At 38.0% G+C, this 288,358-nt stretch overlaps 3 protein-coding genes, 2 long non-coding RNA genes, 2 other non-coding genes and 2 pseudogenes across 12 annotated transcripts; 4 read left to right on the forward strand and 5 right to left on the reverse strand.

Annotated features, from left to right (window-relative positions):
* Positions 1–21,558: 21,558 nt before the first annotated feature.
* On the forward strand, positions 21,559–91,018 carry LOC126951318 (uncharacterized). The gene is made up of 6 exons (XM_050785369.1): positions 21,559–21,672; positions 74,275–74,730; positions 77,035–77,119; positions 78,329–78,471; positions 80,688–80,767; positions 90,635–91,018. Exons 1-6 carry the CDS (start codon positions 21,670–21,672, stop codon positions 90,636–90,638), a joined length of 771 nt encoding a protein of 256 aa, XP_050641326.1. The 5' UTR covers positions 21,559–21,669; the 3' UTR covers positions 90,639–91,018.
* On the reverse strand, positions 35,640–35,742 carry LOC126951780 (U6 spliceosomal RNA). The gene has a single exon (XR_007724643.1). It is a non-coding gene; the product is annotated as a U6 spliceosomal RNA (small nuclear RNA).
* LOC126951317 (cTAGE family member 8-like) lies at positions 35,954–38,746 on the reverse strand (annotated as a pseudogene). Its single transcript, XR_007724429.1, has one exon. The product of XR_007724429.1 is annotated as a cTAGE family member 8-like (transcript).
* Positions 91,019–117,752: 26,734 nt separating the features above from the next.
* Positions 117,753–204,353, forward strand: SCIN (scinderin). The gene is made up of 16 exons (XM_050785370.1): positions 117,753–119,373; positions 126,882–127,036; positions 129,887–130,048; positions 153,779–153,928; positions 172,868–172,960; positions 175,065–175,197; positions 175,914–176,002; positions 176,739–176,954; positions 179,229–179,350; positions 186,491–186,581; positions 190,745–190,915; positions 194,549–194,726; positions 194,995–195,116; positions 200,209–200,286; positions 202,570–202,630; positions 203,325–204,353. The coding sequence occupies exons 1-16, from the start codon at positions 119,175–119,177 to the stop codon at positions 203,450–203,452; spliced, it is 2,148 nt and encodes a 715-aa protein (XP_050641327.1). The 5' UTR covers positions 117,753–119,174; the 3' UTR covers positions 203,453–204,353.
* On the reverse strand, positions 137,263–143,800 carry LOC126951324 (uncharacterized). The gene is made up of 2 exons (XR_007724432.1): positions 143,667–143,800; positions 137,263–137,918 (listed from the first exon to the last, which is right to left on the reverse strand). It is a non-coding gene; the product is annotated as an uncharacterized LOC126951324 (long non-coding RNA).
* Positions 179,345–190,621, reverse strand: LOC126951323 (uncharacterized). 2 transcript variants are annotated; one of them, XR_007724431.1, is made up of 4 exons: positions 190,424–190,621; positions 189,267–189,381; positions 186,882–186,965; positions 179,345–179,749 (listed from the first exon to the last, which is right to left on the reverse strand). It is a non-coding gene; the product is annotated as an uncharacterized LOC126951323 (long non-coding RNA). The 2 variants fall into 2 exon arrangements; XR_007724430.1 differs by lacking the exon at positions 179,345–179,749 and having other exon boundaries at positions 186,575–186,965.
* A 47,858-nt stretch (positions 204,354–252,211) lies between the features above and the next one.
* Positions 252,212–252,618, forward strand: LOC126951322 (centromere protein S-like; annotated as a pseudogene).
* Positions 252,619–252,679: 61 nt separating this feature from the next.
* On the forward strand, positions 252,680–255,768 carry ARL4A (ADP ribosylation factor like GTPase 4A). Of its 4 annotated transcripts, none has more exons than XM_050785372.1 (2): positions 252,680–253,630; positions 254,758–255,768. In XM_050785372.1, exon 2 carries the CDS (start codon positions 254,847–254,849, stop codon positions 255,447–255,449), a length of 603 nt encoding a protein of 200 aa, XP_050641329.1. In that variant the 5' UTR covers positions 252,680–253,630; positions 254,758–254,846; the 3' UTR covers positions 255,450–255,768. The 4 variants fall into 4 exon arrangements, with proteins under 4 accessions (XP_050641329.1, XP_050641331.1, XP_050641328.1 ...); XM_050785374.1 differs by having other exon boundaries at positions 253,416–253,630; positions 254,761–255,768; XM_050785371.1 differs by lacking the exon at positions 252,680–253,630 and adding an exon at positions 253,979–254,323.
* Positions 255,769–268,146: 12,378 nt separating this feature from the next.
* Positions 268,147–268,277, reverse strand: LOC126951821 (small nucleolar RNA SNORA64/SNORA10 family). Its single transcript, XR_007724669.1, has one exon. It is a non-coding gene; the product is annotated as a small nucleolar RNA SNORA64/SNORA10 family (small nucleolar RNA).
* Positions 268,278–288,358: the final 20,081 nt, after the last annotated feature.

The following is a 288,358-nucleotide window of genomic DNA, read 5'->3' on the forward strand; positions in this document are numbered from 1 at the left end:
CCCTGCAGGCTGACCTTGGTGACCCTGTCAAGAATCAAGTTAGAAAGCCATAAGAAAGGCTGGGCGCAGTGGCTCAGGCCTGTAATCCCAGCACTTTGGGAGGCCGAGTCGGGCGGATCACGAGGTCAGGAGATCGAGACCATCCTGGCTAACAGGGTGAAACCCCGTCTCTACTAAAAAAAAATAGAAAAAACTAGCCGGGCGAGGTGGCGGGAGCCTGTAGTCCCAGCTACTCCGGAGGCTGAGCCAGGAGAATGGGGTGAACCCGGGAGGCGGAGCTTGCAGTGAGCTGAGATCACGCCACTGCACTCCAGCCTGGGCGATTGAGTGAGACTCCGTCTCAAAAAAAAAAAAAAAAAGAAAGAAAGCCATAAGAAAAAAGGTCATTGGACAGTTTCTTCTTCCTTCCTCTCTGAACTTTCACTGGCTGGCATTCTTCTTTGCAAAGTTCTCAAGTAAGGGGCAAAGCCGTGATTTATGAGGTCCGAAGCTTAGATTATCTGGACTCTCTTCATAAAAAAGAATGCAAAATTATTCATACAGAATCAGATACAATAGTGAATATTATTTAGAAAGAGAAAAATCCCAACCTATTGCATAATTTTAAAAGCTGACAAATATCTACGGTACAAAATACAAGCAAAATGTATATTTTTATTAATACACACTTCTATAATACTTTTTCCTGTTTTTTTGGCTGTATACTTTTTGAGTATCTCCTCACATGACAAAAGTGTTATAACATTTTCTATAAAGAGAATAAGAAGAGAAAATTCAGGCTTCTGGCATAGTTGATAGAAAATTTTTATTAACAATAATTTAGAAAAATTTATTTAAGTTTCATAGCTCATCACTAGTACTATTGTGTAAATTTTTAAGGTTACTGTTTTCGTCTTTTATAAGCTGTAGGATATGGACAAATTTCCAAAGACTAGCTTTTGAGTATGTGTATTTCAAGACCAAGTTTTTCATCATCACACATATGTTTCCACTGTCTGATACTGTTGGGCATGTTTATACAGTGACATGCCTCTGAGTCGGATGTTGACATCCTTGTGACCTGACAACACCTAAACTGGAAAGGAGGATAATAGAAAGTCATTCCTACACAGTGAAAGCTAGTAATGACATAGGAATATCCATGGAAGAGACTGTGAACCACATAAATATATCATAGTACACTCAATCTCAATGCATGCTCAGCTTCCTTTTAGCCAGATCTCAAAAATGACTGCAATCACTCCGATTACTATAGTGTACTTCCCATGAGAAAAGTATAAAGAAACTAAAGTGAGGAGAGAACTGTCTTAACTGATTTCATAGAAAACACTGTATTTTGGGGAATGTTACAAAAGCAAATACTCACAGACATTCCTAAGGCCCCTTGCAAGGACTTGGAAGTAAGGGGTCAGTAGGAGGTTGTAAGAGGCCTCAAAGCTTGTGCTTCATTGGTTTCCTGGTAAATCCATCTCTGCCTAGAGAGGTATGTTTTGTTTTACTAGACACTTACCCCTGAATTCCTCTCTCACCCACAATTGATAGCTCTTCGTGGAAATCAACAGAGCTGTGTGGCACAAAGCGTCCATGTAGTTTCATGATTAACCCAGCTGAGCAGGTCTTTTCATGCCAAAGACTATTTCAGTTATTTTAGTGAATTGCACTAATAAATTCAATCATGGTTTTAAATGTTGATCATTTGTTTACATCATAAAAGCAAACAATAATAATAGTTAACTCACATATGATGTTCCCTTATGTTTATATGATGTTTTTAGCTTTTCAATGTGCTTTTCTATAGAGCACTATGGCTATTAACTAGATTCACTGTCACCAGTAAAAATCCAGACAATACATGGAAATATGGATTAGTAAAAAGACCCATCGTCTCACTTATTTACATAGAACAAAACCTGCATTTACCTACAGTATGATGGTTTAATGTGTAAGCACACACAGCAGGAACTACAACGCCTCCCCATGTAAATACAGGCCATTCTGTATACACAAACTACTTCTATGACAACATGAAGATTCAATAAATAGAATTGAAAACCATAGTGCACTATTTTATCTTTATAAATATGTCATTTAAGCACTTTCAAGCATTCTAAAGAGCATTGTTGTTAGAAAGTTTTATTTCCAATAAAATGTATACAAAAAATGAAAATAAGAATATAAATAGAAACGCACAAAATAGGCATGGCATCCTGCTTTTTGTTTAAGTGATAATTCATCCCAATAGATCAATAGCCTGTTACTCTGTTACTCAAACCAGAAAAAAAAAAAAAGTCCGAATACCACCTTAACTAAGGGAACATTACATTATCTGTGACAAAGTGCTTCTTGAACCTGAATCCATGTTCTAAACCCGCATTATATGACACCAAAAAGCTGTTTTTTCTAAGCAAATGGTGGTGTGATTGACTCTGGGAAAAATTGACTTGAAAAGGTATTCCATAAAAACCAGTTTGATTCCTTTTTAAAGCAAAGACTTTCTTTGACTTCACCAAAGAAAATGTTATGATCATCTCTCATTCAATTAACACTAAATTAAAGTCTTACAAATTTATTTAAAATTAAAATTAACCTTGAAAATAAGTAAAAGTAGTTCTGACCAAAAGTTTTTATTTATCATTGATAATTTTTGAAAAGGTAAAACTCATAGATTAAAATAGAGTAAATAACCAAAGATCTTTTTATTACCGTGCCTCCAATATGTTAAAATTCCAGCTGTTTTAAAATTTAACTATTATGATCTCCTAATGTGTATATCATTTTTTTTCTTAGGACAAAGATATTAATCTTGGTTCTGTAATTTATGAATCAACCTCAGATTCTATGAAGTCTCTGAAATTATAGCCATTCTTTTCTTTGAAGAAAAATACTTTTAAAGGAAGGTAGTTCATAGTGTTCATCAGAATCTCAAATGGACTGTGACCCACAAGGCCTCAGTACCTAACTGGCATCATTGTCAGCTGGAGTGTAAGAAAGCAAAACACTAGAATCTAAGAAAGGCACCAGTGCCCCAGGAGACCATGTTTGAGTGTCTGTCTTCAAATGAATTTTTTATATTGATGAGTCAACTTTATATATAATTTTATTTGTTTCACCCAAGGTAGATTTCCCTCTTCCTTCACTGGGAACCAGTCATGTATCACAGAAAATACTTAAATGAAGACATAGAACTCTTTCATTTTAGTGTTTCTGAAAATTACTAAAATCTAAAGCTACATATTTTTCTCGTAGTTTCAAATAATTTGTAATAAGCATTGCAATATCTGTTCCAAGTAAATAAAAGGAAGTCTCAAAACGGTTGGCTCATTTTTTTAAACTTAACATAATAGACTACTCTAAAAAATGAGAAATAAGCACTGCTTTTTTGTTCTTGTGCTGTATGTGTCATTTGCTAAAGAGGAGCCTTAATATATATAGTCCATACTCATTTTTTCCACTTAACATTTCATCACTCTGTTGCTCACTTTCTAAAAAGTTCTTCTTATTTGCTTGCCATTCCTTTTAGGCATATTAATTGTTCGTATCCACTGATATTTACCTTGCTAAAAACTGACAGTTGAAAAACTATCAATATATGCAGTCAGGATTTCATATTTTAAGATATGACTTGTAGAAATTCATTTTAATGCAGTAAACCTTCTCTGTTGTGTTTTGATTTCCCTAAATTAGGAAGGTACTTCTCTTCACATTTTCATTGTTGTTTTTGTTTTGCTTTATTTGTTTTTGGGTTGTTTTTTTTTTCAGACAGAGTCTCGCTCTGTTGCCCAGGCTAGAGTGCAGTGGTGTCTCTGCTCACCACAACCTCCACCTTCCAGGTTCAAGCAGTTCTCCTGTCTCAGCCTCCCGAGTAGCTGGGACTATAGGTGCGTGCCACCACACCCAGCAAATTTTTTATATTTTTAGTAGAGACAGGGTTTCACCATGTTAGCTACAATGGTCTCAATCTCTGGACCTTCTGATCCACCTGTCTTAGCCTCCCAAAGTGCTGAGATTACAGGAGTCAACCATCGTGCCCAGCCCATTTGCTATTCTTAAATGTGTAGGACACTGTGTTCATTTTTTTCCCCATGGGATTGCATTTGGCTTCCAAGTAGTTTGATATTTGATCCAGAGTTGTAATATACTTAGTTTCTTAAGAAAACAAAAATGTATTTTATTGATATCACCATTATTATTAATTTTTGCAATTAAATTATAATATCCAGAGTTCAGAGTGCAAAGATAGAATAATCCTCTTGTTTATGAACAACATAATAGCCTATTGGGTCTTCCGGGCCCTTCTGTGCTAGTAACATCATTCTTACCAAGTGGTTTTGTTCATCAATTACTCACTTTCAGGGAAAGGCATAATTTATTTGAGATTAAAAAAAAAAAAAAGAGCTTTTTAAAAAAGTTATTGATGGCCGGGCGCGGTGGCTCAAGCCTGTAATCCCAGCACTTTGGGAGGCCGAGACGGGCGGATCACGAGGTCAGGAGATCAAGACCATCCTGGCTAACCTGGTGAAACCCCGTCTCTACTAAAAAATACAAAAAAAAAAACTAGCCCGGTGAGGTGGCGGGCGCCTGTAGTCCCAGCTACTCGGGAGGCTGAGGCAGGAGAATGGCGTAAACCCAGGAGGCAGACCTTGCAGTGAGCTGAGATCCGGCCACTGCACTCCAGCCTGGGCGACAGAGCGAGACTCCGTCTCAAAAAAAAAAAATTAATTAATTAATTAATTAATCTCATAAGATACTGAAACATCTACAGAAAAGTAATAGAAAGTCTTTGATATTTAATATTAATAGCAGTGGTTTTGAGATTGTTTTTAAGTTTGAATGATAAATTTGCTTGTCATAAAATATATATACACTTCAACCAAGAAGAAACGATTACAAAGCAAATTTATTGGGAAACAAAAAGCATTTTTTTAATCATGTTGAACAATATTGATTTTAATGTTGTAAAATCCTCTGAACTCTGCTATGTGAGAGGACTAATTAAAATCACTTGAAATAGCTAAAGCATCTTATAATTTCTCTATAAGTTATTCATAAATCCACTGCCTAGAGCAAGTGGAAGATACACAGATGGCTTAATTCAGCAAGTTCCTAATGTGAGATGTTTCAAAAGCTCAGACAGAGAAGAGTTTCTTATTAATGTACTTTCGTGTTAATGAAATCCACAGAAAAGCAGGAGTATATTTGGAAATTTTTGAAAAATAGATTTGTAACATGTTTTGCATATAAGATATTTTTCTCACTCCATTTCTATTCATATATATGTAGATGACTTAACTACTTCCTCCCAAGATTTTGATTTTATCATTGTGACTGATTCTAAGCCTGGTTTTCACCACTGGCACCAGAAGAGAGTCTTTTCTTGGAATCTAGAGTCTCAGCTTTGCAGTTCTACAGAATAAATCTTTCCTTCACCCTTCATAACACACACACTATAGACAGACAGGCACCCTATACAAGAGGGGTGTGCGTGTGTGTGTGTACATACATTTTTAATTCAAAATAAATTTTAAAAACTGTTCCATTATAAAAAGATTTGATTAAATGTACTCTTTTCACCTAGCTATTGTAAACTATCAATTTAATGTGAGAGAAATTTTATGAAATCTATACATAATTCATGAAGCCTTATTTTAGATACTAACTTTAATATATTTCCTTACCCAGGGGACCAATAATGCAGGGGGTAAAAACTAATTGATCGTAATTTCATCTTCTTTTTTATCCATATTCTTTATAGAGATACTAACAAACAGTGAAATAAACATGAGGTAACTGGATGAAGCACTGTTTATACCCTCAGTCGACGATGCTCTTTATCAATGTAGCCCAGATAAGCAACTAGGAGCTGAAACCCTTGGCAGAGTACTTTACCAATTGTACCTCTCATACTTACCAGGTGATTTCCAATGTATTCTGAGCTCCATCTGAAGATGGTGTTTTAAAAGGTATTGCAACATTAAAAAGCAAAGCATAATAGCTAAATTAAAGAATTCCTGTTAGAACTTCTTTTTACAAAATGTGTAACAAGTTTACCCTCCCCTAAATAAATATGCAGTGACATTTAGTTACATATAAAGAATTAAGTTTGCCTTTCTAATTTGGAAACTGTTAAAAGCATAAAGACCAAAAGAAGTAGTCAGGCACGGTGGCCATGCCTGTAATCCCAGTGCTTTGATAAACTGAAACAGAAGGATTGCTTGAGGCCAGGAGTTCAAGTTCAGCCTGGGCAACATAATGAAATCCACCCCATCTCTTAAAAAAACTGAAAATAAAAAACAGGTAGCAGATATAAGGATATGATTCACAAAAAAGAAAATTTCAGTGGATAATACATGTATCTAAAAAAATTCAACCACGTTTGCCATAAAAATGCAAATAAAATTAAATTGAGTGTCATTTTCTCTATCAAATTAGAAAATGTCTTTGAAAGATTACGCAAAATGCTGCTAGATGTAGAGTAAGACAGAAATGTTCATATTCTGCTAATGGGATATAAACTGTTACAATTTCTCTTGAAACAATGGAGCAGTATATATCCTGAACTTAAAACACAGTTATGTACTTTGATTTACTCCTCCAACCCAGTCTAGGAGATAATCAGAAATGCAATCAAACACTTGTATGCAAAGATATTCTACTTAATATTCAATAATCAAAAAGAAGCAACTTGAATGTCTAACAAATTTAAAATATTAAACTAATTATTGTATAACTATATTATGAAATCGTATTTACCCATTGGAGATAAGGTTTTGATAGAATATTTTACACCGGGAGAAAACGCTTACTCTATAATGGAAAGAAAAATAAGTTATATCAATGAGTCGGTTGTCTATTAATGTATGACATATATACATAGAACCCCTTTTATAGTAAATAGTAAATAAGTATAGAATGATTATGACAACTGTTTTTTTTAAATAAAAACAATGTAAAAGTATTGAAAGTCTATACAACTGTAATTCTAGACCTAGATTTATTATTAATCTATATTTAAGCCAAAAATATTTATCAATTATAAGGATTACATTCTTAGAACTATGATTAGCCTTGACTGAAATTTTTAGTTTTTATTTGGAATATTGACAGCTAGGAAAATAAAAAATGTGCTTTTAACCATGCCAAAATACTGAGAAGCCATATTCCTGTGTTATCTGTCAATTCTAGTGACTGGTAAGCAGACAGGAGGGAGATGGGGAATCTGGTTGCACTCTAGAAAGCAGTAAGAGATGCTGGCTCTGACAGTCACAAAGGAAGTCAGATACTATGGTAATAATTTTTTCATATAACAGATAATTGCAACTTTTTTCTAGAAGTTAAAAAAGAAGTAAAACATTTATTCAACTGATCACAGGTAACCAAACAATCATGAATATATTATTGTGCAAAGTTTAAGGTGAATGGATAGATACTCTTTTTAATTGTAAGAGAGCTGCTACAGCAGAAATACTTCAAGGAAATTCTCAAGATTTTTACGCATTTTCCTCTATCTATTACCAGCAACCATAAAATGTTAGAAAAATCAGAATATATGTGTTTAAAACAAGCAACCTGCATCTAATCCAAATGAAAAAAATATCAGTCCCAGAAAGCTAGTCTTCATGATTGAACGTCAATCAGAGTCTGCTTCCTAGAATCCGTATTGTATTACCAAGGGGCAGAATGGTACTAAGTACACATATTTTGATGCACACCACACTAAAATGTATTGTGCGTGTCATCTTGGAAGAAGAAACGTTTCTACTGTATTCACTAGTTTTTAGATGTCACAGTCATAAATATACTAGCTTGATATTTTCAATTCAGAAGAAATATGTCCCTTATAAATGCTGGCATTTGTATGTGGACACTTTCTGAGAAAAAGATCAATTTATGCACAGTGCTATGAATGTAACCTGATTAATTTCCCTCTGATGTAACACAGAAAGCCTGCTTGACCAAATCTGTATGCAAATCAAGGAAGGGTGGTACCACTTTTTCTCCACTTGTGGATGGACAGATTATCATATGAACTAAAAGTTTCATATACTGCAACTTCTACTCATCAGTTCTGAAATGTCACCAGAGTTGGGCATGGAGCTTTTCATTTTCTACAAAGGTTTTCTCGAGACAACATCAGTTAGATTTGAGATAAGGAAAAACACACTTTACTTAAGGCTTTGAAATTTCTCAAAGACAAAGAACAGAAGTCGATCTCATATTATGCATAGTCCAAATTATCATACTAAAGCTAAAGAAGAGAAATGGTGTTGGTGTTTTAACTCATTGCTGATTGGTTTCTAGCTGCTAAAATCTTTCATTTTAAGAATATCTCATGCCAGGTGCGGTGGCTTACGCCTGTAATCCCAGCATTTTGGGAGGTCGAGGCGGGTGGATCACGAGGTCAGCAGTTCGAGACCAGCCTGATCAACATGGTGAAACCCCGTCTCTACTAAAAATACAAAAACAAAAGAAAGCTGAGCGTGGTGGCGGGCACCTGTAACCCCAGTGACTTGGGAAGCTGAGGCAGGAGAATCACATGAAACCGGAAGGCAGAGGTTGCAGTGACCCCAGATTGTGCCACTGCACTCTAGCCTGGGCAATAAGAGCAAAACTTCATCTCAAAAAAAAAAAAAGAATATGTCCGTGAGAAAACCAGAAAAATGACAATGGACATATATTTCTCCAACAAATTGTTGTATGTTTCTCTTACTAGTTTGAATCTGGAGTGTCTCTGGAAGAAATACAAAGGTAAAGGTCGATCTTATGTTGGAATGTGGCCACCTTGTATATGGAATGGATATTGAAAAATAGATATTGAAAATAAGCTCTGAAAAAGGGATGGATAACTATAAAAATACTTAAATACTGTATGTTTATTCAAACTTATTGAAGCAATTTGGTTTTCAAATTGGGCTAAGTAACAGCAACCTTTCATGACTTTTAAAATGGATTGCCCTTAGTTGCGTTCTGAACCATGATTTGAAGTTGTATTCTTTTTATATTTCAAAATATGAGATGGCTCAATTATGGAGGAAATATGACTCAATACATCGAAAAAATATTCATTTGTGTATATGGAGATCAAAACATTTCTGCTTCTGTCATGTACTTTCTGATTAAATTTACATAAGTTACCTAACATCTCCACTAGTTTTCTATCTCTGCAACAGAGATAACACTTCTGTCTACAAATAACAGAAAATTCAAAGAATTTAAATAAACTCTCTGTCGTCATTATTTTAGTAGAAAATGTATTATTTAATTCTACCCTATTTGCTTGTTTTCTTATAATGTCTCAATCTGTATGTGTAATGTATAATGTATACATTTATATATTATGCTATTACCATATATTCTGCTGTCAGTCACTTTCTGTGATTACATGCATGCTGTCATGGAATGTCATACATCTGGAAGTGGGCTACAGTCTATTTCAGGTCAGAGGTATAATAGAATAGAATGCATGTTGTGCTTTTATTAGTACAGCATTCTAAATACTTTTTTCTGATTCTTTGGATTAAAGTTTTCTTCTTTTGTCTGCTTCTTTCGTGTGACTTAGCATTTACTCAGTTGCAATAAAATTTTTTTTTAATTTAAATGCTCCTCCCCTAAATTTGCCTCTATTCTATCATCTTAGGTAAATATCTGCCCTCTTCAATTAGTTCATAGCAACTAATTTATATTTTGAATCTTTTTGTGACTTTCAAAAGTATTGCATTCTTAATTTTTTCTTGGATTAAACTGTCCAAAGGAATAAAAAAGATGAATTTTTGAAACTAAGCTTTTCTCTATGCCATCATTCACTGATTGCCTAAGATCCAAATTATAATTTGCACATAATGAGGCCTCTAAAGTTGAATTTCAGTAGACATTATGCTATCAGCTGGGTTGGAAGGAGTTGAGAAAGGGGTTGACTCATAAAGAGATATATCCAATACAGTCATCACTAAATCATGAAATCCTATTTTTTACCTCTCCTAGATGAGATATAGCTCATGAAAAGGTATCTCCACTGATTCAAGGTCTTAGCAGATGAATCTGAAAATGCTGACAAAATCAAAACTAAATTTTCATGATTTTCTTCTACACATTTGTTTTGCCTAGAAGGAAATGTAACCCCAGAAAATTCAAGTTGCCTATACAAGTTCAGCCAGGATTGACTTAAATAATCTTGAATAAGTTACTTAACCTTTAAGATTCCAACATAGCTTTCTCTATTGAATAGGAATAGTTGTGGTGGACTATAACTCCATTCCTTCTAGCATTAAAATTTGTATGAGTCCTAGAAGCTCTATGGTTCATATAAAGTTCTATAATTCATATAAGTCCTGTAAGTTCATATGAATTTAGTCATATCTCATTTTCCACACACTATTCATTCAACAATATTTATTGAATATCTAATAGGTTTCATTTGCTGTTTGGTGCCTTAGTTCTGTAGCATCTATGTGCAGTCGGATATGCTAACAATACAAGGTCAATATTTTATAGTTTCATCATTCTGTGAATAATCTCCTAGACAATGTATTAAATTTATTTTTTCCTATTTCTGTGTACAGGGAAGGAAAAGATTATGGCCATTAAATTGTGATTTTTTTTTCCATTGATTTTACACTTTTAAAACTATTTTGATGGAGCAAAGTATTTCAATCCAATATACTATAGTATTTTAGTCAACATCGTGGGTTCTGGATAGAGTCAGACCACCTGTATTCAAATTTGTATTTGCACTCTCCTTCAGCTTCATTCTCTGTACTTCATTATCTTCTGCAAATCAGATAATACTGTAATTTTGCGATAAGAATTAAATGATAGTAGTGTGTAGAATAATTTCTTGAATATTTTAAGAATAAAACTACTCTTTTCTGATATTATGGCAAATAAACTGATAAATTATTGTCAAATCAAAGTATAATTATCAAGTATCCTTAAATTTTATAATTTAATTTATACGCCTACTTTTTTTCAGAGACTAACTTCATGAGTGCAATTTAACATATCTCTAAGAAGTATCCATTTGCGTATATGGAGATCAAAACATTTCTGCTTCTGTCATGTATTTTCTGATTAAATTTAGGTAAGTTACCTAACATCTCGAGACTAGTTTCCTATCTCTGCAACAGAGATAACTTTTTTCTATAAATAACAGAAAATTCAAAAAATTAAGTGAAATAATTTTGGGAATAATTTTGACAACTTGGAATATGAGCCTGATGATCACTCTATTTGGATTTTTCATCCACCTGATACTTAATGTTGTTATTCTAGAAACTTGGGAAGACAACTCAGGGACTAAATTTTACAAGTCTGTCTTTGAGATCAAATTCCATAAAGACAACCTATTAGAACACTGAAATAAACTCAAATAAAAGTAAGACTACATTGATCCTTTAGAAAAATGAAGACACGGTTCATGGCCTTCAAAATGCAGTTCCTCCAGTGCCTGGTGTCTGGCCTCAGCAATGAGACAGTAAACCAATATGTGACCAGGGTGTCTTTTAAAACCATATAGACTCCTCCTTTTATTTCCTGTGACCACATAATAACAACAAAACAGAATGTCAGTGAAATTTTTGGTCAGTTCTTTACGGAAAGCTGAAAAATATTTTGAGTGCTTTTCAAGGAATTAAACTGATCCAGCAGATTAATTTGGACCAATAGAGGCTTCACTCTTTAAAGCCAATTCTCTCTGCAAAACTTCAATAGCAAAGCCAGGGTAGTGGAAAAATTGCAAACAAAAATATTTTCAACTGAAAATATGAAAACAGATTCAGTCTCCTTTAAGTGATCTACAAAGTACTTAGCCTCATCACTGGCATGTAGAACAAGGCAATGTACTTGTTTAAAATTTTTAAATATTTGTACAGTTATAACCAATAAGAACCAAACAAGCAGCTCTCTAGCATGGGAAACACCAGGTCATAATATCAATATTTAAAGTATATCCTAATTTGCCAACTAATTTGTGGACATTATCCCATCACTTAGAATCAGAAAACTCTGTTACCACATTTTTCAAAGCAAACACAAAAAACTCTCTACTGGAAGTATGCCAATTCTCAAGTATCATGTGAGCATTTAGAAGAATACATATTGATTGGAAGGTGACTAAGCTGAAATTAGTTTAATGAATTATAAATATTCGGTGCCCGTGATAGATATTATTTTTCTTTGAAAAGAAATATGTTATTTTTGTAAAACTTTCAAACATTGCTTAATTTGAAAACCATCTATCTTCATTTGGCTGCTGCCTTTCCCAAATCTCTAACAAGACTATGAATTAGTAACTTCAAGACAGTGTAACTCACCATTAAATTTCCTATATCTGAGAAAGAGCTCTTCATTAAAACTCTGCTTCCAAAATGAGATTCAATCATGGCAAATGCAAAACAGTCCACATATGACAGGAAAATCACAAATGCAAATACAAACTAAATTGTAGCTTACTGTCAATTATACCTTTAGAATAGTTCTTGGAAAAGTCAAGCTTTTTCTTCAATTAAATGATGTATATAGGGAGGCAAATGAGAGCCAGAATCTAGGATTTCAGAATGAAACAAGTTCTAGATAAATTCAAATCTCATTGCAGAATCATTTAGCCAACAGCCCATATGGCCAGCTGCACCTTTATGAATGTGACAAAGGCAGAGTGATTTGAAACAGCTCAGCAAAAAAAAAAAATATATATATATATATATATATATAAAGCACTTGGACATTCAATGGGGATAAATTATAGCTTATAAATTATGTATTTATCTAAGAAGTGAAATTCAAAAAGAATTGCTTAAAAATTATGTTCATAGCATATATGCATTCTGAGGTAGCTGTTGTAAGAAAGGGCAGTTTTAACAATGAAATATTTCTCGTATTATTTTCAGAGAAATTAACCTTAATTAAATCAATATGTGTGGGGGGGATTTTGGTTGTTTTTTGTTTTTGTTTTTTTTTGTTTTTTGTTTTTTTGGCTATGTAGAATTTCCATATATTTGACTTCTACCTTTTATTGCACTAGTTTGCTCTGGAAATTTGAAAGAAAAGACCATAGAAAAGGAATACCCAAATACTGGTTATTTTGGTGAAGATATTTGCAGTATAAAAGGATTCTCATTGTTGTGCTAGAATAAGAAGTGTTGGGGCATATTAAAATATCATTTTCATAATGGCTTGTAAGAGTATAGACAAAAAGCAAGGGACATCTGTCATGAAAAATATTACCCCAATAGTCAGTATACATTTGAAGATTTTTAGTCACATTACATTATTACTAATAATCTGGCATGTATATATCATCTCAATGGTTATTTATATGCCATTGTTTTCCCTCATTTGCTCAAGTGTCTTTAATTCAGCAAGTTTATTTAATGAAACACATTCATAATAAAACATTAATGGAAACAGAATTTTTGAAAAATGTAAGACTGAGATTGATTGAACTTTTATTTTAACTAAGAAGCAGAATTCTGTATACGTCTACAGTATGTGAAAACTCAGCAGATCCTTTTAAATGTAAACAATATATATATAACCTAGTCTCAGAGAGGTAACTTAGGACATTAAGTTATAAACTATGCAGATCCCACTTATTTTTCATTCACCCCATGGTCATGACACTGATCTAGGGCTTGGATTGGAGCCGAAGTTTCTTCACCTGTATCTAAAAATGGGAATGCCTTCAGGAGGCTAGAGGGCAAGACAAATACCATTTGCTGGGCAAAGTCAGGGTTTATTGACAAGAAAAGCCAAGATCAAAAAACCACAGGCAAAATTGCTATGTAGGTCATAAAACCAGAATTTTAGAAGAGACATGGATAGGACCAATATTGCTGCATTTTGGACAGCAGTGATGTGTAGAAGATGGGTGGGGAAATAATGAAGCTGGCAGGAGAAAGTGACAGGTGCCATCAACATTTGCTTTCAATAGCTAGTGCATATACATTTCATGGAAGACCCTGTGGTCTCTAAAAGCCATGATTGGTGTAGCCAGTGGGAGGTAAGTCCAGTTCTTTCATTTTTGAAATTTTCCATACTATCACAGTCTTATATTTAGCCTTTTTCTTGAAAATATTTCTATATAGAATTGTTATTTTCTTGCTGTGGTAAGCACAATATGAGGACAGATATTTAATAATATTAACAGCTAACATTTGTTGAATGGTTAGTATCACCAACCAGGAACTTAGCACTTTGAACAACATACCTTATTTTACAAAGTAGTAGTCTATTTACATTTTAGTTCTGATGTAACTAAAGTCAGCAAGGTTGTATGATTACCTGTTTGTAATCATAATAGAGGGATGATGCTTACTTTAACATGGTAATTATGCCCTCTGCTGGTAGTTAATAGTTTCTATACCATCTACTTTTTGAAATGATGCTTGTAAACAAGAGCCCAGGACGATGTCATCATGTGAATTAATTATGCACTACTTTTATAACTCTGGTTTGCTATTCCTAAGGTCAACATTGTATGAAGAAGGCCATGAAAACAGGATATATTTCAGAGGAAGGAAGATTTTTATTAAAAAGTTATATTCCAGGAACTGATTTTCAAGTCTGGAAAGGAAATTGCCTTTAGTAGGGGTAGGACATGAAGAGGGGAAATTTTATTAAAGTGACTTGAAATTGTTATAAGTCAAAAAGTGTGCCAGGGAAAGAGCTATCTTTGAGACTGGATGTTTGTGGCAGTAATAGGAAATAAGTATCTGTCTTCAGGATGCAGCATTTAGCATTAGGAAAAAATAAAACACACAAACAAAATATCAATAAGCAAAACAAAACATATTTGTAATCAGATGTATTTTATTTATTTATTTATTTGTTTGTTTATTTATTTATTTATTTATTTAGCAAAATTGAGCAAGAATGAAAATGGAATGGTGCCAAGGGAGCAATTTTTCTCAGGATGTAATTGGAAGACCTAGCCGTCATTCAAATCTTCAGATTTGCATTGCTCCAGTTTCATCTGAAGAGCACCAGATTCAAAAAGCAGTCTCTGATTTTCTTCCTTGGAGGAAGAGCTAGTGTAAGGCTCTATCCATGATACAGAAGCTGGCAGAAGTTGAGATTTCTCAGTGCTGTATGTTCCCATTTGCAAGATCCTCTGGAGGAAGTATTTAGGACCATCTACAAGGAAAAGCTGAGACTTGTCCTAGAAAACATGGCCTTCTCTTTTTCAACTATTCTTCATATTATCGTCATGTCAGCAGAATTCTTCACAGGGATCACAGTAAATGGGTTTCTTATCATTGTTAACTGTAATGAATTGATCAGACATAGAAAGCTAATGCCAATTCAAATCCTCTTAATGTGCATAGGGATGTCTCGATTGGGTCTGCAGATGGTGTTAATGGTACAAAGTTTTTTCTCTGTGTTCTTTCCACTCTTTTATGTCAAAAAACTTCATGGTGCAGCAATGATGTTCCTTTGGATGTTTTTTAGCTCTATCAGCCTCTGGTTTGCCACCTGCCTTTCTGTATTTTACTGCCTCAAGATTTCAGGCTTCACTCAGTCCTGTTTTCTTTGGTTGAAATTCAGGATGCCAAAGTTAATATCTTGGCTGCTTCTGGGAAGTCTTCTGGCCTCTGTGAGCATTGCATCTCTGTGTATCGAGGTAGATTACCCTAAAACTGAGGAAGAGGACGCCCTCAGAAACACCACACTTTATTTTGCACACAAAACAAAGATAAAGAAAATTAGTGAAGTGCTTCTTGTCAACTTGGCATTATTATTTCCTCTAGCCATATTTGTGATGTGCACTTCTATGTTACTCATCTCTCTTTACAAGCACAATCATCGGATGCAACATGGATCTCATGGCTTTAGAAACGCCAGCACAGAAGCCCATATAAATGCATTAAAAACAGTGATAACATTCTTCTGCTTCTTTATTTCTTATTTTGCTGCCTTCATGACAAATATGACATTTAGTTCACCTTACAGAAGTCACCAGTTCTTTATGCTGAAGGACATAATGGCAGCATATCCCTCTGGCCACTCAGTGATAATAATCTTGAGTAATTCTAAGTTCCAACAATCATTCAGAAGAATTTTCTGCCTCAAAAAGAAACTATGAAGAGGAAGAACAGTGTGAACTATTTCTTTCCTTGATATAGATTCAATGGACTTACTTGGGTTTTGTGTGCTGACTCTCCCTCTCTCTGGTAATTTTCTGCCAGTGTCTGATCGCCAAGACAAGTGAGGCACTCATTTTGATGTTGGATGGGTGGGATATGTCTTTTTTTTCACGACTGACATACTTAAAACTATTGTGATGGCAATACATTTAAGTAACAATACTTGCACTGGAGTATAGTTACATTTTAGAAATTAAAAAAATACTAAGACTTCATTTGGCTGAGCAAGGTAATTCTTTTAATCTCTCTACCCAAGTCATCGGGAAGCACCTGGTTTAAACAAGAGAAAGTATCTTGATTTAGTTCAAGAATTGAAACAATAAAATAATTTGGCTTTAGGGACATTTAAGTATTTTTCAAAGAGATTCAAATTTTATGTTGAAACTGTCTGTCATAGCATGTCCTCAGCAATACTGGTTATGGTCTTATATTGCTTTTGATTTCAGATTGGAAGATGATAAGATGCAAATTGAGTTGGCATGCCTATGCATACGTAAACACAATCCAAAGTCTCAATTATTTTACAAAACGGAAATCTTTTCCAGCTCTCAGGAGTACTAAACCCACTCCCAGAGAGAATGTGGAGGAGGTTGCTGATAGCCGGATCCCAGGGAACAAATGTTCAACACCAGGTATCTTAACTTCTTTCCAACTGAGAATTTTGCCTGGAGTATGGCAGCATCAAATGCCTTGAAGGTCTAAAGTAAAACAGATCCCTGTTTACTCTTGAAATCTATTGCTAGATTTGAATTGATTCTGCTCTTTAAGGATCTCGAATAGTCATACTTTAGGAAAGAAAAATATGTTTTGCAATATCTGACATCACTTAGGATATCTGTTTAAATCTACAAAATCCACGCCGGATGCAGTGGCTCATGCCTGTAATCCCAGCACTTTGGGAGGCCAAGGTGGGTGGATAACTCGAACCCAGGAGTTTGAAACCAGCCTGGGCAACATGGCAAAAACCCATCTCTACAAAAAAAATACAAAAACTAGCCAGACATCGTGGTGCATGCCTGTAATCCCAGTTGCTTGGGGGCTGAGGTGACGGAATTGCTTGATCCCAGGAGGTGGAGGTTGGAGTGAGCTGAGATTGCGCTACTGAACTCTAGCCTGGGTGACAGAGCAAGACCCTGTCAAATAAGTAAGTAAATAAATCTATAAAATCCTTATTGGCTCTTGAAGATAAAAGATACATTTTAGTATTTTAATTGTAAATAAATTGCTATTAAAGTAAATTAAAAGTTGCTGGGATGAGGGAAAAAACTAAATATGTGTAGGAATATATGCAATGATTTGCTACCAGATAAAAAAAAATTAGAATCTTTATTAGTATTTCCCTGACTATACTCTGAGGGAGAGGTTCTCAAAGTTGACCAGACATCGGAATCCCCTGGAAGCCTTGTTAAAACACAGATTACTGGGCCCCACCTCCAAAATTTCTGACTCAGCAGGTTTGAGATAGGACCTAAGCATTAGCATTTCTTATAAGTTTCCAATGATTCTCATGCTCTTGGTCACACTTTGAGAACTGATTTAGAGTCGCTGTACTACAGAGATTAAGAACCTGGCCTCAGGCCAAACTGGATGGGTTTGCCTCTTGACCCAGCTGCTTATTAGATGTATAATCTTGGGCAAGATGTTAGACTATCTTTCTCCATTTTTTCATCTGTAAAATGAGATAATAAAAGTAACTACTCCCAAAGATTGCTGTGAGATTTTGCTGGCAAGCGTAAAATACCTAGAACAGTACCTGGTCCACAGCAAAGATCAGTTAAGACCAAATATTGCTTTAAGTCAATAAAAATGTTCAATTGCCACTATCAGGAAGGCATGAATATTATTTCTTAAACTTTTCTAGTGTTTGAAATTGGGCAAATAAAACTAAAATTCTACATCAGTACTTGAGAAAAAGAGGTGAAGTCTACTTCAGTTTAGAATGGTAAATAGGGTTAGTATTGGATGAGTCATAAAAGAGAATAAATGAGTATTTTGGAATGCTGTAAAAAGCAACAGGCTAAATAAGGTGGTGAAACAGGAATTATAAACTGCTGGAGGATGACAAATAGACAATAAGCATCTTAGGGTGGGAGTGGAGGAAGGGACCAAGAGGCTGAAAGGTGAGGTAAAAGAGAGGAGAGAAGGCAATATTGACCATTTTGCCTGGGTCCTTTGGAAAAGCTGCTGATGGTGGGATCCACACTGGTCTCAGCTGTGGTGCACTGTGGTGTACATGGTGCATGATGGATGCTTGACCTGGTAAGTAAATATGGAACAAGATAATTCCTTCTTTGAAGTGTCACTCCCCCTTAGTCAAGGGAGCATATTTTAATCCGTATGACTGGAACATAGATAACTGAGGAAGGAGGTGTCTAACCATAATAAATTTAAGAGGCTCCTTAGAAAAAAGGGGGGGAAAACATAAATTAACAAGCAAGCTTTGAACATCAGAAGCACTGACACAGACAACCTCAAACTTGAAAGGCGGCCAAATTTACTATAGGCACAATATGATAACATCATACATTATTAGGTGTATTTTACTCATGCATAGCCCTCCTTTGTAAACAAATCTACCATATATTGATCTCTATTTCTGAAAGTGATCAAAAGGCCCACTTCCCTACAGCAATCACTGATCTTCTGTTTAGAAATACATACTCTAAAATGTATTGAGCTTCTGTGGTGCAATAAGCATGACTGTCCTAAAATGACATTGAGAGCTCACCTTTGGTGGCCTGGACACTGAGAAAACCAGAACTTGGGGCTGTAAGGCTGATTTCAAACTCAACCTATCACTGAATTGTTAGCCATTTCCCTTGAAAAAGAGGAATGCAACTTCACACAGGTTCCCAAAGTCACCAGGTACCAATAGACAACTTTTCCAAACAACACCTCCACAAACAGCTGGTATCCAAACTCAGTAAAGATGGTGCCCAGATAACCTGTTAGTCAGTCTGTTCTGCCCATCTTCTCCCATTGATAAAATTGCTCTCAGGCTTGCTTTGTGATAAAGGAGAATGACAAGAGGAGGAATTCTTACCACCCAAAATATTCACTCACCATGTGTCCAACAGAGCGTCCTGGGCCTGGTCATTTACCCAGGGGATATTAAAAGGATTGAACCACACAAATGCATTTATTTTTTTCCTCATCTTTTGTTGTAAATTTGTTACCCATGAAAGTCTATTCCCTATCCCATACTGTGTGACATGTCAGATGGTGGCCACAAAGTGGCTGCTTTGCACAGCTGTTTCGAGGATAAACTCAGGCATGTCTAATCTCCAGTGTCCAGTCTTAAAGCACCTCACCTTCCCAAAGGGTGCCAGCTCATTTCCACTGCCAGTTCTCTTATTATGCTGATATGTGAATATGGCTTTATGAATCTGAATTTATGTAAATATGTTATTTTATTATCCTCTCACGTTTCTTTTGCTTCAGTTCTTACCTAGTTGTGTTGATTATTTCCAGTTTGGAAATCCTCTTTGGTAGAGAAAGCGACAAAATAGGAATTAGACTGTTTAGCTACATTATGGCATTAGTTGATATTATTTATTCTTCCCAAGTAAAGAAAGTCTCTTTTTTTTTTCTTTTTCTGAACATTATTTAAAGCCTATTTTACTTCTTTTTCAACTTATAGAAAAAAGTTGCAATTATCTGTTATATGAAAAAATCTAAGAAATATTTGGAGACATTCTCAAGCTTCAGAGACCTTCCTCTCACTAATTTCTCATGGGAGTAACTGTCAGGACAAATCACTTGGCATTTAGCACCTTATCTCATGATGTATTCTTATAGGTTTGTATCTTTTCTAGCCAATTACTTATAATTTACTTGAAATCTGGAGTCAAAATCTATTTTTGTACCCCAAACAACTAACAATAGTGAACTAAACGTAAGTAGTATTTGTATATATGCTTTTGATAAAGAAACATATGTATCTCTATGCAAAAAACAATGAGGCATAAATCAGATAGCATAAAGATAGGTTAATTCTATTTCCAAAACTATAAGAGATTTAGTCAATTCAAGTTTACTGATGTTTTCATTAGAAAAAAAAAAAACACACCTTAAAATTGAACGTCAGGGAAAATAATACAGAAAAAATGTATTTTGGCTTCTCAGTTTATAAAGTAGGACAAAATTATAAGTAATGCACTGCCACCTGGTGGCAAACATTCGCTTTAAATAACATGAACAGTTAAAGGAAAGACTCCAGCCATTATGGATCTTTGTCTAGGAAATTTTATATTCCGTTAGAAAAATATTAGAAGAAAAATTAATACCCATATCTTAGAAGATTTTGGACCAAAGAAGAGTAAATAACTAGCCCAAATCAAATAAACTGTAAAGAAAAAAAGTCAAAATTATTTATGGGATTTATGAGATAATTGGAAACTTGAATTGTGGATATTCAATAATACCAATGAATTGATGTTCATTTTTTTAGATGTCATAATGGTGCTTATGTTTTAAAAATAAAGGTGTTCTTATCTTTTGGGGATAACATGCTAATATAATTACTGATAAAATATTGTGATGCTTCAAAACAATATGGGAAGGGAGAAAAGTTGGAGATATATTTGAGGCAAGTGTGTGAAACAGGATTAGCCATAAAAGGTAATTTTTTAAACTGGATGATGGTTACATGGGGGATTCATTACCAATGTCTACTTTTGTATATATTTGAAGTTTTCTATTTTAAAAATTTTGTTTTAACTTACCAAGAGATATGTATCTATGGAGTGTAGGATTTGATTAACAAAAAGAAGGAGGAATTTTCCCCATAAATTATGTAGCAGAGGCTGAGCATGGCAGCTCACACCTGTAATCCCACCGATTTGGGAGGCCAAGGTGAGAGGATTTCTTGAAGCCAGGTGTTTGAGACCAGCCTGGGTGACAGAGCATGACTGTGTTTCTGAAAAAAAGAAAAAGGAAACAAAAAGAAAATTATGTTACAGAAATCTGTAGGTTGAGCCATAGATTGCAAAGAACTTGTAATCTTTGTTTGTTTTAAGAAATGTCCTTTGAAGAAATTAAGTCAACCTTCTTAAGCCCCAGGTGAAAACTGCCTCTCAGAATCACGTAATATATCAAATATCAAACTCATATAGCTTTATAAAGCCGATAACTAAACAGTTACGAAAGGTGAGTTGTCAAGACTTACTTAGTAAAACTGAATTGGAGTTCAGTTATTCATATGCTGTCTTTCTGCGTATTTATTGAGTATTGAGCTTGTTGTGCTGATTTTCAACCTTTGGAAATAAAAGCGTGAGATTTATTGCTTTGTTGCTAGGTTTTAGGCAACAACCAGAGGCCCTAGTTTTACTTTTCTTTTTCTACTCTGACTTGAGTCTGGTAGAAAATTAATTCGGTTTCTTAGCAACCCAGATGAGCAAAACTTACATGTACTTTGGCTTCTTTTGTAAAGCAAAGGATAATGTTTCCCTTAAAAACTGTTACTCTCTCTTGGCTTTACAGAAAAGATTTGCTGAGATATATTACTCTAAAACTTTTATGAAAAGCAATCTTTCAAATGGTAAGTGAAGTAACTGGTTTTCTAATGAATGCTCCTGCCTTTTGTTTTTAGTTTGAATTCTTCTTGTTTGTCAAACTGACTAGCTCTTTTGAGCCTATATGTTTTGTATGTTAAGGTATATAAGATGAATTCACTTATGAGAAAAGCAATTCATTTATCCATGATATAATAAATAAATAAGAAATTATGAAAAGTATATTAAGAAAGAGAAAGCCGGCCGGGCGCGGTGGCTCAAGCCTGTAATCCCAGCACTTTGGGAGGCCGAGACGGGCGGATCACGAGGTCAGGAGATCGAGACCATCCTGGCTAACCCGGTGAAACCCCGTCTCTAGTAAAAAATACAAAAAAATAGCCGGGCGAGGTGGCGGGTGCCTGTAGTCCCAGCTACTTGGGAAGCTGAGGCAGGAGAATGGCGTAAACCCGGGAGGCGGAGCTGCAGTGAGCCGAGATCCGGCCACTGCACTCCAGTCTCGGCGACAGAGCAAGACTCCGTCTCAAAAAAAAAAAATAAAAAAATAAAAAAAAAAAGAGAAAGCCCTGCTAAAAGACAGTGTTGAATTTCCCTTCATACAAGTTTACAAATGTGCATGAATTTGTGGTCTAAAAAGTTTACCGTGATCACGATAGCAGATTATATTACTTTTTTTATATTGACAATTTATTAAGTTATCAAGTGTACCTGTATCTATTTATTTACCTGTCTCTATCTACCTATCTACCTCCCAAATTTAATGTTATAAAATTAAACTCAAATATGTAAGCAAAGGAACTTTAAATTTGCATATATTTACTAACTAAAGAAATGTATTTATTTTTCTATTAGGAAATTTAAAAGCAGATAACAAAAATATTTAGTGACTTTCCTGGAGAAAATATTTGAGGAAGAAATTCAAATGAATGTGTTTTGTATTGTCACTATTATGGTGAGGTTTTTCATTATTTAGAAAAAAAATATTTTTAGATGTTTGGGTTTTACATCCAGTTTTCAAAAGGTGAATATAATTTTCACAATTTGGCAAACATAGTTGTTATGATTGAAATATATAAAATTTGCATTTTTGTAAGGTTGAAATGGTTGAATAGCAATTTCACACAACTCAATCTAAAATATGCAGAATTATGCATAGAGTTTGTAGAGACAGAAATCCTTCTTAATGATTTTATAATCTAATTAGGAGTTGACATAAATAAATTATCCAGGTACAAGTCAAAATGAAGATTTGAATTCATTGTTGTATTCAGAAAAAGAAAACATAAATACTGATACAGAGATTTGAAAATGCTTTGATTGGAGGCAGCGTTTAAACTTATCCTTGAGGTATAAATATACCATCTTAGGTGTAGAATAAATCTGCTTATTGAATGCAGATAAAGTCATTCTTTTATTTTCAATGAAACATCTTGGACAACATATAGCTTTTTAAAAGCAACATTTACTATTAAATCTTTAAATAAGAATATTACTAATTTATTTTTTCCTTAATTTTTCATATATTTCATAACTTTCTATTTCTCTAATCTTTAGTTTTTTCCATATAAAATGAAAACTATGGTGCACTATTCCATTACAGTCTTCAATTATTCAACTAGACCTCCAGTTGATTTATTTCCGCTTAGGAACTACAAAGACATATGTGATTTTGTGATTTATATATAATAGAAGCTTAATTTTACATACATATTATTCAAAAGGATAATATATGATAATAAATGTGTAATATAAGGACAAAATAAGGTATCATACAGAAGTGAAATAAATGTATTCTCTTTTAAAACGTGGCATAGTACATTGAGGCCTTGAATGTACTTGCTTCACTTCAGAACACAATGCAACAAGCTCAGAAACAGAGACGACTATCAAAACCACAATAAGATACCATCTCACACCAGTTAGAATGGCTATCATTAACAAGTCAGGAAACAACAGATGCTGGAGAGGTTGTGGAAAAATAGGAACACTTTTACACTGTTGGTGGGGGTGTAAATTAGTTCAACCATTGTGGAAGACCGTGTGGCGATTCCTCAAGGGTCTAGAACTAGAAATATCATTTGACCCAGTGATCCCATTTCTGGTTATATACCCGAAGGATTATAAATCGTGCTACTATAAAGACACATACACATATACGTTTATTATGGCACTATTCACGATAGCAAAGACTTGGAACTAACCCAAAAGTCCATCAATGATAGACTGGATTAAGAAAATGTGGCACATATACACCACGAAATACTATGCAGCCATAAAAAAAAGGATGAGTTCATATCCTTTGCAGGGACATGGATGAAGCTGGAAACCATCGTTCTCAGCAAATCATCACAAGGACAGAAAACCAAACACTACGTGTTCTCACTCATAGGTCGGAGTTTAACAATGAGAACACATGGACACAGGGCGGGGAACATCACACACTGGGGCCTGTCAGGGGGTGGGAGGCTGGGGGAGGGATAGCATTAGGAGAAATACCTAATGTAAATATCGAGTTGATGGGTGCAGCACACCAACATGGCACATGTATACCTATGTAACAAACTTGCACATTGTGAACATGTACCCCAGAACTTAAAGTAAAAATAAAAAGAAACAGAGATGACTACTGCACTGAAAAACTACAGCAATTCCAAATTTGTCAGGTTATCATGGGAAAGTCTACAATGTTGTATAACAAGTTTAAGAACATGTTTTTGGTGGTGAAGGAGATTCCATGATCACACAAAGTGCTGAATAAATCTCTTGCTGAACAAAGACAACATGAGGAAGCAAATAAAACCAAAGATTAAGGGAAGAAAGGGCCAAACAAAAGCTAGAAAAGGGCTGGGTGTGGTGTCTCACTCCTGTAATTCCAGCACTTTGGGAAGCCGAGACGGGCGGATCATGAGGTCAAGAGATCGAGACCATCCTGGCCAACATGGTGAAACCCCGTCTCTACTAAAAATACAAAAAATTAACTGGGCGTGGTGGCGGACACCTGTAGTCCCAGCTACTCGGGAGGCTGAGGCAGGAGAATCGCTTGAACCCAGGAGGCGGAGGTTGCAGTGAGCTGAGATCGTGCCACTGCACCACTCCAGCCTGGTGACAGAATGAGACTCCGCCTAAAAAAAAAGAAAAGGTCTAGAAAAGGAACAGATACAAGGACTCTAAGTGGAGGATCTGATGCTCGAGACAGTAATTAACCACAACATAATGGAGAGAGCAATGAAGAAAGCACACAACCATGAGGCCAGCACTAAGAAAAAGCCATCCAGTGATGAGAGAGAGACAGAAATATCTCTGATGGATTCTACAAGGTTGACATACCTGGAACATAGAGAGCACTTGAGAAGTTTGTAAAGTTTTCATTTAACATATTTAGACTGCTGAAAGTTTTACAATTTTTATAAGCATAGGTTTTGATGTTGAAAACTTGTTTTGAGGGAAAAATCCCTACATGTTTGTTTAAAGGTAATTAAATTGTATCGCTAACTGTTCCTGTGCAGTAGTAACAGCCACCTTATATAGTAAATGTGGGGCACAATCCATTTAGAAAGTGTTAAACTGCATTTCCAGACATGGTTGTAGTGTATTTTTAATTAGTGCATGTATGTTAATGTATAATTGCTAGTAGAACAAAGTTATATTTTTAAAACTGTTACTTGTAGAAACCCTTCCAGTTTTCCCAGATACCATGGGTTTTGTGCATAGTTTATACAAATCTTTAATTTTCCAGACTGTCTTTTCAGTTTATGGGTTTTGTGGAATTTAAGCATTTTTATGTTAGATAAAATGTTACAAAAAGTACTCACTCTCTTCTTCTATCAAAAGTTAATTTTAATCTCAGTCTACATCATGCTACATTCTCCGGCTTCTTTGAAATAATGTGTGGTCTGTATGCCTTTCTGTATGACAACTATTTAAAGATAACCAACTGGCATGAACTGACTGAGAATTCTAAGTATAAAACTCATGTTAATTTTTGAGGGTCATTTAGTTTTGTGACAGGGCATTCGGTGAAGCCTTGTGACTTCCCTGCAGATAACAGGTTGAGTATATATAGGAATGAATCTGGCTTTAGGGCTCAGTCATTTGAGATCTCTTATTGGCAGCCACAAGTAACTAAAACTGAAAACTAAGCTTATTTTTGAGAAATGGCTCAAGTTTCTGGTTTTTTCTTTTTTTAAGTTGTACTCATTAAGGAAGTCACTAGATAGCATTTCATTGGAAAAAAAAAATCAATCCATGATGCTTATGTGGTAAATACAAGAAAATGCTATGTAAGGAAACTAATCTATTTGAAAACATGGTTATATTAGAAGAAAAATTTTATTTTCATTTCTATATCATACACATGGAAGAATTGCAAAAATACAAGCATGGGTTGCTCCAATGTACTTTGAGAGTTTGTATATTGGCATGTATGGACTAAATCAGGGTGAAACCAATGTTAATACAAAATTTAAGGGTATGTTAACTAAAGCAGGGGCCCCCAACCCAAACCAGGCCACACAACAGGAGGTGAACGGTGGGCCAGAGAGCAAAGCTTCATCTGTATTTACAGTCACTCCCCATTGTTTACATTACCGTCTGAGCTCTGCCTCCTGTCAGATCAGTGGTGGTTTTAGAGTCTTACAGGAGCGTGAACCCTATTGTGAGCTGCACATGTGCTCCTTATGAGAATCAAATGCCTGATGATCTGTCACTGTCCCCCATCACCCCCAGAAGGGACAATCTGGTTGAAAGAAAACAAGCTCAAGGCTCCCACTAATTCTACATTATGGTGACTTGTATAATTATTTCATTACACATTGCAATGTAATAGCAATAGAAATAAAGTGCACAGTAAGTGTAATGCACTTGAATCAATCTGAAACCACCTCCCCATCCTTCCTCAGTCTGTGGAAAAGTTGTCTCCCATGAAATCACTCCCTGGTGCCAAAAAGATTGGGGACTGCTGAACTAAAGGATGGTATTTCTAAGATATTTTGACTATTAAGTTGTTTAATACTTTTCAATAAGTAGTATATTTACCATGTTTTGAAACTATATGAATGTGGGAAAATGACTTAAGACTAACGTTCAGGTGTGACATTGTATGGTTTGACCCTCTAGGATAATTGTTTTTCTCTACAGATTATAATTTTTGAATTATTTCCATAATTAGGTTTTTGCTTTGGAACGATCTTACGATGGAACTAGGAATTACTGCTTTGAGAGAACCTGCGCGTATACTGGTCATTATCTGTTTCATCCTTAGTACAATTTTAACTTGTACAGATTTATTCTAATTAACCCATAAGGGTCAATGTGTAAACTTGTTTTGATTAATTATACTAAATATTGTTGCTAAGTATAGTTAACCTAATCTGCTATGAAACATTAGAATTTATTTCTTCCATCCTACTGTATGTTTTTACCCATTAACCAACTTGTTCTCATAGCCCCCTCTTACCCACCCACTCTTCCCAGTCTGTGATATTCATCATTCTATTCTCTATGTCCATGTGATCAAGTTTTTTTAACTCCCACATATGAGTGAGAACATACAGTGTTTGTCTTTCTGTGCCTGACTTATTTCGTTTAACATAAGGACTTCTATCTCCATCCATGTTACTGCAAAAGACCAGGATTTTGTCCAGGCGCAGTGGCTCTGTAATCCCAGTACTTTGGGAGGCCAAGGCGGGTGGATCGCCTGAGGTCAGGACAAAAATAAGCCGGGCGTGGTGGGGGGCGCCTGTAATCCCAGCTACTTGGGAGGCTGAGGCATGAGAATCACGTGAACCCGGGAGGCAGCGGTTGCAGTGAGCTGAGACCATGCCATTGCACTCCAGCCTGGGCAACAAGGCCAAAACTCCATCTCAAAACAAAACAAAACAAAACAAAACGAAAAACAGGATTTCATTCTTTATTTTATGGTTGACTGGTATTCTACTGTGTGTGTATATACCACATTTTTTTAATCCTGTGTTCAATTGGTGGATACAGCTGGATTTTATATCTTTGCTAATTTGGGAGTTTTTGTTTTTGTTTTTTTTGTTTGTTTGTTTGTTTGTTTTTTGAGACAGGATCTTACTCTGTCACCCAGGCAGGATCATGATCCGGCAGTGGCATGATCATGGCTCACTGCAGCCCCAAACTCTCCAGACTCAGGAGATCTTCCTACCTCAGCCTCCCGAGTAGCTGGGATGACAGGCACATGCCACCAAGCCTGGCTAATGTAGAGACAGGGTCTCACCATGTTGCCCAGGATTGTCTCAAACTTCTTTTCTTTTGGAGTAGTATTCCACAGTGGGATTTCCGGATATTATGGTAGTTCTGTTTTTACTTTTTTGAGAAATCTCCATACTGTAGTGATTGTATTAATTTACATTCTCACCAACAGTGTATACATAGTTTCCTTTTTTCTACACCCTTGCTAGCATATGTTACTTTTTGTCTTGGATAATAGCCATTCTAACTGTGGTGGTTTTGATTTGCATTTCTATGTGATAAGTGATTTAGAGCAATTTTTCATATATCTGTTGGTCTTTTGTATGCCTTCTCTTGAGAACTGTTTATTCTTGTGCTTTGTCCGCTTTTTACTAGGATTGTTTGGGGTTTTTGCTGTTGAGCTGTTTAAGTTCCTTGTATATGTTGGATATTAGTTCTCTGTTGGGTGATTAGTTGGCACATATTCTCTTCTATTCCACAGATTGTCCCATCACTCTGTTGTTTATTTTGCTGTGCAGAGTCTTTTAGTTGAACATAGTCTTATTTGTCTATTTTTGTTTTTATTGGTTATGCTTTTGAGGTTTTAGCCATAAAATCTTTGCCTAAACCAATGTCCTGAGGAGCTTTCCCTATGTTTTTTTGGTAGTAGTTTTATAATTTCAGGTTTTATGTTAAAGTCTTTAATCCATCTTGAGTTGCTTTATGTATATGGTGAGAAATAGGGTTCCAATTTCATTCTCCTGCATGTGGTTATCCAGTTATATAGTTATATGGTTATTTATATATATATTATATATATTTGGGATCTTTTTGCCCATATATATAACCTTATATATTATTATATACATAACCATATATTATACATATTATATATAACCATATATATAATATATAACCATATATATAATATATAACCATATATATAAAATAACCATATATATTATATATATGTAAAAAACCGTAAAAGATCCCAAATTGCCAAAGTAATACTGAACAAAAAGGACAAAGTTGTAAACATCACACTACCTATCTTCAAAACATATTACAAATCTAGAGTAATCCAAACAGCATGGTATTGGTATAAAAATTGATGCATATACCACAGGTACAGAATAGAGAATCCAGAAATAAATCCACATATTTACATTTAACTTATCTTCCTCAAAGCCACCAAGAACCTACATTGGGGAAGAAAAACCCTCTTCAATACATAGTTGAAAAACTGGATAACCACATGCAGAGTTTTTCTCTGCTATGTTTTAGAAACAATGAACACTGACTGACACACATGTCAAAGTCTTCAAAGCGCATTAAGTTTAATCTTAAAGGGGAAGGTCTAATTAAGGGCAGGCTGTACTAAGGTTAGACATACCATCAACCGAATACACCAGTGGTCATTGACCTCTTAAACTTTCCAGTCTTGCACTGATCGTCACCTCCACAGCAAATATCTGACAAAATCTTTTCTTATCCAAGTGTAAAGACTCATTTTTTAGCCCAGCATCTTATTTTTTGTTATTTAGTTTTCCACAATATTTAGATGAGCATTTATGTGAATGACTGAATAGATTTGCACTGTGTCGTTATCTAAACATGAAAACGGGATCAGTAACTTTTGTTGGATTTGGGCTTACTATTGATAAACCCTCTAGAATATATAGTTTTAAGTATTGTCTATGCAGGTGATTGGCAATAGTTAGATGAATTTATGAGGAATGCTGCAGAAAGCGTCTCTGAATTCTCTGATTGTACTCAGGCCTCCTTGATCCCACAATTAAAATATTAGCATAAGCATGGTATTGTCATTTTTGCTTAAATTTTATTCTCATTTTTTTATGTAAAATTATATTGTCTTGGAGATAGCAAGGATGAGCAATAATCCTCCATTTAAGTCTCCATAAAATTATAAATCTAATACTGCAAAACCAACTAAAATGTATTTCATTTGCATTGGACTTTTCCTACCACCATTCCAAGGATTAGTGTCATGTTCATGCTGAAGAAAATAAAATAATTTGCAGTTACTTATTGATTTCTCATCATTTATGTCATGTTGTCCGGAGGCTGGATCTAAACTTTGAGTTCCTAATCATTGCTCAGATTGTGTGGCCTCATAAGATTGTGTATAATGAGTAAACAAGCATGTGTACACTTGTTAACTTGACGAGTTTCTGTATGTCACACTTTAAGCCTTTTTAAAAATAAAGTGCTGGGCTATGCTTGGTGGCTCATGCCTATAATCTAAGCACTTTGGGAGGCTGAGGCAGGAGGTTCGCTGGAACCCAGAAGTTCGAAATCAGCCTGGGAAACATAGAGACCTCATCTCTTTCAAAAAATTTAGGAAATAGTAATTATACAAAAAAAAAATTTTTTTAAGTGCTGGTGTTTTTTGTTAATGTTAAACATTTACCAGAGTCACTTGCACACAGATATTTCTTCAACTTAAAAAAAAGCTACCAGTCAAAATTCCATGAACATGTTGATTGCTTTAATATGTTAATATACTGATGGATAATATGCTGATATATATTAATATATTTTACTCATGTTATCCTATTAACTAAAACTATTGGTGAGCAAAATTTGAGCACTAAGAGAGTAGAAATGTACTTTTGGATGATATTAAAATATGACAGTAAAAGCAAACAAACAATGAAAATGACATTAAATTATATTTGACCAGAACTCACAAAGGCAGTTAGGAAATCCAAGTGTCTAGAGATGATGGCTGTGTAAGAACCTAGATAATCTTCATATAGAAAAGGCAAAGATTTCTACAATGTTGCTGAGTTTACTGATGGTGCTGGGAACTTTGCTGGCCATCTGAGAACTGCCAAGGAAGGCTCTTGCCTCTTCAAGTGTTTTTGAGAAGGGAAGGTTTTATTAAGTCGTCACCTCCACAGAGTACCTTCCAATTGTCATGAGAGCTTTGTGTAACACATGAGAAAATAGGCTTCACTTGCACCGGCATGATTTCCATAGAGTCATGAAGAACCCGACAACTGTTATTCTTCTAGGGGCAGAGAACTGAACCTCTGTCTCATTCTGTCTCTGAGGAAGCCACAGTGATAAAGAGATTGAGATTAAAGCAAGAACAGAAAATGTCTTTGTAACTGAAAGGATACATATGTTATCCTGGGACCACGTGGCTATCACAGCTACCACAATATGTGAATTTGTTAGAGTTTCATGAATATTTATGCTATTCCTTTCCCGGACATTCAGAAAATACTTGGGAGTTGCAAAGATCCATGCCTAGGTTTGTTTAGCAGTAAAATAAAACCTTGACGTGAATTCCTGCAGTCTTTTCTTTTAGCGTAGTCTGTTTTCTCAAATACCCAGAAGCTGGTGGGAGAAGAAACTTGAATTCCAAGGTTTTAATCATTAGATCATTTTAGATAGAAACTCAGAACCTCTATTTTTGAGCACCAATTTGTAGATGTTGGAGATTTGTTTTAAATAATCTCTGGAGCTCCTTGACCTGTCTAGAAGAAGAATGGATAAGGCATAAGGATTGAGAAAAATTTACTTTTGAAAATTTTACTTTTTTCTTTGACAATGTCTAATCCTGCCCTTTGGGAAGGATAAAGCTCTGTAAAAGCACAGGGCCACCTCCTGTTTTCTGAACCCTTTCTATGGATGGGGATGAATCTATGTATTCCACTTATCAGAGTAGGTTTCCCCTCATGGATTACATTTGAGGTCCCACATCTGAGTGGTTGACATACTGTGCCAATATAGCTAGCCTAAGTGTCACTGTATTAGCACTGGCTTGTTTAATAAGTTATCAGCTGGTGGAAGGACCTAGGAGACTGTATATATAAGCTGAGAGAGAGGCATCAGTGATATAGGGATCTATGCCAACTGTTCATTCAGCCTACTTTTGTCTTTCGCATTTTCTCTTGCCCTAAATCATATTGCATCCATTATGGGATAGATGATTGCTGTGACCTTTCGGTCTTATGACTTGGTAGGTCTAATAGCACTTCAGCTCAAGCTGGACAACTCTGGATTTATACTTACTTGACATGCCTTTCTCACTAAGCTTATTAATTTCTAGGTTTCATTTAATGACTTTCACTTTAACATTTAGATGACATTGTAGGGTGGTTAATTGGCTTAGTTTCAATATTGTTGTGTCTCAGGGACTAAGGAGGCCAGAAGAGGAAGAGAGAGAGGGAAATGACCTGTCGGTGGAGCAGTCAGAACACACACAACATTTATCAATTAAGTTTACTGTCTTATGTGGATGTGCTCATGCTGCCCTAAAACAATTACAATAGTAACATAAAAGATCACTGATCACAGACCATCATAACAGACGTAATAATAATAAACCAGTTTAAAATGCTGTACAGATCATTAAAATTTGACCTAGGACACAAAATGAGAGCATGCTGTTGGAAAAATGGTGCAGATAGACTTGCTTGAGGCAGGTTAGCCACAAAATTTTAACACAATGGAAATGCAATATCTATGAAGCACAATAAATTGCAGAACGATAACATGAGTTATGTCTGTATATAGAAAGAGAATTAATTTGATTGTGTTTATCTTAAATTCTGTGACCTTAATGGACTCACTTCTTAATTTTAGGAGGTTTCTAAAATAGATTTGTTTGGATTTCTATGTAGACAGTCATGTCTGTTGTAAGTAGGGACTGTTCTATTTTTTCCATCCTGATCTGTATGTCCTTTAATTATTTTCTTGTCTTATTGCACAGTGTACAACTTCCAGCACTGTTTTGCATAAGGGTGATAAAAGCAGATATAGTTCCCTTATTCTTGATTTAGAGAGAAACCATTCAGTTTTTCACCACTAAATATGATGTTATTATAGCTATGTCCTACATAACACTTTGGTCACTGATGGACTGCATATATGAGAGTGGTCCCACAAGACTATAATGGGGGTGAAAAAAATCATATTGCCAACTGATGTCTTGGCCATGATAATGTTGTAGCACAATGCATTACTTACATGTTTGTGGGATTGCTGCTGTAAACAATCCTACTGTACTCCCAGTGTGGTATAAAAGCAAACAACTATGCATTTTACATGCATTTACTACATTTTACTAAAATTTTTGTCATTATTTTATTTTATTTTATTTTGGAATGGAGTCTTGCTCTGTTGCCCAGGCTGGAGTGCAGTGGTGCAATCTCAGCTCACTGCAACCTCTGCCTCCTGGGTTCAAGTGATTCTTGTGTCTCAGCCTCACAAGTAGCTGAAATTACAGGTGTGCGGCACCATGCTTGGCCAATTTTTTATGTTTTTGGCAGAGATGGGGTTTCACCATTTTGGTCAGGCTTTTCTTGAACTCCTGACTGCAAATGATCTGCCTACCTCAGCCTTCCAAAGTACTGAGATTGAAGGTGTGAGCCACTGTGCCTGGCCTTTGTCATTATTTTAGAGTGTACTCCTTTTACTTATAAAAATGTTAACTCCTAAACAGTCTCAGGCAAGTCCATCAAGAGGTGTTCCAAAAGAAAGCATTGCTACCATAGGAGACGACATCTTCATGCATGCTCTTACCCGTGAAGACCTTTCAATGGGAAAAGACACGGAGGTAGAAGACTGATATCAATGATCTTGATACTAGGTAGACTTAGGCTGTTGTATTTGTGTCTTAGTTTTTAATAACAAATTTTAAAAGTAAATAATAAAAATAAAAAATTTCACAAGTAGAAAAGTGTTTGTAGAACAAAGATATACAAAAAGATAATCTTTTGTACAGCTTCATAATATTTGTGTTTTAAGTTGTGTTATTACAAAGTAGAATCAAATTATTATTAAAAATTAAAGTTTATAAAGTAAAAGTTATAGTAAGCTACAGTTAATTTATTGTTGAAGAAAGAAAAATGTTTTAATGAATTCAGTGTAGCCTAAGTGTACAGTGTTTATAAAGTCTACAGTATCATACAGTAATGTCCTAGGCCTTCATATTCACTCACCACTCACTCACTCACTCACTCACCCAGGCAACTTCCAGTCCTGTAAGCTCCATTTATGGTAAGTGCCCTATACAGGTGTACCATTTACAAAATCTTTTATGTTATTTTTTTTTACGTGCATTTTATGTATTTAGATATGCTTAGATACATAAATACCATAGTTGGTGAGTGTTACCAAACTGTTACCATAAATGTAACACTTACTGTGTTATAGTAGCCTACAGTATTCAGTACAGTAATATGCTGTACAGGTTTGTCACCTAAGAGGGATGAGCTATTCCATATAACCTAGGTGTATAGTGGCTGCTATATATACCATCCAGATCTGTGTAAGTACACTCTAGGACATTCGCACAATGGCAAATCACTTGACAGAACATTTCTCAGAATGTATCCACGTCATTAAACAACACATGACTGTCTAATGTTAGCTTTTTGTAGATGCTTTTTCTCAAGTCGATAAAGTTTCCTCTATTCCCGCTTTATAGAGAGCTTTTATCATGAATGGATATCTAAATGTGTTAAATGTTTATTATGCATCAACTGATATAATGTAACTTTCCTTCTTTTGTTTGTTAACGTGGTGGATTATTTTGATTAACTTTGTGAGATTTAATCAGGCTTGTTTTTCTAGAAACAATCCCCCGCTGGACATGGGTAAATTTTGAAAAATATACTGTAGAAGTCCATTTGTTAAGTAAGTTATACATATCTTTATATATATATGTATATATGTGTGTGTGTGTATATATATATGCACACTCTCCTGGTTTTAGTATCAGTGTAATAATAGCTTCAAAAAAAATAAATTGGGAAATGTTCTTTTTCTGTTTTCTGGAAAAGATAGTGTAGAATTGGTGTTAACTTTTTTTAAAACATGTTAGAATTCTCTAGTGAAACCATCTAAACCTAGATATTTCTTTTTTGGTAGTTTTAAAATTATGAATTCTATTTTCTTAATGGTTATAGAGTTATTCACATGATCTATTCCTGCGTGGTGAGTGGAGTTAGTTTGTGTTGCAGCAGGAACACTGCATTTTGTCCATTTTGTCTAAGTTGTCTAATTTATGTGTGTGGAGTGGTTTGAAATATTCCTTGATTGTCCTTTGTAATGTGTGATGTCTGTAGTGATATCGCCTGTTTCATTATGATATTTAAAATTTGTGTCTTTTCCTTTTAATTTCTGCTTGAGTCTGCTAAATTTTATTAATCTTTTAACAGAGCTATCTCTTTGTTTCATTGAGAAAAACTATTGTTTTTCTCTTTTAAATGTGTTTTCTGTTCTTATCTTCATTAATCCCCACCCTCTACTTGCTTTCAGTTTATTCTGCTCTTCTTTTTCTAGGTTCCCGAAGTGGAAATCTGTTGCTCACTCGAGACTTTTCCTCTTTACTAATGCATGCATTTATTGCTATAAGTTTCCTTCTCAGTACTTTGATATGTCACAGTTTCATGTTTATCCAGTTCAACATATTTTTTAAATTTTTCCTTGAGACCTCTTCTTTGACCAATAGATTATTTAGAAGTGTGTTTTTAAATTTCCAAGTGTTTGGGAATTTTCATATCTTTCTTATGCTGATTTCCAATTGGATTCCCTACAATGATTTCTGGTTTTCACCTGCTCTGGTTGATGACTGTCTCTTTTAAATTTGCTGTGGTGAGTTTTAGGGCCTAGGATAGCTCTATCTTGCCATGTGTTTTGTCAGCATTCGAAAAAATACGTGTGTATTCTGCCGTTGTGTGGAATATTCTGTAAATGCCAAATCGATTCTTTTGGTTAATGGCATTTTGAGTTGTTTTATATTCTTGCTGATTTTTTCCCTCTTTTTAAAAATATGAAATGCTTCACAAAATTTTGTGTAGTCTATATGCAGGAGCCATGTTAATCTTGTCTGCATCATTCTAATTTTAGAAAGTGCTGCCAAAGCCAACACTCCTTGCTGATTTTCTGTCTAGTTCTATCAATTATTGAAAAAGGCATGAGGAAATTTCTAACTATAATTGTGGATTCATCTATATCTCCTTTCAGTTCGGGCAGTTTTCTTTTTTAAAAAAAAATCAAAAAAAATTATTTAATTAAGCATAAAGTTACTTTCACATTTATCTACAACCACAGTGAATGCAGTTCTTGGCATGCAGACACGGCTTTTAGAATTTAAAGCCTCCCCACCTGCGAGATTACATATATAAAACTTCCACTATTGTTTCTATAGTAGTGGATTAGTTCCCGAGATTAAAAGTTATACGATCTAGAATATACTAAAATGGAAATGATTTACTCATAGACTTGTGTTTAAATCATCTTTATTTACAAAATGCTATCCTAAGAACTATAATTCCATTAAACTTCAATTTCAGAAAAGTGTAATCATGTAAGTAACAGCAGTTACTTAAACTGAAAATGAGATCAGTCTAAATTACTTTTGAAGAGAGCAAAAATATTGTCAGGTTTCTTGCTGTGGTTCTGGATGTTCAGTAGTAGCAGGCTTCTTTGAAGGCAGAATCAACCTGAAGGGAACTCGCTTCTACCTTCAGAATGTGGGGTTGGGGTAAAATCCAGGTCTTGGGTGAAGGTAAGGAGGAAAACCCCTCGGTGGATAGATGTTTCTCATTGCAAATGGAGCACGTGGTGGACCTGGGAAATCCCTTGGTGGATAGTAACCTCGAGAACCTCCAAACATGGTTCCTGGAGGAGGTGGGGGGAAAGGAGGTCCTCTTCTCATGAACGGGCCCCTTGTATTCACTGGAAACAATGGACCTCTGATTGGAGCTAGAGGTGGAGGAACAAAGCTGGTACCAGTTGCTTCATTTTCAGTAGCGAGAGATGAATCAGACACATTTAAATTACCAGGATCATCTTTGGCATCATTTCTACTGGATTCCATTTCTGAAGGCATTGACCCATCCATTTTATCCAAAGAAGGCATATTAACACTTCTGAGTTCTGCTGGCCCAGACAGTCTATCAGAATTACAATAAAATCTGCCTTTCCTTTGTGGAGGAGGAGCTGAATCAGGATATGATTGTCCTGGTGGAGGAAACATCATCCTACGGTCCTGTTCCCACGGAGATGACAGGGACCCAGTGTCAGAAGGAGCCCTGTGAGGATCGGTTAACGTATCACAGCTTGTTTCTCCTCTTTCATTGGTAATCTGATGGTCCAGAGGATTCCCTGGGCCTCTTGGGCCTCTTCCTCCTCCCCCGAGAGGCACAGGTGAGAGTCTGAGTGGACCTTCCAACAAAGTTTTAGGAGAGAGAAAAGCTCTCGTTTCAGATGAAGGCTGACCCAATGGTGAGGGACCATATGGGGAATGCTCTCTGCCAAATGCTGTTTTTGAAACATCAGGTGCACGAGGATCTTTTTCTAAAAGTTCAAATTTAAACTCTTTTTCAGTTAATTTTTGTCTGTTGTGAGCATTTTCTTTCCTTAAATCATTGAGGTTTCTTTCAGCAGTCTGGGCTGCCAACCAATTATGATGTCCTTTTTTCTCGTAGGAAGCAACCAGCCTTTGATAAAAATTAATAGTTCTCTCCAATTCTTCTTCAAGATCTTTGGCTAGCTTTCTATGGGTCTCCATTCCTTCAGTGGTATGGCTGATCTTTTTTTCCACTTTAGAAAGTTTCTCTTCTTCCTGTATCCGGTAATTTTCCTCTACTGTCAATTTCCTGTGGAGTTTCATTTCATTTTCTTGATATAATTCAGTCATTATTTTAAGTTTCTGTTGAAGTTTCTGATTCTCACTTTCAAAATACATGTTTTCTGACTGCAAAGATGCGTGCTGAGTTTGAAGATTTTTAATACACTCTGTAAGCTCTTCCTTTGTTTTGTCAACTTCAGATAACTGAATAATAATGTAGTTTCTTTCTCCTTCTGAGGTTTTTAAAGAAACATTTAACTTAGCAGCATGAATCAGTTTCTTCAAAGCTCCTTTTGGAGGATCATCTGAGTAAGCACCATTTTCCAATTCGCCGTTCACTTCTAATTCCAAGTTATCATCATCTGTTATGTCCTCTCCAAGCACAGCAGCCGGATCTTTCATCTTTAGCAAGCATCCAGTCAGAGTCTTGATGTGATTTTCTTTATCATTTAGAACTTGTTCTGCGTGTACTTTGGAGTCTTCAAATGTTATTTTCTGTTTATTAAGTTCACTCACTTGTTCTTTCCATACTTCAGCTTCTTGCAAAAGCTGCTTCTGGCTTTCCTGAAGTTGAGAATTTTCATTCAAAGCATCTTTTGTTGCTATCTCCTGTCGTTCTTCATTCATGTTAAATATCTTGCAGATGATTTTGGCTTCAGCTATTTGTGATTTGAGGGATTTTGACTCATCTTCTAGAGACTGTATCCTTTGTGAAATATCTGCCATCAATTCTTCTTGCTGAGAGTGTTTAGATTTCTCTTCTTTGAACTCTTTTTCCAGACAGAGGATTTCATCCTCAAGTTCAGAATTGGACCTGTTGAGCTTTTCACAGGCTGCCTCCAAACTTCGTGCTTCTGCTGCCTCCTTCTCAAAGCTGGCATCCTCTAAAGATGACTCTATTTCATAGCCTTCATACTCTTTTTGAATAAGGCTAAATTTTTCAAGTAGTTTACATTTTTCTTCAATTAGTCCAAAAAGCGTTGCAGCAAGTTTTTGTTCTCTTCCCACATAAAGCCGACTCCTAACTGACCTAAAACTTCTCCACAAAAAAAGGAGAACAGCAAAAAATCCAACAACAGCTGCACATACCACCAAGTCCCATGGAAAACCATAAGGATTCGAGTCTGGTCTCCTACTTTCAGGCAGTGCTGCCACAAGGCTGCGTAGCTCCTCCAGGACCAGCCCCAAATAGGGCTGAGGGGTAGCGCCTGGCTCCTTCATAGAGCCAAGGCTGCTCTGGGGTCACCGCAGTAACGCTGGCCACAAGAAGCGGTGGAGAACACGCAGCCTTGGTTCTGGAACCCGAATCCGCACGCGGCAACCAAGCGGAGCGGACCACTGCGGAGCCAGCTGCAGGGGGAATTGGGGGACGCGGGCACTCCACAGGCCTCACAGCCCCATGCTGCCCCTCCCACCCCGCCAGCCCCTTGTTACACTTTACATCCTGAGACAGCGCAGGTCAGAGCCCCACCCACCTTGGTTCTGGCAATTTTCACATCACATATTTTGAAGCTCTGCTGTTTGGTGAATACACTTTTAAAATTGCTGTCTTCTTCATGGATTAAACTTTTGATCATTATATAATCTCTCTGTTTCTGGTAATTTTCTTTGCTTTGGCTAATATACATACAGGCACTCTTGCTTTCCTTGCATTAATGTTTGTGTAATATATCTTTTTTCATCCTTTTAATTTGGCCTGCCCTATATGGGTAAATTTCAAGTGAGTTTCTTGCACACAGCATACAAGAAACATATAAGAAAGGGTCATACTTTTAAATACCCTCTTCTATTATCTGTCTCTTGGTAAACCATTCGTAATTCACCTAATTATGGATATTTTAGTCCTTAAGCCTGACATTTTTTGTTTTCTGTATCAATTCTTGTTTCTCTGCTTATTTTTCATGACTTCCTGTGGGTTGTTTGAATATTTGTTTTAGAATTCCATTTTGTTATTCATAGTATTTATAGTGTATCTTCTTTTTTATAGTTTTTTTGGTTGCATTTTATAGCTTAGTATATATTCCTTTATATATACACTATCACACTAAATTGGTGTCATCTGTATTCCAGTTTGAGTGAAGTATAACAACCCTCTGTCATATTATGTCTCTTTACCCTCTCAAATTTGTAGTATAATTGTCTTACATACATTTAGAATAACACTAGACAATGCTATGATTTTTGCTTGAAACATCAAACATAATTTAGGAAATTAGAATCTATGAAAATAAAGTGAGCATTTTAGAGCTGCCAGAAAGAAATCTAACACAACCTGTTTTGTCTTTCATTTTTTCTTTCTTTCCTTTATATTGATCATAGATATTATAATGCCCTATCTATTAACTCCAATATCTGGATTATCTATTAATTTGTTTTTAATAACTGATTTATTTCTCTTCAGTCTGTTTTTCTTGCTTTTTTGTATATTTGGTACTTTTTTAAAAGTATGCTGAATTTATGGATAATATGATATAGAAATACTCAAGAATTTTTAATTTTTTTTTCTGGACAGAAGTTGCAATTACTTGTAGATCATCTTGCTGCTCTCAAGACAGTTTTAAGTTGTGTTATGGTAATTATATTTTATTTTCCTCTTAGAACATATGCCTCACTCCTAGGATACTGCGCCTCTCCTAAGAGAATTTTTAGAGTCCAAATGAGTTTCTCAGTTGTTTACCAACATTTCCCCAACTGGCTAGATCTGAACTCCAGTAGCTTTCCAGGAAGTTTTCAGTCCCTGATGATCTCTTCTGCTTTCTGTATGCCAGCCATTGCTTTCTACTAGGTCTCCTCTCTTCTTAACCAACTGTCACATAGCTAAGCAGTCACAGAAGGACCAAAATGGCATTTACACACCCATTTCTAGGTTCTTTCTCTCTCCCATATGGTACATTGACCCCCAATTCTAAACCAGTTTAGCAACTTTGAACTCTATTCATTGCTTCTTTTGGTTCCCAAGACCACTAACCCTTGGTTGGGTCGTATTTTCCCGTACCAACGTCAGGAAGATGCCTTTCTGGAAAATCCTGGCAAATGTGGTACTAATCTCATGTTCCTCACCTTCCTTAAAGATCTCATACCTGACTTGCTACAACAATGTTCTTCAATGCCTGCTGATATGCTTTGGCTGTGACCCTACCTAGATCCCAACTTGAATTGTGGCCCCTATGATTCCCACATGTAGCCTTGCCCACCTGAACCATGCTTAGGACCTGGTGAAAGGTAATTGAATCATGGGGGCGGGTCTTTCCCGTGCTGTTCCTGTGATAGTGAATAAGTCTCACGAGATCTGATGGTTTTACAAAGGGGAGCTCCCCTGCATATGCCCTCTCTCTTGTCTGCCATGTAAGATGTGCCTTTGCTTTTCCTTTGCCTTCCATCATGATTGTGAGGTCTCCCCAGCCATGTGGAACTGTGAGTCCACTAAAGCTCTTTCTCTTATATATTACCCAGTCTTGGGTATGTCTTTATTAGCAGCATGAGAGCAGACTAATGCACCTGCCAAGAATTTTTTTCTCTATTTTGTCCAGATTGTATAGTTTTTATGGTGGGAGGGTGAATCTGATATAAGCCATTTGGTATCAAGCAGCCAAGTCACATAATAATTTATTTTTAATGTAAAGCTATACAACCTTCTTTCTATACCTAAATTTTTTATTAAAATATAATAATTAAAATATTACTAAAAATTTCTTAATGACTTTATTTCATGGGGAAAGAGACTCAGTCAGGAATGTGAAGTATGTCTTACAAGTATTTCTCATTTTGCAGGACATTGTCTGGTTGTCCCTCTCCCATGGATGATCATTAGTGTGATTTATCTTTATGCTTTGAGAAAGCAAGTCTGTAGTATGTTACTATATTCTACTATATAAAGATACTCTTCAGCTTATGATAGGATTATGTTCCAATAAACCCATCATAAGTTGATAATATTGTAAGTTGGTGCTTTAAAAATATATATATATAGACTCTTGTCATGTTGCCCAGGCTGGAGTGCAGTAGCTATTCTCAGGTGTGGTCATAGTACACTATATTCTCAAACTCTTTGAGCTCAAACAATCCTCCTGCCTCAGCTTCCTGAGGAGCTCGGACTATAGGCACACACCCCTATACCTGGCTTGAAGATATGTTTAATAAACCTAACCTACCAAACATCATAGCTTATCTTAGCCCATCTTAACCATGCTCAGAACACTAACATTAGCCTACAGTTGGGCAAAATAATCTTACACAAAGCCTATATTATAGAAAGCTGTTGAATATTTTATGTAATTTATTGAATACTGTACTGAAAATGAAAAAATAATGGTAGCATGAGTACTTGAAATATGGTTTCTACTGAATACATATTACTTTCCCACCATTGTACAGTTGAAAATCTTAAGTGAAACTATTGTAAGTTGGTGACTCTCTGCATTTGTTTATTTCACTACTTTCCCTTTTTCTTTTAATAATCGAAAGGCATAATAAGGTAAAATATTATTGCCTAAAAATACTCTTTTGCTCTGGAAAATAAAAAAGGCAGAAGTTTCAAAGAAATCTTTCAGGAGATATAAAAATCATATGAAAATGAGATAATTAAAGAATAAATCTGTAATTATGTGTGTTGTAAAATACAAATGGGAGGTTGGAAGAGAGACTGTAGATGCGCCATGAAAATGAAAGCAGAAATAAAGTAGGAATGGAAACATTTATATACGAGTTGTGAGATATAGTATCATATTTTCGTTCAACACTAAATAGTTTTCATGTCTAGCAGACGACTTGGAAATTATAAGCTACTCAACAGTGAATCTCAGAGTTTTCTCCATTCATCTCACAGTTAGTGTTATATAAATATACAGCTCCGTAATGATTATATGTATCAATTTTTTTCCAGTCAAGGAGTTTTCTTCCTCATGTTCATTTCTCTGAAAAAATACCACTTGGTACTACATGATGTGAATGGCTATGATTGAACTGGTTACTTAGGGTAATAGGCTGACATCTTGTTTCAGCAATTAAACAATAAAAAAGATGTTCTTTATTAAGATATGAATCCATTTCTTAAAGAAATGGGTTCCATAGATTTCCATAGCATTAAGCATGTCGGTAATTCCAATGACTCATCACTGAACAAAAATGCTCAACCTCAGAGACTATCCTTGCACATAAAAATGTTTCTTATTTTCAGTTGGGTATTGGCCAACTCATATCAAACATTGTTGATAGATTTTTTTTTTCAAGTTGGCTATTAGAGGCTTTTAGCGTGCCACAGCCACTTGGAAATAGCAAGGCTGTGCATAAAGATAAATACTGTGAGTTTTAATTCAAGAAGGAAAATGGGGATCCACTGTAATTGGGAAGGACACTCCAGATTCCGAGGAGGAGAATGCTGGCAAACAGCCACCATAATGCTGTCCAGCTGATAAAAGTGAATGAAGTCCCAGCACATGAGAGGTAGAAGTTTCCCTCTATGACTCACGTTTGCACTGAGGATCAGAGCAACCCAGGCTGAGAGAGAGCACTTTGTTTCTCTCAAATCCTGGAGCTAACTTGGCAGCAGACTTGGAGACACTGACAGAGACAGACACTGGAAAAAGCTACTGGCATTTTCCCAGCCCCAGGACAGAGAACAGGACACCATTTTTAATTTGGGTGCATCTAAAGTCAGCCATTCTTTGGCAACCCAGCAGAGTGTCCATGCAGGCATTTTAGTATTAGGGCAGAGATTGGAGCACCTGCTCTGGATCAGGGTAGGGTCCTCCACAGCCAGAACCATGGAAGACATCTCAACAGTAGGCACTGGAATTGTACTTTCCCCAGTCACAGGCCTTGGGTGAGAGGAGAGCTGCTACAGCTGTGGTTTCTCCTGGGCAATGAGACTTTCAGCCAGGGCCAGCTTGATGAACTAGAACTGGTCTGTGTGTGTTATTGCTGAGTGTCCCAGCCTACTTTCCTGAGACTGTGGTGTAACAGGGCCTTCTTCATTCTACACATAAGCAGATCTCCAAGCATTTAAAGCACTTGCTCGCATGGGCTAGCAGCCTGGGTTGCCCCATCCTTCCTGTGAAGAGATCCTTGTATAAGGGGACCATCTCCACTCCATGACCAGGCAGATATCCAGGGATTCAGAGTGCTATTAGCATGAATCAGCAGTTTGAGCTGCTCCATTCTTCCAATGCAGAGAAGAATTGCAGTGCAGTGGGACCCTCTTTGCTCCACAGATTTCCAGGTATTTGGAGCACCTCCTCACCTGGAGCAGTAGCCTGAGCCACCCCATCCTTCCTGTGCAGGGATACTGGTGCAAGGAGACCCTCTCCACTCCACAGTGAGGCAGATCTCCAGGCATTTGGAGCAGCCACTCTCCTGGATTAACAGATGAGGCTGCCTCTGGTACCCCTATGCAGAGAACTTGGGGCCAAGTTCCATGCCAAGGCACACCTCTGGACACTTGGTGGCTGCCCACTGGACTCTCCCTCAGAGCTGGTGCTAGTGCCTATTGTTGGGGGACCTGTAGATGGACTTGCCAGGTGTAGCCCCACCCAGTGTTTTCCTGGTAAACAAGAATCAAGTATATACCCAGCCCCATTGGCTGCAACCTGCTGTTACCCATAAGTGCTATCTACTGGCTTGTAGGTCAAAGTACCCAGCCCAATATAAAACCTGAAGACAGAAGTGCATATGGTTGTGGAAGCAAAGCCAAAAGACCCTACCCAGCATTGTCCTCAGTCACATCCTCTAGGGAGAGAAGGAAAAGGAAAGGGAAAGAAAAAGAAAATATATATAGGGAAAGGAAGAAAGATAAAAAAATCCTACTACACAAAAATAATTATAAAAATTAGAAGTGTTAGCATCTTCAGATAAGAATGAATCAGTGTAAGAATGCTAGCACCATGAAAGATCTGAATCCACATTCACATCACGCTAGCTCTCCATCAATGGTCCTTAACCAACATGGAAACTCATAATTGACAGATAAGGAATTCAAGGCATGGACTGCAAAGAAGTTCAATGAGATCAAAGAAAAGGTTAGAAATCGATGCAAAGAAACTTCTAAAGCAATCTAGAAAATGAAGAAGCAGATAATAATGTTAAAAAGAAATCAATCAGAGCTTCTGAAATTGAAAAACTCAAGGAATTTCAAAATACAATTGAAAGCATTTTCAATTAGCTTTCAATTGTATTTTGAAATTCCTTGAGTCAAGTATATACCCAGCCCCATAGCTGGGCCAAGCAGCAGAAAGAATTTCAGAGCTTGAAGATGAGTCTTTTGAACAAACCCAGTCAGAGAAAAACAAATCTAAAATAATTTTTAAAAATGAACAGTTTTTGAGAAATATGGCATTATGTAAAGTGACCAAAACTATGAATGATGGCATTCCTTAGAGAGAGGGAGAAAAGTAAACAAGCTGAAACACTTATTTGATAGAATAATTCAAGAAAATTTTTCTAATCTTGCCAGAAACTTAGACACCAAGCTACAAAAAATCCAGAAAACACCTGAGAGATACTATACAAAGTGAACATCACCAACACATATAGTCATCAGAGTGTCCAAGGTCAAAGCTAAAGAAAAAAATCTTAAAGGCAACTACAGAAAAAGGTCAGATTACATACAAAGGCAACTCCATCAGGCTGACAGTAAACTTCTCAGCAGAAATTCTACAAGCCAGGAAAGATTAGATAACCATTTTCAGCATTCTTAAAGAAAAGAAATTCCAACCAAGAATTTCATATCCTGTCAAACTAAGCTCCATAAATGAAGGGAAAATAAAATCTTTCCCAGACAAGCAAGTGCTAAGGGAATGTGTTACCACTAGACCAGGGTTACAAGAGACCCTTAAGGGAGCTCTAAATATGGAAACAAAAGAATGATGTAGTCTACCATGTAAACACACTTAAGTACATAGCCCACAGATTCTATAAAGCAACCACACAATAGAAACCACAAAGCAACCAGTTAACATCTTCATGATAGGATCAAATCCTCACATACCAATATTAACTGTGGATGTAAATAGTCTAAATGCCTGCATAAACGGCACAGAGTGGTAAGTTGGATTTAAAAAATAAGACCCGTCTGTCTACCATCTTCAGGAGACTCATCTCACACATAACACCACCCATAGGCTCAAAGTAAAGGGTTGGAGAAGGATCTAGCAGATTGCCACATGTCTATTACAGGACATCATTGCCTCAATTAGGCACTCTGTGTGAGCAAAAGTCAAATACAAAAATATCTGCTTTATCCATAGAACAAAGTTTTTTTTTTTGTTTTTGTTTTTTGTTTTTTGTTTTTGTTTTTTTTCTGGTTCATTTGATTCACCTGCCTCTTTGGAACATTGTTGGAAGCATAATACATGTCACTGATGGCCAGGTGTGAGAGGAAAATGTATATGGGGGTGTATAGTCTGTCATCTCTGTCACCCAGAAAGGTGAGCCTCATGTTCATGCCATTCCTCAGTAGACTGAAGGCATAAAATCGTGAGAAGATGCAAGAGAGAAACATCTCCATCTCTGCACAGAGTTGGAATTCCATCAGGATGAATTCTGTGACCCAGGGCTGGTTGCATCCCATTCCTTAATAACAGTTTGTGAAGGACTGAAGTATGAATGAAAAGGTCACAACTGGAGAATCAATAAAAATGGAAGTTATTTAATTCAAAATAATTTAGAGGAAACATATGGTAGTCTCTACTATGTTTAAGTTATTTTCAGTCCTAATCTAGCAATTATTTAAAAACCACATTTAGAAAGGACGGTCACCCTATTTAGCATAGAATTAAAATAGTATCATGGGATAATAGATTCCTAAACTCAATTTTATTCTGGAATACCTACATCGATTTCTGACTCTTCTAAAGACTCTAACAGATTTCACTAATTTAACAGTATTTACATTATCTGGTGGTTTATTTTTAGGGTAAACAACTTATAATTCCTAGACCTTCATGTTAGTTATTAATTTAATAACTTTATTTACGTTTCTTTCCATATGAGGAATTTTCTGACACCTGACAATTTTAGATCACAGGTCAAAGTTTCAAAAAGCTGATTCATAGTGGGGCTAAAAAGGTTTATGTCTTACTTGAGAATATGACATTCATTTTCCTACTTCTTTTTGAAAATTAATAAAGAAACATTGTGTAAATGACTAAGAAACTAAAAGCTAAAGGTAAGCATTTTAATTATGTTAATATGTGAATAACTAGCCATTTTCATGTTCATATGTTGACCCACAATATATTAGAAATAAAAAATGATAAGAAATAAACATTATACTTACCCATGGTTTTCATTTGGCAATAATAGTCATGAATATTTCCCGCGTCAAAAATATTCTAAGACATTTATTTGACCGTTGAGTGTTTTTATCATTGTACAGATGTATTTAAACTTAGTGAATCTCATTTTCTGACAATTAGATTATGAATCATATCCATTTTATTTACTATGGTGTATTGTGGGGCTGTATATCTACTTTCATGTGTGTAATATGTATGTAATTATATATCTACATAAGTACATATACATTATGTATATAAAATATACATAGACACATATAAAATCAGATTATTTTAAATTAAAAGCTTAGGATACATTCCTAGAAGTGGAATTTCTAAGTGAAAGAGCACTCTTCATTTGCTTGTTAACTAAGAAATAAAACCATGTAAAAACAGTTGATCTTTTTTCTGTTTTTTCCCCAGAGAGAGTCTTACTCTGTCACCCAGGCTGGAGTGCAATGGTGCGATCTCGGCCCACTGCAACCTCTGCCTCCCAGGTTCAAGTGATTCTCGTGCCTCAGCCTCCCGAGTAGCTTGGCTAACTTTTGTATTTTTAGCAGAGACGGGGTTTCACCATGTTGGCCAGGCTGGTCTCAAACTGCTGCCATTATGGGTGTGAGCCACTGTACCCGGCCCAGTTGATTTTTTTTTTTTTTTTTTTTTTTTGAGATGGAGTCCCATTTTTGTCCAGGCTGGAGTGCAGTGGCGCGATTTTGGCTCACTGAAACCTCTGCCTCTCAGGTTCAAGCAATTCTCATGCCTCAGCCTCCCAAGTAGCTGGGATTACAGGTGCCTGCCCCCATGCCTGGCTAATTTTTGTACTTTTAGTAGACACAGGGTTTCGCCATGTTGACCAAGCTGTTCTCGAACTCCTGACCTCAGGTGATCTGCCTGTCCCAGCCTCCCAAAGTGCTGAAATTACAGGTGGGAGCCACTGCGCTGGGCCCAGTTAATCTTTTAAACCTCACTTTGAGGAAGCAACCTTCAGTGGGAAAGGATGGCTGATTCAGCAGTTTCGCCCTTGTGTACCTAGATTCCTTTGTATTTGTCCTGCCTTGATGGGTACTTCTATTATTCTGTTCCTGAGAGGTTTCCTCTTTAAATCTCTGGCTCAAATTGGAAATAATCTGCTACCTTTTGCTTCCTCTTACCATTACTTGATAAGTGGTAAATGAGAAAACAACAACAAAAAAGAAAATCACAGGCTACTCAAACTTGAATTCAACCCGTGACTTCAGGCAGCTGTGATTTCAGGGAGCTGTGACTTCAGGGAGGTCTGCTTTGCCCCAGCTGCTAGCAGCCAGCCTCCAGCTATCAGCTCCCTCAAGGTTTGCCTCAGACACAGAGAAGCCTCATCCTAGTGCATGTGCTTCTGAGACTGATTGGGGTGGGGATATAAAGGCCCAGGCATTCTGGCTCAACATGGGAAAACTGATGGGCCATAGGGGCTTCAGAGCTGCCTATGGGGTCAAATGAGTCTTTGTTGCACTTACATTGTAGGTTTTCTGTCTCCTGCTCCCTTCCACAAGTGTTTATCCCTTATAAACATCCTGCTTGTCAGACTCCACCTTGGTGGACACTTCTGGAGGATTCAGCCTGGGACGGGCTGAGAGACCTTCATATTTCCCTAATTACCAGCCTGAAGAATTTGCCTCATTCTACCCTCTGGAGATCACGTACCACACTCTTTAGAATCTCCTCCCTGACACTCATCTGCCACAAGAGACTCACCCAGGGCCTTAATGCATTTATACTGCAATGATTTATTTAAATTCACACAAAGTCAGATGTGGGACAAGCACCCCTTTCTCATCTTGTAGCTATGTTTTATGAACACAAATTCTTAGTGGATCACAGTAGTGAGACTGACACTTATTTCTCACAGTGCTGGATACTGGAAGTCCAAGATCAAGGTGCTGGCAGATTCAGTGTGTGGTGAGGCCAACTTTCTGGTTCACAGATGGTACTTTCTAGTTGTGTCTTCACATGGTGTCTTAGTCCGTTTTTTCACTACTATAAAGAAATAACGAGACTGCATAATTTATAAAGGAAAGAGGTTTAATTGACTCGCAGTTCCGTATGGCTGGGAAGGCCTCAGGAAACACAATTATGGCAGAAGGGGAAGCAGGCACCTTCTTCATAAGGCAGCAGGAGCAAGAGAAGTAAGCAAAGGAGGAGCTTGTCAAACACTTATGAAGTAATCAGATCTCGTGAGAACTCACTCACTATCACGAGAACAGCATGGGGGAAACCGCCCCCGTGATTCAATCATCTCCTGCTAGGTTCCTCCCTCAACACCTGGGGATTACAATTTAAGATGAGATTATGGCTCCAGATTGCAAAGCCAAATTATATCACGTGGCACAGGAGTAAGGAACCTCTCTGGTATCTGTTTATAAGGGCGCTAATCCCATTCCTGAGGGCTCTACTTTTTGACCTAATCACATCCTAAAAGCCCCACTTCCTCCTACTATCACATTGGCGATTAGGTTTCAATGAATTTTTAGGGGGATGCAAACATTCACACCATAGTAATAATATTAAATTTAGCTCCAAAAAATTGACAAGAGTTCAGAACTGGGAAGAAACATCAATAATGCATACATCTTTTTAGACCTTGTTAGAAACAGTCAGCAATAATGAAAGCATATTTCATATCTAAACAGAACGGTTAACAATGTATGTGACGATAACCTATTTCCATAAAGTGGGAATATTTACATCTTAGACATCATCTTGCTTCCCAGATTATCTCATTTTTAATTGTGATTATTTCTGATTTTAAATTAAGAAGTACTTTGATTCTCATCTCAGTTGCCATTATATACATTTTGTGTCTAAAAACTGAGCAAATAGCCGGGCGTGGTGATGCACATCTGTTATCCAAGGTACTCAGGAGGCTGAGGCAGGCTAATCTCTCAAACCCAGGAGATGGAGGTTGCAGTGAGCCAAGATGGCACCATTGCACTCTAGCCTGGGCGACAGAGCGAGACTCTGTCTTTAAAAAAAAAAAAAAAAAAAGAGAGAGAGAGAGAGAAAGAAAGAAAAAGAAAACTGAGTAAAATCTAAAAGTAGAAGTTAAGATGTCACACAATAGTGATAAGCTATTACAGCACTGAAAGGGAGAAGAAAACATGAAGGTAATTGATGGTTGAATGACAACCTGAACTTGTCGAAAGAAATGATGAAAACAAGCATCAGTTAATTGAAATAAATGGTATAGCCAGTATGAACATTTCTTTGGGCAGTGGTTTCCATTGAACATACAATATAAAAATCTCTGAAAAGTATTTCTTGAGCTATTTTTATTTATTTATTTTTTGAGACAGGGTCTCACTCTGACACCCAGGCTGGAGTGCAGTGGCACAGTCATGGCTCACTGCAGCCCCAACTTCCTGGTCTCAAGGGATCCTTCCACCTCAGCTGCCTGAGTAGCTGGAACCATAGGCAGGCAACATCAAGCTCAGTGAATTTTTAATATTTTTGTGGAAATGGGATCTCACTATGTTGCCCAGGATGGTTTCAAATTCTTGGCCTCAGGTGATCCTCCTGCCTCGGCTTCCCAAAGTGCTGAGATTCCAGGCATGAGCCACTGCACCTGGCCTGTTTCTTTAGCTAAAGAAGATACTATATTTCTTCATCTCAATGGTATTTTCAGAAAACAACCAGCAGCATTGTCATTCATCCTACCCACTCTAGGACCAGATTTATTTTTCCTAAAAGACAGACCTAGCAAGTTATAGTATCTGTCAACACTGATAGACAAAATGGAAGACTATCAAACAGAAATAACTATAAGTCAACATCAACCTGACTGTTTCAGAAAAGTCAATACAAGATCACTGAGAGACACTGTCACTAGGACTTTTTGCTTGTTTTGAGGGCTATTGATGCTTGCTCAGTAATATCAAGATTGTTGTCAAGCAAATGTTACGGTAAAAATTTTATTGGAGAAGTTATCCAGAAACACATATTCCTATCCTTATCCTGCCATTACGTGATTTTCAATAAGTCAGCTAACATCTCAGACATCAGTACTTTCATCCAGCCATGTGAAGTCCTTTCATCTCTGTGAGAGCCACTTGCAGAGGCCATGAGGCACAAGGAGTATCTCATTTATTCCTCTCCTACTCATTTTTACATTCGTGCCATTTTTTTCTTTTTGCCTTTGTCTCTGATCCCTTTCACTGGGAGTGACATGGAGAATGATACCAAGGGGAGTCAGGAGACCTACGCTCGTGCTCCATCTAGGATAAGCTTCTTGTGGGAACACCTTTTTCTGCCAGCCCAGCTGCCTTGATCACAAACTGACTCAGTAAGACTATGTTATTTAATCCTGCAAATTGGTTAATACCATTAACCTATACTACATGCATGGATTATGAAGTTAGGGAAATGAAAAAAAATTTCAGCAGTCTAACGACCACCAGCACAATGAATGATTTATATCCACAGACACTACATTTTCTAACTACTGAACTCATTTTCAAATGATCTTAAAGTGCTCTCTCAGAAAGCCTTCCCATGCATTCCACAATGCTTACCAACTCGCACCAGTCCTCAGTAGCCCTCTAGAATTTCTGCTCATGTTCCCCTGGATACAAGTCATCACCTCAGGAGAAAAGAACTTCTCTTTCTGTCTCTTGCTCTAAGATTTTTTAGATTACATTATATGACTCTAATCTCAATAATTTCTTCAAAATGTCTTTACTGTCTAGTAGTTTTTAAATTGATGCTCATGTGCTGCCCCATTGGACAGATGACATAAGAAGGCATTGACATTATTTTTCATTTGTCCTAGCACATTTAAATCTGTATAAATCTTAAGCATTAATATTTAAGACATGCAAATTAGTTCTTTCAAGTATACTTTACCAGTGGAAAGCAGAAACAGTAAATTAAGTGACTTGATAGCTGATGTGAAATAGATGAAACAGATGTATAGAATTACTGTGAAACTCTAGCACATTACCTTCTGGAAATTATTTTGTAATGATAACCAAATGAGATAACATATTATATAATTTATCCTTTTCTTCATACATTCCCTAATTCAGTCTCTAGCAGTATTCAGTCCTTATTAGTTTCTTATTCAATTCAATATGCATATATTAGTTTTCTATTCTTAATATTCTCTGTTAGAATAATAAATATATTCATGTTTATGTTCTCCTTTAATGACCTTATGATCCCATTGGTCATATAAACTTTATATGCATTACCTAGTTGAGAAGAAATATAAAGCAATGATTAAATGCTAAAATAATGAGTAAAAATTAGAAATGGGATGTGATTTCGTGGAGAGGGAAATCAGTGTAAGCAGATTGGAAGAGCTTGCTAGAATTTCATAAGGAAAGATGAGTGAAATTTGCATGGAAAGTTTACATCCCTCTTTCCCCAACGTAGACCCAAGTGATAATGTCTTATGAATGTTTTTCCTCTTTTGACAGTCAGGAGGTATCTGTGTTCCTCTCATTTTTTGTCCTTATTTTCAATTACAGATTTTTATTTCTTCACATATGGATTGTCAAACCTGCTAAGTTCTCCTGAATCACGTATCTTACTTGCTGTAGCATCACCCTTGTGTACTGCCAATAGTATAATTTTCCTTACATGCCGTATTAGTTCACTTTCACACTGCTGATGAAGACATACCTGAGACTGGGCAATTTACAAAAGAAAGAGGTTTATTGGACTTACAGTTCCACATGGCTGGGGTGGCCTCACAATCATGGCAGAAGGTGAAAGGCACATCTCACATGGTGGCAGACAGGATAAGAGAAATCTTTTGCAGGGAAACTCCCCCTTGTAGAACCCTCAGATCTTGTGAGACTTATTCACTATCACAAGAACAGCACAGGAAAGACCTGCCCACATGATTCAATTACCTCCCACTGGATCCCTCCTACAACATATGGGAATTCAAATGAGATTTGGGTAGGGACACAGCCAAACCATATCATGTGCTGTTATTTATTTATATTTACTTATCTTTTTTCTTCCAACTTTTATTTTAGATTCAGGGAATACATGTACAGGTTTGCTACCTGGGTATATTACGTGATGCTGAGGTTTGATATATGAATGATCTGGTCACCCAGCTATGAGCATAGTATCCAATAGTTAAATTCTCCCCTCTTTAGTAGTCCCCAGCTTCTATTGTTGCCATCTTCATGTCCATGTATATCCATTGTTTAGCTCTCACTTATAAGTGAGAATATGTGGTATTTGGTTTCCTGTTCCTTCATTAATTTGCCTAGGATTGGGGCTCTGGCTACATCTGTATTGCTGCAAAGGACACAATTTCATTCTTTTTATGAAAACGTAATATTCCGTGGTGTATTTGTACCACATTTGCTTTATCCCATCCACTGTCAATGGGCACTTAGGTTGATTCTATGTGTTTGCTATCATGAATAGTGCTTTTGCTACCTTTTGTAATTTATCTTGTAAGAGACCTTTCAGCAGTACCTATTTTCTCAAAAATGTCCAGACCCTCTTAAATGAAGTTATGCAAGATAAAGCTCATGTAAACCTCAAACAACCTTCAACATATGTTTTACATTTGTGTTTCACAAATAAAGACAGTGAATAGATGATTAGTAGGGAGTTTAGTATGATGGAGGACACAAGATGAAGACAGCTGAAGCATTCTTTAGATCATATTACATCATATAAAGAGGTCATATCATTTCAAATAAAATATTCCAAAGAATGATGCAACTAATAAAAACTTAATATAAGGAATCAACAAAGCAGAATTACACACGGAAATTGGCTGTCAGTGCAAATGAGAAAAATAATATGTTCACAACTTTGGCTCTAAGGAAATGATTCTGATTATGGACTGAGAGAAAAGAATGACACAAAGCAAACTTGAACACTCAGGACACAATTATTAACCTAAGACTTTTTACCATGTTGTTATACTACCAAGGACTAATTTCCCCAGGATTAACACACAGTTATCATAAAGGGGGGGAAAAAAGCAGATTAAGGAAGAATGTCGAGAAACTTCTAGAAAGGGAAAAATGTTTTTATCAGGCATGTAAGATGAGTGGTACTCTTCCCTTGCATAATATCCAGGCTGGCAGAATGTGCATAGGCAAGATGAGAGAGTATCTTTGGGAGTTCTAAGCTTGCTTCTCCTGTGCTTTCAGGATCATCTAGATCTGCCTCTCAGAAAATGCAGAGAATCATGATACCACTTTAGTGTTCTTAAAAATAAAATCAAAGCATCTTAAAAACTCTTTAGGAATTATTATCTGAGGGAAACAGAAAACAACCAACAATGGCTTCTGCAAAATCCTAGGGCACATGTTATGGTCTAAGCAGATAGCTACATAACATTGCTTCAATAAAGTCTGTGAATCAAGAAATTTGTTGGCAGTATGAGAGTTGACAGATTACAGCTTTCAGTTCATGTGCTCTACACTGAGAGCTCATCTTCCTTTTCCTTTGTAAGCTCTTCAGGTGTGATGCAACACTAAAGTCTGGGCTTCAGCTCATCCCCTAATGTACTGCATAGTCAGGTAACCAGTAACCACAGTACATTATAAATTCATAGACCAAGATGACCAGAGATCTGTAAAAAAAAAAATTGAAAACAGTAATTGTTTTATAAAAGGTCTATCTAAACAAATATTTTAATAGACTATCATGAAATAAAAATACAATAAATATACTAAATATCTGTTTTATTACTTCCATTTGATAATGGAGTGCTTCTTTGCATGCCCCAATTTATGTTTTAATGTATCTGATAATTTTAGTTCCTTCTGGGAATCCCAGGCTGCATGGTCACTTAGAGCAGTGGTCCCCAATCTTTGTGGCACCAGGGTGTGGTTTTGTGAAACACAATTTTTCCATGAGTGGGGGTTAGGGGAAATGGTTTGGGGATGATTCAGGTGCATTACATTTATTGTGCATTTTATTTCTATTATTATTACATTGTGATATATAATGAAATAATTATACAACCCACCTTAATGGAGAATCAGTGGGAGCCCTGAGCTTGTTTTCCCACAACCAGATGGTCCCATCTCAGGGTGATGGGAGACAGTGACAGATTATCAGGCATTAGATTCTCATAAGGAGCATGCAGTGTAGCTCCCTTGCATGTGCAGTTCGGGAGGATTTGCATTTCTATGAGAATCTAATGCTGCCACTGATCTGACAGGAAGCAGAGCTCAGGAGGTAATGAGAGCAATGGAGAGTGACTGGAAATACAGATGAAGCTTCGCTCACTCACCTGCTGCTCACCTCTTGCTCTGCAGCCCAGTTCCTAACAGGTCATAGACCAGCACCAGTCAATGGCCCAGGAGTTGGGGAGTCCCGACTTACAGTACCATGTTGAGGCACAGGGTGTCTACCAGGGTTCAGTGTTGAGCCAGAAGAGCTGTGTCTCAAAAGAGGAGTTATGTTTGCTAGAGAAAATGATTTTACTCCAAGCAAGATGTTTGTTTTTTCTTTTTCATTTAGAAATTTTTAAACATAACCATACTGCATCTTTATTTTCCATACTCATACTGTATTTCATTTGACGCATTTTGACTAGGTGCAGAATCTTTTCTTGTTCGGGGCCCTATTCTAAATTGGAAGTCTATGGATTGTTCAGTAATTTTATTAGAAATGAACATTAAAATGTGGCATATATTACCTCAAGAGTGTTAAAGGGTCCCGCAAACATTGTGTCTCCCTCGTAGTGTTAATAGTGGCAGAAATGTTTCCTTTACGTTAAAGGTAACATTGCAACATGTCTCAAATATTGGACCTTAGAAATTTCACTAGGGTGGCAGACCTTTCAATTTTTGTGAGGGCTGTTTCTAACCGCCTTTTTAATTCCAATTTTACTGAAGTATAATTGACAAAAAGTATATATTTAAGATGTACAGCTTGATATTTTAATATCTATATATAGTGAAATAATCACCACAATTAAGCTAATTAAGACATTCATCATCTTACATAGTTACCTTTTGTGTGAGTATGGTGAGAACACCTAAGATCTTAACAAACTTCAAGTATACATTACAGTATTATTGACTATAGTCACATTGTTGTACATTAGAGCTCCAGCATTTATTCTTTTTTTTTTTTTTTTTTTTTTTTTTTGGAAACAGAGCCAGCTTTGTTGTCCAGGCTGGAATGTGGCTTGATCTCTGCTCAATGCAGATCTCTGCAACCTCTGCCTCTCAGGTTCAAGTGATTCTTGTGCCTCAGTCACCCAAGTGGCTGGGATTACAGGCGTGCACCACCATACCCAGCTAAATTTTGTATTTTTTAGTAGACACGGGTTTTCACTATGTTGGCCAGACTGATCTCGAACTCCTGGCCTCAAGTGTTCCACCCACCTCGGTCTCCCAAAGTGCTGGGATTGTAGGTGTGAGCCACTGCACCTGGCCTTATTCATCTTCTATAACAGAAATTTTTAACTCTTTGACCAATGTGCTCCTATTTCTCTCTCCCTCCAGCACCTCGCAGCAACCATTCTACTCCCAGTTTCTATGAGTTTGACTACTTTGCATTTTACATATAAGTGAGATCATGCATTATTTGTGTTTCTATATCTGGCATGTTTCACTTAACATAATGTCCTCTGGTTCATTCACGTTATCACAAATGGCAGGATTTCCCCTTTTTAAGATGGAATAATACTCTATTGTGTGTGTGTATACAAATGAATGAATAATATTTTATTGTGTGTGTATACAGATGAATAAATAAGGAAAATGGTATGTGTGTGTGTATGAATGGAACCACAAAAATTCCAAATAGCCAAAACAATCTTGAGTAATAACAAAGCTAGAGGCACCACAATTATTGATTTCAAAATATATTACAAAGCTTTAATAATCTAAACAGTGTGGAACTGGCATAAAAACAAGACATGTAGGTCAATGGAACAGAATAGAGAGCAAGAAATAAATCCACACATCTATGGTCAACTGATGTTTGACAATGGTGCCAAGAACACACAATGGAGAAAGGATAGTCTTCAATAAATGGTCTGGGAAAACTGCATATCTACATGCATAAATTGCACCCTTATCTTTTGCATATGAACCCACATCGCATACAAAAATAAATAAACTCAAAATGGATTAAAGGCTTAAATGTATTAATTTCAAACAGAGCAGACTTCAGTGCAAGGAAAATTATCAAGGATAAAGTTAATAAATAGTACTAAAATCATCAGTTCCCCAAGAAGATATAATACTTAATGTGTAAGGATTATAAATCATGCTGCTATAAAGACACATGCACACGTATGTTTATTGCGGCACTATTCACAATAGCAAAGACTTGGAATCAACCCAAATGTCCATCAGTGACAGACTGGATTAAGAAAATGTGGCACATATACACCATGGAATACTATGCAGCCATAAAAAAGGATGAGTTTGTGTCCTTTGTAGGGACATGGATGCAGCTGGAAACCATCATTCTTAGCAAACTATCACAAGAACAGAAAACCAAACGCCGCATGTTCTCACTCATAGGTGGGAACTGAACAATGAGATCACTTGGACTCGGGAAGGGGAACATCACACACCGGGGCCTATCATGGGGAGGGGGGAGGGGGGAGGGATTGCAATGGGAGTTATACCTTATGTAAATGACGAGTTGATGGGTGCTGACGAGTTGATGGGTGCAGCACAGCAACATGGCACAAGTATACATATGTAACAAACCTGCACGTTATGCACATGTACCCTAGAACTTAAAGTATAATAATAAAAAATAATTTAAAAAAAAATACTTAATGTGTATGAACCTAGTAAAGTGTCAAAATACATGAGACAGAAAGTGAAAGAACTGTGAGAGAGATATATAAATGCACCCCTCTGTTAGTAGTGGATGGGAGCAAATCACAATCCCCAAAGACACAATTTCAAAGTCCATAATCCTGGCTGTTGAAATCCCGGAAGATCAAAATTCTTAAATGAAGTCTAGAAAATTATAATCCTGAAAGATCAAAGTCCCAAAAATATAATTCTGGAAAAAATAAGTTAAAATTTTTTTAAAAAGATACTTATTTACATTTTTAAAGGGGATTTATTTAAGAATCATAAAAACATGAAAGAACATGTTATAGGCTAGTTTATGCAATAAAATAGGCAATAATATACATATTTTTGCAAGCATAAACACTCAAGTACACTAATGACAGTTGCATGGGTATAACAATTTTAAACTGACAAGTTGTGTTCCGAAAGAAATAGGTCAAAAAGCAAAATGCAAAAACGCATGTCACTATGGTTGATAATTGTGTGTACACCGAAATTTATAACTTCAGTCATATGAAATACTGTAATGGACAATCTAAGTCTTTTGGCAAGATCAAGCAAAAACCCTGGGGATGACACTCTGCATCATTATACCAGTCACCCAGGGAGCTATGACCTCAAGAAATATTATCTTTCACAAATGCAGATGTGCAAAAGGACCTCTTGTAATTTACTGAGGAAGTTTCAATGTTTCTATGCACACTCACAATGCTTAAACATAAAGTCAATGTTGTCATAATGCACGTTCACAAACTCAAATTTGCAAAAAATGCATGAAATAAATTAGAACTATTTAGAAGTCTTTACACAATTTATTCCTCCAGTACTGGGAATGAAGATTAAGTACACAGTATAGTGATTGTAAAAAATAATGCTGACAATATAAAATAGTGGAAAAAACTAAAACAAGAAAAACAAAGCAGAAAAAAATGCAAAAAACACTAAAAAGAATATTTGACATGTGAAAAAGTATATTACAGGACTAAGTTGTGGGCAGTTGCATAGAGGTAGTCCGTAACATCTGGCCAACTTTCATTATCGTTAACTATTTTTTGAAGTATTGCATCGTGATGAATAGCTGCTTTTGTTCTTTTAAAGCATGGTTCTCCTTGGAGACTATGTTCACATTCATCATCTACATGGCATTGGTCTTTTTGAAATTCTTCTGTGATTCTATATATTTTGACATGAGAACTCCCAATTAAATGTTTCTATTTTCTGTGGCATGCTTCTTTGTTGTTCCGGTTATGCTAAAATCCATTCTGTGTGCACTCATATGCTGACCATGAATTTCTCAGCAACAATACTGGTGGATGAACAGCAATTCCACTGCATAAGTGTCTTCTAATCTACTGTGCTTATAATTATTTTCAAACTAGTTGTTAACTTTGCTGGCTTCTTCAGACAAATGTGTCTTTAATTCATTAAAAGCTTCTGGGATTTCATCAGCTGGAAGAAACACCAATGCAGACAAATGACATATTTTTAAACAAAAGCTTTTGTTGGGTCTGTATCACATGGCCAGTCCACTCATCTGAGTTTTCCACCAAATGCAAATGAAGACAATACCAAGGTAATAATTTTGCCTAACATGATGCAACTATCAGGATGCAACTATCCTGCATACATCTGAACATGCACTGATCTCTTCCCCAGAATTCAGGTTTTCATCACTCAGAATTTTAAAATATTAAGATTGTGATTTTGGGGCTTTTAGACATTAGCTATTTTAGATGTTGGAGATTTTGATCTTTTGGCATTTCAACATTTGAAATTATGGTGTTTGGGATTTTTGTCTTTCGAGATTATAATCCAAATCTATAATGGACAGTTTCAGCAGGCAGAAAATTAGTAGGAATACAGTTGAACTGAATAACACCGTGAATCAACTGGACCTAACTGAAATGTGCAGATTACTTCATCTAGCAATAGGAGAACACACATTTTTAAGTTCACATAAAACATTCAACAAGGTAGACCATATTCAGAGCCACAAAACACACCTTACCAAATGTAAAAGAATAGAAATTATACAAAGTATGCTCTCATGCCACAGTGGAATTAAGCTAGTTATCAATAACAGAAAGACATCAGGAAAACCCCAATATTGGAAATTTTAACAAAACCGTTCATAACAAAAAAATGCCTGGGTCAAACAAATCTCAAGAGATATTTACAATATTGTTAAAATAAAAATACAATTTATATAAAAACTTGTATGATGAAATAAAGCAGTGCTTAAAGAGAAACTTACAGTGTTGAATGCATACATTAGAAAAGAAGAAAGAAAATCAAGAATCAAGGCTTCCACATAAGTTTCCACTTCGGGAAACTAAAAAGGAAAAGCAAATTAGTGCTAAGAACAAAAAAGGCAATAATAAACATCAGAGCAAAAATCAATGAAATTGAAAACAGAAAAATCAATAGAGAAGTTCAGTACAATTGATAGCCCTCTACCAGGTTAACTAAGAAACAAAGAAAGAAGACATAAATTACTAATACAGAGTTGAAGGAGTGACCACTATTATTGATCCCAAGGACGTTAACAGGATAATAAAGGAATATTTTGAACAACTCTATGCTTACAAATATGATGAACTAGATAATGTAGAACTATTCTTTGAAAGGCACAATCCATCAAAATTCACAAAAGGTAAAATAGATAATCTGAATAAGATGATATCTATTAAAGAAATTGAATCAAGAATTAATAACTTTCCCAGACAAAAAGTACAAGGCCCAGATGGGTTCACTGGTGAATTCTAAACATTCAGGGAAGAAATTATACCAATTCCATACAATCTGTTCCAGGAAACGAAAGCAGACTGAATATTCCCCAACTAATTCTAGGAGGCCAGTATTACCTTAATACCAAAACTAGACAAACACATTACAAGTAGGGAAAACTACAGAGCAATACCACTCAAGAACATATGTGCAAATGTCCTCAACAAAATATTACCAAATAGAGTTTTATAATGTATATTGATCATAATACTTATATTACAATGATCATAATACATTCTGATCAAGTGGGATTTATTCTGGTATGCAAGATTGAGTCAACATTCAAAAATCAATTAATGTAATCCATCAAATAAACATGCTAAAGAAGAAAAATCTATAATGATATCAATTGATGCAAAGAGAGGATTTGACAAATTTTAACACACATTCATTATAAAGAAAATCTCTAAGCAAAGTAAGGATAGGGTAGAACTTTCTCAACTTTATAAAAAAGATCTGCAAATAACCTACAGGTAACATACATCATACTAAGAAACTAAATGCTTTACACTAAAATCAGGAATATGGCAAGTGTGGCTCTTTGACCACTTCTGTTCAACATTATATGGTAAGTCCTTGCTAACACAGTAAGAAAAGAAAAGGAAATAAAAAGTATACAGATTGGGAAAGAAGAAATAAAATTGCTTTTCTTCACAGATGACATGATTATTCATGTAGAAAATCCCCCCAAATTAGCAAAAATACTCCTGAAATTAATAAATTATATAGCAAGGTTGTGTTGTAAGATATAAGGATAACATACCAATTGCTTTCTTACACTACAATTGAGCAATTTGAATTTAAAAATAAAAAATATTATTCCATTTACATTAGCACTAAAAAATAAGTACTTAGGCATACATCTAACAAAATATGTATGAGATTTATATAAGGGGAACTGAAAATATTTGATGAAAGAAATCAAAGATCTAAATAATGGAGAGATATTCTATGTACGTAGGAAGACTCAGTTATTGTTAAGATTTCAGGTATTTCCAAATTTACCGATAGGTTCAATACAACCTCAATCAAATTTTAGCAAGTTATTTGTGGATATGGCAAACTGATTTTACAGTTTATATGGAAAGACAAAAGATGCAGAGTAGCCACACAACGTTGAAAAAGAGGAATAAAGATGAATGACTGACACTATGTGATATGGTTCGGTTGTGCCCCCACCCAAAATCTCACCTTGAATTGTAATCCCCATAATCCCCACCTGTCAAAGGAGAGACCAGGTGGCAGTAATTGAATCATGGGGGCGGTTTCCTCCATGCTATTCTTGTGATAATGAGTGGATTCTCACCAGATCTGATGGTTTTATACGTTTTTTGTAGTTCTTCCTGCGTTCATTCTCCTTCCTGCTGCTTGTGAAGAAGGTGCCTTGCTTCCCTTTTGCCATCTGCCATGTTTGTGAGTTTTCTGAGGCCTCCTTAGCCATGCTGAGCTGCGAATCAATTAAACTTCTTTCTCTTATAGATTACCCAATCTTATAGCAGTGTGAAAACGGACTAATACACTATCCAACTTCAAGCCTTTTTATAAAGCTGCAGTAATTACAGCTGTGTCGTATTGGCCAAAGAATAGATAAATAGATCAAAAGAATAGAACAGAGAGCCCCTAAAAAATTCCAAACAATTATAGTCAACTGATCTTAGACAAAGGAGCAGTGGAAATTTAATGGAAAAAAGCTAGTATTTTCAGTAATTGATGCTGGGATAACTGAACATGCAAAAATACAAAACAAACAAACAAACAAACAAAAAATCCCAAACCTGAACAGAGATATTACATTTTATGCAGTTAACTCAGATGGATCATAGACTTACATGTTAAGTGCAAAATTATAAAAGCCCTAGTGGAAAATGGAAGACTTTATAGGTGACCTTGTGATTGGCAATGCCTTTTTGGATTAAAAGAATAATCCATCGAAAAACAAATTGATAAGTTGAACTTCATTAAAACTGAAGTTTAAAAAAATGAAAAGATAAGCCACAGACTAGAAGAAATATATTACAAAGCAAATATAAAAAATAACTTGTGGAAAATATACAAATAATACTCAACAATGAGCAAAAACAAAAGCATATAAAAAGTGGACAAAATATGTGAAGAGACACCTCACCAAAGAAGATATACATATGGCAAGAAAGCACATGGAAATATTCTCAATGTCGTCTGTCATCAGAAAATTTTGTATTCAAATAAGAATGAAATACTCTTGTAAACCTATTAAAATGGTGAAAATTTAAAACGCCAACAAAACTAAATACTGGTAAGGATGTGGAGCAACAGGAACTCCTTCATTGCAGGTGGGAATACAAATGGTACAGCCACTTTGGTAGACAGTTTGGAAATTTCCTATAAAACTAAGTGCATACTTCCCACATAATCCAGCATATTGCTTTCCTTGGCATTTACCCAAATGAGTTAAAAACTTACGCTAACCCAAAACCTATTTACAAATGTTTATAGCATCTGTATTCATAATCGTTAAACCTCAGAAGTATCTAAGATGTATTTCAATAGGTGAATGAAAAAACATAGTATGGTACTGATAGAGTTTGGAAATTGTTCCTTCTAATTCTCATTTTAAAATGGAATTCCCAGTGTTGGAGGTGGGGAGTGGTAGGAGGTAATTGAATAGTGAGGCAGATTTCTCATGAATGGCTTAGCGCCATCTCGTTGGTGCTGTCCTCATGATAATGAGAGAGTTCCCATAAGACCTGGTTTTTAAACTAGTTCAACCGTTGTGAAAGACAGTGTAGCGATTCCTCAAGGATCTAGAACTAGAAACACCATTTGATCCAGCCATCCCATTACTGGGTATATACCCAAAGGATTATGAATCATACTGCTATAAAGACACATGCACACGTATGTTTATTGCGGCACTATTCACAATAGCAAAGACTTGGAACCAACCCAAACGTCCATCAATGACAGACTAGATTAAGAAAATGTGGCACATATACACCATGGAATACTATACAGCCATTAAAAAGGATGAGTTCATGTCCTTTGTAGGGAAATGGATGAAGCTGGAAACCATCATTCTCAGTAAACTATCACAAGGACAGAAAACCAAACACTGCATGTTCTCACTCATAGGTGGGAATTGAAGGGGAACATCACACAGCGGGGCCTGTCGTGGGGTGTGGGGAGAGGGGAGGGATGGCATTTGGAGATATACCTAATGTAAATGACGAGTTAATGGGTGCAGCACACCAACATGGCACATGTATACATATGTAACAAACCTGCACGTTGTGCACATGTGCCCTAGAACTTAAAGCACAATAATAATAATAATAATAATAAAAGAAACACTACTAATTTTGTATGCTTATTTTGTATCTTGCAACTGAACTTGTTTATTAGTTCTAAGAGTTTTTTTGGTGGAGCCTTTTGATTTTTCTAAATGTAAATATAAAATAGAATTTGACTTTCACTTTTCCAACTTAGATGTGCTTTGTTTCTTTGTGATTTCTCTGCTAAGACTTCCAGTATTTTGTTGAATCACAGTGGTGAAAGTGGGTATTTTTGCTTTGTTCCACTTCTTAGAGAAAAGACTTTCAACTTTTCCCCATTTAGGATCATGTTAGCTGTGGGTTTGTCATATGTGGCTTTTATTATATTGAGGTATGTTCCTTCAATGCTTAGCTTATTGAGAGTTTTTATCATAAAGGGGTGTTGAATTTTATCAAATTCTTTTTCTGCATCTCTTGAGATGATTAAATCAATTTTGTCCTTCATTCTGTTGATGTGATGTATTATGTTTATTGACTTCCACATGTTGAACCATGTTTTCAGCCCTGGTATAAATGACACCTTATCATGGTGTATATCTTTTTGATGTGCTGTTGGGTTTGATTTGCTAGTATTTCATTGAAGATTTTTGCACCTCTGTTCATCAGGAATATTGGGCTACTGTAGTTTTCTTATTTTCTTGTATCCTTTCCTGGCTTTTGTGTCAGAGTAATGATGATCTTGTAGAATGAGTTAGTTTTCTTCAATTTTTTGGAATAGTTGGAGGATGATTAGTATTAGTTCTTTATATAGTTAGTAGAGTTTAGCTGTGAATCCATCAGTCTTTGTATTTTCTTTGCTGAGAGCCTTCTTATTACGGATTCCATAGTACTACTTATTAGTCTGTTCAGGTTTTCTGTTCTTCCTGGTTTAATTTTAGTAGGTTGTATATCTCCAGGAATTTTTCCATTTCCTTTTGGTTTTTCACTTTATATGCATATAGTTGTTGATAATAGTCTCTGATGATCACTTGCATTTCTCTAGCATCAGTTGTAAGTCTCCTTTTTAATTTCTGATTCTGTTTATTAGAGTCTTTTCTCTTTTTTTCTTGGTTATTCTATCTAGTGATTCATCAATTTTATTTATCTTTTTAAAAAATCAGGCTTGTATTTTACTGATTTTCTGTATTTATTTTAGTTTTTATTTCATTTAGTTCTGCTCTTATCTTTTTCTTTCTTCTTTTTCTCTTTCTTTCTTTCTTTCTTTCTCTCCTTTCTTTCCTTCTTTCTTTCTTTATTTGTTGCTATTTTTGAGTTTGGTTTGTTGTTGCTTTTCTAGTTCTTTTAGGTACAGCCTTAGGTTGTTTATTTAAAATCTTTCTGGTTTTTTTGGTTGTTGTTGTTACCATTGTTTTTATGCAGCTATTTTTTGCTACAAAGTTCTAGCCAAGTACTGCTTTTGCTGTATCCCACAGCTTTTGGTATGTTGTATTTTCATTTTCATTTGTCTCAAGAAATTTTTAAATTAAAAAAAATTTCTTCTTTGACTCATTTGTTGTTTGGTAGAATTTTGCTTAGTTTCCGTGTATTTGTATGGTTTTCAGAGTTCCCTTGGTATTTATTTCTAGTTTTATTCCATTGTGGTCGACAAAATACTTGATATAAGTTCAGTTTTAAAATTTGTTAAGAAATCTTTTGTGATTTAACATATGGCCCATTTTGAAGAATGTTCCGTGTACTCACAAGAAGAATGCCTATTCTGTAGTTGTTGGAGAAAATGTTCTGTAAATGCCTGTTAGGTTCATTTAAATTCTATGTTTCTTTACTGATTTTCTGTCCACATGATCTGTCTAATGCTCAGAGTGGAGTGTTCAAGTACCCCACTATTATTATATTGGAATCTATGTCTCTCTTTAGATCTAGTAATATTTGCTTTATGGATCTAGGTACTCCAGTGTTGGGTGCATGTATATCTAGAATTGTTATGTTCTCTTGCTGAACTGATTCCCCTTTACCATTGTATAACAATATTCTTTTTTTTTTTTTTTTTTACTGTTTTTAACTCAAAGTCTGTTTTATCTGATATAAGTATAGTTACTCTTCTGTGCTTTTCTTCCCCCCATGGAATGTCTTTTCCCATACGTGTGTTTTCCATGTATGTCTTTACAGATAAGTTGAGTTTCTTGTAGGCAGAATATAGTTGAATCATGTTTTTGTATCCATTCAGCCAGTGTAAATCTTTTAAGTGGAGATTTTAATTCATTTACTTTCAAGGTTATTACTGATTTTTGAAGTTTTCTTTCTGTCATATTGTTTATTGTTTTCTGGCTGTTTTATATATTCTTTACTTGTCCTTTTTTCTTTTATTATTTGTAGTTTTCTGTTGTGGTACCATTTGAGTCCTTTCTCTTCCTCGTTTGTGTGTTTGTTTTACCAGTGATTTTACACTTACCTATGTTTTCATGATGATGACTGATCCTTTCCCTTTCAAGTTTAGGACTCCTTTGAGCATTTTTTGTAGAACTGGTCTAGTGATGATTAATTCCCTCAGAATTTGCTTCTCTGGGAAAGATTTTATTTATCCTGTATGAAGGATAATTTTCTTAGCTATAGTATCCAAGTACTTTTTCTTTTAGCACTCTGAACATATCATCCCATTCTTTCCTTTTCTGTGAGGTTTCTGCTGAGAAATCTGCTCTTAGTCTGATGGAGGTAACTTTATAGGTAACTAGAAACTTTTCTCTTGTTTTTTTTATAATTCTTTGTCTTTAGACAGTTTAACTGCAATGTGCTGTCTCCATTTGGAGATCACCGTGCCTTCCCTAACACAATGTCTTGATGTCAATATGGTTTGGCTGTGTCCCCATCCAAATCTCACCTTGAATTGTACTCCCATAATTCCCATGTGTTGTGTGAGGGACCCAGTGGGAGATAATTTTAATCACAGAGGCAGTTTCCCCCATACTGTTCTCATGATAGTGAATAAGTCTCATGAGATCTGATGGTTTTATCAGGAGTTTCTGCTTTTGCATCTTGCTCATTTTCTCTTGCCACTGCTGTGTGAAAACTGCCTTTCACCTCCCACCATAATTCTGAGGCCTCCCCAGCCATGTGGAACTGTAAGTCCAATTAAACCTCGTTTTCTTCCCAGTCTCAGATATGTCTTTCTCAGCAGTGTGAAAATGGACTAATGCAGTAAATTGGTACCAGTAGAGTGGGTGTTGCTGAAAAGACACCTGAAAATGTAGACACAATTTTGGAATTGGGTCACAGGCAGAGGTTGGAACAGTTTGGAGACCTCAGAAGAAGGCAGGAAAATGTGTGAAAGTTTGGAAATTCCTAGAGACTTGTTGAATGGCTTTGACCAAAATGCTGATTGTGATATGGACAGTAAGGTCCAGACTGAGGTGGTTTCAGATGGAGATGAGGAACTTGTTGGGAACTGGAGCAAAGGTGACTCTTGTTTTGTTTTAACAAAGAGACTGGTGGCATTTTACCCCTGCACTAGAGATTTGTGGAATTCTGAACTTTAGAGAGCTGATTTAGGGTATCTGGCAGAAGAAATTTCTAAGCAGCCAAGCATTTAAGATGTGACTTGCATGCTGTTAAGGGCATTCAGTTTTATAAGGGAAGTAGAGCATAAAAGTTCAGAAAATTTGCAGCCCGACAATGTGATAGAAAAGAAAAACCCATTTTCTGAGGAGAAATTCAACCTGCCTGCAGAAATTTACATAAGTAACAAGGAGCTGAATGTTAATTCCCAAGACAATGGGGAAAATGTCTCTAGGGCATGTCAGATGTCTTCACAGCAGCCCCTTCCATCACAGGCCCAAAGGCCTAAGAGAATATGGTTCTGTGGGCCAGGCCTAGGGTCTCTGTGCTGTATGCAGCCTAGGGACTTGGTGTCCTATGTCCCAGCTGCTCCAGCCCTGGCTGAAAGGGGCCTATGTAGAGCTTGGGCAATGGCTTCAGAGGGTGCAATCCCCAAACCTAGGCAGCTTTCATATAGTGTTGAACCTGCGAGTGCACAGAAGTCAAGAACTAGGGTTTGGGAACCTCCACCTAGATTTCAGAAGATGTATGGAAATGCCTGGATGCCCAGGCAGAAGTTTGCTGCAGGAGTGGGGTACTCATGGAGAACCTCTGCTAGGGCAGTGAAGAAGGGTAATGTGCTGTGGGAGCCCCCACACAGAGTCCCCACTGGGGCATGGCCTACTGGAACTGTGAGAAGAGTGACACCATCTTCCAGACCCCAGAATGGTAGATCCACTGACAGCTTGAACCATGTGCCTGGGAAAGTCACAGACACTCAATGCCAGCCCGTGAAAGCAGCTGGGAGGAAGGCTGTATCCTGCAAAGCCACAGGGAAGGAGCTTCCCAAGACCATGGGAACCCACCTCTTGCATCAGAATGACCTGGATGTGAGATCAGGAGTCAAAGGAGATTATTCTAGAGCTTTAAAATTTGACTGCCCAGATGGATTTCAGACCTGCATGGGCCCTGTAACCCCTTTGTTTTGGCCAATTTCTCTCATTTGGAACTGCTGTATTTACCCAATACCTGTACCCTCATTGTATCTAGGAAGTAACTATCTTGCTTTTGATTTTACAGGCTCATAGGTGGAAGGGAGTTGCCTTGTCTCAGATGAGACTTCGGACTGTAGACTTTTGGATTCAATGCTGAAATGAGTTAAGATTTTGGGGGACTGTTGGGAAGGCATGATTGGTTTTGAAAAGTGAGGACATGAAATTTGGAGTGGGCAGGGGTGGAATGATATAGTTTGACTGTGTCCCCACCCAAATCTCATCTTGAATTGTACTCTCATAATTCCCATGTGTTGTGGGAGGGACACGGTGGAAGATAATTTGAAACACAGGGACGGTTTCCCCCATTTTGTTCTTGTGGTAGTGAATAAGTCTCACAAGAGCTGGTGGTTTTATCAGGGGTTTCCGCTTTTGCATCTTCCTCATTTTCTCTTGCCACCACCACATAAGAACTGCCTTTCACCTCCCACCATGATTCTGAGTCCTCCCCAGTCATGAGGAACTGTAAGTCCAATTAAACCTCTTTTTCTTCTCAGTCTCACATATGTCTTTATCAACAGCATGAAAACAGATTAATACAATGTCTAAATTTCTTGCTAGATTTTGGAACTTTTCAGCTATTATTTTGCTAAATAGGTTTTTGAACACTTTCGTCCTCTCTTCACCTTCTGAGATACCAAAAATTCATATAATGTTTGCTTTAGAGTGTCCCATATGTTATGAAGGCTTCATTCATTCTTTTTTATGCTTTGTTTTTTTCATTTCTGTCTGACTGGGTTATTTCAAAAGACCTGTCTTCAAGTTCTGAGATTCTTTCTTCTGCTTGATCTATTGTTGAAGCTTTAAAATATATTTTGTAGTTCATTAAATGAACTCTTCAGTTCTAGAGTTTCCATTTGGTCTTTTTTATAATATTTATCTCTTTGGTAAATTTCTTATTCATATCCTGACTTGTTTCTTCTGATTTCTTTGTATTGTTTTTCAGCATTGTCCTGTATCTTGCTGAGCTCCTTTAAAATCAGTATTTTGAATTCTTTTTCTGAGATTTTGTGAAATTTTTTTGATTGGGATCTGTTGCTGGAAAATTATTTTATTCCTTTGGAGGTGTCATATTTCTTGCTCTTTAAAGTTTTCTATGTCCCTATATATCTATGCATCTATGTCTTCTTTCAAGTTTTTGAATTTTCTTTTGAGTTTAGGACTTTTTCCTGAAAATTTATCTATGATGTTGGTTGGAGCCTTTTGGCTTTGATTCTGAATGTGTGCAGTAGTGTAGTCTCTATATGATTTATTTGCCTATAAACAACGTTAGTGGTATCTGTGATTTCCTCAGTGGCTTAGGGTCATTAGTGGAGGCTGTGGTGGAGATTTTCTGGGAAAAGGAATTGCAGGTAGGTCAGTCTTCAGGCCCAAGTGGTTGCAGCAGCAGGCTGAGTATACCTGTCCTTTAGCCCCCTGGGTGGTATATGCTGGCACTAGTGTTAGTTGTCCACTTGGGCCAATTATCAGGCCTCCACGTGTCTTGCCCAGATGCTGGTAATGGCCGTCATGAGCCAGGTGGGTAGACTGGTTTTCAGACCCCAGTGCAGAAAGCATGGTGTGGGCCATGGCAGTAGCAGTGGTAAGATGACCGTCTTATTCCTGAGCAGTGCACACTGGTGTTGGCAGTGGCTGTGATAGGCTGGGCAGACTCCTCACCAAGCTCCTAGATGGCACATGTGAGTGTGTGTTTGTGGTGTTGGCAGCAATGTGAGTGGACCCATCTTCAGGTTCCTAGAGAGAGTGAATAGATGGTATAGGTGGTGGAATGGATAGAATAATCACCAAGCCCTTGGGTGGTGTGCTCAGGCTTGGAGGTGTGGTGCCAATTTGGGAGTGTCTGTCCTCAGGCCCCTGATGGTGTGCAGGGGTATAGGCTGTAGTAGGCAGGTTGAGACAGTCCGTGATGGTAGGTGTGGATACCTGACCTTAGGGCTTGTGCTAGGAAGCATAGTGGCCCTGTTGTTTGTATGAGTAGGTTGCTATCAGCAGTCTCCTACAAGCAGCTCTCAGGCTCTGGGAAGTGAACATTTAATCTCTGGCAGCAGCAGTGACTGCAGTGGTGAGTGTGAGGAGCCTGATTTGAGGATGTGCACTAGAGTACAGAACCTATGCTGCTAGTATGGGCAGGACTGGCACAGGGAGTCTCCAGTTCTGGGTTGCACTTGTTTCAGCTCCCTGCTGTAGGAGTGACTTCAGCATTGTGCAGAAAGTGGAGATGAGGATCCCGCCCTCTATTGGTGACCAGAGCACTTGACCATACTGTCAGGGGGGCAGGGTCATCACCCACAGCCCAGACATGCAGCTGTCAGACTTATTTGCTCTTGGGGCAGCAGCCCCAACAGCACCAGCAGAAGTGAGAAAGAATCCCACCCTCTGTGAGCGAGCTTTAACACAGGCCACACTGCCAGTGGGGGCATGGTTACAACTCACAGCCCCAGACAAGCAGCCCTCTCTTGCCCATCCAGCCCCTGGTGGCAGCAAGAGCAACTGCAGCTGCAGTGAAATGCAGAGGAGGAAAGAGATCCCATTCTCTCTATATAAGTCCAAGCACAGAGGCCACTCTGCCAGCAGGGGCGTGGTCACTCCTTCCAGCTCCAGTCCGACAGCTCTCAGACCTGCTTGTCTTGTCTCCCAGTGGCAAAAACTGCTATGGCACTGTGCACGTGTAGAAGAAAGATCCCACTCTCACTGTGAACCCAAGTACAATATGTGACACAGTTAGAGGTGGAGTCACTTATCAAAGCCCCGGACAGAAAGCTCTCCAGCTCTGGAAAGCATGTAATTTGGCTTCCTTTGTGCCCAGTGGCCGCCTCCTTGGTACGCTGTATCATTTTTTTTTTTTCCAGGGAGTAGTACTCTGTTGGACTAAAGTACTGGGGACCCCAAGCGTCTTTGAGCTCAGCCAGTGCTGCGCCTCTGTAGCCCTCTGGGTGGACACCAGGGGATATAAACAGAGGTTCCCAGGATGTGGCAATATGAGAGCTGTGGTTCCCAGAGCAGGATGCAGAATGGTGTTGGTTAGGCTCTCACAATGGTACCATGCTGTAGTCACTTAGATCTCAGGAGTGTGTGTGACCCAGTGCATTTTCTGTCTGGTACAATGCCCTCATTGGGTCTCCAGATCAACACCCACACTAGTCTTCGGGTTAGTGTGGGTAGAGGGGCTCTCCAATGGTTAGGATTGCAGCAGTCCACAGTGAGGATGTAAGCCAATGAGGGTCTCCCACTTACCCTTTCTCTTCAATAAGGAGCCCCTATGGGCTCCTAGCCAATCTCGGCCAAGCTAGCCACTTGCTTTCTTCCCCTTCTGTGTCTCAGATATTTCTCTGTTGAACTCCAGTGTTCTCTACTAGATGTTTTACCTGAAATGTGATAATCTATTTGGTTAAGTTTTGTTTCTTCTGTCTGGAGAAGGCAAGTGCCTGATGCCTCTAGTCAGCATCTTGAACCTGTCTCTACATTCAAGATATTTCTAATTTTTTGATGCAGATATTTATTGCTGTAAACTTCCTTCTTAGAACTTCTTTTGCTGTATCCCATAGGTTTTGGTGTGTGGTATTTCCATTTTCATTTGTTTCAAGAAATTTTAAAATTTTTTCTTTGACTCATTTGTTGTTCAAGAGCATGTTGCTTAATTTCCATGTATTTGTACAGTTTTCAAAGTTCTTTCTGTTATTGATTTCTAGTTTTATTCCACTGTAGTCAGAAAAGATACTTTATATGTTTTTAATCCTTTTTAAATTTGTTTAGACTTGCTTTGTGGCCTAACTTATGAATGCTTTGTGGCCTAACTATCTCTCCAGGATAGATTATCCTGGGGAGAGTTACATTTGTGAATGAGAATAACATATATTCTGTTAGTTACTGGGTGGAATGTTCTGTAAATGTCTGTTAAGTTTATTTGCTCTAGAATGCAGTTTAACTTTGATCCTTCTTCATTGATTTTGTCTAGAAGTTCTGTTTATTTCTAAAAGTGGAATTTTGAGGTCCCTTACTATTATTGTGTTGCTGTCTATCTCTCCCTTTAGATCAAATAATATTTGTTTTATATATTTGGGTGCTCCAGTGCTAGATGCACATGTATTTGTTATTGTTATATCTTCTTCCTTAATATACTTCTTAATTATTATGTAATGGCCTTCTTTGTCTCTTTTATATTTTTTTATTTGAAGTCTATTTTATCTGAAATAAGTATAGTTACTTCTACTTACTTTTGGTTTCCATTTGTATGGAACATCATTTTCCATCCCTTCATTGTCAGTCTGTGTGTGTCTTCACATATGAAGTGAGGTTCTTGTAGGCAGCAAATAATTGAGTCCTTTTTTAATCCGTTCAGTCAGTCTATATTTTTTAATTGGGGAAATTAACTTGTTTACACTGAAGGTTATTATTGACACTTGAAGACATACTCTCTGACTTTGTTCATTGTTTTCTGGTTGTTTCGTGTATCTTTTTTTTTCTTTCTTCCCTTCTCATTGTTTGTTTTGGTTGTTTTCTGTAGTGATAAACTTTGATTCCTTTCTCTTTTTCATTTGTGTATCTACTGTCATTTTTTCCCTTCTGATTAGTGTGGGGCTTATATTTTATTGAAATCTACCCATTACATGACCTTCTTTCATAAACTGTTTCTTCTCCTTTATTCCTCATTTTGGTTAATCAATTGCAATATATTTGAAACAAAGTCCAAGATATTAGATTTGCTAAGTAGCTCATAAGAACAACCTCCCTTTCTCATCTTTATGCTACATCTTTGTTGAGGTTTTCTATTATCTCTCACCTAAATTGTTGCTATGTTGGGCTTGGGGTTTTTTTGTTTTGTTTTGTTTTTTTTGGCTTAGCTTTCATTTTTTATTGTGAGGCCACCCTCCATACGCTACCACACTGATCTTTCTGAAATACAAATAACATGCTAACCATTTTCCTGTTTAAAATATTTTATTTATTCCCTTTTGCCTCTTGGATGAATTTAAAACTTCTTAGTGTGGCATAAAAGACTTTTAATACTATAACTCCAATTTTTCTAGTTTTCCCTATCATATCATTTTTCACTGTCTCCTCACCGAGAAGCTATGCTCCTTTTACATGCTTCTTGCTTTTCTCTCAATATGGCATAGCCCATTATAAAACAAAAATATTTATATTAGTATCTGGAAAATAATCCATCATTGCAAAATACTACAAATTTTTGAAAATGGACATTTTCAACTTATCTGAAGAGTAGTTTCCTTTCATTCTTAGTAGTTTCCCTTCATTTACAACTTTAGTATATTGAAAATTAACATTTAGAATTTTGATGATCCTCTATTTTGATGTTATTGTGAAACAATACAAAGTTCTAGCAAAAGACAAGGAAATTCATCCTCATCTCAGGTCCTTATTTCCCAGGAACCAGCATTGTTGTACTATTTCTACTTCACCAAATATATTCTAATTGGTAATTAGCCTTTCCAAGGAGATTTTCAATTCATTGAATCATCCAGTAACATATTGATAATGTCATTAAATCTGAGAAGTGTAATGATGATTTCCATGTCGCTAGTTAGCTGGTCAGCAAAAAAACAAATCCATGATTCTCATCTATAAGTTTCAATAGCAGTAATTACAATGTACTCATGATGGTTTAGGCAGCCATAGATACCCTAGAAATAGGTAATGACAAATTTCACATACTTTCTATTTCTCAGTGAAATGTTATTGCCTTCCTTTACCACCTGGAATGTTTCTATTTATCTTTCAAGATCGGTCCAAATAAAGCTTTTGACATCAAGTCTATTTTCTTGATAAAGCTAGCTGATCAATCTCCTTGCTTCTCATAAAACTTGCAATATCTATCCTATTACACAGGTTCTATTTTTGGATTTTATGTTTGTCTTTTAAGTAGCATCTCAGTTACTTAAGGACATGGATTTTATGTCAACCATTTAAAAAATGACCAGCCCTTAGTACAGCGACTGCTGGGACAAAGGTGCTGAATAAATATTTGCAGCAATGATACTTTTTTCCTTCTCCTCCATACACATTCCCTGTCATTTCTGAGCTTTTTCCTGCTTCATAAATTTTTCAAAAATTAACTTGGCCTGGAGAGAAAATGTTGAGTACACCATTGCTATAGTGACAAGCTTCACCTATTTCCATGTGTGTTGCAGATTCCTCCATGTGAAAACACCCTCCACATAATGTACCATGAGTCTCAGAGAGGCACGAGAGATACGGATATTGCAAAGAGGCTGCAATATCCTTCACATCAGGATCTCAACTCCAAATGGAAAAAAAGTGTTCTGCAACCTCCACAATGTAAAATGAAAGTTAATGTATGGGAAATAAAGCCTCCTGATTTTAGCTACAAACTGTATACATCTTTGAGAATTCCAGAAAGACCATCAAAACCCATTAAGGAAGAAAAAAGGAGGAAAAAAATCAGTTTTCCAGAAACAATGCTTCACTTGCCCAGCATAAGGAATCATCCTAAGGAGGCCATAGCTCCTAAATTTATAACTACATTTCCACGTTTGGATTCACAAAAAGCAAAGTTAATGTTTGTGAAGAGTGGACAGTATCCGAGGGGTGTATATGTCAATCCCAAACCACATGACTTTCGACAGGTACAAAGGAGCATTTGAATAAAAACAATTTAAGATAGATAAGAGGAACTATGTATTATTTTTTATTCATTTCTTAATGAGAAAAACTATTACATATAGGAAAAAGGTATGTGTATATAATGTGTATAATGCTGCCTTTTTTCCCTCACAGAACAATACAATTCACATTTAGCAATAAATGATAGAAGACAGAGGTAAGAACCTGTTGATTCTGATGAGGTTTAATCTGCCAGGTCAAGTGGCCAACTCTGAGATGGGCTTTCTTAGGTTTCAGGAGAACACGTTGGGTTTAGATATGATTGGAGAACAGATGTCAGTTGCCAGAAGTTTATAACCTAGTAATAATAAAATAAATTTATGGAATAAATTGATGAATGAATGAAAATAGTTAAAAAGGGATATTCTATTATTTTGATGAATTCTTTGGATGATTAATAATTTAAATAATATATGGACAATAATTAGATTTATAATTTAAAAGGGTGATGAAGAATATGGAGATGCAAATAAGGTCAAATATTTATGCAAAACATAATTCCATTAAAATGTGAATATTCTATTCTTAGGTCTATAATTTAGCACATAAACATGATTTGCTAGGCAAAGAGATAAACAGTAATACAGGATTTAGAAATAGTGAGATAAAAGAATAAGTGTATTCCAGTGAGAAAATACAGAATAGTAGTTAAGAGCATGGCTTCTAAGATCAGAGTATCCCTGTTCTTTTACTTTCTAATAACTTTAGACAAGATACTAAGCCTTTTTCATTATTTATAATGGTGTGTTAATAATGCTACATATTTTTTATGGTTATTTTACTTAATGAACGAAACAATATATGCAAAGCACAATGGAATCTGAAATGCTGAGGCATTCGATGAATGTTAACTCTATGAGCTATTAGGATAAAATTTGGAAAATCCAGGGAGCCATAGTCAATAACTCCCTTTACTTATTCAGAGCATCTACATATTTCCATTCATAGTAAATAACATATGTTACCTTTTGGAGATGAGGGAGGTCATTTAAATATTAAATGTTACTGGTTTATATAAATATTTTACTAGGCCAGGAGCAGTGGCTCACACCTGTCATCCCAGCACTTTTGGCAGGCCACAGTGTGAGGATCATGAGGTCAGGAGTTCGAGACCAGCCTAACCAACATGGTGAAACCCCATCTCTACAAAAAATGCAAAAATTAGCCAGATGTGGTGGCATGTGCCTGTAATCCCAGTGACTCGGGAGGCTGAGGCAGGAGAATCGTTTGAACTCGGGAGGCAAAGGTTGCAGTGAGCCAAGATCTCACCTCTGCACTCCAGCTTGGGCGACAGAGTGAGACTCCATCTCAAAAAATAATAATAATAAAATAAATAAATAAATGTTTTACTAATAACAGACTTAAAAACTTGAGTAAATGAAATTCAAGGAATAAGGAACATTTTTATTTTAGCTGAATTAACTTGCTTCTATAAATGAGTGGATTGGAGGCAGAGTGTTACAAATTGTGTAACCACCAGATGTCAGTATTGTTACAAAGTAAACCTCAATGAAGACTTTTTGAAATGAACTTGTTCTCATGTTGTATTCAATTAAAGCGTGAAAAATCTTGTATTAGATAATCTCCCTCTTTGGAACTTTTAATATTGTTCTATATACTTGTGGCAGGTAACTCATTAAGAAGCTAACCTGTTTAACATCTGCTGCTTGGTACCCTCACTGTTTCGTGCCACGTTTACTTAGCTTTTGAGTAGAGACCTTTGTGATGTTTTATTTGATCAGTTCTTGGAGCAAACAAATTCTATTTCAGTTCAAATTGGTTCACTTAAACCACTAAAATATCTACTTTGTTTATAGCTTATAAAAAGACAATAGTAACTCTACTCCAGGCTTGACAAATTATTTAGCTTTGTTCAACGTTTTTGCTATGTTTCTGAAATAAGTTCAGCTCCAGAAAAATAATATGTAATTCTATGTGTCATAAATTATGATCAAGTTTAAGATTAGGTTGCCAAATTTTGAACAGACTCCCTTAATTCCACACTGCTTAAGATACTAATTCTGATCTCTTCACAAAAGGATAATTGAAGTACTCCTCTCCACCACAAAAATGAATTGTTTATACACTAAATCTTAGATTATTTTTTCAAATTTTCATAAACAAGTTTTAAATGCTACATTTGAATGCCACAACAAAATTGTCAAAATTACATTTTGCCAAGGAAATATTTAATATTCGGAAAAATCAAATTCCAACAAGAAACAATATGTATTAGTAATATTGCAATCTTTTCTTTACATATCTAGTACCAACCTGGTTTACCAAACTTTGAGACGACTTATGAAAAGGACCCCTTTGGATTAAAGTTTAAATCACAACCCTTAAGTACAGGTAAGCTGTTAAGATGTTATGTTTATTGGAAAAAAAAAAAAAAAAAAAAAAACAACCTCTCTGCATTATATATTAGTAGTAGTACATGCATAGGCTTAAAACTAAATAGGTGGATATTATTATCACCTTTAATAATGTGGTAAATTTTTTAAATGCCCTTTTAATTATTTGCAACAATACATTTACTTTTCTACCATGACTGTTAATATATTATTAAAGATTATATTTGTAAGTCAATGTGTCATGTATAGAGAACAAATAGAGTGTAATGCTTAAGAGAATAAACTCTGGAGCCCAGCTGTGCAACTTTGAATCTTGGCTTCACTGCCCCAAATAACCTAAACTGTCTGTCTATTGGTGTCCTCATCTGGAAATGCAGATGATAACAACGGAATCTACATCACAGAATTACTGTGAGCATTAAATCTGCTAAAAGCACTTAGTAATGTATTAAAAAGCACATGGAAATAACATATACACATGCATGCTATAATTACTGTTATGGTGCCATTTGTTAAGTGTTAATTCAGAGTTAATTTGTATTATTTTACATTTCTTATTTGGATTAGGATGGATCACATCTGAATGCTATATTTACATATTATAATTATATATAAATTAAAACAAACAATAAGATGTTAACAGTGATTGTCTCTGGATAGTGAGATCACGGTTACATTTTATTTCCTCTTTTTCAAAATAAGGAGCAAATAATTTTATACCTGTAAAACAAGATAATTTATTTACAAATATTGTCCACATTTTACCATGTGTTATACTTACAAAAGTGTCATCTAGCTGTGTAATTAAAACGGAACATGTCAACTTTCCTAGTATATGCTATGTGTAACTCACTTTGGTAGAAAAAACCAAAGATACTTTATAAGACCCAGCCCCTGACCTCAAAAATACTTTAAGTAAAACATAAGATAGAATGCAAAATATACCATCCAATAGGAGATACTTTAGAAAGACGGGTCCAGAGAAATAAAACTTGGGATTGGAATTGGAGTTTGAAGAAAGACAAATTTAACTCCAGCGGGACTGGCAGAAAGAACAAGAAAAGTTTTGTTTAGATTTTCCTCTATAATTATCCAGCGACTTACCACTCCTGGGTCCTGATCTCCAAAACTGATACGATATCTGAGAAACATCATGAACAAAGACACGTCTTGTTGCTAAGCCTCTCATTTGTCTTCGTATCTCTAGTATATGGGTACCAATTACCAAAAGATGATAAACAGAAGAATACTACAAAAAGATTTATCACCCACAAGCATCGTGAATGCACCTGGGATTCAAAACTAATTTTGACAAAAGCCCCATGGCCTGTTAGATCTGCTTCATATACAGTGAGTTTGACTTTCTCTATAGCTGTTGGAAAATGTCTCCAGCACTGTTGTCGACAATTGCTTTAGTGCAGGAGTTTTTTATTTGTTGTAGTATAAAATATATTTCTGTCTTTAAAAATAAAGCATATAGCCGATGCTTTTTTTTGAAATACAAATAGTGGATTATCTAGAATTTTGGATTTTCTTTTCTTTTCTTTCTAGATCCTGATAAAAGAATAAGTGTATTCTAGTGGGAAAATACAGAATATTAGTTAAGAGCATGGCTTCTGAGATCAGAGTATTCCTGTTCTTTTACTTTCTAATAACTTCAGACAAGATACTAAGTCTTTTTTCATTATTTATAATGTGGGTTATAATTTATAATTATAATAAATTATTATAAAAGCTAAAAGCACTTAGTAATGTATTAAAAAGCACATGGAAATAACATACACACATGCATGCTATAATTACTGTTATGGTACCATTTGTTAAGTGTTAATTCAGAGTTAATTTGTATTATTTTACATTTCTTATTTGGATTAGGATGGATCACATCTGAATGCTATATTATAAATTAGCATTTCTAATAATGCTACATACTTTTTATGGTTATTTTAAGTAATAGCTATAGTAGAATAAGGTGTTGATGAAAGAGGCCAAACTCTGTAAAATATGTGAAGAGGTTTAGTCTGAGCCAAATTGATGACCATGACCTGTAACAAAGTCTCAGGAGGTTCTGAGAACATGTGGCCCGAGGTGGTTAGTTTACAGCTTGACTTTGTACATTTTAGGGAGACAGAAGTTACAGGCAAAGACATAAATCAATACATGTAAGGTATACATTTGTTTGGCCTGGAAATGAAGGACATCTCAAAGCTTGGAGGCTTCCAGGTCATAAGTAGATTTGATGCAGGGCGGGTAAGCCCCAAAACTGGGGCATAGCCGGGAACATTCTTGGCTTCACCCAAGAAAGAATTCAAGGGTGGGCCTGTGGTGTTAGATGGCATCTTCTATTGAGTACAGCAGCAGCAGAGGTACTGCTCCTTGTGAAGCAGGACTCCCCACAGGCAGCGCGCTCCGCGCAGCAGCTCAGGGGCAGTTCTGCTGTCATATTTACACCCACTTTTAATTACACGCAAATTAAGGGGTGGGTTATCCAGAAATTCCTAGAAAAGAAGTGTTTCCTTCCAGATGTTGCCACAGCAATGGTATACTGTCATGACACTGGTGGGGCTGTCTCATGGAGAAATGCTTTCAATGCCTCTTCCCTATTTCAACCAGTCTTCCATCTGGTCTGGAGTTGAGTCCCGCCTCCTACCTCAGATTCAAAGATTCCCCAATTGGCAATTGGCTGAAAGAGTTAAGCTGTGTCTGTTAAGTCAGCTTGAGTTAAGGTAAAGAGTAGGGGTTGTGGAAGTCAAGGTTCTTGTCATGTAATCGAAGACTCCAGGTAGCGGGCTTCAGAGACAATAGATGTGAAGGTCTCTTCTCAGACCTTAAAAGATATGAGACTGTCTGCAAAAGAGAGACAGCTTTGCAGGGCCATTTTGAAAGATGCCAAAAAAGTGTATTTTGGGGGTAAAATACTTTTATTTCCTCCAGGGCCTGCTATCTGTCATGTGATGCTACACTAGAGTCAGGTTGAAATTGGTATCTTATTGCTGCAAAGAGCTGTTTGTTTTGTTAGTTAGTCTTGAGATCTGTTTTAATGTTAATGCTGGTGAGTCGTGCCTGAGTTCCAAAGGGAGGAGGGTATAATGAGCCATGTCCCACCTTCTCACCTTCTCTTCCCATCAGGGTCTGAACTTCTTTTTCAGGTTTCTTTGTGTCCCCTCATTCATGAAGGGGGTCCATTCATTTGATTAGGGGGCCTTAGAATTTTATTTTTGTTTTACAAAGGCTTAAATATTGTAAGAAATGTTTCCCAAATTTCCTCTTATCTCATTGGAAATCATGAGAAGTTTAGAGAATGACACTCACGTGAGAAGGCCTGAAAAGACAGCTCTGTGATACACTCATAGAAAAAAATGTTGAGAGCACATACTTTTATCCTGGCTGAAATTCTGCCCTAGTCACATAAGGATGCTTCCCTTTATGTCTAAGCAGAACGAGATGTGAATCTGGAATACAGATACACTTTTAAAGCAAAGATTATTAAATAGCAAATTTTAACAAGTAATTAAAGTTAATACATGTCTGCTTTTACTAACTTCCTTTGTACCACTTTCCTTCAGAGACATAGAAGGCAACGTGATGCGTACAGTGCATTTATGGATCGTGTGGAAGAAAAGCTTACAAAGATATGTAAGAGCAGGTGGGCAAAAAAATTAGGATTTGTTGTTAAATACTTACGTTAACTCTTTAACATTAGTATTCAATTTCTGTTTTAAATAAAACATATTTTATCATATAAGTGCTCAACTGTCATAGGAACTGTAGGTGAAATAGTTGCATGGTGCTTAACTGTTTTAAGTGGAGCCTGAAAAAATCCTGTCCCATTAACAATATATTTAAGAATTTCATTGCAACCTATTTCCTAGGTGCATAATCACCTCTCACAGCTCTCTTTATTCACATGTCAATGTCATCTCTGAGAAGTGGGGAGGAGGACAGATTAATGTAACAGAGTTTGGGCTTTGAGTTTGATGAAATAAGTTCAAATTAAGAGTAATCCACCTATAATTTGTGATCTTGGATGATTCGCTTAAATTTTCTGATCCTATTTTCTCAGGTTTTGGGAGAATTAAGATGACATATATAAACTGCTGGCACAGTTCCTCATATCTTCTTGATTCAATTATTACTATTATTAATGATAATATAGAGATATGGCCTTGCATGACCATGGAAAAGTAACATATTACCTGTGGCTTAGTTTTCTCCTCTGTAGAATGACAGTAATAATAGTACCAACTTTGCAGAGTTAGTATTGAAATGGCTGCATTGTCTGGGGAATTACCCATGGTTCATTGCCTGGCATTGAGAAAGAATTCAGGACACAGACACATGTGGGTGGGTTAAGGAGCAGAAAGATTAATAGAAGAAAGGAGAAAGGAGAGCAGCTCCTTTCCAGAGAGAGAGAAACGTTGGAAAAAGGGGAAGGCAGGCCTACTGCAGCAGATTTTATAGGCAGGTTGGAGGAGGCAGTGTCTGTTTTAAATAGAGCCCACAGATTGATTCGATCAGATATGACATTTACATAGCCTAAGGGAAGGCTGGCCACTCCACCTTAATCTTATTATGCAAATGGACTCTCCACTTGACCAGTGGCCATCTTGTCTGCTCCTTACTGTACAGGTGGCTGGCAAAGGAAGGGATGATGGAGCCACCATTTTGAACATGCCTGGTTCCAGGTAGTTATTTCCTATGGAATTCACCTGTGGAAGCTTCTAGCTTGCTTGTCTGTGTCTGCCGCTCAATTTTACAGGCTGCTTTTTGTTAGGAAATGATTTGGGGCTGCTTTTCATTAAAAAGAAAAACCTGGCCAGGCATGGTGGCTCATGCCTGTAATTCCAACACTTTGGGAGGCCAAGGTGGGTAAATCACGAGGTCAGGAGTTTGAGAACAGCCTGACCAACATGGTGAAACCCTGTCTCTACTAAAAATACAAAAAATTAGCTGGTTGTAGTGTTGGACGCCTGTAATGCCAGCTACTCAGGTGGCTGAGGCAGGAGAATCGCTTGAACCTGGGAGGCAGAGGTTGCAGTGAGCCGAGATTGCGCCACTACACTCCAACCCGGGTGACAGAGTGAGACTCTGTCTCAAAAAATAGAAGAACCTTACCAAAGCCTCCCATACCCTATCTGCCTTAGTAATTTTTTCTTAACTCCTGTATCACTATGAATAATCGAAGTTTGTATTTGTGAAGCAATTGGAACATAGCACATGACACTTAGTAATTGCTATCTAAGTATTTTATGAATAACAATTCAAAAGTATGTATTTTTGTGTACAAAATTACACATATATAATGCCTAGGGACTAATGAAGTCAAGAGCTTTCTGAAAGATGAGAGAGGCTACTCAGTAAGATTAATTTTCAGATTTTTATGAGGGAGTACACAGAGTGAACAGTCAGCAGACAGCTATCTTTAGGAGGACCACATGACAGATGAATATAAAAAGAGTAGATATGTGACCAGAAAGCTGTCACCAAATGGACAAGAATTTGTTTTAAGTGGTGGGTACAGAGTCATCCTACTAATGATTTAGGATGTAGATTTATCCTTTCAAAGTTTACAAAATGGTTACTTTAAATTGCAAACATCCTGCTGTACATATATAAAATTCTTGTTTCCTGTAGCATAGTGGGAGCTTCTCCTCTATAATTGATGTGCTGGAGCTTGGTAACTGGTGGCTCAACATAAAAGAAAATGACATGGTAGTCCATCACCAAAAGTTTCTTTTGTTGTTGCTTTATTGTTTGTTTGTTTGTTTTTGAGATGGAGTCTCACTCTGTCACTCAGGCTGGAGTGCCGTGGTGTGATCTCGGCTTACAGCAACCTCCACCTCCCAGGTTCAAATGAATCTCCTGCCTCAGCCTCCCAAGTAGTTGGGATTACAGGTTCCCATCACCACATCTGCCTAATTTTTTATTTTTAGTAGAGATGGGGTTTCGCCATGTTGGCCAGGCTGAACTCAGGTGATCAACCTGCCTCGGCCTCCAAAAGTGCTGGGATTACAGGCGTGAGCCACAGCACCCAGCCACCAAAAGTTTCTTTTCTTTTTTTTTTCTTTGAAATGGAGTCTCATTCTGTTGCCCAGGCTGGAGTGCAGTGGCTCGATCTCAGTTCACTGCAAGCTTCACCTCCCCGGTTCACGCCATTCTCCTGCCTCAGCCTCCCAAGTAGCTGGGATTACAGGTGCCTGCCACCACGCCTGGCTAAATTTTTGTGTTTTTAGTAGAGATGAGGTTTCACTGTGTTAGCCAGGGTGGTCTCGATATCCTGACCTCGTGATCCACCTGACTTGGCCCCCACAAAGTGCTGGGATTACAGGTGTGAGCCACCGCGCTGGGCCCACAGCCACCAAAAGTTTCTTAAAGTGGTTACAGAAAATCGTATATCATTACTGCTGCCTGTAACACTGTGAATTCATGGCCTCTAGCCTCAGTCAGAACTTCAACTTTCCTAGGTGTCACTGGGAAGCATACTTCAAAAGCAAATCTACCTCAGTATTTCACAGGCTTCTCAAAATAGAAATGTTTTCTTCTGAAGTTGTAGTTCCTCTTATTTTTTCATTTTTAAAAAATATTTGATATATTTAGCAAACAGATCCCTGTGAAGGTTCAAATAAAATGGCTTTATTTTTCTCAAATCATGAATTTTAAATATGCTGTGTTGGATCTCCCTCCCCTCAGCTTGAGAACAACTTTGGCAGAGTCTATAGATTTTCAATACTTCATTTGTACTAGCCCTGTCATTTCTGTAATTTAAACTCACATTCAGCCATGAAAAAGCTATGTAAGTCAATTTAAAATTTTTCTGTAATTTAAGATTATGTTCAGCCATGAAAAATTCAGGATAAGAAATATATATGACTTGTATTTCACATCGTGCATAAAGAAAAAAATTCATGTGGATTACAGACCTAAATGTGAAAGGAAAATAATAACATTTCTGCAATACATTTGGAGAATTAAATGATATATTTAAAAGAACCATAAAAGCACTTTTAAAGAAAAAAAGTATTGAATGTTCTACTTGAACATTAAAACTACAAACTTCCATCAAAATACAACATTAGGAGAGTAAATAGGCAGACAGAGAGCTTAGAGAAAATATGTGCTACTCATATAAGCAAGAAAATGGTTTATATTAATAATATATAAAGAACTCATGCAAATAAATAAGAAATAGGCATGTAATTCAATGGAAAATAACAGGAGGCTGGGCATGGTGGTTCATTCCTGTAATTCCAACACTGGTAGGCCAAAGTGGGAGAAACTCTTGAGCCCAGGAGTCTGAGACCAGCATGGACAACATTAGGAAATCCTGTCTCTACAAAACGTTTAAAAAATTAGCCAGATGTGATGGTACACACCTGTGGTCCCAGCTACATGAGAGGCTGAGGCAGGAGATTTACTTGAGCCCAGAAGGTTGAGGCTGCACTGTTCCCTCCACTGCGTTCAAGCCTGGGTGACAGAGCAAGACCCTGTCTCAAAGAAAAGGAGGGAGAGAGGAAGGAAGGAAGAAAGGAAGGAAGGAAGGAAGGAAGGAAGGAAGGAAGGAAGGAAGGAAGGAAGGAAGGAAGGAAGGAAAGAAGGAAAGAAGGAAAGAAGGAAGGAAGGAAGGAAACAGACTTCATACAAGATCTCTAAATGACAAAACATGAAAATGTGTTCATCTTCATGAGTAGTCAAGGAAACATGCAGTAAGATGCACAATGGACTACTATTGCACACCCACCGAAATAGCTAAAATAAAAAGATAAACAACAGGAAGCATAGGTGTATTCATCCATTTTCACGCTGCTGATTAAGACATAACCAAGACTGAGCAATTTACGAAAGAAAGAGGTTTATTGTACTTACAGTTCCACATGGCTAGGGAGACCTCACAATCATGGTGGAAGGCAAGGAGGAGCAAGCCACATCTTATGTGGATGGCAGGAGACAAAAAGAGGGCTTGTGCAGGGAAACTCTTGTGTTTAAAAACCATCAGATCTCATGAGACCCATTCACTATCACAAGAACAGCATGGGAAAGACCCATCCCCATGATTCAATTAGCTCCCACTGGGTCCTTCCCACAACATGTGGGAATTCAGGATAAGATTTGGGTGGAGACACAGCCAAACCATATCATTCCACCTCTGGCACCTCCCAAATCTCATGTCCTCACATTTCAAAACCAATCATGCCTTCCCAACAGTCCCCCAAAGTTGTAACTCATTTCAGCATTAACTCAAAAGTCTACAGTCCAACATCTCATCTGAAACAAAGCAAGTCCCTTCTGCTTATAAGGCTGTAAAATCAACAGCAAGTTAGTTACTTCCTAGATACAATGGGGGTACAGGCATTGGGTAAATACAGCAATTCCAAATGGGAGAAATTGGCCAAAACAAAAGGGATACATGCCCCATGCAAGTCTGAAATCCAGCACAGCAGTCAAACCTTGAAGCTCCAAATGATCTCCTTTGACTCCATGTTTCACATCCAGGTCACACTGACACAAGATGAGTTCCCATGGACTTGGGCAGTTCCACCCCTGTGGCTTTGCAGGATACAGCCTCCTTCCCAGCTGCCTTCATGGGCTGGTGTTAAGTGTCTGTGGCTTTTCCAGGCACACAGTGCAAGCTGTCAGTGGATCTACCATTCTGGGGTCTGTAGGACAGTGGCCCTCTTTTCAGAGCTCCAATAGTTGGTGCCCCAGTGGGGACTCTGTGTGGGGGCTCTGACAGCACATTACCCTTCTGCACTGCCTTAGCAGAGGTTCTCCATGAGGACCCCATCCCTACAGCAAACTTCTGCTTGGGCATCCAGATGTTTCCCTACATCTTCTGAAATCTAGTCGGAGGTTCCCAAACCTCAGTTCTTGACTTCTGTGCACTTACAGGCTTAACACCATGTGGAAGCTGCCAAGGCTTGAGGCTTGCACACTCTGAAGTCATGGCCCGGGCTCTATGTTGGCCCCTTCCAGCCATGGCTGGAGCAGCTGGGACATAAGGCACCAAGTCCCTAGGCTGCACACAGCATGGTGACCCTGGGCCTGGCCCACAAAACCAGTTCTTCCTCCTAGGCCTCTGGGCCTGTGATGGGAAGGGCTGCCACAAAGGTCTCAGAGACATTTCCCTCATTGTCTTGGGGCTTAACATTCAGTTCATCACTACTTATGCAGATTTCTGCAGCCAGGTTGAATTTCTCCTCAGAAAATGGGTTTTTCTTTTCTATCGCATTGTCAGGCTGCAAATTTTCTGAACTTTTATGCTTTGCTTCCCTTATAAAACTGAATGTCCTTAACAGCACCCAAGTCACGTCTTAAATGCTTAGCTGCTTAGAAATTTCTTCTGCCAGATGCCCTAAATTATCGCTGTCAAGTTCAAAGTTCCACAAATCTCTAGGCCAGGGGCAAAATGCTGCCAGTCTCTTGGCTAAAACATGACAAGAGTTACCTTTATTCCACTTTTCAACAAGTTCCTCATCTCCATCTGAGACCACCTCAGCCAGGACTTTATTGTTCATATCGCTATCAGCACTTTGGTCAAAGCCATTCAACAAGTCTCTAGGAATTTCCAAGCTTTTGCACATTTTACTGTCTTCTTCTGAGCCCTCCAAACTGTTCCAACCCCTGCCTGTTAGCCAGTTCCAAAGTCACTTCCACATTTTCAGGTATCTGTTCAGCAACACCCCAGTCTACTGGTACCAGTTTACTGTATTAGTTTGTTTTCACACTGCTGATAAAGACATACCCAAGACTGAGCTATTTACAAAAGAAACAGGTTTATTGGACTTACAGTTCCACATGACGGGAGAGGCTTCACAATCATGGCAGAAGGTGAAAGGCACATCTCACATGCCAGCAGACAAGAGAACAGAGCTTGTGCAGGCAAACTCCCATTTTTAAAGCCATCAGACCTCGTGAGACTCATTCACTATTACAAGAACAGCACAGGAAAAACCTGCCCCCATAATTCAATACCCCCCCCACACTGGGTTTCTCCAATGGCACATGGGAATTGTGGGAGTTACAATTCAAGATGAGATTTGGGTGGGGATACAGCCAAACCATATCAATAGGCAAGGGTGTAGAGCAATTAGAATTCCTATACACTGCTTGAGGGGGAAGAATTGGGACAAGTACTTTGGAAAAATATTTTGCAATATATTCTAAAGTTGAATGTATACATACATATAACCTATGACACAAAATTCTATTATAAATGCTGTATACTTAGCTGATATATACGATATATTTGTATGCACTAAAAGATATATATAGGAATGCTTATAGCAGAATTACTTGTGATAACCTTTACATTAGAGACAAGCCCAATGCCAATAAATAATAGAATGGATACATCAAGTGTGGTGTATTTATACAATAGATTATACAGCAAAGAAAATGAACAAAATGTTGCTATATACAAGTAATGGGGATGAGTTTCACAAACACACCTAGGAGTTTTTTAAAAGCCAGATGCTATATATATGTACAACATATATATATACACACATATCTGTGCATACTGTATTATTATTCCATTTGTATAAAGGAAAACTCTTGTCTATGTGTAAGAAATCAGGATGTTGACTTCCTTTGGTTTGAAGGGAAGGAGTACAATAACCTTCTGGGTCCTGGAAATGTAGTATTTTCTGACCTTGATGTTGGTTACATAGATGCATTCACTTTGTGATACTCCATAGAAATATTTATTTAATATCTATGCACTATTACATGTATATGTAAAACTTTAATAATTTTTTTAATTGGGAGATTCTTTGTAATTGTTTTAAATTTCAAAAAGAAGGAAAGAAAGCCTCATTCATTCTAAATTAACATTCTAATCTCACATCCAATTCAAAATTTCTTTGCTGTTTTCAACAAAAGCCTGCCCTGTAGCTCCGGGATCTGGGGAAGAGAATGTTGTCTCTTGTTTCTCTCTTTCTGCACCTGTCTCAATCACACTCCATTGCTTCTTGGTCTGCCTTTTATCTCCAAGGTGTTGGTGTCCACAGGAGAAATGGAAGAAACAGGGGCAAAAAGCCCAGGTAACAGAGACTACTGTAATCAGCCATGACATCCTCTGTGTGGCTGATGTCCAAATAGTGACTGGCTTGTGGAGGACATTTTTGCACATTATTCTCTGTGCTAGACAGAGGCCTCATTTGGCACAGTCTCTGAGAACAACATCCAGTAACTTGCCCTAAGTCCCTGCCTCAGCCCACTACCTCTTATAGGTCTGATAAGAGGCACCTTATCATCGGTGGGATTACTCACAAGATGGCTGGAGCTCATCAATTTCATTAAATCAGTGTGTTTACAGAACCCTCCAAAGAGCTCACCAAATGGCGTGAGTACAGAAGACCCCCGTTTTCCTTTCCCCTTTCCCTCACATTGTGAGCCACCTATTTTTGCATCTCTAGATAAGAAGTAGACAGGATGCTTTATAATCAAATGCACATCCTTAAAACCTCTTGGGGACATAATATGAAACCACTCCTCTACCAGGAGCTCCCAAAACATCTTGTACTAAAGGGCTCCACAGGTGGTCGTTGCAGTTCTGTAGCTCAGCAAGCGTTCATCCAGAACAAGCCTGCTGGTTTCCTTCACTCATATGCACCCTTAATCTTTATAAATGATAATTCTGAGCATTCACAAATTGGCTTTGCAGGGATTACCTTATTTTTTCCTTTCTCACAGAAATCAGAAATGGGTATTCCTCAGGGCTTTCCCCCAAGGGTAATGATGCCTCCTTTAAAAAGCAAAGCCTTCAGGGTTGGGCCCAGTGGCTCACACCTGTAATCCCATCAGTTTGGGAGGCCAAGGCAGGCAGATCACGAGATCAGTAGGTCAAGACCATCCTGGCTAACACAATGAAACCCCGTCTCTACTAAAAATACAAAAAAATTAGCCAGGCATGGTGATGGGTGCCTGTAGTCCCAGCCACTCAGGAGGCTGAGGCAGGAGAATGGCGTGAACCCTGGAGGCGGAGCTTGCAGTGAGCCGAGATTTCACCACTGCACTCCAGCCTGGGCAACAGAGTGAGACTCTGTCTTAAAAAAGATTAAAAAAAAAGCCTTCAGGTGTTTGATTGTTCAATTCCTTAATTTGTACTGAAGAGAGGGTGATAGTAGGTGGTCTGGCCTATTTACCTTTTAAAAAGCCCCATAGGGATAGAACTTCTAGCAGTTTCTTGATGGTGTTACCAAAACACCAGGGGTTTAGTCTAGGTCCTGCTGCTCACCACACAGAAAGGCAATCACTAAGACATGAGTATTGCCAAGGAAGAAGGCTTTAATCAGGTGCTGCAGTCAAGAAGATGGGAGCTCAGGCTCAAATCCATCTCTCTGACCAACTAAACCTATGGGTTTATATAACATTCTTCTATAGAAAGAAATGTAACAATATGTAAGAAAACAGAAACTAGGGAGGGGCAAGGATGCAATCATGATGAATGAGGGCTCCAGACTTCTCATTGTTAGGATGTCATGATCTGGTGAGTTTCAGTTCTTGGAAACCTTTTTAAGAGGCCTGAAGGTCCTTTCCTGAGGAAGGAACTCAGATAAAACAAATGTAAGCTTCAAGCTTTAAGACCAGAAAGGTCAATTTCTACATGCATCAGAAAGAACAGTCTATGGGATTATTGGGTTGGTTTCAATGGAACATAGGAGTTTATATAAAGGAAAACTCTTATCCATGTATAAGAAATCAGGAAATTGACTTCCTTTGGTTTGAAGGAACCAACCTGTCTCCTAGTGTTAGCTTTGAGGCTTTTCCCCCATTTCAAGACAACAGGAAACACATCCCATTTCCACATCCTTTAAAAACTTGTAGTACTTCTCTAAAGGCGCTCCTACCTCCCCTCACCTAAGTGAGAAGCCTCATTGTAATGCTTCCCTGCACTATTCTACCCTACTGGTGCTAATACAGAAGGAAAAGTTGAATTGTGTAAGACAGGATGTATTTAGAAGTCCTTAGTTTTTGCAGCATTTAATTGGCATTTATAAATCAAACTCAGTAATGTGCAATCACTTTCATAGGCATAACCTCACTCAATTGTCTTCAGACCATGCACTGTTTAGTCAGGTATTATTATTATTATTGGAGACAATTGTTATTGTTGTTATAATTTTATAAGCTTGGAAACTAAAGTCTTCACTGGGAACTTAATGTTAACATCACTTATTCAAGATGGCACTCCAAAACACCTTGTACTGTTGCCCTCAGTTGCATGTGGATGCTTTCTGATAAGTACGAAAAATACATTTGACTATTTGGCCAACAGAGTATAGTTCTACTTCCACATCATAGTTCTAGTCATGTTCCACCATTCTTTTTTGTTATCATGCCTTTATAAGCTTGGTTTTAGTTATTTCAATAGTGAATAAGAGGATTAAGCAAATTACATCTAGCATTTGCAGCCAAGTTTCTGATCTCAGGAGTGACCTATCAGGTAAGTCTCACCCTTTATAGAAGCTGATTCAGTGAATTCTGCTCACACATTTCTCTTTTGTTCATTTAGATAACTGATGGACCAAAACAGCATAGGGCTTCCTGAACTCTGGCCTGAATGTTCATCTCCCGTGCATTTCCCAGTGAGACCATGAATGAGTTCTGGCACCTTCCTGGATTCTGCGGAAATCTGCACTCTCTCAGAGGCTTGAGAAAGTGCTAAAACAACAAAGGAAAGTTGCATAATTTGAAATTCCCTTGTTACCACATGGATCAGAATCCAATCATCAGGCTTTTGATTTAGTCTGTGAAAGTTAGATCTTGCAACTATGAGTGGAAATGCTGATAATGTTGTGCTTTCTGTTAATGTCCAAAGTTAAAGAGATGCTGTAGTCTCAGGTAAAACTAATGTAAGACAAATAAACAACAATAATGCTTACTAATTTTGACTACCACGTTTCTCTAAGGGCAAAGATTGCAAATTTTATCTGTTTGTATCCTTCATAGAAATAAGAATTCTCTGGATATAGCATATATTCTACTAAAGGATGACTGTTACACTGTGTGGGAAAGTAATACTTAAAAATCAAATATTTTTACTTTAAAAAACACAGAACAAGGTAGCAACCACAGTTGAAGTCATTCAAATATAAATGGGGCACTTTCCCAGGAGATGTCATCCAAAGACAAAAAAAAAAAAGGCAAGTTTAATTCATGACACAGTGAAGTTCTTCTATGGTTTAAATTGTTCCTAGAAATAGATTTTATTTCAGGAATCATTGGATGTCAGATGGTTAGTGATAGAGTTTATTTCTGAAAAAAAAAGAGTATATGTATGAGCTTTGTGTTCACATATACAAGGTGGCATAGGCTGAAACAATCAACATTTACTTAGTATGTTTATGGTATATTGATATCAATATTTGAATCTTCATTTTTTCAGTTTTTTCTAATACACTTTAAGAAGCTTCTCTGAGACACTCCACTATATCAAAAGAGAGAAGATCTCCAAGTAACAGAAATACTAAATGTCCTTCTTAATGATCATCAGGCTTGGGGAACTTATAGTTCCAACTAGAAGGAAAGGTCTCTCTTTTAACATGTTAAAATACTTTTCTAAATTTTTGTTTAAACATTTTAAGGGAAAGAAAACAAATGACTTGAAACTTCTTTGTTTTTGATCAAGATTTGATGATTATAATTTAAAATTAATAAAAGGGGAGGGTAGGATTTAATACTATTGCCAGTTTTATCGAATGGATTATCCTATCACCTTTCCAATTTCAATATGAAAGCTACTGAAATAAAGGCAAGTGAGTATTTAATAGCTCTGTGTACATAAGCAACATTAAGTGGAAAGATGAGGCAATGAAATTAAATCATTTCCCAAAGGATATTTTGCATAATTTAAGTTCCCTGGAATTTTAATGTGTAATTCATGAAAAGAAATGTGCTCTTTAGAAAAATAAATGCAGCAAAACTGGATTAAATAAATCAGATACCTGAATTTACTCAGCTTATGTGACAAGAAAGGCTGAAATGCCCCAGGACTTAGTCCTAGGCCTGATCTCTTTCCTATCTATATACACTCTCTTGGTAATCGCATCTTTTTTTTTTTTTTTTTTTTTTTAGAGACAGGGTCTTTCTTGCCCAGGCTGGAGTACAGTGACACAGTGGCCCATTGTAAACTCCTGGCTTTGATTCTCCCATCTCAGCCTCCTAATGTCATTCATTCCTATTGGTTTAAATGTCACCAATCAGATGTTCACACCCAAGACTTCCTAATATATATATACCCAGTACTGAAATATCTTCCGAACTCCAGACTCTTAGTTACTTACCTGGGACAACTTACTTGACATCTCCCCATGATCTCTTATTAGACATTCTCTCAAACTCACCAGATCCAAAATTTAACACTGATATTATTTGCCAATCCCTGCACAGTCTTATCTCAGTTAATAGCAATTCCATTCTTACACTTGCTAGGGCAAAAAATAAAAATAAAATGGAGACATCCTTTTTTTCATTTTTTTATCTCACAGCCTATAAGCTGTTATATCATGAGCCCAACACGTTTCTGCTGCCTCTAGTAAATACATCGGTCCAAACCCTGTCAGCTTTTGCTTTAATTATTACAATAGCCTCCGATCTACAGGTCCCCTGGAGGTGACACCCACCTCAGTCTATCCTCATCACAACAGCAGAGTTGTCTGTCTGACTTTTTTAAAATGCAATTTTTATCATATTATTCTTCTGCTTAGAACCCTCCAGTGTCTTTACATCTTAAGCCAAAGTTATTCTAATGCCCTTCATTATGTAGTCCTGGTTATTTCTCTGTGCTCATCTCCAACTACCCTTCTCCAATCACTGGGCTTCTCCAACTAATAGAGAAACCTCATGAAAGAAAGGATTTTATCGTGTGTTCGCTGTTGTGTCCCAGTGCCAAGGAGAGTAGCTGATGTACAGTATATGCTCAGAAATAGTTTTCAACGAATGACTTCACTCAAATAGTCTGAGAGCTGTATAAAGTACAGATGACTTAGTTATTGATTCCCACTCCGGGGAGCCCACAAAAATCAAAGTCATCCACTAGCAGTTGAAGAGAACTAAGTTTGATTGCTAGGTAAGAACTAACTTTTATTTACAAATTACATACATCTGTGGAGTCATATGCACTTCCACTGTTTTGCATGTCAGGAATGTTAAAAGTTTAAGATTCTTGTTCATTGCACTTGAAGTGGAAATACCACCCCATGAGGTAAAAAATGAAACTTTTAAGGAAATACTTTCACTTAAATTATTGGTAAGTCTATGCCTTTTCATCAGAGCCAGACAAACATCAGCTTAACTTTAAGGCTTGCTGAGAACATTAATGATTAGCTGCTCAGAGCAGCATGAAATAAATAGCCTACATTAACATAAAACTGTAATATCTATGCTCACATCCTTGTAAACAATAGATAACAGGAATCTATAAACTTTTGGTTACGTTTATCTTTGTGTACTGTTCGTGAATTCTGGATTAAAAAGTGACTTTCAGAACAATATTAGACTATGTCATAGCTTGATTTAAGGAAAATATCATGCTGTTAGTTAACAGAAAACGACAGTAAAAGCCAAGCTAATTTAATGTTATTATATGTTTGTAATATAATAAGGACTTACCTGCATCAAAGTATAATTTTTGGAAAGTAAGACTATAACTTTCATGTATATTATTTTTTGAAAATGAAATCTTTTAAGCCTTCTAAAATATCTGTTAAGCCGGGTACGGTGGCTCACGCCTGTAATCCCAACATTTTGGGAGGCCAAGACAGGCAGATCACTTGAGGTCAGGAATTCAAGACCAGCCTGGCTAACATGATGAAACCCGATTCTACTTAAAAGTACAAAAATCAGCTGGGCGTGGTGGCCTGTGCCTCTAAACCCAGCTACTCAGGAGGCTGAGGAGGACAACTGCTTGAACCTGGGAGATGGAGGTTGCAGTGAGCCGAGATCATGCCACTGCATTCCAGCCTGCACAACAGAGTGAGACTCTGTCTCAAAACAAACAAACTAACTAACTAACTAACTAACATCTATTAAATCACTAACCTGAACACATAGAAAAGATTTATAATTCTTTAATGAGGGAATCAAGAAAATAAGAAAGGTGGATAAAGGGCCATTTTGAAGTTCTGGGTATTTGTACCCTTATTTAAAAAATGTTTTTATGGGCTTCCTAGGTTATTTACAAAGCTGCTTATCTTTCAAGACAATAAAATCATAACCGATGGAATTATCCTCTCTACCAGAGAGAAATCATTTGCATTCCTACCGGAATGAAATCTACCACATAACATATAATTTTACAGAGTCAGGAACTTAGTTAATGGCAAACAGTGAGTCATACAGGGCTGCATTCCTTTAAACCAGCACCATCAAATGGAAGTATAATTTAAGCCACTATGTGATTTGAAATTCTCTATAGGTACATTAAAAAGTGAAAATAATTTTAACAAAAAAATTATGTAACTCAATATATCAAGAATATTCTCAGCCAGGTGCAGTGGCGCACGCCTGTAATCCCAACCCTTTGGGAGGCTGAGGCGGGTGGATTACCTGAGGTCAGGGGTTCAAGACCAGCCTGGCCAACATGGTGAAACTCCAACTCTACTAAAAATACAAACATTAGCCAGTCATGGTGGCAGGTGCCTGTAGTCCCAGCTACCCTGGAGGCTGAGACAGGAGGATCACTTGAACTTGGGAGGCAGAGGTTCAGTGAGCCGAGATCTTGCCACTGCACTCCTGCCTGCGTGACAGAGCAAGACTCCGTCTCAAAGAGAAAAACAAACAAACAAACAAACAAAAAAAAAAAAAAACCCTCATTTTAACATGTAATATAACAAATTATGAGGTATTTTACATTCTTATTTTCTACTGAGATTCTTTGTTCATTGTATTAAAAATGGAAATTGTATTTGTACTCCAAAATTTTACCCTTGAACCACATCTACTTCTGACTAGCCACATTTCAAGTGCTCAATAACCACATATGGTCAATGGCTACCATATCGGACAGTGTAGCTCTAAATAATTTGATATTAATTGGATGGGCTTATTAACCAGTTCCCCAGGTCCATGTTGAAAGGTCATGCTGTACTTCATTGGCCTTATCTCCAAGCGTTTGGTGATTTTTAAAAATATTTTCAACAACAAATTTTAGTCTTTTTCATTGGATCCCAGGATATTAGATGATAGTAAATACCTGTAGAATCTTTCTACAGCTTTATTTCATTTAGCAAAATAAATGTGTCTTTCAAAAAGTTATTTTGAAGACATTTTTGTCAATCAGGTATATTATGTTGCTTAAACTTTTAGTTAATGATTCTTTACATTATAATTGAACTCTTCTAACAATAACCATCATAGCACAGATAATAACTAAGATGTATTGAAGATTATTGTGAGACAGCTATTCTTAACTTATATATATTCATCATCTAATTTAATTCTCACAAAAACTCTCTAAAATAATATTACCATTTTAGAGACGGGGAGGTTAAGAGAGTTTACATAACTTGCCAAAGGCTACACAGCTTGTAAAGAAGACCTAGATATAAAATCCAGGCTTATTAACTACAAAGCCTGAGCTAGTAAGCACTATGCTATGTGCAGAGATTACTTCACCGTCAACTCTTCCAACCCACATCTATCAGATTTAAACATTTGCTATACAAATTAATATTAAAGTTGGGGCACAGTGGCTCATGCCTGTAATCCCAGCACTTTGGGAAGCTGAGATGGGAGGATCACGAGGTCAGGAGTTCAAGACCAGCCTGGCCAGCATGGTGAAACCCTGTCTCTACTAAAAAATACCAAAACATTAGACGGGTATGGTGCCATGCCCCTGTAGTCCCAGTTACTCGGGAGGCTGAGGCAGGAGAACTGCTTGAACCTGGCAGGCAGAGGTTGCAGTGAGCCCAGATCGCACCACTGCAGTCCAACCTGGGCAACAGAGCAAGACTCCGTCTCAAAAAAACAAAAACAAAAACAAATTAATATTAAGGATTCAGGCCAGGTGCAGTGGCTCACACCTATAATCTCAGCACTTCTGGATGCCAAGGCAGGAGGATCACTTGAGCGCAGGAGTTCAAGACCACCCTGGGCAACATAGCAAGACTCCTTCTCTACAAAAAAACTTTAAAATTAGCCAGGTGTAGTGGTATACACCTGTAGTTCCAGCTACTGGGGAGGCTGAGGCTGGATAGCTTGAACCCAGGGGTTTCAAGGCTGCAGTGAGTCCTGATCGTACCATTGCACTCCATCTTGGGTGATAGAGGGAGATCCTGTCTCTAAAAAAAAAATTCATCATATGAGCAAAGGTTTTTCGACTGTTTCTTTACAATAGATACATGATTTTTCTGTTTTCCAGAATGAACAGCAAGAATTTATTTTAAAATGTTTTCTGACTAAAACTGTCATCAATAGTTAAAACATTACTAAGGGAGAGAAGTGCTAATATTAAAAATTTTGTAGTGGAATAAAATTCAGCACTTTTGTTCTCTCAGTACTATTTTGTAGGTTTGACTTGTAAATTGCTCTTATTTGACAGATGGAAAAGAGAGGGAACTAATTCTTATTCTCATTATAAAAAATACAATTCTGAAGGCTTTTTAAATTGAAAAGGAAATAGAAATTGAAATAGAATCGAAGTAGAAAAAGCTCCTTGCTTAATGGTTTTGAAAGGTAAAAGTCTTCTTGAGGAAATGTGGCCAAGGGCAATAAACGTGGCCTCATAACAATAGTTTGACCTTTTTTCTCTTTTCCTATTTTTGATTATAAAATAGGGATTAATATTTTTGGATGAACGTGTAGTAAGAATTGCCTGTAGACTTTTCTTTTTCTGGTACTTCCTAAGATAAAAACACTTTCAATTAGTAATTCAATATATTTAGTGGCTATTAGTCTATTCAAGTTTTTTTTATCTTTTACTAATTTTGTCACTTTACATTTTTAAATCATTTGTCCATTTAGTTTGGTTTTCTAATGTATTATCAAATTATTATACTACTAACAACTTGATATTTCATTATGTCTTTTATATCTTTCATTATTTCATTTACTAATACTTCATTCTGTGTTTTGTTTACATATACATTCTTACTAATCATCAATCTGTTCAAATGCAAGTCTAGCTCGCTAATCTTTTTGAAAAATAACTTTCAGTTGTGGAAATTACCTCTCTGTTTTCCATTTCCTTTCCGTGACATTATCTTTATTTTCCCTTATTTCATGTTTTGTTCTTTGTCTGTGTTGTGGTTCTTTTTCTACCTGCTTTATTTGAAGGTTTAGATAATTAATATTCTTTTTTTTCTATCTAAACATTGTTTTCAAACCATGTATTTACCTTTAGTTATTGCTATAGTAGCTTTGAATTATCTTCTCAAATGCACGGTAAACATTCTATAATGGTACATAATAGTTTCCTAGATCCACATGCTGCATTGATCTAGTATTCTTTATTTCTTTCAAATGCTTGTCCACTCAAAGGGAAAAATTGCTCAATAACTTGAACTTGCGTAATTTATTCATTTCACCGCAGATTCCTGTTGAAGGAAAATATTCTGTTTTCTTTCCAAAGTCGTGATATTTTTTCTAGCAATTTGACACTAGTTTTCTCAAGAAGTGAGGAAGAAAACATAAATATTAAGAATTGAGAAAAGTTTTAAAAAGTAAAATCATGTGAAAGAGATACATCCTCTTCAAAGGGCAAGAGCAAACTGTAAGTTGAACTGCCATCAGTCTTCTCAGGTTTTATTGCTAAATACATAATTTCCAATTGCTCTTTTAAGTCATAAAAGTAAATTTTTTAAAAAAAATTGTTCATTATGATACTAATTTTGTTCAAACAATGCATATGTATATACAAAACTAAAAAAGATATAGATGAAAATAAAGTGATTATGTCAGCAAATAATTTTTCTTTTCTTTTTCTTTCTTTCTTTCTTTTTTTTTTTTTTTTGAGACCAAGTCTCGCTCTATTGCCCAGGCTGGAGTGCAGTGGTCTCGGCTGCAGTGGTCTTGGTCTCGGCTCACTGCAATCTCCGCCTCCCAGGTTCACACCATTCTCCTGCCTCAGCCTCTCGAGTAGCTGGGACTACAGGCACCTGCCACCCGCCCTGCTAATTTTTTGTATTTTTAGCAGAGACGAGGTTTCACCGTGTTAGACAGGATGGTCTCGATCTCCCGACCTCGTGCTCCGCCTGCCTCGGCCTCCCAAAGTGCTGGGATTACAGGCATGAGCTACCGTGCCCAGCCCATAATTTTTCTTTACCCTTTTATTTTCTAAATTTTCTTCAATCAATATTGTTACTTCAGCAACTAAAACTGAAACAACAATAAATGCTAATAAATAATGCTAACAAAAATTAAAACAATTCTTCTTAAAAACAAACTTGTGGCCAGGTGCAGTGGCTCAACGTCTGTAATCCCAGCACTTTGGAAGGCTGAGGTGGGCAGATCACTTGAGCCCAGAAGTTTGAAACCAGCCTGGGAAACATGAGAAAACCCCGTCTCTACTAAAAATACAAAATTAGCCAGGTGTGGTGACACTTGCCTGTAGTCCCAGGTACTCACGAGGCAAGTTAAGAGGATCACCTGAGCCCCGGAAGTCAAGGCCACAGTGGGCTGTGATCACACCACTGCACTCCAGTCTGGGCAAGAGAGTGAGACCCTGCCTAAAAAAAAATAAAAAATAAAAGATAAAAACTTGTACCATGGCTTATCCCTTTAGAATTTTTGCCCAAATGTTCTGATATATATACATTTTAAAAATCAAATTGCATATATATTTCCTATGGAGCCTGGCCTACAAAAATGAGTATCTTCCTCTCTGGTAGCCATTTATTAATGGAATATTAACCTTTGTTATTTTCAGAAGAGAGCTGAACCAAACCAGAAGTTGCAGAAACTCTCAGAATTTTGAAAAAAAAATTATCTTACAGAAAAGATGCAACAATAATCATTACTATCCATTTGAAATAATGATGTAAAGGGATATAATTTTAGGGAAGGCCAAAGATATCTAGAAGGGGAAGCTAAATGTGAAAACAGTACAAGCCAAATTGATTAATGCAGACCCATGCAGCATGGCAAGTGATGAAATGTCATGGCAAGAGATGATCTGACCAAATGACACAATTTCAGACGAGCCACCAAACTTTAACATTTGAATCAAATTGCCTTAAACTCTGGCGTTTTCTTTTGGTGGGAATTAGTCATCTGAATAGTGAAATGGAACCGTGGACTAAGGAACTTGTAAGGTCCTATTCATTTCTCAATTTCTAGCTCGGATTTTGTACTTATTTAACTATGAAAAAATCAAGCACCCATGTGGATGAAAACAAAACTATATGTTTGCAACTATCATACACATAAGTATATGTAGATTGAACATCTAAAGGGAAAAAAATAAAGCTATGAAAGTATCAGAAGACACTATGGGAGAATATTTTAAGCTCAGTCTGGAAAGGCCAACTTAAAGAGGAAAAAAGTCCAGATACAACCAACAAATTAGGAGAAAATATTTGTAAAACATATATGAGACAAGGAGTTAATATTTCTAACATACACAATGATTAAAGAAATAAAAGACACAATAGACCAACATATAAATACTATGAACATAAAAGTCACAAAATACCTGTAAACAGCCAAAAATATAAATATGCTCAACTTCACTATCAACAAGAAAATGCAAATTAAAGCCAAATGCAATACGATTTGTACCCACTGGATTTTCAATAACTAAACTGATAGCATTATCTGGCTAAAGTCTGAAAAAATGAAATCTTATACACAGTTTTTAGGAGTATAAAGTAGTATGATATACTTGGGGAATACTTTGGGAGAATCTATTAAAATTTAAAATATAAATATAATTTGACCCATCACTTTCTTTATTTTTATTTTTATTTTTATTTATTTATTTTTTTTTTTTTGAGACGGAGTCTCGCTCTGTCGCCCAGGCTGGAGTGCAGTGGCCGGATCTCCGCTCACTGCAAGCTCCGCCTCCCGGGTTCATGACATTCTCCTGCCTCAGCCTCCCGAGTAGCTGGGACTACAGGCGCCCGCCACCTCGCCCGACTAGTTTTTTTTTGGATTTTTTAGTAGAGACGGGGTTTCACCGTGTTAGCCAGGATGGTCTCGATCTCCTGACCTCGTGATCCGCCCGTCTCGGCCTCCCAAAGTGCCGGGAATACAGGCGTGAGCCACCGCGCCGGGCCTGACCCATCACTTTCACTTCCAGGAATCTATTCTTCAGAAAGAATGATACTCACATGCAGGTAATATATAGAAACCTGTACCTTTAAGTATTATTTGTAAAGCAAAAATCCTGGAAAGAAAAACTAAAGGTACACTAGTGTGATAATGGTACATCTATACAATGTGATAGAAGACAGTAATTTTTTAAAATGAGATAATCTATGTATACTTAGCTGAAAATGTGGTCCATGAGAAGTAAAAAGTTTAAGAAAAAACCAAAAGGCACACTATTTTGGTGCATATGTATGTATGTATGCATACTTACACATATGTATATTCATACAGGCCTGTGAGTAAATATATATGTATACATACACATGCTTGCATACATGTGTGCACGTGTGCACACACACGTGCTTGCTTTAATCTGTATATGTGTTTATAAAATAATAGCTGGCCAGGCGCGGTGGCTCACGCCTGTAATTCCAGCACTTTGGGACGCCAACGTCAGGAGATTGAGACCATCCTGGCTAACACCGTGAAACCCCTTCTCTACTAAAAAATACAAAAAATTAGCTGGGCGTGGTGGCGAGTACCTGTAGTCCCAGCTACTCGGGAGGGTGTGGCAGGACAATGGCGTGAACCTGGGAGGCGGAGCTTGCAACCAGCTGAGATTGCGCCACTGCACTCCAGCCTGGGAGACAGAGTGAGACTCCGTCTCAAAATGTAGCTAGTATTTACTGTGTCTTTACCTTGTGATACTATCCTCCACACTTTATAACGAATTGATTAAATCCTCAGAATCATTCTTTGAGCTAGAGATCAGTATTCTCCCTTTGTAAAAGGAATTTGCTCAAGTCACAGAGTTGGCGATAGAGTTGGAATTTATTTATTACAGTTGGTCTCCAGAACCTGCACCTCTTAAACTCTCCACTGGGATCAGCTTGAAAGCAAAACCAGACCACAGAGCCTGGTTAGGGTTGTCAAACTCTTAACATCTCAAGGATCTTATTCTTTCCTCTGAGTCACGCATGAGCATTTTGAGGGTTCTTGTTGCCTTTTTCAAGGCTTGGGCTCCTTTTGCTCTCTAATTCAGGTCGCTGAATTCTAACTTTGATCTCTAAATTAATACTTCTATGGAGTAAAATGGAAGATCCATGAATTTAAAATACTAAGATTCTGTTAGACAAGAAATGCAGCTTTTGAGCCGGGCGCGGTGACTCACACCTAATCCCAGCACTTTGGGAGGCTGAGGCGGGCGGATCGTGACGTCAGGACTTCGAGACCAGCCTGGTGAAACCCGTCTCTACTAAAAATACAAAAATTAGCCGGGCGTGGTGGCAGGTGCCTGTAATCCCAGCTACTCAGGAGGCTGAGGCAGGATAATCAGTAGAACCCGGGAGTCGGAGGTTGCAGTGAGCCAAGATGGGGCCACTGCACTTCAGCCTGGGTGACAGAGCAAGACTCTGTCTCAAAAAAAAAAAAAAAAAAAAAAAAAAAAAAAAAGAAAGAAAAATAAAAAGAAATGCAGCTTTTGGAGAAAATACTGATATTTGATTGACAGAAAAAGCTTTCCATTGGAGGCACAATAAAATTGATTTAATTCTATGCTTGCTGAGAATATTAATAATTAAGAATTTAAAGCAATGAGGAAAAATGGCCTGCACTTGCATAAAGCTACACAAAAATGGTGAATGAAAGATGAACTTTTCCACTCTTTGGTCAAATAATTACATTAGCAATTGGTAAAGACCGAGGTATAAACTGCTGCTTGTATTTCCTTTTGTAAAAGTTTTGAGCAAGTGAAAATTTTGAGCAAGTTTTGAAAAAGTGACTATCTAAAAAATTAAACGATATTATTGTCAGTGTTATGTGGAGATTATCAAGCCCTTATTTAGGAAAAAAAAAATAGTGTTTTCCGAAGTCAATTCAAACCAGATGCATGTTAAAACTCAAAGGAAAGGTTTTAAAACAATAAGTATATTTTAATTGATTTCAGGATAATTTTCAGAATCCTTCTGCTGTGTAGTTAAATGCAGCACTTTTGCCTTTTTCTATAAAGCAAATAATTTTCTAAAACTTGTTTTCAAAACAATTACTGTATCAAACATATTCATTGCTATATATTTTAAATTAAATGTGAATGCTGTCCCAGAGCAAATAATAACTACTTCTTATTAAGCATATTTTATGTGTTACTAGTTATGTGCATTGTATGCACAGTCCAATTGAATCTTTATGACAAGGTACATATGTTTCCTATATATGTGTTTAATATGGATTCATCACCATTTCACAGATGGGGAGGTAGAGAAAGTTACTAATTTGCCTAACTGCACACAGTTTATAAATGGAGCATCTGGAAATCAAACCCAGGTAGTTTTTATTTTTTAAGTTGCAAAGTCCAGATTCCTAACCACTATATGCAGTGTCTCCAGAGTTTAAGCATGTTAATGGCAAGAAACAGGTTTTAAGTGTCTTTTCATCTCTGATTTTATCACTAGAAAACTACTATAGCTCCTAAACTACTAAGAATTTGACATATTCATTTTTCTACAAAATTTAATGCACAAAGTGAAAAGTGGTATTTTTTCTTGGAGTTAAAGAATCCTTTTTCTATGTTTTCTAAGATAGAAGAGAAAACTTAAAGCAAAGATAATCACCATATTTTTATTGACTGTAGAGAAACATTCCATTTTTTTCACTAGTTGAAATACAAGTTAAAATAATCAAATTTTCAACAGTTTTTCTTTCATTGAGATAGGACTTTAAATATTTAAAAATTTCAATTTCATTTATGAGACTTTTAAACTGCTCTTAACAGACGAGCAGAGAGCCTTCTGCAGAAAATACTCACTTTCAATCTCATAGTCCCAAAAGAGAAAGTTGAAGGCTAAGTAGAAAATCTGCTTGGGCCAGCCAAATGACACAAAGGAAAATTAACATCCTGAAGATGTTTTGAAGAAGTTCCCCTTCTCTAAAAAAAGACAGGACAAAGAAGCCAAAAAGTTACATCCTCAAGATATAAAGTCTGAATGACAGAGGCCTTCAGAGTTATTTATTCTCAGCCTATGGGACATTGTCTTTCAGATTTTAGTATTCACCATTCAAAATGTTGAAGTTATCATGAACTTTCATAATAAATGTGGCAATAAATGTTACCAATTTTCAACTAGTGTTTTAATACAGAAAACTCTCCCTAAAAGTATATAATCATGAGTTTTAACATTTCAATAAGATGGGCCAGTTTTGCTCATTAATCTCCTTTGGACAATTGTTCTCTGTGCTGTGTTTTATAAATTATTTTTCTCCTTCACAGTCATTTGACTATATTACATACTTAGTACTTGACAGTTTAATTGTGCAATTGCTTGATGAGAGAAAAAGCAACATCTGTAGAGAAGATCTGCCTTACACAAACTTGGAGAGGAAGAAAAGTTGCCAGTGATTACCTCACATAAGGAAAAGCAGCTCACATCTGCCGGTTGTTTTGGAAAAGGAATACAAATGTCAGCCCTGAATATGGTGGGCCCAGTTAGACTGGCACCTTAAATTCTGACAAATATATCCAACCATACAATGCTAAGAGCTTTATTCATTTCATAAATATTTCAGAAGGTGATTATAGCTAAATGATTTTTAAAACTACACAAAACCTAAGTTTAGTCTTTTATTAAGAGAAACTCTTTATAATGGAGTTTTAAACATAAGCAAAAATTGATCTAAGAGAATAGTGAACCTCTATATGCTCATCACTTAATATCAACAACTATCATCAATCACTTTGACAATAGAGTCTCATCTATCCCCCCTCAACTTTCTTCCTGGAATATTTCAAAGTAAATCCCAGACATTGTATCATTTTATTCACAAATATTTCACTATATCGTGAGATGAGAAGAAACACTTTTTTTTACCTTTTATTTTAAGGAATATATTAATACACCATAATTTTTCACTGCTATTGTTTGCAAAACTAAATATTGCAACCACTTAATAAAGGCCATAAATGTATCAGGATAGTAATTAAGACAACTGGAAAGAATATAGCTGAGAGGGAAACATTTTCCTTCCTTTCTCTGCCTTCTTTTACTTTAAGTACTTACCCAGTTGTTTCCTTCTTGCTGCTTCCTTGATTCAAAAGGTAAATATGCTTAGTGGGTCATTACAAGATTTGCAATTAGATAAAAAGAAAGGTCAAAATAATGCAATATAGAACATATTAGCCTTAAGAATCATTTGAACTTTTTTTGTGATGTTCAAATGATTTGTAAAGTTTGTAAGGCTGCAGAATTGCAGGTCTTAAGAACAAGCATTTTTCTATATGTTGTTAAACCAAATGGCAATAAAATAGTAAATTAATAACCGAGGCTTTACAGTTCATGTGAAACACTTCCTGAGCTGAAGATTTTTCTTTGTGTCATATGAGCTAAAAGTATGCACAGGAAAAGTGGACCTAGAACCACTACATTAATCTCTAATAATTCTTTGTAATATTCTTCAGGCTCCCAAGATTTCTTTAAATTCCTAAGTATTTTTATTATATCAGGTCTAAATTTTATATATTGATATACTAATATTTTTAAAAATCTGTCACTAAAATATAGATACAAAAATTGATGTTGAAATTGATGTTGCAAGTTTTATTTTGTTTTGCTTTGGGATCTTGGATTTCAATTCCACAGAATTGAATTGACATTACTCCTTAGTTCATGACTGGTTTTTATTCTAACAGTGCACCTCCCTTCTTTTATATTTCATTTCAAGATTGTTCCCATTCATTATTGCGCACTTCACCCGCTTCCCATCTCCACCAGGCATCCACTTACATGCAAACAATGAACACTCTTCCAAACCACATTCCATGTAGTTCATGGCCATTTGCAAATACATGCTTCCATAAGATTTGTTTTTATTAATATTGGTGTGCTCTAAATTGTATAAGTAGTATTGCATTCTGTTTCTTACTACTTTATTCAACTTTAGTTTTTTGAAATTTGTCCATGCTGCTATTCCTTCCATGCTGTTCATTGCCTCTTACACTGTATGCTATTTCTCTCATATACACTGTATGTTATTTCTCTCATACATATCCATATAGCACGTTACTCACACATTTACCTATATCTGATTTCCTAGGTTGCCTTCAACTTATTTGTACACACAATATGCTCTGGCAAGCATCACTGTACATGTCTTCTTGTGCATCTGTGAAGAGCATGTCTAGAGTACAAATATGAGAGTGGAATTTGGGAATACAAAGTATGTGCTTACAGTTGTCACTAAATACTGCCAGGTTGCTCTCCAAATGGCTATGTCATGTTAGAGCTGCCTCTCTCAATATTGTATGAGGTTTCTTATTTCCCCACATCCTCACCAGCCTTTGATGTTATATAACTTTTTAATCTTTCTAATTTTTTAACAAACTGATAGCTACAAAATAGTGTAACAGAAGTAGAATCATAGTGGTTGTAGTGGTGTTGGGAATCATGCTCAAAATCTTAAGGAAATTGAACACTCAAACGAAGGATTTTCAGCAAAGCAATTTTACTTCCGCGCAGAGGAGTGCTTCTCCTTGGCCCGTCACCATGAGAGCACGCCAGGACAAAGGGGCATGAGAGCCCTTATTCATGACGCAAACCCTGCCCCTGTACCCTTTCTCCATTGGCTGGAGTTGGGCTGCACAATGTAAACTAACCACGGTTGGCTAAACATTTGAACTTTCTTTAGATAATGTGGGCACATAAGAGAGAGAGGAAAGGGGGAAGGGGTGTCTGTAATGAGCTAGAGAACTAGTCCTCTCCCAGTAAGGAAAGGATTGTGAGCTGGTACTGATAATGCCCGTACCGTGGCGTGTCTGGGCATGTAACAATGGCAGAAAGGAAGGAAAGAGGAGAAAAAGAGAAATGTAGGGAGGGGTACTGTGTATTAAAGAATAAAGGGTTGATCAGGCTATTTGAAGAGAAACCTCATCATATCCTACAGTGGTTAGGTACACGGGCTCAAAGCAACCTTACCAAGATTCATATTCTAGGTATGTAGAATACTTATGTAGCTTTTCTGTTCCTGTTTTCTAATCTGTAAAATGAGATAATAATAATACATAGCTCATAAAGTTGCTATAAGTACCAGAACAGTTATATTTTAAAAGAATTTGGAATAATGCCTGGCCATTGTAAACACTCAAATATTGGCTCTGTGACTTCCTCCAATTAATAGTGAGGACCCAAGCACTGAGTACCCTTCATGCTTTACATTCACGTTACTTCATATTGAATCGGCATCATCTGGGATAAATACCTGAGGTTCGTTGTCTCACGCCAAGGGAATCGAGGACGCAGAAACAGACAAAAAAGTGCATTTAAGAGAGCAGGGTTTAATAGGCAAAAGAAAGAGAAGAGAATAGCTCTCCCGGGAGCGAGGGGCGCCCGAGTGGGTCTTCCAGTACAGAGGTGAAATGCACGGGGGTTTTATAGAAGAGTTTGAGGAAGTGATGTCTGATTTACATAGGGCCCGAGAGATTGGTTGGACCAGGTGTGCGGTTTGCATAGTACAGGAAGAAGCTGGTCAACTCACCCTAACCTTTTATTATGCAGGTAGGATCTCTACCTGGCTGGTGCCATGCTGCCTGCTTTTTTATTGCACACCTGGTGGCAAAGTAAAGGGAAGAGGGAACTTCCATGTTGAATATAGGTGGCTTCCAGGTATTCCTTTCCTATTGGCACAGCTGCTGGCATCTACCTATGCAAGTTTTAGCTTGTTTATCTATGCTTGCAGTGTGATTTTTCAGGTTGCTTTTTGTTAGAAAAGAAATGATTTGGGGGCTGTTTTTATGTTGTGGTTTGTTTGAGATGGAGTCTTGCTCGGTCGCCCAAGCTGGAGGGCAGAGGCACGATCTCAGCTCACTGCAACCTCTGACTCCCAAGCGATTCTCATGCCTCAGTCTCCCGAGTAGCTGGGATTACAGGCCTGCACACATGCCTGGCTAATTTTTGTATTTTCAATAGAGACGGGGTTCCCCCATGTTGGTCAGGTTGGTCTTGAACTCCTGTCCTCAGGTGATCCGCCTGCCTTGACCTCCCAAAGTGGTGGAATTACAAGCGTGAGCCATCACAGCCGGCCTGAAGCTGCTTTTTATTAAAAAGAAACCTTACCGAGGACTCTCTTACCCTCACTATGTGCCTAAATAATTTCTTTCTAGCTCCTGTATCAATATTCAAAATTACTGTTCTATAAGATTTATTGAATTTCTTCTTGCTGATTTCTTTTTCTTTATATGTATATTCTGATATAATTATATAATAGAAAATATTTTTATTTTTACACAGTCTATCAGCCAACATTTAACTTCATCTTTGTTGTCTTATTTTGAAGTTACATCTTTAGTTTGATGTAGTCAAAGTTATCCATTCTTCCCTTTGTACTTCATGCTGTTTTGGGATTTTGTTTAAGAAAGTCCTTTCTACTCTGAGCTCATAAAGATATTCAGTTTTACAGATTTTGATTCTTTTGAATTTCTATTGCATTTTTTACATTTTACATTATTACATTTCATTTTACATTATTCTAATCATTTGATAATCACTATAGTTTCTTGTGAGGTCTCTTCATTTGTCAGTACATTTTCTTAGACCTTTTATTTACATGATTATCATCTACAAATATTGGCTTTTTATTTTTCCTAGCAATTCTTAATATCTTGTATGTCTTTTTCTGGTCTTTGCATTGTCAAAGACTTCTGTACCCTCTTGAACAGTAGTGAGATAGTGAATTTCTTAATGTTTTTTCCTATCATTTTTGCCAACCATAGATGAAATCCTTCTAAAGTTTTTCTATTTAATGTTATTAATGCAATTTATTATTATACCATTGGATTCATAAAGTTCCCTTCTATGTAACCTTCTAAGAATATTGAAAAAGAGGAACTTTATTACTTTTTACTCCAGTAGGATAATCTTACTGTTTTTGCTTTAAACAAAACACATTTTTTACTTGGTTGGAGAGAACTTTATTTATGATATTGGCCTTGATATTCATAAATGAAATTGAACCATAATTATATTTTCTTGAATACCTATATTGGGTTGTGTCATTACAATAGTCTATCAAAACGATTTTAGCAGCTTTTCTTTAATTCTGTTTTCTACATCAACTAGTGTACAATAGTAAATAAAGGTGATTCACATGTAAAACTTTTTGGGCCTTGTATTTTATAGGAGGGAAGTTTTTGCTTTTAAAACAATGTTCTTAATTTAACATGTATTTAAGATTTTATATTTCTTACTGCATTGATTTTGGCATTTTACATTTTCTAGAACTATATTCATTTTACCTTGAATTTCAAATTTGCTGACATTTATTTGCTTAGAATATTATAACAAAAATGTCTTATATTTACTTATGGAAAGTCTAGAAATAAGAACTTTAAAAGATTCTGAAATATTATTGACCACTATAAGCCAAGATATGATCAAATGCTAAGATTATACAATGTTCCCAGAAGCGTAGATTAAATTAGTGCTAAAACACAATGTTCAATTGATTTTTAATTTTATGTGTAAAAATATGTAAGCATTGATAAGACAGTTTTGGAAAACAATAGTGAAGATCTGCCATAGTAGAGATTAAAGGGAAACAAATAATTAGTGTGATATAAAAATGCATTCTACAGACAAATGAATACATAAGTTAGATTAAGAAACAAAAATTTCACATTGATAAATATCTTTCAAATCAGTACATATACATGATTTAAGAGATCTTGTTAAGAAATGTGGTTATGAATTTAGATTAAAATTGTATCTTTAAATTATGTTATAACACAAATATGTATTTCAGATGAAGTAAAGATCTAAGGAAAAAATACAAAGTTTCGAAATTATTGCAACAGAGTATATGAGAATGTTATTTAACATCACCTTAAGAAAGCTTTCCTAAGGAGAAAATAAAGAATGAAAATAAATGGTATATTTGCAACCCATCTAAGAGGAAAAATTAGTATACTTAACACACAAACTAACACAAAATATGAATTCAGCAGATATATGTTCAAATAATATAATAAGAAATTTCCAGAATAAAAATAACAAATATATAGAAAAATGTTAAATTTCACTAATAATCACAGAAATACAACTTTAAGAAAATGAGATATAATTTTCATGCATTAGATTGGAAATGAATTTTTTAATGAAAAATTGTTAGAATTTAGTACTAAGAGAAGGGAAATGGTCATTTTTGTCCACTGACTTAGAAAATATAATTTGGTGATATCCTTAAACCTTTAAAAAAAAAGTGTAAAACTGGTGAAACCTCGTCTCTACTAAAAATACAAAAGATTAGCCAGGCAAGGCCAGGCGAGGCGGCTCACACCTGTAATCCCAATACATTGGGAGGCCAAGGCGGGCAGATCACGAGGTCAGGAGATCCAGACCATCCTGGCTAACACGGAGAAAACCCGTTTCTACTAAAAATACAAAAAATTAGCCAGGCATGGTGACAGGTGCCTGTAGTCCCAGCTACTCAGGAAACTGAGGCAGAAGAATGGCGTGAACCTGGGAGGCGGAGCTTGAAGTAAGCCGAGATCGTGCCACTGCACCCCTGTCTGGGTGACAGAGCAAGACTCCGTATCAAAAAACAAAACAAAAAAACACAAAAAAAATGTGTAAATCATTTGGCCTAGAAATTCCACTTTTAGAAACCTATCTTACAGAAATAGTAACATGTGTATACAAAGAAAGATATGTGTGGAAAGTTATTAATATATTATTTGAATTTATGCATGTAAAGCAACTAAAAGTACCAAAATAAGGAAATTGCATATTACTTAATACAATGGAATGCAAAGCCGTTATTTTTAATGAGGTAAATCCATACATACTTACCTGAAAGAATGTTCGTAATCTATTAATATGATTTTGTTTAAATGAAAGGAAGCTGGATGTTGACATGCATTCCATTTTGGCTGAAGTACCTGTGGGTAGATGTGTAAGGGTGTTTATGCGTGAATAACCGTAATGTACTGAGGATTTTACTAGCTGGCAAGAACTATTTCAAGAACTTTATTTGTATTAACTCATTTAACCTTCATAGCAATCCTATCACACAGTACTCCCATTTTAGAGATGATAAAATTGAGGTGCAAAGTAACTTGCCACAGCATTGCTAGAACTCGCAGAACAGGAAACTAAACTCAGGACAGCTAGTTCCAGAGCCTGTGCTCTTAACCACTAACACAGAGAGAAATGGATGAATAAAGGAACAGAGATAGGCAGGCAGACAGAAAGATAATGCATAAGTATGTCTATCAACTCAACAATTTGAAAGGGATATCAAATTGTTAAAATGCTGTAACCTCTAAAAGATGGCATTTTATGAGTCAATGATGGGAATGATGGGCACTGACTTTTTTTTTTTTTTTTTTTTTTTGAGACGGAGTCTTGCTCTGTCATCCAGGCTAGAGTGCAGTGGCGCAATCTCGGTTCACTGCAAGCTCCACCTCCCAGGTTAACACCATTCTCCTGCCTCAGCCTCCTGAGTAGCTGGGACTACAGGCACTGCTCACCACACCTGGCTAATTTTTCTTAGTAGAAAAGGGGTTTCACCTTGTTGGCTAGAATGGTCTGTATCTCCTGACCTTGTGATCTGCCCTCCTCGGCCTCCCAAAGTGCTGGGATTACAGACGTGAGCCACCACGCCCGGCCAAGGACACTGACTTCTTACATAACATAGTATTTGTTAAAATAGAGAGGGAGCAAGAAAGACATGATTATGGATGAGTGTAATTCCTCTATAATTTTCACATAAAAATAAATGTCAAAATTATACAATTGAGTGATGCTAAAATGACATGGAATATTTCTGTGCCTAACAAGTCAGGGTTTCTCAAATGGAAGGATTGAACTTTTGGGAATTCTACATTGCTTTCAACCCCAACCACTCAAAGAAAAGATCTGTGTAGTATGAGTCCTAAACAAATTATAAATGGAAATGTACAGTATTATATCATGATCTTAACTTTGTGTAAAATGTTATCAGAGCATATCCCTAGGTTGTATGATTAGGGATAATTTTAATCTCATTTGTAATTGGTATTTTCAAAATTGTCTTCAGTAAACATGTGTAACCATGACAATCAGAAAAAAATGCCATGTAGATACTGAAATAAAGAAATAGTGGGAAAACAAAAAGAATTCTCCCTCATCTTTACTGCCCCAAGTACCCAAGGCCCTAAGACTTCTTGGGTGAAGCAAATTGCTCTCCATCTTTCTTCAGTAGGCCTCAGCTAGAAGCATGAGTACCAGCTGTCCAGGGAATACTTGTTGCTTTTTAAAATTTCTGTCATTTCAGGAGAGGAACTGGGTAGATACGGAGTTGATGAGGCTCCCTTTGTCAGCTTCAAAAGACACTGTTCTCTGAAGTATGTAAAATAAAATATCTTCAGAAATCCTTTCAGTCAATTTGCTTACTCCATAGAGGCCTATGATTTCAAGGAAGCCTCAAAATACCAACAGTAAAAGGAGTTACAGTCAAATTGCACAATTTCAACTCATATAAAGGGAGGTTGCATCAAAAAGAGAATTGGCAAAAGGAAGTTATTTCTGGCTAGCAAAAAAAATCTTCAAGCTTTAACTTTTAAAAACAACCTTCTATTTGGTTTAAATGAATTAATTAACCTTATTTTTGTAAGTATCTTTACAACAAAATGATAATCTGATCATATCTGACTTCCATCATTTTCTATGGTTACACGGTTCTAACATTCAAGTATTGTTGACTTAGTCCTTGAAAATCTGAAGTTATTTCTCACAAAGTGGTAAAGCCAGGGCTACAAATAAGCAAGCAAAACAGAACACATTGTTAATTGTGATTGTTAGTAAAATAGAGACATTTAGAAAAATCAGGCAAAAAAGTTGACATAGGTCAAACACCATTAGCCTCAATATTATTATATTTTAGACTATATGATCTCCACTTACAAGAATATAATTTTAAAGAAAAAAATACCATATAAATTATAAATTTTCATGAGACTTTCATCCTCATCCTTATGACTTTCTTTTGGTCATAAGCATTCTTCAGTGCATAAACTTCTAAAGTAATGATAATGTCTTCTGTAAATAATCAAACATGGGTTAGAAATTGCTTACATAATAATAAAATACTGCATGATAGTATTAAGAAGAAATGTCAAATCAACCAACTGCTGTAGTTAGCAGGTTTACAAAAATGAACCATATATCACAGCAGACATTCAACAGCAATAAAACCTTCACCTTAGTACTGAACCTTGGACTATGACAGCTCATGACTCAGTATTACTTTATAGTTATAGTGTTATATGTGGTTTAAAAATAATTGACTTATGAAAGGGAAGGTCCAAAATCCTGATTGAAGCTTTTTCTAAAATGAGTACTTTTTTTTAAGCTCTAGTTTGTTCAGAATGAGCAGGAAGGATGGAAATACACTTCCCTGGAATGTATTTTCACTTCTAAGTGAGGCTTTGATAGGTGCTGGAAGAAAGGGTGCTTGCTGATTATCGACTGATTTTGTTGATTGTGTGCTCAGGGCTTTGACATACATAATCTCTCTTATTTTTATTTATTTATTTATTTATTTATTTTTATTTTTATTTTTTTTTTGAGACTGAGTCTGGCTCTGTCGCCCAGGCTGGAGTGCAGTGGCCGGATCTCAGCTCACTGCAAGCTCCACCTCCCGGGTTTACGCCATTCTCCTGCCTCAGCCTCCCGAGTAGCTGGGACCACAGGCGCCCGCCACCTCGCCCGGCTAGTTTTTTGTATTTTTTAGTAGAGACGGGGTTTCACCGTGTTAGCCAGGATGGTCTCGATCTCCTGACCTAGTGATCCGCCCGTCTCAGCCTCCCAAAGTGCTGGGATTACAGGCTTGAGCCGCATAATCTCTTTTAATCCTCATAATGCTCAGGTCCCCTGATTCCAGGTTCCATGCTTATACCCTCAAATCATTTGGTAAAACAAACGTTAAATTATTACAATTTAGCAGGACTACCAGTAAAAGAAATGTATTTTTAACTACATTATTTCATTACTTATTAAGAAAAAAAAAAAGAAAGCAAATAAATAGCACATTCAAAGCATTTACCTTTCCTGGGGGAAAAAAAATTGCAGTCCCAGTCTTTCATATGTTTAGTTTCAACAATTTTGGGATCACGATGCAATGATATAAATAAAATGTCTCTCAACTCAGAGATTCTACCCCTGAGGAATGAAGGTCGCTTGAAACTGATTCATTTTTCCCAACCCATTTTAGGGAAGTGCACAATAAATCAATTATATTATTTGACATTGTTTTTTATTCAGAGGAATAACATATGCAACATTCCCCTCGAGGTATTAATACTCTAGAGCACTTATCTCGAATCCAATCACATAGCCCCAAACCTCAAATCTCCTGACTCTTGGTAAAGACTTATTTGCATCGGGTGTTTCTTCTTGGACTGAGATTTGTAAATTGATGAAAATATAAATGTAATTTAATCTAAAACAAACAATTCAATCATACCTTGTCAGCATGTATTGCTATAAAGCCAGGGAATCAAATAATGAGACATGAATCTCTAAGTGAATCTTCAAACTTGAGAGAGAAAACACACTTCAGAGTGTGGGAGCTGCTATGATGAAAGCAGATCTGGAGTGCTGGGAGCACAGAGAATGCTGGAATTTAGTGGATCCGGGGGAATCATGACCCTAAGGAAGCGGACTTGAAAGAATTAGAAACTTTAACAGACAGATATGGAAGAAGGGCAATAACACAAATGGAAGGAAATTATTTACTTTTAGGAAACTAGGGTATGAGAGAGGAAGAGAAAATAAAGGCCTGGCAAGGAAATTGGCACTTGGTTTTGGAGACCATTTTTTGTGTAGAAAACGGGCAGTCCTTATCTGGGCTCTGGAAACATTATTCGTTGAAGACTGAATTTGGATAAATGAATAAATCACTTGTTAGTCTCAGTGGAGTTTACTGCCACTTACTATGTACCAGGTACTTTTCCAGGTTTATATCTATTTATCCATTTAATCCTCATGACAATTCTACAAGGAAATTTCTATCAGTATCCCCATTCCACAGATGAGAAAGCTGAGACACCTAATGTTTAGTAACTTGCCCCAGCTCAGTGAGCTGAAATGGGGGAGAACAAGGATTCAACCTCGGTCAAAGCCATATTGTAAGTTAGGCTGCTTAACTTTCACTGCGTGTCTCTACTGAAGATCAGAGGAGGAGCAAGAGAGTGGGCTACCAGGGATGGATTGGATTGATGATTGAATATGGAGATAAAGAGAGAATGTTAGGTCAAAATTAAATGATGCTGTTAGTAAAATTAGAGAAAAATAGAAGTATGTTTGGATAAAACGATAAGATTGTTGTGCATATGCTGAACTTGACCTCAGCAGGATCTATCAGGTATCTCTATCTATCAGGGAGTTGGAAGTTTAGATCTGGAGCTCACTTAGCCTTAAGAGGACTAGGGTCAGGGGAGTGAGGCACTTGCCTCATGCACAAAATTAATAGGACGAAAAAAAAGAAAAAAGAAATCAAGTATTTTAGTATATAAAATAGTATTTCAATGCAACACTTTTTAAAATACAAAAATTAATGTCCAAACTATTAACTAACTATCAAAGTGTTTTTTGGTTTTTGGAGTTTTTTTTTTTTTTTGAGACGGAGTCTCGCTCTGTCACCCAGGCTGGAGTGCAGTGACCGGATCTCAGCTCACTGCAAGCTCCACCTCCCGGGTTCACGCCATTCTCCTGCCTCAGCTTCCGGAGTAGCTGGTACTACAGACGCCCGCCACCATGCCTGACTAATTTTTTTTTATTTTTAGTAGAGATGGGGTTTCACCATGTTAGCCAGGATGATCTGGATCTCCTGACCTTGTGATCCACCTGCCTTGGCCTCCCAAAGTGCTGGGATTACAGGCGTGAGCCACTGTGCCCAGCCCAAAGTTTTAAGTTATGGAAGGATCAGTACTTTTCCTTTGTCTCAGCCTGTATAGCACTATATACAATCCTGTCTCTATTTGAAATGTTATATCATGATATTTTGCATTAATTTTGAGCTTTAAAATATCACCATAAAATAGTATTTATCTTGAATGCTACTTTGTTTTGTTGTTTTTTGTGCCTTTTTAACTTCTGCATCCTAGGCATGTGTCTTACTTGCCTCACACTGGCTCTGGCCTAACCTAGAGGGAATTTCACTTTCATCTATGCCAAAGCTTCTTTTTATTTCTCCAAGAAAGGAATGATCACTGAAATTGGAACTGAACATGAGATACTTCTGGTTTTTAAATTATCTTAAGTCTAGAGCACCAGTTCTTATATTTTTTTTTTCCTCAGGAGGAAGAGAATACATGATTTCAGTCTACAGATAAGGAAACCGAGATCTAACAGCTCAAAGTTAAAACTAAGTTTCTTAGTGCTGCATAGGACACACTAGATCAGAAGCTTCTCTAGGTACAACCTTGAGGAAAATAAAACCATAAAGTATGCTTCAGGGAAAAACACCTGGCCAAATAAGTCATATTGAAAGAATACGTTTTTGGAAAGAGCAAGTGCTTTTGAATGAGAGAGAGAGAGCTTGAATTCCCTTTGGCTACTCATCAGCTGGGTGACTGACTTACGGCAAACTCCAAAGTTTCAGTTTCCTCATCAGTAAAATGAGGCCTCATATCCACCTCTCACTGTTTTGGTCAGGAGAAAAAAAAAGAATATAGATAATAAAATTTATCCATTAGGATCTCAACTTACAACAGAGGATGCATGCAAAATAGGAAAATTCCAGGAGATTTTTAGTAAGCTATATACAAAAGTACAGAGGCAGAGAAAAACAAAAGGAATAAAACATGTGAAGGGAGAGTTGCTATAACCCAACCAGAGAGAAAAAGGCAGAGTTATTTGCCTTTAAAAGAACAGTGACTTTCTGCAGAAGAAGCCAAGCAAATGAATACTCCGACCTCACTCTCTTCTCCCTCTGATCTCCAACCAAGCCTCAGCTAGAGGACATCAGAGCCCACTTGATTTAGCTCTTGCAGATCAGCCTCAAGGGAAGATGGAAGGGTGCAGGACAGAGAATAGATCTAAAGGAGCAAAAGAAAACTTACCACCACATAATAATAGTTCCTAATTATTGAGCGTTTTCTGTGTAACAGACACAAATACCTTATTTGTGTCAACTCATTTAAACCAAATAATCTTATAAGGCAAGTATTACTTCCCCATTTTAGAGATGAGGAACGTGAGACTGGCTGTGTGTAGTTAAGTAACTTCCTGAAAGCCTCAGAACTAAGGATGGAAGCAGGAATTGAATCAAGATAATGTGTACTATAGCCAATTATTGTCAAACATCAGTTAGTGGTAGTAATTGGTTTCGTAATTATCATCACTATCATAAAAACTATTTAATCCCAACTAATTATATTTCCAGTATCAATTATAATACTGCAAATGTATAATAAAGTATGTTCAATATGCTATTTGTAACACTGTATTGGCAAAATATACACAAAATTTAAATGCCTAATGTTGGGGCTCAGAAACCAATACCACAAAATGTGACACTTTGACATGCTAAAATGAAGAAGCCTCAAATTTTCTTTGACCTTCCTTCACCAATCCTCTCTTTCCCAAAGCACAGGATGAAGGTGTTCTCTGAAGTTCCCTTATCTGCCTAAAGTCTCGACTTGCCAAAGAAGAAAACGGTTACCTCTGGTCGCTTCCCTGACTTTCCACAAACTGAACTCATATTGCAGAAAGAAAAACTGAAGTCTGTCAACACACATGGACAGACTTTTGTCACAAACCACTGTCTGCTCTGCAGGCTTAACAGACTTTGTCTCAGGCCATTGCATGTTCTTCAAACCCATTGAATTCCCCTAAAAATCATTTTCTAACTCCCAAATCACCCATACATCACCCATCTGCCTTTCCTCTAGTAAGGATGTACAACCATCTGTACCTCATTGGGATATTGGGCAATCACTCTGTGATTCTCCCCCATGTCCTTTGATAAATTTGTATGCCATTTGTCCTGTTAATCTGCCTTTTGTGACTTGGTTTTTCAGTGAAGCTTCAGAGGGCAGACAGGAAGTTTTCCCTTGGCCCCTACACTATGAACTAAGATAGACAAAATAAATTAGTATGTTTATAAGGTAGAATACCATGTGGTCAGTAAAAACTGGTAGCTCTATGAGTACTGTGTGTTGATACACAGACACAGACACACACACAAACACGCACACGGTGGGGGAATTCGGAAAGGTTATATGTTACATTTTCTGTTAAAAAATTAAAATAACTACATTATCTATATTTTTGTTGACAAAATTTGAGTGTCTGGAAAAATACATAAGAAACTGGTAACGTAATTGCCTTTGGGGAAAGCAACTGGGTGGCAGGGTGAAATGGAGATAATTTTTTATTGCACACATTTTGTACTTTTAATTTTTTACCATGGTCATGTAATAACCTATGAAAAACATAATTTAATTAAGGAAAAAACTAATTTTGCATTATTATTGACGTTTCAGGGATTCATGTAATTTTAGAAATTAAATGAAAACAATTTTACATGCATGAACTTCAGCTTTCTTACTTTATACATCCTGAGTGATTTGCCTTTTTCAGTAATAAAATCCTTTACCAGCTTGTTAAATGAATGCCAAATCAAGAGTAAATTTTCCATATGGAACACTAAAAATTCCATAGTGTTTTAGCCATCCTGCAAAAGCAAAACCTGTAGGTAAAACAATGAGAAAATTTTCACCTTGAAACTAGGTAACAGGTAACCCAGAAGGCTGGCCAAGCATAAAATTACAGCCACAAACAGCCCTGCAGAGAACATCTCAGGAGGGCAGCTGCTGGGTTTTTGTTGTTGTTGTTGTTGTTGTTTTCATCTTTCTTGGCCAAAGGAAGCAGGTGGTAAGAGAACTCAACCACAGCTCCTGAACTCCTTGAGATTTACAGAGCTCTGTCACCTGGGGTAAGACTGTCATTCTTCCAGGTTTTCTTCCTGTCCAAGAAAACGGACACGCTGTTTTTCATGGTATTTTCAAACTGGAAGATCAAGACAGAAACTTTGGTCATCAGGAATGGAGAGATTGCCCAATGAAATGACAGAATTGATCATTAGGATGTTTGTTACTCAAAAAGCCAATTTTTAAAGAAGGATGCATTAAAATTATTCCAACATGCTAATGTGGCACACTCCTCTGCTGCCTAATGGCAGGTGTTGCTATTAGCAGAGGAAGATTTGTTCTAGGAAAGAAGTATTCTAGAGGGCCAGAAAGAACAGGTATTGCTCCACCCGGGTAAACGCTGACTCAACTCTGTAGGGCTGGCACGCTCTTTCCTCACCTCACCCCTCCTGCCAAGAACAACTGAGGTCCAGAAATAACAGAATTAGCGAGAGAAGAGGAAATATGCAGGACGGTGATGATGAGTATGCACGAGGGAGTGCCAGGCAGTTTTAATCGTTAATGTTCTCCGTCTATTGCTAGAGAAAATGTCTTTCCTTGGAGGAGGCATTGGCACAAGTTACTATAAACTCCCTCTGAATCTCAACACTTCTGGGACGCCAATTCTGCTCCTGGCCTGGGGCAGGGCGTGGGAGCTTGGAAGCCAGCGCTGCGCTCCCGGTGGGAAGCGATCGCCTACTCCATCAACTCGCGTCCGGGCACTTAGCCCCTCCCGTTTCAGGGCGCCGCCTCCCCGGATGGCAAACCCTACAAAGTGGCGGCGAATAAGGTTCCTCCTGCTGCTCTGGGTTTAGTCCAGCTACAAGGTCAGCGAGATCCCGCGCCCCCCGGAGCATCGCGTGCAGGAGCCATGGCACAGGAGCTATACCACGAGGAGTTCGCCCGGGCGGGCAAGCAGGCGGGACTGCAGGTCTGGAGGATTGAGAAGCTGGAGCTGGTGCCCGTGCCCCAGAGCGCTCACGGAGACTTCTACGTCGGGGATGCCTACCTGGTGCTGCATACGGCCAAGACGAGCCGAGGCTTCACCTACCGCCTGCACTTCTGGCTCGGTAAGGGACGGCGGGCGGCGGGACCCCGACGCGCCAAGGCGGGCGAGGGGAGGACCTAGGGGTCCGAGATCTGCAGACGTGGGAGCAAAGGGGACTGCAAACTGAGCTAGACTGGAGACCTGTCGGGCGGCCCTTTGCGGCCGGCCACTTTCTCCCCGCCGAAGTCAACTTGCCTGCTGCAAACGCGAGGCTCTGGCGTTGTCCGCAATTGACTTACTCCACAGGCTTTGACCTTTGCCAGGTGTAGTTCCGGGACTTTGGAGCTGGTGACTCTGGCTTCTTCCCCTTTCACCTTTAAGTCTCCAAATGCCACTCTTGTCCAGGGGCTCTGCCTCCGCGCGCGCCGTCTCTGGCCAAGCCCTGCTCACCTTCCGACAAGCTCAGTCCTGCTTTCCCTGTCGGGATGGAGAGGAAGTCATAAAGTTTGGGTGCATCTGCCGCCGCTAGGGAGAAGTCTTTTTCTTTTCCTTCACACATTATTTTTGTTTGTTGCTTTCGGGCACTGGCTTATTTTCTCTATGATTGCGGGGATTATTGTTCTGGGCCTCTTTAAAATAGGATTCTACCCGCACCACGCTGCTTGCGGGTCTGGTAGACAAAAACTTCGCTTCATTAGGAAGCTGACGCCCTCAGAGGGAAGCAAGAAAAAGATACAGATATTTTATATATAAATAAATAGCTCTATATGGGTATTTCACATATTTATGTAGATAGACTGCTTTATTGTTATTATTTATTATTTATTTTAGCAAGGACACAAGATGGAATAGAAACTGTTCCTTCAGCAGTAGTAATTATTTTGAGCTGCATTCGTGCCAGGCTGTCAGGACACTGGGCCTTGTGTGTTCTTTTTCCACCTTCTACTTTTACTCATAAACATCCCGAATGTCCACCCTCTCCCCAGGAGGTCTTGTGCCAGTGGGCACACCCTGTCTAACAACATGCCTATTCTCTGAGCCTTTTTGCCTTCTTTTAAAACTAGCTAGCCTGCCCAGTACTCGTGTTTGTTTAGTTTTATCCCTGAGCTTAGGAGGAAAACACACAAAACCACACACACGCATACACATTTTTAAGTCCCTGAAAGCCAACATTGTAATTTCTAACACTTGAAGATTTTAAGAAATGAAATAGTAGAAAACATGGAATAGTGACTGTCTAAACACTGGCAAACACCTGGAACAGGCATTTGAGAAATGAGAAATGAAAAATATGTAGATGAAGACAAGACTTCTAATTATAACATTTGGAGTCAAAAATTTGTGTTAGTTTGAGGAGGCGGAGAAGGCTCAGCCTGAGTTCTAAACACATTTTGGTTTCTTGCTGCTTTGCTGTTATTCCTATTATAATGCTGTAATACACTGTCATCTATTTGTATTTTGTGCCAGAAAACACTGAAACTTTAATATATAACCCATGTTCAAGAATGAATGATGCCAGATAGAATAATGATGTCCTTACAGAGGACTTTCTATGTAGAACATAAATCTAATATGAATGAAAGTGTTTGAAATGCCACATTTGCCATTTGAATAAATTAAAATGTGAAATCATTCCATATCTTACTGAAGACAGCAGTTAAGTTTGATTTTGTCAGACGACCGCAAGGGACATTTGAACACAGTTCTTTAATTCTATACATTTTTATCCAAGTTGACTTAACTACTAAGTTTTGTAGGGTTTATAGATTCACCTTATTCAGTTAATTATCTGCTTAATTATCCACTTGGTGCTCATAAATTTCAAAAATATAATAAGAAATGCTTTGGGCAGAAACATTTATATTCTTAAAGACGTGCTAAAACTGAAGTCAATAACATGTTAATAACAAGCGAATTCATTCAGTAATTATTCAATATGGCCAGTACTGTACAAGGCACTTGTAGATATGAATAATTAATGAACCTTCTCTGAAAGTTCATCACCTCAAAGGTGCAAAAAGACAAAAAGTGATTTAACACAGGTAGAATGTGATAGTTACTGTGAAAGCACAAAGTGTCTGTGGTTATAGGGAAACAGAAGCCTTTACAGAAAAAAAAAAAAAAAAAAAAAGAGTGAGAGTACTTGGAAGGGTTTTTGTGTCAAGAGAGAATCATGGAGAGGAAAAAAGCTTCAAGTAAAATAGTCAACAGGACCTTCAGATGGGATTGCCCAACAGTTCTTCCTACTTCAGTTCCCTAAGAAAACAGAATTTCATCCAGAATAGTGTAGTCTAAGACCTAAATTAGGATGAATCCATGAGGATTCATCAGAGAGACAGATTGAGAGAAAGTCCCAGGAGAGAGAGCTGAACATCCAGAGGAAAAGAACATTTGGTTAAAGGGAATCAGCTGGAAAGAAGAGAAACTAAAGTTAAACTGAGATGAAAAAAGGTGCGTAGCATAGAAATGAAGAAACAGGCCAAATGGGAGGCAGAAAGGGGAAACAGAAAGAAGTTGGACCTAAAACGAGAGAGAAGAGAGGGAGAGTCGTCTTTCCTGGTCTCTCCTTCCATGTTTCCATAACACTCGGCATATCTCAGATTATTTTATTGTATTAATATTACGTGCTTAAATGTATTAACATCATATGCTTAAATGTAATGAAAGTAAAAATGTATTGCAAAGAACTTAAATGTTATTGCATTAGCCCTTCTTTAAAAACATTTCAGCTTTGCACCTAACAGTTTAAATGCATCCATCCACCTTCTGTTTCTAGTTCCTTATAGCACCAAATGAATGGGTAGGTCTAGATAGTAAAACTGCTCCCTGTCACATCCCTAACCTAAGCTACAAACACTTATCCTCATTCTTTCTGTTTGCCAGTTTTAAACTTTACCCAAATATATTTTAAAGCAGTATGCATTTATGTTATAAGTGGGCTGTATCAGGCCTTGTGCCCTGAGAATCCAAAGGATTGGATTACAATATACGATACAAAGAACTTATATGAAGGACTGGCTAGGATGCTGAGAAATTGGATCATTTACATTGCTGGAGCATGGGGGTGGGTACGTGCAATGGTACAGCACTCTGGAAAAGAGTTTAGTAGTTTCTTACAAAACCAAATATATTACTACCATATGACCCAGCAATTGCATTCATTGGTATTTATCCCAGAAAAATGAAGTTTTGTGTTCACATGAAAACCTGTACCTGAATTTCCACAGCAGTTTTATTTGAATAAACAAACACTAGAATCAGCCCAGATGCTTTTCAACAGGTGACTGGTTGAACAAGTTGTACATCTGTACCAACTAATACTACTCAGCAATAAAAAGGAACAAACTGTTGATACATACAACAACTTGGATGAAGTTCCAGGGAATCATGCTGAGCGAAAAATCTTAAGAGGCTTTATACTGTATGATCTCATTTATATAACATTTTTGAAATGACAAAATTTTAGATTTGGCATTGCCATTAGTTATGTATTGATAGGGTGAAGAGGGGATGATGTGGGCAGGAGAAGAGTGTATTATAAAAGGGCAACATGAAGGATGTTTTTGGTGGGACTATACAGCGTCTTGATTGCGATAGCAGATGTATGAATTTGTTCATGTGATAAAACTTTATAGAACTAAATGCACATATACACACATGAATACAAGTAAAACTGAAAAAATATGAAAAAAATAGGTGGATTATATCAATGCCAATATCCTGGTTGTGGTATTCAGTGCTGTACTGTACTATACATTAATATACTAAGCCATACTGTAATTTTACAAAGTGTCACTACTGGGGGATATTGGGTCTATTGATCTGTGTCTATCCTTCAACAGTACCAATCTGTTTTAATCACATTAGCTATATAGTAAACCTTAGTATCAAGTAGAGCGATTCCTCCCACTTTACGCTTGTTTGTCAAGATGATTTTAGCTATTCTAGGGCCTGTGCCACACTATATAAATTTTGGAATAAGCTTGTATATGTCTGTAATAAACCTTACTGTGATTTTGATAAGAATAACATTAGGCCTATAGATCAATTTGTGAAGGATTGACATCGTTATTATGTGGAGTCTTAAAATCCATGAACACTAAATGTTTACATTTACTTAAGTCTTCATTGATATTTTGCATGTCATTTTGTAATTTTCAGTGTACAGTTCCTATACATTTTTTTAAACTATATGCCTGAGTATTGCAGTTTCTTTGGAGTGATTGTAAATAGCATTGCGCCTTTAATTTCAGTTTCAGCATGTTCATTGTTTCTATATAGAAATGTGGGCGTGGACTGGGGAGGCGGAGCTTGCAGTGAGCTGAGATTCGGCCACTGCACTCCAGCCTGGGCGACAGAGCGAGACTCCATCTCAGAAAAAAAAAAAAAAGAAAAGAAAAAGTAAAAGAAATGTGACTGATTTTTTGTGTTACTGATGAATCTTGTATCCTGCTAATTTGCTCAATGTACTTTTTATTTCTAGGAGAGTTTTTATTTTTTATTTTTATTTTTTGGTAGCACTCTTAGAGTTCACTATGTAAACAATATTGTTGTCTCTATATAGAGACCTTTTTATTTCTTCATATTCAATTTGTATGCCTTTTTTTCTTTTTCTTATTTTATTGCAGTGGTTAGAACTTCCTGTACTATGTTGAATAAGAGTGGTGAGAGTCCACACCCATTTTCCAGATTTTATGGGAAAAACATTCAGTCTTTCACTGTTCAGCATTGTTAGCGCTACATTTTTTGTTGACTCTAATTATCATTTGAAGGTGTTCCTCTCTATTCCTAATTTGGCTTATTTTATTTTATCATGGATGGCTGTTGGATTAACCTAGTTTTAAACCCCTCTTTTTATCTATAAAATCGTTACAACCACAAAATACAGTAATTTGCAGGATGTACACAAGTCTAACATAATATAAAATAGCATGGCACAACATAGTATAACAGAACATAAAAGAGACTGGTAAAATCAGTGTAGGGAAACAACAAATGGAAATCATAAGCAGATTCATAGGGGAAAACTAAATTGATTCTTAACCAGACTTTATACACAAAGTTCATAAGTTTCTAAACACTTTCTGGAATTCCATCATGCTACAACTGAATTTGATTCTAATTTTTGCATCCCAAGGCTGACATTGGCTTCATCAAGACCATCAACCTCTTTCAGGCAGCCTGTTTTATTCATACAGATATCCCCTGGCCAACCACATTACATAAGCATCAGCAAATGATAGCGTAATTTAATTAACTTACTTTCAGTTCATTCATTAACTTCATGCCTGTCCATTTACATCTACCTAAAGAGATTCAGGTTTCAACTTGTAGTCAGGTAAGGATGTTTATGTCAAATACATCATCTTTAGCACCTTTGATGTTAATCTTGATTCCAAGTTATCTCTTAAAGCATCATAAAAATCTACATCTACGTCTTTACAGTATTCTCAGTTAGGGTTTGGATCCCAAATTGGCAGAAGAATGACACCAGAGTCCTTTCAGATCGCAAAATTGCTGGTGTGTTAAATAATTAACTTTGACCACAGCAAGTTCACAAAATTGTTGTCATGTCAAGTAGTCTTCTAGCTACTGAGTTGTTTTTTGTTGTTGTTGTTGTTTTCCCCCCTCAGAAGATACTTGGTATATGGGTCTCCTTTGAGAGTAAGAGGGGGAATTGTAAGAAATCTGATTCTTTCTTTAATACAGCTGACTGATTTCCCTTCTTCAACTTTGGTGAATACTCTCAATTAGGGTTGTTCATGTGAACTATTAAATTATTACAGCTTCTAAGCTCTTATGCATCAGTTATCCATGGAAGAAATTAACATACCTTGTCACTATAAAATTGTACCGTTAATGAGAGCCTGAGTACAAAAAATTACCCACAAGTGTACTGTAGCTTTTAAGAACCTGTGCTTCAGAGTCACAGAAACCTACATCTGGTCCTTTTCTCCCAAAAGTTGCTCTCTGACCTCAGAAAAGTTACCCAGCCTCTCTAAGCCTCCATTTTCTCTGTTCCAATCTAGTAGAAAATAGGTTCTGCTTTATTAGGTTGTTTGAAGATTAAATGAGATCATCCATGTAAAACACTGGCATAGTGTCTGGCCCATAGGGGTAGTATAAATGTATAATGTTGGCCATTATTATTTCTAGAGTCATTTAAGATTTTTTTACAGCTTGGATGTAGTAAAGAGTTTGAAGTGTTTTCCATAAAATGTGAGTACCCCTCCTGACTGTCCGTACTGTGACCTTTATGTACACTACAGACACTCATTCTTACTAATTGTTTTGACCTTAGTGAAGTTACCTGGATGTAATCTGTATTACAATTGTGAAAATTAAATGTATGTTGTATGTAAAATACCCGGAACAATACCAAGTACATTAACACTTAATAAATGTTAACATGCTGCTTCCTTTGCTCTTCCTTTCCTTCAGAGATCATTATTTCATTCAAACAAAACCAATCAGATAGTGAAGTAGGGAAAAAGACCAAAAAAAAGGAGTAAAATTAAATTATATTCATTTTCCCATTGTAAAAACCACTTATTTAATTATGGCTCATGATGTTCATATTTCTCACAAACATTAATTCACATATTGACATATCATAAAACCAAAGATTTATCCTAATAAAGGCTAAACCAGTTGTCAAATGTTTTCATAGCCTGATCTTATTGACCTTACCAAATTAATGTTTACTTAAATCTCATTGGAATAGGTTGTTTTATCTTCCCGAGCAACTTCACACAGCAGTGTTTCTTTTTAAAATTTTTGAAGGAATTGGAAAAAGCAGAAACAAAAACAGGCCGGGCACGGTGGCTCACATCTGTAATCCCCCAAAATTTAGGAGGCCAAAGCCAGAGGACTGCTTGAGGCCAGGAGTTTGAGACCAGCCTGGGCAACATACAGAGATCTTTTCCCTACAAAACACCATTTTTTTTTTTTTTTTTTTTTTTTTTTTTTTTGAGACGGAGTCTCGCTCTGTCACCCGGGCTGGAGTGCAGTGGCCGGATCTCGGCTCACTGCAAGCTCCACCTCCCGGATTCACGCCTTTCAGGCGCCGGCCACCTCGCCGGGTTAGTTTTTTGTATGTTTTAGTAGAGACGGGGTTTCACCGGGTTAGCCAGGATGGTCTCGATTTTCTGACCTCGTGATCCGCCCGTCTCAGCCTCCCAAAGTGCTGGGATTACAGGCTTGAGCCACCGCGCCCGGCTGCACAAAATACTTTTTTGAGAATTAGCAAAGCATGGTGGCATGCACCTGTAGTCCAAGCTGCCTGTGAGACTGAAGCAGAAGCATCGCTTAAGCCCCAGAGTTTGGGGTTACAGTGAGCTATGACTATGCCATTGCACTCCAGGCTTGGCAACAGAGCAACGCCCTCTCTCAAAAAAAAAAAAAAATAGACAAAAATATTGTTAATTATTAGCAAAATAATATGTTACACTATTTCAGCTAAAAGATCTTTCTGTAGAAGACTGTTGTATTGACACATAATTGAAATGAAAATTTCTGACTCATATCAGAAATTCTGCCTTAATCCTTCTTCTTGCTTGGTATTTGAGGTGCTGTTGTTCACTGTTTTAGGAAAGGAGTGTTCCCAGGATGAAAGCACAGCTGCTGCCATCTTCACTGTTCAGATGGATGACTATTTGGGTGGCAAGCCAGTGCAGAATAGAGAACTTCAAGGATATGAGTCTACTGACTTTGTTAGCTATTTCAAAGACGGTCTGAAATACAAGGTAAGCAGCTCCCTCACTTTCCATTATGAATCCCTTTCTCCTCTTGTCCATCCATACCTCCTGTCTTCATAGAATGACAGTTCATTGAGGACACAGTTTTTTGTTTTTTGTTGTTGTTTTAATCTGTTTTGTTCATGGATATATCCCCAGTACCTGATGAATACACAGTAGGTGCTCAATAAATGTTTGTGAAATGTGTGGTACAATATGTGAAATATTGTGACAATTTACTTTGATAGGTTCATTTTTTAAAAGAGCTTTCAGTTATGTCTTCACAAGACAACTTTTTAATATTTTGTAGCTATTTCAACATTTAAATTTTGGTAATTTGGGTCTTAAAAGTTTTTGTTTTTGCTATTCCAGAGAATCTCTGAAGTTTCTGTGAGTACCCGAAGCCTTCAAAATCTCAGTTGTTCTGGAATATATTAATACAGTATTTATAATAATTATAATTTTAGTTACTGTAAAGAACTATACATGTATTTCCAAAATAGTGTGGTTTGATCTTAGAAGGGATGCAGATGAAACTTTTGAGCTGAAAATTCTGCAGGTAAACTACACACATGCACATACACAATTTACCCACACTGGTCTGAAACACCGATCAATTGGCTTTACTTCTGAAAAACAAGAACAAATAGTTAAATGGTTCTATCCCTTTAAGGCAGCCTTCAGTATAGGACAGGGTTTTTTTCGTCTTTTGTTTGTTTGTTTGTTTTGTTCTTTTTTTGTCATTCTCCCAGTTATCTTTCCAGACTGGCCCTCCCTTCACCATTCCTGCCACCCACCCCTCCACGTGTGTTCAGTTCAAGTGTGAGGAATACCCTCCCCAGACAAACGTCACAGATTTCCGAAATCAAACACGCTCCAGCAAGTGTTCTGCACATCGCGCTGCCCCGCCTTGTCAGCATGTTACCCTAGTGAAGACCTGAAACCTTAGAGCTTCACTACAATTCTGACTGTAATAATAACTCCACTTACTAAGATGGCAAGGCTTATTTACACCTTTACCTGTTCAGAGTCTTGGTTGAATATTTTGTGATACTATTAAGATCAGAACAAAACACTTATACATTGTAGGTTCTCTTATGTCTCTTGAAATCATTTTTTTTTTCTAGGCTATGAACTACCCTATTTTATTTGATTCACATGAGCTCCTACAGTTTATGACAAATTATACTGAAACTTCCTTTATGTCAGTGAACTCAACATTTTAAATAAGTTGAGTCTTGTAGTTACTAAAAGCAGGTGCTGTGACACCATCCTAGTTATGGAGCCATTTCTGCCACATATGACGTTTTTCCTTTAGGGAAAATACAGAGCTTTCTGTGCTCAGTTTCCCCAAACAATAAATATTATAACAGCTTCCTCATACAGCTGTTGTATTAAGGAATAAATTAAATAATAAAGTAACTGTGGTTGGGCGTGGTGGTTCACACCTGTAATCCCGATACTTTGAGAGGCCAAAGCAGATGAATCACCTGAGGTCAAAAGTTTGAGACCAGCCTGACTAATATGGTGAAATCCCCTCTACTAAAAATACAATAATTAACTGGGCGTGATGACATGCGCCTGTAATCCTGACTACTAGGGAAGCTGAGGCAGGAGAATTGCTTGAACCCAGGAGGCAGAGGTTGCAGTGAGCCGACATCATGCCATTGCACTCCTGCCTGGGAGACACGAGTGAAACTCCGTCTCAAAGCAGTAGTACATAGATGAAAACTTGTATTTATTTAATTATATAATGCTTAGTTTATTCAACCAAGAAATGTGGCAGTCGTTGTAAAATTATGAACTGGGAAATCATTGTATATATATATTTTTTTAATTTGAGGTTTTAATTGTCCTGAAATTAACTTTTAATCGATACCAACTTTTCTTGGAGAATGGTGGAAATTTAAAGTCAGTGGAAAAGAATGTGCTAATGACAAATTAGCTCTAATTTTCCTTACCATTATTATAGAGGTCTTTAATCTATCAATGACAGTTTTGTTTATTCTGCAGCTCAGTTATGCACATATAATTAATAATTATAGAAATAAAGATATGGTTCATATCATTTAATTAGAAAAAATGAAAAGGTAAAAGATGATTGCAAATAATATAAGAAGATGTAGTTGATACAATTAATATTTTTTCTTAAGCATTTCTTTAATTCAGTGTGATTGTATTTCATTTTATTTTGTTTTGTTTTGGCTGGGGATGTACAGTCAATATATTGCATCTCTCCTAGCTTACAGTAAAAACACTCAGGCCTAGCATATTTATTAATAGTAAGACCTGTTTACCAGAAAATATAGAAGACATTTGATTACTTTAAATGTAAAAACAAGGACCATACATAAGATCAGCCCATTCCTGGCCATCACTCAATAACCATCTCTGTCCCAACCCTGTACCAGTGTGAACTTTTGGGTGCCTTCTTCTCTGGCTGCTGTCATCTGTACGTGTTATCTCTGACCCTCCTCTAGCCACCTGTCACCTTCTTCCCTGAAATATTTGTCTTCTTGCTTAGTAATGATTTGGGGATCATTAGTGTCCAAAGGGCAAGAGCTATGGCTTCTTCTTTTTGTTTTTGCAGCAGAGTTTTAAACACTGAAGGTTCTCAGTAAATACTTGCAGCTGTCAATTGAATGGTTGAAACAGAAAGAATAAAGAGACCAAACAAACACAATCTGTTGATTACCAAGGGGTTCTCTCTTGTCTTATGGAATAGGTGGCTATTTTAACTTGGCCTGACGGTACAGTTTTGACACAAACACCAGCGGTATTATTGTACTTTGCTTTGTCTAGGTAGACACCTCATCAGTTTTCTCTTTGTTTTTTGTGTGTCTTCCCTCCATTCATCAGGCTGGAGGTGTGGCATCTGGATTAAACCATGTTCTTACGAACGACCTGACAGCCAAGAGGCTCCTACATGTGAAGGGTCGTAGAGTGGTGAGAGCCACAGAAGTTCCCCTTAGCTGGGACAGTTTCAACAAGGGTGACTGCTTCATCATTGACCTTGGCACCGTAAGTTTCATATACACACATTGATGTCTAAAGAAAAGTGAATTGCTTTCAGATCAAATCATATATACATGTTATTGAAAAGAATCACTTTTTCTACACACTGGAAAGGGGCCATGTTTATGTGAGATGAGTAATTGCCAAGTATTTAAATGACGCATGAAGTGAGACTTCAAAGGTTTTTCTTTGATAGGTTTAGAATAGTGATTTAGTTCTTCCCACCATAGAACAGATATTGACTAATTTTTAATACATTTCCCCTTCTCTCTGAACAGAGCTTCCTCTAATTATTTTTGTCTCTAATTGTGCATGGGAAAACATAGCTTGAGGGGGAAACTGGTTCCCCCAGCAACAAAAGGTTCTAGAATATAATATAGACATAAGATGAATCTAAACAGCCACCTAAAGAATTGTAAAGATGTATTTTGACATACATATACACACACACCATACCGTTTCACACTTTTCAATTAGCAGAAGTACAAATATCAAGTATCATCTTAACAGCATGGGCAATGGTATATTATATCTGACTTATGTTTTCTTCCTGGAAGACGCTCCTCTAATATCAGATATATTTATTAATCATTATTGTCATGACAAAGAAGCATTATTGCAAGACCCTTTGCTAGACTCTAGAAGGTAGGATATAAGTTGTATCTTTAAAACTTTGTTAAGTTTTATAATAGAAATAAAGAGCATTTCCCTCCACTGAAAAACCATGTGCAAAAGCAATGAAAGCAAGAAAGCACAGAACTTACAAGGATCTCCTCTTCCTGCTTTTCATTATCATAATTTTCATCACACCATACATCTCAAAATTCTAATTATCATTCCTAACATTTCTGGGCCAAACGTTATAACAGAGTCATGAGCTGACCTGCATTGCTTCAGTTAGCATGAGGCTTGTATGTGGAATTTGCTCAAGGTTGCAAAGTCAGTAAATGATGAAGCCAGGATTAGACTCTCAGCATATCTGATGTCCCACTAAGCTTTTTGTTTTATTGCATCTACTTGGGCAGTATTTTGGGATAAAGCAGTAGACAGAAGCCAAAAGAGCTTATTCCATTGGCATAGAGGAGAGGCACAAAGGATTCTGAAAATAGAGTTACAAAGTTCTGTTTAAGCAGTATTAATTTAACAACAGTACAGAGATTAAATGTACTAAGGTTATACATTGTTTGGAAAATGACCCCAAGATACAAACTGCATCAGTTTCTTTAAGTGAGCGTGCATCTATAGTTTTATTACTACTTATACATAATCCAACTGTCTTGGATCATACCAGCTTGTGTGCAAAGTTGAGATCACAATAATATAAATGCCCAAAGTACAATTCTTAATATTACACGTAGACATCTACACCCTAAATGGCAGTACTTTTGCCCTGAATCTCACAATAAATTTCATGGGAAAGTCCTTCTCAACTTCAATAGCTAATTCATTCTCCTAACAGATTTAAGTCCTGACTCTCAGATCTAGGCAGAATACACATACTATTCCACCCTTTCATTCTCCCCTCCCGCTGCCACCCCCTACGCTATAAATAAAGAAATAAATAACTCGTGCAAATAAATGTCTACAGCCACACAGTTCCAAAGCAGTTGCACCATTCAGTCTCTCAAACCCTATGCACAATAATTTTCTATCTCAACTTTCATCTCCACCATTTACACTCTAAAGCCCCTTATAACATATAAGTGCTTTTGAAAATAAAATGGCATTTTTATTAGAAAAAGGAGACCTCAGTTCTCATTCCAGTTGCTGTACTCTGAGGTTCTCATCTGTAAAAGTAGATATTCGATTAGGTGATCATGAGGGTCCCTAAACAAGAAGGACGCTTCCCAATGATAATGTAATTAATTACTGCCATTACTTGTAAGTATTTCTTTTCTTTAAAAACAAAAAAATTGTTGTGTATAATGTAATTGTTATGTAAGTATAATCATCTATTCAATTATCATGGATAGCTTCCAGTTGAGCTTTCTAACTATCTGCTATGATCTTGGGCAACTCACTGTCTCTGAGCCTTAACTTCCTCATTTGTTTTTACATCTTGAGTCTGATTTCTGATGCCACTTTTATCCTTAGCTGACTATGATTCAGTCTCATCTGACACACAGTCACATCTGGGAAATGGCAGTTATCATCCCAGTTTCAAAAGGGGAAACAAAAGCTTTAGGCCTTAGAAGGTATGTGCAAGTCACTCCACATTCATGCCAGTTGCGTGGTGACCCAGGATGGGGCCTGGTTTTTCTATTCCTACTTTACATTCTTTTCATGGCACTAGGCTAACTTGGTAGTATATTAGATAGTATGGCCTGGTAATAGAATGTCTTGCGATAGTTTCAGAATCTGCTGAATTCAAACCTGATGATGCCTAATCTGCTGAGATTCCACTGAAAGCAGTAGCATTCACTAAATCATTTATTATTTTGCAGAACAAATACAGAGTTTCCACTATGGGCCAAGTAGTTGGGTGTGGTGGTAGACAGGTTGTAGTTCTTATGTCGTATACTCTCTTCTCATAGTCAACCTGTGGGAGTATGACCCACAAATCCAGGTTCATGTAAAAGGGACAGAGTCTCTATTATAAGGTTCCAGGGCATTCGTCTATTTAATAGTAAGTTATTTTATATAGTTAATTATCTTTAATAACTTTCAAGTTCTCTTCTCCCATGCCTTGTAAAAGAGATATATGCAATGAAAGATATTTGTTGCAGAGGTACTGGTGCTTGGTTATCTGTTATATTCTGGAATTTTCCTATACACAAAAGGGATACCCTGGTGAGAATCAAGCACCAGATTCCTACATAATCTACAATAAATACTTCCAAGATCTGTGTTTGTGTTATTAACCTTTAGCCAGTTGGTGTGTTGCCAAAAGTTTCTGAATGGTGATAAGATCTTGAACTACCTTGGCAGCTTTATTTTGGGGTGTGTCAGTAAACAAAGAAATACACGTAACTAAACTTTTCTGTACCATAATATTTTAACAGTAGTCATTACGCTAGTTATTTAAAGACAACCTTCTGTGTCAGAGAGCCTAAAAGGATGCCAGTGCAGTTTCTTCAAGTTTGTATTATGACCCAGGTATGAAAAATTTAATTTAAACATCCAGTTATCACCCAGCTAAGGCCACCTGGCCAAAACTAAGTTTATGGATATAACCTAAATCCCATACCTTGATCACATATCGGAGAAATCAGCTTTTTTGATCAACAGTCACTATTATTAATATGTTATTCCATATCTCTTAGAAACATTTGTCCTTTTATTGAATTCTAAATTATAGTAAATATTCCCAGACATTACAATATAACCTCCTCAGCCTGAGGCATAAGATAGTATAATTATCAGTTTAGCCAGTTTGAAAGGGAAGAAAATCATCAATATTTTGGAGAATGATTTAGATCCATTGTCTCATATTTAGCATATTTTTAGAAGATAATATGAAACGTGGCTAGATCTTACCAATTTACGGAGTCATTGGAAAAACACTTTTGAGCAATATATTTTAAGGGTGGTGAATTTATTAGTCATGATTTTCCCACTATTTTTAAAGATATGAAGTATTTTTAGAAATTAGTAAAATTACATCTGAAAATACTGTAAAATACTTTGGGTAACTGCAGAATGTGAATGATAGTGGGAAAAAAGCCCATATTCTTAAGATTTGGGGTCTGAGGTTAACTCTTGAAAAGGTATGTCACAGTTAGCCACTAGTGAAGAATTCGATTTCCCAGGAGTAGGAATTCCTGTGGTGAGTTACTGATCCTGATGTTCCCATGTTCTGTTTCCTTGTTGTTTGGTCAGTGATGCAGCTTTACCCTGTTCTCCTCACGATTTAGAATCGATCACGCCCTCTCCCATTGTTCAGTCATGCTGCTTTGAAAAAACGGTCTCCACTTCCTCATTTACCAGTCAGTCTTTAACCCACAGTCCGACTTTCACTCCCACAGTTCCTCGGAAACTGTTCTTGTTATAGGCATCGATGACCCCTGCTAAATCCAGTGGACACCATGACATTATGCACTTGATTCTTGTGTTACAAACCACACTGTTGACTTTTCCCAGCTTCTCCAGCCTCACTCCTCCCCTGGCTTCCTTGTTTTTCTCCCTTTCAGGCCAATCTTATTCTTCTTTGTATGGTCTGCCCATCCCTTCAAGTGCTTTTTTAAAGGATTTTAATTATTGTATCTTCTTTTATACATTTTTCCTAAGCAAACTCATCCCCACCCAGAGCTTCAGCTACTACCCATGAGTCAATCTAAACTTTCAATCTAACTCAGACCTCTTGTCTGAGCTCCAAGTCAATAAAATTTCAGATATTTCATGTCATGTGTGTCATAAGAATCTCAAACTCAACACATCTAGAAAATGGTTTCTTCTCTAATTGTCTTTATCTTATTAATGGAGCCATAACTCACTTAGGTTTTCAAAACCAAAATCCAGGAGTGATCCTGACAACTTCTCCTAAGGGCTCCACATTCATTTAATTGCTATCCTAGCCTATTCTACCTTCTAATTATCTCTTGAATCTTTCCTGTTCTCTTCATTGCTGTTGATACTGTCTTAGTACCCCGTGCCTGACACATTCCTTCAAGTCACGAGACTTTTGCTTTTGCAGATTGATTCCTTTGCCTAGAATACTAACCTCTTCTTTGGCACCTTTCTCCAGCAGGCATCCAATATTTTCTCATCCTTTGATATTCACTTCAGATATTGCCTTCTTCATAGTTCGTTTCCTGACCTTTTCTTCTGCTTCTCCTGTCCAGTGTCCCAGTCCTTTAGGGTCAGGTCTAGACTTAACTTTCCTGTCATTATGCAGAGACTTGCTTCTCAGCCTTTTCTATATTGCTTGTCTGTTTACGTATCAGTCTTCCTCACTCACTGTGTTTCTGAAATATAAAGCCTAGAACTTACAGCCACTCAACAAATGTTTCAACAAATGTATATCCATCCAGCATAAAGTATATGGCTCATGCAGTCACATGTCTAGAGTGTTTTTTATTCATTTATAGCTCAACTGTACCCTATTCTTAAGCTCCTATTTCCCCAGAAGGTTTAAAAATAATTTCAATTTATTGAAATGAATTTTGAATGGCCAATAAGTAAATGAAAAAATGCTCAACATCACTAATTATCAGGAAAATGGAAAGCAAAACCACTATGAGATACCATCTCATCCCAGTTAGAATGGCTGTCATCAAAAACACACACAGAAAAAACAAATGCTCATGAGGATGCAGAGAAAAGGGAAGTCTTATACACTGTTTGTGGTAATATAAATTCCTACAGCCATTATGAAAAATATTATGGAAGTTTCTCAAAAAAATAAAAATAGAGCTACCATATGATCCAGCAATCCCACTACTAGGTATTTATCTAAAGGAAGGGACATTAGTATATTAAAGAGATACGCATGCCCCTATGCTGATTGCATCACTATTCACAATAGCAAACATATGGAATCAACATAAATATCCATAAGTAGATGAAGAGATAAGGAAAATGTGGTATACACACAATGCAACAATAATCAGTCATAAAATAAAGAATGAAATCCTTCCATTTGCATCAACATGGATGAACCTGTAGGATATTACGTTAAGCAAAGTAAATCAGGCACAGAAAGATAAATATGTCATGTTCTCACTCAAATGCAGGGACTTAAAAATAAGTTCATAGGTCTAGAGAGTATAATTGTGGTTATGAGAGACTGGGAAGGGTAGGGGGACGGGAGGATAGGGAGAGGTTAACTAACAGATACAAAATTATAGCAAGATAGGAGGAATGAGTTCTGTTCTACTGTTCTATAGTGCTATGTGGTGAATACAGTTAACAATCATTTACTGTATATTTTTTCAAAGCTAGAAAAGGATTTTGAGTGTTCCCAATACAAATAAGTGATAAATGTTTGAGGTGATTGATATGCTAATTACTCTGATTTGATCATTACACACTTAATATTTGTATCAAAATATCACTCCATAACCAATAAATATGTACAATTTTTACATGTCAGCTAAAAATAAAAGGGAATAAAGGTGAATTTTGTTAGCCATTAAAGCAGTTTGAACTTATCCTACCCATCCTCTTTTCCATCCCTCAGGAGTAGGGGACATATATGTAATATTATGGCCTGGGAGTCAGGAGTGAGGATGAGGATGAAAGTGTGAGTCTGGTTTGTAGTCATCAGTCCGCGCTAATCTATAACCTTCATTGAGCTGTAGTCAATAACCTCCATTGAGCTGTAGTCATTCCATTAATTCCATTAATTCTTGAGCTTTGGGCTTTGGCCTCTGTTCCCAAGATTTGCTAGGGAATATCCATAGGCTCATTTTAGGCTTCTGATGTCATGGCCACATATTACTACAACACCCTTTCTGGTTCTGTCAGCCACCACTGCACTCTTCTCAGGAACTCTGCTTTGTTTTTCTCAGACTACCCTGTAGTTGTGGGACACTGTATCCTCATCGTACCAGTGCCCCTTGGCTCAATGGCTTGGATGCTACCCTCAGTCATTTCTGCTCTAATGCTTAGGCTCGTGGATGGGTGTAGGACAAATCAATTGGAAAGGAAGTGTGCTGGGCTCTTCTCAAAGATTCATTGCTTTGGATTAGATGTCCTACTTTTTTCAGTCTTTTTTACTTTTTGAACCAGACAAAGTAGTCTTACACCACCTCACATTCTTGCCTACTCTATGGTTCCTGCAAAATACACTCCAGCCCCTAAGACCAACACTGTGCTACTTAAGATGCAAGACCAGCTTTCGAAACAGCATCCTCACTTACTCCTGGCCAAAAAACTGTAGCAAAATCAAGTTTCTTTTAAATTAAAACTATGTTGGCTTTCGGACTTTTGTCTCTGCTATTACTTAGAAATGCTTATTTTAAAACTAAAGACTGAACCACATCTTCTCTGTTCTAGATAAATTTGTCCTTACCCCCAAAGTAATGCATACCACTAGATTTATAAGAGGAAAGCCTCGAGGCAACAAGAATGGATAATGGGAAAGATACACCAAATCTTAAATCTCTAAAATGTACCCTGAAGTAAAAGTAGGGATGAATGGCATTTATTCTGTGCCTAGTATGTGCTGAGTGAATAGAATTGTATGGGTAAACAGCAGATACACTTTGACCTTCAGGTACTGTCAAATGCTGAGAGGTATAGACACATACTACAAGTAAGAGGATGACAAGGTAAAATGTGAGACATGCTGGAGGAAAGGTGTAAACACATTATAATTGGAGAATGGATGAGGGCACTGTAAAGTTAGCCGAGAGAAAGGACAAGAGAGAGAGAGACCCGAGGTCAGGCAAGTAAATTTATTAACCTGCCAGACTGCTTCACCACAGTCAGAGGAGGTAGCCCTGAGCTTACAAAGTGAGGGATTTATATGGGGGAGAGAGACCCTGGGGTTGTTTGTCGGTTAACCTTACCACATATCATCTCATGACCAGCTTACAATATAGGAATTTACAAGAGGATATAACTTAGGTTTCTCCATGTTTCTCGTGACCTCCCGATGCCGCCTGTAGGGCTGTAAGCAAGTCTGGTGACCTTGCTGTAGCGCCTGGATAGGGGTCCAGGAATGCAGCTGCAGAGTATTCCCGGTAAGGGTCAACTGCATTGGGTTGGGGTGGGGGAGGTCTGGGGCAGCTTGTCCCTAACATTCCAGGCTTTTAATAGGTAATAGAAGAGGGGTGCCGTTGTCATCTGGCTGCTTCTTGCTGGATAGGGGCAATGGTTGTGGGGAGAGGCTGGGTAGTAGGGACTGCAGTTCCTGGAGCTGTTGGTATTTTTGGAGTAGCATCATATCTTGTACTGTTCCATTGGTGAAGGTTCTAACATGGTCCTGTAAAAACTGGATGAGGAGATGTAAGAGACATGGGCCAAGTGCTAAACGGAAGAAGAGGGTAATGGCAGGGCCTAGGAAGGGCAGTAGCCAGGGTGCTCAGGAGTTACGAAATCACTGGGGCTAGGAATTTGAAAGGCGCTGCCTGATTTCAGAAGATTTTTTTTTTTTTTTAGATGGAGTCTTGCTCTGTCGCCCAGGCTGGAGTGCAGTGCGCGATCTCTGCTCACTGCAAGCTCCACCTCCTGGGTTCATGCTACATGCCATTCTCGTGCCTCAGCTTCCTGAATAGCTGGGGCTACAGGCGGCCACCACCACGCCTGGCTAATTTTTTGTATTTTTAGTAGAGAGTTTCACCATGGGGTTTCACCGTGTTAGCCAAGATGGTCTCAATCTCCTGACCTCGTGATCCGCCCACCTCGGCCTCCCAAAGATCTGGGATTACAGGCGTGAGCCACTGTGCCTGGCCAGAAGCTTTCTCACTTATTCGTCAAGCAGCATCTTGTACTAGTCCTGACTGGTTAGTATAGAAACAGCACTCTTCTCCTAAAAAGATGCACAGTCTGCCTTTCTTGGCAGTGAGAAGATCTAAACCTCAATGGTTTTGAAGTGTCACTGCTGCTTAAAGAGTCTAATTGGAATTGGAGAGCAAGTCTATTTGGGATTGGAAACCCTTTCGTGGGGTTTTGCGAGGGCCTGGTTGGCTTGTTAGTGGAGGAGATGGCGGATGAGGGAGAGTGTTGGGAGGTATTCACCTAGCTGAGAGTTAGAAGGGGGCCTGTTTTGTAAGAGGAAAGGGAGTCCGTACATTAACTCAAATGGACTGGGGAAGCAGGGTGCTTTTTGACTGGCTCTAATGCTGGCCAGTGCTATGAGCAAAAGGGAGGTCCATGGTTTTTGGACTTCAAGAGTGAGTTTGAGTAACTGAGCTGTAAGGATCCCATTTGCCCTTTTGACTTTTCCGGATGACTGGGGCCAGTATGGGATATGGAGACACCACTGGACGCCAAGGGACTGAGAAAACTGTTGAGTGATGTGGGAGATTAAGCTAGGGGACACTGTGTGATTGTATGGAGCAAGGGAGACCAAATCTAGGGATGATTTCTATTACAAGAATTTGGGAGACTTCTGTGATCTTTTCTGAAGAGGTAGGAAATGCTTCTACCCACCAAGAGAAGGTGTCTATAAGAGTAAGACTAAATTTTGTCCTCTTGACGGGATGCATGTGGGTGAAGTCTATTTGCCAGTCCTCCCCTGGGAGTGTTCTTCTGAGCTGATGTGTAGGGATGGAGGGAGAGTGGAGGGCCTTGGGAGGAAGTAACAGAGCATATACAACAGCTTGAGGTTATGTTTCTTAGTGAGGTGAATCGATGGGGGAAGGAGAAATAGGGCAAAGGAGTAGGTATGGGGGTGCCCATTGATATGGAAGGATTGGTGAGGAGATGTCAGAATTTCTTTGGTTTGCTCTTGGGGGAGGACGAGCTTTTGATTTTTGACTATCCAGTCCCCTTGAAAGGAGGCTCCTTGCTGTAGCAGCGAAGCTTTCTTGGTGGGAGAGTTGTTGGGTTGGTTTGCTGGGGTAACGAGGAGGAGGGGGCAAAGGCAGAAGATATGGAGCCTCCTTTAGCTGCCTCATCAGCCTTTCTGGTCCCTCTTGAGATTTCATCCAATCCTGTTTGATGTCCTCAACAGTGTATAACTCCTGCTTTAGCTGGGAGGTGTGCGGCCTGAAGGAGTTGGTAAATAAGGGGGCCATTAGTGATAGGGGTTCCTTTGGCAGTAAGGAATCCTCTCTCTTGCCAGATAACAGCATGGGAACGAGGAATGTGATAGGTATATTTGGAGTCTGTATAAATGTTGACTCGTTTGCCTCTGGAAAGGGTTAGGACCCTGGTGAGAGCTATGAGTTCTGCTTTTTGCGAGGAGGATCCTGAGGGTAGGGGCTTGGCTTCAATTACTTGGTCAAGGGAAGCAACTGCATATCCAGCAATTTGCGGGGAGCCACTGGGCCCGGAAGAGGAGCCATCTATGAACAGTTAGTCATCGGGGTTAGTAAGAGACTCAGAGGAAATGCTTGGGAAATGTGGCTGCACATGGTCCAGGATATCGGTGCAAGAATGAGTAGGAGGGGAAGAGGATATGGGGACTAAGGATGCTGGGTTGAGGGGAGCACTTCTGGCAAGACTGAATTTGGGATATTTAATAAAGAGGGCCTGGAGTAATTTAATCTTGGAAGGAGGAAGGGAGCTTAATGCTCGGGAGGAGAGGAGATCTTGTAGATTATGAGAACTGTGGACGGTGGTATTCTGGCTGAAAGTTAGTTTCCTGCTTTCTAGAGCTAAGCTGGCCACCGCTTCTAGTGCTTTAAGGCAGGTTGGCCACCCTTTGACTGTGTTATCTAGTTGTTTAGAGAGGTAAGCTACAGGGGCAAAGGAAGGAGGATTTCCTTTCTGTTGTCCTAAGACACCGAGGGCTATTCCTCAGCTTTCAGCAGTTATGGAGAGTGAAAGGTTGGGAGATATCAAGTAAGGACGGAGCTGACACAGTGACAAGAGCAGTTTGGAGTTTGTGGAAGCTGGGGAGTATGTTATGTGAGGGGTTTAGGGGTTCATTGAGAGAGCCTTTGGCCGCTTCATAGAGGGGATGAGCTAGGAGGGCAAAGTTGGAAATCCATATTCTAGAGAAGCCTGCTAGCCCTAGGAAGGAAGGGATTTCCCTTTTGTAGGAGGGTGGGGGTCGATTTTCTTTTAATGCTGCCCCGGCTGGAGTCATAGCCTGGGCCCCAGGGGAAAGTTGAATTCCTAAGTAGGTCACCATAGAGGTGGAGACTTGGGCCTTGGAGGGGGAGACCCTATACCCTTTGAGAGGAAGAAAGTTTAAGAGAGTAGCGGCCATGTGAGTTTGAGAGTCTTTTAGAGAGGGGCTGCAAAGAAGAAGGTCATCCATGTATTGAAGAAGACGACTGGGAGACAGGTTTAAGGAAGTGAGGTCTCTGGCTAGAGCTTGTCTGAAGAAGTGAGGGCTATCCCTGAAGCCCTGAGGGAGGACAGTCCATGTGAGTTATAGTGACTGGAGGGTGACAGGGTCAGTCCAGGTGAAAGCAAATAGGTTTTGGGAATCAGGGTGTAGGGAAATGGTAAAGAAGGCATCCTTCAGGTCAGTTTTGGTGTAGTGGGTGGTGTTGGCGGGGACGAGAGAGAGAAGTGTATAGGGGTTAGGGACTATGGGATGAATAGGGAGGACAGCCTGAATGATGGCTCGGAGGTCGTGAACAAGTCGGTATGAGCCATCAGACTTTTTAACAGGGAGGAAGGCGTGTTATATGGAGAGTGTGTTGGTCTAAGAAGACTGCGTGAGCAGAGCTTGTTTATGATGGGCTGTAGGCCCTTTTGGTGGGTTAGAGAGATGGGATACTGAGGAACGTTGGGAAATTTGGAGGGGTCTTTTAACTGGATTTTGATAGGGTCATGGTGAGCCGCTATGGAAGGGTTAATGAGAGAGGCAGGAAGTGGGTACTGGGGAGAGGGGTCAGGAGCTGGACTAGCGGAGAGGAGCAGGAGGGGCCTCTGGTTGAGGGGGGCAAGAAAAGGTGATAGTAGCTTTGACTTTGGCTGAAAGGTCTCAGTCTAGAATGGGGGTGGGGCAACGAAGCATGACAAGGAAAGAGTGTGAGAAAACAGCATCAAACAGGAAACAAGTAAGAGGTGTGGTGGCAAGTGGACATGAGATGAGTCTGTCAACACCCACAACTGAGACCTGAGAGGGATGAGTGGGTCCTGAGAACTCAGGCAAAGCTGAGTAGGTGGTCCCACTATCAATGAAAAAAGAGATCGGCTTACCTGCTACTAGTAGAGTTACCCTGGGCTCTGATGCAGTGATGGCAGTGGGAGCTGGGCGCCAGGGGCCAGGGACCCTGGGCCTCATCAGTCTTCAGTGGCTAGGCCAAGGAGCTGTGGGAGTGCAAGCAATTCTTCACTTTTTGTCTTGTTGAAGGATTGGTGGCTCTGAGAAGCAGGCTTGTCTATCCATCTGTTGAGAGGACAGTCAGACTTCCAGTGGCCTGTCTACTGGCAGACTGGGCAAGGGCTCTTCAGCACTCATTGGTTGGGACATCCCTGCATCCAGTGGCCTTCTTTGCCGCACTTAAAACAAGGCCCAGGAGGGTTGCTGCTATCGGGTCTTTTGTGCCCTTGGGTACTATGGCTAGGCTGACGGATAGCCACTGCTAGAAGCTGGTATTTAGCACAATCTCTTTGGGCTTTATCTAATTTATTTTGCTCATCCTGTTATTAAAGACTTTGAAAGCCAGGTTAAGGAGGTCTTGTTGTGGGGTTTGAGGACCATCTTAAGCCTTTTTAAGTTTGTGGCAGATGTCGGAGGTAGACTGGAAAATAAAATGAGCTTTAAGAACAACAGTTCCTTCTCAGGAGGCGGGTTCGATGTGGGTATATTTTTGGAGAGCCTCTGTAAGGCGGGAAAGGGATTGGGCAGGATTTTCATCTGCCTTTTGGGAAATTACTTTAAGTTTTTCAAAATTTACAGCCCATGGGCAGCTTTGTTAAGGCCTGCAATGAGGCAAGTAATCATATGGCTACAGTATGCTCGGCCAGGGTCTGTGGGTTGGTATTCCCAGGAAGGCTCTTCCTGGGGAACAGCAGCAGCTCCTACGGGCTTAGTAGGATCCTGCCGATGAAGATCATCGGCATATGCCTGTGCTGCGAACCACACTCTTTCCTTCTCTTTTGGAAGGAGGGTAGAAGAAAGGATAAAGTAGAGAGCATGCCAAGTGAGTTCATAAGATTGAGTAAGATATTTAAACTCTTTGATATAAGTATCGGGATCGGAGAAGGACCCAAGACATTCTTCAATCTGTATGAGATCGTAGAAGGAGAAAGGGACGTGGACATGGACGATGCCCTCGGCTCCTGCTACTTCCCGGAGAGGAAGCAAGGGAGCTGGTTGCTGAGCACGTTGGGCCTGAGAGCGGGTGAGGGGCGGAGGCAGAGAGGACTCAGAGTCAGAAGCAGGCTGGTTGGAGAGAGCAGGGGAGAGGGGTAGAGCCGGAGAATGGACATGCAGTGGAGGATCATGATGCTGTCGGGGAGGGAGAAAATCCATGGGGTTAAAGGAAGAAGAGTCATTGGCTGGGGCTGTGGGTGGGGTGGCAGGAGATCAATCAGGATTTGAGCTGGCAAGTAGGATTTGGAAACTAGAGCAGGACTGGCAGAGAGAAGGGTGGTTACGGAGAATGAAGAAAGCCTGAACATAAGGAATCTCAGACCATTTATCATTGCGACGGCAAAAGTTGTCTAAGTCTTTAAGTATATTGAAATAGAAAGCGCCGTTTTTGGGCCATTGGGATCCATTGTCCAATTGGTATTGAGGCCATGCGGTAGTGCAGTAAAAGATAAGCCTGTTAGAACGGATCTCTGAATGGAGGCCGAGAGCCTTGCGATTGCAGAGGAGACACCCAAGGGGGGTGGTCTTGGGAGGGGTAGACAGAGAGACTCCCATAGTGAATGAAGGAGGTGGGGGTAGAGGAAGAAGAGACCACCAATGACAAGGACGAGAGAGGGCGGCCCCTGTCTCATGGGCCTTGTCCGGAATAGAGGAGGTAGCCACCGAGTCAGGCGTCCCTGAAATGGAGGAACCAGAGGCCTGGAGGCCAGAGGAAGCCCTTGGCCCAGCGCTGGGTCTTTTGGGAGTGAAGAGGCGGTCAAGGCTTCCGGGTAATAGGCAAAAGTCTCTCTTACTCACCCCAAGCAGAGGATCTGATGGTGGATGAGGTCACCAACAGTGGGGGAGTCTGAGAGATCCTTCAGGTCTTCAGCGGGTTCAGGAAGGGGAGATTGGCTGGGTAAGGGATGATAGGAGAGAGAGAGGTCGAGAAAGAGAGGGAGTCCTCTAAGGCCGCCCGGCCAGAGCCTATTCCCTCCCTGGGTTTTGGCACCAAAACGTAAGATTAGCCAAGAGAAAGGATGAGAGAGAGAGACCCAGGGTCAGGCAAGTAAGCTTATTATCCTGCCGAGCTGCTCCACCAGTCAGAGGAAGCAGCACTGAGCTTACAGAATGAGGGATTTATATGGGGGAGAGAGACCCTGGGGTTGTTTGTCAGTTAACATTACCACATATCTCGTGACCAGGTTACAATATAGGAATGTACAAGAGGATGTAACTTAGGTTTCTCCATGTTTCTCATGACCTCCCCCATGCCGCCTGGAGGGCTGTAAGCAAGTCTGGTGACCTTGCTATAGCGCCTAGATAAGGGTCCAGGAATGCAGCTGCAGAGTATTCCGGGTAAGGGTCAACTGCATTGGGGTGGAGGTGGGGGTCTGGGGCAGCTTGTCCCTAACATTCCAGGCTTTTAATAGGTAATAGAAGAGGGGCACCATTGTCATCTGGCTGCTTCTTGCTGGATAGGGATGATGGTTGAGGGAAGAGGAGCAGGCACTATGAAAGACAACTCTTAAGATATTACAATTTGTGCTTTAATACTCAGCCATGGTTTCACATTAGAATCATTTGGAAAAGTTTTTTTAAATGCTGGTAACTGACTTGACTCCTGAAGATTCTGAGTTTAAAGTTTTGGAATTTGGTGTTGGGACTTCTTAAGATTCCTTCCCTCCGGGATACCATAATATAATGTACATTGAATGTTGAAAATCACTTCAAGAAAATGTCTAAAGGTGCTGGACAATTCAGGGTCGTATTGTTACCAGTGGAAGGTATCCGAATTACCAGTGGCAAACCCATATGGGTCTGTAGCAACCTCAATTTTTACCTCCTCAGAAGAAAGAATTCGACTGAGGGACATAAGGCAGAGAAAGAGACCAAGACAAGTTTCAGAGCAGGAGTGGAAGTTTATTTTTAAAGGCCTTAGAACAGGAAGGAAAGGAAAGGAACATATGCTTGGAAGAGACCCAAGCAGGCACCAAGGTCAAGTGTGGTGTTTCCTTTGATCCTAGGACTTTATAGATTCCTTTCCCATGATTCTTCCCTTAGGGTGGGCTGCCCGCATGTACAGTGCCCTCCTTACCCTTGGGAGGTGGGCACATGCAGTGTGTCTAGGAAGTCATACACACGCCCACCTGAGGCTTTTTTCCTTTTTCCAGTGGTGTGTCCCCAGAAGGTCATACTCCACCATGTTGTCTCTTCATGCATATCCCCAAGAAGTTGCTTCTTCCTGACGTCTGTGTTCAATTAAGTGCAATAGGTGTGGACCATCAGGAAATGGCCTCCCTGACGTCTGTGTTCACTTCAGTGCAACAGGTGTGGACCATCAGGAAATGCCCTCTTTCTGGTGCCAGCTGCCAATTTATCACTTTTAGAGAGGCAATGTGATCATTGCTGAACCATCAACTGACATTCCTAGTGGTTCGGGGAGGGCCCTCTCCTGCTCCACTCATGCCTGCGTAACTACCTGTAACAATACGCATGAAGAAGTAGTAATTCTTGATGATTGAGCAGTTGAGTCACCGACTTAGGTGGCTGGCAGAAATGCTTTTTGTTAAAGTATGACTATAAGCTTTTTTTTTTTTTTTTTTTTTTCTGGTTTGGCAAACACTTTGACTAGTAAGAGAATATAATTTCACCTGTACTCACTGATGCTATGCAAAGATCCCTCCCAAAACTGTTCATCTGGTCCTGGTGAGTGGCATCACTACCAGCAATCAAGCTAGAATTGTCCAAGTCATTTTCCTTTTCCCTGTCCCTCCACTGCACAGCCAAATGGCATTATTGATCAATCCTATAGGCTTAGACGTTCTAAATATTTATTTCTCCTCCCTCTGTCACCACTGATGTGCCCTAATTCAAATGTAGTTGCTTCCTTTCTGGTCACCAAGCCTTCAGTGGCCCTGCACACCACTCCATTCATCTTGCGTCCTTCATTCAGAGGTAGTTTGAAAAACACACACAATATATTTCAATACATATGTCACTGAAGGATATTGAGTTGTGTGGGCTTTGAGGAAACAGCAAAATAGACATAAAGAAACATTTGTTTATTCAAACAAGTTAAGTCATATTTTAAACTTTTAAAATAAAAAAGGTTCCTGGAGTTATCTCACAAATCATCATTTTTAAACTATACTTAGAGAACCTCTGGGCTAAAGATACATCTTAATGAATTTCTATATTTGGGTAACTAGATCTAAGGGAAAGCTAAACACAGGAAAGACTAAGCCAATAGATGCCAGGAAGAGGAAGTCTGGCCTCATGTTCTCCTTTAATGAAATTTTAGATGTATTTAGAATAATAACTTAGAAAAGGACGAAAGAGTAGCAAGCTTATTATGCTGAATTCTTTGCTCATGTTGAGTCAACATCACATAGGCTGTTTGGGGTGCTCCTTTAAACACAGCCTCTGAAATCTTGCTTTTTCTCAAGGGCACCATTGAGCATTGTTTTATTTTTGCCCTTATTTTCTGTCCTCAAATGATGTCTGGCTGCACTTATTAACTCACCACATAGTTTAAAGAAATTTTAGAAACCTCTGGTTTTCGAGACCAATAATTGGACTCCCCTCCCCAAGTGTGGTTGTTTCTATAAATATCACTTACTTGCTCTTATTTCTTGTAACTAGTGGACCAGACTAACTGCCAGTAACAGATTGTACTTATAGTCTTATTTCTTCCTTTTCCAATTGTGCAGAATAATTTTATTTTTCTTTAATAGTTTGTATATTAAGAGTTAATTATAGTTTCACAAACTTCTGCTAGAGGATGTTCCTATACAACATGTCCATCAGCTTTCTGCCAGAATTTAAGTGGATTTCATTCCAAATTATTTACAAATGGATAATTTCATATTTACAGGGCTTTTTTTTTTAACATTACTTCCCTAAAGAAATATAATATTTAGTGTTGAGTTGTTAAATGCCTTGGGATCTTAAATGGTGAAATAGTTGCCCCTGAAACTGTTTGCTTTACAATTTTCAGTGTCTAGCACACTTAAATCAAGTCAATGAATGGTTTTTAAATTAAATTCTTTTAAAGCATTATACATAAAATAACTTAGATTATAGTGAAAACTTTTTGTTGTAGTAATAGGTATTTACCTATCACATTTATTCAGACTTTTTTTAAGTTTATGAAGGAATTTATTTTTTAAGCCTACTCCCTGGAGGAAACAAAGTAAGTTGAATTATAGAAGAGAGTTTTTTTCAAGCATGGTGCCAACTGAATACAAAGTTTCCTTGTGCCAGAGTGGTGAAGTAGTCATAACTAACTACCTCTGAATAGAGTAAGTGTTGGGCAGTACGATTTATTAATAAAACTACACACACTTCTTTCAGCACAGTAGAGCTCTGTTAAAATGAGATATCCTAAACACATTATCCACACATGGTAGAATATAAATTTTCATATTTGATGAAATACTAAAATTGTGTTTTTAAAGCAAGTTTTAATGTGCTGCTGCCACCACTGAATGAACATTTAATTAGATTAAATAAAAACGGTGTTATCAGGCTGGCACAGTGGCTCACGCCTGTAATCCCAGCACTTTGGGAGGCCAAGGCAGGTGGATCACTTGAGCCCAGGACATCGAGACCAGCCTGGGCAACATGGTAAAACCCCATCTCTACAAAAAAAAAAAAAAAAAAAAAAAAAAGAGTTCACAGCTGTAGTCCCAACTACTCAGAAGGCTGAGGCAGGAGGATTGCTTGAACCTGGAGGCAGAAACTACAGTGAGCTGAGACTGCACCACTGCACTCCAGCCTAGGTGACAGAGCCAGACTCTGTCTCAAATAAAAAGCAAGAGAGAGAGATAGAAAGAAAAAAAAACAGTGTTTTAATTAATAATGACTTGTTAGGCAATCTGACTTTTAGCCATTTACAATTAAAGTTATTATTTTATTAAATTTTTTACCTCAACCATTGAAAATAAGTCTACTAAGTAGGAAAATATGTTACTTGTATGTAAATGGTGGCATAAAATAAGGTGAAAATAAAAAAGAGAACTCAAGTCATTCATTTTCATGCTGAATAAGAAGTTTTCTGTAACCACTTTGCTTAGTAATTTAGTCACCTTTGAGGTAAAAAGAAAACTTCACTTTTAAAGTTTTACTATTTTTGTGAGTATTTCATAGATATGGTTTTACTATTTTAAAGTAAAGTAACTTAGAGAAACTGTGGTCTCTAAGCAATGGTAAGAAATATTTCTATAACTAAATTTACCTCTGAATTGATATGCACATAAAACTCCCAACTCACAGTAATATCATAGAAAATATTCTGGGATCCATAAAATATTGTAGAATCCTATGTTAAATGTTAAATAATAATTATGTTTGTAAAATTATTAAGTTTACATTCACTTTAAAACACATTTTACCAAGCTCCCATAATGTTTTACAGATGCTGATAAAATTTACTATGATTTTATATAATCTCATTGAAGTAGATGAGAGGTCACTTATACAACTAAGGTAATAAAAATATAAACATCTGTTAAATGATTATGCAACTACAAAGTAAGTTAGTTGTGAAACCTTGCTAATAAATCTGAAAAATTCTAGAGAGCTAAATTCTGATCTACTTCTTATCTTTCACTTTAATGTAAAATATAATTATTAGAAGTCTGTATTCTCAAACTTGCAGAGAAAATAATTGCTCGCAAAATATCATGGAATAAGACTGGAAGACGAATCTGAGCAAAACACTAGTTTGTATTTCATGGTGTGTGTGTGTATACGTGTGTGTGTGTGTGTGTGTGTGTGTGTGTATATATCACATTTTCTTTATCCACTCATTGATTGATGGGCATTTGAGCTGGTCCCATATTCTTGCAATTGTAAATTGTGCTGCCATAAACATGTGTGTGCAAGTATCTTTTTTATATAATGACTTCTTTTATTCTGGGTAGATACCTATTAGTGGAATTGCTGGGTCAAACAGTAGATCTACTTTTAGTTTGTTAAGGAATCTCCACGCTGTTTTCCATAGTGGTCGTTACTACTTTACATTCCCACCAACAGTATAAAAGCGTTCCCTTTTCACCACGCCCACACCAACATCTATTATTTTTTATTTTTTCATTATGACCATTCTTGCAGGAGTGAGGTGGTATTGTCTTGTGGTTTTGATTTGCATTTCTCTGATAATTAGTGAAGTTGAGCATTTTTTCATGTTTGTTGCCATTTGTGTATCTTCTTTTAAGAACTGTCTATTCATGTCCTTAGCCCACTTTTTGATGGGATTGTTTCTTGCTGATGTGTTTGAGTTCTTTGTAGTTCTTGATATTAGTCCTTTGTCAAATGCATAGTTTCCTAATATTTTCTCCCATTCTGTGGGTTGTATGTTGACTCTTGATTCTTTCTTTTGCTGTGAAGAAGCTTTTTAGTGTAATTAAGTACCATCTATTTACCTTTGTTTTTGTTGCATTTGCTTTGGGTTCATGAAGTCTTTGCCTAAGCCAATGTCTAGAAAGGTTTTTCCAATGTTATTTTCTAGAATCTTTATGGTTTCAGGTCTTAGATTTAGGTCTATTCATCCATAAAGAGGAATGAAATAATGGCATTCACAGCACCCTGGATAGAATTGGAGACTATTATTCTAAGTGAAGTAACTCAGGAATGGAAAACCAAACATATGTTCTCACTGATACGTGGGAGCTAAGATATAAGGATGCAAAGGCATAAGAATAATACATTGGACACTGGGGACTCAGGGGAAAGGATGAGGGATGGTAAGGGATAAAAGACTGCACATTGGGTACACTGTACACTGCTCGGGTGATGGGAGCACCAAAATCTCAGAAATCACCACTAAAGAACTTATTCATCTAAATAAATACCACCTGTTCCCAAAAAATCTATTGAAATTAAAAATTTAAAACAAAAACAAAGATACATGTAGGAAAAAATATTCTGATTTATAGGGTCAATGTTTCTCTGTCATGAGTCAAGTATAAGTAAAATGTTTTCAAAACAAAAACACTAGTTTGTGCTAAACAGAAAAGTCTGCTGAGTTGCATTGGATAATTAGATGTTACAGATTCCCTATCGTGCACAACAAGTGTGGTGTGCTCAGAGTACATCATACCTGGTGTGCACTGGTTGAATACTAGAATCACCTGGGGAGCTTTTAATAAACACAGCTGCCCAGAACACACCTGAGATTTCCTAAAGATAGAACTCACATCTTTGTATTTTTAAAAATTACCTTGCTACTCCATTATCTGATTTTAATGGTCAATGGCTAAGAGCTGACTGATCAGTGGGAGTCCTTTATTTTCACTCTTTCTAACTGCTAACTTTGTCATGGTATTCAAATGACCTCCACATGTGAGCCTCATATTCCAATGCCCAAATGTAGAAAAGAGGTTAAAAAGAAACAGTAGAAGTGCACTATTCTTTTAGAAATAATTTAAAGTTTTACTATTTTTGTGAGTATTTCCTAGATATGGTTTTACTATACTTTGACCTTTGACCATGCCCTTTGACCATACAAAATAACTGCATTCAATTCTTGAGAGAAAAAGATTGCTAGACATAGTCCTTTTGATTTTATTTCTTATAAAGTTTTGCATTCCTAAAATGCGTGTTTTATTCTTAAGGAAGACTGTGGACTAGGTAATCAGGAATGTTAAGCAGCAGTCATAGAGACTGTTGCAAGCCCACTTTGTTCAGAATGGTGCTTCCAGTATCTACAAGAGAGGCTGCCCCATTTTAGTCACTCAGTAAACCATTTTTTGAGTGAAGAAATGACTCTGGGCTGGAAATGTAATCAGAGAAAAGAGTCCATTTCTCTGAATGTTTTCTTGTGCTATTTCTAATTTATTTACTCTTTTGAAAAATTGCAAACACACTATCAAATACCCAGAGAGTGGCAGCCTAGCTCCATTTCCCTCACACTTAACCACAACTCTACATGGCTGACTAGATGAAATGTGTGTGGGAATGTTGTGAAAACTAAGCACAGTGCAAATGTATTAGCCAATTTTTCTACCTGTCCATCTCTCCTTGCTAGTTTTTTCTTATTTATCTGTGTGTCCCCAGCATAATAAGCACCTAGAAATGTATGTGACATGAAAACAAACAAAAAAATCACTGACTTAGATACAGTAAACATTGAAGGCTTTCTTTCTGCATATGCATGCCCTCTGAATCTCTTAAAACTGTTTATCTTTTTTTTTGTGCAAACACAGAGACAGAGCTTGTGTTTTTGTTTCTACTTTAACGTAATTATATTATTCTATGTCTTTATTGTATTCTTGATGATATACCTTCACTAATTTTCTACATCAGTATTTAAACATTTTCCTTAATTTTTAACTACTGAAGAGGAGTAGACAGCATTCATGCAATGACATTTATTTAGCCATCCTCTTATTGATGGCCATTTGTTTTGTTTCTTATCTGGGGAAGTCGGTAGAGCATGAGACTCTTAATCGCAGGGTGCTGGGTTTGAGCCCCACGTTGGGCACCAGATATCATGGGAACCCGCCACCAATATTTCAAAGTAGGTTATTTCTATTTTTCATAAGTGTCGGCCTGCTGAGAAATAAAGAGAAAGAGTACAAAGAGAGGAATTTTACAGCTGGGCCTCCGAGGGTGACATCACATATCAGTAGGACCATGATGCCCACCTGAGCCTTAAAGCCAGCAAGTTTTATTAAGGATTTCAAAAGGGGAGGGTGTGCAAGAACAGAGAGTAGGTCACAAAGCTCACATGCTTCAAAGGACAGAAAGGAAACAAAGATCACATGCTTCTGAGGAAACAAAACAAAAGGCAAAACAGAACTACTGATAAGGGTCTGTGTTCAGCTGTGCACGTTTTGTCTTGATAAACATCTTAAACAGCAGAAAACAGTGTTCGAGAGCAGAGAACCAGTCTGACCAAAAATTTGCCAGGCTGGAATTTCCCAATCCTAGTAAGCCTGAGGATAGTTCAGGAGACCAGGGCATACTTCAGTCCTTATCTCAACCACATAAGATAGACACTCCCAGAGTGGCCATTTATAGACCTCCCCCCAGGAGGAACCCTTTCCTAGGGTCTTAATATTTATATTCCTTGCTAGGAAAAGAATTTAACGATATCTCTCCTACTTGCAGGTCCGTTTATAGGCTCTCTGCAAGAAGGAAAATATTGCTCTTTTTGCCTGACCCTGCAGGCAGTCAGACCTTATGGTTGTCTTCCATTGTTCCCTAAAAATTGCTGTTATTCTGTTCTTTTTCAAGCTGCACTGATTTCATATTGTTCAAACACACATGTTTTACAATCAATTTGTACAGTTAACACAACTATAGTGGTCCAGAGGTGACGTACATCTTCAGCTTACGAAGATAACAGGATTAAGAGATTAAGACAGGCATAAGAAATTATAAGAGTATTATTTGGGAAGTGATAAATGTCCATGAAATCTTCACATTTATGTTTCTCTGCTGTGGCTCCAGTCGGTCCCTCCGTTCGGGGTCCCTGACTTCCTGCAACAGTTTCTTTTGTTTTTATATCTCATGTTTGAATATTTCTGTATTATAGATTCCTATAAATTGAATTTCTTGACATTAAAAGCACATTTATTTATTTACTTATTTATCTGAGACAGAGTCTCGCTCTGTCCCCCAGGTTAGAGTGCAGTGGCGTGATCTCATGAATGGTTCAAGCCATTCTTCTGCCTCAGCCTTCTGAGTACCTGGGACTACAGGAACCTGCCACCACACCTGGCTAATTTTTTGTATTTTTAGTAGAGACAGGGTTTCACCATGTTAGCCAGGATGGTCTCGATCTCCTGACCTTGTGATCTGCCCACCTTGGCCTCCCAAAGTGCTGGGATTACAGGCATGAACCACTGCACCCGGCCTTAAATTTTTTTATAATGATGCCAAACTACCCTTAAAAAACCTGTGTCAGTTTATACCACCCAAATAGTGGATGATAATGCCCATTCCCACAGCCCCTCCAGTTCTGGTTGTTATTCAACTTCTCTTTCTTTCTTTTGGTAAACAATGTTAATGGAGGATATAATTTTTTATTATTATTTTCCATTTGTATCTGTATACCTTCTGGACACTATACTAAAATCTACAATCTAAAATATATAGTAGTTTAATCTAAATGGTAGCTAATATAATTGCTACAATATATCACCTGGTTATTCTGTTTCTACTTTTTCATGTTTTGATGTTAAAGTTTAATTTTAACAGTTAAGTATCAAATTTTCCCTATGTATCACAATTTATATGACTATTATCCTATTCTTGAACAATTAATGCCTTTCCACGGCCTCACCAATATAGTCACATAGCAATGAGCACCCTTATATGTGTGTTTTTTTTCTCCTTTTATGAATTATTTATTAAAGTAAGTGCCAGATAGTGATATTACTGGGACAGTATCAATCTTTTTATTGCTCTTGATAAGAATTGTTAAATTGCTTTACATATATTAATTATCTTGATTTAGCCATTCCACAATGTATACATATATCAAAACATCATGTTATACACAATAAATATATACAATATGTATTTGTCAATTTAAAAACATGAATAGTTTTACAAAAGTGTTATATTAATTTTATGATCATCAAGAGTATCTTAACAGATTCTTGACTTCTTTTCTGAAGTGTGATATATTTATTATTTCAAATTTTATCCATATGTTTACTTTTATAAATTGTAATTTATAGATTATATACACAGAGAAAGGTGATATATATATTATATTTTCCATGCTTAAAAACTGCTTACTTTGTAATGCTAACTGAAAGCAGCAGAATGCAGAGTGAAGTATAACAATTATGTATACACCTTAACAACAGGTCATTTAATTTTCCTTTTTCTTTCCTAATTAATCAAAGTATTACACTGAGGCTAAATGTCTTCCTCATATTCTTAGGGTCAACAGATCTCTCTCTTTCTTTTAGAAAATTTATCAGTGGTGTGGTTCCTCATGCAACAAATATGAACGTCTGAAGGCAAACCAGGTAGCTACTGGCATTCGTTACAATGAAAGGAAAGGAAGGTCTGAACTAATTGTCGTGGAAGAAGGAAGTGAACCCTCAGAACTTATAAAGGTATTGTGATTCCTGTTGTTTGTTAAAGGGTTACCTCTCCAACTCTGTGTGTGTGTGTGTGTGTGTGTGTATAAGGCGGCAGGGTGGTGAAGAAGGGGAAAGAGATTCAACACAGTTTTCAATAGTGAGCCTAGCTACAATTAGCAAGAGGAAACAACAGGGTTATCTAAGTGATGGAGCTGGGAAAACAGAAAGTCATGACTTTCTCTCACTGTTGGTGTCACTATCAAAGGAAACTCTGGTCCTATCTTCTATAGTATATGAGGAGAAACAAATGAGTGGCACTTCTGAAATTGACTATAAGAATGTATTTTGGAAGGAAGACAATATTAATAGTTCTTAATTTTTTTTTTTTTTTTTTTGAGACGGAGTCTCGCTCTGTCGCCCAGGCTGGAGTGCAGTAGCCGGATCTCAGCTCACTGCAAGCTCTGCCTCCCGGGTTCACGCCATTCTCCTGCCTCAGCCTCCCGAGTAGCTGGGACTACAGGCGCCCACCACCTCGCCCGGCTAGTTTTTTGTATTTTTTTAGTAGAGACGGGGTTTCACCGTGTTAGCCAGGATGGTCTCGATCTCCCGACCTCGTGATCCGCCCGTCTCGGCCTCCCAAAGTGCTGGGATTACAGGCTTGAGCCACCGCGCCCGGCCAATAGTTCTTTCATCTATTCTTCTGGGCTTCTCAGGGTTTTACTGTTTGTTTGTTTGTTCGTTCGTTTGTTTGATTTTGAGACGGAGTCTCGCTCTGTTGCCCAGGCTGGAGTGCAGTGATGCAATCTCTTCTCACTGCAAGCTCCGCCTCCTGGGTTCACACCATTCTCCTGCCTCAGTTTCCCAAGTAGCTGGGACTACAGGTGCCCACCACCACACCCAGCTAATTATTTGTATTTTTGGCAGACAGGGCTTCACAGTGTTAGCCAGGATGGTCTCGAACTCCTGACCTCATGATCTGCTTACCTCAGCCTCCCAAAGTGCTGGGATTACAGGCATAAGCCACTGCGCCCAGCCTTCTCAGGGTTTTTTTCAAACACGGCGGTTTTCTTCAATTTTAAAATTAATAGTTGCAGGTTGAGTATCCCTTTTCCAAAGTGTATGGGACCAGAAGTGTTTCAGGGTTTGAATTTCCAGCAGTTTGGAAATATTTGTATATACAAAATGTTACATCTTGGGGAGGGGAGTCAAATCTACACATGAAATTCATTTATGTTTCATATACACCTTACATGCACAGCCTAAAGATAAATTTATACAATATTTTAAATAATTTTGCTCATGAAACAAAATGTGTGTTAAGTACTTGTGGGTGGAATTTCCACTCGTAGCATAACATCAGGACTCAAAAAGTTTCAGACTTTGGAATATTTCTAATTTCAGATGTTTAGATTAGGGATGCTAAACCTGTATTTCATTAAAAGAATTAAATAAAATATTACACCAAGAGATTAAACATGCTAGTATTTAAAATATTTCAATCATTTTAAGCTAAGAATTACAGGCAACACATGTTTGATTTTAGTGTAGTTCTTAAATTAATGTGAAAATTAAGGATTCTTGGCTCTATAGACCTACATCATTTACTTAACCATTATATGAATCTTAGGCATTTGGTTGTGACCAATCTTTGTCTTTTAAGAATATTGCAGTGACTACCTAAGTGTATATATTGTATATATTCCCTTGAATAATATTATCAGTTAAGGAGCATAACTATACTGAGATGTCTTGATACGTATTCACAAATTAATTTCCATTTGTTCACACAACAAATATATTTATTGTACTCCTGCGATATGCCAGGCGCTAAATGTTTGCACCAGTTGCTACTTCCTTGTATGAGCACTGTGTTCCATCGTGACTTTACAGAGCCCTGTCAAAATCTATTGATACAATACCTTTTAGAAACTTCTGCATTTAATAGCAGTAAGTGGTATCTCTGAGTTTTCATTTCTCTGATTTCCTGGAATATTATATACATTTTCCTCCAGTAATTTTAGATTTGCATTTAAATCTATCTAAAGGCTATCTCATAAACATATTTTTAATATTTTTGATTTACAGAAATTTACTGCAGTAGAGTTACATGGTCCAGTGATAACCTAAAAATCCAGTGATCAGAAATTATATGAAATAACTTTATATATTGTAATGTCTTTAAACGTTATTGCTTTAATAACATCCAGACACAGACTTTCATATTAACGATGTTTTGGAAATAATTTTAATTCAGTGGGGAAAATTCTCATGGTATAATGCTAGGAGAAAAGGCAGAATATAAAATTTTATATGCAATATTATACTAATGTATAATATGTGTATATAGCTCTGTATTCATACATACGCATATAACTAGAAAAATATTCTAAAATATTACCAGTATTACATCTTGGGATGTGGCTGCTTATTTTCTTCTTCATTTGTCTTTGTTATAATTAACATATATGATTCATTTTATAATCAGAAAGAAAAGCCATTTAAAAAATTAAGATAAAATTAGGGATGGTTTTACTGGATTTTCACTGGTTAGAATAACATAGCTAATAAATCAGACTTTGAAAAGTATTCAAAACAAATTCTTGATCTTTTAAGTCCTCTGTTCTAGAGATGGGATCAACCATGTAAGTCTTCTAACTTGGCATATTTGGAAGCAAAAATCTATAAATAAGATGTATTTCTAGTTGACTGTAACCCCTTATCTCGATAGCTATGCTTGGATAGAAGCAGACTCAGGAACAGGACTCGCCCTGAGAAGTGGTAAGAAGAGTGTTACTTTAACTATCAGACATCACTGATGCTTCTCCAGGGTCACCCTTGGCCCAAACCAAGTCTCCTAACTACTCATTGTCTCTGATTCCTCATTTGCAAAGTGAAGGGTTAGACAAAATGGCTTCTCCGGTCCCTTTAGGTTCTAATGATCAATGATTCTACCTTACCTCTTGGGCAGCAGCTGTGTTTAATTACCACTCATTTTTCACTTGTAGTCTGTTCCAGGAAGTGATGCTGCTGTGGCTGAGGGGCTTTGCTGTGCATGTACATATTTGGTGTCCTTGCTTATTGGATTTCATTCAACGTTTTGGAAAAGAAAGTGTAAACAGTCAATTAATACATTACACTGTAAAATTAAAATTGGAAATGCAAATGAAGAAAAACTGTGCAAAAATATAATTTAGCTTTTAAATATTAGTGATAGAATAAAGAGATATAATGCTTAAGATAAAATGTCGCGTCTGTGTTTCCAAGACTTTTCCGTTTGGTTTTTAGAAAAATCCTACAAAGCACCCACTTTGTTTTCTTTCAATACATTCAGTGTCTATACTACATTTTATCTGACTGCTTTCACCCACACAATGAACTGAGATGAATTTACAGTGAAAACCTTTATTAGATAGGGGAAAAAAAGCATTCATTGGGCTTTTTGTTTTTGGAAATGTAGTTTCGTAGTCTGATTACAAGAAAGAGTAATTATTTGATTTATTAAGTGAGCACCTATAACAAACTTGTTTGACTTCTAGGCTTTCTTAGTGTTGTAATGATAAGGATAGAATACAAAAAGCTCATGAACTTGGTTGGGAAGAATTACAACTTTATTTTCACTAACCTCTTAACTGAAATATGGCCTTTCCTCCAACTGTGAAAGTAATAAGCAAATGTGAGTAGCAGGAACAGTACTGTGACTTTTCAGATCACATTATAGCTATTGTACACAACCTGAAAATATCATTTTTGCTCATTGCTACTTGGTAATTATTATTGTTATTAGATCTTCTGCTCACTAGTATTTAATGAGTTACTGAAACGCTCATATATTACTTTACCAAACTTTAAAATATATATATTTTGATATTTTAAGAGTTGCATTTCAATGTAATTTATTTCCATTATAATACTTTGTATCTTGTTTTATGCATTTAGCAAATATTTTTCTTAGAAGGGAACTAATAGGTTTCAGAAGTGTTCCAAATCAGTCTATAGCATGCACGCACACATGCACACACACACACATACACATACACACACACACATAGAATATCCTCGTTTAAGATAAAAAATGTCATTCCTTTTTCTGAGACTCTAGTACAACTGTTGATTTTACTAGAGATGGAGTCTGAAAATCTAAAAAATTTTCAAATATCTTTTATATTTGACCTTTTATTTATTTATTTATTTATTTTTTGAGCCAGAGTCTTGCACTGCCACCGGGTCTAGAGTGCAGTGGTACGGTCTCAGCTCACTGCAGCCTCCACCTCCCGGCTTCAAGCGATTCTCCTGCCTCAGCCTCCCAAGGAGCTGGGATTACAGGTGACCACCACCACACCCAGCTAATTTTTTGCATTTTTAGTAGAGACAGGGTTTCACTATGTTGGCCAGGCTGGTCTCAAACTCCTGACCTCGTGATCTGCCAGCCTCGACCTCCCAAAGTGCTGAAATTACAGGCATGAGCCACTGCGCCCAGCCTAAATTTGACCTTTTAAATGATTCATTTCTAATGAGGTTCTTTTAAAATTATTAACTTTAAAAACTTTGAAAGCCTCTCTATGTGAAAGTAATGCCTTGAAAGCAAGCATATTTTAATCAATTAAATGAGCCTGTTTTCATTAGTCTGTATTCAGTGCTGAATTTTTTGAACTTGTCTAACACATTAAAGTGCTCAACACTGAAACTCAAACTTTTCTGAGAGTCTTTTGAAAAATTTGTCTTTAGTTTGAAGTATTTCAGCTATTGATCACACTATTTTCACACAGTTTTTATATGGCTTATCTCCAGGGTGACCACAAATTTATCCTCCAAAGCAAAGCACGTTGTAGAGTAAAAGGGGGCACTGAGGAGACAGAACACAACCATCATTAACAAGACTGTCTGGGGAAACAGAATGTGTGCTCACTCTCCTTTCTGCATCTTTAGTACTTTTAAAAGCCTATGTGCCTACATAGGAAGACAATCCTATATGTGGAAAAATCTAAACTCTAACTAAAGTCAGATTTTACTGTGAGCTTGTTTTTGCTGCAAATGTATTTACCATAAATGACTGCACATAAATTATGTAAAGTTTATTTCACCATCTTTCTTCTTTTCATATTTAAAATAATCAGTGAATGTGAAGAAAATTTAAATATTTCACTAGCCTTAAGGTCCCAAACTTTATTCCTTGATTAATCATTTTGTAAACATTAGGAGGAAAGCAAAAAAGAAAAAAGAAAATAAACGAAAAATAACCCAAGGAAAAAAAAATATATATGTTTTATAGACTTTCATTAAGAAAAAAAACCAGCATCCCGTAGATATAAAAAGAATGAAGATGAAGAAGGGGCAAGTTGTTTGAAACAACAACAATTTTTTTTTATTCTGGAAAGACTTTTTAAATATAGTTTAATGAATTCGTTAAGCCTATAATCATTGTAAATGCTGGTGGTGAAATACTGGCAGTAAAAATACTACAGGGAGATGGTGGGCAGATGCTGTGTTGCTGAACTGTTGTTGAACTCTTGCTTTTATAAAAGCAACTGTAAGGCTCTCTGGAAAGTCATACATGCAATGATTGTTTCAGATTTTTGACCTAAAAAAAAAAAAGAGAATCAGAATAACATATTATATCTTCATTAATAACTGTTTATCAAGTGCAGGGTTGGTTCCCAGTGAAATCTGAAGACTCTGCTTACTTTATTGTCTGCTTGAGGAGATAAGCATGCACTAGAAAAAAGTCAGAACGTGTGAGAATAAGTCGTGAGGGTCCTCAGAGGCCAGAGCGCATGGTCTGAATGACACCACAATTTGTTGGAAGACTTCTCATGATGAAAATCCTATTTTAGACTTTATGATATTAGCGTATAGTCTAGATTAACCTCCAAAGCTTCTCCCAAATTGGAAAATGTGTTGCTTTTGTTTTAATAAGTCATAATTCAAAGTATGAAAACAAAAGAATGTATTCAGCCATTCTCTTGGAAAGTTGATGGGATATTTACTCTATGCTGATCTGGCTGTCTTGTTAGTAAAAACTAGAGTTGAATAGTGAACATAGTTCTTAAGTTATCTTTTAGAGATGTACTCTACAAAGCCTACTGAGGCAAAGAGTAAATTTTTAGCCATATTTCTTCAAAGTACTTTGCAAAATAAAATGTATATGTTATGAATACTAAGTTCCTTGAGGGCAGGCACTGCCTTTGTATTTGTGTAGCCCTCACAGCTCTAACACATTGCTCACTCGTATTTGAATAATTAAGACAATTAACTGTGAAATATGTAGTTCCAGAAACTAAGTATGCTTGTTTTTCTGTTTTTTAGAGGATGGTATTACTTAAAAAATACCCTTGTTTTAGGTGATATTGTTGATGTAGACATGAACAAAGTCGTATGCTGATTAAAGTAAGTTTTAAGACCGACTAGATTTATATAGAAGGGCAGTTAGTATTTAGAAAAGATAATTCAAATATGCTGCTCCTCTTCTTTTTTCAGGTGATAGTTACAGCCTCTCGAAAACAACGAACAAGTCTCGAGCTTATTTATACTTAGTGCAATACTGTCCCACATATTAGGCAGATGGCATATACTCCAAGTGAAAGTGCTTCACACAGTAAGAAACATGTAGCTAGTATCTAAAACTCTTCATCTGTGAATTAAAATGCATGTTACCTTACGTCCCTCTCAGGTCAGGTCATCACCCCTTTTAGAATCCAGCAGCCACAAAACTCCAATTCTTTTCTTGCCAGGACAGCATGTAACACTGCTGCCCGCTGGCCTGGCGACCCTGATTGGCTGTTGCCTGCAATTTCAGTGCTGCCTCTTTTGGAACTGTTGGGGCCACCACTGCTCACCACTCTGGACTAAAGGTGAATTTGCTCCATGAACTCCAAGGAACTACACACATGTAGTGCTTTGTTATTGAGTCTTCTAGTACATTTGTCTTATTCTTCCCCCAAACTTAAGGTCAAAAGGCTGTGCACATGGCTAGTGCTTCCAAAGGTCTTACATAATTTAAATTTACAGAAATAGGAGTGATTTTTAAATTTTAATAATTTGATCATTGGAACATTCATACATTTCAGCATACAATGTAAAAGATTACCAAATCAAATCGGAACTTGGAAGCTTAGAATTTTGTCAGCATTCCTTAAAGTTTCTCTGTGGGAAATGTTTGTCCTAAGTTTACTGGACTTACATGGGTTTATATTTTAATATTTTAATGAAAATATAGTTGTACATTTGAATAAAGAATGATTGTTTTGAAAATGATACTACAGAGAAAGGAAAGAACTTTATTTCTGGGGCGTGATCTTTGATTAGATAAATCAATCATTCTCCATTTATCTTTGTAGGGTTGTATCAAATGAACCAAGAAGTACTAGTAATTGAAATGGGGAGCTTTGCGAAAATCCCCCTCACGACCACTTTGGAACAGTATATATAGCATTTTTGAAAGCGTCTAAAGCTTTATAGGAAAATGGTATAAATAAATATACAGCTAGGCTGATGGTGCACACCTATAGTCCCAGCTATTTGGGAAGCTCTGGTGGGAGGATTGCTTGAGTCCAGGAGTTCAAGTTGCTGTGAACTATGATCATGCCTGTGAATAGCCACTGCACTCCAGCCTGGGCAACAGAAAGTGACCCTGTCTCTTAAAACAACAACAAAAAAAGGTTAAGGTTGCTCTATGGGTTTGTAATACCCACACAAAAAAATAACTCATTAAACTATTTTTCTGTTGCCCTGCTATTTTTTTTCAGTTCTAGTCGAAACTCTGTACTTTGTAAGAATGGAAATTTGAGTTGTCTGAGATATCGGTTGGGTCTAAATACTTGCGTGTTTTCCAAGTAGTTTTAGCTTCCTTGTTTATACCACTTTTATTTTACTAGGAATTTTTGTAAGTCCTTGGGAAATTGAACAATGTCTTAAATATTTTGGAATCTCTCTTTCATGTAGCATGGTGCCTGACACATAGGCACTGCTCATCGAGTATTTGTCATTTGACTGAAATAACATTATTATGAGAGTCATTGGGAAAGAGGAGGTCCGTTTACCAACTTACCATTCAAAGATTCTTAAGTTAAAGGGAGCAAATATATTTGCAACCCTCTCTAAATTAGTCCTGAGGCTACACTGCATATAGAGAAGAGATGAACTATCAGAAATACAAGCAAGTAGGAATCTTTCCCTTTCTCCTCTTTGTTGCATTGTAATTAATGCATTTTCTCCATTTGCTTTACTGAAATAATACTTAGTACACTCCTGAAATCCAAAGTATTACAGTGATAAGGAGCACCTGCCCCAAGGTTGCGATGCTGTCTAGAACACTATAGTTGCTCTAGCTATTTAGATCTACCATGTATTGATGGCTTACTCTTTGCCAGGCACTGTTTAAGACCCTATTCATTTGTTGTTATTTAATTTAACTAATTTGTGCTTGGATTTCTAGTATTGAATATGGATACCCATTTTTTTCCTCACCAGTTCATCCAGTGGGGGAAGTTGAAATGTTCTGAACAAAGATAAGAAATTCATATAGTAACAGCTTATCATATGCTGCAATAAAGTGATAACATTTCATGTAATCTCCCTCTTTGTCACACCAAAGTTCATCATGAAGACTTGTAACCTTACAGATAAGGTACCACTGTTATGTAATCAGTCCAAATTAACACCATTTGGCAATCATCTCTGAATGAGGTAATTTTCCTTTTAGCTTGCAGCTGAAGTGAGGGAATATCAAATAGACTCTGTAAACAGGATAATGCAGTTCCAAGACAGATGGATTTAATGGGTAGGACAGGGGAGAGGGATGGATCTTTGCCCCAAAAGGTGTGTATCTCAATTGATAAGCTAATATAAATATTGAACTATAATGGCAGTTTCTATTCTATCCTTTTAGTGTTCCACTTGTCACAATAGTGATAATTAAAAAAAAAAAAAAAACTAACAGACTGTATTTTTTCAGTAATTTCAGGTCAAGTTCATCTTATCCTTAGTGTTAAGAATCAGCCAAACACAGATATAAAAGGGCCAGGTCTCTGATTCAGTGATTCATGATTTCTTGCATTCATTTAGTAAATTAGTCTTTAGGTATATAATAATAAACAATAATATTTACTTTATATCGGTTTCCTCTTACATATTGTGCTTAGAGTTAGCCAAGCCCGGATACGAAAATGTCAAATCTGCAAGATTCAGCAATTCACATCTCCTTAGTATGTATTTGATAATAAACATTTGTTTAATATTATGAGGAAATATGCTCACGTATTGGAAAGAGGTTCCTAAAATGGTGACCACTTGGATTGTGCTTCCTAGTACTGTTTTTCCAGAGCCTAGAATTGCAAAGTGTTGGAACTGGGTTATATTGACAGCACTTGTATAAACTAGTGTTATTGTATTAGAGTTGCTATTATGTTTGCAAGGGTATCTAGTGCATCACAATTTTTAGAATTACATTATTTTGAAAAAAGTATATGTAATAATATATTTATTTCAAAGACTTTAAAGTGACTTTGTAAGGAAAGGATGGTTTGTTCATGTAAATACAGTATTCTACTCAGTGGAAACCAATAGGAAATTCTCAGTGTCAGATATCCCATAATGTACTAATAATGAAAAAGGTACTAACTTGCTGCTAAAATATATTAGTATATGTATGTAAACAAAAAAACTTCATAGAAATATGTTGGTAAGTGAAGTCATATACCATGTATCACAGAGAAATTAAATATTAATGCTCTATTGCAATGAATAAACTAAAAAGCAATCCGCTATCGAAAATACATCTCAACAACGTCTGATAGAGTGCATGTAGAGAAGACAAATATGCTGATTAAAAACAGTTTTGAATCAAGGAGCAAATGCTCTACAATTGTGTTGTGATATTCACTGTTATGGAACACTATTATTACGGGAGGGCACGACTTCTCTCATCTTATGTTCTATAAGGGTAAATATAGATGGCTCACTGGTAGGCTGAACTTTCTGTTCCTTCCTTAATCTTTTTGTTACATTTTCTTGATAGCATACAAGTGTTTCTTATTATTAACACAGGAATTAAATAATCTAGGAAATGGATTTTAAGTGTGCAAAAGAGCTAAGAACTCCTACCCTGACAAACATTCAGTGCTAACCACAGAAGAGGCAGTCTTCTGTAGGCTTTACAGGATTTAATTCTTACAACACTTACTATGAAATAGAGACATTTTTTATTTCCTGTCTATGTTGTTGTTTTCCTCCAACAGATGACTCTGAGACAAGGACTTGGGGGCAGGTTGTTATTTCAAAGATGATCCTGAAAGCACCAAGTAGGAGTAAAGTGAGACAACATTTTGTTAACAGATGTCTTACTGCAGTGAGCAACTGGGACTGAGTCTCAAAGAGACCCTCAGGCATTAGCCCTCAGAAGGCTGAGTGGTTGCTGGGTCTAGCCAGTAATTCCCATCCCTCATTGCTTGAGCGTTGCTCCTTGGTTCTTAATGCCCCAAAACCTCCAGTCTGCCTTGTATTTGGACACAGTACAGCTCCATGGCTAGATAATGCCACCAGATAGAAAGCAAAAGACTTTGAGCTTTAAGACACTATCTATAGACAGCTCCATGGCCAGAAAATGCCACCATGTAAAGAACAGAAGACTTAGAGCTTTAAGACACTATCTACAAATGACCTTTAAGTTAGATCAAGGTGATATGGGCAGAGCACCAATAGCATCTACTACATCCTTATTTTACAGATGAGGAAACTGAGTCATAGATAGGCTATGTAACTTGCTCAAGTGGAAATAAGAATAAGAAATCTGTGGATCGGCTGGGCGCGGTGGTTCACGCCTGTAATCCCAGCACTTTGGGAGGCCGAGACAGGCAGATCACAGGGTCGGGAGATGGAGACCACCCTGGCTAACACGGTGAAACCCTGTCTCTGCTAAAAATACAAAAATTAGCCAGGCGCGGTGGCGGGCACCTGTAGTCTGGGCTATTTGGGAGGCCGAGGCAGGAGAATGGCGTGAACCCAGGAGGCAGAGCTTGCAGTGAGTGGAGATCGCACCACTGCACTCCAGCCTGGGTGACAGAGCAAGACTCTGTCTCAAAAAAAAAAAAAAAAAAAAGGAATCTGTGGATCACACCCAAGCAGTATTTCTTACAGACACCATGATCTTAAACATACAGAGCAAGGGAAATCCCAACTGCTGTGAAGTTATTTTACAACTTCAAAAACTTTGCCAGAAATGTTTGATAATTATGCCTCATTTTATATATTCCATATAATAATTACTAGTTTTAATAGCACAATGTTTGTACTCAGTGGACTGGTGATATGGTTTAGCGCTGTGTCCCCACCCAAATCTCCTCTGTAATTGTAATCCCCACACATCAAGGGAGGGACCTGGTGGGTGGTGATTAGATCATGGTGGCAGTTTCCCCCATGTTGTTCTCTTGATGGTGAGGGAGTTCTCATGAGATCTGATGGTTTTAAAGGTGGTAGTTTTTTCCTGTGTGCTCCCTCTCTCTCTCCTGCTGCCATGTAAGATGTGCCTTGCTTCCCCTTCACCTTCTACCATGATTGTAAGTTTCCTGAGGCATCCCCAGTCATGTGGAATGGTGAATCAATTAAACCTTTTTTCTTCATTAATTACCCAGTATCAGGTATTTCTTTATAGCAGTGCGAAAACTGACTAATTCAACTGGCTTACCCCTTTGTTTTATATCTCTTACCATTAGCATTCACCCCTTCATCCAAACTACAGAGGCATTAGGTTCAGGGTAATTGGGATACACATTTTTTTGGAAAGAATATATGTTTTCTTAATGTACAGCATAGAAGGAATGCAAATATTTTTAAGTGCCTCAGAGTACCTGAAAAGCCATTTTTGAGTTTGCTCAGTTAAAATTTCCTGCTTGGAAATTTTCTGGATTATGTAGATAAAAAAGTTTTCTCAACTCCCTTGCCATTGAAACAAAACTTAGCCAAACTGAATTAAAAGTCATATATAAATCAGGTTTATGTACCTTCTCCTCAAAGGATGAGATAAAATTAAACAAGTTCATATAAATGTGTGTATATGTATATGTATATGGTGATACAGGGCAGTGAAAAAATACTCCTGGAGGTTTAGCTCATGTTCTCACTATAGGGGTGCCCTATTTTCTTCTCCATTTCTCCTCTTATCCAACTTAGTTTTTTATCCAACTTAGATTACCAGAGCGTAATCTTTTCCAAAGTCAGTGAAAATAAGCAAGAAGTTACTGAGACTAATAATGTTACCAGAGACACTGTAGTGAAGCCCCAGCCATGAGACGGGGAGAATGGTCTTTGTGGATCCAGCAGTTTTGGGAAATGGGACCTGATAGGAGATGACTAGAGCCCTCGTGAATAGTTTGACATTATTATTGCAGAAGTGGGTTATTTCTCCAGAATGGGTTTATCATTATGTAAAAGCGAGCTTGGCCCCTTCTTGCTCTCTTGCTCCCCACGTTCTCTTGCCTTTCTTCCTTACACCATGAGATGGAGGTAGCAAGAAGGCCTCACCGGATTCTGGTACCTTGATATTGGACTTCATAATGTGAGAAATAAATTTATTTTCTTTATAGATTACCTAGTCTGTGGTATTCTGTTACAGCAACTCCAAACAGCTAAAACACTGCACTGAAAGTCAGTTCACCTGAAGCAGGGATCAAAGCTACCCTGTTAACCATTGTAGACTCAGCTGTTTCCCACAAAGCCAGAATATTATAGACACTCAAGAAATAAACCTTACATAACAGATATATCTTGCCTCACCAAAATAAGGTCATAGGTACAAGACTATATGGGAAAATACGATGGAAACACAGAGGAGGATCAGATAATTTGTTTTATAATCAAGGACTTATGATAGACACCACAATTATGGAGAAACTTCAATGAAAGGAAGAGATTACTATATCGTATTCCTTCTTCTCAGCATTGTCACCTACTCTTTTGCTGATTGCATAAAATACTTTTCTCTAGGTTTTGCCTGGAGAGGGACATACAGATCTATATTCAATGTGTAGTTTAATTCTAAGATATAAGATTTTAACAAAGGTACATTACCAAGACTTTAGATTGTTTTATAAAATCATCAGATCAGTACATGAACAAATAATAAAGTGTAAGTCCATGAGGAGGTGTGTAGAAAGAAGTCCAGTGGTAAAATCATTATGCAAAGGATTAGTCCAGTAATATGCAGGGTTGTATAATACAGAAAGAGTAATGCTTTGACCAGGGAAAGATTTGACTCTGCATATATAAAGGTGAGGAAAGGATCTACCATTTGTTGTACAGGATCTACCGTTTGTTGAATTTTCACCATATGCTAGTCATAGTAGTAATCACATAATAATTGAACCGTATTATTTATTATGCCACTTTAAATGTGGAAACAAGATTAAGAGACTCTTAGTAGCGGCTCCACCCAGCTCAGTCTGCCTGATCCTGCCAAATGAAGGAAGGTGTCAAAAAGACAGTGGTGGAATGCAGAGAAATTAGGAACCCCAAAGGCAAGTTTTGGAAGCGTTCATCCAAGCACTGATCAGACAGAAATGTCCAAAGTGGGTTTGAAGCCTTAGGGAAAAAGGGTTGGTGATGTCCAGAAAAGTCAAATGACTTAAAATCTTAATACCTGAGATTTGGCTCACAGCAGCTCCCAGACCACCAGGCCCTAATAATGTGTCCAAGGGAGATGTGTTCTAGCAAGCTTATGTGAACCTCAGAAATGCTTGGCAGACCTATCCCAATGGTTGAGGTGAATAAACCAGGCTAGCAAAGCTGATGCCACTGAGCACTTGAATCACATCACCAAACCAGGCCCAGAAGGCTTTTCAAATATACAATGCATGGGCTCCAATCAGAATAAATAAATCCGAATTTCTAGAGATTGGATTCAGATGTTGGCATTCTTTTTTATATCAGCCCAGATGGTTCTAATATGCAGACAGTGAAAACAACTGCTCTTGTTTAATAAGTTGGCATTCTGGCTTATGGCTTTTAATGACTTGTGATTTTGCTTTCTATGTTGTAGTAACTTGTAAGGTAACTTTCCATATTATAGTAAATTTTGGGGTAACTTTCATATGAGTTTCACCCTTCAACATCTATTCTCTAATACGCTGATATTACAGGAACGCTGAAGCTCAGTCCTGCCTCATGATAAGTTCCCCATTGCCACAGCGTTTCCCTGAGGCCTCTAGGGCTGCACTCTCCATCTGGCATCCTCTAGACATGAGTGACTATTTAAGTTTACATTTGAATTCCTTAAGATTAAATAAAATGTAAAATTCAGTTACTCGGTCACACTAGCCACATTTCAGGTACTCATTAGCTACAAAAGGCTAGTGATAACTGTGTTGGACAGCACAGATATGGAATATTTGGTATTGCAGAAATTTCTACAGGACAGCACTGCACTATAGCTAAACCTCTTGCAGATGCCCAATTCACTTTGTCTTTTTATCCAAATATGCTTTCCTACCTCTAAAATACCTCACATGCTTTCCCTCCTCTAAAATACCTTTATCTATTCTTTAATATATGAAATCACCCTCTATTTCATTTATGAATAAAGGGATAAAGGTATTTTTGAGGCCATCACTGAGAGACAGCAGCAGAGTAAATATTAGAATCTTATATCTAGAGTGGGTGGAGCTGGCTAAATAAGACTGCAGCTTTCCTCAGAATCACCAGTCATTTTATATCTCTGTGGATCTTCCCTGTTATCAAATATTTGTCTTATCTAAGGCATAAAATGCCTTGCAGCAAGTAAATACACCATAACAACAAGGGTTAGCTTCACTCTTACAATTTATTTCTGTGCTCCATATGTTGCACGCTACTGATTGTTTCTCAGTTAAGGAAAGGAAGTAAGATACAGAATTTACTGAGTAATTAAAATATCCATTCTTGGAACCTGTGAGCTGATTCTATTTTTAGTGAAAATAAAACCAGAGCCATCTACCCTAAAATGATTAAAGTAAGAAGAATGAAATGTCTCATTTTCTATATAAAGAACTTTGAAGTAGAGGTTAGAATGCCTGGGGTTTACATATTTGCTTTAATATTTATGAGACACGGATCTAAGGCAAAACTCCTAACTTCCTTCAGTCTCATTTTCTCAATCTATGAAGTTAAAGTAATCATGATACAGGTCCTGCCTGTCTCCCAGAGTTCTGCTGGGAGCACATAAGGCCCTCAATGTTAAATGCCTTTAGGACTTGGCACCAACTTGGCGCATTTTCATCCACAGTGATATGTAGCTTTGAGTTACATATTGTCCTTCTTCCAGGTTATACATCAGTATTGTTTTCTTATGATGCATTACAAATATTTATTCTAAAGTGGCCAAACATCTTGACTTTTTTGTATAAAGAAGGGAAACCACATCTTGAGAACGAGCCAGTGTAAATGTTGGAATTTTTTATCCAAAGTAGGTAGAGTTGACTAAAAGGTAAAAAATAAATGAATAAGTAAAAACAGATGTACATACTGTGAAAAAACTAAGGATTAAGAGAGTAAAGGAGTATAGCAATTGTTTCTTAGCTGCCTGATCCTTTTATCTAAAAATACAAATTTCCACATAGGCCTGCTTAAGTTTTAAAAAGAAAAGTTCACCTTGGATCATAGTAGGGAAAGAAAGAAAGAAAGAAACACCAAGGGTGGTCTTGAGACAGGTCGTGAGAACCTAGAAACTCTAAGGCTGGGTGATTATTAATTTCCTAGCTAGCAAGGGGGAAAGAATGGGCGTGGCTTCCAGGGAACGCCGAGTATGTCAGCCTAATTAGAGGTGGGTACAAGGTAGAGAGTGCTGAGAAATAATGCAGGACAGATGACATTCAGCATCTGAAGGGGACTTGGGATTCAGACAGAAGTTTTGGGTCAGTGGGAGCACCCAATTCAGAATAATCTAGATTACAGATTCCTGGGCCTCACCATAGACCTGTTTATTGACTCAATGGATGGCAGCTGAGAATCTGTAGTTACAAAGTCACACAGGTGTTGCTTCAGTACATTGAAGTTCAGGAACCACTGCAGCAGACGTAAAATATAAATATTTTTTAGTTTTTAAAAATTTAAAAAGAAATTTTAAATGTTTTCCAGCTTTATAAAGGGATAATTGACAAAGTTTGTACATATACATCTATCAAAATGTGATATTTTGATAGATGCCTATATATATATACGATGTGCATACATCTATCAAAATGGTATTTTGATATATGTATAAGTTGTGAAATGATTGCCACAATGAAGATAATTAACATCTGTCACCTCACATTGTGTGTGTGGTGAAAATATTTTAATATCTTCTCTTTTAGCAAATTTCAAATATAAACTACATTATTAATAAGTATAACCATCATACTATATTTTTTCTCCAGAACTTATTTATCTTATACCTGGAAGTTTGAATTCTTTCACTAACATTTCTCCATTTCTTCTATTTTTCAGCCCCTGGCAATCACCATTCTACCACTCTATTTCTATGAATTGGACTATTTTGGATTCCACTTATTAATGAGATCATGCATTGTTCATCTTTCTGTATCTGGCTTATTTCACTTAGCGTAATATACAATAAGTTCATCCATGTTGTTGCAAATGACAGGATTTCCTTGATCTAGAGTCATATTCCTACAACATAGGAGTAATGTGAAGTAAGGGGCCTTGCAGCCAGTGTCCAGGATAACTCTTAGGATGAAAAGATGAGGTGACACTGAAGGAAGTGGAACTGGCAGAGCTGTTACCCACAACAAGAGGGATGAGGGCCTTCACTAGGGTCTGAATCAAGGAATAGACGGGAATCGGTGACTAACCATTATTAAAAATAATAAGTGGGTAGGAGTGGGTAGGAGATCCAAAGTGCAGGAGAGGAAGTATTTAAAATTGATCACATAATTGTAAGTCCATATAAAGAGGAGAGAATAGAGATACATTACACAATGGAGAATTGAGAGTGGCTAATTTTGTAGAAAATAAGTTTAGCTTGGAGTATTTAGATGATGGCAATACTTTTAAACAGAAACTTACAGAAAATAATTGAAAGAAAGAGGAGCTCCAAACTTGCAAGATAAATCTTGGCTAGAACAATTGATGAAATTTTTATGTAACACCCTCAAATGAGGGTTCTCTGTGTTTGTACCCCATTAAATTGTCAAAATATATGTTATTTCACATGCAAAGGATTACATGAGCTAAATGCCAATCGCGTGGGCAACCCAAAATGAAAATGTTTTACATTCAGGCATGATACTCCAAGCTGTATTCACAGTTTATGTCAAAGATCAAAATGTATGGCCTAGTTGATAAAGTGAACATATTTAGTTATTTTGCTCTTTCTACACCAGATGTAAAGTCCTTAAGTGTTGGACAATGTGGTTAGAAACTCATCTATATACCTCAGTGACCTCAAATATTTGATAAATGCTTAGTTGAACTCAATTTTAAAGTGATCCTTAGAGATGATTCCTGACAAATATACGGCATCTTTCTACCCCGGAGTTAAGCCTGTTTTTGTTAAATCCCTTGGGTTCAATTCCCAACTATGCTGCAGTCCTTTGAGAAGCTAATTAAGATGCCTGGCTAATATGGGAATTGTGGTCTGAAAATTAAAAGTTAGAGTGTGCCTCAAATCCCAGACTGGGTCCTCCCACTGGGAGGTTTCCTAGTATTAGATATGCCCTTAACGCAAACTGTTTATTCCAAACTACGGTCTTAGTTGGAGTAGAATTAGAAAAGTATATGTGAGGAGATCTTTGATGGCTCTTACAACCTCCTATACATACTTATAGCAAAAGTGTTTTTTAAAAAAGGCTTTTGGTCACAAGTGGTTTTTTTTTTTTTTTTTTTGCTTGGTTCTATTTTTGGCAAAAAAAGAAAAACTATTACAATCATTTAGCATGTACAGTATCTAAAACATCTTATTGGTCATAGTACAAATAAAAAGATAGGTATGTTCTCAGAGAACGTAAGTTCTCTGATGCATCTCTAAATTTGAGAATGTACTTATACTCATGCAAGGATAAAAGTATATTTTTATTGTTTTCTGGTATTTTGCAGTACACATTTTTATACAATATATTGTAAGGAATAGTGAATATAAAACACATTATGTAAGGAACTCATTGTGTATTAAGTATTTGTTGTATCTAAATGAACACTTTTGCATTTTCTAAACTTGAATTTATATCTATATTATAAAAATTAAATTATTTAGAATAAGTTTATATTTGACTCCTGTCCTTGACATTCTATGCTGTTTGTGTTAATTAATTTAATAAATTAATTACTCATAGACATATTTTTTTATTTTAATATAAAGAAATTCAAAGCAGATTCAAATGTATTTTCTACCAAACACTTTTTTAGACTTTTGGATTGCATCACATATGCACAGAATAGATAAATACATTTATTCATTAATTTGACAAATACTTACTGAGCATATACTATGTCCCAAGAACTGTTCCAAGTGCCAACGATACAGCAGAAAACAAAGCGTGATTTGGGTGATCAAGAGCTTGCACTTCATCCTATATGTCAAAAATTATAATAGTATTTTACCTCCAGATAGTAATTTTGATTCAAATCTTTATTATAATAAACTCATAAACCTTAGAGATTATTTCTAGAAGCAGAGGTCATAGAATAAATTCTGCTGCAGAGCTGAACATAGAGCTCAAGTTTTAATTAATTCCTTCTAGCTTTCAGTAATATGGACACCTAGGCTTTCAAATTAGGAATTTTCCTTTCTTGGAAATTCATATCACAAGCAAACTCAGTTTACTTAATGTAATTGATTGATTTGACCCATGTGAAAAGGACTACTGTGTATAAATTGATGAGAAGTGTTTGAGCCTGGTCATTTTAATTGCAAATATTTTATAATCCATGTCTTTATAAATGTATGTTTCTAACTCTGCATCCTTTAATGAGAGGTCTTTATCTTTGCATCCACTGTTCACTTTTTTCCAGGTCTTAGGAGGAAAGCCGGAGCTTCCAGATGGAGGTGATGATGATGACATTATAGCAGACATAAGTAACAGGAAAATGGCTAAACTATACATGGTGAGTTCACTGTAACCAAATTTATTGTTTCTACAGGACTGGATGTAGCTAGAGAGGCCTGTATTGGGAGGGATTCCCTTTGTTGCAATTGAGAAATCTCCTCATCGCTCTCCAAGAGCAATGTGTAGATAGAATCAGTTCTTTGCTCTTGTATATTTTTTTAAATTAAGTTTTAATACTTTTTGTTATTTTTATGTAAAACAACAAATATGTGAACTTATTGCTGTGACTCACATAAAATTATATACTGTTGCTGTACTAGTTTGCAACAATCGTTTGATATGTAGTACTCAATACAATATTTCCTTTATGGAGTAAAAATATTTTATCAGTTTTTTCTTATAAATTCTTGATAAGAATGTAAAGCCTTCACCCTATTTAAAACATTGTCTTTAGCCATAATGAAGGAGTTCTTTGTTACAGGAGGGCTGAGCTACCAAATGAAACAACTGGAGGGAACCAGGGTAAAAACACTTCTGTTCTGGGCATTAACATACCTACTTCCACGTCAGCTGTATGGCACATGATTAGCAGCATGACTTCGCACAGGATATAACCACTCTGGGTCTTAGCATTCTTATCCACACACAGAAAAGAAAGTAGGTTCCTTCCAACTCTGTAGTTTTTTTATTTTTTTGTTTGTTTGTTTTTTCTGTTAAGGGTAACAAAAACTGCAAGGCACTCCAGTTAAGGGGATTGCTACAGTGGTATTCTTCAAGTGTTCCCTCCCCTTGCAACTTTCTTTGGAGAAAATCGTAAATCTCCAGCAGAATTTAGTAGTTTTCTCATCTGTATCAGAAAGAAACTATATTTGCTGCTCTTTAAGGGTTTTTTGGCTCCGAAACTCTGTGATTTTATGTGAAGACCAAATTAATAACTTGTTCAGCGTAACTTCCTTTTCATAATAAGTGGATTTTTTTCTTCCTAAATGCAAAAGGAAATATGGTTACCATTTCTGCTAAATATTGGTAATTTTAATATGAGCCATACAGAAAATGTTACCTAAATATTTTGTGACTGCTTTTAAAAATTACTATTTCTAAAACTCATTTTCAACAGCCTGACAGATATCTTTTATTTCACATCATCAACCAAAACGGTTCTCCCTCTTGGACAGCATTATGAACTAAAGAAGTGTTTTTAAAGGGGAAAATATTCATCCTGAGTCATAGCTTCCTCTAGTGGAGCTATGCTGTATTACATGGATATAAAGTATAAAGTTCCTTTGAAAATAATTCCGGTTTCTTAACAAGGCTGGCAAGCAAAATCACCTGGGGCATTTTCTAAAACTACGGAATTCAAACTCCACCCTGGTCCTGCAAAACTCCGCCACTGATCAAGGGAGGGCTCTGGAATCTGCATAATTGGTGACTAAACTGTAGCATACAAGCTGGCCATTGAAAACCAGTAAATCCTAACTTGCACATGAATATCACTTTCGATTTTATAAGACCACTTAAAAAATTGTTTTAATAGTCTGTAGTCATTTCCAAATGTCACAGAAGAAATTTACTTTGATAATTTATACAAAGTGTATTTACCTTGCAGGACCTATGTTGAAAAAAATCTTTATGCATAAACTGTATCAATAGCTTAATTAGCAAAGTGGCTGGTATATAGTAGATAGTAAATGTTGACTAAATTAATGTTTAAACTTCATCTTCTTGTGTGTATGTAATGATTTTAAGATTATTACCTATTTGAAAAGATTGCTCTAAAACGTACAAGAAATAATCATGTAAAGTTAATTACATGGTTCTTAGTACATAAGAGCATCTGTCTAGCCATTATTATTATCACTATTCTTTTCTGATGTTTTAGGCACAGTGTCAAAACTTAACTTTTTATTTGTTAAGTTTACCCCAAAGGACTTTTTAAAAAAAATTGGAGTGTAATGAAGTCTTGTGGATTCTTTTCATTTTCTTTGAAACAGTTTTATTGAGATATAATTTATGCACTATAAAATTCATGCATTTAAAGTGTACAGTTCAATGCTTTTTATTTTATTACATTTACCGAGTTGTACAACCGTTACCATAATCTAATTATAGAACATCCTCATCATCCCCAAATGAAAACATGGAGGTCGTGGTTTTTATATTAGGTTTCAGATGCAAGTGGCTCCATGAGGGTGACTGTGGTGGCAGAAGAAAACCCCTTCTCGATGGCAATGCTGCTTTCTGAAGAATGCTTTATTTTGGACCACGGGGCTGCAAAACAAATTTTCGTATGGAAAGGTGAAAAATTCCATTGGCGATGCTGTATTTCCGATGTATATATATTTCCTCTAAAAGGCTACATAAAATATATTTTTTTTTATTTTTTTTAAAAATCCCACCTTTTAATTAAGACTTGATCTATACATGTCTCACATAAAATACAGCCATTTTCCTCCTACCAACATCATGTACCAGGGATATGAAGTTTAAAAAAAAAAAGCATTTGGGCAATATAAAAAGAATTGTTTTACAAATAACGTTTTTCGCGTATTGTTAAATATACTTCATATACCAGGAAATTTTTGCTATTCTTTTTTTTTTTTTTCTTAAGACAGAGTCTTGCTCTGTCACCCAGGCTGGAGTGCAGTAGCGCAATATCGGCTCACTGCAAGCTCGGCTTCCCAGGCTCACGCCATTCTCCTGCCCCAGTCTCCCGAGTGGCTGGGACTACAGGCGCCCGCCACCATGCCTGGCTAATTTTTTTGTAGAGACGGGATTTCACCGTGTTAGCCAGGCTGGTCTCAAACTCCTGACCTCGTGATCCACCCGCCTCAGCCTCCCAAAGTGCCGGGATTACAGGCATGAACCACCACACCCGGCCAATTTTGTTATTCTTTCACTGTTGCATTTAACTTCAATTATAATTATGTTTATTATGGTACACAAGTATTTCTTAATCATAGAATGTCTTCCTTCTCTGAAGTTCTTTCTCTTTAATTTACCTTGTATTTTAGGTAAAGATGCTAATCCCCAGGAGAGGAAGGCTGCAATGAAGACAGCTGAAGAATTTCTACAGCAAATGAATTATTCCAAGAATACCCAAGTATGTGTGAAAATGAACTGGCTAGAAAAAAATAGAAAACATGGGAACTCATGACATCTCCATGAAACTCATGAAAAAGTTTGGGTCAAAGTAACGTCTGCATGTGAAGTGATTCTCCACCTGCCTGCCTGCTACAATCTGGTGTCACATGTCCCTCTTTATCTGTGTGGGGGTTAGAATTTTTTAGAAACTGCTCATCAGACTTTCTATAGAGCGCCCATTCACTTCCTCCACTGCCTTTAATTCAAGATAGTAAACCACAGTAGATTTAGCTAAGAGCACTTATGAGTTATTATTCCTTAGAGCAAGTTGTGCAGACTTGGCCTGAAACCCAGATGATACTTGTCTTAATCAAAATCAATTTAGACACTGTCTAATTACTCCTTTCCTTTCCAAATCTCTCAGCCTCATCTATTCTCCTCGTTTTTATGTCCTTACACAAGGAACACAATGAGATAATTTCTTCCAGCTCACAGATCTCTTGGGAACCTTATGGAGAAAGACAAACTTATTTTACTGCAGGGATAACATATTAAAGAACTTGATTCGTCTCTCAAATATTAAAATTCAGTGGCAATTACTTTAGTCATGAGAACAAGCAGTTTTGGATTATATGAGCTTGATAGCCAAACCAGGATAATTTTTCATTTCCTTAGTTCTGTCTCCACTGCCAGATTCATATTTTCCCTCAATTGCTTATTTTCCTGTTTATTATTATTATTATTTTAAATTTCAGATTCAAGTTCTTCCAGAAGGAGGTGAAACACCAATCTTCAAACAGTTTTTTAAGGACTGGAGAGACAAAGATCAGAGTGATGGCCTCGGGAAAGTGTATGTCACAGAGAAAGTGGCTCAAATAAAACAAATTCCCTTTGATGCCTCAAAATTACATAGTTCTCCACAGATGGCAGCCCAGCACAATATGGTGGATGATGGTTCTGGCAAAGTGGAGGTATTTACCTGTTTTTGTTTTCGTCAAGCCCATGAATGCTAGTGTATGTTGGGAGAGGGCAGGGGAGATCCCTTGAGGTCAAGAGTTCGAGATCAGCCTGGCCAACATGGTGAAACCCCACCTCTACTAAAAATACAAAAATTAGCCAGCTGTGGTGGAGCTCACCCGTAGTCCCAGCTACTTGGAAGACTGAGGCATGAGAATCGTTTGAGCCTGGGAGGTGGAGGCTGCAGTGAGCCAAGACCACACCATTGCACTCCAGCCTGGGTGACAGAGGGAGAAATGTGTATACACACACACACACACACATATATAAATGTGTATACATACAGATATCTGTGTTTATATATACATATATATTTGTAAATGTATATCTAAATGTATTTATACATATTTAATGGCTCTCCTCAGCCTTCCTGAGAACATCCATCTTCAGCTGGACCCTTGACCCTTTCCCTTCTCTTGGCTTCACCTATCCACTGCCTTGAGGACTGACTTCCCCTCTGCCATCTAGCTAACGTTCCTGCACCTCATTGGCAACTCAGTTAAATCACAAGCCATACCTTTTCTGAGAAGGCTTCCCTCAGTGCTGAAGTGGCCTTTCTCTGTATTCAACCTCTAGGGATATTTTTCACAGAATTTATCATATACCTACCACAGAATTGTTCATTTACTGCCAGATTTCTCCTAGACCTCTCATCAATTCCTTGAGGACAGGAATTAAATATTTCATCTCTATATTCCTAGGGCTTAGTACAATGCTTGGACCAAAGTATACGGTCAAGAAATTAGTGAAATAATTTTAACTCTTTTCAAAGACATGAAGCATGAATCTAAGTGGCATGGGTGTTGGGGAGTGGGGAGCGCCAAGGGAGAAGTTCACAAATGTCCCTCATGGCTGTTGTCAAAGGAGTATCGACTTCTGGGTCTGCATCTGTCTCCTACTTAGACATTCCTGATGGAGCTCAGTCCTCCTGGCAAACTTGGTCTCCAGCACCAGCTGTGTCCTGGCTGCAGCCTTCTCCTGTGCCATCCTAGGGCTGCTGAAATCTGGGGAGCTCTCTCTAGGATCTTGTGCTGTCTCTAGGATATAAGGCTTCTGCTCTCTAGGATAGGGTGGGGTGGCCTCTCTCTAGAAGCATTGCACTGCTCCTGTCCACTTGCTCATCTTCAGATTTCAAAGCAAAGAGTCTGCCCTTCCCACCGGAGAACTTAGGCAAGTGTGCATATGTGTGTATGTGTGTGTGTGTATGTGTGCTTACACGTACACACACAGTGCCTGGCAGCCTCTCCTTCATTTGTTACTCTCCTGTTTCATCTACAGTTCTCATCTCTCCAACTTGGAGGGTCTTTAATCTGTGCTGAAGAGGAGGAGGTAGAATGAAAGTGGTTCTGCCTGTTTTTATCCCATCATCACATTTCAGTCTTATACCTGGATGGCACCTTTTAAAAACAGAAGTCATGTTATCGTTTTGGTCTTAGTCTGTTCAGGCTACTATAACAAAAATACCGTAGATTGAGAGTTTAAGCAGAAACATTTATTTCTCACCATTCTGGAGGCTGGGGAGTCTACGTTGAAGGTTTTGATGGGCTCAGTGTTTGGTGGAGGATCCACTTCCCGGTAGACTTTTTGCTGCATCCTCACGTGGTGAAAAAGGAGCTAGAGAGCTTTCTGATTATAAAGGCACTAATTTCATTCATGAGGCTTCTGGCCTCATGACCTAAGTACCTCCCAAAGGTCCCACCTCCTAATACCGTCACACTGGAGGTTAGGATTTCAACATAAATCGTGGACGGACTCAAACATTCAGTGTGTTGTAGCATCTTCAGTATCTGGTCATAGTCTACCAAGTCTTGCCTGGGAAAATAATAGTCTCCTATCTTCAAGCACAGGGAAAAAAATACACATGTTATTTCATAATTGAAGAAAAAATTAAAATACATATTTCTGAGCTGAATCTTGCAGTTTTTTATTCCACTGGAGTGTCATGTTATTTCCACTAGTAGATGAAACAATAGGTATTTATTAATCACCAGGCTCGGAACTGAGCTTAATACTGTAGAGGAAGCAAAAGAAACATAAAAGTACTTAAAATGTCAATAAATTGGCAAATTGATAACAATTTCTTTCCTTTGCTTGATTTGTAAACTAGTTAAAAAATAATTTAAAAGTTGTTTAATAATAGATTTGAACCAAAAATTATTTAAAGCTTATGAGAAGTACTATTAGATCAAGAAAATTGTAATTTGGTGTATATATTCCATTCCTTCCAGATTTGGCGTGTAGAAAACAATGGTAGGATCCAAGTCGACCAAAACTCATATGGTGAATTCTATGGTGGTGACTGCTACATCATACTCTACACCTATCCCAGAGGACAAATTATCTACACGTGGTGAGTTTATATCGGGCAAAGATCTCGGGTTCCACAGGAGCCAGATTTTGCTCCAAAGTATTAAATTCCATGCATTATGGGGTAGAATAATCCTATAATCACCCCAGTGAGATTTGTGTAGCATGCATGTAGTAGTTTCTTTTTATATGATTTTGACTTTGTTTTGCAGCTGCCATCCACAGGCAGCAGGAGTTACATAAAAATCATGCTATCTAGTCTAGGGAAAAAGTTTTGATATCCCAAACCAGTGATGTTCTGCTAGTGGATATGTAGTTGAATATCTCATCTTGTACGCAGGTTAACACTGCAACAGCAAGTGTCAGGTACCATGGCTTCTTATTGTTAAAATTCAGAGAGGTCCATCCTAATTGGAACTGCAAAGTTGCAATATGGCAAAACCTGTAGGAGATACAATTTGTGATTCCATTGATACCTCAACTTGATGCAATTCTTATTCTTTGTTTCCATTAAATTTACAATAATGGAAAAAATATGCAATTGCGGTTTTTTTGTTTTTGTTTTTATTTTTATTTTGAGGCAAAATCTCACTCTGTCACCCAGGCTGGAGTGCAATGGCCCAATCTTGGCTCACTGCAAGCTCCACCTCCCGGGTTCACGCCAGTCTCTTGCCTCAGCCTCCCGAGTAGCTGGGACTACAGGGGCCCACCACCACGCCTGGATACACTTTTTGTATTTTTAGTGGAGACGGGGTTTCACCATGTTAGCCAGGATGGTCTCGATCTCCTGATCTTGTGATCCGCCCGCCTCAGCCTCCCAAAGTGCTGGGATTACAGGTGTGAGCCACTGCTCCCAGCCCCTGTGTTTTCATCTTACATGGTTTTGCATGATGATTTGGGTTAATTGAAGTCTAAATATACTTTCAGTAAATACCAATGCCCTGCTCAAGGAGAAAATGACCAAATGTCCAACCAAGTAATTTATGTGCATACACCATGCCAGGATACGTCAAGGGATGGGGATTCAGCAAGAAATTATATAATGTGAAATTCTCTAACTTTTTATTAAGTGAAATCAGGTAAAAATAGAATATTGCTAAGAAGGCTGGAAAAAAGAAAATAATTCTTAAAAAAGATCTTCAAGCAGAGAAATGTGGGTGTAAGGTGCAAAGGCAGGGCAGGATCCTACCTTTGCCTACATAGTTATAACAACCTGTAATAGGTGTATAGAATATACATGCATTCAGTACTCTGCTGATATGGTCACATTTCTTTTTGGTGAACCTCACACACAAAGACAGAGTCACACTCATCCCCATAGTCTGGTCATCTACACTGCCCAGTGCCTTGAGCCCATTCAAGTTCAAGAGATGGGATGACACCAAAAGAGTGGTCTGGGAACTCGGAGGCATCAATATCACCTGGGAACTTCTTAGATTTGTAGACTCTCAGGCCCCACCTTTGACCCACTAAGGCAGAACCTGCATTTTAGCAAGGACCTCAGGTAATTCATATGCACTTCAATGATTAACAGACATTGCCTCAGGCAGTGGTTTAGAACACTGACTGCATATTGGAATAACCTGAACAATTTCTCATAAATCCAAATGCTCTCACCCTCACCAAACAAATCAAAATCTCAGCTGAGGGGATTCCTGAGATTCTAATCTACACCACCACATCGGTGTGAACCACTGCACCCAGGACCATCTCTGATGCCACAGTCACTCCATATGCTGTCCTAGATGAATGTGTTTAGCTATTTAGCTCTGTGGTTAACATGTCGTCTTAATAGCAACCATTCTGTGAGCAGCATGTTTTCACTGGCAAAGTGCCAGATGTTTCCTTGGTTTTTTGTTTGTTTGTTTGTTTTACGTCTTTCCAAAAAGAATGGAGCAGGGGAGATTAGACAGACAAAGTAATTTAACTCAAAGTTACAACTGTTGTAAGGCAACATTTTAAATCTTAATCGATTGGTCTCTTTAAGGCTTGAGTATATCTATATCAGGTAGTTATGTCCTTATTTTGCAATTTCATTTTCTAAAAGTTTAATTCAGAAAAGTGTTTGTGCAACAAAATCATAGCATTTATTGGGATAAATTAATTATTCCTAGTTAACTTTTCTTTTGCATTTTATTTCATGGTCTTCCTGTTAATTCTCTTTTGAATATGAAAAACATAATTGATTGTGAATTTAGATTAAACGAAAAAAGACTAAGCAAGTAATGCGAAAGAGTGTTTTGAGGAATTAACAATTTGCAACCCATATAAATGTCTATATGGACATACTAAAATAGAACAAATCAGGTTACAAATTTTAAATGCTAAATTTAAGTTTTAAATTGTAGCTATTTCTTGTATCATTTGAAAGCACTTTATGTGCTAAGCATTGTACTAATTTCTGGAGGTACAGTGGTGGAAAGAAAAATACAACCTGTGTCTTCAGGAGCTTATATGTAATGAGAAACAGATGATTAACAGGTATTTTTAGTGCAATATAGACGATTTTATGTAAGATCAAGCTGAGTGATCTTTTGATAATTATATACAGACCCTCCACCATACTCCTAGGCTATTGGTTAAATATTTGTACCCTCTAGAACTCATGTTGAAACTTAATCTTCAGTGTGGAAATATTGGGAGATGGGGCCTTTAAGAGATGATAGCTCTCATGAAAGGATGAGTCCATTAGTGGATAAATGGGTTATCATGAGAATGGGACCAGTGGCTTTATAAGAAGGGAAAGAAGCCTGAGCTGGCATACTCAAACACTCACTGTGTGATGACCTGCACTGCCTCAGGAGTCTGCAGAGTCTTTGCCAGCAAGAAAACCCTCACCAGATGTGATCTCTTGACTTTGGACTTCTCACTCTCCATAATTGTAAAAATAAGTTCCTTTTCCTTATAAATTACCCTGTTTCAGGTATTCTGTTATAAGCAACAGAAAATGAACTAAGACAGCCTCCTAGAAAAAGTGGCATTGAAGTGGAAGCTAGATAGGCAGGCAAATAGAGAAGTTGTTCCAAGCAATGCAGGAAAATAGTGTGCTCTAATCTACTCGTCATAGAGTATGGCTGGAGAACATTTAGGCTGCAAAAGATAAAACGAAGGAAATTAGAAGGAGCCAAATTGTAAATGGCCTCATAAACCATGCTGAAGAGGACAAACTTTATTTTTAAGACATTGGGAGTCACTGAAAGAGTTTGTATGGGGTGTTACATGATTGATTTTCATTTTATTTCATTTTATTTTATTTTAGACAGTCTCACTCTGTTACCCAGGCTGGAGTGCAGTGGCTCCAGTCTTGGCTCACTGCAACCTCTGCCTCCCAGGTTCAAGCTATTCTCCTGCCTCGCCTCCTGAGTAACTGGGATTAGAGGTGCACACCACGACGCCCGGCTAATTTTTTGTATTTTTAGAAGAGATGGCATTTCACCATGTTGGCCAGGCTGGTCTTGAACTCCTGACCTCAAGTGGTCCACCTGCCTTGGCCTCCCAAAGTGCTGGGATTACAGGTGTGAGCCACCACGCCTGGCCTGGTTTTCATTTTAGATAAATTATTCTGATTGACATCTGCAGAATGGATTGGTAGAGGAAGGCTAGCAGCAGGAAGACAACTGGGAATGTGTTGCAATAATCCAGCTGAATGATGTGGCCTGAATTTAGTGTAGTGACAACAGGGAAGGAAAGAATGAGACAAATTTGCAATGTGTTAAGGTATTGGCACCAGAAAAACTGTTAATGGGGAATGGAGAAGACAAAGACAAGAATGACCCCTGGGTTTCTGGTCTGAGCATAAATGGGTAGCGTTTTATTTCCTGAGATTAAAAATCTTACGAGGAAGACAAGTTTGGCCCACACTGCACAAAAATGCAAAAGGAAAAAGAAGAGAACGAGAAGGCACCACATTGGTAATAGTTACTATCTTTGGAATGGGGCTGGAAGGATGGTCATTTAGTTTTCTTCTTTCCAATTTGAAATGTTCAACATTTCCATCATAAGAATGTATATATTTGGGGGATATCAAGAATGTAAATTAGATACTTCAGAGTCCTTTTGTGAGTCTTCACCATTTGAAATCATGGATGTGAAGTATGTAAGTCTGTTAGTGTTGTATGGTTTGTGGAACTTCAAAAGCTTCCATAAAGATAGTGAAGAGGATTTCAAAAAATAAGCAGTTCCATCGAAGACTGGCTTTCAAATTAAACAACTTTCCAGTTTATGTGATAATTTCAATGCAGGGATATAAATAGGTTTAAGTCCAAGAGGCAGAGTTAAAGGTGAGAAACTAGAATTAAATCAGTTATGAAACCACTTGTATTCTGAAATGACAGGACAGAAATAATTTCAGCAATGATCTTTTCTCTGAAATATCAGGTAATTAAAATTGAACAGACGACAATGATGAATCTCCTGAAGTAGTAAATCCCATTTTTACGCAGCACTCATCTTTAATGAGCAACAACCACCACAGGTTTATAAAGAAAAAATACGTCAAAGTAGATTGCTTTTTTTGTTCAGCATAAGATTTTAAAATTAGAAAAAGAGCGACTGTGTTATTTCTTGATTGTAGTGGAATACTTGAATCTGTGTGGATGGCAGTATGGTACTTGGGATCCAGAAGAGAGGTTTAAGATGAGTAGAAAGTATTTGTTCAGCGTGTCATGAGGCAGAAACTTAGTGATGTTTTTCAGGTTTGCTAGTTGAAATATTCCAAAAAAAAAAGGAGCAAAATGAAGACAAAAGTTGGGTAATATTGTCTGTTCAGTGGTTGGATTTCTTCCCTTCAGAATAAAAGCAAAATGGAAAGCAGCCATTTTTAACAACAGCTGGAAGCGAGAATTCAGGAAACCACAGATGTGACAAAGAAACAACGCATGATACAGACCCTGCGGTGGCCCGTCCTCATGCAGCTCTGTGTAACTCCTCACCTTGTGCTTCCAGTACACACACAGGTGTTGGCTAGCATTATAGGCTCTTGGGAAATGTAGGCTATTGACATTAAAACACTATGTTTTTAGTAGTTCCTTTATTAAGGAAAACATTTTTTATTTTCTTATCAACATGTGTGTGCATGGTTTTTTTTTTGCACCTCTCTGTAGAAAATTTTTACATCAACCATTTGCCTATGCTGGTCCAATGGAAAATTGTGTGATAAGATATGCACCCTCTTCCCAGTGTTTTGGGGGTGTGTGTGTGTGCGCGTGTGTGTTGCCCAACGTGGCAGGTTCTGTTAATCTGTTCCAAGTATGGAACAGTTTACTGTCAAAGTTTTAGAAGAAAAGATATATTAGTGTTGCTGCAAAAGTAACTGCGGGTAGGCCAGGCGCCATGGCTCACGCCTGTAATCCCAGAACCTTGGGAGGCCAAGGCAGGCGCATCACCTGAGGTCAGGAGTTTGAGACCAGCCTGACAAACATGGAGGAAACCCTGTCTCTACTAAAAATACAAAATTAGCCGGGCATAGTGGTATATGCCTGTAATCCCAGCTACTCGGGAGGGTGAGGCAGGAGAATCACTTGAACCCGGGAGGCGGAGGTTGTAGTGAGCCGAGATTGCACCATTGCACTCCAGCCTGGGCAACAAGAGCAAAACTCCGTCTCCAAAAAAAAAAAAAAGTAATTGTGGCTTTTGCCATTACTTTTAATAGCAAACACAGCAATCTAATAGATTGCACCAATCTAATAGTTAACTTTCAAAGTCTAAATCCAAGTTTAGCATTCCTACTGCTAAGCTAACCACTAGTCAGATAGAAATGGGAAAGTTGGCTAAAAATAAATAATGCTCAATGAGTGCTTTTACCATGTTTGGAGCTTTGTTTTGTTTTCTTTTATTGTCTTCTCTACAAGCTCATCAAACAGCAGATCTCCCACAAGTTGCTTTACAGGTTAAGGTGACACAGAGTTAACAGCCACAAGCTACCCTAGAAAGAGAGGCTACAAATGAACTGGCCATATTGATGGGCCATATTGATGGACTGACCCGTATCTGAGTGCTGGAAGCTTAGCATCTTGTACAGCCTTATTACTAATTCCTTATGGTGGGCAGGTCATGGTGCCTCACCCCTTTAATTCTAGCACTTTGGGAGGCGGAGGCAGGTGGATCACCTGAGGTCAGGAGTTTGAGACCAGCCTGACCATCCTCACCAACGTGGTGAAACCCTGTCTCTATTAAAAATACAAAAAAGCACCTGTAATCCCAGCTACTCAGGAGGCTGAGGCCAGAGAATCGCTTGAACCCGGGAGGCAGAGGTTGCAGTGAGTCAAGTTCATGCCATTATACTCCAGCCTGGGTGATGGAGTGAGACTCTTGTCTCAAAATAATAATAATAATAATAATAATAATAATAATAAATAATTCCTTATGGAATTGCTAAGATGACAAAATGGGGCCTCTCCATTGTCAACTTCTCATTATTATTTTCTTGATTTTTCTGGGTTACAGACATTTGGTTCATGCTCACCAAATATTCATAGAAAGACAAAATGCTGGCTGGGCATGGTGGCTCATGCCTGTAATTCCAGCACTTTGGGAGGCTGAGGCGGGCAGATCATGAGGTCAAGAGTTCAAGACCAGCCTGGCCAACACAGTGAAACCCCATCTGTACTAAAAATACAAAAAATTAGCTGGGTGTGGTGGCAGATGCCTGTAATCCCAGCTACTCCGGAGCCTGAGGCAGGAGAATCGCTTGAACCCGGGAGGCGGAGGTTGCAGTGGGCCAAGACTGCACCATTGTACTCCAGCCCAGGTGACAGTGTGAGGCTCCATCTCAAAAAAAAAAAAAAAGAAAGACAAAATGCCACTAACAGTCAACGCAATAAGTTTGGCTCGTATTTTCATTTCAGATGGATTATTTTTCACTGTAGTGGTGTTTTCTAAAAAATAGGCAGCTCCAACTTAAAATCAGGTGAACCTGATGACTTAGCTAAGTTATGTAAGGAACAAAAGCTCAATTTCTTTAAAATGGAGATTAAAATGCCTACCATATACAGTTCTAGACGACACATAGGACAATTCAATGTTAGATACCTTGACAAAAACAATAGCTTAACAGCTCATATCATGTTAAAACAGTTTGCTTCTTCTTGATCTTTCATAATAACTTGTCTCTGCTTGCAATGCCTACATGCGACGATCTTAAAACTTAAAGGCAAGCTAATTTATTTCACTTTCATTCCTCTAGGCAAGGAGCAAATGCCACGCGAGATGAGCTGACAACATCTGCGTTCCTGACTGTTCAGTTGGATCGGTCCCTCGGAGGACAGGCTGTGCAGGTTGGGATATTTTTACCCCCAAAACTCACACAAGTTAAAGTCTTGCTAGCTCAATAGATAGCTGTAGCTGCCTCCCAAGTTGGAATAGAAATTTGACATTTTCTTGATATGAACTCTGTTTTCATTTTGAAATTCAAATATTCCTACTCTCATTTCAAATTAGTTCTCTCAGATTCTGGAAAGGAGGTAACAAACACAAGCAACAAAAAACTATCGACAGATTTAAGATCCCAAAAGAATCTTCCCATTAGAATCACACCCTGCGTCAGTGATAGTCGCTTGACATTAAAACGGTTTTACCTGTATTATTGTTTCCAGCTGTTGTTCAACAGATACGGTAGGCAGAATAAGCCCCCAAGGTGTTCATGTCCTAATCCTCAGAATCTGCAAGTGTGATATGTTACAAAGCAAAGGAGAGTTAAGGTTGGAGATGGAGTACGGTTGCTCATCAGCAGATCTTAAGCTAGGGAGATTATCTGGGATTACTGGGTGGACCTAGTGTAATCACCAGGGTCCTTATAAGTAAAACAGAAAGCCAGACAGAGTCAGAGGGATGCAGCATGGGAAAGACCAACCAGCGATCGCTAGCTTTGAGGATGGAGGGAACAATTACATATTATATAGTTTGCAAATTGCTAGAAGGAGAATATTAAACATTCCCAGCACAAAGAAATGATAAATATTTGAGATGATGTTATGCTAGTTACCCTAATCTGATCACTATACATTGTATGTACCCCATGAATATCTACAATTATTAATCAATTAAAAAATAAAATTAAAAATAAGAAGATGGAAGAGAGTCCCTAGCAAAGAAATATGGGCAACCTCTAGAAACCAGAAAAAGCAAGGAATAGATTCATTCCTAGAGCCGCTAGAAAGGACTATAGCCCTGCAATAGCTTGATTTTAGCCCCATGACTAAATTGTTATTCCACATTTTAGCCCAGTGATCTATCTAAATTAACCCCATAACTCATTTCAGACTTCTGACCTCCAAAACTGTAAGATGATAAATTTTTGTTGTTTTAAGCCACTAAATCATAGTAATTTGTTACAGCAATTCTGTAACAAATTATAATTTGGGAAATAAATACAACAGTACAGAACAAGCACAGATTAGCAATTCTAATTAATAGGTAGAAAAAAGACTCTTACACTCTCAAATCATAAACATGCATAAGTTATGTTTTGCACAAGTAAACAGAAATAAATCTTGATAAAATAGCATGAGTCCTTATATTTCCCTTTTAGGTACCAAAATCTTTACTGAAACAAAGTCCATCACCCAAAAGTGAGGGAGGAAGTGGTGGAGAGGGAGAAAGCATGAACAGAAATGGGAGGGACAAAGAGAAAAGATAGGGAGAAAGGGGAAAGAAAAGGGGAAGGAGGGGAGGAGAGGGAAGAGAAGAAAGGGAAATCATGGAGGAAGAAATGAGACAAGTAGGAAGGAGGAGAGAAGAGGAAGGGCAAGGGAGAGGATAGTATGAGAGGGAGGAGAGATATATTTTTTTATTTGGGTATTTCTGAAAAAAAAATTACTTGTCGAGAATGACTAAATCCAAATTCAAAATGAAAATTTCATGTAATTAAAAATGAGTCAACTTTTTAGTATATCTATCTAACTTATCTATCTATCTTATCTATCTCTATCTGGAGACAGAGAGAGATTAAAATAGAGAAAAATGGGCAGGAAAAGATAATATACTGCTTTATTTATTATAAAACTTTAAATGTTATACAGTGTCAGACAGTATCAATGTCTAGTTCTAGATCTCACTGTGTCTAAGAGACTGCTGTTTCTAGCCTGGTTCAACCTTCTGTCCTCTCCTAAGTTCAACTGCTCCTCCTTTTATAGTTATGGTGGAGTATCTGCTACTTGTTTCAGGACCCTTATTAGTTACCATGAAAAAGTTTGGGTCTTTGTTTTTTAAATTCCCTTACTGTATAACTGACATACAGACTTCAAGGAGTCCCTGCTTTCCTCTAGTGTGCCCCAGTGTGTCTGTCTGCTTTCTTGTTCATTCTGGGAAAGGGCACTTGCTTGTTCCTTTTCCCTACAGCTGGCTGGAGCTTTCTCTCTCCCTCTCTCTCATTCCCTGCGTCTTCCTAGCTGGAGCTGCGCACACCGCTGCCTGTTTTCTGCCCGCCTGTTGTCTTTGGCCAGTTTTTGAGAAGCCATCTGCTCCTATCTGGTGGGAAAAGCATCTTACAGATTAGAGTTCAAACAGAAAGCAGGTGCTTACTTGGCCAGTGCAGTGATGTTTCTGATACAGCAGCATGGAACACTCCCTTTGCATGGTTGTGCCTGTTTAACTTCCTCATTCCTGGTGTCAAGAGAGCTAAGATTCTATATGGTACAAAAGGGTTTTTCTGTCTTGTTTTCAAATCTTTGTCAGTGTGTGATTGCTTATTTTAATATAATAATTAAATAAAGAGGCAAGTTAGACTCTTTAGAACATAAAGTGTAAGATGTGGAGGCTGAAGTTGGTCTTCCAGCTGGTTTCCTTCCTATCTTGATACAAGTTAGTAGATACATAAAACAAGTTACATCTAAATTTAAAGGTGCATATTAACTTTTTAAAAATAACTTGCTAATTTTTAATTAACAAATTAATGAGATGACTGCATTATTTAAATGCACTCAATTCTATGAAATTTAGTTGATCTTTAAGTTATTACTTACCAAACTATTACAAAAAACTTTGAAGATATGCATTGTCTTACATATTTCATATTTCATTGTACTATATTTGATACACTCGATTATGAATTTCCATGAATTGTTAGCCAGTTGAATCCTAAATTGACAACAAAATGGTAATTTTTAGTTTAATCACTAGATGGCAGTAGCTTACAATAATGCATGAAAAAACTAAAGTATTGCGGTTTTCAATGCTCCTTTGTAGAATATATTAACCATTAAAATTACTTTTAATCAACCTTTTTTCTTTCTTATTCTCCTTTGACAGTAAGAGATGGGCCTTAATCAGTGTTTCACTTTCTCTCATGTTGGCAATTAAAATTTTCTCCATGTTATATGAAATGCTAAGCCAACAGTTTTAGGTATTTGTGAGACCATAACTGACAAAACATTTCTATAATTTGCTGCTCACTTATTTGAATGCCTACTAATTGAAATATATTTATGAAGTCAGTTATTTTCAATGCCTTTAGGCCTCCCTCTAATGGTACATGCATCAGCATTCCCATTCACCTGGCTTCTAGAAAAAGACAAACCAGGGGAAGTGAGACGGTTCAATTTTCGCATAGGGCAGAATAAATGAAAACAACGGGAGACTCACATGAAATTTGAACTCTTTATGTAAATGCATCAATAGTTTGTGCGAGAAATAGGAAATTCTAATCCAATATTTGGGGCTAATAAATAAAATCAAGTAAATAATTTTCCTTTTTTTTCGATTTCCTCATCCTGAAGTCTTTTTTTTAAAAAAAAAGACTTATTTTTTAAAAAGTCTTATTTTTTTAAAGTTTCTTATATTGAGCATATCTACTATTACATTTCTATAGGTAAGTTAAAAAGTAGAAAACATATTCTGTTTATTTTTGCCCGTTTTTAATGCTTGTATGGAAATCTTTGTGTGTGTGTAATTTTTTTATTTTACAAATACAGAGGTATAGAAATAATGAGTATGATTTGGGGTCATCTTATGTTGTAAAGCATTTGAATGCACATCTCTTAACCTTCTGAACCAGATCCAAAAACATGAGATTCTAGTACCTCTGTAAGTATCTGTAAGTGTTACTGGCGCCCTTGAAAGAAGAGCGATTTTCACTTAAGATTTTCACATAAGGTCGCAGACTCCAGCACTTTGGTGTTACCTTGTCTCTTTCGGAGATGTAACAAACAAACTTAAATCTTCATACTTTTCAAAAACAGAAAGTATTGGAGCATGGTGATGTTTCCCCTGACAAGAAACTACTCAGGGACACCGTGCCTGCAAAAACAAAAGATTCTTAAGTCACCAAGGAAAACTGATTTTCATTAACCTATATTTTGTGTTAATCATCATTTCTCCTGCTCTTGACTTTTTATTTTTTGTTTTATTTTCAAAAAGAGAACATAAGAACACATTTGGAACTAAAACCTTCTTTCACGGTACTCTTAATTATATTTCTTTTATTCCCCTTCTCCCCCATCAGATCCGAGTCTCCCAAGGCAAAGAGCCTATTCACCTGCTGAGTTTGTTCAAAGACAAACCGCTCATTATTTACAAGAATGGAACATCAAAGAAAGGAGGTCAGGCACCTGCTCCCCCTACACGCCTCTTTCAAGTCCGGAGAAACCTGGCATCTATCACCAGAATTGTGGAGGTAATGTCATGCATTCCATAAAACATGTCCTAGTTGTGGACTTCCCAATGGACCTGAGCCATCAGCAAATATTAGACTTTAAAAACTTGGCAAATAAAACCCCTTCATTTCTATAATTAATCCACTGTTCAAAATTTTAAAAACACTAATAGCAGGAGAGTTGAGTAAAAAGTAAAACTCTAGATATCAGGCCTCTCACATTTTTCAATTGCATTGAACCCAAACAAATAAATTTTTAAGAATACTATCACAAATTAGCTGTCAAAAGCATGAGGCTGCTTAAGCTCCATCTTGAAAGGCCTGAGGTGGATGGATCACAGGTGATGGTCAGGTGATTGACCACAGTGGAGACATTTGAGAGGGAAGGCCCTCGTTTGCACAAGTGTAACAAATATGGGAGGCATGTCCCACCACACTGGACCAGAACCGTAACTGAACTGGCCCCATGAGCTGTTTCTGACAGCAGCTGGGAGAGAAATCAGACCCCATGCCATGGTGCCATAAGATAAGGAGACCTCCAGGTATAGACAAGGCCAGTCTGCCCAGGTTTTTAAATAGCTAAGTGCTTTGACCTTAGGACAATCCTGTCACCCCAGTCACCATTGAAATCCAAGTCTTCCACATCACCCTTACACTGCCCGGCATACTCTGCATATCAAGCCTGGAGCTGTCCCTCAAACTCCCCCTCCATACAAGTCCATCAGCAGACCCTTGAAACCCGGGTTGGTCATCTCATCCCTCCACCTGTGACCTCTTCTCTAAGCCTCCCTCTCCCTGCACCTGATTTCTCTACGACTGTCCTCTGAGGACAGATTCCCCTGCAGACCTTCTCAAGTGGAACTTGTGTTTTCCCAAGGCCCACTCACCACGGCCTCAGGGATGGGGCTGGACAAGTTCCCCACCCCGCTCACCCTTACCTCTTTGATTTTATCTTGCCTCTCTCCTTTGTATCAGACTTTCCCTCCTCCAGACCTCTTGTGCTTTCATAGACTGAACTGCCAGTCCTTCTCCTCTTCTTTGATGACTTCAGCCATTATCTCACTATTTCCATCTCTTTGGCTTCTCTCTTCCAGCAGTCTTTTGCTTGACCGCATTTCATCTCACACTCACATAGTCCTATACTAAATTTTGCCATTTGCAATAACTATAGCTCCTCAGAAATCTGTTCCAGTCATCTAATCTCTGACAACTCTCTCCTGTCCTTTGGCTCCTTTACTCTAGAATGCACATTCTGGCAATTCTCCAGGCCTATAGCTGAATCCATGAACCCGCTGCCTCCTTCACACCCCACCCTTCATGTCCTCCTTTCTCCCCACATCCCCAGCATCCCCTTCTCTCTACTGATAACTTTAATTTAGAGTTCACAGAGAAGATAAATCAGGCATAAATCATCTTATCTACTCCCCTGCAACTTTATCAATTTGTCTGCATCTATGTATATATTCTCTTTCCCTCCTGTTTTATGAAATAAATACCAAATTTGTATTTATATTTTTAAGTTAATAAATGTTTTATATTAGGAATTTCCATATATGAAGTGTCTTATAAGTGATTATATACTATACATATTACATATATACTATTATCCATAAATTAGCAATGAATAATGTATTTGTATACAGTTATACATCAATAAATAGTTTATTAAATGTTTATTACATAGACTATCCCTCCTATCTAAGGCCCAATTCCTCCTCCGCCCACCTGGCCACCAACTTCTGTCTGGATCCTTCCCTTTCTTGCTTTCCTAAGAAATCTCCTGGATTTCTGTCTTTCCCGTGCATTTATTCCACTTCTAGTTCATCATGATTGCAAGCAGTAATCTCCTTTCATTCTGTATCATCAATTTATTTTTCTATGTGGAATCATTCACTTTGAACTACAAAGATGACTGTAACAAAAACCTCCTGTCATTTCTTTAAAAACTGTGTCTTGACCTTGACCATTACCTTCTCTAGCTACTGCATCATTTCTCTGTCCTTCTTAAGAGCACATATCATTGAAAGGTTTGTCTTGAGTGTTTTCACTCACTCATCATCTCTACTTTTTAAAGCCAGTTCTCTCTAAAACCACCTCAATCAGGTGTCCATCCCACTAGTCCACTGAATTGGTTTTTATCTAGTTTGCCGGTGACCTGCCGCATGCCACAATCAAAGGTCACTCTTCTGATCTCGTTTTTCTCAACTTCCCACTAGCATTTGCCAGTCAGCCTTTCCAGTTTTATTGAGCACTTCTTTTTTTCACTAGGTGAATGTATCCCCACACTTACCATGGTTTCTTCCTAACCTATCGGCCACTCCTCTTGGGCCAGTTTGCTGTGTTTTCCTCTTCTGTTTGACCTCTAAGTTCTTCAGCGCTCCAAGCCTCGGCCTTGGCCCCTTCACCATGGTCTCATTTAGTCATATAGTATAAATGCCAGCGTATGTATTGATCTCATCCAGAACCTTCTGTGCACGGATTCTTCTATGTTTACTTATGACTATTATTTTTTGACATTTAAAAACTATCAAAATGACATTTAAGCATTCATTATCTATGGGCATTCTCAGTTGATTTCAGATGGGAAAGTCAACCAAAATGCCCCATTCCTACATTCTGATTTCTTCCCCAGTGGACATTCCTTTGTGAGACCTCATCAGCTGCTTGCAGTGCATCTCTTTATTTCCTTGCGGCCTCTCAAACCAGCTTTCACATTCCCAGCCTCTCTGAAATGCACCAGTCACGATCATTTCACAGGTCTTCCTGTCTTCATCTGCTGGCAGTCTAAGTCTTTATAAGGTTCTGTTTTAGATCTCATTTCCTGATCTCACACCAGTCTGGGCATAGATCTCTTGTCACCTTCTATCCTTCATCCTGGCTCTTTCCTCTGGACCCATAATGAGATGTATATATTAGAAATTGGAAGCCCTGGAAGCCAGACTTGGTTCCTGTAATTCTCCATCATTACATCTGATAGATTCCTTTGAGCTTGGTCTGTGAGGCCTCATTCCTGCTGGGAGAGAATTTTTATCATTTTCCTGAATGTTCCCAATTCCTGGACATGCCTTTAAAACTTTCAACAATCGTTCCTTCCTCCTCTAGTGTTCTCTCCTTGGACGGGCTCCTGAGAAACCTGGTGATATTCAACTCTCCACATCGTGGATGCCTTCATCCTGGCAGTTCAGTGTAGATGGCCAAGCAGCATCATCTGGCACAGCAAATCACCCCTGCCTTCTTGAAGCATTTTCCTCACTTGGCCTCAAGATCACTACACTTTTGTTTTCCTCCTCCGTCTCAGCTACTCCCCCTCAGTCTTGCTTATTGGTTCTTCTTCCTCTTTCTGGAATCACATATCACACTTGTTCGACAATTATGCAGAAAGTCATGCCAGTGACATAGTAGCACAGTCATATGGTCAGAAAGGTTCTCACAGAGAAGGACACAGAGTCACAAATTCACAAGTGACACAGACCAAAGTGCTCCTACTCTAGGGTTTAAAACACCATAGTGGTGTCCCAGAGCTGCCCTGAATTAATTTCCTGGGATAGGGCAGAAGGCTATGTATGGTTTGCCACAGTCACAGCTTCTAGGACGTGTTTATTGAGGGAGCAGCAATGAATTTGAATCACTGTTTTATTTTTCTTTATATTCCAGGTTGATGTTGATGCACATTCACTGAATTCTAACGATGTTTTTGTCCTGAAACTGCCACAAAATAGTGGCTACATCTGGATAGGAAAAGGTGCTAGCCAGGAGGAGGAGAAAGGAGCAGAGTATGTAGCAAGTGTCCTCAAGTGCAAAACTTTACGGATCCAAGAAGGCGAGGAGCCAGGTGTGTGCTGTGGGGCCAAGGGCACTAACTAGATTTTATATTGATATGATTGCCAATCATCTTTTTTTCACCAAAAAGCCACTTTCTAACGGCTTATAAGGGTTAACAATCTCTCCATTAGTTGCAAAGGTGGGTGGGTGATGGTACCTGATTTCTTTAAGTAACTTCTCAACATTGAAACCAAGGTGAGATGATATTTGTTCATATAAAGCAACAGCAAGCATGTGTTCCTGAAAATGCACTGGATAACTCAGTGTGTTTTCCACAGAGGAGTTTTGGAGTTCCCTTGGAGGGAAAGAAGACTACCAGACCTCCCCACTACTGGAGACCCAGGCTGAAGACCATCCACCTCGGCTTTATGGCTGCTCTAACAAAACTGGAAGATTCATTGTAAGTGTCTTTAAAAACAGTGGGATAGGGCCGGGTGCAGTGGTTTGTGCCTGTAATCCCAGCACTTTGGGAGGCCGAGGCAGGCGGATCCCCCGAGGTCAGGAGTTTGAGACCAGCCTGACCAACATGGAGAAACCCTGTTTCTACTAAAAATACAAAAATTGGCTGGGTGTGGTGGTGCATGCTTGTAATTCAAGCTACTTGGGAGGCTTGAGGCAGAAGAATCACTTGAACCCAGGAGGCGGAGGTTGCAGTGAGCCAAGATCGCGCCACTCCACTCCACTCCAGCCTGGGCAACAAGAGCGAAACTCCTTCTTAAAAAAAAAAAAAAAAAAAAAAAAAAGGCGGGGGTTGGGGGCGGGCGCAGTGGCTCACGCCTGTAATCCCAACACTTTGGGAAGCCGAGATGAGTGGATCATGAGGTCAAGGAGTTTGAGACCAACCTGGCAAATATAGTGAAATCCCATCTCTACTACAAATACAAAAATTAGCCAGGCATGGTGGTGCGTGCCTATAGTCCCAGCTACTTGGGAGGCTGAAACAGGAGAATCTCTTGAACCCGGGAGGCAGAGGTTGCAGTGAGCCAAGATCATGCCACTGGCGTCACTGTGCTGCAGCCTGGACAACAGAGTGAGACTCCATCTCAAAAAAAAAAAAAAAAAAAAAAAACCCCAAAAAAGAGTGGGATAGAACCTAACAACACCGGGAGGGGCAGTCCCATGTGGCTCTGACACTTTCAGACGTGCTACTGTTCTGAATCTCAGTTTCTGCCTGCCTGCAAACCATGGTAACAACCTTTGCTCTACACAGGGTTTTTTTTTTAACTTTTATTTTAAGTTCAGGGGTACATGTGCAGGTTCGTTACATAGGTAAACTTGTGTCGTGGGGATTTGTTGTACAGACTATTTCATCACCCAGTTATTAAGTCTAGTACCCATTAGTTATTTTTCCTGATTGTCTCACTCCTCCCATCCTCCACCCTTTGATAGACCCCAGTGTGTGTTGTTCCCCTCTATGTGCCCATGTGTTCTCATCATTTAGCTCCCACTTATAAGTGAGAACCTGCAGTATTTGGCTTTCTGTTCCTTACACAGGGTGTTTTTAAGGGTTAATGATATAATTAATGTGAAAGCATTAATGTTGTGATTTCCTATATAGATTAAGCTGCTCTTAAAAGTACCAGCTACTTTACACCTGTGTGAGCATGCAGTTGCTGTATGAATAGATACGTGGTTAGATTTGTTAATTTAATAATTTGGCATTTTCTATGGGCAGCAATCATTATTTCTGATCGAAATATGTAAATTTTACATGTCAATTTCCCAGCGGAGTAAAAATTTTCACCATTTTGACTGAATTAAAAATATTATGGAAATATTATGATCATTGAGCAAAAATCACAGAAAGCTATATATGCAGTTACAAATTAACTGACATCAACAGGAATGTTTTATTTCATAGTCAATTACAAGCTTTGACTTCCAGTCAGTCAGAAGTAAAATTAGAAGTATGTGTATGCATGTCTTAGTTCAAACTCCTATAACAAAAATACCATTGACTGTGTGGTTTAAACCACAAACATTTATTTTTCACAATTCTGAAGGCTGAGAAGTCCAAGATTAAGGCACCAGCAGATCTGATGTCTGGTGAGGGGACCACTTTCTAGCCTTCTTGTGTCCTCACATGGCCAAGAGAGCAAGCTCTAGCCTAGGTCTTTCCTTATAAGGACGCTAAGCAGGGGCACTGCACCCTAATGACCTCATCTGAACCTAATTACCTCCTAAGGACCCCACCTCCTACTACCATGCCATTGGGGGTTAGAGGTTTAACATAGGAATTCTGGGGGGAAACAAACATCCAATATAAAAGAATACAAGAGTGATTTTACACTGGGCTCTGAAATATCATCCTGAACCACAGCCTATCACCTAAATTTCTTTTTTTTTTTTTTTTTTTGAGACGGAGTCTCGCTCTGTCACCCAGGCTGGAGTGCAGTGGCCGGATCTCAGCTCACTGCAAGCTCCGCCTCCCGGGTTCACGCCATTCTCCTGCCTCAGCCTCCCGAGTAGCTGGGACTACAGGCGCCTGCCACCTCGCCCGGCTAAGTTTTTGTATTTTTAGTAGAGACGGGGTTTCACTGTGTTACCCAGGATGGTCTCGATCTCCTGACCTCGTGATCCGCCCGTCTCGGCCTCCCAAAGTGCTGGGATTACAGGCTTGAGCCACCGCGCCCGGCCTCACCTAAATTTCAAAAAAAAGTTATACTTTCTCTGTTTCACATGCTAAGTTTTTGCTAAATTTTTCATTTAAAGAATGAATTCCTCTTTTATATGAAATTTGATCTACAGATTTTGGTCAACATGTCCTAGTGAACAAATGCAAACTTTATTTTTCAACACAGGAAAGAAAATTTCCCATGTATTTTGCCAGATATTTTGATTACTAGAAATAAAATTACTTGAGATGAAGTGGTTCAAGTCCCCCTTGAAGCTTATAAATAATTTGACCTACAAGTTAAAGATTTAAACAGTGCATTGAGATAAATATTTGGTTGCTGTATACCACAATTTGCTCACCTACTTTACAGGAAATCCCTGAACTTGCTATATTTTATGGATTTGTCATCAGAAAAATCTGCTGTTTTATTGTTTTAACTGGTAACTTGATATTGCATCCAAGCAACTTATTTTTCAGCATATGCTTCTATAATTTCTTATTATAATTATTTGTTAACATCGCTATAAATTAGATATTTGTTTCCAAGAAAGATGTATTTTACAAAAATAAGTACCTAGGCTTTGTTCTCAGTGTGTTTAAAAAAAAGAATTGTTAGTCTTTGGCTTTTTGTTATGCACGTATATTAGCCTTTAAGAGAAATATAAATTTCCTCTGCACCAACTCATTTTCTTGTTTGATGTTTGGAACCCCTTCCACTCCCTTTACAGTTTAAGGCAACGGATTGTTGCTAACAAGTATTTGATCTTATAATTACTATCAGAAAGTAGGTTTTACACATGTAGATTCCTACAAGGCAGCTACAAGGCAGCAGAGCTTATTAGCTAAAAGTACAGCTTTTGGAACCAATCCGCCCATGTGCTGTCACTTACCTGGTGGTGGTACTTGCCGGCTCTGTGACTTTAGGCTGGTTACTGAGCCTATCTGGGCTGTAGTTGTCTCAACTCTAAAATGGTGGTAATCATAGTGCCTACTTCATAGGGTTGCTGTGAATATTAAATTAGCTGTTGCATATAAAAGATTAGAACAGTGCCTGACATCAAGTAAGTGCTATTTAAAGTTTTTCTTTTTAAAATCATTATGTGATTGGTATATGTCCTATAAAAATAATATAAATAAATCCTTTGCCCTCTAAATGGTCAAGGTTTTTTGTTTTATTTTGTATAACAATCTCAAAATCTCATCAGATTACAACAAACATGAATTGTCGTGCTCAGATGTCTGCAGGCTGCCTGGAACTAGGTTCATCTATGCTGGGCGCATGTTTTGGGTTTATACATATTTTTCCAGTGACAAAGCCAAAGACACAAAAAGGCCCTTGCTGAGTCACCTTTGCTAATATGACATGGCCAAGGCCCCAGTGAGCTCCACAGCACTGCAGAGTCACATGCCAGAGGGAGTGAATAAAGAACTGGGAACCATAATCCAAACTCCTGCCTTAAGGATCCAGGGGGGTTTTCACCCACAATTGTCTAAAAATACCAAACTTTAGATTAATACATGCCCATTGGTATTGGGTGGATGAAGCTAACCCTCCCATTACCCTTTAATGCTATAACTATAATTTAACACAATTAAAAATAAAAATAAAAAAATGTGTACATGCAATATTATGTTATAATGTCATCTTATTGAAAATTTTTGATTTATAAAAATGACCAGGCCTATTAACTTTCTCTTTTTTTTTTTTTTTTTTTTTTTTTTTTGAGACAGAGTCTCCCTCTGTTGCTCAGGCTGGAGTGCAATGGCACAGTCTTGACTCACTGCAACCTCCACCTCCCAGGTTCAAGCAAGTCTCCTACCTCAGCCTCCTGAGTGGCTGGAACTACAGGCGCCTGCCACCACACCCGGCTAATTTTTGTATTTTTAGTAGAGACAGGGTTTCCCCTGTTGGCTAGGCTGGTCTTGAACTCCTGACCTCATGATCCGCCTGCCTTGGCCTCCCAAAGTGCTGGGATTATAGGCATGAGCCATGATGCTCGGCCCTATTGATTTTTTAAAAGTAATCTTGACCTACAAAATGAAAGATAATTTAATACTCGGACCATAAACTCAATGTTTTTAGGAACTAGATAGGCAACATAAATCTGTGAAACAATTAGTCATAAGGGACTGGAAGTATAGAGGATTGTGAGCAAATTGACTATATATGTGGGCATTCAAATGTGCCAACCTTAGGGATGAGATTTAGAAAATATGATTCAATATATAGTTTATTGAAATGCCAGGCTTGAGGATAGCTACCCGGGAAACACTAACTCCAAATGAATGGGGCCAGTGTTTTAAAGTGGAGGACTTAAAGTTTCACTGACAATAGGCAGAAACAGAGAAATTATAGCAGGCTTATGTAATTTTTTATATAAGTCCAGTGCATACTGACAGTGATTTGATTGGTTACAGATTGCTATTAATACTTTCCAAGGAAGAATACGTTCTTACTTTGTGAGGAGTGGTGATCTGAGGGGGGTCTTAGCTCTGCACCCTTTGGTCTTCCGAATTATTTGCAGAAAAAAAGGCAAAAGCTTGAGTGCATGCCTCAAGACTCAGGCCACATAGCCACATTCCTCTCAAAGCTCAGAATAATTTAAGGTTCCACCAGCTTTATATTTGAATTATTTAATTTCACAAATGCAATGTTTATATTAAATACTGTGCTGGCCAAATAAAATACCACCAGTTTGTGATGCCAAATTAATGATCAATTATTTAAAATTTTATTACCCGAAAAAGAAGAAAAAAATTACTACCAAATTTTATTTTCATTATACTCAAAAAAAAAAAACAGGGCATTTGTATCCTATGTATTGGAAAAATCACTGCTTTACTGTTTGCTCATATAGCTTTTTATACCTTTCAGATTGAAGAGGTTCCAGGGGAGTTCACCCAGGATGATTTAGCAGAAGATGATGTCATGTTACTAGATGCTTGGGAACAGGTACAACTACATTTTGTTCATAACAAGAGAATGCATTCTTGGTTGAAAGATGACAGAACTTGCTTTGAGAAATGGTAAATCTAGATATAAATGAGCCTAGAGATTTAGGCTGTATTAAAAATACACACACATTTGGTAAAAAATGAAACTAATACATATGGCAAGTTGATTTCTTCCTATGAAAATAATTCCAGAGCTACGATCTTTGGCTTTACAGTTATAGGCAAAAAAACCTGTTATTTTTCATTTATTTGTAAAAATTACTCATTCCTAATTTGTTTATAATTCATTTAATAAGTGTATTCGTGTGTTCAGTGTCATGGGGGTACAATGCCATTGAGGAAACCAACATATTCAAAATTTCTCTTGAAATTTGACAAGAAGTCATGGGTGCCCCTCCCCTGGGGAAGAAACAGGCAGAATAGTTTTGAATCTACACAGTAAAATATGTTACTGTTTTATTTATCTTAATTTTCAAGGAAATTAACGGTGATTTGACATGCCACATCTGATAGGTTTTTAACCTCTATGTAAATTAACAGTGAAAGAGAAAAGTAAATATATTATGAACTAAATTATATAGAACAAGTGTGAAATGCTTATCTGAATTAGGCCTAGTCTTAGAGGCAAGCACAGAGATTGTTCCTTTTAAGTTTGTTCCCAACTGATAAACCACTCAGTTATATCACACCCTCGCTTCTGATCTACAATGACCATGTTTGACTTGAGGGCCCAGCCTCAGATTCTTGCCAAGTGAATGGAGTACTTATTTCTAGATGAGATTTAAATCTCCAAGTCAATAAAACACTCTTGTGTATTTAAGAATTAAAGAAGAATTACACTTCCTTGTTCAGATATATATTTAATTTTTCTCATTTGTAGTCAACTCTTGTTTCTGTAATCATGGATACTTTTTAGAATATTTACCAAGCCACATTTCATTTTTTAAAGTCATACTTTTTATTTACATTACCATGCTGTCATGGTTTGTTCTGTGCCCTGCACACGAATATTTCAGCACTTTCAGTATGAATTAGAATACAGTCTAAACATAACTGACCAAAATTGCTCTGCCACAAGTGATTTTAAAGTGGTTTCAATATAAGGTAATTCAGGAAATTTTTTCAGCATTAAAGTACCCCCACCCACACATTTGACAAGGAGAAGGATATATACAGATTGTATAATTATATAATTATATCAATTTTTTTTAAAAATTGCTATTTAAATACTAAACATTATAGCATTTTTACCAACATCTTATAGGGAGGGCACGCTACTAGAAGAGAAAAACACTAACCTTTAGTCAGAGGTTCCTGGAGAGAGTCTGGGATCACCCACAGACAAGCTCTGTGTCTACATGTAGTCCCTTCCAGCCAAGATCCACGTCTAGGAAATGGGGATAATGACTGTGTAAGGGCCCAGGGAAAATTTCCCCTTCACTCTCCAAAGGTTCATACAAAAATCAGTTGATAAAAGGCAGATTAATAGGAGAAAAGGCATACAAATATATTAATGTGCACAGGAGTCATACAGAATGCAAGAATTGAAGAAATGGCTGGATGGTTGATGTTTTTGTACCATTTGGAAGTTACAGAAAGAATGGGGGATTGGAGGATGGCAAAACTGGTTATGGGAGAAGAGGCCTGGCTAGGAAAGGTGGTCTTGTTATGAATAAAACCTCACATAAAGTATAGATGGTAAATGTTTCTTTCAGACCTTTAAGGGTATGAGACTCTCAGCTAATCTTCCCTAGATCCCGAAAAGGGAGGGCCTCAGAGAAAGCCCGGCTGCACCAATGCAGATTCTCTACAGATGCAGCTCTTCCCCCACAAAAGGCAGCTTTGCAGGACTATTTCTCTTTGCAAGCCCTCTGAACAGCCATCTCAAAATATGTCAAAGAAGTGTATTCGGAGGTGAAATATTTTGGTTTCCTTCTACTGACTGCTGTCACACCCTAGGGGGTGGATGAAAAAAAAAATCCACCCAATCTGTTGTTTTTGTGAAAGATCACTTTACAAACTAGAAAATACCATGTAAACATAAAATATCCAAGTGTGAAATCTGAAGTGAAACTGGCTAAATGTAAGTTTAGGTGTCTCCTGATGAGTGTGAACACTGGGAAAGTGATGGTACCTTTCTGGGCCACTGCCTCCACATCCCTAACTTCTGCGGATGTTGTGAAGATTCAATGAGCAGTGTGTGCGTGAAGCACTTTACACAGGGCCTAGCCTGAGTCAACATCCCAGAAACCATACGTATTGTTATTGTTTCATTTTTCAGATATTTATTTGGATTGGCAAAGATGCTAATGAAGTTGAGAAAAAAGAATCTCTGAAGTCTGGTAAGCTCAATTGATGGACAATTATAGCAGTAACTGGGCACCATTATGACCGAGTGTCTGACTGCTCTTTGCCACCATGTCTTACAAAACTACATTTCAAAATCAAGAAGTAGCTTAGCATTCCTCCTCAAAACTAAAGAGTAATGGGATTTTTTGAACTGGAGAATTTCCAGATGGGCACAAGAAAAAATATGTTTTGTTATCTAATTTAGAATAGAATTATACCAATTTAACCAGAAAAACTTAAATTCATTTCAACCCTTGTTTTATTATGATAAGAGTAAAACCTCCATGACTGTGATAAGCCAGATTTTTTAAACTTCCTTTTGACTAAAGCTGTTCTTTCTGGCACAATTTTCCTTTTACTGAAAAGTGTAACAATAATTATGCCACCAGAACAATTCTATAAAACTTGGAATTTTTTCGGGCATTGATGAGACTCGCATGTTGCTTTTCATGGCAGATGAGAGAAATCAAAAAGAAATTGTATTTGTCTACCTGGTCAATGGCAATTTAATTTATCACTTTCATTTGAAGAACTGTATTCGAAGAATTTTCATTTTCAATGTGGCCAATATTTATTTGTTCTTCTGGAAATTTAATTTATTACTTTTATTCGAAGAATTTTCAATCTGCAGTTACTTTAGTTTAACCCAAACTAACCGAATTTATGTGTCTTTACAACTGTTTTTAGCCAAAATGTACCTTGAGACAGACCCTTCTGGAAGAGACAAGAGGACACCAATTGTCATCATAAAACAAGGCCATGAGCCACCCACATTCACAGGCTGGTTCCTGGGCTGGGATTCCAGCAAGTGGTAAACTGGTGTTTGTAAAAAGCAAACAAACATCACAAGGCAGTTATCTCATTGCTCTTTTGGGAGAGGAACAGGAAAAGCTTTTTGTTTATTTGTCTTTAGAAAATTAAGGCCGGGTGCAGTGACTCACATCTGTAATCCCAGCACTTTCGGAGGCTGAGGCAGTCAGATCATTTAGGGTCAGGATTTCGAGACCAGCCTGGCCACCATGGCGAAACCCTGTGTCTACTAAAAATACAAAAAAAAATAAAAATAGCTGGGCATGGTGGCGCATACCTGTAATCCCAGCTACTTAGAAGACTGAGACCGGAAAATTGCTTGAACCCAGGAGGCTGAGGTTGCGGTGAGCCGGGATCGTGCCACCACACTGCAGCCTGGGCAACAGAGACTCTGTCTCAAAAAATAAATGAATAAATAAAAAATAACCTCAACCAAATGCCTATTTTTTAATGCTTAATTTTGGTTTGAAATTCTTCTTAAACTGGAGCTTTCTTACGTTAATACATTCAAATAACCTGAAGGAAACTTTCATTATGGGCCAATATTAGCTCTTCTGGAAACTGATTTATATCTTTTTTATGACCTTTCAAAAGTAAAATACTATGCATAATCTAGAGAGATTTGTCAGATAGGAAATTTTATAATGCATTAGCCATTAGTCAAACTTGTTTTTTAACATGCCAGAGAAAAAGTTGTAATGCCTTGGAAGTTTTTCTCTTTTCTATAGATTGTGTTCAAATGATTTGTATACTTGCAATAAGGTTTATGTTAAAGTGGCTTTAACAATTTGTTGCTATTTTCCTTCTTTAGTCAATGTGACTTTGATGCCATTAACTCCTACGTGTTATTTTCTAAGAGAAATTTTATCTTTTTTTAAAACCTTATTAAAAGTCTTTGAAAGCACAGCTCTTTCATGACAAAATGAATTGCATTGTTATCCACTTAGATAGATAGATATTTGACAGTACATGTTTAATATCACAAAAGATACATACAGAAAAACTTCACTAATGCTGTCTTTAATTATTAAAATACATCTCTTTGAAAGTTTTGTGTTATGACATTTTATTCAAATTTGATGAGTTAATTACACTATTAATTTTAAGGTCAAATACATCTATGCATAAGTAGATTTGAGTTTAATATTTCTTAATTCATCCTCATTAAGTGGTCAAAATTAAACAGCTGTTCATGGTCAGATCATTATGAAAATTTTGAAATATGAGATTGCATGTGAAACACAGGTCCCCAGAAAACAGGAGTTGGGACAGAATCTGGAGCCCCAGTAAAGTAGGAACTGAATTTGGTCATTGGATAGAGGACTGGGTAGTTGAGGAGGGGAAGCTGCATTTCCATGGGAAGAAGAAACGAAGCAGGGAAGTGATCTGAGGAGTTTTTACCTTTTCTCTGGGGAAATGAAGGGCATATGTGTTTCAAATTGAGTCCTGGTATGGAGAAGTGGGCCCAGTTTTATTATGGCCTAATAGTGAATGCTCCCGTGAAATCCTGGAGCTTGCATAGGAGGTAAGGAAGCAGAGAGAAGCTGTACTTCAAGGCACTATTCATTCAAAATGTCTATTCAGTATCAGGCACTATTTCAGGCACTTTGGACTCAACATGAATGAAACAGACAAAATCTAAACTTTTATGGAGTTTATATTCTAGGGAAGAGAAAAAAAACAAAAAGCAAAAACAAATCAACACATAGAGATATTATAAAATACATTAGAAGATATGCCCTGTGGAGAAGAAAATTTAGGAAAGGAGCTAGGCAATACTAATAGTATGGTCAAGGGAAGCGTGGTTAAGTAGGCGATATCTAAACAGAAAATCGAGGCCAGGCACCGTGGCTCACGCCTCTAATCCCAGCACTTTGGGAGCCTGAGGCAGGTAGATCACTTGAGGTCAGGAGTTCGAGACCAGCCATGGACAACATGGTGAACCCCGTCTCTACTAAAAATATAAAAATTAGCCAGGCGTGGTGGCATGCTTCTGTAATCCCAGCTACTCAGGAACCTGAAGCAGGAGAATCGCTTGAACCTGGGAGGCAGAGGTTGCAGTGAGCTGAGATCACGCCATTGTACTCTAGCTTGGGCAATAAGAGTGAAACTCTGTGTGAAAATAAATTAAAAAAAAAAAAAAAAGAATCGATAGCGAGTGGGGAGCAAACCTCAGGGTTACAACCAGGCCGAAGGAGTACCAACAGCAAAGGCCTTAAAAGGAAAGCATGCCTAGTAGAATGGGCTGAAGTCTAAAGAAACAGGGAGATTCCACAGGGTTCTCTTCTACTGTCACCACTGCACCAGAAAAAAAAATCATTGCAGCCTGAGCTGTGAGAATACTGCTTTTCCAAATCCCAAAACCCAGGGAATCAGAGGCCGTGATGGTAACAAGACAGCAGCATCAGGCTGGGCGGTGGCTCACGCCTGTAATCCCAGCAGTTTGGGAGGCCGAGGTGGGTGGATCACGAGGTCAGGAGATTGAGACCACCCTGGCTAACACGGTGAAACCCTGTCTCTACTAAAAATACAAAAAATTAGCCGGGCATGGTGGCGGGTGCCTGTAGTCCCAGCTACTCAGGAGGCTGAGGCAAGAGAATGGCATGAACCCAGGAAGCAGAGCTTGCAGTGAGCTGAGATCACGCCACTGCACTCCAGCCTGGGCAACAGAGCAAAACTCTGTCTCAAAAAAATAAAAAATAAAAAGACAGCAGCATCAATAGCACAAGCACTGTGGGAAGGAAGTACCTATGCCCATTGCCCAGCCTGACCAGTAGAGGTGAACACAAATTGTCAGCAACTATAGCTGCTATTGCAAGAATACTTATGAGCCCTATGGAGTTGGCATTTTAATTTCACAACTAAAGCTGATGTGGCTTGAAGAAACATCTGCAACACAAGTAAAATCCAGATAAAACAAAAACAAAACCTACTTCTAAAAAGGTGAACATTTGCGGGATTAAAGAAAATTATTCTAGAGAGTGTTCCATTGTTCAATGATACTGTGTAGTCCTAAAACTCAAATTACATGTAATTCCTTATAGAAATTAGTCCTTTGGAATTGAAATGCAGTTTCATATACCTAATTAATAAATGGAAAATTTTATAATTACTTTCTTATTTTTCTTTGGTGAAGCTAATATTAATTTTTAATATGAAATATCAGATTTCTTTTTTCTCTGCTTTTACTCGTGGATTTTGGGGATCAGAAACCAAAACAAATGTATTTATCCTCAGCTACCAGTGCTTTACAGACCCTTTCTTGCCCCAAACAATATAGCACACTCCTAGTTGTGTGAAATTTGTGACTAATAAACACTATATATATATGGATATATAGATATATATAAATGAATCCAGAAAAATCAAGTACTAATCAGAAATAATTAATCTGGTAAGAAATAATAAACTGGGCACAATGGTGTGTGCCTGTAGTCCCAGTTACTTGGGAGACTGAGGCGAGAGGAAGTTTAAGGCTGTAGTGAGCTATGATAGCAACTGTGAATAGCCACAGTACTGCAGCCTGGGCAACACAGTGAGATTCCATCTCTACAAAAACAAAAATAAAAATAATTTTTAAAAGAGTAGCACATTTCAAGAATTAAAGAATCAAATTATGGCATTACTTTGAGCAAAAAACCAGGAAACATAGTTCCCAGGTAAAATCAACAATTGTTTTATGGCCTTAGCTATCATTTGTTTGCTTTGTTTTGCAAGACAATCAGTAAACTGACTTCAAAACAATTTCTGGATTGTATAGGTTATTCAGAGGGATATAATTCTAATCAAAATGAAGAAAAGAATAATAATATTCACTATATATACAGGGTGTGTTGTAATTTTTTAATGTATTTTCAAAAATTGTTTGGCTTGCTCTATCATCTTATTTTCTCTTCACTATGTTGACTCCCCTTTTAATTTTAAAGACTTATGTTAGATTTTTTAAAGTATGATATGTATTATGCATATTCTCTAAAAAAAATTTTTTTATTAAATACCAACTGAGCTTATTGTGCTACCTAAAATATTCATGATGCAATGCTTTGGTCTTAAAGGAAAAACAAAAGTTGGATCCACATCTTACTATATGTGCCTGGATAAATTCCATGTAGTTCACAAATTTTAATGTGAAAATGAAACATGAAAATAATGGAAGAATACACGGAATTACATTGGAAGAGGGAAATCATCTCATAGTAGCTTACAGAATAAGAAGAAAATCAGCAAGAATCTAAAAGACTTGAACAATACTTTCAACCAACTTAACTGATTTGATATTACTGAACACCACCAATAATACCAGCATGTATATTTGTTTTTTAAGGGAACTTGAAATATTTACCAAGAGAGAAAATATTCTAGGCCATAAAACAAATGCCAACAAATTAAAAAGATGAAATCATACAAACTGTGCCTCTAATTACAATGGAACTAATTGAGAAATCAAAAACAGATATCTGGCAAGTCCCCAAATTTGGGTAAAAGAAGAAATCACAAGAGAAATTAGAAAATTTTTAAAAGGAAATTTATAGCATTAAATGCTTACATTAAATAAATAAAAAGCCCTCAAATCAATAATCTAAGTTCTTATCTTATGAAATTGAAAGATGACAAATTATACCCAAAATAAGCAGAGAAAAGGGAATGATAAAGAATAGATTTTTTAAAAACTAGAAAAAATAAAGTCAAAATTTGGTTCTTCTGAATCATAAAATGATAAAATTCTAGCCAGACTAATAAGATAAAAGGGGGGAAACATAAATTACTAATATAAAGATTAAGAAGGATACCACCACTGATCCTATGGACGTTAAAATATGTAAGAGAAATAATTTATGCCAATAAACTTGACATTGATAAAATGGATTCACTGGGAAGCAGAAACTACTAAAGCTAACTCAAGAAGACAGGGACAGATAATCTAAGTAGGAATATGCATGTGCATGTGCACACACACACACATACACACACACACATTAAAGAAATTAAATTAATCCTAGCAGTTTGTGAGGGCAAGCCAGGTGGATCACTTGAGCCCAGGAATTTGAAATCAGCCTAGCAACATGCAAAACCTCATCTCAACAAAAAATACAAAAATTAGCTGGGCATGGTGGTGAGTGCCTGTGGTTCCAGCTACATGGGAGGCTGAGCTGGGAGGATCACTTGAGCCCAGGAGGTGGAGGTTGTAGTGAGCCAAGATTGCACCACTGCACTCCAGCCTGGGCAAAAGAAAAAAAGGAAATAAAAAAGAAATTATAGTCAAACTTTTTTTTTTTTTTTGAGACTCCAGGATTTTCCTCTGTTGCCCAGACTGGAGTACAGTGTCGCAATCACATGCACTGCAGCCTGGACCCCGTGGACTCAAGTAATCCTCCCACCTCAGCTTCCCAAGTAGCTGGGACTCACAGGGACATGCCACCACACCTGGCTAACTTGTTTTTAGGTTTTGCAGAGATAGGGCCTTGCTGTGTTGCCCATCCTGTTCCGGAACTCCTGGGCTCAAGTGATCCTCCCTCTTCAGCCTCCCCAAGTGCTGAGATTAAAAGTGTGAACCACAGCGCCCAGTCTAAACATCTCACAGAGAAAAAGCCAGGCCTGTTTGCGCTTCACTGGTGATTTCTGTTAAACTTTTAAGAAAGTTTACCACAGATTGGGAGGAAAGTAATAAGAAAGTAATAAAACCAGTATTCCTCATAACATGGATGTAAAAATATTAAAAGTTTATCAAATTGAATCCAGCAATATATAACTTGGTTTTATCCTAGGAATTCATTTTAACATTTAAAAATTAATCAATAACTTTCCATATTAACAGACTAAAAACCATTTGAACACCTGAATAGATACAGAAAAGCAGTTGATAAAATTCTGCAACCATTCATAGTAAAAATTCTCAGCAAAGTAGGAATAGAATGGAAGGTCTTCCATCTTAAAAAGAGTATCCACAAAAAATGTACAGCTGACAGCATACTTCAGAATGGAAAATTAAATATTTTGCACTAAGATCTGGAACAAGAGATGGATGTTTGTTCTCACCTATTCTGTACTTTGCAGGAGGTCCTCACATATCTAACAAGGCAGTTTCTCAACCTTGGCACTATAGACACATAAATAATTCTTTATTTTGGGGGGGCTGCCTGTTTATTATAGAATGTTTAGTAACATTGCTGGCCTCTGCTTGCCAGATACCAGTGGCATCCTCCTCTCCCAAGACCTTCCCTTTTAGTTTGTGTCCACTTTCTACATCTTCAAAGCCAGCAAAATAGCATCTTCAAAATCTGTGTCTTCCTGTCTGGCCTCTGTTTCTGTTGGTTACATCCCCTTCTCTGTCTCTGATTCTCCTGCCTCCCTCCTTCACTTATAAGAACCTTTTGCTTACGTTGTCTAATGGTCCAATGGATTATTGAGCCATCAGATAATGCAGGATAATCTCCTCCATCTCAAGATCCTTAATTTAATCACATCTGCAAAGTCCTTTTTTTGGCATGTAAACTAACATTCACAGGTCCTAGACATCTTTGTCACAGTATGTAGACATATTTGGTGGGATGCTATTCTGCCTGAGTAAAAAGGTGTAGAGTGAAGCTAGCATTCTAGTCAGTTGGTATATTGGGTAGAAGCCGATATCTTGAAAAGCTGGTCAATATTCCCACTCTCTTCCATTAACTCTACCATCAGGCTAGACCTCTATCTATCTATCTATCTATCTACCTATTTATTGAGACAGGATCTCACTTGGTTGCCCAGGCCAAAGTGCAATGGTGTGCTCATGGCTCACTGCAGCCTCGACCTCCCCAGGCTCAGGTGATTCTCCCACCTCAGGCTCCTAAGTAGCCCTGGACCACAGGTGTGCACAACCACTACTGGTTATTTTTTTTTTTTTTTTTTTTTTATTTTTTTTTTGTAGAGACAGGGTTTCATCATGTTGCCCAGGCTGGTCTTAAACTACTGGCCTCAAGTGATCCTCCTGCCTTGGCCTCCCAAAGTGCTGAGATTACAGGCATGAACCATTGCGCTGGGCTCCTCATTTCTAAAATAGAAAATAATTGGGCCAGGCATAGTGGCTCATGCCTATAGTCCTAGCATTTTGGGAGGCCGAGGCAGGAGGATCACTTGAGCTTAGGAGTTTGAGACTAGCCTGGGCAACATGGTGAAGCCCCAACTCTACAAAAAATACAAAATTTAGCCAGGTGTGGTGGTGCATACCTGTGGTCCCAGCTACTTGGGAGGCTGAGGGGAGAGGATCCCTTCAGTCTGGAGGTGAAGGTTGCAGTGAGCCATGATCATGCTGCTGTACTCCAGCCTGGGCAATAGTCAGAGCCTGTCTCAAAAAAACAAATAAATAAATAAAATAAAAAATAGCAACTTTGGGAAAAATATAGTCAATATTTCATCTCTTTCATAATCCTTGAAAAATTTCTGTTCTTGCTTCAATCTGACAATCTTTCATACTTGGGCAGAAATAAAAACCTCATATACTGGGTTCATATAAGGCTATTGCTATCTACACAATTACAGTAACACTACCTGAAATACAAAAGTGTATGTGGAACAATTATGGAAACAAGAGAGTACATAGGATATTTCAGTTGAGTTAAACCAAAAACAAAATATTTTAAACTAAGGATCTAATTTCATAAGATTACTTTGAGCTTTGGATTTTGAGAGTGATATTTTTCTATTCTCAGTTACAGGATATCTGTAGATGTTATGTATTTTACAATCCAGGAAGGACATCGCTGGAAAGATAACATTCTCAGCAGGTCATCAGTCAGGGTTAGCCAACAGGCTTCTAATGGTACATACTATTTCACTCAGGTTTGATAAAGAGAAATCATTATTTTGAGATTTCTACTTCTGAATACAAATGTGCTTCAAAAAAGGTCATGTTTTATAAGGTCAAGTATTATTTTTCGTGAACTTTTATGGAGGGCACCAGAGCGAACATTTATTTTACAGTCCTTGAATCAGCTGCTTATTTCTGTCTGCATTCTATTCTTTCCTTTGTAATGTCTCAGGCCCCATGAGGTCATCAGTAACTCAGAACAAAAAGCTTATATAAGGCCTAACTGGCCTCTCTAAAATCCATACATCGATGATTTCTGATGACACTGCTAAAGAGAATAGGTCACCATCAAACATAGCTATAAATATTTATCAAGGAATTTCATAAATTATATGAGAGCAAATCACCTCATACTTCAACACCAAAACTGCCACAAGCCCAGAAGAATGTGTAGGCAGAAATGGTCACCGAATAGTGATTCCCCAAATTTTAATGAAAAAAAGTTAATAAGAAAAAAACCTGAAAATTATGTCCTATTTCCTAATAAGGATTGCAGGTATTCTATAGCTTGCAAAAATATGTTACGCTCCTAAAATTTTGAGCTTTATGTGTTTTTAAAAAATGTATTTTATACTCATTGGATTTTAAGGTAACAAGTGAGACCAAAAATAAAGGGCATAATTTCATTCAATTATCCAGGCATGGCTTTTCTGCCCGCAGGAAAGTAAACTTTCAAGTAAATCTTGGTGGAACCAGATTCTTTCCTGGGTATTCCCAAGATGACACTTAATAGCCAAATATAACTGACAGATAACTGATACTGTTGGAGTTCCATTGCTTTGTCTGAAAGCAGTGTGGTTGATTCCAATAGCGATGCAATACTATAGAACACTGCATGGTGTCTTGATAGGTCCTTTAATTAAAAGACCAGATACAGGGCCAGATATACTAGGTGAACCACTTCATTGCTTTTTGATCTTAGTTTCTCTAATGGTTAAGCATGTATTTTCCTGACTACTCACCTCACAGTCTTTCACGGAGGAGTGTGAATGCTGGGAAAGAAACCAGAACAGCTGCTGGAAGTCAGGAGGAAGTAGTTGAGCTGCTACCCCCGGCTAAGCCAGCTGAAAAGAGAAGGAAGACATGAACAAGATCATGGCACAGTGTCAGAATATACATAATATGAAGACAGAGAAACTTTCTGAACAAAGCCAAATTAAACCAACATGTCAAAAAGTGGATATGACGAGGAAAGGAGTTATAAGCATAAATGTTCAATTACTCATGGAAACGTTCTGGAAAACAAAAGGGGGTGAGGAGGTAGTGGGAAAAAACTCAACGATTGCCCAAAATAAATAATAAATAAAACAAGAATGCTGATGAGGGTAGGGTGATGATGGAAAAAATTGAATGCCAGAAACTATTGCTAGTTTGTAGTACTTTGTGCTTGATGAGGTTTATTATATATGCAGAGGTGAGAAGTGAAAAATAGGATGAAAAACACCTGTGTAGAAGTTAGGGGAAACTCCTTCAAAACATAAAGACAAATTTATCTCTTATAATAATATTATAAGCTGTTTTACATATTTACTATTCCCACCTTTTGCATTTACTATAAATAGACTATTTATAGTAAAGAAGACTTCTGCCATCAACACATCAATAAGAAATGTAGATTTTATCGAACATTCCAGTAAGTAAAAGGTAAAAGTTTACAGAGATACTTTCCCTTAAAAAAAAAAAAAGTGTGACTTGAATGACAAAAAAATTAAAAAGCTGAATGTATTGCAAATAAAAATATTTTAATTGATTGGCAAATTGGTGCTGATAAACAGTCTGAATATTTAAAAGTATGAAAAGTAGATAAAAAATGTATAATTTTTGTGTAACCTAGGAGCTAAAACTATTGTTTCTAAATATGCATGCCATTCTTCCCAACAGATGTGAAAAATCTGCTAAATGATCTCCATTATCCATTCTTCTCTTTCCTCTTTTAGTAACAGAAACCCTGCCTGCATATCCTAATAGGTCACATTCCCTGGCAGTTAAAATGTGGTCATCTGACTAAATTCAGGCCAATGACACACAAGCAGAAGTTCTATGAGTTATGAGGGCAGATTTCTTGTCACCTTCTTAAAAAGGAAGCTCTTTGTCCTCCACTTCTCTATTCCTTTCCCACTGGCTGAGAAATGATGAGAGCTGGAATAGCCACTTTGAGGCCAGCGATGGAAACCACACATAGCAGATGGCAGAGCTTCCCTGTTATAACTCGATGTGCTCATTTTATGACTGAGAGGCAAGGGCACACTTATTCCATTTTATTGAATAAAGTGTTGCATGGCAAAGAAAAATAAATTTGTAAAGACTGATAAAAAAAATATTCTACCTTGTTTCAGCCAGTGCATTTCAGAATCTCATTGTTAAGCAGTTTAGTCTGTACCCTAATTAATATAAAAACTAGTATCAGAAGTGGGATGTTCTTTAAAAATGTCCTAGTTCTGCCTTACTTGTAGACTTGCTGAGAGTGAATAAGTAAATTTTGTGAGCTGGGAGGCCAGTCATCCCTTCTATGATAAAACATTAAGTAAAAATTTTAACAGTAGTTATGAAGCCTCTATTTCCTGGAAGACAGGTTTGGAAAATTCAGGATATTAATGTATATTGGTTGTTCCTTGCTGCTCTTAGCAATGTGCTATAAGACAGAGAGTAAGGCAGGCAAAAATTAATCAATTTAATGCAGAGATGAAAGGGAATATAATCCTACTCCATTATCAGCAGATGGCAAGCAATCTAAATTGACTGAAGGATTAGTAACTGGGAGAACTCAACTGTTTCTATGAAGAAAATAGCAGTAGTTATGTTGTTACTCAGGACCTTGCTCAAGAGCCTTCCCTTAAGTGTTTGCAACCAAAAATAGAGACCAATGCAGACACAAAATCAGATTAAGGATGTTGTTTCCCCACCAATGTAGCTGCTATTAATCTGAGGGAGAGAGTGACAATAGCATTGTTATATTCAGATAAAGCCTTTGTGGTTTCTTTCATATACAACTGCCTGGAATCAAATAGATCAGGAGTCAACTGTGGTTTTGAGCATACCGTATTCCAAAAAACTTGCAAACCTAGTTTACAATGACATGTGAATGTGTAATCATATAGCATCGCCTAAAACTTTAACCTGAATCAGCAGAGAGTTAAGAAACTTATGCTGTCTTCAGCTCAAAACCTAGAATTGCTTGGCCATTATCACATCTAAAGTGGAAAAGAAGCTATGCCTTAGCATTCACTGTAGATGTGCCCCAAAGGATTGTGGACAGGGAGCAATTTCCCTAAGGGCAAAGCCAGGAGATCAAAAAGACAATGGACAGGGGAGTGTCCCAGGGAGCAGAGCCAAGTTCAAGTAAGTTAATGACTTCAAGCTACATACTGGCAAGTAGCCACTAGAGAATCCTAGCAATTTTTGTCCTGCAAGATTTCAGTAAAGCTACAGACAAGTGGGTTTTTATGTTTCCCATTCTTCCCTTTTCCAAGTAATAGTTTTTATCACAGTTACCCTGATTATATTCCATTCCATTCTATTATATTCTTTCATTCTATTTTATTTCCAATATACCATTGTGTATCAGTATATACTAATACACTGAGTGGCAGTTACATTATCTACTAGTCTATATAGGTCATTGAAAAAGAAAAAGCTACATTAGGACTCATGGAAAGAACTTTGCCTCATGTAGAGATTCTAGATTCTTAGCCAAAAGCTCAGAATTGTTGGGTCCTAAAGGATGAACAATGTAGTCCAACAGTTCATCCCACATGAATTTTTTTCATCCTTCATGTGGGATGAAAAAACTAAAGAGACAACTGACATACCACATAAATGGACTATGGTAGAAACTGCTGTCCCTTAGTATTGAATATCTCCATTTTCTTTTAATCATAGAATTCACTGTTTTCTAGCAGATAATGTGGCTGTCCAAGCAGACTTGATATTTCTTAGCCTTACTTCAACTTGATTATGACCATGTGACCCAATTCTGACATTTGCCTAAAGGAACATTTACCTAAAAAGGCATTTTCTTGCTATAGCAGTGTAACCTGTACTAATAAATATAGCACTAGTCCTGCATGCAACAAAAATGACAGAAGTAGACATTTAACATTTCTAGGAATGTAACTGAGTGAAAAATAATTTTTAAAAATATTTATAAATATCCTCTGAGTCAATATTTTTTGAAAGATAATGAGAATAAAATGATGTAATAAGTAGTACTTTTTCACAAAATTAGTAAAGGGCAAGGTGAGTGGCTCAGGGTACATTGTATTTGACGATGTTTCTCTAGTTTAGCCAGTGGTTTTTCTCATCTCCAATTTATAGCACAGGCCTAGGCATATAGTAGGGTCTCAGTTAATATTTATTGAATCGCAATATCAAAAATGAGATCAGCAGCAAGATGATAAGGCAGAATAAAAGTTGCCAAGAGCCTAAAATGATTATTCAGTTCTGTTGCAGAGTTTTAACCTGCCCAAAAGATGGAAAGAGAAGAACATAAGCATAATTTCTGAATGCATCACAGCAAAGATGCATGTACTCATAAAGCATAAAATTAAAAATATGATACATTCACTACATGGAAATATGATATACAGTTGTTCTTCAGTATCCACAGGATATTGGCTCGAGGACCCCTGTGGATACCAACATCCTTGAATGCTCAAGTCCCTTAGATAAAATGGCATAGTATTTGCATACAACCTATCCCATTCTCCTGTATACTCTAAATCATCTCTGCGTTACTTATAATACCTAATACAGTGTAAATGCTGTGTAAACAGTGTTATAGTATATTGGTTTTTTATTTGCATTATTTTTGTATTGTTGTATCGTTATTTTATTGTTTTTTCCCCAAATAGTTTTGATCCGCAGATGTAGAACCCACAGATAGGAAGAATCAACTGTATCTTGTACTCAAAACAGATGAGTAACTTAGAAATTAATGTGTAATACATACAGCTAACATTATAGCTACGTAAGGAATTCCTTTCATTGAAAAGAAAGTCTTACAAATCAATGAGTCAACAACTCAATGGAAAAATGGCCAAAAGACATGAATAGAAGTTCACAGAAAAGAATGAAAATGATTGATAAATAATGAAAAGATGTTCTAAGACACTCTTAATTAAATAAATCCATAATAAAAGAATCATACTTTTATCTATCTACCAGATTAGCAAATGTTAAAATATTAAAATGTTAGTGGTCATCAACGTGTAGGGTTACAGGTTCACCCATACGCTGTTAATAGATGTATAAACTGGTCAAAACTTTTTGATCTATAGCACAGTATTATTTTTGTAAACATACACATAAAATATTATATATTTGCCAAACATATGAAACATATGTACTCATCTAAAACCAAACACATTAGACTGGGTACATGTGAAGAAAGAGATACAGGTGCTCCCTAGCAAGCTAATATGCTGGTGTCTCTTCAAACTGATACATTGGCATATTTATCTAATATTTAATCAGAAGAAAGAAAGCAGAAAAACCCAGGGAGACTACTGTTAGTAGAGGTCAGCCTCATCTTTTCTCTCTGATTCAAGAAATTCATACTCAACTCAGTCAAACAGAAGTCCTGCGTTTACCTCTTGGTGCTGGAGAGCCTTGGTGAGCCATTTAGATCCTCCGTATTTTGTCAAGCACAGTCCTCAGTGTTCTCATCTCATCTTAGGTAGCTTATCAAATAATGTTTCCCACCACTTATTTCTAGCAGTTCTGGTAAAGAGAATGGCCTTCACATTGTATTTTGAATAATGTTTTGGCCTCCAGTAATGGTTAGGAACACACTATAAACATAAAACAACTGTCCACTTAACTCCTTATTCAGTCATGAAGCAATTCTTGTCCCAGTCATTCTCCAAAGCTGCATACTGTGAATTTATACTATTGTATAGTGACACAAGCCCTTCTGCTGAAAAAATAAGTAAATAATTACTTTGGACTGAAAGGAAAACACTAAACATTTATTTTAAACCTAATTCATTTGAACTGGCCTTGAATTTAAAAGCCTACATATGCCCCGCGTATGTAGAATAATCATTCATTCCACTGTGTTCTTGCTCTTGGATAAAACAGACAACTCAGAGAAAAAAACTGGCTTATAAATGCACTTCACAAAAACTTACAGAAAAGTAGCCATTAAACCTGTAAAAAGGCCGGGTGCAGTGACTGATGCCTGTAATCCCAGCACTTTGAGAGGCCGAGGCGGGTGGATCACGAGGTCAGGAGTCCGAGACCAGGCTGACCAAATAGTGAAACTCCGTCTCCACTAAAAATACAAAAAATTAGCCGGGCGTGGTGGCGAGCGCCTTTAATCCTAGCTACTCGGGAGGCTGAGGCAGGAGAATCGCTTGAACCCGGGAGGTGGAGGTTGGAGCGAACCCAGATTGTGCCACTGCCCTCCAGCCCGGGTGACAGTGCGAGACTCCATCTCAGGGGAAAAAGAAAAAAGAAAAAAACCTGTAAAAAGTGGCTTAACTTTAATATTCATTAGGAAATGACTAAAATCAAATATTTTACTTGGTAATGCCAAGTAAAAATACAGGAGAGGATGTAGTGAAACTGGAGCTTACATCTACTACCGGGGAAGTATAAATTGATATAATGGCTTTGAACAGTTTTTGTACTTTCTACTAAAATGAACATACACATATCCTACAATCCAGAAATCCCACTCCATGGTAGATAATCAACAAAAATGCATACATGTGCGTACTAAAGGATTTTTTTTTTTTTTTTTAGACAGGGTCTCACTCTGTTGCCCAGGCTAGAGTACAGTAGCAGGATCTCTGCTCACTGCAACCTCTGCCTCCTGGGCTCAAGCAATCCTTCCACCTCAGTCTCCTGAGGAGCTGGGACTATAGGTGCGTGCCACCACGCCCAGCTAATTTTTTGTGTAGAGATGGGGTTTTGCCATGTTGTCCAGGCTGGTCTTGAACTCCTGGACTCAGGAAATCCACCTGCCTTGGTCTGCCAAAGTGCTGGGATTTACAGGCATGAGCCACCGCACCTGGACATGAATTTTTAATGTGTATATATACATATATATATGTTTTTTGCATTGGTAAAAAAACAAAGATACTGTTTAGCAATTTCCTTGTATAATGCAATCATGGAAGACAAATCAGAGGTATTATTTTCCCTTGGGTCTTTGCAGCCTGTGTTTTTTTCTTTTTCATATTGATGTGAAAGCAGCCAAGTATTATTTGACAACATCAATCCCTTATTAAGATGTTATTTCTAGTTTATAATTGACTATGGCATTTGCATGCATTTCATCATGTCTCCTTTTATTCAGATGATAATTTCTAACATACTTTTCTCTTAATATAGGAAAAATAATTCAGTAGTCATATTTTCTGTTGCCCGTAAAAAATTGATGCTTTAATTTAGTTAACATGACAAACTCCATATTATTTAGAGAGATTTTTAGTGTTATTACAATAAAAATGACACCTTTACTAAAAATGTCTCATTATAAATTGTTTTCCGTTATTTCTGTGCTGATTGCAAACAATACTGAATTAAAATATCCCTGCAAGTCTACTATGACTCAACCTAAGCTTTTAATAATTCATGAAGTAAAACTAATGTTGATGTTATCCAAATCATTCTGGCTAATGCCAACTTCTAGGTAAACAGTAAACAAGAATGCACAAATTTGAGTTTTCCTAATTATCTGACATTGTCATTAGCTTGTGATCCTTAGATGGAATATATTTTGTCAGATCTCACCTCCCAGGGAACTGATGAGCTTTAACTGGAATAGTAGTGAGAATGATAGAGCAGGACCCTTAACTCCTTAGAAAGGTCAAAGGAAGAGGTGAATGTGGGCAGGGTTTCACTGGAGTATTGACATACCAAAGATGCTATGTAGGTGAAAATCTCTCCTGATGCATTCCCTTTCCAATGAACCTCAGCCTGGATTCTTCAATAACACAATACCTTCAGAGAAACAATGTTGTTCCACATTTTAGAGTTTTGGCATCCGTAATGGAGTTTATGGCAGAGTTCAGAGGATACAATCAAACAAGAAAGGGAGGCAACTGAACTTGTTTGATTATCTCCATTATTTTGAAGGGGCCAGGTGCTTGGGGAACGTGGTTGTACTGAAAGGTGATGCCAAGACTCTCTTGTATAATCTTCCTCTCTAGCTTGGGGCTGCACCCTCTGCTGTGGGAAGGAGTCCTCAAGGTATTGATATCCATCCTATCATTTATTTTAGATACAGATAGCATTAGAGTTATCAGTAAAGTTGGGGAACTCATGGAATATTACAAGTAGAAATTGTAATTGCTGTAGAATGTATAGTGTTATGAATGGCTGTTGTATTTTTCAGCATACAAATTCAGATGGGTGAAAGGCAGTGACATCACTATTTATGGTTTTTGTTTGTTTGTTTTTTGTTTTGAGATGGAGTCTCGCACAGTGTCTCCCAGGTTGGAGTGCAGTGGCATGATCTCCGCTCACTGCAACCTATGCCTTCCGGGTTCAAGCGATTCTCCTGCCTCAGCCTCCTGAGTGGCTGGGATTACAGGCGCCCGCCACCACGCCTCACTGATTTTTTGTATTTTAAGTAGAGATGGGGTTTTGCCATGTTGGCCAGGCTGGTCTTGAACTCCTGACCTCATGATCCGCCCTCCTCTGCCTTCCAAAGTGCTAGGATTACAGGCGTGAGCCTGGCCCTATTTATGTTTTTTAAAAGCACCATTGACCACGCATTTGTCCATGGACTTAACCTATGTCTCTATGAGCTGGTAAACAATAGACAGGTAAATACAGACTTGGCTTTATTTGAATAGCACCTTCAAAAACCAGAAGCCAGAAATCAAGTAGCCAGATTTGTCCATCAAAGCAGGAGATTCCCTTAACTAGTGATGCCTGAAGTTAGGATAAAGAGTCTTCCAAACATCAGGTGCCATTTTGGCCTGGATATCTAAAGCCACCATGATGGCTTTATATTAATGAAGGAAATAAGTCACAGGATAAGTATATCCATAGTCATTCAGAGGAAGAAAATGGCTTACATAACTCATATAGTATATTTAACCTAGAGACAAATATCACAGGTAAACATAGTACAAATCACTGTCCCTAGTCTGAGTCATATTTAGTGTCTTGAAATAGCCACAGTGGCTGGCTAAAATGGCACAGTGGCAAATCCTGACCATGGACTGCCCTATGCAAAATATCTAGTTCCCCACTTTACACAGAGTACACCACATGCGGCCTTGGAGTTTTCTGATGTGTACAGATTGTTGCATATGGGTATTTGATGCTCATGCTGGCCTCACTCACTGATATCAAATGAAAATTAACACAATTAAAATGTCAGAGAAGAGATATTGTCATGTTGAGAGGTGAAGCCAGCTGGGCTTCCAGGTCAGGTAGGGACTTGGGAACTTTTCTGTCTAGCTAAATGATTGTAAACGCACCAATCATTGCTCTGTCTAGCTAAAGGTTTGTAAACGCACCAATCAGCACTCTGTTAAAATGGACCAATCAGCACTCTGTAAAATGGACCAATCAGCAGGATGTGGGTGGGGCCAAATAAGGGAATGAAAGCTGGCCACCTGAGCCAGCAGCAGCAACCGGCCTGGGTCCCCTTTCATGTTGTGAAAGCTTCCTTCTTTTGCAATAAATCTTGCTACTGTTCACTCTTTGGGTCCACACTAACTTTATGAGCTGTAACACTCACCACAAAGGTCTGCAGCTTCACTCCTGAAGCCAGTGAGACCATGAACCCACTGGGAGGAACAAACAACTCCGGACGTGCCACCTTTAGAGGTGTAACCCTCACTGCGAAGGTCTGCGGCTTCACTCCTGAAGTCAACAAGACCACGAACCCACTGGAAGGAAAAAACTCCAGACATATCTGAAGGAACAAACTCCAGACACGCCATCTTTAAGAACTCACCACGAGGGTCCGCAGCTTCACTCTTGAAGTCAGTGAGACCAAGAACCCACTGGAAGGAACCAATTCCAGACACAATGTTTGGGTCTTAATCTATTACTCCCTGGTAAATTGGCTGCTGGGGCTGGAACCCAGAGCAAGCCTTCCCCCAGATGTTCTGTTCTTCACTGAAGCTGCTCATTTTTCCTATCTTTTTCTTCATTCATATCCCACCCTCATTATACTAGATTTTGTTGAGGAAAAGAGTCTAACTCTTTAAAATATTTGAAGAGATTTATTCTGAGTCAAATATGAGTAACCATGGCCTGTGACACAGCCCTCAGGAGGTCCTGAGAACATGTGCCCAAGGTGGTCCCGGCATAGCTTGACTGTGTACATTTTTAGAGAGACATGAGACATCAATCAAATACATTTAAGGAATACATTGATTTGGTCCAGAAAGGCAGAACAACTCAAAGTGGGGTGGCTTCCAGGCTATAGGTGAATTTAAACATTTTCTAGTTGACAATTGGTTGAGTTTGTCTAAAGACCTGGGATTGATAGAAAGGGAATGTTCAGGTTAAGATAAAGATCGTGGAGACCAAAGTTCTTCTGAAGTGGCTGCCCTTAGAAACAATACATGACAAATGTTTCCTATTCAGATCTTGGTTAATCTCTTTAGGATTGGGAGGGTCTGGAAGAAAAAGATCTAGCTATGTTAATAGAGATTCTTTACAGATGCAAATTTTCCCCCACAAAGAACAGCTTTGCAGGGCCATTTCAAAATATGGCAAAGAAACATGTTTTGGGGCAAAATATTTTGATTGTCTTCTTTGTCTCGTAATGTTATACCAGAGTCAGGGTGGAAAGTAAATCATGGTATATAGTGTAAAATAAAACCCATCTGAGGGCATGACACCCCAGACCCCTTAGATAAGAATTTGGGCAAGATTAAAAAAAAATTAAAAATCAAGAGTTTAATCCTTAGCTTCCAGTTCAATTCCACCCTTCATCATGATCAAGGACACAACAACAATCAGAAGTTCACTCAGCTGGCAAAGGCTGCTTGCCTCCTTAGAAGGTAGGGGGAGGAGGAGGACTGCAAATCTTGTAATTTAATAATATTTACTTTATTGCTGTCATAATGATTATACATGCTGTATTAGTTTCCCAGGAATATGCTAACAAACTTGGTAGTCTAAAACAACAGAAATGTATTCTATCACAGTTCTGGAGGCCAGAAGTTCAAAATCCTGGCGTCTTCAGGAACACATTTCCTACAAAGGCTCCAGGGAAAAGTTCTCCCTTGTTTCTTTCAGATTCTGGTGGTTCCAGGCATTCCTTGGTTTGCGGCATCTTAACTCCAATCTCTGACTCCTTTACGTCCTTTTTCACTGTGTCTTCTCTTATAAAGATACTTGTGATTGGATTTAGGCCCCACCTGGTTAATCCAGGATGATCTTAGCTCAAAACTGTTAATGTAATCACACTGAAAAAATCTTTTTTCTAAATGAGGACATACTTGGTTTTTGATAATTAGGACATGGACAGATCTTTTTAGAGGGCACAATTCAACCCATACACATGCTATTGTAAAACAAAAAAACAAAAAAACCAAAAAAACCCATAAAATAGAATACACACATATACACAAACCCCAAAAATACAACACTGCAGAGATCTAGGGGGTTCTCACTTTGTGAGAAATCATTGAACTATACACCCTTGACTTTAACTCTTTAGAGTGCCCTTATAAAAGGAGTCTGAAAGAGAGCTGTCACTTCTTCCACCATCTGAAGTTACAGGGAGAAGACAGGGGTCTACAAACCAGGAAGTGGGCCCTCAGCAGATACTGAATTTGCCAGCACCTAGACTTGGATGTTCCAGCCTCCAGAACTGTGAGAAATCAATTTCTGTTGTTTATAAGTCAACCAGTTTATAATATTCTGTTGTAGCAGTCAAAATGAACTCAGACAGGTAAACAATTGGGAAAATAAAACCCGCAAAGGAGCCTGAGAGGAAGAGGACAAGGGAGGAGGGGAGAAAGAAAAGACTGGAGAAAGAAATCCAGGAAAAAGAGCCGGGCACGGTGGCTCACGCCTGTAATCCCAGCACTTTGGGAGGCCGAGGCGGGTGGATCATCTGAGGTCAGGAGTTTGAGGCCAGCCTGACCAACACGGAGAAATGCCATCTATACTAAAAATACAAAATTAGCTGGGCGTGATGGCGTATGCCTGTAATCCCAGTTACTCAGGAGGCTGAGGCAGGAGAATCATTTGAACCTGAAAGGCAGAGGTTGTGGTGAGCCGCGATTGCACCATTGCACTCCAGCCTGGGCAACAAGAGTAAAACTCCCTTTCAAAAAAGAAAGAAAGAAAGAAAGAAATCCAGGAAAAAGAGAAGAAGGTGTCAGTATTGTCAAAGCTGCTGGGTAATCAAGAAAGATAAAAACCCCAGAAATATTCGTGGATTCAGCAAAGTAACAGAAAAAGCTAGTACAGGAAACACTCTTTCTTTAAAATGTTTGGCAGTAATGGCAATGGAAAGCCAGTAAGTACAGCGGGATCTGGGGTTGCAGAAAGATTTTTTTTTTAAAGAATGTAAAAGCCTTGAAAATATTTACATGCTGCAGGGAAATAACTAGCACAAATGTAAAGTTTCAGAACGCAGCTGAAAGTGTTAAATAGGAGGGCAGGGGTAGATAGATCTAGGCACTGGAGCAAGATAAGCCTCAGGCAGATGGCTCTTCACTTCCAGTGTCACTGGAGAAAAGAAGGGTGCCCCAAAGTTTGGGGAGGTATGATTATCTGCTGAGTGAGAAAGGACATGCTGTATTTGAACATGTGAGGCAAATAAGAAAGGTTTAAGTAATAACCACTATGGAGAGAAGGATATTTCAAAAGAAAAAAGTGGAGGCAAGGTGGGGTGGCAGGTGATGTTGAGAGCCCAGATGTGTTTTATAACCATACCTTTGTAAAAGTTTCAATTACTATGGGTGGATAATTAAGTTATTTCCAGCAGCATTCCAGGCCCATGAGGAAGGCAGAGACACATTGCCTCTTTGGTCAGATTTTCAATTGTCCTTATTTTCTCTTTTTCAAATTTTCTACCACAAAATTTATCATAAAATCTCATACTCCAGGAATTGAAATTCTATGTTGCTGAAATTTACACATAAGAAAATAGAAGAATTTTGAGTAAGGGAATAACATGGTTGGGAAAGAATCGTTAATTCAAACCCCCTTCTCACATCCTCTCCATCTATCTTAGAAGTTATGTTCTCAGTGCAAGGAAAGATTTTGCTCACAAATAAGCTAAGTCACCTAAAAAGCAATGTGGGATTTTACATATTTCATTGAATATTTTAGACTGTTAGGTCATCCAGCTCTTTGGCCAACATTTTCTCTACTTTTTGACAGCCCATCTCCTACAAAGAACTTAGAAGCCAGTGTTCCCATCTGTCCTTGCAGTTAGTGGTGAGGGTTGGGTGGGGGGCACAAGCATGGGGCCTAAATACCACCTGTCAAATGCAAGCATATCAGGCTTAAATTTGGAGCCAGGGACACTGGCGCAATGGGATCTACTTTGGTGAGGACGGTGGTGGATGCACCCAGTTTATGGAGGTGCCCATGGCTGAGGCTCTGGCAGTCTTGTCCAGGGCTCATCCTCAGAAGTACCAGTCTATGGTGGCATTGCCCAACAATGGCTGCAGGTCTGTCTTTGCTGGCAGTTAATCAATGGTTAAGTTAGAACATTGTTCTTGACTGTGCAGGCTCTGAGCCTGGCTCTCTGGCCCCCGAGCAGATTCAGAGGGCTCCCTAACATCTTTTTAAGATTCCTTTCTGCTTAATTAACCAGAATTGATTTCATTTGTTGGCAGCTAGGATCCCTGACATATACACACAAAATAGAGTGTTGGATTTGAGGGTTTCATGGAAAAAAAAAAAAGATCTTTCCTTATAGTCACTTCTAATTCTGATCTCAATGAAGGCTGTGGTTCTAGGACATTAGTGGATAAAACAGAAAGTTCCACCATCTCAGAAGAGTCCCCCAAGTGGCTTTCACAAATAATTTTGGAAACATCAAAAATTTAAGAAAAGGCCAACAACATTTTCTCCCTTCTATATATGAAATGATTTGTTCTCAGAGATCCTTAGGATGGAAAAAGAGAAATCGGGGCCCTTTTAAGTCACTTAGAGTAATGTGTATAGAAAAAGCACAACAGAAAAAAAGCAAATTTAAATTTTAGTGTTCCTATGTATCAATTAAATAATTTGTAGTGTGTTTAGGGTTAAAATTATGAAGAAAAATAATATGTGGTGAGATATATGATGACAATGATTAAAGACATATTGTATTTATTTTGCATGTTTTTAAAAATAGGTAGGATATAGTCATGTGTTTATAGTTCTCCAGAGTCCAGTACAGTGCTGGCAAGAAGGCAGTCTCCAAATATTGTGCGTATGTACTGATATATTCAATCTTTGTACAAATGCATATTTAATTTCCATGACATAAATATCAGGTTGTAAAGCGAATCCATATACATAACACTGTCTGTGTTTATGCTGAAGCTTCACCAGTCACATAGTGTTCAGTTTGGTAAGGAGTCTTAATGTTCAGCCTGGAGTGGAATGTATGCAAACACAGCTGCCAAAGTGGAGACTTGCATTTCCATGCGCTAGCACAACGTGTTGCCAAATACCTTTGCTTAATCTTTGTTTAGTTCTCTTCTTTGATGTTGTAGCAGTGCAATTTTTCTACTTTATTTGGAATGGAATTATTTGTGACGTGAAAACATAATGGACACAATCCTAACCTAAACTGAACCCCTCAAAGGCATTCTGTTGTTCCTTGTGAAGTCTTGCTTGTGACACAGGAGATAATCAGTTAGTATATGCTAATTGTTTGCAATTCAGCAAATCTTACCCTTCAGATAACTGGATATTTTGATGTAAAAACTCAGTGAGATCTATTGATGCCTCGTGATCTTTTTCCTTTGAAGTAAAAAAAACTGTAACAAATTCAATCAAAATTCAGTTCTCCTAAACATGACATGAATAATAACCTACATATATATCCTGAAGAGCTAGAGTATTGCAAAAATTTTTTTAACCTGTAGACATGTGCAAGATTTAAAATTCCTTGTACATGGGCAGGTGTGCAAGTCTTTTTAAAGAAACATGGTTTACTGGTAGAAGCCATTTAGTTTTGAGAGACTGCTTTTGCTTTTCTTCCCCCCAGTTCAGTGATTTTTGGTGTATTCACAGAATTGTGGAAGTATCATCAAAATCAGTCTTAGAATATTTTTAGTACACTAAAAAGAAAATTCACACCCATTAGCAGTCACTTCCCATTTTTTCTTAACTCTCCTCCTTCCCAGCCCTAGGCAACCATTCATAGATTTTCAGTCTCTATGGATTTGCCTATACCAGGCATCCATATATATATATATATATATATATATATGTATATATGGAATCATACAATATTCATATGGAGTCATACATACATACGATATAGAATCATACAACATTTGTTCCTTTGTGACTTTCTTTCACTTAGCATAATGTTTCCAAGCATCACCCATGTTATAGCATGCATCAGTATTTCAGTTCTTTTTATTGCCAAATAATATTACTTTGTACAGATACACCGCATTTTGTTTATTCATTCATCAGCTGATGAACATTTGGATTGTTTCCACTTTTGGGTTATTATGAATAATGGTACTATGAACATTTATATACAAATTTTTGTGTGGACATATGTGATATGGTTTGGCTCCATGTCCCCACTCAAATCACATGTGCAATTGTAATCCTCAATGTTGGAAGTAGGGTGGTTGATTCACGGGGGTGGAGTTCTCATGAATAGTTTAGCACCATCCCCTCGGTGCCTTTCTCGTGATGGTGAGTGAGTTCTCACAAGATCTGGTTGTTTAAAAAGGTATAGCACCTTCCCCCTCTCTCTTCCTCCTGCTTCAGCTATGTAAAGTGCTGGCTTTCCCTTTGCCTTCCACCAGGATTGCAAGTTTCCTGAGGCCTCCCCAAAAGCAAAAGTCACTATTCTTCCCATACAGCCTGCAGAACCGTGAGCCAATTAAACTTCTTTTTTTATAAATAGTCCAGTCTCACCTATTTATTTATAGCAGTGTGAAAACGGACTAACACAATATGTTTTTTATTTCTCTTGGGTATGTACATAGGAATGGAATTACTGGCTTATATGGCAAATCTATGTTTAACCTTTTGAGGAACCATCAGAAAATTTTTCAAAGTGACTGTACCATTTTATTTTCCCATTAGCTTTGCTTATAATTTTTTAGCCATCAAAATAATTTTATTTTCTTGGAATTCATAGAAAGTTTGAATATTTAATAATACTCCTTAATATCTGAGTAAAATCTAAACAAAGAAAATTTTTTAACTGTTTAGAAATTATAGTTTAGAATCCAAAATATTAAATGATCATTGATTTTTTTTTTTTTTTTTTTTTTTAAGATGGAGTCTTGCTGTGTCATCCAGGCTGGAGTGCAGTGGCATAATCTTGGCTCACTGCAACCTCCTCCTGCTGGGTTCAAGCAATTCTCCTGCTTCAGCCTCCCGAGTAGCTGGGATTACAGACACCCTTCACCACACCCGGATAACATTTTTGTATTTTTTGTAGAGACAGAGTTTCACCATGTTGGTCAGCCTGGTTTCAAACTTCTGACCTCAAGTGATCCACCCACCTGGTCTCCCAAAATGCTAGGATTACAGGTGTGAGACACCACAATAATTGATTTTTTAAAGCCCGATTTTAATATCCATTTCTCCAGCCAGGCGCAGTGGCTCACGCTTATAATTTCAGCACTTTGGGAGGCCAAAATGAAGGATTTCTTGAGGCTAGGAGTTCAAGACTAGCCTGGGGAATATGGCAAGACCCCATCTCTTAAAAAAAAATCATTTATTTAAATAGGAATTTTGCTTTATTACATATAATGCGATTTTGTAAGATTACAAGTTGTACATGAAGTTCATAAGATCCAATTGTAGCCTGTCTTTCATTCCTGTGTTATGAATTAATTCAATGCGCTCTTATAACCTCTTAATAAATGGGAAGTCTATTTAGTAACAGAAAGCAGAAAATATTAACCATGCTCATCATTTATAATTTCCATTTTTAATAAAATATACAAAATTCTTAATCTTTTCCAGATGTTTACCACTTATATATGCAAATAAATAAAACTAAGAATTAATTATATTTTTTCTCTTAGATTTAAAATACATTTTAAACTGGTCTTCTGATACTAATAGTTTAGCAACCATTATTATGGTCAGATTTTGATACACACACACTCACATACACACACAAACACACAGATCTGTAGTCATCCCAAGATCTTTTGGTGGATCATTTGTACTTTCCCTATACCTCTGCTTTAGAATAAAATAAGCTTATTTCCAGTATGAGACAAAAACAGTAGGATTGATTTCTGTTTTTTAGTCTAGAACATAAACTATTGTCTATATAGCAGAATTTCAAATTAAACACTACTTATCTTTGTAATCATTCAACACACAAATTACACACATAAATTTCTAATATTTCAGATATTTCCTGAAACATGCCCTCGTCTTATTGTACTTAGTACCAGGACACCTTAGAGAAAAGTTTAATTAATTGCAGAATTACTGAAATGTTTGAGAATCTGGCTTTCTACAACCTTTCTATCTAATGTCTTAAGATATGATTTATAACAGAAGTGATTTATCTATCAGTCTCTCAGGCTCATTTAATCTTTGAAGTTTCTGAAGAATCACATTGACTCTGAATTTAAATGAGCCTCCAAACACACTTTGAATTTATGTCATAGAGAGTTGCTGTTCTAAAGAAAATACAAAGACTCATATAGGTTTAATATTTGGTGATCACATGAGGCATTAAGATAATCCAATGTTTGGCCAGCCATGTTGGCTCACGCCTGTAATCCTAGCACTTCGGGAGGCTGAGGCGGGCAGATTGTCTAAGCTCAGGAGTTCGAGACCAGCCTGGGCAACACGGTGAACCTCCGTCTCTACTAAAATACAAAAAAAAATTAGCCGGGCGTGGCAGTGCGCGCCTGTAGTCACAGCTACTCAGGAGGCTGAGACAAAACAATTGCTTGAACCCGGGAGGCGGAGGTTGCAGTGAGCTAAGATTGTGCCACTGCACTCCAGCCTGGGCCACAGAACCAAATTCTGTCTCAAAAAAAAAAAAAAAAAAAAATAATCATATTTTCTACTACGAGGCGGTTACCTTTAAATAGAAGATAGCATGACAGTCCCCAACATCAGTTATTTCTCTTGTGAGTGTTAAACTTTAGACTTTATTTCATTCCCTAATTCTGAAACTACATCTGGATCCCTTAAAACCGTAAAATTCTTCTGGATTGAGTATGTCATAAATTTGCTGCCAATTCTCAATAGATTCCAGACTGTTAGTTATTAATCCTTTAACATTATATCTTTATGATAAATGAAGCATACTAAGGGATAATTGTGCTAAAAACAGGAAATGCACTTTCAAAACAAGAACATGTTGACCTTCCATATTTTTTTTTGCCTTCATCTGTCATAGTTGAAACTTTCTGAAAGAACCTTCTTCCTTCCTTGACTCATTCCTGCATTCCACATCCCAAAGCAAGTCAGTGTGTAATCAGGATAGAGCTTTTACCTGAAGTAAGCCAAGTTGCAGATCCAAAATTACTAGTTTGGTAATCTTCAGCAAGTAAATCTCTGAACTTCACTAAGCCTCAGTTTCCTCATTTATAAAATAAGGATAAATCACACAGATCTTGCTTTCCCTAGAGGACAATTTTGAGGATAATTGATAAATGTGAAAAACTACTTATTTTAAAATAACCCTGTAAACTAACTGCCTTGCATTCATTTAACATATGTTGGTTTTTAGAGAAATTCAAAATTTTTTTTCAAATATCAAATTTAGATCTCAGTTTGGTCATTAAATTACTTGCAGATAGCCAGCAATTTTATCTTTCTCTTCACTAGATCAGAAATTATGCTGCATCTTTACTCAATTTACCTGCTTTACACCAAAAATAATTCTCTAAGTCTAGAGTAATGCTTAAATCTTAATTGCTTATGACAAAAATGTTGTTTTAGTTAAGTTCTGTGATCTTCAGAAACCTAAAAAGTAAAAGTAATCATATATCAATAAAGTACTATTTTATCTAACAATTATTCGTATTATAGCTAGAGGAACTTCATTCCTTCTCCCCAAAACAACCCAGTGAGAAAAATGAGGCACAAAGATTCTAAGGCACACTTAATTTGCTCATTTATTCATTCTATAAATCCTTTCTAAATACTTATCAATTGCCAGGATTCTTCCTTTGATCCTGCACAACCTAAAGAGGGTGCACTTACCACTCCTATCTTGAATCTTCCCTGAAAGCTTGTTTTTGCTTTTCGCAACACAACCTTCTGTGCCAGGGATGACCTACATTCACTACCAGTGAAAGTAAGACCTACACACAGTCCTGCTGTCAATACAGCTGAGCAGTCGCAACTCCTTCTTCCTCCACCTCTGTCCAAGCCCTCTTTTAGTTCTGTAGACAAAGATCACAATATGAATTCACACTGGCCTGTACTGTAAGCATAGTAGAGAAGCAGTCTCTCCTGCCAGAGTAAACACACCTGTACCTGGCACCATTTCTTCTGACTCCCTCCCAACAATTAAAAAATTGTACACAGCAATCTGGTTTTTAAAAAGTCTATGAACCTGGCGGGGCGCGGTGGCTCAAGCCTGTAATCCCAGCACTTTGGGAGGCCGAGACGGGCGGATCACGAGGTCAGGAGATCGGCCATCCTGGCTAACCCGGTGAAACCCCGTCTCTACTAAAAAATACAAAAAACTAAGCCGGGCGAGGCGGCGGGCGCCTGTAGTCCCAGCTACTCGGGTGGCTGAGGCAGGAGAATGCCGTGAACCCAGGAGGCGGAGCTTGCAGTGAGCTGAGATCCGGCCACTGCACTCCAGACTGGGCGACAGTGAGAGTCCGTCTCAAAAAAAAAAAAAAAAAAAAAAAAAAAAAAATTCTATGAACCTGAAAATATAGGCTTTTCTCCAAGTTTTTGTTTTCTGTCTTCTGTAGTATTATCACCTACCTTCCATCTTATCAGTGACTTGAAATTTATCCTGCACCGACTTCTGACAGCTTCATTCAGTGATTTCCAGATACTTCTTGTTCTATTAGTTTCTAAAGACCTTACCTTGAGATAATCTGATTAAGTAGATCTGAGCAGGAAAATTGTAAAATCTTTTGACCATCACATAAGAGTTGTAGCCTTCAGAAACTTCTAATTTTCACAGTGTGTTGTTAAAACAAGTATTCTGATGAAAAATAAAAAGGAGAGTAAGGAGCTATAAATTATATAAATTATCAGTCACATAGAGAGATAATTTTTCCTGTACTTATTTTTGTTTAAGTATGGCTATAAAATAGATACAAAATCAAGCAAATCCAGATTTGATTTCATTAGGTTTCCTTATTATTGTCCCTTTTCTACCCAACCAGAATGCTCATTAGTGCTGAAGTTATTATATAAAATTTACCACTTTTATAAATCATTAACATAGGAGGCACAAAACAGCTATGTTGCCCAAGAAACAGCTTTTATTTTAATATGTGCTGCTAGCTTTCAATCATTGTCTCCCTACTGCTTTCCGCTCATGATAGCATTATGTTCAATAGCAGTTTGTAGAATGTGAGTAAATCAAAATCTATTATCTACATAATCAATCATGATATATCTATTGGTATATCTATCTTGTAATATAAAAATTCCAGCTTCAGCAGAAATGGCTGCATTTAAGGAAAGATAACCTCGTGAGGCGATTCTAATGAAAGCCAGTTATGAAAACCACTGTGTTGAACTAGTCTATATGTATACATCTATATCTCTACTACTTCAAACCTATATACTACTCCAGAATCACATATTCTCTACCACACTGATTCTTCCCTTTTGTGATTCCTTTTGTGTTATTACTCTGACTAAACACCTAAGAACCTTAGGACTCCTCCCTTACCCCATATATCTCATAAATGTCTAGGACCTGTCAATCTTCTCTCCAAATTATGAAACTCCTATTTTCCCTTCAATTCATTTCCTCTGGATTATCATCATTTAGCGCTTCCATTATCTCTAACCAGAAATCATACTAAGCCTTCTAACTAGTCCTATTCTCTTTATTCTTACCCACTCCCACACACTTTTTTTATTTTTTTGCCAGAGCAATTTTCCTACAGCATAGATCTGGGCTTGGCAGTCTTCAAGTGAAAAAATATCTTTGATGACTATTCATTCTGTGGCTGGTATGATCCACCTCATGAGCTAAGGGTTTGGGAAAGTCACAACTCAATTTTTCAAAATAAACTGCCTCAGGGTAAAATATTGCATTCTCAGAAGACCAATGTTTTTCCCTTGAGGCCTCTCCTCCTTCACTGAATGATCCCAAAACCATGAGAACTTAATTTTAAAAGCCAATCCTACTGCCAAATGCTTTGGAGTGATAAAAGTACACAGTAATGTAACCAGTCTTCCAGCAGCCTCTGTTTTTCGGCCACTATTGTTTCAGTCTGTGTCACAGCATTGTTGTTCTAAACAGGTCTTACTGTCATAAGGCATTTTTGATAAAAATTCTGCAGTGGCTGCAGTAGTTCTGACACAAAGGAAGAGTGAGCCTACATTCAGAGTGAGTACACCATGTTAGAAAGACAGAGTGAGGAGGGACTTTTGGGACTTTTGTATATTCACATACAGAATATTCCAGAACTAGGCTTTCTTCTCATTGCTGTGCAAAGAAGTCCAGGTCACCAGCCCAGGCCCCCCTTCTTTTATACAAGTTCCTAGTTGGGGCTCTTTCCTGCTGGAGAACTTGCTTAAGACCTTCACAGTCTAGAAGAAAAGATCCAGTAGGTAGATTTTTAAATTCCTTTTTCACCCTGATGTTTCTTGGGCTCCAGACAGTCTTTCTAGACAATCTACATCACAGTCTAGCAGGGGAATTCGACATGACAACAAAGAATGTCAGAGTACTCATTTCTTATAGTAGAAGTGTGTGTGTGTGTGTATATATATTATATATGAGAAATATATATGATATATATGAGAAATATATGATATATATGAGAAATATATGGTAAATATATACCATATATGTGATATATAGGTACATAAATATGATATATGTACAAGAAATAGAAGTGATACAATAGAGGAGTAATTTATTCTGGTTGGGAAAGTTAAGGAATCCTCACCAAGTGCAGCTTCTGGAACTTTATGCTCAATGATAAAAAGATCTCCAGATTCCGTTCCAAGATGGCCGAATAGGAATAGCTCCAGTCTGCAGCTCCCATTGTGACTGATGCAGAAGACGGGTGATTTCTGCATTTCCAACTGAGGTACCTGGTTCACCTCACTGGGACTGGTTGGACAGTGGGTGCAGCCCACAGAGAGTGAGCGGAAGCAGGGCAGGGCGTCACTTCACCCAGGAAGCACAAGGGATTGGGAGATTTCCCTTTCCTAGTCAAGGGAAGCTGTGAGAGTACCTGGAAAAACAGGACACTGCCATCCAAATACTGTGCTTTTCCAATGATCTTAGCAAATGGTACACCAGGAGATTATATCCCATGCCTGGCTCGGCAGGTCCCACACCCATGTAGCCTTGTTCACTGCTAGCGCAGCAGTCTGAAATCGACCTGCGAGGTGGCAGTATGGCAGAGGGAGAGGTGTCCACCATTGCTGAGGCTTGAGTAGGTAAACAAAGCAGTCAGGGAAGCTAGAACTGGGCGGAGCCCATCTCAGCTCAGCAAGGCCTACTGCTTCATAGTCTCCACCTCTGGTGGCAGGGCATAGCTGAATAAAAAGCAGCAGAAACTTCTGTAGACTTAAACATCCCTGTCTGACAGCTCTGAAGAGAACAGTGGTTGTCCCAGCATGGTGTTTCAGCTCAGAGAAGAGACACACTGCCTCCTCAAGTGGGTCCCTGACCCCCAAGTAGCCTAACTGGGAGACACCTCCTAGTAGGGGCCAACTGACACCTCATACAGGCAGGTGTCCCTCTGGGATGAAATTCCAGTGGAAGGATCAGGCAGCAATATTTGCTGTTCTGCAATATTTGCTGTTCTGCAGCCACCGCTGATGATACCCAGGCAAACAGGGTCTGGAGTGGACCTCCAGCAAACTCCAACAGACCTGCAGCTGAGAGACCTGACTATCAGAAGGAAAACTACCAAACAGAAAGGAATAGCATCAACATCAACAAAAAGGACATCCACACCAAAACTCCATCTGTAGGTCACCAACATCAAAGACAAAAGGTAGATAAAACCACAAAGATGGGGAGAAACCAGAGCAGCAAAGCTGAAAATTCTAAAAACCAGAGATCCTCTGCTCCTCCAAAAGATTGCAGCTCCTCACCAGCAATGGAACAAAGCTGGATGGAGAATGACTTTGACAAGCTGACAGAAGTAGGCTTCAGAAGACCGGTAATAACAAATTTCTCTGAGCTAAAGAAGGATGTTCGAACCCATTACAGGGAAGCTAAAAACCTTGAAAAAAGATTAGACAAATGGCTAACTAGAATAAACAGTGTAGAGAAGAGCTTAAATGACCTGATGGAGCTGAAAACCATGGCATGAGAACTATGTGATGCATGCACAAGCTTCAATAGCTGATTCGATCAAGTGGAAGAAAGGGTATCAGTGATTGCAGATCAAATTAATGAAATAAAGCAAGAAGAGAAGTTTAGAGAAGAAAGAGTAAAAAGAAATGAACAAAGCCTCCAAGAAATATAGGACTATATGAAGAGACCAAATCTATTTTTGATTGGTATACCTGAAAGTGACGGGGAGAATGGAACCAAGTTAGAAAACACTCTTCAGGATATTATCCAGGAAAACTTCCCCAACCTAGCAAGACAGGCCAACATTCAAATTCAGGAAATACAGAGAACCAAACAAAGATACTCCTCGAGAAGAGCAACCCCAAGACACATAATTGTCAGATTCACCAAAGCTGAAATGAAGGAAAAAATGTTAAGAGCAGCCAGAGAGAAAGGTCGGGTTACCCACAAAGGGAAGTCCATCAGACTATCAGTAGATCTCTTGGCAGAAACCCTACAAGCCAGAAGAGAGTGGGGGGCCAATATTCAACATTCTTAAAAAAGGAATTTTTTCAACCCAGAATTTCATATCCATCCAAACTAAGCTTCATAAGTGAAGGAGAAATAAAATTCTTTATAGATGAGCAAATGCTGAGAGATTTTGTCACACCAGCCTGCCTTACAAGAGCTCCTGAAGGAAGCACTAAACATGGAAAGGAGCAACCTGTACCAACTACTGCAAAAAAAAGGCAAACTGTAAAGAACATCGATGTTAGGAAGAAACTGCATCAATTAATGGGAAAAATAACCAGCTAACATCATAATGACAGGATCAAATTCACACATAACAATATTAATCTTAAATGTAAATGGGCTAAATGTACAATTAAAAAATACAGACTGGCAAATTGGATAAAGAGTCAAGACCCATCAGTGTGCTGTATTCAGAGACCCAACTCACATGCAGAGACACACATAGGCTCAACATAAATGTTTTCTATTTCCAAGCAAATGGAAAACAAACAAGCAAAAAAAGCCAGGGTTGCAATCCTAGTCTCTGATAAAACAGACTTTACAACAACAAAGATCAAAAGAGACAAAGAAGGCCATTACATAATGGTAAAGGGATCAATTCAACAAGAAAAGTTAACTATCCTAAATATATATGCACCTGATACATGAGCACCCAGATTCATAAAGCACGTCCTTAGAGACCTACAAAGAGACTTAGACTCCCACACAATAATAATGGGAAACTTTAAGACCCCACTGTCAACATTAGACAGATCAACGAGACAGAAAGTTAACAAGGATATCCAGGACTTGAACTCAGCTCTGCACCAAGCAGACCTAATAGACATTACAGAACTCTCCATCCCAAATCAACAGAATATACATTCTTCTCAGCACCACATCACACTTGTTACAAAATTGAACACATAGTTGGAAGAAAAGCACTCCTCAGCAAATGTAAAAGAACAGAATCATAACAAACTGTTTCTCAGACCACAGTGCAATCAAATTAGAACTCAGGATTAGGAAACGCACTCAAAACCACTCAACGACGTGGAAACTGAACAACCTGCTCCTGAATGACTACTGGGTAGCTAACGAAATGAAGGCAGAAATAAAGATGTTCTTTGAAACCAATGAGAACAAAGACACAATGTACCAGAATCTCTGGGACACATTTAAAGCAGTATGTAGAGGGAAATTTATAGCACTAAATGCCCACAAGAGAAAGCAGGAAAGATCTGAAATTGACACCCTAACATCACAATTAAAAGAACTAAAGAAGCAAGAGCAAACACATTCAAAAGCTAGCAGAAGGCAAGAAATAACTAAGATCACAGCAAAACTGAAGGAGATAGAGACACAAAAAACCCTTTAAAAAATCAATGAATCCAGGAGCTGATTGTTTGAAAAGATCAACAAAATTAATAGACTGCTAGCAGGATGAATAAAGAAAAAAAGAGGGAAAAATCAAATAGACGCAATAAAAAATGATAAAGGGAATATCACCACCAATCCCACAGAGATACAAACTACCATCAGAGAATACTATAAACACCTCTACAGAAAAAAAACTAAAATATCTAGAAGAAATGGATAAATTCCTGGACACATATACCCTCCCAAGACTAAACCAGGAAGAAGTTGAATTTCTGAGTAGACCAATGACAGGCTCTGAAATTAAGGCAATAATTAATAGCCTGCCAACTAAAAAAAGTCCAGGACCAGATGGATTCACAGCTGAATTCTACCAGAAGTACAAAGAGGAGCTGGTACCATTCCTTCTGAAACTATTCCAATTAATAGAAAAAGAGAGAATCCTCCCTAACTCATTTTATGAGGCCAGCATCATCCTGATACCAAAGCCTGGCAGAGACACAACAAAAAAAAGAGAATTTTAGACCACTATCCCTGATGAACATTGATGCAAAAATCCTCAATAAAATACTGGCAAACCGAATCCAGCAGCACATCAAAAAGCTTATCCACCACGATCAAGTTGGCTTCATCCCTGGGATGCAAGGCTGGATCAACATATGCAAATCAATAAACACAGTCCATCACATAAACAGAACCAATGATAAAAACCACATGATTATTTCAATAGATGCAGAAAAAGGCCTTCGACAAAATTCAACAGCCCTTCATGCTAAAAACTCTCAATAAACTAGGTACTGATGTAACATATTTCAACAAAATAAGAGCTATTTATGACAAACCCACAGCCAATGTCATACTGAAAAACTGGAAGCATTCCCTTTGAAAACTGGCACAACACAGGGATGTCCTCTCTCACCACTCCTATTCAACATAGTGTTGGAAGTTCTGGCCAGGGAAATCAGGGAAGAGAAAGAAAGAAAAAGAGGAAGTCAAAATTGTCCCTGTTTGCAGATGACATGCTTATATATTTAGAAAACCCCATCGTCTCAGCCCAAAATCTCCTTAAGCTGATAAGCAACTTCAACAAAGTCTCAGGATACAAAATCAATGTGCTAAAATCACAAGTATTCTTATATACCAATAACAGACAAACAGAGAGCCAAATCATGAGTGAACTCCCATTCACAATTCCTACAGAGAGAATAAAATGCCTAGGAATACAACTTACAAGGAATGTGAAGGACCTCTTCAATGAAAACTACAAGCCACTGCTCAATGAACTAAAAGAGGAGGACACAAACAAATGGAAAAACATTCCATGCTCATGGATAGAAAGAATCAATATTGTGAAAATGGCCACACTGTGCAAGGTAATTTATAGATTCAATGCCATCCCCATCAAGCTACCAATTACTTTCTTCACAGAATTGGAAAAAACTACTTTAAAGTTCATATGGAACCAAAAAGGAGCCCACATTGCCAAGACAATCCTAAGCCAAAAGAACAAAGCTGGAGGCATCATGCTACCTGACTTCAAACTATACTACAAGCCTACAGTAACCAAAACAGCATGGTACTGGTACCAAAACAGATATATAGACCAATGGAACAGAACAGAGGCCTCAGAAATAGCACCACACATCTACAACCATCTGATCTTTGACAAGCCTGACAAAAACAAGAAATGGGGAAAGATTCCCTATTTAATAATTAGTGCTGGGAAAACTGGCTAGCCATAAGTACAAAGCTGAAACTGGATCCCTTCCTTACACTTTATACAAAAATTAATTCAAGACTGATTAAAGACTTAAATGTGGCTGGGCGCGGTGGCTCACGCCTGTAATCCCAGCTCTCAGGGAGGCAGAGGCAGGAGGACAGCTTGAGCCAAGGAGTTCGAGACCTACCTGGGTAATATAGTGAGACCCTGTTCTCCACAAAAAGGAAAAAAAAAAAAAAAGACAAAAAAAAAAAAAAAGACTTAAATGTTAGACCTAAAACCATAAAAACCTTAGAAGAAAACCTAGGCAAAACCATATTAATTCAAGATTGATTAAATACTTAAATGTTAGACCTAAAACCATAAAAACCTTGGAAGAAAACCTAGGCAAAACCATTCAGGACATAGGCATGGGCAAGGACTTCATGTCTAAAACACCAAAAGCAATGGCAACAAAAGCCAAAATTGACAAATGGGATCTAATTAAACTAAAGAGCTTCTGCACAGTAAAAGAAACAGCAAAAGAAAAAGAGTGAATGGGCAACCTACAGAATGGGAGAAAATTTTTGCAATCTAGCCATCTGACAAATGACTAATATCCAGAATCTACAAAGAACTTAAACAAATTTACAAGAAACAAACAACCCAATCAAAAAAATGTGCAAAGGATATGAACAGACACTTCTCAAAAGAAGATATTTATGCAGCCAACAGACATGAAAAAATGCTCATCATCACTGGTCATCAGAGAAATGTACATTAAAACCACAATGAGATACCATCTCACACCAGTTAGAATGATGATCATTAACAGGAAACAACAGATGCTGGAGAGGATGTGGAGAAATAGGAACACTTTTACACTGTTGGTGGGAGATTAAACTAGTTCAACCATCATGGAAGACAGTGTGGTGATTCCTCAAGGATCTAGAACTAGAAATACCATTTGACCCAGTGATCCCATTACTGGGTATATACCCAAAGGATTATAAATGATGCTACTATAAAGACACGTGCACACGTATGTTTATTGCAGCACTATTCACAATAGCAAAGACTTGACACCAACCCAAATGTCCATCAATGATAGACTGGATTAAGAAAATGTGGCACATAAATACCATGAGAGACTATGCAGTCATAAAAAAGGATGAGTTCATGTCCTTTGCAGGGACATGGATGCAGCTGGAAACCATCATTCTCAGCAACTGTCACGAGGACAGAAAACCAAACACTGCGTGTTCTCACTCATAGGTGGGAATTGAACAATGAGAACACTTGGGCACAGCACAGGGAACATCACAACCCAGAGCCTGTTGTGGGGTGGGGGACGGGGGAGGGATCACATAAGGAGATATACCTAATGTAAATGACGAGTTACTGGGTGCAGCAAACCAACGTGGCACATGTATACCTTTGAAACAAACCTGCACGTTGTGCACATGTACCCTAGAACTTAAAGTATAATTTTTAAAAAAAGAAGTAGTGAGATATATACAGGATCATGTTTCTTAGCCCTTTAAAGTTCATTTTCAACATTGAAAAAAAGAAAAAATCTCCAGATGAATAAGGTTCACTGCAGGGCTGCAGTGGGAGTGGATATGGAACATTATGAACATCATGTGAAAAGGTGTGAAGATATGAATTAGTATGGAATACTTGGAGAAACCGGTTTTCCCATGAGGATAGAGCACAACAGAAATGAGCATGGAGGAGTGGAAAAAGGGAGTTATCCAGATTAGGTTAGAAAACAAGCCAAGAAACAGCAATCAAAGGCTTACAAATTGGGATATTACAACCTCAGGGAAATATGGAGATACTTTAGGAGTGTACAAGTCTATAGTATAAACATTGTGCATCTTGCTGAAACATCTTGCTGAAACTTTAATTTCTCTTTCTTGGGGGAGAGAAAAATTTATAGTGATTATTTTTTTAACACCAAAAGTTAAATATTATTACTTTAGTAATAGTTAGACTCATTGTTTCATTAACTCTTAATTGAATAGGTTTTCTGTTTTTGTTTTTGTTTTTGTTTTGGTACTCTCTGGGAGGTAATCAGTGACCTTTTGCATAATAATTTATGGCAAGAGACTACTGCATCCAAAGGTTAGGTCAGCCCTAATCCACTATCATTCCTTAGCAGTATCTTAAACTTTTTTTAAATCCTATTTTTAAAGCATAAAATGTATACAGAAAAGTGCTTATACCGTAAGTGTACAGCTTGATGAACTAGAACAAAATAAGCATGTCCATGTAACCACTAACCAGGTCAAGACATAAAACATTACCAACTACTTTTAAGAAGTTTTCGCTCTGTTCCAGGCAAACTGCTAAGTGTTTTATGTAGATTTCGTGACTAACTGGATATAGGGCAGTAACATTAAAGAGTCATCAATGAAAGTGTAATTGCCCGACAGGTTGTTCCTGTCCACTGCCCAGAAAAACCCAACACTGAGAACAGCAAGAGTTGAAATAGAGAAACAGCTTCATAATTGCAGGGCCAGCCAAGCAGAAGGATGGAAGAGGTTTCTCAAATCCACCTCCCCGAATTTGGAGGCTAGGGTTTTTCAAGTATAGTTTAGCAGGCAGAGGGCTAGGGAATGCAGAATGTTGACTGGTTGGGTTGGGGATGAAATCACAGGGGTCAAAGTTGTCTTCTTGTGCTGAATCAGTTCCTGGGTGGGGGTCACAAGAATAGGTGAACCAGTTTCTTTGTATGGGCTACCAATCGGAGTGGTGCCAGCTGGTCCATCAGAATGCAAAGTCTGAAAGACAGCTCAAACATCTGTTAAAAGAAAAACTTCAGTCGGATTAAATTTAAAGGAGTTTGAGCAATAAATGATTTGTGAATTGGGCAGTCCCCAGAATTATAGCAGATTCAGAGAGACTCCAGGGATGCCTCACGGTCAGAACAAGTTTATAGACAAAAAAAGAAAGTGGGCCGGGCGCGGTGGCTCAAGCCTGTAATCCCAGCACTTTGGGAGGCCGAGGCGGGCGGATCACAAGGTCAGGAGATCGAGACCACAGTGAAACCCCGTCTCTACTAAAAATACAAAAAAAATTAGCCGGGCGCGGTGGCGGGCGCCTGTAGTCCCAGCTACTCAGGAGGCTGAGGCAGGAGAATGGCGGGAACCCGGGAGGCGGAGCTTGCAGTGAGCCGAGATCGCGCCACTGCACTTCAGCCTGGGCAACAGCGTGAGACTCCGTCTCAAAAAAAAAAAAAAAAAAAAAAAAAAAAAAAAAAGAAAGTGATGGAAGTGACATACAGAACTCAAAGTGAGGTATAGAAACAACTGGATTGGTTACAGCTCAGCGTTTGCCTTATTTGAACACAGTTTAAACACTCAGCAGTATGTGACTGGTTGAAATATGGCTGCTGGGAGTAGCCAAGACTCAGCTGTTGTTACTGGTTCATACTCCTCAGTTAAGTTTTCAATCTTGTCTACCTATTAAGTTAGGGTTAGGTTGCAGTTCATCCACAAGGACTAAAATATAGAAGTTTGGAGTCCTTCTCAGGCCATATTTGGTTTGCTTTAACACATCAATCTTAGGTTTTACAATAGCCATATTATCTATAGGAGCAACTGGAGAGGTTAAAAATCTTATGACCACTGGCTACTTGTCTCCTGAACCACAATTCTAACCTTGTGGTGAATTCATTGGTTGTACAAAGGCAGTTTTGGTCCCTGGGCAAGGAGTGAGTTAATTTCAGGATGAGGCTATTATCATATTTGTTTTAAAGTTAAATATAAACTAAATTTCTCCCATAGTTAGCTTGGCCTACACCCTGCAATGAACAAGGACAGCTTGTGAGGTTAGAAGCAAGATGAAGTCAGATATGCCAGATTTTTTTCACTGTCATAATTTTTCTAAGACAGACTACTTTCACTGTCATAATTTTTGCAAAGGTGGTTTCAAAAGAAGTCAAAGTTCCTAACCAATATATTCAAGTCACTCATTATCAGGGTCCACCTTTTTCCTTGTATTTGTCTCATGTCATACAACCCTATGTTCTAATTAACATATAAATTACTTGCTATTTCTTTGGAGCACATCCTGATTCTCTCCTTCTACAACTTTGCTTATGCTGTTTCTTCCTAGAACGTAGCTCCCTCTCCAGGCCCCTTAACTTTGCCTTACTTTCCCCCAGCATGCACAGGCACAAAGCCTTTTTTAAGAATCCATCTTCAATACTATCTTTTCCATGATATGTGCCCATTCTTCCTGGTTGAAAGTAAACTCACATATTCAAACATTTCCACAGGACTTTAGGTTGTGGAGACCAAGCTTCTTGGCCTTCAGAATGAAGACCCAACTTCCCAATGAGGTACAGAAGGTTATATACCATCTTGAGATTATGGAAAGAATGGGGGCTTGGATGCTGGCAAAACAGCTTATGGGAGGTAGGAGAAGAGGAATTCTATTGAGAGGCAATATAATTACTAGAGAGAATGATTAGATTGGGGAACAGAGATTCACTTGTCAACAGTTCTCTTAGGAATTTAATGATCCTTGGAGACAGTTATTATCTTAAAAAAGGGTCTGTTCAAGTGTGATTACATTTTTAGTCTTCTTTCCTATAAGGAATAATATAACAAGGAAGGAACAAGAACATTATTCTCTTTGGTGAGCCCTTATGTGGATAAGGGGAAAATCTCTTCCAGTACTTGTTGATCTCTAATAGTTTTTAATTTAACCATCTCATTATACTAGGGAGCCATGCTTTGGAGTGAAATTATTTTGATTTTCTTCAGTGTATACCCTTGCTATAGCTCTTATCCTTTTCTACACTGGATTATTGTTATCCTGATTTGACTAAGTTTGTTGAGGACAGGTTTATTCATGAATCATTTTCTATCCACTTACTATTAACATCTCATTTTAGAATTAACTATGTGTATGAGTCCATTTTCACATTGCTATAAGGAACTACCCGAGACTGGGTAATTTATAAAGAAAAGAGGCTTAATTGGCTCATGGTTCCCAAGGCTGTACAGGAAACATGGCTGGGAGGCCTCCCGAAACTTACAATCATGGCAGAAGGCGAAGAGGAAGCAAGCATATCTTCACATGGTGACAGAATGAAGGGGGATATACTATACACTTTCAAACAACCAGGTCTCTTGAGAACTCTATCATGAAACACCACTAAGGGGATGGTGCTAAACCATTAGAAACTACTTCCATGATCCAATCACCTCCCACCAGGTCCCTCCCTGAACATTGAAGATTACAATTTGACATGAGATTTGGGTGGAGACACAGAGCCAAACCATATCACCATGACATTTTGTACATGTGACATTTTGACACGCTAGTCATTTCAATAACCATCACTTATATTTTTAGCCATAAAAAATAATTTGGATTTGCCTATGCCCAGCAACTTGAACATCAAAGTAAAATAACTATTGTACATATGGTAGCATTGAGGTATTCAATATATATCCCAGTTGTGATAAAGTATTTCCTTAATGTACACTGAAACATAAAATACAATAGCAAGTAGAAATTTAAAATAAATTAAGGTATAGAAGACTCTTTGTATTAATGGTATATTGGATTAGACTTTGTATATTAGACTTTTGAACCACAATGGAAAGCTCACTTAAGTTTCGTCTTGTTCTCCATAGGCAACCAAAATATATTATTTATAGAGTGATAGATACGTTGATATTCAAATACATATGACATACTTTAATTTTTTTCTTAATCTTTCCTCATCATTCGTCAAGAAAAAAGTTTCTAGTTAAGTGTGCTGTTTTTCATCAGTACCTGAGGACTCAAAATGGAAACAAAAATTCTACTTGACTTATAACTTTAAAATGACCCAATTATATAATCATTTTATAATTTTAAAATGCCCCTCAAATGCTAATTATGAAGTAATGAAAAAGTAGTTTATTATTGACCATCATAAATCAGCTATTTCTTCCTTAGAATTAGTAAATTATATTAAAATTACTTGATTTATCCTTTGTCTTCCACATTATCACCTGCCTCACCTGGTCAACTCCTCCACTTCCATTAGGTACAAACAATCACGCACGCACGCACGCGCGCGCACACACACACACACACTCAATACGACAAAGGTCGAGTTATAGTTTTTTGTTTTTTTTTTTTTTTTTGAGATGGAGTCTCATTCTGTCGCCAGGCTGGAGTGCGGTGGCGCAATTTTGGCTCACTGCGACCTCAGCCTCCCGGGTTCAAACGATTCTCCTGCCTCAGCCTCCTGAGTAGCTGGGACTACAGGCACACATCACCATCCCCAGCTAATTTTTGTATTTTTAGTAGAGATGGGGTTTCACGATGTTGGCCAGGATGGTCTCAATCTGTTGACCTCATGATCTGCCCACCTCAGCCTCCCAAAGTGCTGGGATTACAGGCATGAGCCATCACGCCTGGCCAAGTTACAGTTTTCTAAGTGTATGTTCCAGTACTAGCCCACTGCTTTATAACATGTTTGTGGAATTTGTCTTTAAATAAGTGAATTAATAAATAAAATAGGTTTAAGAGAAATATAATAAAACTTTCTCTTCCCATTATTTTCCCTAGAATCTTAGGCCATGGTCTTTCTAAATTGTCTTAATGAACTTACTCAGTGGGTAGTCCCTTGCAAAAAGAACTAATATGTTGTTTATTTGTTTTGTATATATCCATAGAGTTCATTTAAAGATATCTAAAATTGTTAGGAATCCTTTAAAAATTGGGGGTGGTTGGTATTTGACGCAATATTTCTACTCTGTATCATTTCATTAGATATCAAAATATTTTGTCTTAAATAAAACTTCCCGAAGTGCTATGATACAAATTCTCTTTTGAGCAAAAACTAAATTTCCCTCATTAACTATGCAGATGGTTTATATTAGATAATTTGAAATTAGTTGTCTAATTTCTTTTTTTTCTCTTCTCTTTTTTTTTTTTTTGAGATGGATTTTCTCTCTTGTTGCCCAGGCTGGAGTGCAGTGGCACAATCTCGGCTCACTGCAACCTCTGCCTCCCAGGTTCAAGCGATTCTCCTGCCTCAGTCTCCCAAGTAGCTGGGATTACAGGCGTGAGCCACCATGCCCAGTTTTATTCTGTTTTTCACAAGGAGGGAGCACTTGCAATTATATATGGTTGTTCTAAACAATCATTTGAACAGTGATTGTTATATATCAGGCACATATGAACCCTTGGTAGTAAGAGTCATTTTGCTTTATCTAGACAGATAAATGTATAAGGAATACATTTTATGAAATTAAAAGGAAATTTCTGCCCATTCCCAACTCATGGTGATAAAATGATTTTTTCACTTCTTGTTCAAAGGGAATAGTGTGATAGTGCTAATCATATGCACTCTGATATTTGTGCCTTCACCCCTACCACAAGATAACCAACAGTAATAAAACAAACAAATATTGGATAAAAACAAACAAAAAAAATGTTTAAACCAGAAATGCTTAAAACAGAAAAAATCTGGCTGAAATGTGAGTTAAACATTGATGGTTTGAAGGTAGAGAAAAATTATTTTTCTCAAAATTATAATTAGTTTCTGCCTTAGAAGTTGTACAAGTCTGAATATTCCCTTGGGGCCTCCTGCTCTTAGGATTTAGAAACCCCCCCTTTATTAATTTTTTTTTTTTTCCCTTTGTCACCCAGGTTGGAATGCAGTGGCACGATCTCAGTTCATTCAAACCCCACCTCCTGGGTTGAAGCGATTCTCCTGCCTCAGCCTCCCTGAGTAGCTGGGACTACAGGCTCGTGCTACCACGCCCAGCTGATTGGTTTTTGTATTTTTAGTAGAGACGAGGTTACACCATATTGGCCAGGCTGGTCTTGAACTCTTGACCTCAGGTCATCCGCCTGCCTTGGCCTCCCAAAGTGCTGGGATTGCAGGTGTGAGCAACCACACCCAGCCTAGAAAACCCCTTGAATGGGACCATTAGGTATAAAAACATAACAAGTACCTGACTATTGGTTTTACTAATAGTGAAGTAACTGTTAATGCAGATATTTTACATTGAAAAGCTAGGCATTCTATTGTGTACTATTGCATTCAAAGTGGTTTCTCCAGGATTCATGCCTATTTAAGAATAAATAGGTATATGTCATTTGTATTTTCTCTGTATGAACATTTGCCTTCAAAACTAACACTTTTTTTGGCCGGACATGGTGGCTCACGCCTGTAATCCCAGTACTTTGGGAGGCCAAGATGGGCAGATCACCTGAGGTCAGGAGTTTGAGACCAGCCTGGCCAACATGGTGAAACCCCATCTCTACTAAAAACACAAAAATTAGCTGAGCATGGTGGCACACATGTATAATCCTGGCTACTCGGGAGGCTGAGGCAGGAGAATCACTTGAACCCAGGAGGCAGAGGTTCCAGTGAGCCAAGATTGTGCCACTGCACTCTAACCTGGGCAATAAGAGTGAAACTCTATCTCAGAAAAAAAAAAAAAAAAAAAAAACTATCCTTTTTTTGTGGAGGTCTGTGGATTCTTGTTTGAGTAGTTATTCTTAGGATAATAAGCATTCATTCAATAAATCCACTGAATTCTTACTGTGTGCCACACACACACATCACTGTAAATACGGGGGATAAGGTAGCACACAAAATTGACATCCTTGCTTCCTGGAACTTACAATAGGAAATAAGAGGGGGGACAGTTAGAGAACCAACACAATAGACAGATATGAATCATGTCAGGTAGTAACAAGTGCAAAGAAGAAAAACAAAAGCAGAGTAAAGAATAGAGAGTTCTGGTGGAGAGAAGGGTTCAAGGCAGATACCTTAAATAAGGTGTTCAGGGAAGGCCTCTCTGAGGAGGTGATATTGAAGCCTCAGAAAGAGCTTACCCTCGGAAGCACAGAGACTACATGAGAGGCTCTGGAATTTGATGGGCAGCAGAGACAGAGCAGTGGTGGTGGTGAGAAGTGGTCAGGTTTGAATATGTGTGTCAAGAGGACTTGCTGAGGGGTCATGTATGATGTATGAGGATGTAGATATATTGAGTTCTAATGAATGAGATAAATATTGAGTGAAAAGAACAGGTTTAGGGGCTGAGATGCTTATCTGCCATTCATTTGTAGAGTTCAGGAAAGATGTCTATGTTGAGAAAAATTGGGGAGAATACAGATTGTTTAAATCCCTGGTATTGGATAAAATTACGTAAGGAAAAAGTATAAAGACCTAAGGAGCCTTGGAGTACTCCAACAAGAGGCCATGGAAACTTGTGACAGAGAGGATTAAAATGTTAGTGGAAGAAGACAGAAATGTACAAAAGTGTGCACAGATCTGGATTGTAGAAATAAAATATAACACACAATATTAGTTAAAGCTGGAAAGAATTAGGACTCATTTGTTCTGATGTGGCCCCTATTGAGGCCCTGTTGGACTGGATGTTCTGTCAGTCGTCCCAGTGTAACCAAGTTGTTTAGCTTCAAAATGTATATTGAAACTTTTTTCCTTTCCTGCTTTTAGCCTTAAAACATACTTTAAAACTCTGTCTCTGGGCCCTTCCCACCAGAAACTTATCTAATTATGTGCTTACTTAGAAGTTGCAGGGGCTAAAGTTTTTTGTTGTTGTTTGTTTTGAGACAGTCTCACTCTGTTGCCCAGGCTGGAGTGCAGTGGCATGGTCTCAACTCACTGCAGCCTCCACCTCCAGAGTTCAAGGGATTCTGCCACCTGAGCCTCTTGAGTAGCTGGAATTGTAGGTGCCCACCACCTCACCTGGCTAATTTTTGTATTTTTATTAGAGGTGGGGTTTCACCATGTTGGCCAGGCTAGTCTCGAACTCCTGACCTCAAATGATCTGTCCGCCTTGGCCTCCCAAAGTGCTGGGATTACAGGCGTGAGCCACCAGCCCCAGCCCCAGGGCCTAATCTTAAGACAAACTAGACACAAAGACCCAGTTGTGAAATTCCAGAGATCACCTCAAGGTGGTTAATCTACAACCTGGCCATTGTTGAGACTCTGATGCCAACCTGCACTCCAGGTAGACCATGACTCAAGACAGCCACCAGAACAAGACACATAGACCTTGTACCCAGCACCACTCCCACATGCCTCCATTCCAAGTTCCCCTTTTAAAACTCCTTTCCCCAGCCTAAAGCTAGAGATGGCTCCTTTGAGGCCTGAGCCCAGCCATTCTTCCACCTGTCAGCATTTGAAAAAAAGCTGCTTTCCTTTCACATCTCACTCCTTATGCTTTGACTTCTGAGGCCCAGTGGTAAAAAGGCATCATGCCACACTACACAAGACTCACTTTCTAGGTCCCTATTTCTTAACTTTGGATCTGCCTCTTGTAGTGTGGCATGATGCCTTTTTACCACTGGGCTTCTTGGCAGTTGGACCTGCACTCAGGTATGGAGAGGCATGTGAAGGCTTTTCCAGAGGAAGGGGCAAACTGTCCTGTGACTTGGAACTGGGTGGAGCTAGGCCTTGAAGCTGTCCATAAAAGAAGTTCAGGAGGAGGGTTTAGACTTGTGGACTCTGAAAACTCTTATCTAGGACCCATTTCTAGTGAATTTTGGGTTGTACTTCCCTTCCGACATCCTCTTTTTAAAGTTTTATCAAAAATTGTACCCTGGCTCTATGCTGCCATGGATCAAAATGAATTAACCTAAATGTGAACTCCCTAGAATACAGTTGTTAAGAGACTTGGAGCCAGACACAGGAAACAAACTCCTGCTCCACTGCTTTTTAGCTGAAAAATCAGTTAGGAGGTAAATTAGTATAGGTGAGAGGTCACAAAAACCAGATGCAAGTAGTGGAAATAGGAACGGAAAAACATGAACTAAAGGGAGCTTGATAGCTAATCATAAGTGGGATATAGGAGAATTTTTTACATGGCCCTGAAATTTCCACTTGGGACTACTGAATAAACTGCCGTCAACCAAAACAGGAACTGAAAGAGGAAGGCCATGTGTTTAGCAAGGATGATAATAAAGTGATACAAGGGAATCAATGTTTATATCCCTCTCAATAATTCTCTAATAAATTCTCTATTATTCTCATAATAAATATGCATGGAAACTACTAAAGTGAGGTACCCTAAACATATACATCTATATTATCTATACACATACACACACATACACATGCTGTGACAAAGGTAAGGAAAGACACTATTTCAGTATGTGCATGCTTAACTTATGTCTATCATAAAAAGTCAGGGTATGGAAGAGAAGAAGAATGCCACATGCATCTGATTTTTAATTATTATTTTCATAGATTCGGGGGGTATAAGTGCAGTTGTGTTACATGGATATATCGTGTAGTAGTGAAATCTGGGCATTTAGTGTACCCATCACCCAAATAGTGTACACTGTACCCAATAGGTAGTATTTCATCCCTCACCCTTCTCCCACCGTTTCACCTTTTGAAGTCACCAATGTCTATGATTCCACTCTATATGTCTATGTGTATCCATTGTTTAGCTTCTACTTAAAAGTGAGAACACAGGCATCAGATTTGACATGGGTCCTGATATTTAATTCAAAAAGAGAATCAAAGTACTCAGTTGTAGTTATTTAAAAGGAGAAAACTTACCCATTTCTTATGATTAGTATTTCTTCTAAGTGTCTAATCATTAATTATCTGAAATACTTACTTAAAATACAGATCACTGACTCCTCTCCTGATGATTCTGATTTGGGGGGTCTGAAACAGGAGGAACCAGGAATCTATACATTTACAAGCATTAACAGGTGATTCTTTCTCATCATTGGCCAAGTTTGGAAAACCATAATTAAAGGCAAGGTTCCCAGAAGCCCTAGTGCCTCAGTAATTTTTTAATGGTACCTCAGGCTAAAATAAATACCCAACCTTTCTATTTATGAAATTGATAGATCCAAACTTGATATTTGTAGTTATTAATATGGTCCAACAGATGTCACTGTGTTTCCCTCAAAAAGTTAAACTATCCCACAGAACCCCTAGGAATTCCGAGGCACCCCAGGGCACTGAAGCACTGTTTACAAGCTACAGCCTAAAGGGATTTTTTTCTGGCATAGAATATAAGTAAAATCTCTGAATGGGTCTTCTATAAGATCATGAAACAAAGTGAACTTTGTGTTCCACAAATTCTATTGCTTTTAGTATCATTTGTTGTTGTTTTCATATGGTTTTTATATATATATATATATATAGAGAGAGAGAGAGAGAGAGAGAGAACAGGCATACCAAACATTTTTCTACAGAAGCAGAGAGCACATTTATTTTGTATGTGTGTGTTGTTGGGGGGAGGGGGCACAGATTATCTTGATTGCATATTCTTTTCTTATCCATTCTCTTGCAGCCTTTAAACATGTAAAAACCATTCTTACCTCCTGAATTTGACCTATAGGCTGCAGTTTGCCAACGACTACTGTAGTTTTAAAACCTAGAGTATAACATGAAAGTGCAATTCACTGAGGGTGATTCTGCAAGATTGGAAGCCCTCAGTGTTTTTGTTTTCCTTTTTCCCCTTTTTGCTCCAGGGAAGACTATGCAAGGAATACTGGAAGGGCCTACTGGTTTCAAAACTACTGTAAACAGCGGGTGGCCATAGAATTTTCTTGCTCTAAATTCTTGACTTAAGGAGGATCTGCAAGTTATTCCAGTTTAATAAAGAATCCCTGTTGAATTTCCAAGAAAAGGAAATAGGGTATTGCACTAAGCCCTTTATCAATTATTTGCTGATTATGTGAATGGCTAATGAGATTTCACAATTATAAATAATCAGGCAATCCTTAGTTTATAATAGATTAATTATAGTTTATAATAGATCAATATAATTAATTGAATATGCCATTTGATGTTTCTAGGTTTTATTCCCAAAATTAGTGTGGCTGTCTTGAAATTATGCATTGTGCTTAGAACTTAGGATTTTACGTTGCTTTTTTCTTTTTTTTTTTTTTTTTGTTTGTTTGTTTGTTTTGAGACAGAGTTTCGCTCATGTTGCACAGGCTGGAGTGCAATGGCGCAATCTCGGCTCACTGCAACCTCCGCCTCCCAGATTCAAGTGATTCTCCTGCTTCAGCCTTCTGAGTAGCTGTGATTACAGGCGCCTGCCACCACGCCCGGCTAATTTTTTGTATTTTTCGTAGAGGTGGGGTTTCCCCACGTTGGCCAGGCTGTTTTCGACTTTAAGAATCCAGTATGACAAGTATGCACGTTCCTGTGCTAGTCATAAAAGAAATATATATCACTGGCAATAGTGGTCTTGAGAAAAACTATGATATTTCTTGAGGAAACTCCAATCTATATTTAAAAAGAAAAAAAGGACAATTTCTAAAAAGTGTACCATATAGGTTCTTCCAAGTTACAATCTTACAGCCTTCACCAAAAAGATGTTTTGTCGACTAAAGCTTCCCTACAACTTTAAGTCATTACTTCTTTTGCAAGTTGTCATAAGAACCCTGAAATTACCGCTGAAAACATTTTATAAATTTATTCATCCATAGAGACTCCAATATTCCACAAGGGCAGGGACAGTGTGTTTTGCTCACCATTTTATCCCCAAGCACACAGAATTGTGTCTACAGCCTATTAGGTGTTCAATAAATATTTGTGAACTTATTGATCAAAGACAAAACTACATTTAGTCAGAATCATCCAGTGAAAAGCATTTTGCATTTGATGACTAGTAGACTTCGATGAACAGTTTCAGGACCACCGCTAATTTTCCTTGGGTCATTAGAAACATCCCTTTAGGGCTGCGGAGGGAAAATCCAATCTGGCCGCTGCCCCACAGCCTCTTTCCTTTCCGTGCGTTTGCCTCCCCGTTCTGATGAAGGAGGAAATGGAGGCGGAAGAGCAGCAGGGATTTTCTTAGCCATTTTCTTACCAACAGAGGCCCAAGGAAGCAGCAGTGCACTACACTGTGGGTTGTCTTTGCGAGGAAGTGGCATTGGGCAGAGATGCGGTTCAGCAAACTTATCATTGCAGCAATTTTGGAGCTAACTTTTCAACAGTGCAAGATCTAGAAATGTGTGCAAGACATGCGAAAAGAACCACCATTAACACTGAAGATGTGAAGCTCTTAGCCAGAAGGAGTAATTCACTGCTAAAATATATCACAGACAAAAGTGAAGAGCTTGCTCAGATTAACCTAGAACGAAAGGCACAGAAGACAAAGAAGAGGATGCAAACAAAAATGCAAAGGAGCCAGCAGAGGCAGGAGTACAGGAAAGTTAAGGATTAAACTCTCTCGCTGCTTGGAAAATGCAGCTTTCTGCAGGTAGAGCCACCTAGTATGTATATGGCCACAAAGGGAATTTTGAAGGGATAAATAGAGATTTTTAAAAAAGGCTAGATGGCTTTTTGTGTTGTATTTTCCAAGTCGTTAACTGCAAACGCTGGTTTTAAAGAGAACTGGACACTCAAGCAAAATACTCTTACTCCCATGTCTCACTACAGCATATGCAAATTGTTTAGTTGAATGGTATATCGGAAATTATCGCAATTAAAATTGCGTGAGCAATTTGAAAGAAAAAGAAAAAAAGAAACATCTTTCATCTTTCAGAGTGTATTTCCTTATGTGTCAAACTGGAATATTTCTATCTGTCGCCAGCTCCCAGGGATGCTGCTAGAACCACGTGAGAGAGCGCGTTCACTTGCTCTACAAAAAGCGAAGGCAGGCACAGTTACCAGCCCAGCCAACCCAGGCCGCTTAAGGCCAACTACTTGGGGACCTCCACGTCACCTCGATATATACGGGACCACCCGTAACCCGTGAACTACGGAATCCCTAACCTCGTATCACTTGGCGGCTGCCCCGCAGATGCCCTAGGCGCCCCGAGGAAAGGCCGTGCCGGGGGGGGTGGGGAATCGTGCCAGGCTGGCGGGCCGCCACAGACAGGGATACCGGGAGCAACCGCTCAGGGGTGAGGCCGGAAGTCCCATCCGACCTCGCGGGCAGCCAGCGCTAGGCCGATTCGAACTCGACCTTGTTTTGGCGTTGCTAGGAGACGCGGCTCCTGCGCGCCCCCAACAGGCCGGCGCCCGGGCGGCGCGCGGGAGGGGGCGGGGACTGTCGCGTGGAGCTGCTGGGCGAGCAGCGTTAGGGCAGCCTGGCGCGCGGCGCCCGCCAGGCGCCCAGTCCTCCGCCATCGCCCACGCCTTCCTGGTGCCAGGGAACAGGTATCAGCGCGCCTCCCCAGCGGCTGGGAGAAACGTTGAGTGAAGCGAAGGAAGGACGGTTAGTCAGGTGAGCTGCGGCTGGGTGGGCTGCCGCGGCGGCCACGCCCTGTCGAGGGAGAAGAGCCGATTGTGTGCGGAGGGGCAGGGTGAAGGGATCCCGCTCCGGGGAAGGTGGGCTTACCCTAGCGGGCGCGCCAGGTCTCATCTCTAGCACCTCAGGGGCCCGCGCGGTCACAGCCGGCACCCTCGGGCCTGCGGACAAAGGGTTAACGCGTTGGCGGTGACTGCGGGCCCCGGATGTGAGAGCCTCAGCTTGGCGCCCTGGCTGCGCTGCAGGTGCGCCGGGCCCAGCGGAGCCGGCAGCCTGGCGGCGACCTGACCGCCCGAGGCTCCCCTTCACCTGCAGCGGCTGCTCGGCTCCCTTCGAGAACGCCGCCTTTTCTAACTTAAGGGCAACAGGTGGTGCCGGTGGACCGAGAGAGAGCCCAGCTCCGCCGTGCTGGGAGTGGCAGTTACCCTCACCAATTACGGAGCGGGGGCGGGAGTTGCATGGCTACCCTGATGCGGGTGACCAATGGGATTTGGGATCATGGGTGGACCGGGAGGAGTGGGCGTGGTCGGAGTCTGAGTCCAAGGTTTCTAGTGCGATAACTGCCAGAGCTGCTTGGAGAGCTAAGCTGGAAAGACGTGGGGGTGCTTATCCCTGCGTGGAAACGCTTGCCAATGCTTTCTCATTTGGACCCAGACTCCGGATCGGGAGGTGAGAACGTTGTTATTTTGGAAGGGTTAGGAGGTAATAGTGATCTTGGGTATGCTGTTAAGCATGTGGAATTAGATTCCCAAGATAGGACTATCTGCTTATGAGTTTTCTGCCAAATAGGCACTTTGTGGTTATGGCCACTTAGACCACATACTGTTAACTGGGTTCTTTCCAGAATGAGGTCTTTGAGGTTTGGGGGCCCAGGAGAAAAACGTACATATTACTGCAATTTAAGTAAACCAGATAATTTCAATCACTGTTATTCCATCGTTTGTCTTGAATTGTGTGTGTTTTCATGTACGTTTCATATCTCGTCTGGTTTAGCGAAGCAAGTTGTTGTAAGTTCTTCGTGTTGTTTATTTTAGCAAAGTAGAGAAAACCTCTTTTAATGTATTATTTCAGGAGAATAACTTATTATTTCTTCCCTCTCCCAGCAGTCTTATAGCTGAATCAGCTACCAAGAGAAGTTCTAAAGCGAGAAGAGAAAAGCACTTCAATTTGGGACATTTATTTGCACCTGGAAATGGGGAATGGGCTATCAGACCAGACTTCTATCCTGTCCAGCCTGCCTTCATTTCAGTCCTTCCACATTGTTATTCTGGGTTTGGACTGTGCTGGAAAGACAACTGTCTTATACAGGCTGCAGTTCAATGAATTTGTAAATACCGTACCTACCAAAGGATTTAACACTGAGAAAATTAAGGTAACCTTGGGAAATTCTAAAACAGTCACATTTCACTTCTGGGATGTAGGTGGTCAGGAGAAGTTAAGGCCACTGTGGAAGTCATATACCAGATGCACAGATGGCATTGTATTTGTTGTGGACTCTGTTGATGTCGAAAGGATGGAGGAAGCCAAAACTGAACTTCACAAAATAACTAGGATATCAGAAAATCAAGGAGTCCCTGTACTTATAGTTGCTAACAAACAAGACTTGAGGAACTCATTGTCTCTTTCAGAAATTGAGAAATTGTTAGCAATGGGTGAACTGAGCTCATCAACTCCTTGGCATTTGCAGCCTACCTGTGCAATCATAGGAGATGGCCTAAAGGAAGGACTTGAGAAACTACATGATATGATCATTAAAAGAAGAAAAATGTTGCGGCAACAGAAAAAGAAAAGATGAATATCAATACCTATTATATCTGTGTGGAGTAGGTTTTCTCTGGTCTGATTTTGACAAATAGAAGAGTGTCTACAACCTGGTTTGCCTGTCTGCCCTCCTGGATGCTATTAAAGCTTTGTTTTGTTGAACAATCAGATGCCCAACTCTGTTGCCTTGTGGAAGATGAGTAAATGCAGTGCTTCTTAAAGTGGTCTCTTCTCCCTACCCCACAAATCTTTTGGTACTAGCATTTGGGGAAGCCAAGCAAGGATAGGAAATTGACCAGAACACAGTTGTGGAAATTTGGCCTGAAGTTAGTGAAATAAAACTTTCAAGAGTGTCTGCCTAGTGCTTATATCTTTTTGCGGGGGAAGCCTTTGCAAGAAAACTGCATACAAGGCTTTGTAATGATCAAGTGCTAATCGATGGAAATGTTAAGGTAGATTAACATATATGCAGTTATACTGATCACATTGGTCCAACCAGTCCTTTTTTGAAGTAAGGAACAAGGAGTATTTTTTAAGTTTTGGCCAAATGATTTTTGACGCTTTCTGGAATCAAGTAATTTAATGGTATAGCTTAATTCTAGACAATGTTTAAGTTGGTCTGCCTTTAATAAAAATAAGATATTTGGGGTGTATTCAAGTGCATGGATTAGTTTTCCTGACAAAGCATGTTTTGGTGTGTAGTCTTACTTTTTAGAAATAGCTATGCATCGTTCTACACAGGTTTAAAACAACTTTTTGGGGGATTTAGGGCTATTATAGAAATAGTTTGTTGTCAGAAGCACTTTCTCTTGAAGAACCTAAAATAATTGACTCATTCATAGTAAATATGGGCATGTAAACTAATAAATATGCACTGGATACATATATGGATTTATGAAGAAGGAAATTAATGATTTAGTCAAGAGGATGTAATTAAAATATGTGGTCTCTAAAATATTCCAGTTATGAGATATTTGCTTTATTAATATTTGCTGGCTGAAAACAAATGTGGTTTTTATATATTTTTGTAGTGTGTTGGGAAGAGCAAAAGCTTTATAAATATACCTGATGCGCTGTAGAATGAAAATGTAAAAGATGCGCTGTAGAATGAAAATGTAAAAGATACCCTGTATGTGTTCTGAGCTTTAATTTTTTTGTTTACAAATTGAACAGTATTACATGGGCTGTCCAGTCCTGATTATAGAGAGGAAGAAATGGTAACAGTATGGCAGATAAGAATTACAATTATAGAAAATGAGGGGAAAGTAACCTGTTTTATGAAAATTCAGTGGTGCTGTTTACATTGGATAAAAAGCTCTATAAGGAGGAAAGACCTTTATCTAATCCTTATCTACAGATAGAGACTTACTTCCAGTGACCATATATTACTAAATCAGCTTATTTTTTATGTCTAAAGCAACAGCTGTTGGTTCTGAAAAATCACTGAAAGAAATGCATTTTGCTAGCAGGATTTGTTTTGGCTTTGTTTTTTGTTTTTTGTTTTTTTGGTTTTTTTTAGTGGCATAACTGAGTGTTTGGAACCTTGATTCTTGTGTCACACAAAATGAATGAAGTAGCTTCATGTGGAGACTTCATATGTTAAATATTCCTGCACTAGTGATGGTCACTTAGAATGTTTATAGAAATGTGGATAATTACTACCAATAAACTACTTGAGGCACTAGGAGACCAGTATTAGATTTTGAATTTTAATGTATTTCCACTTTTGCTGAAGCTTTTAATTAGATGTGAAATAACAACTGACCAGCTAGGCTGTTTAGTCCCATAGTAGTTTAGATCTGCTTAGATGTGACAGGCATCGAAGGCTATTTTCTTTTTTCTTTTTTTTTTCTCCCTTCACTGGTAATGAAATCATGGTATCTGCTGCAAACATGAGTAGATCCATGATGGATTAATAAAGCTTGCTGGAAAAAAAAAATCAGTGTATCAATTAGATTTTTCAGTTTGCCTGTACTTTCTGTCTACCTACTATATAAAATAGTGCTGTTTTTAACTATTTCAAAAGCTTGTGTGTTGACCCTTTGTAGCCTAAGAACGTAAGCAAATTAATGTTATCTAAGTTTTTCATATTTAATGGGCAAAAACAAAGACAAAATGGCATGAACACTGTACAAACTGATTTATAGAAGACAATTTCAGCTATAAAACCCATCATAAGATTTTCTAGCATGCTAAGTTCAAGTTCCCTACCCCCTATTCTAGTTAGTAGCACCATAGGATAATGAGTCTTTAAATCCTGAAGAGTTTAGACTATGCTTTTATATCTAGTTTTCTATTATGGTGCACCTTTTCTAGTGCATATTTCTAAAATATTTTCTTGTATTTGAAGTTACTTGGTTTAATACAAAATATTAAGGACTGCTCAACTGAATCCAAATTAATATCAAAGAACAAAGTTTAAGAAAAAACCTTTTGATAAAGATAATTAATTTTAAAAATGTGCAGAGTTCTTAAAATGGTTTATAAATGGTGTTCTTAAACCATCAGAAGTTTACTAAGACTTAATCATGGAAAAATGAATTAAATATTGGGAGACAATAAATGAAGTTATTAATACATGTATAAGAAGAATTACTAGTCTGTAAATGAATGATGGTTCATGAACAGAGGGAAAGGCATAGACTTTGTTTGTACAAGGCAATTTTTTTTTCTTTTTGAGACGGAGTCTTCCTCTCTTGCCCAGGCTGTAGTGTGGTGGCACAATCTTAGCTCACTACAACCTCTGCCTCCTGTGTTCAAGTGATTCTCCTGTCTTAGCTTCCCAAGCAGCTGAGATTACAGTACACCATCACGCCCAGCTAATTTTTATTTTTAATAGAGGGGGTTTCACCATGTTGGCCAGGCTGTTCTCAAACTCCTGACCTCAGGTGATCCTCCTGCCTCAGCCTCCCAAAGTGCTGGGATTACAGAAATTAGCCACCATGCCCAGCCTGTACAAGGCATTTGACACAAGGATTGTTCCATTAATACTTCATGGTGATGTTGAAGGAAATCTTTGGTATTTCAAGGTTCTATTTAACATAACAATTTCCTCTGTAATGTAAACAGTGATTTCATCAGCGATAATAAAGATGCAAAAAAAAATGTTTTATCAAACTTTAGATGATGTAAAACAGCATTCAGCTGATGCAATTGAGAATCTTGAGTACACCATCATTTGAAGCTGGAATTTTACCTTTAAGGTCTAAATTTGGCAGAACATTCTGGAAATAGATCCTGGTGTTATGGAATACTAGAGTGTCTAAGCCTTAATATGAACCAATATAAGGTGCCAATGCAGAATCATAATGTTAATATTAAAATCTATGAAGATCAGAAGTAATAGTCTCAACAAAACACAGCCAGAGTATGTATCCAATTCTGTTCGTGCATATTAAAAATAAGGGAATACCTGTACAGGAAGCTAGTTTAGGAGGATGTTAAATGTACTGGCTAAAGACATGAGCTTTGGAGTCAGATCAGTGTTCAAATCCTGGCTCTCCCATTATTACACATGACCTTTTAGCAAATTCCTTGAAATTTAGGATGAGAATGCCCTCCTGGTTAAATGACTGTCTCATAATTTTGAGAGGTTTGAAATAACATGTATAAACTTTCACATATTGCCAAGCATTTGATAAAAACTGACCTATTGTTAACCAGTAGGAATCAATATGTTTATTATTTCATCTGGGGCAATTTACTTGCAGCCTTAGTTTCTTAATTTGTAATGTGAGGATTATATCTACCATTGGGGTATAACCTTGATTTAAAAGGATTAAATCAAGCAATGATATTTAGCAGAGTAACTGACACTTAAGCATTCAATGGATAGTTTTTTTATTTTTGTTTTTGTTTTTGTGAGAAAGAGTCTCGTTCTGTCACCCAGGCTAGAGTGCAGTGGCTCAATGTCGGCTCACTGCAAGCTCAGCCTCCCGGGTTCAGGCCATTCTCCTGCCTCAGCCTCCCAAGTAGCTGGGACTACAGGCGCCAGCCACCACGCCCGGCTAATTTTTTCTGTTTTTTAGTAGAGAGTAGAGATGGGGTTTCACCGTGTTAGCCAGGAAGGTCTCAATCTCCTGACCTTGTGATCCGCCTGCCTCAGCCTCCCAAAGTGCTGGGATTATAGGCGTGAGCCACCGCGCCTGGCCCATGGATAGTTATTAATAGCCAGAATACTTTATGATCGATGTATTTAAAGAAAATACTTGTTTTGGCGGGGGAATGACTATAACATGGTGAACTCATACATGTCACAAAATGGCAACTTGGTGGAACTTGGTGAAAGTCTAAATATGCTGAACTCCCTTGAAATATGGATCATTTCCTTAGGTTTCTAAAGTACCAATTTATTGTAACAATATTATCCTACCTTTCCCTGTAAGAGACAAAATTTAATTTAAAATCTCAGTTATTTTCTGGTGTAGACATACATCAAAATACAATACCTCACTTTTCAGACATTAAAATTTGAAACTATACATTATGGTTCTTCAAAATGCCTCAAGATTGTTATCTATAATTCACAAATGTTTTCTAATAGTAAGAATCTGTATGCCAACATTTAATGGAAATTTGCAGTATCTGTGGGCACATCTGGTTGGTGATGGTGGTTGTGTTTGGGGGTGATTATGTGTGCTGTGTTGTTTTCCAGTTACTTTCAGTCTTTTGTCTCGTTTTATGTCTCCTGTTTATGTTGCTCTGAAGTGGCGATTACCTGTATTAGTGGTTGAAGAGAGATGTTGAAGTTGATTCATTTCAATGAAGGTCTACCTTTAGATAAAATCTTAACTTTTTATTATGACAGATTTCAACCTTATACAAGAGTAGAATAATATAACAAACACCCAAGTATCTGTCATCTAGTTGCAGTAGTTATCAACTCAGGGTCAATCTGGTTTCCTCTATACTTCCATTCACTTCCTTCCATGACACCTTCCTTTTCCCTCTACTTCTAGATTATTTTGAAGTGAGTTCTGGAAATTACATTTTATTTATAAATATTTTGGTATATGTGTCTAAAAGATATTCACTTAAAAATTTTCACTATCACATGTAAAAAAAATACATACTTCTTCAAAATAACCAAATATCCATCCAGTGTTTAGAGTTCTATTATTATTATTATTATTATTATTATTATTATTATTTGAGACAGTCTTGCTCCTTTCAACCAGGCTGGAGTGCAATGGCACGATCTCGGTTAACTGCAACCTCATTCTCCCGGGTTCAAGCAATTCTCCTGCCTCAGCCTCCCCAATAGCTAGGATTACAGACATGCGCCACCATGCGGGGCTAATTTTTGTATTTTTAGTGGATACAAGGTTTCACCATGTTGGCCAGGCTGGTCTTGAACTCCTGACCTCATGATCCGCCCAAAGTGCTGGGATTGCAGGCGTGAGAATACAGAAAATTAGCTGGGCATGGTGGCGCATGCCTGGAGTCCCAGCTACTCAGGAGGCTGAGGCAGGAGGATTGCTTGAACCCAGGAGGCAGAGGTTGCAGTGAGCCAAGATTGCGCCATCGCCCTCTAGCCTGGGCGATGAGAGCAAAACTCCATCTCAAAAAAAAAACTGTATATATATATACACACATATATATATATATTTGATATTTTTCTATCTCTTGCAACTTATTATTCCCATTTATGCATAAATTGTCTCATCTTTAGAGAGAACTGAGTCTTTTTCACACAACCCTAGTAATTTTGGATGGCTTTTTTGATTTCTCATTTACCACAAAGTCCCTATCTTAACCTGTACATTTCCTGTCCCAGATCTGTTTTCCTAGGATGCCAGGTTCCTTGTATTAGGAAATGGTATTTAGAGTCCACAGTCTATACTACTGGATTTGTCATTGTTTCTAGGCCTTTTCAGTGGATAGTACTAGAACTCTATTTTTTTAAGATTAGATACATTATTAATTCACAGTGATAACTCCAATTCGAAGATTTACATTCAGAATGATAAGGCATTTTTTTAGTTTCAGCGATATTCTCTCTTTTCACTCACGCCAAAAATACTAATTATGAGCAACACACATTTGCTTATTTGCTTTATTCCACTTTAATCTCAATGCAATACTACTGTCAACAATTGGATGACTGGTAGTCATTTAAGAATATTGTAGTTACCTTTGTCCTTTAGGTATATCTCACTGGAGATAAATTCTTGTATTTTAAGGTCACTTAGAATTGTTATTTTCTGTGGGACTATGTTTTAGGTATATTTGTTTCACAAAATCTCTTATTTGTAGAAATGTTGACTCTGATTTATCTAATATATACAGTTCTTCAAGTATATTTAAATACTCAATTTGGGATAAAAAATTTTACACAGAATACTTTAGGAACCTCTCTTTTATAAATTGATATACATGAATGTTTTCCACAATTATGAGGAATTTTTTCTAGGCAATATTTTTCTTTTCAGTTCAAGCAGTAGAATTGTTTTGTGAAAATTCAAGTAATTTACATGGAAGACATCTGATATATAACAGGCCTCTGATAGAAAAAGAACTCTTACTTTCCTGTTGCAACTCTTTGTAATGTCAACGAGAATCTGAATATTTGTTTTATGGGGTTTTTTCTTTGTTACTTTTTGGTGCAGAAACTGAATAACTAAACAGCATGTGATTAGAAATTGTGGGCATCCAGTGGGCTGAAGTATTTCTTAAGTATTCAAATGAAAAGTGCTTGTTTCCCTTAATCTATCATCTACCTGTAGATACCCAGAAATGAGTGAGTGACAAAATGGAGTTCCCTAGAATGACATTTTTCTAAACCGGCTATACTTCAGAATGACTTAAGGAGCTCTTGAGATTCCTACACTTCACTTCAGACATTTTGAATGGAATCTTTAGGAAATGGGCCCAGTAATTTATATTCCAACTCTTTGTAGGATGTCTTTTAAACATACCTAGATCAGCCAGATTTAGAAACCATTGCTTTGGAACTTAAAAATTGTGGGCTGGGGATGCCAGAGGGATAATACTTTTAGTGGCAGGAATAAAGGGATCATAAATAGAACTGGCCTAGGGAAACATTACCTGTCTTAGACCCTTTTCTTCTATATAGTGGAACGTTTTTCATTGGCTTGACATTTATGTCATAATAACAAAACTGAGAATGCTGTCTGATCCAGGGATGTCTCAGATCACATGGCTTAGGGGAAATCTGAGTAACCCCAGGGAAAGGCAATATGGAATAGACACTTTTCATTTTACCAATTTTATATATATTGTAGGCTTAATAGGTGATATCTTAGAAATTTACAAGTAGTCCTGCCCATCTCACAAGAGACCAGTTAAAGCTTTAGAGATGAAGTTCTTTTTTTTTTTTTTTTTTTTTTTTTTTTTTTTTTGACGCGGAGTCTTGCTCTGTGCCCCAGGCCGGAGTGCAGTGGCGCGATCTCGGCTCACTGCAAGCTCCGCTCCCCCGGGTTCACGCCATTCTCCTGCCTCAGCCTCCCGAGTAGCTGGGACTACAGGCGCCCGCCACCTCGCCCGGCTAATTTTCTTGTATTTTTAGTAGAGACGGGGTTTCACCGTGTTAGCCAGGATGGTCTCGATCTCCTGACCTCATGATCCGCCCGTCTCGGCCTCCCAAAGTGCTGGGATTACAGGCTTGAGCCACCGCGCCCGGCCATGAAGTTCTATTAATAACTAGTGCCTACGGTGTTTTTTCTGTAACCCTTTTGAGAACTTTGAATGTCACAGGTTTCAATGATCGTAGCCAATTATTTTGAGGACTAGCAGATATGGTAAGGAAAAATCAAAGACCTATGACAGTAGGAATACTTGAAGAAAATGGGCAGATCCAAATGGCCTATAACCAATAGACTAAGCCCAAGATACATTTGATTTATCAAATAAGCAAAACACCTTCAGTCTATTCTATAGAGAAAGAATGGTCCTTCTTGCTTGATCAATCTGTCAGCAGCTCCTCATGTTAGAAACTGGGTGTTTCTTTTAAATTATACAGGTAGAGTATTGATATGTATTAGCTGTGTAACTTAATGCAAGCTACTTAATTTCTCTTAGCTGCAGCCTTTTCACCTTTAAATGGTGACATTCTCTCTCTTACAAGGTTATTTATGAAGGAAGCTTTATGAGTCATCTGGCATGATTTCTAGTAAGTAGATCAAACATTCACTCAAGTATGTGAATACCTCATGCTGCCGGGTGTTTAGAATATAGCAATCACCAAAACAGAGAAGGGTAGTTTGTCTCTTTCCTGCTCTAGAGTGTAAGCTCCGCAAGGACCAGGTATTTATCCATTGCCATATCCCTAACTCTTATGAACTACACAGCACATACTAAACACTCACATATGTGCATAGTTAACAAATAAATGAAACTTAATTCTAAAGTGATATCAGACAAAAGTTAGTAAAATAAAAAATGTGAAAAGTGCTATGAAGGAAACAGAGGGCTAAGGATGAGAAAACAATAGGGGTGACTCTCATTGGATAAAGTGGTTGGAGATTTTTCTTATTTATCTAAAGAGCTATGGAAAGAGTAGAAGAAAGAGCATCTCAGGCAGAGGGAACTTTACGTGCAAGGGCCCTGAGATGGAAAATCACTGAACCAAGTAGACTAAGTATGCTTAGAACTGGTGAGCAATTGAGAGAATGGCAGGATATGAAGTTGCAAAATCAGAATACAGCATTTATCTGTCTGACAATTGTATCTTTAATGATAGTTTGCTTTTACTTAGTCTTTATATATTTAGTTACAAATTACTGATATTTTGTTTAAATCTACCACATTTTTCCATTTGACCATTTGTTATTTTTATGTCCTTTCTTTCTTTTAGATTTATTAAGTCTTTTTTATTCTTACCCTATCCCCATTGTTATACATTCTTTTACTATTCTTTTTGTTATTCCACAGTTACAGCAGACATCCTTTTTTTTTTTTTTTTTTTTTTTTTTTTTTTTTTTTTTTTTTTTTTTTGAGATGGAGTCTCGCTCTGTCGCCCAGGCTGGAGTGCAGTGGCTGAATTTCTGCTCACTGCAAGCTCCGCCTCCCGGGTTTACGCCATTCTCCTGCCTCAGCCTCCGGAGCACCTGGGACTACAGGCGCCTGCCACCTCGTCCGGCTAGTTTTTTGTATTTTTAGTAGAGACGGGGTTTCACCGTGTTAGCCAGGATGGTCTCGATCTCCTGACCTCGTGATCCGCCCGTTTCGGCCTCCCAAAGTGCTGGGATTACAGGCTTGAGCCACCGCGCCCGGCCGCATACGTCCTTGACTGACTAAAGCTTAATGTAAATTAGTACATTTACCACTTCTACTTTTTGGACAATATAAAAACATAAAGCTTTTTAAAATTGTATTTGCCACCCTCCCCCACCCGCCTCCCCCTGTGATATATAGGCTTTTTATTTTATTTTTTATTTATTTTTATTTTTTTGAGACAGAGTCTTGCACTGTGGCCCAGGCTGGAGTGCATTGCCACAGTGTAGGCTCACTGCAACCTCCACCTCCAGGGTTCAAGCGATCCTGCCTCAGCCTCCCGAGTAGCTGGGACTGCAGGCGTGTGCCACCACACCCAGCTAATTTTTGTATTCTTAGTAAAGATGGGATTTCACCATGTTGACCAGGCTGGTCTCAAACCCCTGACCTCATGATCTGCCCGCCTTGGCCTCCCAAAGTGTTGGGATTACAGGCGTGAGCCACCACACCCCGTGGGCTTTTGTTTGTGAATTTTTAGCTCAACGCATTTAAGATCCTCAAGACATGACTATTATTACTTTTTGCATATTTATCCTTTCTGTACTAATTTTTTTTCTTGAATCTCTATAGGTTTATTAGAACTAAAATCTAGCAAAACTTTAATTTTGGATTCTGCGATCATTTTTCTTCTGTCTGAAGAACTTCCTTTAGTGTTTTCTCAGTATAGATTCTAAAGACAGAGTCTTTCCTTTTTGGTTTCCGAAAAGATTTATTTAGTTTTATTTTTAAGTGATATTTTCACTGTGTACAGAATTTCAAGGTTGGCATTCGTTTTCTTTTAGTACAGTTGATCATTGAACAAGGAGGGCATTAGGAGCACTGACCCCTACACAGCTGAAAATTTGTGTGTACCTTTTGACTCCCTTAATTTTTTGTTGTTGTTGTTGTTGTTGTTTGTTTTTGTTTTTTGAGATAGAGTCTCGCTCTGTCACACAGGCTGGAGTGCAATGGTGCGATCTTGGCTCACTGCAACCTTCGCCTCCTGGGTTCAAGTGATTCTCCTGCCTCAGCCTCCTGAGTAGCTAGGACTACAGGTGGGCACCACCACACCGAGCTAATTTTTGCATTTTTAGTAGAGACGGGGTTTCACCATGTTGGCCAGGCTGGTCTCGAATTCCTGACCTCGTGATCCACTCATCTCGGCCTCCCAAAGCGCTGGGATTACAGGCATGAGCCACCGTACCTGGCCCACTCCCGTAAAAATTTAACCGCTAATAACCTATGGTTGGCCAGAAGTCTTACTGATAACAAACAGAAAATTAACACATAATTTGTATGTTATTTGTATTATATGCTGTATTCGTACAATAAAGTAAGCTAGAGAAAAGAAAATGGTATTGAGAAAATTATAAGGAAGAGAAAATAGGTGACATAAGTACTGTGCTGTATTGATCAATACTGTAAGCTTATGTCATGTGTCTTCAAGATGAATAGTTTGCCTGAAATAGTGGGCAACCACAGCTTCAGACCTCAATCTATGGTGTATATCCAAATATTCAACTTTTCCTTTTAATGTCATAACTTTTCTCCACTTCTTTTTTTTGAGACGGAGCCTCACTCTGTCGCCCAGGCTGGAGTGCAGTGGTGCCATCTCAGCTCACTGCAAGCTCCGCCTCCCAGGTTCATGTCATTCTCCTGCCTCAACCTCCCGAGTAGCTGGGACTACAGGTGCCCGCCACCACGTCTGCTAATTTGTTGTATTTTTAGTAGAGACGGGGTTTCACCGTGTTAGCCATGATGGTCTCCATCTCCTGACCTCGTGATCCACCCGCCTCGGCCTGCCCAAGTGCTGGGATTACAAGCGTGAGCCACTGCATCCGGCCCTTTTCTCTGCTTCTTGAGCGCAGTTCCAGCACCCCTTGGGGCACTTCGTATGATTCCCATGTTTCTTATTCAAGGTTTAGGGTATTGCACCAGACACAGTGAAAAAACAAGTGAGAACCGTGAGGGATCACTTTTTACTGTAATATGCAATTTACTGGAGAGACAACTGCTCGCATGGTAATAATTAGCGTAGCATGACTTTTTTTCTTCTTCTTCTTTTTTGAGACAGAGTCTTTCTGTCGCCCAGGTTGGAGTGTAGTGGCGCAATCTCGGCTCACTGCAACCTCTCCCTCCTGGTTTCAAGCGATTCTCTGCCTCCGCCTCCCAAGTAACTGGGATTCCAGGAGTGCATCACCGTGCCGGGCTAATTTTTGCATTTTTTGGTAGAGATGGAGTTTCCTCGTTGACCTCCACCCACCTAAGCCTCACAGATTGCTGGGATTACAAGTGTGAGCATGACACAACATTTTAAGTGTATACTTGCAACACTTGAGCTTACTGCAATAGCCACAGCAGGTGGCTACGAAATTGTTACAGTAGTAAGATAGGTACTATAATGAATTTGAAGCAGTTATGATTGAATACTGCATCTTTATTTTTGTTTTAAGTTTCTGTCAACAGCAAATGGTGTCATGTATGGTCTGTAAATGTGTGAGAGAAAGTTTTGGTAAATTTTAACTTTTTATAAAAGATGTGTATATTTTAGGATGGTAAATAATAAAATAGACTATGTCTACATATATTTTATGCATTCGTGACATACTTTTTAAAAAAATTTTTGCTATTTCTAGGTGATGCAGTTCATCTGTGAGTTTTTCAAATTGCTCCAAATCTCCAAAAAATTTTCTAATATATTTTCTGAGAAAAATTTGCATGTAAGTGGACCCATGCATTTCAAATCTGTGTTTTTCCAGCATCAGGTGTACTTTAAAGTATGTCAGGAGAGTGGGGATAAAAAAATTCAAAGTATTTTTTTGAGAAAGTGAGCTATCCTCTCACTCAACAGCAATAATCACAGACAGAAGATTTCTGTGACCAAATGTGTGGGGATTTCTTCCCACCAGCAAGCAAGCAAGCAATCAATTCTGCAGCAGAAATCACCTAGGTGTCCTCCAATTCAAGTCAATTCTGACACTATTTTCCTGCACATAAAACCACAGATTGAAGCCAGGTGCGGTGGCTCACACCTGTAATCTCAGGACTTTGGGAGGCTGAGGCAGGCAGATCACCTGAGGTCAGGGGTTCAAGACCAGCCTGGCCAACATGATGAAACCCCATCTCTACTAAAAATACAAAAATTAGCTGGGCATGGTGGCAGGCACCTGTAATCCCAGCTACTTAGGAGGCCGAGGCAGGAGAATTGCTTGAACATGGGAGGCAGAGGTTGCAGTGAGCCGAGATGTGCCACTGTACTCCAGCCTGGGCGACAAGAGTGAAACTCTGTCTCAAAAAGAAAAAAAAAAAAACACAGATTGAGGGCTCAGTGCCCAAGACCACCCCTGACCCTCATCAGTCACAAGTCTGGGCCTGTGGAACTTCTGACCTACCAGCTTCAATGTAGAGTTTCCACACTCTCTCTTTGGATTTAACTTGCTAGAGCGGCTTGCAGAATTCAGGGAAACTGAATATATGTTTATCAGTTTATTTATTTCCTTGCTTTTTTTTTCTCCTGCTTTTGTTGCACCCTTCAAGGAAAGAGGCCACCATAAGGCCGAGCTGAGGTACCAAGGGACCTTTTTTCTCTCTTCCCATTGCAGAAGTCACACAAATGAAGCCAGGTGTAACTATACAGAGCCAAGAGAGTCATTTACTGGTTTATTACAAAGGAGATTACAAAGGATGTAGGTGAAGAAATTCACAGGGCAAGGTATTGGGGAAGAGGTTCAGGGTGTCCATGCCCTCCCTGACCACCAACCTCCAGGAGCCTCCAATGCGTTCAGCTATTCAGAAGCTCTCGAAACCCAGTCTTCTTGTGTCTTTTATGGAGGCTTCATTGGATGGGCATAAACGACAGCTGTATAGAAATGTGATTAGACACAAAACATATGATCTAATACTAATAAGCTGAGTGGGGAAACCCAGCAAGGTCTATCTGTTCAGATTCTTTTTGTCCTCTCTCTGCTGCATTCTTTCCTCCAGGGAATGGGGCAGGGCCCCTTCTGAAATGGTGATCTTGTGGCCTACAATCACATAAGATAAGTCAGAGAATTTCTTTATGGCCAGCTCCAAGACAGAAAGGCAAGGAAGTTTTCTGACTTTGAAAGAGGAGGAGCAGATGAAAGGAGGCAGGAGGTAAGAAAGAGAGATTCTGTTTTCTGAGGCCTGTATCTGAGGTTTTAAGTGCCCCAACATTATAACTAAAGACTGTAACAAGGGATATGGGAGTTATAAGCCAGAAACTATGGACAAAAACATATATATAGATAGATATTATAATATCTATTTTTATATATCTCATTATTTCACACATGTCATCTATTTTCTTCTTGTTTCCATTGTTTTTGCTGGGAGGTCAGCTGTTAGTCTGTTTTTTGCTCTTGTGAAGGTAATACGTCTTTTATTCTCTGGTTGCTTATAAGATTTTTCTTTTTTATTTTTAGCTTTTGCAGTGGGACTATGTGTCCAGGGGTGGTTTTCTTTGTACTCTTTAGAGCTTTGTAGAGCTTCTTGAATACATGACTTGAAGCACCTGTCAGATAACATCAACATCTAGGTATCTATGGGTCTGTCTCTTATTTTAATCAACTTTTGCCCTTTTACATTTCTTCTTTTTATCTGATTGACTGCCAAACATTGTAAATAAAAATTGTAGGCCGGGCGCGGTGGCTCAAGCCTATAATCCCAGCACTTGGGGAGGCCGAGACAGGCGGATCATGAGGTCAGGAGATCAAGACCATCCTGGCTAACACGGTAAAACCCTGTCTCTACTAAAAATACAAAAAACTAGCTGGGCATGGTGGCGGGCGCCTGTAGTCCCAGCTACTCAGGAGACTGAGGCAGGAGAATGGTGTAAACCCGGGAGGCGGAGCTTGCAGTGAGCTGAGATCTGGCCACTGCACTCCAGCCTGGGCGACAGAGCGAGACTCCGTCTCAAAAAAAAAAAAAAAAAATTGTAGTTGCGATTTGAGGCTCAGTAGGGTGTTATCTTTCCCCAGAAAGATTTTGCTTTTGTTATTGGCAGAAAGGGTTGAGTTAGATCATCTCTCTGGGTTTGATTTATTTCAGATCTTTCCCCCACATTTTCACTTTCTTTGTAGCTTTCTGATGCCTTCAAACAGTTAAAAAACAAAAATTGTCTAGTTTTTCCAGTTCTCTCAACTGGAAGATTGTTCTGGAACAGTAAAAAATAAATTTTATTCTAAAAACAATATGAAGATACTAAAAAGTTTTAAGAATTGACATAACCTGATTTCCATTTTAAAATGACCTTAAATTAATTAATTGTTTTGCCATATCTTTCCTTAAAATGTCCCCAAAGCTTTTTTTTACCTACATTTCTATTGTTATCATCCTGGTCTAAACTCTATCTAAGTCACTAACTTGGATTATTGTTTTTTGTATTTTTTGGTTTTGAGACTGAGTCTCTCTGTCGCCCAGGCTGGAGTGCAGTGGCATGATGTCGGCTCACTGCAACCTCTGCCTCCCGGGTTCAAGCAATTCTCCTGCCTCAGCCTCCTGAGTAGCTGGGATTACAGGTGCATGTCACCACGCTTGACTAATTTTTGTATTTTTAGTAGAGACGAGGTTTCACCATGTTGGTCAGGCTGGTCTCAAACTCCTGACCTTGTGAGCAGCCCGCCTTGGCCTCCCAAAGTGCTGGGATTACAGGCATGAGCCACCGCACCTGGCTGAATTATTGTTTTTATCTCACTTTCTTGGTTTCCTGAAAATCATCTAACATATTGAGGCTAGATTCTTTATTCAGAGATTTGGTTTCTTTTATGTCTAGATTTGCAAATTAAAAATAGCTATGAAGATCATGTGTGGTGGCTTATGCTTGTAATCCCAGCATTTTGGGAGGACAAGGCAGGTGGATCACTTGAAGTCAGGAGTTCAAGAGCAGCCTGGGCAACATGGAGAAACCCCATCTCTACTAAAAATACAAAAAGTAGCTGGCTGTGGTGGCACACACCTGTAATTGCAGGTATTTGGGTGGCTGAGGCAAGAGATTTGCTTGAATGGGTGACACAAAGGTTGCAGTGAGCTGAGGTCATGCCACTACCACCAGCCTGGGCAAATGAGAGAGACTGTCTCAAAAAAGAAAAAGCGATGGGATTTTTAAAGTAGCACTATTAGTCACACAGAAAACCAAATCAACTTAAGGTAATTAAGTAACTTGCTGAAAGTTATATGGTTAAGGCAGAGCTACCTGTTGAATCTAGGTCTCTTTAATTTTAGAACTTATATCAATTATTTCATATTATAGCTATGCATTCAAATTATATTCTCTTTAAATGAAGCAGCATTTATATTCTTTTGTTGCTAAAAAAAATCTTAAAATGTAAATAATAATAAAAAGTTAAAACTTTTATCGTTTGTGCTCATTGACGTCAAAGTTGCTTGAGCTGAAGTTGACTAAAGAGTTTTTCAGCCGGGCGCGGTGGCTCAAGCCTGTAATCCCAGCACTTTGGGAGGCTGAGACGGGCGGATCACAAGGTCAGGAGATCGAGACCATCCTGGCTAACACGGTGAAACCCCGTCTCTACTAAAAAATACAAAAAGCTAGCCGGGCAAGGTGGCGGGCGCCTGTAGTCCCAGCTACTCGGGAGGCTGAGGCAGGAGAATGGCGTGAACCCGGGAGGCAGAGCTTGCAGTGAGCTGAGATCCGGCCACTGCACTCCAGCCTGGGTGACAGAGCGAGACTCCGTCTCAAAAAAAAAAAAAAAAAAAAAAAAAAAAAAAGGCCGGGCGCGGTGGCTCAAGCCTGTAATCCCAGCACTTTGGGAGGCCGAGACGGGCGGATCACGAGGTCAGGAGATCGAGACCATCCTGGCTAACACGGTGAAACCCCGCCTCTACTAAAAAAAATACAAAAAACTAGCCGGGCGAGGTGGCGGGCGCCTGTAGTCCCAGCTACTCGGGAGGCTGAGAAAGGAGAATGGCGTAAACCCGGGAGGCGGAGCTTGCAGTGAGCTGAGATCCGGCCACTGCACTCCAGCCTGGGTGACAGAGCGAGACTCCGTCTCAAAAAAAAAAAAAAAAAAAGAGTTTTTCGAACCAAGTGACTGGTGCTTTCAGAATGGCAGAAACCATTCTGGAAATGAGGCCATCCAGGAGGAAACCCTTCTCTGTGAACGTCTGGTTTTTTGTTTTTGTTTTTTTTTTTTTTTTTTTGTATTTTCTTTTTTTCAATTAGAGATTCAGGGCTTTAAAATCCCATAAATAAAAAGTCCTGGGCCGGGCATGGTGGCACACGCCTGTAATCCTAACACTTTGGGAGGCTGAGGCGAGTGTGTCACCTGGGGTCAGGAGTTTGAGACCAGCCTGGCCAACATGGCGGAACTCTATCTCTACTAAAAATACAAAAATTAGCCGGGAGGCTGAGGCAGGAGAATTGCTTAGCCCCGGAAGCGGAGGTTGCAATGAGCCAAGACCGTGCCATTGTGCCGCTGCACTCCAGCCTGGGCTGGAACAAGACACCATCTACAAAAAAAAAAAAAAAAAAAAAAAAAAAGTCCTGGATATGGATAAACAAGGCTATAGAGATATTTAGCCAAAACAGCATGAGAAAATGTATATTCTTTCTTTCACCCATATATTAGTTCCATGATTCTTCTATAATAGGTCTGTAATGCATGAGGAGACTACAAAAAGCTACCATGTTAGGGGTGAAAAAAAGGCAGTCCTTCCAGATGTGGTTGCTAACAGATAATAAAAAACGGTGAAGCCTTGAGCCAAGCAAAGCCCCAGCATGACTCAATATAGACCAAGGTTCCAGAAAGAACTAATTTCTTTCCAAACAAAGAACATGAAGTAAAGCAGAGCTGATCCCTATGCTACTACATTCATTTCAGTTTTATTTCCATCTGTCTTTTCAGAGACGTTTGACACTAGCCTGTATCATTATTTATATTATTCGAGAATATGAAATTCTAGAATATGAATCCTTTCTATTTATGCATATTTACATTGATTTCATATATATAATCATAGTATAATTTTAAAAAGAGGGTATAAGGTATAATTTAGTGCTTTGTAATTCCTTATTCATTGATCAATACATATTTTTAAAAGATCAGATACTTTTTTTTCCAAACTAGAGATTCTTTTTTTAAAAAACTGTTGTGGGTACATAGTAGGTGTATATACTAATGGGAGTACATGAGATGCCCTGATACAGGTATGTAATGCATTATAATCATATCATGGAAAATAGGATATCTATACCCTCAAGCATTTATCCTTTGTGTTACAAACAGTCCAATTATACTTTTTTACTATGTTAAAATGTACAATTAAATTATTATTTACTATAGTGGCCCAGTTGTGCTATCAAATACTAGGTCTTATTCATTCTTTGTATCTATTTTTATTTTGTACCCATTAACCATCCGCACTTCCTCTCCACCCCTCCACTACCCTTCTCATCCTTTGGTAACCACCCTTCTACTCTCTAGCTCCATGGGTTCAATTGTTTTGATTTTTAGTTCCTACAAAGAAGTGCAGACATATGAAGTTTGTCTTTCTGTGCCTAACTTATTTCATTTAACATGACTTCCAATTCCATCCATGTTGCTGCAAATTACAAAATCTTTTTTTTTTTTTTTTTTTTTTTTTTTTGAGACAGAGTTTTGCTATTGTCACCCAGGCTGGAGTGCAATGGCACGATTTCAGCTCACTGCAACCTCCGCCTCCCAGGTACAAGCAATTCTCCTGCCTCAGCCTCCCAAGTAGCTGGGATTACAGGTGCCTGCCACCATGCCTGGCTAATTTTTCTATTTTTAGTAGAGACAGGGTTTCAAATTTTGCCTCTTGGCTACAGAGAGGAATGTTCAGGGAGCTCAGATTTGCAGGAGGAGCAGCAGGCAGCCACAGACATCTTCAGATTCTGCCTTTATTGGACTCTTCTCACCCTCTGTTGTAATTGAAAGTCAGGTGGAGAGAGGGCTTGTGCTGTACTTGAAGTCACCAATAATTCTAAGTAATAAGTGTCACCATTTTGATTACATAGCCTTCCTGAAATGTTGATGGCCTGCAGTTTTACAGGTGCAGTGTATACTAAATTAGCCATTACCACAGACAGGATGTCATTGTCATTCCTTTCAAACTACAGAGTAGTAATTTGGTAATGTGTGAACACCTGGATTTGTGCCTCCTTAAACCTGAAATAAAAGGGAGAGGAATAGTCTGAGTCAATTGTCTTTGTGACATCTGACCCATAGTTCTACATTGCTTTGCAAACATTGTATTTGGATATATGCATAAATATATATATGCACACACACAAACACACACACACACTGTAGCTTTTGTTTCTTAGAAAAGCAGCTCCTTGAGGGAGCCATTACTCTGCTGTATTATGTACAACAATGTGGGTGCTACATGAATGCTAAGTACTACTAATAATATTACTGGTAATTCACTGGTGAGGCATTTTGTGAGTCACCACTTACTGTGTGTTCACAATGCTTGAACTTGGTTATACAAATGTATCAAGTTATTTTTTATATGAAATTGACTATTAGGATATTTAATCATCCAGGTCAGAGTCAAGGACTAGCACTTTAAACATTTTTTTTTCACTTTCAATTTTGGAACAATTTGAAAGTTGGAGAAAAGTTGAAAGAATCATACAAAAAAAGGTATGAATACCTTTCATGCAGAGACCTCATCCGGGGTTAGCCAGTTGTTTTAATAATGTTCTTTATGGTAAAGGCATGCAGTCCAGAATTAGTATGGTATCTGGTTGTCTCATATTGGAACAGTTTCTTCTTCCTTCCTTTCATGGCCATGTCATATTTGAAAATTATAGGTCAGTTGTTTTGGAAACTGCCCCTGAATTTGGGTTTATCTAATGTTTCCTCATAATTATTTCCAGGTAATGCATTTTTTGATGAAATTTCACGGAAGTGATGCTGTGCTACTTTCCTTGCATCCTATCATGTGGCACATGGTGTCAATGTTTCCCATTACTAGTGATGTCAAATTTGATCATTTAAATGAGATGGCTTCTGTGAGGCTTCTCTGTTGTAAAGGTACAATGTTTTTATACATTTTGGAATGAGTAATTATTTTGTGGGGAGAAATTTTGAGACTGTAAAATTCTGTTCCTCCACCTACTTTTATCTGTTAGTTTTAGCATTCATTGCTATGTCTTGCCTGATTATTGCTACATTGATTGAAAAATGTTGATTTTCTAATGCTTTCACTCCTTCTACATTATTTGGTATTAAACTTCCCATTTCTTTATCTATATCACTGAGGACTCATGAATTCCTATTTATTCAATGTGCTATAATTCAGTACTGTCATCATTTCTTTTGATGCTCAAAATATATATAAAAACAAAAATAAAAATAAATAAAAACAGATTTGACCAGTAGGAGTAAGCTCTTTTCCAGGTTGGCTTCTGTGTATTTTTACATGTTCTCATTATTCTTTCAGCACTTCATTACTTCCTGGCACAATCAGATGATTTAAGTTCATTTATTCTTTCCTTGTCCCAGTCCTGAGGTCAGCCATTCCTCTAAGAAGCCTTATTTCTTTCAGCAGAGTGGCATTTAGAAATCAAGATCTGGGTACTAGATATGCTACAAGGATACTGCTCCTTCTATGCCTCCCTCAGTGGAAAAATAATTTATATACATGAATATCGCTATTGCTCTATTTCCCTCTCTCTTTTTCTCTCCCTCACATATGTGTATGTGTGCATGTGTGTGTATGTATATCTACCTACCTATATATTTATATATACACACATATACTTATTTATGAGTACACACCAACACCTCCGATTCATATTTCCTGTCACCACAGAGTTTATTGTAGTTTCTTCCTTGTCACATTCATATATTCCTTCTCTGACAGTAAGATGATAATGGCTTCCATTATCTTACTGTATTAATTGCTCAATCCCCCCATATGTAGTTAATCTACCAAGCTTGCTAGACTGACTTCCTACCCCTTTTTACCTGTCTAATTGCTTTTTCAATGAATAGTAAGTAAAGGACAAAGTAAAGGGTGGAATGAAAGAGGAGGAAGAAAGAAAGAGAATAACACATTTTTAAATCTAAATTAAGATTTAAAGATTTTTGCATTTTTTATGTGTACAGAAGTAAGGTTCTGGGAATCAAATTTTTTCTTAATTTTTTTAAGATCTTGAAAATAGGCCAGGCATGGTGGCTCAAGCCTATAATTCTAGCACTTTGGGAGGACCAAGGCGGGCGGATTACTTGAGGTCAGAAGCTCAAGACCAGCCTGGCCAACATGGTAAAACCCTGTCTCTACTAAAAATACAAAAATTAGCCGAGCATGTTGGCACATGCCTGTAATCTCAGCTATTCAGGAGGGTGAGCCGTGGGAATTGCTTGAACCCAGGAGGCAGAGGCTGCTGTGAGCCAAAATTTGTGCCACTACACTCCAGCCTTGGCAACACAGCAAGACTCTGTCAAAAAAAAAAAAAAAAACTTGAAAATATATCCTAATATTTTGTCTTTATATATTCACTCATAATACTTAATGGGAACAAGCATTAGGCATACGAAGATGAATGAGACAAAGTCTGCAGAGTTCAGATATGATAAAACAAGCCGACAGGTTAAAAATATTAATAATTCCTATAATACTAGAAGAGTTATCTTAGAGGAATACAAAGAGTTTCAGGAAGAAACTGAGCTACACTATAACACAGAAGAGACCAATAGAATTTGCATAAGCAGCAGAATGATTTCTCTTCATTAAGAGTGATGATCCACATACTGCAGGTTAATTTCTAGTTGATCTTCTGAATTCTGGCTTTTGCTTAACTCTTTTCTTCTGCTCTAGTCATCCTATAGAGGACCAGAGAAAATTAGACACAGTGAAATCTCTCTTCATGGTCAGGGTTGTTACTGAGCAACAGGAAACACAACTATTCCTTATAGGCCTGGTGTCCTGTTTTTTCCAGCCCTCAGGTTGGGAGCCTTTGGCATATTTTGCATATAACCTCTGACTTTGCAATGGATCAGAATTTTATTATGTTTAATACCATATAATTTTTAGTACTGTATTTTTTGGTGGCTTTTAAAGCCTCTATTAAAAATCTTTTTATATTACCCAATACTGCCAATATTCTAAAATTTTTGTGCAAATAAATTGTGTCATTATGTACAGTTAATGGACTTAGTAGGCAAATCAATTTTTATTTTTTTGGTTAAAGGGCTCTCCATTGTGTAAGTGCCTTTAAAACATGCTTATTAGTTAAGCATCTCAACAATGTGGAATGTGGGTTGGTTTTATCACTCTCCAATTAAAAGTTATTGCTCCATAACTTCCAAGAAAGGAAGTTAGGCACTTGGAGAAATTGGTCCAATATTACATTGTGCAAATACAATAAATAAATCCAGATTACTGATTCTCAACTTGTTTTCTGCCCCAAATCATAAGAGAGATAGATTCTCTGTTGTAATAACTGAGTCTCAGATTCTAACTCAGGAAGTCATTATGGCTTCTCAGTACTGGACATCTAAAACCTGATATGTTCAATTTTCAAAGACAATCAATTTAGAAAGAAAAAATATGCTTTGAGATGACAAAAAAGGGAATAGTCATGTAATACAAAATCCACTAAAGCTAACTTTCTCTATGCCTTATAGAAATGGACAATTCTTTAAATATTAAAGCATACAACTACCCCAATTATATATTTTATATATAAAAAATTTCTTAAACTAAGTAGTAGTATTACTTACTACTGAAATCATCTGTGTATATTTGATATGGGACATGGATAATGGGTCACATCTTGACAAGCATTTCAGGCCTATTGAAAGCTGGTTGTAACAGGATGGAGTTCACATGAAGGCTCATTATGATTATATCTTGGACACAGCACAGTGACACTTTACTGTTTTGTTTTTTTTGTTTTTTTTTTTGAGACGGAGTTTCGCTCTTGTCGCCCAGGCTGGAGCACCATGGTGCAATCTCAGCTCACTGCAACCTCCGCTTCCCGGGTTCAATCAATTCTCCTGCCTCAGCCTTCCAAGTGGCTGGGACTACAGCCACCACGCCCAGCTAATTTTTGTATTTTTAGTAGAGACGGGTTTTTGCCATGTTGGCCAGGCTGGTCTCGAACTCCTGACCTCAGGTGATCCACCTGCCTCGGCCTCTCAAAGTGCTGGAATTACAGGCATGAGCCATTGGGCCCGACCGACACTTTTATTATGGTTTAGAAGTTCACAGAGTTCATAGGCAATTCACGTAAACTCAAAATGTTTGAGTAGTCACATGAACAACTGCAGCTTGGCAGTCCCTCTGTCTCTAGGTTTCTGCTCATTTCTATATATCTAGAAATTCTGCTTCAGTCATCGCCTTGGACTTCCTATCTTAGCGTAGGTAGAATTACTCATCATTACTTTGAATCTAGATGGTTTCTTCACTGCTACTTTTAAAACCAGAAAGTCACCAAGTCAAGCACAATCACCTTGTTCATTCTTTTAAGGCCTTCATTTTATTCCTGTTGGTCTCACTCATAACTGGTAAAAAAGATAAATGTCGTGTGAGTAGATAAAAACTTTTGAAAATTTGTTTTCAAAGTTGTTAAAGGAAAATATTTTTCTGAGTGTTTCCCTTCTGGATTGTTATTAGTAAGAAAAATATTTTCATAATGATACTATCAAGCATAATAGTCAACAAATTATAATACTACCCTTATTACACAGAGTCTCAGGAAAAAAGGTAATAAGTATTATTTTGCATTTAGTGATAGAAATATTAAGGCTCACAATAACAAGTGATTTTAAAATAATGATTAATTTTCCAGCTAAACTACTCGTTTGACACGCATTTACTGAAAGTACTTGAGAAAATGACAGCAGTAATGATAGCAGTAATAAAGCATAGCAGGCTAGACCTGCCTCTGTCATGCTCTTGACTCTTGTGTAATGTAGATAATTAGCAAACTATCGAAACCACTGGAGAAACATCCTGTAACATGGTTAGGGAGACTTTGTCCTCAGATTTATTAGCTAATGACATTGTATAATGATTTGGCAAGTAATTGAGTTCTGTTGACTTTTAAATGTTTGGTAATGTATAGTTAAAACTATAATAAAGTCTGATAGAGGACATGGAATTGGTACATTTTCTTTTAAATTTTTCATAGTAATCTTCCAGTATGTTCTTATCTTCTGTGGAAAACCTACTGTGTCTGTCTCCCAGCAGGTGAAATGAAATGTCAACCATAGGCTTTCATTTTGAAATTCAGCAATTTCATAAGCTTATTGAAATTATGTTTATCATTTGGCAAACTTTACTGGTATAAATATTACATGGCAGAAATAAAATTATAAGTTGTTTGTACATTAGTTTATTCATTTAAACTTTTGTAACACAAAGATCAAGAAACATAACATACTCTGTATTTCTGCCAACAAATATCTAAAGTCATTGTATTTTTTTTTTTTTTTTTTTGAGATGGAGTCTTACTCTGTCGCCCAGGCTGGAGTGCAGTGGCCGGATCTCAGCTCACTGCAAGCTCCGCCTCCCGGGTTTACGCCATTCTCCTGCCTCAGCCTCCCGAGTAGCTGGGACTACAGGCGCCCACCACCTCGCCCGGCTAGTTTTTTGTATTTTTTAGTAGAGACGGGGTTTCACTGTGTTAGCCAGGATGGTCTCGATCTCCTGACCTCGTGATCCGCCCGTCTCGGCCTCCCAAAGTGCTGGGATTACAGGCTTGAGCCACCGCGCCCGGCCAAGTCATTGTATTTTTAAGTTACAATATCTGCAGTCATAATAAGTATCACAGGTCTTTTAAAATATACAAATTTGAGGAATAAAAGTAACATGAAATGTTCCAAGTCACAATGGCAGTAAATATAAATGCTAAACTGAAATATGAAAATCTAGCTGAGGATTTGCTTAGAGTAAGTTTGTAAAATTTGTTTTCAAGAAAGAAAAACAGATTGAATGTATTTATTTTTAATATGGTTTCAATTTAATTTAAAAACAATGCAACAAAGCCATTCCTATGTACACGCATAGCCATTAAAGATGTTCCTAGCACAAAGATTCTCAAATATTCCTAGTTCATTCCACACTTAATATCCAAGTAATTTTTTCATGGTGACTCTAGGAAAATAGGAATATCTCATTCGTTTATTAAGTAGTTAGGCCCAAATTTAGTAGTAGCAGTTTGTGTAGTGTCTGACTGCTATTTCTGTGTTCCCCTAAAAATTTAAAAACACTCTATAACAATCCTGTGGGTTCCCGGTATCATGATTGGGAACCATGGTCCTAGCAGCATTAAGAGTATGTGTGTGTTCTAGGGGAGAATAAATAGTTTTACTCTACTTATCTTAGGTTCAGTGCCTGACACCCCTGTATCAAATGAAAGACTAACAAGCAAAAAGCATACACATTTATTTAATATCAGTTTTATGCGACATGGGAACGTTCAGAAGGAAATGAAAACTCAATAAACAGTTTTAAACCTGAGTGTTTTTCCACAGCAGGTTTGATAAAGAGTGGAAAGTCATGGAGAAACGTGATAGAACCAAAGGGATATGAGCTACATGTAATGAGCTGGGAGAAACTTGCCAAGGCTTATTTGTTCAGATTACTCTCTGTGACTCCGTGTCCTTGGAGATAAGGATATTCCCTTCCTCCAGGAATAGGGAAGCACCTCTCACATAAGGATCTTATGCACTGCTTCAAGGGGAGGTCAGAACCTGCTTCCTAGGTTTTATGACCTGCTTCAGGGGAGCAGGGAGGGAGAACTTCACAGAGACCCTCCTGCTTATGCTATTTTCTCAAATTCCTTCAGCTTAAAATATTCAATACGCCAAAGTGCCATATTTTGGGGTAGTGTGTCCTGATGTACCTCTCCTGGACTCTCTATCTATCCATGCATCCATCCTTCCACATCCACACACACACATATAAATCAGTCTCCTGTATTTTTATTTGCTAAGTAAAATTACATTGTTGTAATTTTCTCCTTGCATTTACCATGACTTGATATTTTCTCGTTTACTTGGTTGTTTATGTGTTTAATGTTTGTCTTCCTCCACTGGGCTATAGGGTCCAAGAGAGCAGGAAAGTTTTCTGCCTTGCACCCCACTATATTCCTAGAACCTAGAACACTGCCTAGGGTATACTACATATTCAGCACACACTGTCTGGGTGAATACGCATCTTCCAAAGACAAATATTCATTCTCAAGAACAGTACATTGTATATTGAAATATTCTCTAACTTCCATATACTTTTTAAGAAACTTCACCTTTCTTGGAGTTCTATTATCACATAATTATGGCCAGTGCAGTTTATCTTTTACTGCTCCCAATTATGCCCTTCAGAACACTTAGAATAAAAAAGGAGTCGTGTAATCCAGTTACAGGAAGAAAAGCTGTGATATAAATCGCTGTCCAACAAAAACCACACACACAAACACATACACAAAACCCACTCTATTACCTTTAGTAATCTTGGTGAAGGGAAGGGAGTCATATATTTTACCAATTATAGGTATTTTAACCTTTCATTTTCAAAACTTTAAATAAAAATATTCAATAATGTATTGAATTTTAATTTGCAGGAGACTATCAACATATTAGGTTGCTTTGGGGTTAACTTTATAAATTTTTTTTGGCAAAAATCTCACAATAAAGCTTCTGCTAACTGTCCATGCGTATTTTGAACTTTTTTGGGAAATGTATTATATGTAATTTAGTGAATTAAAACATTTTAAAAATGTGTTCTTAAGTTACTGGACTTTTTAGTAGCTTCAGGAAAGGTAAATCAATATAGTGTTTCTATATTGAAATTTATCCTAGTGAATGATTTTTGTTTTCTGAATATGTATTTCCTTAGAATTTAAGTTCCACAGATCATTGATATGTAGTCTTTTTCACAAGAAGTTTAAACATCTCTGGGTGATGGTGCCTAAGTGGTCTTTAGGCAAAATGATCTGACGAAATTAAAATTGAGCAATTATGAGGGGGATCTATTCAATATGGACTGATTATGAAAAATTCAGGCCCCTTTTTCTTAATTTTCAGGGATCAGAGTGTTTTAAATTATATAAGTTTCTAAACATGTATTCTGTTTATTGAGATGAAGCCTAAACTGCTGGTGGCAGTAGGGGGTGTGTGTGAATAGAAACAAAAAAAGCCTACCCTTGATGCCTTTGATAGATTTTAACTGTTCAATTAATTTGTGTGCATGAAATGTGCATACCAATATTTTGCTTCCAACACACAGATCTCCAGTGGACATCTTCCATCGAAGCTTCTTTGATTATTTCACAATATTCAGCAATCCACCCAATGCTAACTGGGGATGTTTGATTTGCAGCCTCTTTCAGAGCAGTTGCTAAAAGTCGCTCCACATCATCAGAGGGCTTCCCTCCCTCAGTCCCTGAGAGCAACTAGGTTTTGCATCAGTGAAAGGAAGAAAAAGCAGGAGTCTGGCAAGAGGCTGCAAAGAGCCGGCACTGGGCTCCACTAGAGTTCCTTCCCACTGCGTTTCTCATCCTGTCTTCTGCCCAGTGGATGTGTCTGCGTGGGCGTGCACACACATTAGCTGATGAAACCCCCTTCCTGTTGCACAGGGTCAGAACTAAGCGGGGTGGGTGTAGCTTTGGAAGGTTCTGAAATCTAAGAACCAGCTTCCTTTCCCACCGCTTTCCGCTGAGTCAGTTCACTGCGGAGTGCTCTGCAGGATCTGGAGGCCTTTGTGTTCAGATTATTTTACTAGCTACAAAAGCCACACCCTTGTGCTACACAAACAGAACACTTTGTCCTTCCAGGAGGTCCGTACTTTGACCACAGCTCTGGGATTTCAAAGCTGCCTCACAGAGGCTTGCCTATTGTAATGTAAAGTGTTGGGCTGAGTGACTGTCCCTGTGTTACAATGCAGCTTCACAACTGTTAGTTTAATGCCTCACTGTGCTAGTGGGACTTTGAACAACAGACCCTGTCATTTAAAACAGGCTCAGAAATCCATTTATTACCAAAAAAATGTCAATGACAGTGAGAAAAAAATGGAATATGTTTTTTGATTTAGAAAAAGATCTATTCATTTATTTTTTATGTTTCATTTATTTATTTTAGACACAGGGTCTCACTATGTTGCCCAGGCTGGCTCAAACTCCTTGCTTCAAACCATCCTCTTGCCTCAGCCTCCCGAGTAGCTGGGACCACAGGCACACATACACCTACCTACTCTTTCTTTTTTAAACAAAGCAAAACAAAACAAAAAAATCCCATACATCCATGTATAGCCCACACACGCACACACACACACATACACGTGTGTGTGTGTGTGTGTGTGTGTGTGTGTGTGTATATATGGTCAGTAAATGACCATTGGTGCACAGGCAGCTGGAGGAAAGAAGTGGTGTAGTGGAAGGACAACTGAATTTGGACACTGAGCTTCAGTTGGCAACCTAAGTCCCCTGCCTTCCAGCCTGGGAGCAATCATCTTCATGAGATTTTAATTGTATTCCTGTTCTCAAACCCTGTTACAGACTCAAATGCATCTCACATAATATCACATTTTGAATTCAAATAACAATAAATAACTGCCTTTTACTGAATGGTGATTACATGCACTATACTAAATGCTATGCTCATTTTCTCATTTTATTCTCAGCATAACTTTATGAAGTCACTTCTGTAATCCTCTTTTCACTAATGAGCGAAGAGAGGCTTAGAGGTGTTAAATCTCTAGACATGGCCACACTGTTAATAATGGGGAGAACAGAGCTTCTAGCAAGATCTGGTAGTCTCCAGAGCTCAAGATTGCAACTGCTAAGAAATGTGGCCCATTGATTACAGCAGCCTTGGCATAAAGTAGGGCTTGGAGTCCAGTCTGGTCAAACTAGGGGGCCAGAAGACTTGCTTTGAAGTGCTGACTTAGGAAGCAGGTTGTTTTTATTTAGATGGCGTAGGGGAAGTGCTGATAAATATTACTGAACAAGTAAGCACCTCTCTCCACTGACCCAACAAGCTCTCTCCCACATACGCTTGGCAGAATCACCATTGCCTCTTTTACTGCTTTGCAACCTTATTTCATAAAATTATTTAGGGATCATTTTTGCTCCAGCTGTGCAGACCTCTTTAAAGTCTTCCGTTTTGCATTCAGACCCCCTCTCTGGAATGGACATTCATTATCATCCATCAAACAATATCCTAACTCTTCTTCGAAGTGACTTTCAGAAGATGACATTTCTTTTTAGAATCTCATACCTCGACTAATCTACACCTACCAATTTTAGTACAAAAAACTGTTATAAAACAACCTGCTCCTACCCTTTTGTTTGTTTGCTTTCTTCTTTTTCTTTTTCTTTTTGATATAGGGTCTCGCTTTGTCACCCAGGCTGGAGTGCAATGGTACAATCATAGCTCACTGAAAACTCAAACTCTGGGGCTCAAGCGATCTTCCTGCCTCAGCCTCCCAAGTAACTAGGTCTATAAGCACACACCACCGCCCCTGGCTACCCAGCTAATATATGTATGTGTATAGATGGATGTATCTTTTTTTGTAAATATATTTTGTCTGTTTGTGGAGACAGGCTTTTATTGCCTATGCTGGTCTCAAACTCCTGGCCTCAAGCAATCCTCCTGCCTTGGCCTCCCAAAGTGCTGGGATTACAGGAATGAACCATCTTGCCCAGCTACATTTTTCTTTTGCCCCTTCCTTCCTTCTTTCCTCTCCTTTTCCTTCCTTCCTTCCTTCCTTCCTTCCTCCCTCCCTCCCTCCCTTTTTTTCTTCCTTCCTTCTTTTTTTTTCCTTTGAGACAGGGTCTTTCTCTGTTGCCTAGGCTGGAGTGTGCAGTTGCACAATCTCAGTTCACTGCAACCTCCTTCTCCCAGGCACAACCAATATTCCCACCTCAGCCTTCCAAGTAGCTGGAACTACAGGTACAAGTCACCACGTCCAGCTAATTTTTGTATTTTTGTAGAGATGGGGTTTGGCTATTTTGCCCAAGCTGGTCTCAAACTGGGCTGGCATGCAGTGGCACAATCTCAGCTCACTGCAAGCTCCGCCTCCAGGATTAATGCCATTCTCCTGCCTCAGCCTCCCGAGTAGCTGGGACTACAGGCGCCTGCCACCACGCCCGCCTAATTTTTTTGTATTTTTAGTAGAGACGGGGTTTCACCGCATTAGCCACGATGGTCTCGACCTCCTGACCTTGTGATCCGCCCTTCTCGGCCTCCCAAAGTGCTGGGATTACAGGCGTGAGCCACCGTGCCCGGCTGAGTCTAAAATTTCTATCTTCAGTCCTGACATCTCCCCTGGTTTCAGATGTCTAGTCCACATCTCCCTTTGTATGTTTAATTAAAGTGGTTTTCACATGTATAGAAAAGGACTTTTAACTATCCTAGCCTTGTCCATCTAATTAAACCACTATTTACCCTGTTGTTGAAGCCATTTCATAGTCTTTTGTTTCTGTACCTCTCCATATCCCTTCTCTCTCCAAAGACTAGCTTTTCTGCTGTGTATTACTTTCCTAGTGCTGGTGGCCAGGGCTGGATCCCAATTCCAGCCCCTGGCCTGGAAAAGTCACTGTGGATCAGGCTGTGTCAGCTATAAGTCCTGATCCTCCACAGGCAGAGTAGGATAATGATCATGTTCTATGATCAGGTCTCAGGCATGGCTATGGGTGGGGCAGTTTTCAGAGAAGGCAGTTGGTGATGCATGGGTTGGGCAGTCTTCCCAATAATGTTTACTACACAGCCTTGCCAAATTTTCAGGAGTTTTTATATTCCTGACCCCCTTGACTTGCACATTCATGTAAAGAATCACAAAGGAAGGATCATGCTTTTATCAGTCATGACTGTAGTCCAAAGACTTCATTTTCTGCTCTATCATTTGTCTTTTTCTTACTGATTAAAAAATAACTTGGCCTACATGATTTACCAACCCTCCTTGATATGAGACCTTTCTTTAAGATCAGTCCAGCAGGTTTTATTTTATTTTATTTTTCCCCTCAATGTGCCAGCCCAGTTTAGACAACATGCGCTTGCCAAGTAGGCCTTTTAGGGGGTAATCAAATATACCAGGAGCTGTGATGACTAAGTAGCCTCAAATTCAACCAGAGTCTGTTAAAATTGTCTTAATTGTAAGCTTCGTAATATGATCCTGAGTCACTGGGGGCGGGGCAGTGGGGAGCGGGTGGGGGTGGGGAGAGCACAGTTATACGAATTCCCCAAAAACAGAAGAAATTTAGTGAGAGAAAAAAAAAGAGCAAATGCTCCTAATGACAATTCAATGAAAGTTTGAAGGGTAATAAACATTCACCTTTCCTTTGTATCTTCATCCATACTAAGCGCATCACAGAAGGAGAGCTGGTTTGTACAACCTATCTTTCTAAAAGAAAGTGGTATTCATGCTAAAAAATGAGGGGGAGAAGCCTCTAGCTGCATGAACTAGAATAAGTTTTACTTATCATCTTATTTTCACTACTTTAGTTTCTGAAGAGTAATTTTCAAACGGAAATCTACTGAGTTTTTTTTTTTTTTTTTGGCTGGGATAGGCCTTCCTGTCTAGCAATGAAGCCATTTCCACTTAATAATTACAGGGTTGTTATGGAAATTCCCTTTTAAAAGTATTACTTAAAAAAATTGTGCAATATTATCCCCCACCAAGACCCTACAAAAATACTTACATCGCACCAAGAATAACTGATGTGATATTCTTTTTTTGTAGGATTGCTGCCATTAGAGAGAAATGAAAGCAATATTTTAGCAGCCTGTTGCTTCACAGAATAAACATTGCCCTTATCATTCTTTGTGGATTGATTTTTGCCTGTTTGATGACAGAATTCTTCACATGACAGCTAAATTGTTTTGATTAGTCAAAATATCACAATACAAAATATGGTACAATCATAATTTCTTCCCTTTTCTCTCTTTAATCCAAATTATACATCAAAAGTGATAACACATCCGGGCACGGTGACTCACGCCTGTAATCCTAACACTTTGGGAGACCCATGCGGGCGTATTGCCTGAGCTCAGGAGTTCAAGACCAGCCTGGGCAACACAGTGGTCCTCAACACCCCTCAACACAGTGAAACCCCGTCTCTACTAAGCATGGTGAAACCCCATCTCTACTAAACACAGTGAAACCCTATCTCTACTAAAATTAGTACAAAAATTTAACCCGGGCGGGGCAGCATGCGCCTGTAGTCCCAGTTACTCAGGAGGCTAAGTAGGAGAATGGCTTTAACCCGGGAGGCGGCGGTCCCAGTGAACTGAGATCGTGCCATTGCACTCCAGCCTGGGCGACAGAGTGAGACTCCGTCTCAAAAAAACCAACCTGAGGAAAAACCAAGTCATTGGCAATGAGATTCACAAACATATGAAAAGTGGAGAATAAAAAAACAGGATGAATCATAAAATGTTTTTTGTATTAACTAGATAAATGCAAATGGATAAAAATCTCTGGTAAAATAATGGACTATGGAGACGATTCAGGTAGGAGCTCCTGCTCTGCCTTCTTCCTTGTTTTTTCCAGTGACTATTCCATTGTTGAAAAAAATGGGCAAGAAAAGAGTCACTGATAACTTCCAAATTTTCCCAGTAGGAGAGAATTATAAACTTTTCCTAGAACTTCTTCGCTTTGGATAAAGGGTTCAGTGGTCAGATGAGTTTGGGGATCAGTGTCGCATACATACTCTGATTTCAGGCCCTAACTTCTTCTTAAGTTCCAGACCCATATACCCAACCACATTTACAATGTATCCTCCTGGAAGTTCTGCAGGCAATTCAAACTCCAGAACTTAACTCTCAGTGTTTGTTTCCATATCTGCTTTCCTCCCATTCATTTCCTACCAGCTGTCCCATTACCCAAGTCAGAAAACTGGTATTCATGCCATATGCCTCTCTCTCTGTCACCACCCTCTCACCCTTGACCCAAGCCACCCAGCCACCCAGTTTTTTTTACTTTGTGTCTTTCCCATCTCTCTGACATGCCTCCTTTTTCTTTTCCTCTCTTTTTCTTTCTTTCTTTCTTTCTTTCTTTCTTTTTTCTTTCTTTCTTTCTTTCTTTCTTTCTTTCTTTCTTTCTTTCTTTCTTTCTTTTTTTTTTTTTTTTTTTTTTTGATAGAGTCTTGCTCTGTCACCCAGGCTAGAGTACAGTGGTATGATCTCGGCTCACTGCAACTCCACTTACCCGGTACAAGGGATTCTCCTGCCTCAGCCTCTCAAGTAGCTGGAATTACAGGCGCTCACCACCACACCTGGCTAATTTTTGTATTTTTAGTAGGGACGAGGTTTCACCATGTTTGCCAGGTTGGTCTCAAACTCCTGACCTCAGGTGATACACCTGCCTTGGCCTTCCAAAGTGCTGGGATTACAGGCGTGAGCCAATGCGCCTAGTCTTTTTCTCTATTTTCAATCACTGACCAGGCTCTCACTTGGTCTGCCTGCGATTACTCTCCTCCTTTTCCTCAAATTCATCCTTCACACTGTTGCCATAAATTTTCTATACAAACCCACCCTGGAGAGTCCCGTGTTCGAAATACTTAGATGATGCCTCTTTAAGATAAAAGTTCCTACCTTTACTCATTCCCCCCTCAGATCTCCTATTTCCCTTACATGAAGCTTGTGCTTCAGAAGTTCCCTGAAGTTGATGCTCTGTCTTTCCAGCACTGCCTGCTCATTCTGCTTTGCTGGAACCCCTTCCCACTCTCGTATGATTGGCCAATTTCTTCTAATTCAAGGCTCAGTTGATATGCAA

This window comes from Macaca thibetana, chromosome 3, assembly GCF_024542745.1.
Source record: "Macaca thibetana thibetana isolate TM-01 chromosome 3, ASM2454274v1, whole genome shotgun sequence".
In the NCBI taxonomy this organism is placed as follows: domain Eukaryota; kingdom Metazoa; phylum Chordata; class Mammalia; order Primates; family Cercopithecidae; genus Macaca; species Macaca thibetana.

What these genes read in the sequence shown, in the direction of transcription:
- LOC126951318 (XM_050785369.1), top strand. An exon ending in AACCACATGACTTTCGACAG is followed by an intron (nt 74,731 to 77,034) that starts GTACAAAGGAGC and finishes TTACATATCTAG; the next exon opens with TACCAACCTGGTTTACCAAA. An exon ending in ATCACAACCCTTAAGTACAG is followed by an intron (nt 77,120 to 78,328) that starts GTAAGCTGTTAA and finishes TCGTATCTCTAG; the next exon opens with TATATGGGTACCAATTACCA.
- SCIN (XM_050785370.1), top strand. Translation starts at nt 119,175, where the DNA reads ATGGCACAGGAGCTATACCACGAGGAGTTCGCCCGGGCGGGCAAGCAG. An exon ending in CCGCCTGCACTTCTGGCTCG is followed by an intron (nt 119,374 to 126,881) that starts GTAAGGGACGGC and finishes TCACTGTTTTAG; the next exon opens with GAAAGGAGTGTTCCCAGGAT. An exon ending in AAAAGAATCTCTGAAGTCTG is followed by an intron (nt 202,631 to 203,324) that starts GTAAGCTCAATT and finishes AACTGTTTTTAG; the next exon opens with CCAAAATGTACCTTGAGACA.
- ARL4A (XM_050785372.1), top strand. Translation starts at nt 254,847, where the DNA reads ATGGGGAATGGGCTATCAGACCAGACTTCTATCCTGTCCAGCCTGCCT.